At 32.7% G+C, this 246761-nt stretch overlaps 7 protein-coding genes across 11 annotated transcripts; 5 read left to right on the top strand and 2 right to left on the bottom strand.

Moving 5' to 3' along the window:
* The first annotated feature begins 8121 nt into the window (after positions 1 to 8121).
* On the top strand, positions 8122 to 18887 carry LOC123705145 (chitinase-like protein EN03). Its single transcript, XM_045653793.1, has 9 exons — positions 8122 to 8291; positions 13690 to 13940; positions 14994 to 15126; positions 15633 to 15803; positions 16224 to 16392; positions 16813 to 16943; positions 17202 to 17327; positions 18029 to 18128; positions 18409 to 18887. Exons 1-9 carry the CDS (start codon positions 8180 to 8182, stop codon positions 18518 to 18520), a joined length of 1305 nt encoding a protein of 434 aa, XP_045509749.1. The 5' UTR covers positions 8122 to 8179; the 3' UTR covers positions 18521 to 18887.
* Positions 18888 to 20221: 1334 nt separating this feature from the next.
* LOC123705312 (ATP synthase subunit b, mitochondrial-like) lies at positions 20222 to 21147 on the top strand. The gene has a single exon (XM_045654046.1). The coding sequence runs from the start codon at positions 20247 to 20249 to the stop codon at positions 21036 to 21038; it is 792 nt and encodes a 263-aa protein (XP_045510002.1). The 5' UTR covers positions 20222 to 20246; the 3' UTR covers positions 21039 to 21147.
* Positions 21148 to 21489: 342 nt separating this feature from the next.
* On the top strand, positions 21490 to 24483 carry LOC123705437 (early lactation protein-like). The gene is made up of 4 exons (XM_045654200.1): positions 21490 to 21539; positions 22085 to 22194; positions 23055 to 23148; positions 24357 to 24483. Exons 1-4 carry the CDS (start codon positions 21490 to 21492, stop codon positions 24481 to 24483), a joined length of 381 nt encoding a protein of 126 aa, XP_045510156.1.
* Positions 24484 to 49025: 24542 nt separating this feature from the next.
* On the top strand, positions 49026 to 220192 carry LOC123705435 (carboxyl-terminal PDZ ligand of neuronal nitric oxide synthase protein). Of its 4 annotated transcripts, none has more exons than XM_045654198.1 (10): positions 49026 to 49273; positions 86366 to 86619; positions 151506 to 151577; positions 154034 to 154126; positions 157999 to 158199; positions 179968 to 180121; positions 186640 to 186791; positions 210897 to 211127; positions 211490 to 211624; positions 219694 to 220192. In XM_045654198.1, exons 2-10 carry the CDS (start codon positions 86413 to 86415, stop codon positions 219913 to 219915), a joined length of 1467 nt encoding a protein of 488 aa, XP_045510154.1. In that variant the 5' UTR covers positions 49026 to 49273; positions 86366 to 86412; the 3' UTR covers positions 219916 to 220192. The 4 variants fall into 4 exon arrangements, with proteins under 4 accessions (XP_045510154.1, XP_045510152.1, XP_045510150.1 ...); XM_045654196.1 differs by lacking the exon at positions 219694 to 220192 and adding an exon at positions 213369 to 214331; XM_045654194.1 differs by lacking the exon at positions 219694 to 220192 and adding an exon at positions 213369 to 214331 and having other exon boundaries at positions 157999 to 158211.
* On the bottom strand, positions 190579 to 193316 carry LOC123705436. Its single transcript, XM_045654199.1, has 2 exons — positions 192142 to 193316; positions 190579 to 191697 (listed from the first exon to the last, which is right to left on the bottom strand). Exons 1-2 carry the CDS (start codon positions 193193 to 193195, stop codon positions 190841 to 190843), a joined length of 1911 nt encoding a protein of 636 aa, XP_045510155.1. The 5' UTR covers positions 193196 to 193316; the 3' UTR covers positions 190579 to 190840.
* Positions 220193 to 221444: 1252 nt separating the features above from the next.
* LOC123705434 lies at positions 221445 to 227492 on the bottom strand. Its single transcript, XM_045654193.1, has 3 exons — positions 223687 to 227492; positions 223443 to 223554; positions 221445 to 222047 (listed from the first exon to the last, which is right to left on the bottom strand). Exons 1-3 carry the CDS (start codon positions 227490 to 227492, stop codon positions 221445 to 221447), a joined length of 4521 nt encoding a protein of 1506 aa, XP_045510149.1.
* Positions 227493 to 237163: 9671 nt separating this feature from the next.
* LOC123705313 lies at positions 237164 to 244628 on the top strand. Of its 2 annotated transcripts, XM_045654048.1 has the most exons (4): positions 237164 to 237326; positions 242009 to 242345; positions 243484 to 243679; positions 244323 to 244628. In XM_045654048.1, the coding sequence occupies exons 2-4, from the start codon at positions 242053 to 242055 to the stop codon at positions 244569 to 244571; spliced, it is 738 nt and encodes a 245-aa protein (XP_045510004.1). In that variant the 5' UTR covers positions 237164 to 237326; positions 242009 to 242052; the 3' UTR covers positions 244572 to 244628. The 2 variants fall into 2 exon arrangements, with proteins under 2 accessions (XP_045510004.1, XP_045510005.1); XM_045654049.1 differs by lacking the exons at positions 237164 to 237326; positions 242009 to 242345 and adding an exon at positions 242967 to 243270.
* The last annotated feature ends 2133 nt before the right edge of the window (positions 244629 to 246761 follow it).

The following is a 246761-nucleotide window of genomic DNA, read 5'->3' as shown; positions in this document are numbered from 1 at the left end:
ATAGAAAATCCTGAAGTTGAGAAACCAATTTCCGAATAATCGTTAATTGAAGTAGATAAACCGATTTTTCCAAATTATACTCGTTTATGATTTCTTATAAACAAATGAATAATGTTATATTACAATTGCGTGAATGCTAGATAAAAGTTTAAAGGTCATTTGGAGTGAAGATAGCGGCAGATAGCGGGAAAGTACATTATAAGTAATGAGTAGTTACTGATATGAAGAATGCTTAATACTTCAGATTGGTCTTTGTGTAAAAACTAATAACAGTTATTAGTTACATGGTTATTAATAAAATAAATAATAATATAATATCATGAACGTACAACTGAACTGAAAAGATACAAGCGTAGTCTTGTGCCTTGAAATTCTTTAAATATTACATTTGAGGAATTATTCAAACTCAAACTCAAATATTTATTTATTCAATTCGACTTCATCGAGAAGTACTTTTGAAACGTCAATACATATTTTTAACATTTACCACCGATTCGGAAAGCAGAAATGGAGAAGAATCGGCAAGAAACTCCATAATCATTTCAGTATTACAATTTAATTTTACAAAATATGTAAGTAACTGTATATTATCATAATATGCCAAAGAACTGTCCTGTGGTTTAAAGAACTGTATTGTGGGACGTTAATTTTTCTAATCCTTGTATTATATTTTATTATCTTGTCTAGAATTCGAATAGAAGTTAGGTAAGTTTAAATTAGGTAATGAAAATTTTGTCAGTGTTATTGAATACAGTTTTCCTTCTGGGGGAAGTACCCAGACTACTTTATAATATGATATGGATGCACTTCATGTTTACTTCCAGGCAAATAGACGATCATTATCTGATGATTCAGTGTCCTGTAAACCTATAATGAACACGGGAATTGCTTATGCTCGTTAAATAAGCGGTACAAACTTGTTAGGGACCACGTGACACGTCCCACCTTACACCTTTACACGGGTTATTACTTGTTATCGGCAACTTTCGAAATATGTTTAAAAAATAAACATTTCGGCTTCTTAATTGGTCTTTCAATATTTGGAAGATCTTCCGCCGAAACATTTCTTTTGAGGATGCTATTTCGGGGCACAACAGAAGGCAATCATACACCCATACCAGTCCTTTGATAATATTATCCCACTGCTTCATACCCACAACTTATATTTGTTCTCGATCTCAAGCATACACGTTCGCATAAGTAGGCGTTAAATTGATTGAACAATGAGCATACAGTCCACGTATTTGAGGAAATAACTGATAATTATCACCCACCTGACTCACCATTCTTATTATTCTCAGCGTGTTAGCAAGGCTGTTCTAACAATGCTGAATCGGGTAAAATCGATCAGCTTTACACACGTATTGTAATGAAATAGCAAAATACTGAATTTGCACTTTTTGTTCCTGTTTGCAGTTTTAAGCATAAGACTACTAGGTAAATAAATTAGGTACGTTTAAATTCGGTAGATTCTCAGAAACTAATGTTTAAGGTTTCGTTTTGTTTTTCCGGCTTCTTATTTATTTATTTTACTTATTCTATAGGTACTTTTTCTGGAGGACATTTACAAATGTTTTATATATATCTGTATAGACTTCTAAAAGATAAGCAAAACAGGCCAAAATACTTTTGGTGAACTCAATTCGGTCTATTGGTGAAGTCAATTTCGGGGTCTCAATTTATTGTCTGGGGTTGTTCACCTTTCACAGAATAATTTGCATAGTACATAATATTTGTATTCTAAAAAGATTCCAAATGATTGATCAAACATTAAACAACTCTCAAATCACTGTCGAATAATTTAAGTTCTGGGGATTACCATGATGTCTTTTAATTCCAGTGAGGGAAGGTGATGACGATAGACGACTTATTAATAGCACAGTTTAATAGCTTTTTAATTTTTCTACACTGGTATTAATACTGCTTGGTATTGGTTGTATCATGGTAATCACCTACTTTCTGGTCGGATTTGGAAAATACTGGAGAACGATAAAAGATCACTCTCTGGGCCAAGGCGTCTGGCCTTTGCGTGACAAGAAATTGTAGATTTATCTACCTTCTTGTTGATATGGAATACGTCAGCCCATTAGTTCACAATAGGAAACAGTGACGGAACTAAGAAAAATTATGACCCGCGCGTTTATCGTGCACGCAATTGTTTTGCAGATACTTCCTATTCATATATCTATTATGCTGTTTTGCAGAATAGTCTCATAAAGATTCTTCTATATCTTGCATAGGCCATAGCATAGTCATAGAATAAAGTGAACTGTTCTCTTTATACTATGGTATAGTCTCAGTAGAGTGGAGAAATTATAGAGCACTTTTAAGTTTTATTATCTTAATATACCTATATAAATCTCGTGTCACAATGTTTGTCCTCAATGGACTCCTAAACCGCTTAACCGATTATAATAAAATTCGCACACCATGTGCAGTTCGATCCAACTTCAGAGATAAGATAGTTTAACCTCAAATCGTTTTAGAGAAAGCGGGCGAAGCCGCGGGCGGTAAGCTAGTAGGTAATAATACAGTATGAATGAAGCATAAGAAGTTTGAACGTCTTATTGCTTCATATATATTTTATGCATTTGCATTGCTTATAAATATATTTTTATTCGTAGATACGAGTCAATTTAACAAACATAAAGCAAAGTTTGCTCGTAGCGATTTCCATACTTCCACGTACAAAATTTATTCGTAAGTATTGGTAAATATTGCAAGTCGTCAACAAACTTTCTTTCCTTGCGATATGTTTGCGTTTTACATAATGTTATGTTATGCTTCTCGGAAAATATGACTAAGTGTTTATATTTGTTGCTTACTTTGAATACATGTTGTCCTTTTACGTTGATAAGAAATATGTTTTTGAATACATACTGTTTGAGATGCAGTGGGTAGGTATTAAATAACATCTGTTATGTGCAATATTTAATGTTCTTCAGCTTCTCATATAAGGAAATAGGTAAAAAAATATTGCCTGTAGAGGTGAGATTGTAGGATAAGATAATCAATTATTTTAGGTATTTTTATAAATTTCACAAACATTTTTGGAATCCGTAGGCTTTTGCCATGTTATCTAAAGTTATTCGACTGTTGACTGAGAAGATGTTAGGTAGAAATGGTATAAATAATAGGTTGTAAGTTATATTTTTATCATTGTCCTCATTTAAATTACCACCCTCATGAGGGTAAAAGATAAGTCATTAAATTTATTGCCTTTGATTAAAGGTAGGTTACATTTATTCACATATTTACCTACGTAGGTACATTGTTGTCTAAAAAATAAGTGCTCTCTACAAGAAAGCTTTGCGTGCTCTTTAGGCATGCTGCAAATACCTAGTAGGGCCTCCGTCATGTTATACCTACACCATTCAAATAAAAAAAAACAATTAAGAAAAATTACTTCGATGACTTTCTTTGACTCAAACTTATACATAGGTATTATCGATAATTTTAAATGTAAACATTCATCTCTAGTTTTTTAATACTGTGTTGCTATCGTTATTTCTATTTCTGACTACGTAAGAATAGGCTGTTCAGAAATTAATTAGGATCTTAAGTAGGAAATATTTTCACAACTCAAGGGAATGCCCGTTTTGAATGAACGTTTAATCTTGTTTATCTTGTTCCTTTTAATAAATTGTTAGTGTTTTTGTTGGTGTTTAAATCAGCTTAATATTAACGGCCGTCAGAAATTTTGTAAAAGCAGGATTTACGTAATTATTAGTTTAATAAATGTTATTATTTATTGATTATTCTTGACCCTTTTAATGAATAAATAAAACACATTAATTGTACATTCTTGCTCCTTTTAAATAAATAGTCCTTTTATTTTATACGGTGTCGCCTGGCAGAGATAAGGCCGTGCTCGTTATAATAAATAATTTAATAATTACATATTATGATTTCTTTTAAGTTATACAGTTACATTTGGATACAGTATTTTTTATGAGAGACAGATACACAGTGAATTCTGATAATATCAACGAAATATTTTAGAAATAGTTATGTATAACCTAATCAAAACCGTCCCCGAAAAGTCACATTTTTACGAGTATACAAAAGGGCTGTTTATCCCATTGAGAAAATATTACTACGTATGGAGGAGACACCACAAACAAAATCTGTGCGCAATTTTTTTGCTCTAAGTTTTAAAAATTATTATCTAGTTAGGTACTTACCGATGAAAGTTATTTCTTTGCACTTTTCCGTATTATTTGTGCAATATCGTAACACACACGAAGGCATATTTGATGCGTTTCACTTTAAAACAAATAAAAAATGAGCGTGCAGTTACGCCATATGGCGTATGTTGAGCGGAACATGAGCGGAACATAAGTGATGTAGGCGGTGTCGTCTCCATATGTATATCTCAATGGTTTATCCCACATTCTTCGAGTGAATTATGACTTTCCCATCACGAGTGTGACCCAGTTCTTACAGTTCACTTAAAAATGTTAATTTAATATCCCTACTACGTTTCTCGTGACTAAAACACACGTCCAGTAAGATTAAGGAATAGATTGAAAAATTGCCTTGGTCAATTGTTAAATGGCCCGATAAAGTTTATTTAAACTTTGGGGTTAATGCTCACCCAATTTACGGTTCCTTATAAATATTTATTTCCTTATAACAAATATAAAATCTTACACATAATATTATATAATTCATATTACACATTATACCGATACATATACTTATGTATTAAATTAATACCCTTAGATGTGATTTAATACCAGCAAAAAGAATGAGGCGAACAATGTTGCTAAGAAATATGACATGCATCTTAGTAAAAGTTAATATTACCCAGGTAGGTATATTGAACTAAAACCACAGGTAATTTAATAAAACCTTCCTCTAAGAAGTTCTAAGAACTGCTATAAAAAAACGCATCAAAATCCGTTGCGTATACAGTACCTACTGTATGTTAAAACTATATCAGTTTTTGTTAGAGATAGATCATAGATAGGACTCTTTAAAAGGAGTTATTTGAACAGTTTGTAGTAATACCACAGATTATTACATAGTTACTGTAATACTGAAATGAGGATGATGAGGCGTCGATAAGATTATTTATGAAATCACTAGCTGTGCCCTGCGGTTTTACCCGCATTTCTCCGCTCCTGTTGGTCTTACCGTGATTATATATACCTTCCTCGATAAATGGGCTATCTAACACAGAAAGAATTTTTCAAATCGGACCGGTAGTTTCTGAGATTAGCGCGTTCAAACAAACAAACTCTTCAGCTTTATAATATTAGTATAGATTAAACTATGTTATATTTAACCATTTACATGTATTAAAATAAATACATATTTCACCGAATTCTTATAAGCAATGTGCAGATTTTATAAAATTATTCTTCAAACTCTTCCTAAACACTCTTCTCTTAACTACTTAAATATCTATTCTACCTACGAATCTACCTACCTAGATATTATTGTTACTACTAATACATATACCTATATTATGTATCTTAATGGTTTATCTCTATTTGCCTTTGTCTTCAACTAAAATTACATAGTCAGATCTCAATTTGGAGAAATTAACTACTAGAAATTACTTCTACAGTGTAATAAGGTATCTAATAGGCATATGCCTATCTATCTACGCTCCAAGATATCTATTCTCTAATATATATAAATCTCGTGTCACAATGTTTGTCCTCAATGGACTCCTAAACCACTTAACCGATTATAATAAAATTCGCACACCATGTGCAGTTCGATCCAACTTGAGAGATAGGATAGGTTTTATCCCGGAAATCCCACGGGAAAGGGAACTATGCGGGGTTTTCTCTGAAAACGCGGGCGAAGCCGCGGGCGGAAAGCTAGTAGTTTTATATCTATAATTTCTGCATCGATTAATATGCAATTAATTAATTATAGATAATTAATATGTTTGATCTACTATATTTTGTACAAATACTAATTTTTCCTAATACATAGTTATTTTCTTCAAAGTTTTATAGTTAAGACGCAGAAAACAATAACAAGTTTATAAAACTATGTGTTCAGTTAAATGTTAACCAGATTACGGGAAGCCGATAAATATCAGATTTCTATAGAATTGCGAGAAGTGATAAAATGAGCAGCAACTATAGTGTTTACTATGATAATAAGGCCATAAAAGGAAAATAACAAGCGCCTTTTACCAAACTGTGCATCATATAACATAATTTATTATTTAGCTTTTTAGATTCAAAGAAAAAGATAAATAAATATTATTTATATTTTCGATTTAAATTGGGAAAATTATACCTAACTAGCTTTCCACCCGCAGCTTCGCCCGCGCAGTCAAAGAAAAACCCGCATAGTTCCCGTTTCCGTGGGATTTCCGGGATAAAACCTATCCTATTTCCCGGGGTAAAAAGTAGCCTATGTCCTTTCTCGGGTATCAAAATATATGTATACCAAATTTCATGCAAATTGGTTCAGAAGTTAAGGCGTGATTGAGTAACAGACAGACAGACAGAGTTACTTTCGCATTTATAATATTAGTATGGATTATAGAATCAGTAGACTATTATGACGTAAATAACTTTACTTTAACGAATACATAGATAATAATATTATAGAATTAAGTTCAGTTCAGTTCTAACTGAATATATTTTATGAAAAAAATGCTTTCGAGTTTCGATTGACGGTGATTCGATTGTGACTAAACCTAGTTAACTGTCTATTGTTGAAGAATAACAAAAGATTGATTTATTTTATGAATAGTAAATATATTAATTTACCAGGTTCGAATATATATTTTATATTGTTGACCTTTCGCATTTCAAGGTAGACAAAAAACGTTTAAGGTTGTTGTACGAATCCAACTACCTTCCAATGATATCATCTCTGTCAAAGAGTAGTTGATGGTAACTGATAGCCTTTTAAACGGTTTAGTCATAGATAAATTTGTTTACCAATAAATGTAAAATAAACTGTTTTTACAGGATTTTAGTTAATGATATGTATTACTAAAATATTCATGGATATTGATGTAGATGTACTCAGATGATTTTCTTGATGCAGTCGTGTTACCTACGTTAATATTTAATTGTACCTATCTGTACTAGTGAAGTCCTGTGTCCCCTAGTGGGGTAAGGCATTATGCATACCTACATCTGATTCACTGATCGATATTCTTTAGGGACAAGTAGGTGATCAGCCTTCTGTGTCTTGCCAGACCGAGACTTTTTTTTCTCAATAGCATACCAACAACGGTTTCAAGAAACAGTTATAACAGAAAGAAATGGCCCAATTAATTATATCTTCATAATAATATAATGTTATTCAGTGTATTTATCTCGATATCCTCGAATCTTTGTTTCTAGAAATGCGGACTTCACGCATATTAATAAAATATAAAATTTATGTTCTTAAAAGGTAATTCCATATTCGCATTCGAGTAGGTATTATGTAAAAATTTCAAAACATACCTACGCTTCGAAATTGTGAAACTATTGTTTACGATTATTCTCTAGAATGTTCGAGCTTAATCAAGTGCATATAAGTAGCTAATACCAACTAATAATCGTGTCAAATGGGTCATACTATAATGTTGTTATAAATGAAGTAAGTAAATAAATAAAAACTTCCTTTGTTAATAACTATTTTATCACAAGAGAACAATGCTTTAATAAGGTATCTATCTATAATTCTATTTTTGTATATATCTAAATATAAAAATTGTTTGTTTCCTTTCAGCAAAATTTTCTATCTTCAGTATTTCAAGTACTTTCCCTCCAGGGCCCATCGAAAATTTCCACACCGTATTATAGCAGAAATGTAAAAGGTCCTGACAGTTTATCCAGTGGACCTTATTAGGTATTTACCATTGAGATTTAGGTAAAAGAGTTTGCTAATATATCTGAACACTAATAGATGTCAATTTATGTTGGTATATCCTTGTTTGATCCTGCTTAATTACCATTAATTTATCACAATAATCGAGAGCGTACCTAACTATGATTACGTCAATTATTAGTCCTCAAACATCCCCATTATCAAGTTCATTAACATATAAAAACAACAATTCCTCGAATAGAACCCGGCCCAGATTATCGCTCTGGTCACCGCATAATCTTTGACCCGCCCGTGCACACCACTCCATCTTAGTTTGCATCGAAATCAGAACTCATTCGCCACAAACGCAGCGTGGTGATCAGACGTGCAAGCAGTTAATATGAAGATCCTTCTCGCGTTCGTTGGAGCCTTGGCTCTGGCGGTGGCCAACCCACCCCCAAACCAGGGCAAAGTCATCTGCTACTACGACAGCAAGAGCTATGTACGGGAATGTAAGTGTATCTTTTTATCACGCTGCGCGCTTTTACTCTTTTTTAACTTTTACATAACACTAGTAAATCTGAAGATTGCCAAGTAATCCAACTAAAATAGTCGTTAAGACGCGAATTTAAAACTGGTTTAGAAAATAGAATGTTTGAATACGATTATGGTTACTATGCGATGAACGTTGATGGAATATTCTAGATGTTTTGGTCCTACCCTCTTTCTTTATTAAAATGCAAATTGGTTTCATATCGCAAATGGACTTCTTATTTTTTTCAGTCCCTGATTAGTTTAACCTAGGTCTGGTTCAGGGTCACGTTCTCAAACCATTTTAACCTTCAACGTCTATTATTATTTATTTGGACCGCTCTTTTGTGACTTAATTTATTATATCTGAGATAAATGTTCAATCTGCTCATGTCACACTTTATTTAGGACAAGCTAATAACTTGATTGCCAATGGCAAGGACATTGAGTAAGATTATTTGCGCATACGCAGAAAAAGTCATTGTGCAATGAATAATAACTGAATAGTGAATAGGTATTCCTTTCATGCCTAATATTGAGGAAAAAAAGCTGCACAAAACGTAAAAGGGAACAAAATATAAAATATACTTTGAGGTTGTTTGAGGTATAATTATTATAATGCGAATGATTTTTTTAATATAACTTGTTTAATAGATTAAAAAAAAAATAAGTGCATGACAATGATGAAGAAAATTGCTTATTTTGTCATATTTGATAGTTTCTATATTGTTTACTGTATAGGTTCTGATGCATATTTACTCAAGGTTGTTATATAAACAAAACATTGCATGATATGTATGTGCTTAGCTTACGAATATAGACATAACATGAGTCATTATATCCATTTTTCTTATTACCTAGCCTTTATATAAATAAAGGTCTCTGCTTATTTTATCATGAAGCAAATGAGTAATCCTATTGTTCTGATTTGTTATATTATTTCGTTGTTTAACTAAGTTTATGTTTTAACTGTATTCAATATATTTATATATTAGATTAACTATCTAGGATGTAAGAGGCATTATGGTGTAGGTTTTTTATTGTATAAGATGTACGAAGACAGCTTATCTTAACAGCTAAACTTTTTATAATAATATATCAAATTGTAGAATTGTAAGTTTTAAAGAAAAATATTGTATAATATTATTACACAAGTCTCTAATAACTATAGAGCCTTTTACGCTTGTTCGCAATTTGTTAAAGGAAAATCACCACAAAACGTCTGGACTCAAAACATACAGGCAACGCGTATTGAATTTCAAACACTAGCTAGAAACGTTCCCTAATAGGCATATTACGTAATCCTTTGTGATTTAAAATTTTGTTTACAAGTTCAACCGGCTATGATAACGTATACCAATTATTATACCAATGCTGACCTGCTTGCCGGTGTCAACCAATAACAAGATAACAAGAACAAATATCATGTTTCTAGAAATAATCTCGACTTTATTGTCAATTAGGTATATTTTTCTTAGCAACAGATTCGATTCGATAGGTTTGTACGGACTTTGGAATTGTGGTAACAATATTGCGCTGTTCTAGAGACATATCTTTGAAATTATTTCTTTTATCGTAGTTAACAATGCACGAATAATTGAATTTTTATATAACTTTTTAGGAGCTTTTTAAAAGCTTTGGTTGAACATTGAATTAGAAAGGCGTCAATATCATTATATTAAATTAGAAATTTACTTTTACTATTAGGTACCTATCTGCTGGTGAATAACCAAAAACATTTTCCTGTAAGGTAAACGCAGGTATTAACGACCCCTCTAAGGCAATTTCAAAATCAACCCTATTTTTTAAGTATACTGGTTCTTCTAAAGATTTATAATTTCATTTTATATGCTAGTGTTATGTATAAAAAATGTATTTATTGAAGCAAATACATTCTAATAAAGGATTATCTTGTAAAAAATAATTTACAATGTGACTTAGTCGATTGTTGCTATTACCGACCCATAAAAACGGCTGTGAAGCTATTAACGATTTTTATGCAGCTATTCCCGATCGTATGTGAGAGGAAGCCTTTTTCCAGCAATGGAATGTATAGAAGCTAGTGATGATGATGATTACCGATCTTAATAAAATGAAATAAAAATGCAAATATATTCGTATTTTTTAATTGTAGTTATTTTTAATAAAACAAATGAGTACTTTTTAGTAATGAACTAAATAATTATAAACTTTTAAATTAATCAACATAATACTATTAATATATGTACATATATTAAATTAAGGATTTCAAACTCTAGGATATTTCGTTATGCTATTTGATTGATTGCTTCGGCGAGTTGTGTTTTACTGAATACTTTTCGCCGCTTTCGTGGCTCCATATTTCTGGAAAAAATATACCTAATTATATGTTTTATGTTAATTTAACCTAAAAACCTAAAAATATAATTTTTTTAAATTTTTTAAATTTAACCTAAAAATATAATTTTTAATAGGCACCTATTATGTCATAAAAGTAATAAAAATATATTTGCACGCTCAATTACGAGCAGAATGTTTAAGGATCAATATTATCTGTATATACAAACATCTTTATTCTACATTCTGCAAATAAAGCAATTTGAATTTGAATTTGTAGATGAGAAACTAAACAATCTATATTCGATCGGTAATAGCTTCCTATAGTTGCTATTGCCGACCCACATGGGTCGGTATTAAAGTATGTAAGTATAAATCTAAATTGTATTACCGACCCATAAAAAAATGGTTATTTTAATTCATTTGATCATCAGACTATAAAATAGATTATAATTGATTAATGTCATACAAAATATGAACAAATGCATATTGTTTAAACAAAAAAAAAACAATGATTTACTTCTGTAACTATTCGATAGGGATCCTCGAAAATATCATAACTTTGTATAAATTGACAACGCTAAAAGACACAACACTAGACAAAAAAGTTTAGTCGCTAATAGATTTTTATGAAGACTCATAGCTTAGATTTAAACTGGTCCATAAAACCACTTGTGTTAGTGTGATATAATAACATAAAAGAAAATAAAACAAAAAGTTACGTTGCTGCCATTGCCGACTTACGGGTCGTTGATACCTGCCGCGGCTTAAACTGGTGAAGCTAACACCGTCCCATTTTAATTGTAAGTTTTATCGTTTCAAATTACTTTTTATTAATAAAATGTTGTAAGAAATGAAAAGTTGACACTTAAATGCATTGACATTTAGTAATATAAATTAAAGTATAGATGTCATTTGTTTGTAAATGTCTTAAAAAGATACTCACAGTACTTACCCGAAGGAACAACGGAACAGTACGACACGTCCTGCTTCCACGCTACCCCGCAGCAACTTACGCATTTTAACTCTTTTTTGCTCAGTTACTCACTCTAACGTTAAAGTATACGATGCTCAAGTAATACATTCGTGTATAACTTTGCCTACCTATAGCTAGAATAGTTCTGGAAACGTTTAAATTTCGAATTACTTTTATAGGTCGGTAATACCTTCAGATTTTCGATGGGTCGTTGATAGCTGCGTTTACCCTAGGTAGATTCTATTCATAATGTAAATTGCCTGCCTCAATTCTCTTTTGTTATTAATTATTTAGAGCTATTTTCGTAACTAATTTCTAATTCGAATCTAAATTGTTTTAACTATACGTAACTTTGATTTAAATGGATTGAAATGAGAAGTATAAATAAATTAATCAATCTATAAGGATCATTGAGTGAAATTAAAGAACTTTTAATTATTTTACTAGTAAATCTACATATTTTTCTCTTTACTATAATACCAAATATGTATACAATATCAACACATCAAACAACCTTACGCAATTTTTTAGCGACGGTTCAATGTTGTTCAATCAATTACATATAATATAATCTTTGGATTTATAACTGTTGAGACTTGAGACCGTGAAGGATAACATCTTGCATATTAACGTTACAAGTTAAACGGGAAAGCATCATTTAACTCCAAGGCGTATTGTCTCGGCTTACATCATTTCGTATATTGAAACAAACATGTCACACCTACACATGTTACGTGGTAACCTCAGGCTGTGGATATAAAATGGTAATACGGCTGAATAAAGAGGCACGAACTTCTTAAAGCTCACTGATAACATATGTTTTGAAACTTTTAGCATAGCATTTGTGTTTTTTTAATGTCCCTTTTTTGCTATTTTTCGCTTGCATAAAATAATTCATACATTCATTCATACATTCTAAAAATTAAATATAGATAATAAATTAAACAATATAATGTAATAATTGTAAAAACTAAATACAGATAATAAATTGAACAATATAATTTTATTTCTCGATCGTTACGCTATTAACTGAAATCCTGGAAGGAAACCCAACAAATGTTTCCAATCATAACATAATTTCTTCGATGAGATTACCTCTATTCATAATAAACGTGGCAACTATTAACGAACTTTCATTTAATAAAAAATATTCAGCATTGACATCTAATTTGTTCGTTTTGCCTCAACAAGGCCTCAACATTAATTTTCTCTGAACTCAATCAATAGAAAGTATGTACGAATAAAGAAATAAAACGACTTCAAAGACTCCAATTACCGTGTTACAAAAATCTTGTGATAACGTGTAATGAATTTAATTATAACATTTTAATTATATACTGACATAATGCTGGTTATTATGTATGAGTAAATGGATTTACGGAAGCAGTTATATAATTCTTTAATGATCGTTTGTGAATGAATGAATAAATTATTCATGAATGTCAATGTTATGGGAATCCGTCAACGCTTATGAATGACCAATGACCATACTATTCAATATTCCTAAACAATGCAAATAGCATTGAACAATATTCTAAATCTTTAACTGCATAAGTCATATTCTGATGCTTGAATTGAGTAAATGTTGTTTTCATAAATTAAAGCTGTTATATTTTTCTTGTTATTATCCATTTATATGTTTTGTTGTTATTATTCCAACATCGTCTAATCTTTGCATTTATGACGGTGCTTAATTTACTGTATAGGTCTTGTTACTAACTAGAGCATGTATGAGGAAAGGTCGCGCGAAAACTTGCACTATTTGCAACTAGAACGGACAAGTAATCCTTTATATCTCAATTCACAGATAATATAAGTTCTATTATAACGTTAATTGAATTGACATTTTATTGCAAAACGAGGCAAAACGAGTTTAGGTAGGTACGTTGGTCGTCACAAAAGAATTGTTTCAATACTTTTTAATATGCAATAAAAATACAGTTTTTTTTTAAATCTATAGTAGGACCCTCTAATTATATCTATATAAAACTAGCCCGTTTTATTTAGCTCAAAATTGCAAACACTTTTTGAGCTATTTAAATTGCCGATCTTACATCAGAGTATAGTTGAAGGATGCATTTATCCAGCTCAAGCCCGCATGCTGCCGCTCGACCTGGACCCAGCATTATCCTTCTGCACCCACCTGGTCTACGGCTATGCTGGAATCCAGCCTGACACTTACAAGATGGTCTCCCTCAACGAGAATCTGGATGTAGACCGCGCCCACGCCAACTACAGAGCCATCACCAACTTCAAGTCGAAGTACCCTGGCTTGAAGGTCTTGCTGTCTGTTGGAGGTGATGCTGATACTGAGGAGGCTGAGAAGTACAATCTTCTGGTATGTATAATATCTGTTTCTATTTATTAGTGGTTCTTTTATTAGTAATATTGTTCCGTACCAACTTAGGTGTCCATAAGACAAGCAAAAATTACTATGGGATCAGATCGTGCACTGTATGAAAAATGTCCTGAGATATTTATTTACTGACAATATTTCGATGTAGGATAGTGATTTAGGTACATGCAATGTAACTTACTTTTAAATCTTAATTAAAAGATTAAATCGATCGGCATTTGTTAATGCAAAAATGGGATTTTTCCAAAGAGAGTGTGATTTATCATATTTTTGTCCCATTCCCATTTCCCATTTTTGTATGCCATTTGCCATGCCATTTGGAAAAATCCCATTTTTCCCATTTGCTCGATGGTATGATGGTAGGTATATATTTTTAGTTCAATAACCAAATGAACTTACCATGTCATAAACATTGTTCGCAAAAACGAAACAAATGTTTCCCAAGAGGGATTAAATGGTATTAGTATGGAAAGTAAGTTTATACGAGAATTTTCCTATGACCCAAGTTTGGAACTTTAGCAGTATTTTACAGAAGATCGATGTATTAAACTACTTCCAATACAGTCTCATGAGAACCGACGGATACGTGGCATGCTTTAGAATGTGGTGTGTAATATACATTCTAGTAATATGTGCTTTACTGAATATATTATGAAAATGTTTTCTTGAATCTATGTTTCTTTTTAATTTCATTACGGCATCAGGTTTAATTGTACTAAGAGCCTAGCTACAAATATAATACTATAGACTATAGAGAATATTATTCTTCAATATTATTCTTTAGTAGCTGCGTCCATGACTTTGTTTGCGTGGGTGTTGTGTTTTTCCACGCAATTTACAACAATGTTCATGAATGTTCCACTCCTATTATTTGTAGCATGATATAAATTGGCTATCCACTAAAAACTTACTTAATTCAAACTTCCTACTTTGATCTCCTTGTTGTCAAAAGATTAGCGCATTCAACTAAATAAATTCGGCTTTATAATATTTTTATATATTATGAGGTATCAATAAAATGTTTTCTTTCATTAGTTGGAGTCCCCGCAAGCGCGTACAGCTTTTGTCAACTCTGGAGTGCTTCTGGCTGAGCAGCATGGTTTCGACGGTGTCGATCTTGCTTGGCAGTTCCCTAGGATCAAGCCTAAGAAGATCCGCTCCACTTTCGGTTAGTATTCTTCTATTTAAGATGTCTTTCCTTTCTATTACTTCCATATTAGGATAATTATAAGAGTAATTTGATCCTACATAGAATGACATTTAAATTCCCTATTATGATGTAAGGAGTAAAATTTCATTCTAAACAGAATAGTATTTATATATTCATATCTATGATAGTTTTACAAACGATTTACCAATAATTTTAGGTAAAGATGTCGATTCAATCAATCACAATGCACAATCAGTTGAACATGGAAATTAACAACAGAAAACCACAGCGATTACGCCATTGAACTAAATAACAAGCTTTTATTGTAGTGTGGTTTTTTAGTTAAACTGCCACTATCTATTGTCTATACTTTATAATAAAAGTGCGCGTGAATATAAAATATTACATACACAATTCACACGAAAATCGGATCATTTATGTTGATTGCAATAACGTAGCACCCATTTGATCGACAATAAAAGAAGCTAATGTTTCTAATGTTATAAATGTTTCTAATGTACCAGGTTCCATCTGGCACGGTATCAAGAAGACCTTCGGCACCACGCCCGTGGACGAGAAAGAGGCTGAACATCGCGAAGGATTCACCGCTCTGGTCCGCGAAATGAAGGCAGCCCTCAACCTGAAACCCAACATGCAACTGTCCGTCTCCGTTATGCCAAATGTCAACGCTACCAGTAAGTTGCTACTTCTATCGTGTAATTTTGTAACAAAAAAGAAACTTTATCACGCTTGCAATAGGGTTGTTTTTAATTTGTAATAATATCATTAGATCACAAATTACAAAATACCTAACTTTTTACTGCATAGAACATAAAGTAGATGCAGAACAAACAATATTTAACAAAGTTCAAGTCTGTTATCATTAAGTAATAGCTAACAGTTTTAATCCTTTTGCTACACGATAACTTAATGTACTTTTAATGATATGCATTTCATTGCACATAGTTATTTCTTGAAGTGGAGATGATAATTTTTTAACGTTGGGTCATTTCTGGTATTCTCTAAAACTGCTAAATTCCGACCACATTATTACAGATTTTACGGTACGATTTATTTATTCCTGTTCTCTTTATTTATCCCTATTCATATTATAGTCTACTACGACGTGCCAGCGATCATCAACTTGGTAGACATCGTGAACCTCCACGCCTACGACTACTTTACTCCTGCCAGGAACCCCAAGGAGGCCGACTATGCCGCTCCCACGTACAAGCCACAGAACCGCAATGAACTGTCCAACGTTGATGCTGCTATTTCTTACTGGTAAGATAATATCTTTTATATCTGTTTAAAGTGGCCTAAACCTAACTCATTGGCAGGATTTTGAGAAGGATTACAGTTGGGTGGTTTTTTCAGTAATTTATAATGAAATAATTATTGAATATACGTGTATGAGTAAAGTAAAATTTACTCAATTTTTACCGCTTTATAAGTAGTTAAACTGACGTAAAAACAACTGACGACATAAGTTGGCGTAAAAATGCTACCATTCGTCACAATGCTACCACTGCATACTGAAGTGACCAATGCAATTATTTATGGCTATTATTTATGTATTTATTTGTTCTTGTAATACTAGTGTTTGTTTTGTCTTAATTCTTGCAATATGTAATATTGTGTCACCGTATAGTTTAATTCATATTTGCAGTATGCAATTTTTAAAATCATTATTTATCTATATAGGCTCACTGCTGGAGCTCCTAGCAACAAAATCGTTGTTGGTATTGCAACCTTCGCCCGTACATGGAAACTTGACTCTGACAGCGAAATCTCTGGAGTGCCTCCAATCCACACTGATGGACCTGGTGAAGCTGGTAAGGAAATACTTCTAAATCACAACCTGTTTACATGAAGACATTGAGATAATTTGTAAGAGAAGGAATATATTTAAAGTTGATAACATAAAGAAAAAGATTTTGCAATAGCCTTAACAATATTTTTCAATATACTTTACAATACAAATAAAAATCTAGAGGCTTAAATTTATCTTTGTCAACATAACAACATAAATTTTGGTATCACATTAAACTCAATAATCAACCATAACAGCTTTAATTGGATTTCCATTACAGGCCCTTACACCAAGACGGAAGGTCTTCTAAGCTACCCAGAAGTTTGCGCTAAGCTGATCAATCCCAACCACCAAAAGGGCATGCGCCCCCATTTAAGGAAGGTCACTGACCCGAGCAAGCGTTTTGGTAAGGCTTCATAATTTAGAGCAATTAGATTTAATCGTATTCATACAATATTCAATGCTTTCCACGTGTAACCAATTTGTTGACGGAGATATAGGCATTTTGCCCGAAACGTCCAATTCGAATTTTCTCATCAATGCTAGCTTAAATTTTTATGCTTTCAATGGGAATTAGTTGCTTCTTTACGTTTTCAGACAAGGGCTTAACCAAGGACGGCGATTTCTTTGGTTGGTACAACATTATAGCTGATTTGGCTTAATGCGTGTTTTAGTTGGTGAAGGATGCTGGTATTAGTGGTTGGTTTGATGGAAGGAACTAGGAGCATGATCTTTAGGTTTTGATATAAATTAGTGTGATTGAGTATTTAGGATTCTGTATTTTTATTGATTTTTTCTTTTATCTTCTCTTTTTGTATTTATTTTTTATAATTTGTATTTTCCAGTTTTTAGTAGTTCAAGTAACAATAATTTGCACGCGCTTATTACGCACATGTGAATGCTAATGATGAAACTTCTATAATATTATATTGTACACAAAAAATTGTATCTAGTCAAGACTATTGGTTCTATCAATGTTATTTGTTTACTCCTTCGTCTGGTAGTTTGGTACTTAGACAATATATTAATATTGTATCTCACTTCCCTTCACAAAAACATTATCCTATAACAAAATATTATGTTCGATTAACGTCATTATATCCACAGGCACCTACGCGTTCCGCCTTCCCGATGACAACGGTGACCCCGGCTTGTGGGTCAGTTACGAGGACCCTGACACAGCTGGCCAGAAAGCTAGCTACGTGAAGTAAGTAGACATTTTGGATACATTTCTTTTTGTATAGTGGTATCGTTTTAAGTATTGATAAAGAAGTCAACTGCTTAAACTGCAATGCTTATGTCCATGTTCCAAAAATAAACGGGCCTTTGAGATTTCTTTAAATCTGGTACACATTTTAATGACGTATAAATTATTTTCGACGTAAAATAATAGACTTACTTCTTGTTTAAAATATCTTTGAAGCAGCTTTTTTATAATATTTTGAAAGTATGAGAGCTTGTCGAACTCACATATAATTTAATTACAGATCCAAGAACCTCGGAGGAGTGTCCATTGTCGATCTGTCTATGGATGACTTCCGTGGTCTCTGCACAGGAGACAAATACCCCATCCTCCGTGCTGCTAAATACCGCCTATAAATTTGACTCATTGCATTTGTAATTTAGCTAATGCAAGCTGTAAAATATAATTTTGTGTTACATCCTTAGTTTATAAGCGTATTCCTCCGTGACATGTTGTTAAAATGGATTATTTAAAAATAAATATTGCACATATCGCTGTGAAATACGTTTAGGTAGATCTATTAATGTAAGCACCTTATTTTAATAAAAGCTTTATGCCGATGAAAATAAATCCAAATATTGTAATCTTGTATTATCGTCACTATTAAACAATGTAAAAGTTAGATGTCCTAAATGATATCTAAAAAAAAAATAGGCAACGTGTATTGTGACATATTCACGTGAATTTTGTAAGTGAGAAAACGCTTTAAAAATGAATAAAATGTTAGTATAGGAGGTAGCAACGTTGACAAGTGAGCATTTTAGTATAGTTGGTTCTTTGATATGCTGTTCCTCTTGCTATTTCGGTTACAGTCCGGGCTGTCTGGCTGGCCGCAGTGGTTGCGTTTAATAGTGCGCATCTTATCTGCACAGGAAAATATCCTTAATTTAAAGTCATTTTTTAACGCGTAATTTTTAATCTTTTGCCTTTAGATAGATCCATTAGACATACATTTTTTATTGCAAGACGTTTTTTTCGTTGTTAAATAGGTGCCAGACGCAATTTTTATTTCAAAATAATTAAAATATCATCGAAGTAAGTGAAATTCCATCAACATGAGTCCTAGTGAAGGATAAGTAATCACTGTGTTACTTATACTATATATAATATTCATTTTACTATTTACAGTTTTTTTGCAACAATCTACCATATCGCCTCCTTTTCCCAACGAACCTCAAATAGGACGTTAATGTAAACTTGATAAAAACCAAATATCATCAAGAAATTAAAGACTTTTTAACGGATTTTAAACGCGATTTATTCATTGTATTATTTTCCCAAGTCTTTAATTTCAAAATACTCATACTCGCGTAAAATCAAACACTAGAAAATACAAATATCATCAAATTCATATTTATACCCAAAAGTGTAATAAATATGAAACCATCTATTAAAAATATTAGTTTACTAATTATTCAATATAAGTATTAAAAAAGGATAATATAATATAAATAATAAAGTTATTACTTACCTTTTAAGCAGACTCATGTTGATGTAATTTCACTTATTTCGATGACATTTTAGTTATTTTGAAAAAAAAATTGCGTATGGCACCTATTTTACAACGAAAAAAACGTCTTGCAATAAAAGAATTATGTCTGATGGATCTATCTAAAGGCAAAAGATTAAAAATTACGCGTTAAAAAATGACTTGAAATTAAGGATATTTTCCTATGCAGATAAGATGCGCACTAATAAACGCAACCACTGCGGCCAGCCAGACAGCCCGGACTCTAACCGAAATAGCAAGAGAAACAGTATATCAAAAACCCAACTATACTAAAATGACTTTTTTTTAAACGTTGATAGCTCCCGTACTATGTTGTGTACCTAATTCTCTTTGTTTTATTTTTGTCAAAAGAACATACCTACCAAGGAACATACCAACTTTAAATTAATGAAAATATTCTAATCAACTAGAATATAAAACCTTATTTACCATACGCGTCACAAGTTCTATAATATTTTATGCATTATGGTCACACTTGATTATGGTATTATAGCTTGCACGTCCTACATTGACAATTTAAATGTGATTGCAACAATATTACTCGTGGAAATATTTTAAATACATTATAAACAATGCTTATTTACAGGATATCAAACCTGAGAAACCAATCGCAGTATGTACCGTTAATATTATACGCGAACACAAAAACATGTCCAGCCAATATTAAACCAAAAAAGTCTGTATGTCCTGCGCAAGTCGCCAAAACTCCTGGTGCATCAAGTACTTCTTCACAAGGCACCATAATCTTGAAACGTGGAGAGCCAGGTAAAGTCCGCCTTGGATTCCTTCCTGAAGAATGGTTCACTTTCTTTCACGGTAAAACCGGCGTCACTGGACCTTATCTATTTTGGATACTATTAGCCAACTACTTATTTAGCAAAGAAATATTCGTTATGGAACACGAGTATTATGTAGGTCTATCCACATTAGTTATACTTTACGTCGGAACAAAAAAACTAGGCCCAAGCGCTGCAAAATACTTCGATGCTCAGATAGACGAAGTTGCCAATGGACTTGAGCAAAGTAGGAAAGATATGATGGCTGTGTATGAAACAACAATCAAAGATGCAAAGGACATGCAAACGAGAGCGAATGGCCAGAAAATGTTAATGGATGCGAAGAAGGAAAACGTATCGATGCAATTGGAAGCAGCTTACCGTGAGAGATTGATGATAGTCTATAACGCAGTTAAAGATCGTATGGAATACCACGAGATCCGGAGTAGAGTTGAGAATAGAATTCACCAGAAATGGATGATCGATTGGATTTTATCAAATGTCAGAAAATCTATAACCCCCGATTTTGAAAAACAGGCCCTGAACAGAGCTATCGAAGATTTAGCAGCTCTAGCTGGAAAGGCTTAATCGAGCTAAATACTTGAAAATCATTCTATGAATAGTTTCGTAAAATCTCATTATAAGTATGTTCCTACTATCAGGCGTTTATTACATAAAATATTATCAAATTCCCATTAAAAGTTTTAATCACTGTGATAAACTGTTTATTTAGTTGGAAATACTTGCTCCTTGTAAGCACGCCTTTTATTCCTTGAAGTTTTAAATAAATGCAAGATATTATGCTTTTTAATGTTCTTTATGTTCTTTTATTTCTCCGTTTGCCACTTGTGAGGCTTCAGGTGAATGAAACGGAAAAAGTTTACGATAGAGGTAAATTCATGTTATGATTATTTTGTTTTTGGTGTGAAATGAAACTTTGTCAAGTTTTATCATAACAGTTTTTTTTAATAGTAATATATATTAATAGTTAACTTGTCTTATAGATTTTCTAGATGTTGATTCAAATATTGCATGTAAGATGCAAGCAAATGGCTTCGACTGTTCTGGAAAGGGCGTATTAACTCCTAAGTAAGTATATAATAATCTTAGATTAAGGATTGGTCTCCGCGCGCGTCGTAGCGCGCCAATCCTTAATCTAAGATAATAATATTTGAACTAGCTGACTAGATATCAAAAGGTGTCAGGTTTTTCAAGAATCGAAATAAAATAAAAGAGGAAAGACAAACATAAATATTCCGCCACTGCAGGAAGTCTGCTAATTGGACTCAAAGTTTGTTAAATACCCTTTGTAAAATCTAAATAAACAGTCGTATTTTGATAGTTTAAAATCCTCTTATTAATAAGCTAATTAAATGTAATAAGTTAGAGTAATTACTATTGTTATATTTATGTTTAAGATAATTATAAATAGTTATGTATAATTTTGAAGAATGACGAATGATCTATAACCCAATTATTATTGTGTAATGCTAGCGTTAAGCTACTACTATGTATTCTGTGACAATGCAACAAGCTTATTAACGATTACGAATTTAGTTTCCCCTTATCTGTCATTATGGTTGTTTACTGCGTTTGGAATGTTTGCTATTAAAATTTGATTTTTGATTACATAGATATTACTACGACATTAAAATGGAGAACTGCATCGCCAAGTATGTAGGACAGTGTGATTACGAATTTAATACATTTTCCAACCTTAAGGAATGTTATGAAGCTTGTAGAGGTGAGTTCCAAAAAAGGATAATCCTTCAAATGGCTAGAACTGGAAGGAATACTTAGCTATCAAAAAAAAAAAAAAAAAAAAATAGAATCATCGAAATCGATTCACGCAGTCGAAAGTTATGGGGTAACAAACTAAAAAAAAAAATACAGTCGCACCTCCTCATTTGACGGAACCTGGTAACTTTTTGCTAAGCACAAAATACTTATACTTACATTATTGCAGGAAAAATATTCATTTAAATAAAGGAAACCTTGTTTTCTATTTGTACACGTCACGTAAGATTTTTTCGTTAGCCTGCTGATAGAAATACCACCAAGATTTAAATCTTAAGATATTGGCTTCCAACTAGAAGGCACAACTCCTTACAATAATAATACTCAACAATTTATTGCTCCTACCAAATTAGTTGAGTGTCTATTTAAATGTTCCTATTACATATTACAAATCACAATGTAAAGAAAGAAGGAAGATATCAAAGCTCATGCTTTCAGAGGATCACCTAAATTATACCAGATAATTCAAATATACAAATTAGTAGGTACCTACTCCTCAATGTTATTTCATTAAGTATAATTTAAATCACCTTATACGATCAGAGATAGATTTACATATAATTGAGAGTTTGATATAGACTAATTAATAAATTAAGATGAATGCCTTGTACAGTTTATTATTAGAGAAATTATACAGTTACATAATGAACTGTAAATCAGTGCCATGGTTACAGACTGAAAGATTAATATTCCAAATTTTTTCTCAATAGAAATAAGAAACCAATTAAATTAAAAGCAATAAATATTTCAATAAACCATTTTTAATTAAAGAAAAATACTTATAATATCAATTCTGGCAAATTTTAGATTCAACACGGAAAGAAATCAAAGGAAACATTACTGCAAAAATATTTTGTAGACTTCAACCAGACTTCGGCCGATGCAATAGTTATCATCCAATGTAAGTTATTTCAAGAGATTTGAATAATTAATTAAATGACTCCTTAATATACATAATATTGTAAATTTAATTTCGGAGACAATTAAAGTGCTTATTACTAGAGGAATCCGATACTGGGTTAATAATTTCATCATTTTCGTATTATGACGCTTGAAAAACATATAAAAGAAATCTAGATGTATTTTATGTTTGCATTTGATGAATATTCAGTAAGCCGTTAACAGTAAATAAATAATAATACTTACCATAGAAATCTAAATAACAAGACACTGTTATTAAGATTTCTATGATAGTTACCTACTAGTAAAAAATTCTGTCGCGATATCGCGTCTATGTGCCTGAAGTTTCCGTCCGCCCTGTCAATTATTGTATACCCGGCGCGGCCTAAGATGATCCCTATGACACTGACAGTTATTCTCAAGAGACAAACTTGTAATGGCGTCACCATTAAATTAGAAACGTATTGGAGGCGTCTAAAAATGGCATTTATTAATTTTTACGTAGCTTTATCCTATTACAATGATATTCCGTTGGAATTATAACAATTCTTATCATTTACGAGAAATTATATCAATCTGACTTTACGTTTACGTCCTTCAAAACTTACATCGTTGGCATTTATCGACTAGTGCGGAAAGTATCGATAAACAAATTTCGATAATGGAAACGAGTTCACATTTTTTCCATACTTAAGCTATAGTTCATTCACTATTGAATGGAACAGAAGATCGCAGCATACTTAATTAATAATTACCGTTCGCTTTAATTTACTTACCTATGATAATATAAGTTTTTTAGAAAAATTAAATGGGGGATTCCATTTTCATGATAAAATAATATTATACACTGTGTTAAATGGGTTAAAAATTACGAGAAAATGATAAGGTGTATTTTTATGTTTTGGAAAACTTTCGTTTTAAGTACTTACCGTTTCGTTTACATAATAGACGTTAAAAATTCATTTTATAATATTTGTAAAAACATGTTTACCGAGGTGGCTGAATGCAAACCACGCCTTTGCCTATAAAATAGTAAAGTATCGACACGATCCATCATACGAGCAATCACTAAGACGAACTGTCATAGGGATCATCTTAGGCCGCGCCAGGTATAGTTTACAATTAAATTAAAAATCTCACTAGTATTCTCTATCAGTAAAAATTACTTCAATGAATTCGTAAGTGGATGTATTTTACGTTTGATTTCAGGTGGTACTTCGATTTAACATCCCGGACCTGCCGAGGCTTTTCCTATAGCGGCTGCGGCGGAAATATGAACAGATTTACCAGCCAACAAGACTGTGTGACGTCATGTGGTTCTTATGTTACCTTCTAAATGAAAAAGAAAGACGATCATATTATGAAACAGCTATATTATCCTCAAAAATAACGTTTTCAGCTATTTACATTTTTTTTCAAAATTGAAATATATTCAACTGCATGTTTGATATGTATTTTCTTTTTAGTATTATCTGCTAGTGTTCCCATATTATAGTAGGTATGTGCTTAAATTTAACAAGATTAGAATTATTATTGAAATTTAATATTAATAACCGTAAAGGAAACCTGTTAAAAATATCTACATAATATACGAAGTTTTTTTACATAACATAATATTTATACGGTTTAAACTTCAATCCCTGGATTTCGTAGAGGATAGAAGATATAAAGTACACAGAAAAACGATTCCCCTGAATCCAAATAGAATAGAAGAAATATAAAACTCGTTGAAGGGTTAATCCCAAAATGTCGATGAAATTTCAGCATCAAAGGATTCGTAAAAAGTAAACGATTTCGGGTTTGGTGCACCGCTAATTGCTTTTGGCGGAGCTCAGAAAAGTGCAGTTTAATTCTTAGCACTCGCTCCGTGTTGGATTTTAAATTATTTTAAGCTTTTAGTCAAACCCCCTGCTTCGCGTAATTTATATTAGGTCTACTCGCTAATATTTTTTAAATTCATTTTATCATATCAACAAAATTCGAAGTAAATTATAACAGCTTAACTTTTTCGAGACACAATGCCAGGCTCTTTGAAATGAAGAAAATACGCAAAGTTCCAATAGTCGTAAAGAGCTTAGTCTACGCTTTATGAAAAGGACTTACAGACTTACGAAATTAGTTAAATGCTTTGAAGGATTCTGTTTTTTTGAATACATATTTTATTAAGTCGATGACATTCGTGCGAAAAAATATATTAAAATTTTTCGTAAAATTTTCCTTTCTCGCCAATGAAAGGAAAATTTTACTTTCATTGGATTTTAGAAATGGATCCACCTTATTTGTATTTTTCCCGGTAACTAGATTTTATACTTTACTAGCTTACCGCCCGCGGCTTCGCCCGCTTTGTCTAAAACCTAATAAATCTTCTTATCTTATCTTAATATATATATAAATCTCGTGTCACAATGTTTGTCCTCAATGGACTCCTAAACCACTTAACCGATTATAATAAAATTCGCACACCATGTGCAGTTCGATCCAACTTGAGAGATAGGATAGTTTAAAGGTACCACGGGCGAAGCCGGGGCGGACCGCTAGTTATATACTAAAACCTTCCTCTTGAATCACTCTATCTACTAAAAAAACCGCATCAAAATCCGTTGCGTAGTTTTAAAGATTTAAGCATACAACGGGACATAGGGACAGAGAAAGCGACTTTGTTTTATACTATGTAGTGAAGATAGTATAACTGAACATCTTCTTAATATATATAAATCTCGTGTCACAATGTTTGTACTCAATGGACTCCTAAACCACTTAACCGATTATAATAAAATTCGCACACCATGTGCAGTTCGATCCAACTTGAGAGATAGGATAGTTTAAATATCAAATCATTTTAGAGAAAGCGGGCGAAGCCGCGGCCGGTAAGCTAGTAATATTATAATGTCAAGTTTAGTATAGCGGTCGGTTTGCGGTTCCTCAAACTTACGTCACTTAGGTGGGACCTCATGTCTTGTTCAAGGTTATACCACAGATAATTTAATACTAAGTTACCAAGATGCAGCCTATCTAGATTGTACGGGACAAGGTCAACTAGTTAGCCGAAACTAAATGTTGTCTCTCCATCATTATGGACTCGGCTTCTTGGCGGACAATGTATTAAATGAAATTTTTAATAATTCACAAAATACTGGTTCGTTATAACGTAATGATCTAGCTTACGGGATGTTTAATTTATATAACTATATTTTGGTCTACATTCCAAAATCCAACTATATATTATTAGCGATCAATAGAATAAGGCAATACTCCAATCAATATTTAGATAATATTAATATATCATAGTTGTAAAGTAAATGAATAGAATGAATTGGATTATATAATTTTTTCCTTCACATTAATTAATCGATCGATTTCAGCCAAGTTTCAGCATAAAAAAAATCCAGAAATGGCCGTCGGTGAAATCTCATATTCTATTCACAATTCGATCTTATTGAAATTTATAATACAAATTGAAACATTCAGGCAATAGCTCCGGAATACTTTAATATTTGCTCTTTAAATAAAGTCGTCGATATTCATCCCTCGATGCCATTTATGATAATGTGGTATCTGATTGAGTTACATAGCGCGCTATATATTACGCAGGGTTAGAACCTTATCAATTTTCCTTAGAAAGCGCGCAATGAATGAAAACTTGTGTAAGGTATCCGATTTCATGTAATCGTGTCATTTTCTTTTTGTTCCAATCGTTATTGGCCGTATTGCTGGACCACGACTTTAATTAAATCGAATGAAATATTCGCTGAAATCAAAATTAGTATAAAGACGCAATTGTATTGTTTCCCATTTAATTTCCTGTCCTATTATGTTACGAAGAACTCAAATTTACGTTCTAGTTATATCTGTCTTTTTACGTTTCTGATAACTGTAATCGGAAGAAATCTTATATTATGAATAAAATATCCTACAAATGTGAAGTGCTTACAGACTGGAAAATTGAGTTCTAGAAATATAGTTATTTATAAACATGGATGCTTTATTGTTGCACCCTGTAAGGTCCACGTGTGACATCGTTATTTTATAATGGTTTCTTATCAATGCCATCGATAATGGACCTTCTATAGAAATAGAATTGTCCCTTATTCAATATTTAGAGGATTACCTTAGAATGTTTTAGTCCCGTTCACGGTTTGTTAACAACTTCCCTGATCCCTTCCCTTTGGAGGTTCGCTTATTTGTTGATACTCAACGCTCCTTACGAGGTAATAATTTAGCTTTATAACTCTGATTTCGTATGAACACTGAGTGATTGCAGTTGAGTCTGCTGTTTTGATTTAAATTATCTTTACATGTTAATAATTATGTGTAGTAAAAATATTAATTTTTAATCCAATGGTTTGTGACTTTGAGTTTTGTGTAAGGTGGTGGCAGGTGCAGCTTCGATTCGAAAAAAATTAATAACGTTGTTTTCTAATTTAGGAGTTTACTTTACTTATAAAGTGTGATTTAAAAGAAAAACATTAATTTTGTAACTCATATCGTTCTGTGCCTACTAGATGTCACTGTGAGCTATACGCGAGTTCGAAAAGGATTGTGGAAATTCCAACAAAATAATGTTGTTTATTTTAAAACAACATTTATTTAGACAGCAGTAATACTTAATTGGTATAATACCGCTGCATTTTATCTTCTACGAAGGACTAATACTAACAAAGATAAATAAATATAACGCTTTTACCAATTTATTTGCGCACAGGTTTCTCCTTGAACTGGTAATATATTTTGAAAATATAAACGCATATTTTGCAACTCACAAACGTTCTGTAAATTGCAACAATTTCTGGGAAATAAATTCAAAGTATCATGTGGGTTTTCTATCTAGGAAACACACTAGTATCATCTCAGATTGATATTTGAGCAAGCAAATATGCATTTGTTGAGTTAATAGTTATATTTCGTAGAAATATATAATGATAATATGTACCTTCCCACTTTTCTGAAATTCATATTTGCAATAATATAAAGTGTCGGGATCAAAAAGTATCAACGCAAGCTTTTAAAAAAGTTGTGCGAAACCTTGTCGCTATAATATAGGTATGAAATTTTATGTAAAGAAAAAGATAAACTAATTTCTCTGTTTCATCATCATCCCACTGCTGGGAAACGGGCCTCCTTCGAAGTTACGGGCCATACTCCACCACGCTAGCCAAGTGCGGGTGGATGACACAATATGTCGAACTTTTCATTGATCATTCTTCGACATTCGGTTTCTGATTCGGTGATGCTGTAACATGCGCAGATAAATTGAAAAATCAATTTATTTTCTGCACGCTCACCTGGTATCGAACCCCGGACTTATCGATTTGAAGATGAGGGTCTAACCGCTGAGCCACCACTGCTCTTACAAAACCTTTAATAAACAGTAAGGATATTGAGCAAAGTATCATAATAATTATAATTAACTAGCGGTCCGCCCCGGCTTCGCCCGTGGTACATATTAACGTTTTCTCTACATAAGAACCATCCTCGTACTTCAAGGAATATAATAAAAAAAGAATTATCGAAATCGGTTCAGCCGTTCTCGAGTTATGGAATTACAACGAAAAGTGGCATTGATTTTTATATATTAGATTAATAAATTTCATATAATTTATTAATTCTTCAGTGCGTAGTAGTGCTCATAATATATCTAAAATCCCGTTGCGAATTGCGAGGAGAAATTTCTACGTTATAAGTTGTGTTATAAGCAATCTTTGTGAAATTTAACATTTTGCGGTATAGTTATGTTACGTTTGAAGACTAGTGTTTATTTTTAAATTATCTATAGCTGATTTTAAAGTATAATAACTGTTTTCATAAGTCCCTAACAACTAGTTATAATATTTACGAGATTTCTAACGATAAAGTTGCATGAAAATAGATTGTTATTGTAAACTATTTGTAATGTAGGTATTAGGTATAGGTGTGTACTTATACCTATATATAAATATAATGTGACTCCTATCAGATATCACTAAGGAATTTAGGTCACACGTGTCTTTAAAAACTATAAAGAATATTATATTTAATTATTTTAATTATTACTGGAATATCATATTATTTCTCCTTAATTAGTAACTAGAGATAGTAATCCGACGCCTGTAATCGGATAGATATTTAGTTTAAGTACCTATTTACATTTTATTATAAAAAGGGGTAATTTCTCTAATAAAAGTCAGTGTATAACCAACCATCATTCGTTTTATTTCTCTCCACGCACACCACACATCACATGGCGACCCTGCCAGTGCGAGCGCGTCGGATAACAGTGTTCTAGAATTACGTTCCTTATTTGGCGCTGAAATCGGAGTTTCATCTTCATACGGAGAGCCGAAGGCTTCATAATAAATTATTATGGAGAATTACACCGAATTGGAGAATTATTTTTATACAAAATAAGTTGGGAAAGAGATTCTACATACGCAGATTGGTAAAGACAAAATGGGCAAGCAGCAATCTAAAGAAGTCGAAAAAGAAGAAGTATTTATAACACAGAGCGGACAGAACAACTACGCACCAAACAACATCGCACCCTGGGAAAAATCAGAAACTATGTTCAATTTGACCGTGGTAATAGCAGTCATTTGTGGAATAATATTGGCGTATTTTGTTTACAAGAAGATGCACAAGCGACTTACAAAGAAGATACAGCGGCAAGCTACGGAAATAGTTTTGAAGTCACGTCGCGCCTCGGTTTAAAGGGATATAAAAAGTAAAACACAATTTGAAAACCCAGTTCAAAAGTGGCAATTAGTGTGTGCAGTGACTCGCAGTATACTTGTAAGTGGCAATTTTTCCTTTCTCTGTAATCTATTTTTATTTAATCACGTTTATCCTTTATGTAGAAATATAATTAAGATATTAGTTAAAATTATGTTTAAAAAAAATAATATATATAAATATATAATAATAAACATAAATGTCTAATATAATATTACAAAAATATTTAAATGATTTGCTAGAAATTAAGCAATATTTAGTTAAGTTTGGAATTAAACGTCTTAAAAGTGAAACAGCATTCGAAAAATACGAAGTAGCTAAACAAATATACAAGGAGTATAAAAACTATATACAAGTGGTAGAAATTAAAGTAGAAGAATTAAGTGTAACATTAGAAATAGATAGTCTTTTTGATAAAATCAAAAATCTTATGACAATCATGTCGACAAAACCAGAATTTGAATTAAAAACGGCAGTTTCTCTGTTGCCCGTAATGGACGACACAGAAAATGTCACTCTGCAGTTAATAGATGCTATTGAATTATATGTGACAATGATTTCAAAAGAAAGTATTACAAATCTTATTCAATTTGTTTGCAAGACACGGTTGTCACGAAACGCGAAATTAAGATTAAAAGATACCTATAGTAGCGTAGAAGAAATGGTTAGTGACATGAAAAAGCACCTCCTAACTACTAAGTCAGAAATCGCTTTGCAGAAAAAACTATTAAATTGTTATCAAGGAAATCGGTCGATAGATAAATTTGGAACAGAGCTCGAGCAACTGTTTGTTAACCTTACCATCTCACAATCAAAAGGAAATTCAGACACGTTCAGTATTCTGAAATCCATAAATGAAAAACAGGCAATACATAAATTCGCCGATGGTCTACGGAATGACAGATTGAAAACTGTTATAGCTGCACGAAATTACAATTCGTTAAAGGACGCTATTCAAGGCGCAAAGGATGAGGAAGTAACGATGACTTCTCCATCATCTGACCAAGTATTCTTTGCAAAAGGAAGACCCTATCATCGGGGACTCCAAGGATCTAGACACTGTGGAAAATCATATTCCTATACTAATTCAAGGTCACCAAAAACACAATTTAAGAATACATTCACCAACTATTCATGTGGTAGGAATCAAGGGAATTTTCAAAGAGGTCGAGGTAAAACAAACGGAAGGAATAAAACAAATACCCGTAGTACTCAACCATATACTCATAAAAACAGAAACCAGCATCAGCAGGTAAATTTGGCTCAAAGTTCGCAAAACGAAGAGGACGAAGATGAGCAAAGCTCGATACCGAAGTGGTTTTTTCGACAATAATGAATTCGTATTAAGTTATAACAACATGAATTCAGTAAAATTTTATATAAATCATAAAAAACTAAATTTTCTATTAGACACTGGAGCATCCTTATCTATAATTAAAGATATTGCTATACAACATACTAAACACAAAGTTACCCAAAAAACAACACAAATTAAGGGCATTGGTGGAAAAATAACCTCAGACAGATATACAAAATTAACATTGAAATGTAAAAATGAAAAATTTGAACATAAATTTCATATATTTAAAACATTACCATTAAACATTGACGGTATACTCGGGCAAGACTTTTTGTCGAGATACAAATCATTACTAAATTTTGAAAACCAAACATTAACGCTTCAAACAGATTCAAAGTATACAACAATACCAATAGACATGTTTTCAACAGAAGATATAAACACAACAAGCATAAAACTGCCACCCAGATGTGAAAAATAATTAATATAAAAACGAACCATACTAGCAACTGTGTAATAACTTCAAAAGAGGTGTGTGATGGAGTATTCGTAGCTAATACTTTGAATAAAGCCAGAAATGGAAAAATATCGATACATATTATGAATACTAGGGAAACAGAAGTAGTTTTACATTGTTTCACACCCGAAATAATACCTTTAGACGAGTTTGAATGCTTTACATTTGAAGAAGTAACAAACAATGGAGAAAGAGTTAAAAGGTTATTCGATTTACTGAAACTAGAAAACATGAACACAGAAGAACAGAAAAGTATTGCAAGTATATGTGCTAAGTTTGCAGATATATTCCACTTGTCGGGTGATCGACTGAACACTTGCAATTTATACGAGCAGAAAATACACTTAAAAGAAAATACCAATCCAGTTTACTCTAAACCTTACAGACTACCTCATTCACAGAAAGCGGAAATTAGTAAACAAATACAGGAAATGATAGACAACGATATTATCGAGGAATCAACTTCAGAATGGTCCAGCCCATTACTGATAGTGCCTAAGAAAATAGGAGCAAATGGTGAAAAGAAATGGAGAGTTGTACTAGATTACAGAAAACTAAATGATTGTATCAAAGACGATAAGTTCCCATTGCCAAATATTACCGAAATATTGGACTCTTTATCAGGAGCTATGTATTTTAGTCACTTAGATCTCAATCAGGGCTAGGGTAAACGCAGCTATCAACGACCCATCGAAAATCTGAAGGTATTACCGACCTATAAAAGTAATTCGAAATTTAAACGTTTCCAGAACTATTCTAGCTATAGGTAGGCAAAGTTATACACGAATGTATTACTTGAGCATCGTATACTTTAACGTTAGAGTGAGTAACTGAGCAAAAAAGAGTTAAAATGCGTAAGTTGCTGCGGGGTAGCGTGGAAGCAGGACGTGTCGTACTGTTCCGTTGTTCCTTCGGGTAAGTACTGTGAGTATCTTTTTAAGACATTTACAAACAAATGACATTTATACTTTAATTTATATTACTAAATGTCAATGCATTTAAGTGTCAACTTTTCATTTCTTACAACATTTTATTAATAAAAAGTAATTTGAAACGATAAAACTTAAAATTAAAATGGGACGGTGTTAGCTTCACCAGTTTAAGCCGCGGCAGGTATCAACGACCCGTAAGTCGGCAATGGCAGCAACGTAACTTTTTGTTTTATTTTCTTTTATGTTATTATATCACACTAACACAAGTGGTTTTATGGACCAGTTTAAATCTAAGCTATGAGTCTTCATAAAAATCTATTAGCGACTAAACTTTTTTGTCTAGTGTTGTGTCTTTTAGCGTTGTCAATTTATACAAAGTTATGATATTTTCGAGGATCCCTATCGAATAGTTACAGAAGTAAATCATTGTTTTTTTTTTTGTTTAAACAATATGCATTTGTTCATATTTTGTATGACATTAATCAATTATAATCTATTTTATAGTCTGATGATCAAATGAATTAAAATAACCATTTTTTTATGGGTCGGTAATACAATTTAGGTTTATACTTACATACTTTAATACCGACCCATGTGGGTCGGCAATAGCAACTATAGGAAGCTGTTACCGATCGAATATAGATTGTTTAGTTTCTCATCTACAAATTCAAATTCAAATTGCTTTATTTGCAGAATGTAGAATAAAGATGTTTGTATATACAGATAATATTGATCCTTAAACATTCTTCTCGTAATTGAGCGTGCAAATATATTTTTATTACTTTTATGACATAATAGGTGCCTATTAAAAATTATATTTTTAGGTTAAATTTAAAAAATTAAAAAAAATTATATTTTTAGGTTTTTAGGTTAAATTAACATAAAACATATAATTAGGTATATTTTTTCCAGAAATATGGAGCCACGAAAGCGGCGAAAAGTATTCAGTAAAACACAACTCGCCGAAGCAATCAATCAAATAGCATAACGAAATATCCTAGAGTTTGAAATCCTTAATTTAATATATGTACATATATTAATAGTATTATGTTGATTAATTTAAAAGTTTATAATTATTTAGTTCATTACTAAAAAGTACTCATTTGTTTTATTAAAAATAACTACAATTAAAAAATACGAATATATTTGCATTTTTATTTCATTTTATTAAGATCGGTTATCATCATCATCACTAGCTTCTATACATTCCATTGCTGGAAAAAGGCTTCCTCTCACATACGATCGGGAATAGCTGCATAAAAATCGTTAATAGCTTCACAGCCGTTTTTATGGGTCGGTAATAGCAACAATCGACTAAGTCACATTGTAAATTATTTTTTACAAGATAATCCTTTATTAGAATGTATTTGCTTCAATAAATACATTTTTTATACATAACACTAGCATATAAAATGAAATTATAAATCTTTAGAAGAACCAGTATACTTAAAAAATATGGTTGATTTTGAAATTGCCTTAGAGGGGTCGTTAATACCTGCGTTTACCTTATTATCAAATGAAATTAGATGCAGAAAGCCGAAAATATACAGCATTTGTAGCTGATAAACATTATCAAATGAAACGTTTACCAATGGGTCTAAAAACAAGCCCTAGCGCATTCAGTAGAGCGATGACAATTGCATTATCAGGATTAAATTATGAAAAATGCATAGTCTACCTGGATGATATTATTGTGATGGGAAGAAATTTAAATCAGCATAATAAAAATCTTATTGATGTATTCTCACGTTTAAGAAAAGTAAATATGAAATTAAACCCATTAAAATGTAATTTTTTGAAAAAAGATCTTTTGTACCTAGGTCACATCGTTACACCAGAAGGTATAAGACCAGATCCAGAAAAGATTAAAGTCATGCAAAATTATCCAACTCCTAAAAACGCAGATGAAGTCAAAAGGTTTGTTGCGTTTGCCAATTATTATAGAAAGTTCATACCAAATTTTGCAAACATTACAGCAAGTTTAAATAATTTAACCAGAAAAAATGTTAACTTCAATTGGACTACAGATTGTCAAAATTCTTTTGAAACTTTAAAACATACACTATGTAACCCGCCTTTATTGCAATATCCAAATTTTGAAGAAAGTAATGAGTTCATTATTCATACAGACGCTTCAGGGTTAGCGATTGGAGCTGTTTTATCAAATCAAGACAAAAGACCAGTAGCATATGCCAGTCGTACTTTAAACAAAGCTGAAAGAAACTATCCTGTGATAGAAAAGGAACTTTTAGCAATTGTATGGGCTATCAAATATTTTCGACCTTACATTTATGGAAGAAAGTTCAAAATTTGTACAGATCATAGACCATTGATATACTTATTCAACATGAAAGACCCATCGAGTCGACTTACCAAATTCAGGCTATGTTTAGAAGAATACGATTTTGTAATAGAATACACGCGAGGAAAAGATAATGTCGCTGCAGACGCTTTATCTCGTATAGTATTAACAACGGACGACCTAAAGTCTATTAATAATAAAGTCAATTGCCTCATGGTTATGACTAGAAAACAAAGAAAAATGATGGATGAAATGGAAAATAAGAAGAAGGATAACGATGAAAAAGCTGACGATTGGACTGATCACCCAAGAGTCGTAGAAATACTTAAACGGACAAAAAATTCGATAGAATTCAATTTGGAGACTAACGAATATACGAAGAACGAGACATGTTCAGAAAATGTCCATAGTAAAGAAAAAACATTTATGTATACACCTTCAAGGAATATGGTTACAATGAATCCTAATTCTAGATCATGGTTGAAACGAGCTTTCGCAGTGAGAGAATTAGAACAATTCTGTAACAAAGAAAATATTCAAGAATTATGCATAATAAAAAATGAAAGAAATGAAAAATTAATAAAAGAGCTAGCTCAGGAAGTAAAAAATATAAATAAGTGGCAAGGACCACGGATATGCATATTAAAAGGTGTAGTAAAAATAGAAAATATGGATGACAAAAAGGTCATACTAAATGATTTTCATATATTACCAAGCAGTGGACATGCTGGTATAAGAAGAATGACGAATAACATAAAGAAACGTTACTACTGGACAAATATGGACAATGACATATATAACTTTGTGAATAAGTGTGAGCAATGTCAAAAGCAGAAATTTCATAAGCAAGTGAAGCAACCTATGTGCATTACTAGCACTGCATCTTCAGCTTTTGAAAAAATATTTCTTGATACAGTTGGTCCAATAACACGAGATGTTAATGGAAATGCCTATATACTAACACTACAATGTGAGTTGACGAAATACGTGGAAGCATACCCAATACCAAATAAGGAAACAGACACAGTAGCTCGTGCTTTCGTTGATAATTTTATTTTACGTTACGGTATTCCACAGACGATTGCAACTGACAGAGGTACTGAGTTCATTTCAGCAACTATGAAGGATGTTTGTAGATTGTTAGAAGTAAAGCAAATACAATCAACAGCATATCACCACGAAAGTATTGGTTCTTTAGAAAACTCGCACAAAACATTGGGAGCGTTTCTAAGGATTCAAACTAACAACCAAACTCAAAATTGGAGCTCTTGGTTACAATATTGGTGTTTTGGATATAATACAACGGTTCATAGTGAAACACAATATACACCTTATGAACTTGTATTTGGTAAATTGTGTGGTATACCAAGTAATCTTGTAAATAAAATTGATCCAATTTACAATTTTGATAACTACCCTATTGAGTTAAAATACAGGCTACAAAAATCCCAGCAAGAAGCAAGAGAAAATTTAATACAGTCCAAATTACGTAGAAAAATCAATTATGATAAAACAACAAATTCAATTAACTATAAAGAGGGAGATCTATTACTTGTTAAAAAAGAAAATAGAGAAAAGTTGGATCAAGTTTATATGGGACCATACAAAGTAATAAGTGATATGAATTTCAATGTAAAAATATTACAAAATGGTAAAGAAAATATAGTTCATAAAAATAGAACAATACCGTATCATATATAAAAAAAATGTATTAGATATTTTTTTTTAAAAAAAAAGGAGAGAGATGTAATGTAGGTATTAGGTATAGGTGTGTACTTATACCTATATATAAATATAATGTGACTCCTATCAGATATCACTAAGGAATTTAGGTCACACGTGTCTTTAAAAACTATAAAGAATATTATATTTAATTATTTTAATTATTACTGGAATATCATATTATTTCTCCTTAATTAGTAACTAGAGATAGTAATCCGACGCCTGTAATCGGATAGATATTTAGTTTAAGTACCTATTTACATTTTATTATAAAAAGGGGTAATTTCTCTAATAAAAGTCAGTGTATAACCAACCATCATTCGTTTTATTTCTCTCCACGCACACCACACATCACATATTTCTACATCACAACACTTCTCTTCAGAATAACAACTATAGCAATAATATTAGGATAACTACTACTTTATAGAATAACAAACAACACTAATTAAATGTTACATTTTATAAACATAACTAGCTTCCCGCCCGCGGCTTCGCCCGCATTTTCAAAGAAAAACCCGCATAGTTCCTGTTCCCGAGGTATTTACGGGATAGACCTGCACTCAAGTCGGATCGAACTGCACATGGTGTGCGAATTTTATTATAATCGGTTAAGTGGTTTAGAAGTCCATTGAGGACAAACATTGTGACACGAGATTTATATATATTATATATAAGATAAGATAAGATAAGATTCATTGGCTATTTAAGTAGCCTTTTATATTTTTATACTTTTACATAAATATAAATTGTGACTATAATAAATTGAAATTGTAAATTGTAATAATTTGTAATAAATAAAAAAAAAGTTATTTAAATAATATAATCCGTTTTCTATATCAATATACAAGTAATACTTCGCAATCCATTAAGAGGTATTAACAAATATAAACACTAGTTATCCGCGCGTCTTGGGATGAAGTAATTAATATCTCAGATAGTGTACACTCAATTGATCCTCAATAATTAGATTAGACAGTCAATAGTAAACGGTTGGTTATAATAATTGGGCGATCGAGGTATTATGATTAACGATATTTGTTATATTATGAATAAAATTTAATATGGTTTGTATTAAACTTTAGTCTTTACCGATATTGTATAATATAAGTTTGTATTGCTGTGTCGCACGGTTTTACTCAAATTCGAGTATTTCTTTAGTTCACATGTTATTCTGATGTAGGTATATATATTCCTATTAAGTTTCATCCAAATCAGTGGATTACTTTTTACGTGAAAAAGTAAATCCATCATCATACTTACAAGCATTCGCGTTTATAATACATATTATTATCGTATTAGTATGATATTATGTAGATGAGTCTTCTAATTTAACATGCAATTTCTATGAGAGAGGGTTAATCCGAAACATGTGGGTAGGTACTACAAAAAGTAGTAATTGATTGCCTACATTTTATCGATATAGTAATAGATATGATTGCATGATATGTGATATGCTTTTAAACTTGTAAAATGTTTTGTATATTTTTATTTTTTAAAACAATAATGGATTGGACGATTCAATTTATTCCATGCAACGTTTGTATTGTATTTTTTCTATCATTTGTATTGTAATAATTTGTATGTTCCATGATTTAATAATAAAAACATGCAGAATATTTTTGAAGATAAAATTACTTTAACGTCTTACACTTTATCATTTTCGTAAGGAAAACATTCGTTTAATTACTCTCATTAATTAGTTAATTAATCTACAAAATTAATTGAACGAGATTAAAGAACTGCGATTACATTTTGCCTTGGAATTTAATAACATACAACAGATTAATTTAGAAAACTTACCCTTTTGTTTTTACATCAGAAAGTGAAAATGAGTTTTTATCATCCGTAGGCGAATTCATTGTGAGATGTTATTAACTTTTCTTTGAAATACACGAATTACCCAAAAATTCGTACTAAAAGAAAGGAGCCACATGCCGTATTCAAGTTTGTTTCGGAATACTTTTGTATATTGTTGGGAAATATAACGTGAGCGAAACGAATTTCCAATTTTGTTAAAAGCTTCATATTGTGATGTTGTACTGTTTTGGCGAAGTTAGAATAGTGTTTAGTGATCATGAAGTCGAGGGTTGGATTGTATTGATGTTTAACGGTGTGAGAACAGGCCATTACAAGATTTCAGGATTTTTATTTTTATACCGGACTTGTATAATATTCTTAAGGAACATATTTCACTAATAGTGTTGGATGCTTCGGGCATTATGTGCCTTCTCGGAAACGAAGTGAATCACGCTTCGAATAAATTCATTACTTAATAATTATCTACTTTAGTCTTTATCGAGTATTGATTTAATAAATGAAGAATACCTTCATCAAATTATTTGTCCGAATAATTTTTGATATCATAAAAAAACGTAAGCCTTATATACTTCTATATTATTATCGTAATATTATAAGTTATGTTATGTGATACTGTGCGCCGTGGTTTGCTTCTAGTGTTGCCCAAATGCAAGAACAAGACGAGACTTAGCCAGTCTTGGTCTTGGTCTTGCGCCAATACATCTGGTCTTGGTCTTGGTCTTGGTCTTGCGCCAATACACCTAGTCTTGGTCTTGGTCTTGGTCTTGCGCTCCCAGTCTTGGTCTTGGTCTTGGTCTTGCAGCAAGAGTCTTGCAAGTCTTGCAAGTCTTGCAATTACCTATTAGTCTATTACTATTTATTAAAGTTTACTTTAAATCTTAGAAAAACGTATTAGAATTGGAACATTGTGAGCTTGAATTTGAACTTCCATAGCCATAGTAAAGATCAAGCAGATTAATAAATAACTAGTAATGCGCATAGGTCCAGTTTTTCATATTCTTTGATACAGTTTTTTGCGTCTCATAGAATTCCTAAGCGTACCTACCTAGTTATACACCGAACTGTTACACCTAACTACTCAGTGAAATAGTGCTAAGTCCTAGCTGCAAGACGCAAGAGTCTTGCAGGCTATGTCTTGTTCTTGCTCAAGTCTTGCACGGTAAGTCTTGGTCTTGGTCTTGCTAAAAATACGCGGTCTTGTTCTTGGTCTTGGTCTTGCAAAAACGCAAGACGCAAGACCAAGACTGCAAGACCAAGACTGAATTTGGGCAACACTATTTGCTTCGCTCCTATTGGTCTTACCGAGATCTTTTAACCTTCCTCGATGAATTGAGAGGCTTTCTAAGACTGCAATGATATTTCAAACTAGATGTTTCCCGCGGTTTCACCCGCATTGCTGCGCTCCTGTTGGTCTTAGCGTGATGATATATAGCCTATATAGCCTTCCTCGATAAATGGGCTACACCGAAAGAATTTTTCAAATCGGATCAGTAGTCCCGAGATTAGCGCTTACAAACAAACAAAACAAACTCCACAGCTGTATAATATTAAGTATAGCTGATATACCTATATCTATGGGACACATCAATTGGTCGAAGATTATCCGTTTTATTAAATGCAATGTCATGGCCATTAATCTTAACTTCGTCCTTTCGTGGAGTCCTTTTTCGTGAAGGTTTTATACGACGAGACTCTATTACGGAAAGGTCGATATATAATATGTATGTGAATTTTATTTCATTAGGTGTCTATGTTGACCATGCGTATTTGTTTTTATGTTATAAATAAAGTGTGTGTGTGTGATTTCAACTGTATTTTGAAGTTAAACTTCTTTAGGCTTGTTGAGAGTGAAATTTCAAGGCGTCATGGCAATAAGTACAATCACGTAATGGAGTAAGACAATGATTTTGGTATCTTTGCATCTTGCCAAAGAAGTTTCACATACACACACGCTATTTTGTTTTATTTATGAAATTCTATTATTAAACATTTAAAATATTTTTCATCTATAAATAAGCTATAAATCAATCTATAATAATATACGTAAATATTACTTATGTTTTTTGGTACAAGAATACGTTTTGCATATTGAGCTCAATTTTTATCAATTTTTTTCTCATTTCTCATGCATGCAACTATAATCTAACACTGTGAAGCGTAGCACACTTTTATCATTTACTAGCGGTCCGCCCCGACTTCGCCCGCAAAGTTTCAAGGTATATCATAAAATAATAAATGATCGGTTTAGCCATTCTCGAGTTATGCGCTTACCAACACATTTTGCGATTCATTTTTATAATATTATATATATTCAATTCTATTGCATTTTTAACATTTTTATATTAAGCATTTTTATATCGCGTTGTTATGAATAGTTCGAACGCCACATAATAATATTATAATCGGTTTAAAAAATATTTTGAGTCATACCTTTTTTTCTATAAGTCTTTTCCAGAGTAAAAAGATAACACGTAGATAACACGATTCACTATAGATACTTTTTTTTTTTTTTTTTTTACAATATTATTTTTTTTTTACTATAGTTATAACCACAGTTATAACGGTATTCCATCATCTAGATTGTCTGGCGGAAATCATCATTTGCGATAAGACCAGTACATTGTTAATTTTAATTTTGTTTTTATTATTGCTTGTTTAATTTTACAACGCGTAATAAATTTTACAAATGAAATAAATGAAACCTACTTAATTTGTGACTAAAAACGCGTTGATGTCTTTCGGTGTTTAAATAAATAATTACCTTATTTAAATAGTAAAATTATTATCACTACATACATAGTATTAAACAAATTCGCTTTCTCTGTCCCCATGTCCCTTTGTATGCTTAAATCTTTTAAACTACTCAACTAATTTTGATGCGGTTTTTCAATAGATAGAGTGATTTAAAAGAGAGTTTTTAGTATATAATATATTAGTTTAAACCCTTAAAGCTTTTCTGTCACTTTTTTAGTACATGTACTTATTACCGTGTAAATCTTGAACGTTCCAAAAAATCTAGAAAATTGACTACGTTGGAGAAAGTACGATAACAATTCTTTATTTTTCTCCTACATGCCAATTATAGAGAACATTTGATTCGTGTGCTAGGTGACTGTTGAATTTAGGGATTCCCAGAATTAGTGATGGTTTGTGTTTCTGGTCAATAATAGCTTTAATGAAATAGTTTCCGTGTTTGATTTCTATTAATTTAACTTTCAGGTGAGATAAACTGTTGTTTTTGCTCTAAAGATTAAAATATTCAAATAATTCTATGACAAAATATTCGAAATATAGCTGGTCCGTTTTTTGGGACAGTGCCGTAGATACAGGTAACTAAGAATCATTTGGTATGTCCCAAGAAACGGACTTTGCCATCATTCGTACTTTAATAAAATATCACTTTTATGGGATTTTCTTGCTTTAAAGTCTTTAATTATATACGGCAAAGGCCGTTTTAACGGACATCCTGAAAAACCTACTTATAGAAAATTTGTATTATTTTTTTATCTACTATAGTATTTTTAACCGACTTCAAAAAAAAGGAGGAGGTTATCAATTCGGCCGGTATATTTTTTTATTTTTTTTTATGTATGTACACCGATTACTCCGAGGTTTCTGAACCGATTTACGTGATTCTTTTTTTGTTCGATGCAGGATGGTGTCGAATTGGTCCCATAAAAATTTTATTCGGCTAGGCCCAGTAGTTTTTATTTTATGAGCATTTTTGTCTGTACTCGATGACTTAATTGGAATGTAGCAAGTAACTTTGATTCACTTCCCGGTAACCGATTGAGCTGAAATTTTGTATAAGTGTGTAAATTGGATAGCGATGAAACATTATCATGACATAGAGCTGATTTGATGATGGAATCGGAAGGTGGCCATAGGAACTCAGTAATATATTGACTCAACTTTATCGAGTTTGGGCTCGTTTGATTCGTGTTGAAAATTACACTAAAAAGTATTAAATAAAATTAAGTGCGTTAAAAACAACCGACTTCAAGTCGGTGCCAAACACTAAGCCCGTGCACCGACATCAAACCTATTTAATAAATAGCACATCTAAATAATATGTAGTAATTAATAATATCAAATCTTTTTTATTTTTTACTTTTCCGTTTTTGAAGTCGGTTGTTTTTAACGCAGTTAATTTTATCTAATCAATAACTATCACTAAAACCAATTCAGGTTATATCTGGGTACATTATTTCAGGGCTTGCCGGTTTAAGGGTTAAACAAAGCGGGCGGTGGCGGTAAGCTAGTTTAATATATTTTATGATTGAAGAAAGCCAGAATTTATCTTCGATTGAAGGAAAATACATACAACGAATAATCTATGGCTATACAAAGAGAATCAAGGTATCCGACCCCACATGTTATGTTTCTCTTTATTTTTGGGATTTCAACATTCGTACAATATCGGTTTAACATTTTCGAAAGCCAAGAATAGTTTAGATAATTTTGTTCCCGGACTTGTAAGTAGATAATATTATAGTAGATATATATAAGGATTTATAAAGATCCTTAATAACATTTAAATAAGGTATAATAAGAATCAAAGGATTCCGCTCGATTGTCTCGTAATATATTAAAAAGCTCTAGGTATATCATCCAATACGATTATGCAAAAATACATACACGTTTACTCTTATTCGAAATGAACTCACATACTTGACAAGCAAATAACTGTACTATACTATACGCATTTACACATACATACACACAAAGTAATAACTTTCGGCTAGTATTAGAAGTACAAGATCACGCGAATCCACCGAAGCTTCATAAACCCCCGAACTTAAATTTCAACTGAAGTAGAATCGAGTGTACACGCTTTTGCTTTCAACATTGAGTTAAAAAATGTCCATTTTGTTCCTTCCCATTGCGTAGTGTAAATTGCCTAAAATAATGAATAAGGTGTAAGAAAGTTTTATGAGAAATACTTCGGTTGTTTCAATGGAACTTATACAGGCTTCTGTTTGTGTGGCTTTGGGCTTATTGCGTAGTTCTTTTCAGTTTGATTCTTCAAGTTCATTTCAACATTGTGTTTTACGCTTTTTATTGTGAAACGTAAAATGTGTACAGATCTTAGGACTTAATAGAAAATTATCTCCTTATAATATGTTTAACATAATAAATAGTGTTTTATTACATTCTGTTTAGCCATTTAGAAACAGAAGTGCAATAAACTCGCATAATATCCTTAAAAATGTTTATTTGTTTAGTAACCTTCCTTACTGAACATGTAAATCAATATGTATTCTCTATGCTTGAATATATCAAAGCTGTTTTACAATATACAATATCTAGAAACAAACGAACATACAGCCCATTTGGATTTGCGATGTTAGTATGGATTTATCGGTCGTGTTTTCGGCTTATGTTTGAAACCCTGGCTTCTACAAACACTCGGTGTGAAGTTAGATAGTCGGAATAAAGCCACTGTATATAAAATTCATCAAACAAATCTTTATAACGTTTCTAACGTATAATAATTTTAAAATGTACAATTTTTCAATACAATTATCTTTAATAATAATTAATAATAGATTATAAAGCTGAAGAACTTGTTTGTTTGAACGCGCTAATCTAAGGAATTACTGGTCCGATTTGAAAAATTCTTTCTATGTTAGATAGCCCATTTATCGAGGAAGGCTATATAATATCATCACAGAGTCACGCGGGTGAAATCGCGGGGCGCCAGCTAGTCTTTAATAAATAATAGAAGATACTGATGTATTTATATCTTAGAAAACTTTCTTTAATTTACTTACTGTTCTTCCAGAATGAAAAAAACACAAACTAATTCACCCAGGTTCTAAACTATCCGTTTACTGAATTTTATCTATAACGTAACAGCATTTTTTGCGTGATTGAGAACTGATGATATCATCTGCATCCTTGCAAGCAAACACTTTGAAAACTTTTCAATCTATCTCTAGCTTTTGTGTCTTCATCTATACATATAATAAATCTGTAGAAGGGTCAATTCTGTACATTGAAAATATTGAAAAAATAAATACCAGGGGGTGTTACTGGATCGATACCAAACCCAAATATGTGATTAAAAAAATTTTTGTCTGTCTGTCTGTCTGTCTGTCTGTCTGTCTGTCTGTCTGTCTGTCTGTCTGTCTGTCTGTCTGTCTGTATGTGAAGGCATCACGTGAAAACTAGCGGTTCGATTTCGATGAAACTTGGTATAATTATACCTTATTATCCTGGGCGTAAAATAGGATACTTTTTATCCTGGAAAAATACGTATAAAAAAATTAATCTTAATTTTTCAGTTTTATCCATAGACGTTCCGTAGAACCGCGAACACACGTTGCGTATTATTATAGGCCTAGCCGTATTTGGGAATTGGGTCCAATAGATATTTATAAGATTTTATTGTCAGAGGTACCTACTCAAAATGGAGAAATAAACCATCCACGCGAAGACCGACATCCGCGCGGACGGAGTCGCGGGCGGAAGCTAGTTAGTAAATAAATCTAACCAAAAAGTTTATAGCTAAAAAAAGAAAAATGTTAGCGCCTTTATTATTATTTATTCAGCTACTACAAATCCCACTTAGCCGCTTTATTACACAGGATGTCCCAAAATGTATATTATCGTCTTTCACGGAAATTCCGCGGCTCGTAATACATTCCTTACAAGGCCCCTGCGATCGCGCCCGCCTATATTGTTTGGTTTTGATGACGTGGTTATAAAAATGAGAAACTTAAATAAGAACTATTGTTTTAATAAAGTTTAACTAGTATGAAATATGTTTTACAAGCCTTATATATGATATTATATAGATAGAACGGATGGGGTAAAATACGGACGGACAGAAAAATGTAGAGAACGTAAAAATGTTTTCTTTTTAATAAAGTACAGTCTTCATTTTGGAGGATATTTAAACTAGTAATAAATACGTATCACGAAGTAGTAACACTACATATCTCGAAAATTATTAGCGAAAACTTAAAAGTATAAATTTACTGAAGTTTGTATAAAAAGCACAGGCTCATCATCAGGCTCATGAGTCACTTTATAGGTATGCCCGTTAAAGTAAATCACTATTAGGGTCTTGACCATAGATTAATAATACCAGCAGTCATTGAGGTAGTTGACATTTTTGGAATTCTCACATTAAAGCACGCATAGGTAGAATCACTACATAGTATAAAACAAAGTCGCTTTCTCTGTTTTTATGTCCCTTTGTATGTTTAAATCTTTAAAACTACGCAACGGATTTTGATCCGTTTTTTTTTATTAGATAGAGTGATTCAAGAGGAAGGTTTTAGTATATAATTTATTAGGCTTTAGACAAAGCCGCGGGCGGTAACCTAGTATTCAATAATACTCTTAACATTTTTGGACCAGTACATTCAAAGACACTAGCGCAAACTTATAAAGAAAACTATTACTGCTGTATAAAATTTTTATATACGTACATAATGCCGATAGTACAAGAGATATGGCCAGTTATTTGGAACATTTATCACCTGGTGCCGTGAGCACAGGAAGCGACGCCATTTGCATTACTCTATGCGTTTTAATTGACACTAAAATATGAGTGCATTGTTACGGTTATGCAAGTATGACCGAATTGATATTGCAAGTTTATTGTATGGTTGTACTAATATTATTACAATTTGAACACTCTTTTCTATATACGTTCTAAATTGAACGAACTTATGATAAATCTGTATAAGACCGGTTAAAATTAACGAAAAAAAATGACTCTTTAAAAACTAATTTTACAACTATAACGATTCTAAAAAGTTTATGTCACTCTTTCTGTATATCCCTAAAAAAAATAGACAAACAATACCCATATTGTTGAAAGTTACAACAAAAAATAACATTTTCAGAGCTTAACTCTATAAGATTTAAAAGATGATAAGATGCAACATTTACATAAAATTTTCATAAAACAAGCGTTCACACGTGCTAAACTCATACTGTTAGTCTAACCTATTAAGCATTGGAATGAAACACACGCCTTTGCATTTCATTCTAGTTGCAGTTCATTCCATCCCATCGCCTCAACGGAGGTGAGAATCAGCTCCATGGTATATATATTGCTATTTATAAAACATCTTTTGTAACAACTCACGTGGAAAACGAGAATCTAGAACGGAAGTATTTCTTTAATCTATACTTTAATATTATTCTATCTATATATATAAAACTCAAAGGTGACTGATATAGTGATCTATCAACGCACAGCCCAAACCACTGGACGTATCGGGCTGAAATTTGGCATGCAGGTAGCTGTCATAACGTAGGCGTCCCCTAAGAAAGGATTTCCCGAAATTCTTGCGGGAACGGGGAAAAACGGGGATGCACGTACAAAGTCGTGGGCGGAAGCTAGTCAATTATAAAGCTGAAGAGTTGTTTTGTTTGTTTGAACACGCTTACACAGTAACTACTGGTCCGATTTGAAAAGTTCTTTCGGAGTTAGATAGCCCATTTATCGAGGAAGGCTATATGCTACATGCCATCACATCATATTATAAGACCAATAGGAGCGGATGCGGGTGAAACCGCGTGGCACAGTAGTAATAACTTTTAAATTCTTCATGACGTTATTTAAATTCCTTCTCTATTTCCTTGTTTAACTACTGACTACGTTTTTTATTAAACTATTTAAAACAAATTATTGATACTTTTTATTAATGCCCTAAATCAAATTCCTAAAATACTTACATACATAATATACATTAAAGCTCATATCAATTGCTCTAGCTATTTAACGAAAATTCTACCCAAATTCTACCGAATTGCTCTCATCGACTTAGTAGTTGGAGAAACTTAGTAAAAATCAATTTTAATTATATTATGTTGTATAAAGATACAGACAGAAAAATTATAAAATCAATCGTTATATTAAAACGTAGGTAAAGGAATTATACAATGAGTCGATATCTTTCTCTCAAGATCTCTGTATCATGCTTTGTTATGCAAAACGAATGTCTTTAAAACTACAGATAGTTAAATATCTCGTTTGTCTTATCGTAGTTTTGGCCTAGGCCTGAAAGTGCCGGTTTGGAGTTAGATTTAGGTCATGTTGCTGGCTGAACCTAAAATGTAGGTACTAGTCTAAGTCCTAAAATGTAGACACTCACACTCAAATACACACACTCACCCACACACACTCACCCACACACACTCACTCACACACACACACACACAAACTCGCTTTTACTCACGTTATAATGGCACTGTGTCTTATGGAGTGGAAAGCGTCGATCGCCTATAGCACAGGTCTAGTACCTAGTTTAGGCGATTGTCGTGTCTCATTTATGTAATCTTCATATAATGTGGGTTTAAATAAATATTTTTTTCATTTTTCATTTAGTCTGGTTACACTTCCGAGTTTATAGAATATAATTTGTAAGATATTTTAACCGATATTCTGAAAACAATGGAGGTTCACTTTGTAGATTTTTTTGAAAAATAAATAGTATGTGAAAATACACTTTGTCTAAATAATAATAATAAATGGCTTCAAAAAGTTTCAAGACTTTTTGATGGACACAATCTTGGTAGTCTTAATTATTACTTAACGTCACTTACGAACTACATAGTTTAACTTACAATGTAGTTACATTTTACTAAAACTCATATGAGACATTATGCGAAGATCTTTAAAATAAGTACTGATAAAATCTTAGAAAAATCAAGGACCTTTTTTAAAATTGCAATAAAAATATTTCAGAACAATATTTCACACACGGCACGATCTGATCCCATACTAAGCATTTCGCTTTTGTTATGGAAACTAGATGGCTGATAAACATACAAACATATTACCTATATATAATTTTAAATAAATAATTATATAGATATTCAACACCCAGACACAGAGCAAACATCTATGTTCATCACACAAATATTTGCCCCGGATGGGAATCGAACCCACGACCTCAGGCTGGGAAAGCAGGGCCACTACAAACCCAGCCAATCAGTTAGTTAAAAAGCACATAAAATTACAATAATATATTTAATATGAAGGAGCATACCTAATAGACTAATAAAATTCTCCTTAATAAAAGTAGTATAGTAACTGCACTTAATGCTCAATGAAACCATAAAATCATAAAAGTTAACAAAATGCCATTCTCATGACGAGACATTGGCTAAACGCGTGTTTCTGAAGAGAAGAATCTAGGCAACTTTATAAAGCAAAGAAAAAGACTTGTTGAGTTGAATTTACTAGTAATCAAACATAAAAAGTCGACACTAATATTATTTTCGAACACTACATGAAAATATAATGTAATGCCTTTAATTGAAGTTAAATAAAGCACACGTCTCAAATAAAAATGCACACAAAATATAGCTCTACATTTCTTATAAAATAACGAAAAAATGCAATTCGATTGATGATGCGCTTAGTAGATACTTACTTCTTTTTAATTAGACAAAAAAAAATATACGGGGTCGGAAAAGCTCGCTCTGGTACCTCCATGGAAAGTATGGAAGCTCGAAGTTCGAACCCCAAAGGCGTCAGCGGGGTAGCAGTGCGACGTTGCCGCCCCGCTCCCGGCAGCTGCCTCACTTCGAGTCGCTCATACCGCGAGGTACCGTCTCCGCACGACCGCGTGTGCCCGCTCTCGCCCGACGCTCAAAAACTTTAAACTCACTTTCCGACGCCGGGAACCTGTTCCGCCGGTAAAAAAACAACTATTACGACACGGGATTCACTTCTAACTCATCTAATGAACTTAGACTACCTATGTAACTTTATCGTGCTAGTGACAACTTGTTGAGAACTTTGAAAAAGTTTTATTTTGACGAAGCGCGCTATGGTCGGCCGCAGTTTCCGATAAACCGGTAAGTAAACGGACTTTTTGAAAATTTTGTATGTATCCATTGTATTCGAATTTTGTGTGTATAATTTTAAAGTGAGATTTTAAAGTAATGCTTAATGTCGCTTTATGGTCCGGTTGCATTCTTGTCGGCACCCACAAAGCTCCCGATTAACCAATCGACAAAGGCTTTGTCTTTTGGTTTATAAATGTATAATTTCTGAGAAGGCGCATTATGTCTCAAAATACGTAGGTATTGTCTGTTCTTATCAGGCCTGTGTTTGACGCGATTGTTTCACCAATTCGAAGAAGGTGCACCGTAAATAAAGGATTCTTTGAAGATAGAGTTACGGAAGCCGCAGCGCATTAACCTGTAAATATAAGATTAATTAATTTATGATTTGGCAACAACTTTCGCTCTTGTTTCGAAAGGGTTTAGTTTAACAAAGGCGAGCTTTTCAACAGGACTAAATGACTAACCGATGACTGGATTCCGTTATAACTGAACATTCTTATGTTGAAATGTAGTGCTAAAGTTTACTTAATGACTAAGTGCATTAGACACAACTATACAATGTAGCGGAGGCATTCAAGACGATAAGTTACATCATTATTATTAACGACGAGTCAATAGGTACTTGTAGCGACTAAGAATTTAACCTCTGTCGACTGTCCCTCCTTCGTAATATATCCCCCTATACCTGATTTTTACCTACTTCAAATCAATCAAATATTTGCAAAGTATTATCTTCGAAAGAAATAACTTTCTTTATTTTGTAGAAATTTGAGTAAGTTTGTTTCATCATACAGCTAAAGACCAAAAAGCCAACTTTAAATTGCACGAATATACAAAAAGCTCTAAAACTTAATTATCTTCTTTATATTTGCATGAAGTATAAATATTTCTTACAATAATAAGAAAGAAAATCTTCCATACACAAGAATGTAGATATAAATCTGCTTAATAAATTGGGAACTTTTAAAAAATAATAAAGAAGTTAAAAAAAAAAAAAACTATAACTTGACAATCTTTCATTAAGTGGGAGGAAGATACAAAAAACTTGGTCAAAAGTTGAGAATCTTTCATAAATTAGATATAAGATTATAAAAAGCTCCAAAATTCAAAAGATATGAAAAAAATATATAAATTGAGAAAAAAAAAATAATTTAATATAGAAAGAAAAAAAATACACTGTTAATGGAAAATATCCCTAGATAAGAAACATACAAAGAAACATTCAAAAAATATAGTCTTTGATAACTAAGAAAATAGATATAAAAAAGCTCTATTAATTGAGCGAAGAATTCAGTTTATAATTAAATTTGACTGTAATAATTATTTTAATTTCATCCCTTTGTAAAAATGGAAGACGTTCATTAAATATTACAAAAATTAAGTATTACAAAAACTTAAAAAAATAAATGTGTACCCTTTTAAAGTATCAAACAATTTAAAATATTCTAAATAAGCTTTTAATGAAGAAAACAAAACTTAAGAATATTGTTAAATATTTTTTGTAATATTCTCGATTGCGGTTTACTTAAATATTAAATAACAAATCAATGACTGCTATAAATTGGACTTTATTTATAAAGCTGCAATTCATATTTTATTCATGTTTGAACTCTGCCAGAAGTCTTAAGTCAAGCTTGGTTTCGTGAACGATACTTTGAAATATTTTGGCCATTTTAATTTTAAAAATAACTTTTTAAAAGTTAAATAAACACAGGTTGTATTAAAAAGTCATTAAATTAGATATTGGAAAAAAATTGTCAAGTTTATAACCCAAAAACACAGTATTCCGGAAAAAATATTATAAGAACAACAATTAAAATTATAAATTAAAAACGGACTACACTATTACTATTAACGGACTCTAGTAAATGTAAATCATAGGTTAATAATAAAGGAAACCAAATCAATTTAAATGATGATCATATAACGTAGCTACGTGGGTGTAACCCTTTTCTAAACCTCTATTATAATTCCAACTCCATTTTTTCTTATATTATCATCTACTAGATTTCGGCCCGCGGCTTCACCCGCATTTTCTAAGAAAAACCCGAATAGTTCCCATTCCCGAGGAGTTTTCGGGATAAAACCCATCCTATGTGTTAATCTAAGTTACCCTCTATATGTGTGCTAAATTTCATTGTAATCGGTTCAGTAATATTTGTGTGAAAGAGTAACAAACACACACACATCCTCACAAACTTTCGCATTTATAATATTAATATAACTTGTAGGAATAGGAATAGTAGGAAGTAGGATAGGATAGGATATGATAGTACCATATTTAATATGAATGGTTAAGATAAACGCAGCGGCTGACGGACTCTATCTTTTTAAGGTTAAACCAATATTTACACAAACAATATAAAATAATAGTTCATAAAATTAAATTTAGTCATAATTAATAATTTGGCATACGATTTCTTCTTTCGAAGAGGCGCTGATTAGTCTTAACAAAACCAAAACCTTAATATCATAAATATATCCTGCCTATTTATAGTTAAAATTAAAAATTAAAAATTAACTAAAGCAAAGATAAGAGACTCTATAAAGGGAAGATCCCTTTTAATCGAGTTTGTGATACTGATAAATTAACATTATCAGAACATTGACCGTCACACCATTTGTTAAAAGGGCGGAGGCGTAATCAGTCTTATCCTATTTCAGGACTGAAACATTAATTTATAATGACCTATTTTATATAATATTTAACTTATTTTTAAACTTGCAAAAGTTCTAATATCGTGTTCATTTTACGAAAGAAATTATAAAAGATGTGGACAGAATAATGCTCTTGTTTTAACGGAAAAAATTGTATGACGAAAATTGGCGTGTCGAATCGGAAACAAATAGTGTTAAAATTATTATGTAAAATAACTTGTTACGTTTAATTATAGATAGATAACTGTTTAATATTTTAAAATAATTCCTGTCGTGATTATATTTGGTTTGGTTTTAAGATTATATATATGTATATGTAATTACAATTACAAATTACAATACGTTAGCCAGAAATAATGAAAATACAAAAATAACCATCAATTTTTTGCAAACGGTTAACAATCGGAATTTATGAAGACTACTTTGATAGTTTACAATAAAAATCCCAAAAGAAAAGGGAACGAGATTAGTCTTTATTACGTTTTAATAGAGTTCTAATTGATGCACTTAGACAATAAATTAAATGCAACTAGAATAGAATAACGTCGAAAATAGTTGCAATAGTTGGGTAATAAGATTATTGTGAAGGGTTCGTAATAACTTAGCACTCGCCACTCCTTCATAATTGGAAGTTATTAAAATGAAGATTTTTTATGCAACGTTTATTATGCATACATTGTAATAATATGCACCACTGCTCAACTGATTATTATTATTACATTATTTATAAATAAATTAAGTAATTTATTCATAGTCAGCTCTATTTCGTTTTAAGGTCATGAATATTTCCGCTGAAAATCTCGGTGTTTTCATAAATATTCTATTTTTCATGGAATGGATGAGAAACAAAAGGAAATGCTTATTAAGGTTTTTTTTTCGAAGGGTCACTGGAAATGAGATAAAATCTTGATAACGTACTGTATAAGACTTTTAGTTTCGTCGCAACGCCTTGATATACCTAGTGTTGGTGAAACAATTGCTGAAGAAGATTTATTCCCCTCGGTCTTCCTCTTTGTGTCATTGTTTTTAAATGTGAGTTAGGTTACACATGGCTTTTGGTATATTGACTTAATTCAGAATACAAAATATCTTAGTTTAATTGGGATATAAGTATCTTAAAAATTGTATAAAAAATCTTATTTTTTTTTCATAAAAAATATAACTACAAAGACTAATTAAATGTATTCGTGAGTTTTTACCTCTCCAAAGTTTGAGAAATACATTCAACAAAACTTTTCTGCAACAAATTTAATACTCAACAAAGCTGAAAAAGCTATTGTTTCAATAACAACTAGAAAAGGAAAGTTAATTGAAGAAAGTTTTAGATAAAGTGAGGTTTAATACAAAAGAAATGAATGCGTCTAGCCGATGAAAGGCGCAAGCAGTAGTCAGCAGTCTACAAGGTTAATAGCATTAGAGATTAATAATTTAACAAAGTGTTATTTTATAACTCTTTGAATATATATTGTCTTTTACGTGTAATAATTAGCCACGTGCCCCGGCTTCGCTTGGACCTGGAATCAGAAAATATACACTTTATATTTACTATAAATGATTTTGATTGAAATTTAAAAATCGTTCCCGAAGTTTCGGAAACAAATTAATGAACATCTTTATTATTATTTTCTATTTCCCTTTAGAATGAATAATGCTAAACTACACTGTGTTAAAATAAATAATTTTATATTAATATGACTTATACCAAATTGCACTGTTGTTCATAAACCACTATCTTGTAAGTTGTTTGAAGGCAAAAGTATATTAAAGAAAAGTTATCGTAAATTGCGATGATCTTAACATTTGCATTCGGTAATAAAGTTGAAGTGAAGTAATTACGTACATAATAATTTACTCTTTACTAATCATCTGTGATGTTAGTTTAATTTGAAATGTAGCATCGCTTACCAGCTGCTCCTCTTAGGAATCAAATAAATAGTATTTGTCATTACATTTTATAAAAATAGTAGAGACATTGTTCAAATTGACTTCTGTTTCTAAAAAGTTAACTATAAGATATATACATGTATACAAATATATTGTGATTGCTTAACTAATTAATAATAAGTAAAAAAATAATTAATACTTTTTAATATATATCAATGAATTACGAAAATAAATCACCTACCCTTAACCTTATTGTTCATAATATGAATCTATCGGTCTCGCCCGTCGTACATAAATAGCTTTCAGGGATCAGGGAAGGTCTTCAGATATGGGAAACAAATGAACATGCAAACATACATCATATTTATCGAGAGAGTCTCATAAGCAGCTCTTAGCCTATAGCGTGGATAATTAAGATTTTGCAGCCGTGCAGGTCGCTAGGTCGCGGATTAGCTCCATGTATGTCACTGGTTAAAATTGCATTCGAGCAAATTGAGGCTGTAATACTATGTTTTTACATTCATCTATCACTTTCGTATTAACGGTTACTTATATGTACATGCGGAATATTCGTGTTTATAAAGACAAAAACATGTAGTTTAAAATTTGATCCGTGATATAATTTTATTATCTGACCCTATTAGAAAGCTAATAAGCTTCCTAAGACTATTAAGGTGTTTATCAATAGTGAAAAATATTTATAAAAATACGCAATGAAGTAGATAAATACATAAAAACATGCTGATAGTTTAAAATAATTACAGATAATTGAATTTAATATTCTCTTTGTTTCAGTATTTACACCATGTCTAATCACTAATCGAGCCAATTAGGTAAATCAAGGACCCTTCATATTATCAGTTGCTTGTGCTAATAAATTACAATTTACAATGTTTTTGCCTCCAAAATTTGTCGTATCCTAAACTGCGTGGTCTAGTTCCTAAGGGTGAATACAACGCGCGCCAAATGTCGGCTATTAACTGCATTTTTAAGCGAATTTATGCCGTATAAGGCTCTTTTAAAAATGCCAACTTCCGTGCATTTAGGGGTCTCGTTTTATCAAAATAACGGTGCAGCCTACTTCGATAGCGTGAAATTAAAAAATTACATCACGGCCCGAATGACACTTGAAAAGTGACTTGCAGTATGCATGTAGGTATGTAATTTGCATCGAATTACACGTACGATGCAATTAACTATGCATATTATTCAGAGCCTCAGAGGATACTGTGAAGTAATTGTGTTCCTGATAATATTACTGAACATCAGGAATAGAGTTACTTCAAACTTCAGTGTGAAGGAAGTTTGAATTTGTTGGAGGTTTCACGTATGCTTTAAATATGATTATAATAATCTTCTGCGTTTATTTTTTTGCTATTTAAATATTTTGTGAAAATGAAGCATAAGAGCCAGCGCGCACGAGCAACTTTGTCTCCGCAACTATTTTCAACACCTATGGGCTAGTATGAAAGTGCGCGCACGTAGCGACGCAACTCGCGCACTTTCATACTAGCCCATGGGTGGGAGAGACAAAATAGTTGCGGAGACAAAAGTTACTCTTGTGCGCTAGCTCTAAAAATAATACCATAACCATGTGTAAATATAAGGTTATTTATATGAAAGGATTTCTTATTCTAGAAGTAGACTGATATCAGCCAGTGTTTTAGAAGAACTTTAGAAACTTAGTTGCCGTATTTAAATTAAACTGCATTTAAATAATATATAATTGGACCGGATTTCCTTTATATCGAAACATATAATTATTGTTATTTATGATTAAATAGCGAAAAAATTATGCCCCGAAAATAATCGAGGACATAACAAGTTTTGCGAAAATATAATTATTAATATCTTTACCCGTTTGAAACAGGACATTCCTCGTCCCGTTTCAACGTTTTTGAAGCGTATGAAATTTTCTTAACTAAGCTGTACGTTAACGACTTGAAGATTAGTTTAATCACATTTATTACAGCTACAGAACACAGCAAATAAAGGTCTACGCAGACCCAGACAGTGTGGCAAGGGTATATTTTTTTATTAATGGATTTTCGAATGTATCTATTTAGAGATAAGACATAAATTGCTACGCAAAATGATGCAGTGAAATTGAAATTTTATAGCACAAAACATACATTGTATAAAACAAAGTCGCTGTCTATTTGTCCCTTTGTATGTTTAGATCTTTAAAACTATGACGAAATTTAATACGATTTTTAATATAAAAAAATGTGTGCGTGTACACACGTTAGAAGTGAAACTTATTTTTTCCAACCCCGATAAAGAAGTTTCACTTCAATAAATGATTCTTGAAAGTATTATCAAAACTGATATAATAATATAAGCGGCTAGTGTGCACTCGCGACATAGTCCCTTGCCATGTATTCCAGTCTGTGTAGGCCTTTAGTAGACCTTGTAAGGGACGAATCTATTAAAGTCAGTCAGATTTTATACTACCCACATCAATCAGCTATACGATGAAAATTCCGCCCATTCTAAAACTATGTCCGAAATTGGATTAAACTTTAAATGTCTATTTTTAAAATTAAACCATTGAAAATCAATTCTGTTTAATTTAAAATTTACCGGGACGATTACAGAAAAAAATGTTCGCGACTTATTTAGGCAATTGTTACATTCTGTGAATATAACAAAATAAATTATGAGATTTAATAAAAGAGCAATAATATTAAGTCATATTTTTGAACGCATTCAAGAAGGAAATTTTTCAAAAAGCTCAAAAAGGCTCTTCTTTGTAATCTTTAATCTTTTTTGTTCTTGATTAATAGAGAATTTCCGTTTAAATACCATTGACAAAATATACATTCCATACATGTGTATCAAAATATCCGCAATATAACCTCTTTTTTTGAAGTAGGTTGATAAAATTTTTAAGATTTTGTTGAATAAGAAACGATTCCGAGAAATGATGATTGCTTGTGTATATGAGATTTTTCGGGCAATCCAATAACATTTGCCCAAAATAAGGCCATGAGATTCATGGTTCTGCAGTAATATGTTTTTTACATTTTGAAGTCTTATTCGACTGGTATGCTAGTGAATATTTTAAAAGTTTGTTCACTAACTGGTAATTACTACTTAATATTTTAGAAGTTAAGTACCTATTCCAGATAATCAAACATAATTTTGTATTTTTTTGTTATCTGAAAGTAAGTTAAAATTTATTTCTTTAAAAATTTGTAGTCATAAAGCTTCTTTTTACCACTAGCGTTAAATTTGAATGCAATTCATACCACATTATCTTTGTTTCAGTAAAACTAACAACATTTCTATCTCTCTCACTCCAGCACATTACATATTCCCCATCCTTTTCTAATTGATGATAGTCATAGCTCACACAACCTAAAAAGGAAATTAGTGACAGACAGCTTTGCGCTCGATTAGTCACTGATCACTGATGCACTCGACCGGCCCGTGGTCATTGACCCCGAGTAACCAACGGTACCCCCAATTCATAATTCAAATGCTGACATTTTTGAATAATATACAAGAAACACTTAAAAATTTAGTATCGATTTGATAGCCCGATGCTAGAACACCACGGTTATATTATATTCGTTTGATGGAAGATATGTCATATGGTATATATGTATGTATGTCATATATGTCATATGGTATTCCAAAATGCAGTGTATTTGTAAACCGTATATAAACAATACTGATATAGGGGATGAATATTGAAATGACGCATGTGTTGCTCTTTAAATTCGCGATGCGATTACTGCGCTTTACAATACCTGAACATTCCTAAAATAAATAACTTAAACAACACGATATTTTTAACCGACTTCAAAAAAAAGGAGGAGGTTATCAATTCGGCCGGTATATTTTTTTTTTTTTTTTTTTTATGTATGTACACCGATTACTCCGAGGTTTCTGAACCGATTTACGTGATTCTTTTTTTGTTCGATGCAGGATGGTGTCGAATTGGTCCCATAAAAATTTTATTCGGCTAGGCCCAGTAGTTTTTATTTTATGAGCATTTTTGTCTGTACTCGATGACTTAATTGGAATGTAGCAAGTAACTTTGATTCACTTCCCGGTAACCGATTGAGCTGAAACTTTGTATAAGTGTGTAAATTGGATAGCGATGAAACATTATCATGACATAGAGCTGATTTGATGATGGAATCGGAAGGTGGCCATAGGAACTCAGCAATATATTGACTCAACTTTATCGAGTTTGGGCTCGTTTGATTTGTGTTGAAAATTACACTAAAAAGTATTAAATAAAATTAACTGCGTTAAAAACAACCGACTTCAAAAACGGAAAAGTAAAAAATAAAAAAGATTTGATATTATTAATTACTACATATTATTTAGATGTGCTATTTATTAAATAGGTTTGAAGTCGGTGCCAAACACTAAGCACTTAGTATTAAGCCCGTGCACCGACATCAAACCTATTTAATAAATAGCACATCTAAATAATATGTAGTAATTAATAATATCAAATCTTTTTTATTTTTTACTTTTCCGTTTTTGAAGTCGGTTGTTTTTAACGCAGTTAATTTTATAACTAAATATGATTATTTATATAGATTTTATATAATAGGTTAATTACCAACACTATATTATAAAATATTGTTCGAATTTAAAAAGCTCTATGTAAATGCCTAAACAACAAAACAATAAAACAGTGACTATATTTAGTAAATAAAATTGAGAAAAAGGGAGATAAATTTTCATACTTGTAACAGAAATACCAAAAACTGATTAATTAAATTATAATACAAGACCCAGGAAATTCCACACATACTTTAGTACTTTACGGAAAGTAAATTAGGTCCCATGTAAAAGTATGTCAAATTGCTTTTAAATTTGACACTGGCTTGCAACAGATTAAATATTTTTTTATGCAATGTGCATTTACGCTGCCGGCTTCGTGAATGCAAATTTGCAACGTAGATTTTTTATTAAAATGTTTAATGACAGGATTAAAAAATACGGGAATAAGGAACACAATTTACTAGCTAGATTAATAAAATAAAATAAATACAGTATACATAGGTTCTTCATTTCATTCGGAACTTTATTTATTTTAGTGATTCATCTAGTAATGATTATGTATGATACCTTTGGTACATCAAAAGGCTCAGGGTAAATTGGTTTTCTACAAAGAAACTAAGAACAACCGTTGAAAAAGAAACTCACGTAAAGGTTTTATTAGTTCTGTTAAACTCAATCGAATGTTACTTTTGTTTTGAAGCGACATTGCCTTAACAATAATGAATGTTTCTTTTTTTACCGTTGCCCTTTTTATTCTGTTTCATAATAAAAGTATAAATATACAGGGTGTCCCACTGTTGGTATACTAAGCTCAAAGGAGGTTATAGTTTTGAATGCGCTGAGAACGAATAAAATACATAAAAAATTCCAGACGCATTTATTTTTCAAAAAGATGAATTCTTAAAACTCTATGTGTACACTGTACACCCATAACAAGCAACTCGCCCAAGTTTGCCACCAGCACGTGAGTTATCGTTTAAGATTATGTTTTCATAGACAAAATGCACACCTTAGAGAAGCGGTATCACGAAGCTAGAGAAAAAAACATGGATTTTCAGGAAAATTTAGCAAAAATTTTTTGATGTAATTTTGTATTTTAAGTATTTTTTATGTTTCAGTGTATGCAAAACTACAATTCCCTTCGCGCTTAGTAGTGGGATATATTAAAAAATACAAATTATTTATTATTAGTTTATTACTAACAACATTTCTATTTCTCTCACTCCAGCACATTACGTATTCCCCATCCCCAAAACATATTTCCATTACCAAAATATATTTGGTACGGAATTGTAGTTTTTTATTTACAATATAATGTAGGTTAATTATATTGTAAATAAAAAACTACAATTATATAAAAATAAAAAAGGTAACTCTTATTATCCCGAAGAATAGTAATAGAAACATGTCCAATCTTCATGAACCATTTAATATGTTGGTAAATTCATTGAATTGACTTTTTCGATCCATTTGCCTTTCCTTACATAGGGCTACAGGCATATAATGAATATTTCCTTTCATTCTTATTTTAAAAAATAGGCGAATGAACTGAGTAAATTGTTTTAATAGTGGGAAGTTCTTCAAATGATAGAGGTCATGTAGTCATTCGTGGAATTATTATACTTGAAGCTGTATGAATTATTAGCTGATCCATTTTTTTAAATATTTCTGAATTATTTTAAAATATGTTTCATCTCTCTGATAAGAAAGCAACCTGTATATTAAACCTTCATTTGTAAAAAGTTAATCTTTACATTTACTTTTAGATATATAAATAAAAAGAACATAAAAAAAATTACACTTTATGAAAGGCGGCAACCCTAACTTTAGGTCACATTCTGGAGATCGCGAAACCTTTTTGGTACTATGTTATTGGCAATAATTCGATTACTTTAAGCTTGTTTAATTCAATGGAAATAATTATGATTTATGTAACAGACTGTAAATGCCTTGATACTTAACAATTATACCTTCTGGATATATTTATCTATCTTTGACCTACGCGATGTCGTTGACAAAAGCTCTAAGTAAAAAAAGACGTTTGGCACTCGGGGACTGCCGCGGTAAAGCTATTGCATAGCATGCCTTCAAGCCACACTTCCGCCCGTCGGAGTGGGGAGCGTGAGGTTTTTTCGTTACGGAATTTCTCGATTCGGTCCCCGCGCTCAAGGCCCGCGATAGAAGCTATGCAATAGCTTAATAAAAAAAACAATAATACCATGTATGATTGATAATTATATAATTATATATTATCTTTCTGAAAAAAAATAAAACCTCTCCATATTTTTATTTTTTAATTTACACGACTTAAACGCAAAATGAAGTTACATTATTAAAGCCGGCTTACGCAAAATGATGTTATATTATTACAAGTGTTGGTAGCGTGTGGTTGTTTTGATACACAATAATAACTCTGTTGCTCTCTTAAAGTACCTACCTTTCATCACCTTTCATGTACTATTATTGCATGAGCTAACATTTTCAACAAGTTTTCAGGCTATTAACAACTTGATAACCCTTATGTTTTGGAAATAAACTATTGTTATGTATTAAACGTTTACGAACAATTTGTTAATTACATAATTTTTATGATTAATCTTTAAAATTAAACTATGATCAATAAATATAAATAATTTAAATATAAGCTTATACAAAAAGTGGGCTACAACAATATAAAGAAAAAAAATGTATTATCAGGTGGAATTGATTCTTTATATTATAAAACAATGCAGGGATCATTTAAATGTTATTAATTAAAAAAAGAAAAAAAAAGCACTTATCTAAATATTCAGCTTGCATCTAATTTTTGTTATGATTTTAGTTGTCAGGGCAGGTTTGTACGATGGTACGAAAGAATATGTTTGAAAAATTATACAGCTCAGGAATAAAATTGGGTTAAAACGACTCGTTTTTGGTTTTATTTCCTTCATTAGTACATCCGTACAAAGCTGGAGCGAGACACTGTTTCATATTATAAGCCTTATTTTTTTTAAACGAGTTTAGGTAACTAAAATGACGCTGGTACCCAATTTATGCCTGTACTTTTAAATAAGAACATAAAATTACTAGCATTAAAATTTTCGCTATGCGTCTGCTAAATAAAATAATACGAATTGCATTGCAAATTTCTCTACATAAACAAAAACATTTGTTAAAACTTAAAATAAATAATTCGCGACTAATGTTGAATGCACCTGACTTATGATAAATCAATTTAATGTTATTATTACCATAAACGATTTTAAATCATTTTCTCAAAACAGAATTCTGAGTTCCGACTAATTTAATAATTTCGTAGGCAGAATAAAGAAAGTGTTGTATCTGTCTTTAATCTTCGAATGGATGAATGCATTTAATATCAAATACAATGACCTTTTAAACGCATTTAATAACGTCGAATGAATCTTTCTCTATGAATTAAATGTATGACAGTATACACCCTATACATACAAACACACGCCCACATACACACACACACACACACACACACACACACACACACCACCCTACACATATAAACACGTACGCACACACAGAAGCAGTAGTTTCAAAAAGCAATAACATAAAAGAAAACGAATCAAAACGTAGCTGTAGCATCAATCATTATACAATTTCGATGCCCGGTCCGTGCACATGGTGTTCACAAAAAAATTCTATGGGGATCCAAGATTGTAGATAACATTCCGGGAACGAATAATATTACGTGGTTAGTCATCAGGCTCCTGCGCAACCGGTTTTGTACTGCGTTTCAGTTAACATACGTGTGGTGCTTTCGATGATTCGGGAATTTCTCTTTGACTGCATGTAGGTGTAATGAATGTTGAACTTCTTTTCTAGTATGGTGTATATATGGTGTTTTTTGTTAAGTTGGAACAATATTTTGATCATTTTTTGGTAAATGATTGTCGACTTTTTTTAGGATGTGACATCCTCTATTGATAATGGGTATGGCTGTGTTAATAAATGAAATTAATAAAAATATGTGTAGCGAATTCGGGGTTATTTTTTGTTTCGTAATGAATAAAATTAAAAATACGTAACAATTTTTCTTCTATTTGTGAATTAAAATGTTAAAATCATCACACATTGAAAATGTATTAATTAATTACTAATGATTGTAGTCCCTTATCGCACCAAATTCCTACATTTTAATACATGAAAGAAAAGTACCAAAGTTGGATACAAATACGAATTTTGTGGGGTTCGACAATTATAGGATCAAATGGGTGCCAAATTCCCTAGCCAAGTTCAAAGGCCAATCGAATAAAAGGTTAAATGTATTAGCTGCTTTTTTTCTACAAAATTAAAAGATTTCATTTATTTGTTAAGTAATTAAATTATAGATTTAATTAAAACATGCTTTTCACTCTCTATTTTTGTTAATTTGTAACTTTTGAACCTCTAATAATTTACTGTTTACAAATAAAACTTGGAAACAGAATAAGAGTAGCATTAGCTTCTTCAAGATTTCATCGAATGAACCCAATCAATCTGAAAACATGGTTTTTCTCAGAAGGACGGAATGTTACTTATAACTTTGATGAGTCAGACAAAAGTGAACTAGTTGTAGAAAAACAAATCATTTAATAATTTAAAAAAAAAACAATAACCATAATATTATTTTTCTACGTGGGAAAATAGCATATAACTTTAGTTTCTATTATAAAAAAAAAAGATGATTGGTCATAAAATGTGTAGAACCAAATATTATCAACAATATGTTGCATGAAAACGCGTCTATACGATTTACTTGACTATCAAAATGTATTTAAACAAAAAAAGAAATATATATTCAAGAGGAAAATTGCGACAAATTTTCAATTACTACCGCATTACGTTATAATTATAAAACTAGCGTTTCTCAGTATCTTGGTTTCTCTCGTGTGTAATCTTATTATGTGACCCGAATGAGCCTCCCTTCCTTATAAAACGGTCGTTAATCTGGGCTGTCTTACAATAATTATTGTATATAAAATTCCTTTATTTTATTAGCAAATAGTTTTAAGCTTTTGCATATCTTCTATCGCGGGCCTTGAGCGCGGGGACTGAATCGAGAAATTCCGTAACGAAAAAACCTCACGCTCCCCACGGCGGAGGTGTGGCTTGAAGGCATAGCATGCAATTCTGTGCATGCAATAGCTTTACTGCGGCAGTCCCCGAGTGACAAACGTCTTTTTTTTTTCCTTTTTTTTTTAGGGTTTATTAGGGTTTGTTAATAGATTAGTGTTGTGCAATGGTTTGTGTGAATTAACATTATTTTTTAGTGTTTGTTCTACATATAATACTTATTTACATTGTTGGCAAAATGTTGTGCGAAATATCGGAGAGTATATAAAAATTAAAAATCCTAATTATTTTAAAAATTGTTTTTCAGTTGCTTCGATAACTTTCAAATCCCACTTTAAATTCCTTTACGATTCTCTACGTAATTCTGTGTTAAATATTCTAGAATATTAAAAAATAATCCTATTTATCTACCTTCTATCTTTCCAGAGCCTTGTAATTAGGTACATACCCCATGCTATTTATAAGAATTATTGTAACTCACTAAAGCGTTGCGAATGTTTAATAGCTGCGCTTGCTCAATACTGAATTCATTATGCCTGGCAATATAACCTGACAAAACGCAGAATTGTATGAAAAAACTTTATTTATATGCATTTAGCGAAAAATCTATAACAAAGTTACAGCGTATCATCGAAAAGAAATGAATAGAAGAAGCGTTCAATGTAGTGATAAATGAGACACGAATAGTTTTGAAGTGAAGAAATAAGGACAATCGCAATAAAATCGGCGATGGGTCAGAATAAAACTTTTTTCGCTTTACGACGCGAACACCGACCATGGAGTGTACACACGGGACTGTATTTTTAACCGACTTCTGTATTTATGCGAAGGATTTATACGTTTTAAAGGGAAACCAGACCTCGACCGCCTCCCTGGTACAGTGGGTTCGATTCCCGGTGGAGATGAAGAAAAAAAATGTTTCGGTCTGGTAGGACACAGAAGGCTGATCACCTACTTGTCCCTAAAAAAATCTATCAGTGAAACAGAATATGTATAATGCATCTGCCCCTTACCCCACTAGGATTTTGATTTTTAGGATTTTGATTTTTAGGATTTTGATAAGCATAGATTTTGTTTTGTAAACTGACAAAGAAGTAGGTGCATGTGGTTTACGTAAATAACAACTTATTCGTGAAGGTACAATGTTGGTGTTTAAATTATAAAAATGTTTTGAAAAGTTTTATATATTTCTCTCATACAATTGGTCTAACAAAACCTGTTGAAGAATAAAGGTGCATTTTCTACAACTAGGGAACTTACTGTACTGTATAATATGTAAATCCTATTCTGTTCTGTTGAAATACAAAGATATTGTGGCCTTTCATACAATGAATGGTGTAACAACACCCACGCACTTCTATGAAGAACTTCCTAAAGGTGCATTTATACGATAGACATACATAAACACAAGGAATATATTTATGTACCTATAAGCCCGTCGCGGTCGTCCCGGTCCGTTCAGACTTCAGGCTGCCCCGGAATAAAAATATAAAATATAGCCTATAACAATTACAGATTAGGATTACGTGGTTATATAATAACCAAACATTTTTTAATCCGTTCTGTCAATCCAGGGATTAGCCCCATAATCCATAAATCATAAATTCCCAAATACTTTCTTATAACATTAGTACCTATAGACTATAATAGAGTATAGACGGAACTATATTGATTAATAGATAGCTATACTACAAGAAGTACAAAGGTGTATCTTTTAACAACTATAGAACTGTATGTTTTAATGATGAACGATTGTAGGTATTCATTGCCGGGACGATTGATAAAAGAACCGATTCGCGCCATTTCGTTCCGTTTTTCTTCTTTCTTCAGGCTAGATTAAAGAAACGGCGAAGAATGAACTCAGTCGCCGTATACGAGATTAACTTTTCAATTTGGCTAGTTTTCAGATGGTAACTTTTGTAACTGATTTTTATTGAAATTGACAGGACTCTATATTTTATAGGTACTAGATTGCAGTAGCTACAACATAAGAATTATTTTTGGTTGATTATACAAAAAATGAGCAAGAAAATTAAATTCAAGGATTATGATTAAAACCAAACTTTTACCTAAAATTGGCTACCAAAACGTACCTTTAATTAGGTACCTAACTGCGTGAAACTACACCAAAAACGAGCATACAATTAAAAACCCAAGGTGGTAACCCTATCTAATGATTCAGTAGTAATTAGCAGTACCCTGGAAATCATTAGTAACCGAAGCGGTTTGAATGGGAGCCTTTTTACGAGTGTGAACTCAATGCCATTCAAGTTATTTGCATTCCTCAGGTTACATTTGTTTATTGCTTTAATTTCAATGCTTCGTACATGTAATGATGTTTTATAGGACCTGTGGAACGTTGAATATACTCCGCCTCGGTTTTCTATTGGTTTGTGGGTGGGCTTAAATATAAAAGACATAGTAACTAATTTTAATTTTTTAATAATAAGCATCTTCGGAAGCACATCACAGGATTCTTATAAAGCTATACAAGGATACAATGAAGATTTATAACATAATAATAATTATGTACTTTCACGCATTTTAATAAGTTGTTAATACTTGTATTAAATAGGTAGGTAGGTATGTGGTGGCATCAAAATGTTGTAACATCATTCATAAGATAATCCAATCCCACAATTTATAATATAGTTATATCATCGAAGGATAATAAAGTTTAACCATATTTCTTCGAACATGGGTAACACCTTCACAAATCATAAGAATACCCTTCCTCGAATAGGTATGTAATATGTTAATCTTCGAAAAATTTATCACGCTCAGCCTCTTATATTTCAATAACTTTTCTCATAAAGTTAATCTCCGTATAATACCCGCGATAATTAAAAGGGCTTCGAAATTGCGATGCGCAATACCTTTATATTGCTCGTAGAGCTGGGTTATTAAGGAAATACTTCACAAAGGTATGGAACAAACATATTGTACCAAAAAGCGTACGCTAAACGAGCCGTATATAGTCAACAGGAATATATAATTGCCTACTATAGTATGCATGAGACGTATTTTGATAGTCAAACGGTGACGTCACACGAGAGTGGAAGATACATTATTACAATATCAAATTATTCTCGTTACTAGTAAAAAGGTTTCATATGTTATGGGAAATAGAATTGGAAGGTTTCCTCTATCTTTGTATTTTATTTATTGAATTTGTTACAAAAGTGTGTTTACCTTTTCCTGCAGTTTTATTTCTTTGCAGGGATTTCATTATTTTGAAGCAATGTTTGCATAATGCAATAAAGATGTTCTTTAGAGTTTGAAATATAATTCGATGTAAGTAGATATTATTATCAATTTATAAAATACATTATACATATATATGTTAAATCACCGAGGAAGATATTTACTATAAAAATAACTATAACTATTTTTGTTATCATAGCTCCAAGCAAAACAAGCAGGCAATTAGTGCAATCATAATCCTATCATCCCTCAATTGACCGACATTGAAACAGACATTTACAATATTATCCCATAATATGCACTTGCACTTGCAGAATTCCATTAATGTAATAAAAAATTGTATCATAAATTGCACGCCAATTTAGACTTAAATTAGACGGTGGGTAGATCGTGTTTTGAATGCTTCATTACCCGCTATTCAGCTGCATTAAAATGCCTTGCTGTGCTCCACATAAACATGGAACATGCGTGCAATTTACCCCCATGCTAGTTAGTCAATCAATGCAATCATCCGTGGTTGTCTGGATCTATAATAGTGTGTTATTTACATAATTCGCCGATGTAGGTGGCGTCCTACCGTTAGACGTCATCATAGATTATATGAACAACTTTGTGGCACGTGTTATTAAATAAACCAAGATGACTAGGAAATTTCACTGAATGTATATTGGATGAACCAGAGAAATTGTTACCTTAAGGCACTGGTATCAATTACTTCGAGTGTTTTGCTCTTAGCGCGGCTTATAAGAAAATTGTTTCAAGTATGTATAACGAAAAAAATGAATGAGCTTCACTTGCACGCTTTTTCAGAAAAGCATGTCTAAGTATATAAAATGGTGCTCGCTTTTTAACGATCTTCAGGAATAATTTTAAGCATTATACGTGACAATTTTAAAGCAATTCCTGAGTTTTACTGATCGTGTGATGTATTTAACATTAAAATTCTTTAGGAATGAGTTAAAATTAAAAACATTTTCCGGCTATTAGCATCCCAAATAGCAAGTCAGAAAACACTAATTAAAAATTATTTACGCGCAAGCCGTTGACACGTAATTATCTAAAATGCGGAAGCTAAATGAATTACTATAAGCTAATTATGCTGGTACAAAAACGGCTTCTAAGTATGGAGAAAGGCTTTATAATGACATTATTAAACTAACGTACAATATCTGATTAAAGGAAACTTGATAGTTTAGAAAATCAGCTCATGTCCGGGCTTCAGTCGTTGTAACGTACGTGTTAGTAAAGCTTATTATAAATGAATTATTTGAAAAGATAACAATAGAGATTTATGAGTTATTAATTGTTATATTGCAAGAAACAAAATATCCAAAGTAAATAATATCATCAATTTTATTAATTTAAAGTTTTTAATTATGGTGTTGTTATTATTACGTCGCGTTCGTCTTTTCTTAATTACATTGACTTAAAAAAATTTAATGCAATAATCAAGCGCACGAAAAATACAAAAAATATTGTTCGGAAACAGCTTTTTACGTATGATCATTGACAATACTTTGAACTGTATAAAAATAACGTGGTTACACGTATTTTACCACCAGTAAATTTTATTAATCTTTTAAAGTTTTAACAAAAATACATTTACCCAAACAGTATCGCACGGGTATTCTGACCTCACTTACACTTCCTATACTAGGAATGGTTAAAGTTTTCGCATAATTTGTGAGTCGCCGCTCATTAGCAACCTCAACAATTTAGCCACGAATGGCTCTGTGGGTTACAAAGGAATTTAAGATACAAATGCGATAAGGGATTGCTAATTTCAAATGTAGCTTGACAACATTTCAAGAGTGTTATCCTCTTTACTTATATAACAGACTAGCTCTGCCCGGACCCGTAGTTCTTGATATTAGCGGATTCAAACAAACAAACCCTTCAGCATTATAATATTAGTATATATGCTACATGAAATTGCTCTACGTAACTTAATTTTAATTTTAGCCCAACATAAAAAATATATGAGTAGGTATTTTTATCGGTAATGAGAATTGGTATTTGTATGTGTTATTTCCATGTTGTTTCAAAAAAATGTTAAGTAATACGCATAGTATTACTTATTTTACCGGCAATCGCATTAAAAATTGAATAGATTTAAAGCTATTGTGAGACTATAACTACTAATTCAAATCTAATGATATTTCCGTCCCATCATAATATTATTTATAATGAACTAAATTATAACAACTCAAATTGCACGCTCATTTAATTTGGTTCCCTCGCTTCTGGAACATTCTGGAACGCATGGAAGATTCCTTTACATTCTAATAATACAGTCACGATAACGCTGTTATCTATTATATTACACTGCACATTATACATATACGTTATTTCAATACAAAACAGACGTCTTTGTTAAATTATTATATTATGTGAAGTAACGGTTCATATTTGAACAAAGTGACGGTATTTCTCGCAGAATGTTGGACTTTGTTTATGACACATAGCAAGACTTAATTTAGCCTTTAGGAACGTCGTAGTAATATAATCCTAATAGTGAAATACTGATTAGGTATAAATAACATTTTTCTTTTTATATAACTTTAGTAATAAGGTAACATAAGTACTTGAAGTTCATCGTCCAAAGGACATATTATAGGAACGGTCTTTTTATATCATAGATAATATTGGCTGTGAAACTTTTACGATATCATAAGTCATAACAAATGCCATTACTTTCAATACGCGTACTACCTTCGGGACTTGTAATACAAGGGATAATACTTAAACTTATACATATATGTTCATTATTTGTTTATCACGAAAGTTGGTCAATGTTTTCGGTAATAAACATGTTTATTTGAATACATCATCACTACATAGTATAAAACAAAGTCGCTTTCTCTGTCCCTATGTCCCTTTGTATGCTTAAATCTTTAAAACTACGCAACGGATTTTGATGCGGTTTTTTTAATAGATAGAGTGATTCAAGAGGAAGGTTTTAGTATATAATTTATTAGGTTTTAGACAAGCGGGTGAAGCCGCGAGCGGTAAGCTAGTATAATATAAATCTATTCGTACTATCAATACAAAGTTAAAAATACTGTTTTCTATGAAAATGTTCTAAGGTCACTTAACTTTTTCACACGTTAAAGTCGTAAAATAACTGACTTAGAAGAAAAGAACTTCCGAGGCGCGACTCGGAACTTGAATGCTGAATAGTTTTGTTTCCAGTTTCTTGATGTTTTTAAACTAGGACAAGTGTGAGCATCAAACTGTACAAGTATAGTTGTTACAATACCTTTTTGTTTAGCAGATTTGATGTACTAATTGGTTCCCCTTTTTGGGAGCATAATTACAATTAGTCGTTAATGTTTTTTTCTTTCGAAAGATAAACATTGACAAAAAAAATTAGGACTAATTGTAAGTTTTAGATGGATTGGAATGTAATGGATTTATTCAAATAATTCTTGCAAATTAGCCGTTTCTGGGAATTCGAATCAAATACTTATTTATTATTTAGAAGATCGAGATCATTAGTTTAAAAGTACTTATGTATTTTCGAATACGGTTACATTTTGCTTCCAGATTTATTTACATAATTATATTTAATTCAAAGCAATATTAATTAATAATATATTACAATATAGAACATTGACAGTGCTAGTATATATTAAACTAGCGGTCCGCCCCGGCTTCGCCCGTGGTTACATTTTTTCGTTTTCTTTAGATAAGAGCATCCTCGTACTTCAAGGAATATGATAAAAAAAGAATTATCGAAATCGTTACACCCGTTCACGCGTGCTGCCGTGACAACGCGAAACGGGTTTCATTTTTATATCTATACTAATATTATAAAGCTGAAGAGTTTGTTTGTTTGAACGCGCTAATCTCGGGAACTACTGGTCCGATTTGAAAAATTATTTCGGTGTTAGATAGCCCATTTATCGAGGAATGATATAGGCTATATATCATCACGCTACGACCAACAGGAGTGGAGCCACGGGTGTGAAACCGCGCGGAGCAGCTAGTATACATATACGTATAGATAAAATTTCACTGAAACCCGACATCATTCAAGTTTCAATTCAAGAAAACTCCAACCGATCAGTATTCCGGCGATCTCCAACTAAATATATATTTTACTCATTACACAGTTGATGAAATACGTGCTCCAATACTTTTTGTCATCCGCTAGTAGTACATAATCTCAATGTACTTAGACCGTGAAATTAAGAACAGGACATTGACTGAACGCATTTTGACTGACGTACTTACAAATAACTTAGCATTCAAATAAAAAAAGCTCGTAAAAACTCCAATATCTCGGAGGGTTTTAACCCGACTTCCAAATGAAACTCGGAGAAGCAGAATTAAAATTGTCTTTCGAGTAATTCGGCTTTATTTTATGCTAACTATAAAAGTTACTGGATTCATTTGTTATTCTGATTAGAGGTGCATTGTCGAGGGTCGTTGAACTCAAAACTAGTAATGCACTAATAAAAACGTGTAACGGTTTACATACGCATTTTATGTAATATTGAATGGCTCTTGAATTTATGTTCTATACTATAAAGTATAAAACCGATGTGGATTGTAGGCGTATAACAATCTGAACTAATGATGGGCTTAATATAATAGAAAATTATTTCTATGTAAATGTATAAAATCCCTACTAATGGATTATTCCAATGTTTAGAGGTTTACGTTATGCAGAACTTAATTTATTGATGTGTAAAGTGGTTTAGTGTTTGCGGTTAAAATATAAATAAAATATTCCTTGTTTATTTTTCATGCACTTTGACATCGTCAAATTGCGCGTAAAACATAATTTCAAAGAGCTATAAATATTTAGTATACAACGTTTACAGGAACCCGTTTAGTATGTACATTGTCGCCATTTTGTTTTCAAACGTTTTATTGCTTAAATAATCCATTACCAGTAAATAGATGTCAGGTTTAATTTTCTCTTACACTGTTGAGATAAGGGAGTGTTTAAGTGACATTAAAATGCATGCAATTTTAATTTCATTCATTACGAGTCTAATTCATTTTAGAAACTGAAATTGGATTTTATATTAGATTCACTGTGTTATATTACTGCCAAGTGTTAATAAAATAAAGTGGCGGTGAATAGCTCAGTTTAATTTTAAAGTGATATTTAGTACACTTGTATTCGTAATTGTCGACTCTAGAACGCTTTAATATCATGCAATAACTTTAGTTTATATTACATTATAACATAATGATCTAGTAAACTGTTTACTATGTTTACTGTAAACATTTTAGTAGTACTTATAAATGAATAGCTTATGACTAAGAATTACAATCCTTTATAGACCTCTAGCTTTCCGCCCGCGGCTTCGCCCGCGCAGTCAAAGAAAAACCCGCAAAGTTCCCGTTCCCGTGGGATTTCCGGGATTGCGTCATTTTCCCAGGACAAAAAGTAGCCTATGTCCGTTCTCAGGTATCAAAATATCTCCATACCAAATTTCATGAAAATTGGTTCAGTAGTTCATGCGTGATTGAGTAACAGACAGACAGACAGAGTTACTTTCGCATTTATAATATTAGTATGGATTAATTATTATACTGACGCGATCTTTCATAGTATTCCTACAGGCATATAAACCTGCATACACACACAAACTCCTATTTACTAGACACACACACAAATTTATCCCTTTGTGACTACAAACTTTAATTCGTCTCATGGTACTTCCTAAAAGGATATAACTTAAAGAATTAAGTTCTGCAGTAAAAATAACAGAGGCTGAACATTTAATAGTACACAAACTCCTATTTCCTACGTGTACACACATTTCCCTATGCGACTATAAAGTTTCGGTGCGAATAGTTAATTCAACGCATACGCCTTAACAGCCTATTGTTTGGGCGTGCTTTATCGTTAGCTTACGTAACGTAGGAAGTGAACTTGTCGTGGGGTCACGGCTTCCATGTGCAAGTTGGACGATAACGCTCGGCGGCTTACTTTTAACGCCTTTTACTTTTAGGCTGCGGATCGTATAGCGATCGTATGTTGTATAATGTTGATTCTTTTACTTTTTGGCTATGAGCGTATATAGCGTATATAGCGTATATGAGCGTATAATATGTACCATCGCGATTGCTTCTCACGTGTGTTGTATATGTTGGTTGTTGGTTATTTATTGTAGTATAGTAATGATTAATTTATTCTTTATATATTATATAGCCTAGGTCATTAAATGTTTATAATGTATGGTTACATATAATGGTGTAAATAAATGATTTATTTATTTAAATACAATTTAACACTCGCTGGCTTACTATTTAAGGCTGTTCTCGTATTTTGTATATATTGATTATTGTAGTATAGTAATGGTGAAATTATTAATTTAAGCCTTACTTAATTATAGCTAATGTTTAGCTTAGCTATGATTCAATTAGCGTTTTCACAATAAGTGCAAGCAATTACGGAACGAGTCCCTATGCAAGATTACAAAGTAATCCGTATTTAAAATATTATATTGATATTAATTTGTTCTTACACGGAATATTAATATTACAGTACAAAGGTTTTAAATGGATTAATAAAAACTATAAATATTTTATACAAATTTATCTCTCCAGTCTATGTTTCATATTGATAATAATTTATTTCTTTTAAATCCTCTTAAGCTTTTAAAAGCTTTGGATTACTTTGTCGGCTTGTGCGTATTACAGTACCATTACGACTTTGTAAATCTCATTGAATTAAAATGTTATTAATTTGATAAATAATCATACAAATGTGTATAATGAAATTGAGACATACTTATTATGATTGAAATTTTAATAGATTATAATAATGATTAATTCTGGATCAACTTTAGGTTATGACGGCTAGTCTTAGTAGATAATATACTTATAGATGTACTAACCTAATAAGTTACATAATATATGGACAGATTTATTAAATTTAGACTAAAACAACTACTTTTTAACTCCGCAATTATATCTTATTCGAGAAGTGCTTTTGCATTATCACAAATAATTGACTTGAAAGACAGTCAAAGGAACAGTATGTAGACTAATACGTTTATTTTTAAATACAATTACAATTTTGTATTTTTGTATAGGAATGTTTATTCTAAGAATTAATTAAAAAAACTGTATAATACATAAAAGCCCTTCAAGTACCAACCATAGCATAGTATCTCTACCTAAAGAGTATCAAAAAGATAGATGATCTGTTCGTGACTGACGTCTATCTTACCTTACCTTTCGTATCTTTAACAGAATTTGCGATAATTATATATTCTATTATAGGCATTTGTACAAGGGTAAAGGTATTGGGCTATATATATCTGAGTTGTTCTGACGGGTCAGTTCGCTCGGTTGGTTATGCTTTCCTGTTTTATAGATCGAAATAAGTCCCACTTGACTTATATACAATTCAACAAACACCATGTTTAGAAGAATCAGCAGCGATGTTAATAAGAAGAATTTTTCTATGGAATTTTACATCTAAATAAATAAGATAGGCTAAGATGTTAGATATTATTGTACGAGGGACACAAAAAAAGTTCTATGGGTATGGGATAAAGCTTGGAAATTGTCATATTGCAATCATTTATTAAACAGACAAAAATATGTCAATACAATCCCAAATTAACAAACGATATAAGATTGAACACAGCCTACATACTTAATGCATTCTTTATCAATAATATGTGTCATTATAATATTGTTTTATCCGCTATATGACGTCAACCGGAATAAATTTACTAGCGTTAGTGCTGATTTACACAGGGTCAGTAGACGAGTCAGTCGCAGCGCCGAATCTCGGCGCCGTGACTGACTTTGATTGTTTACATAGACTTCAAGCCTCTGTACTGACTTCAAATCTGTTTACACAGGGTTTTTTTTCGGGTCAGCACTGATTTGCCTCGAATTTGTAGTCAGTTACTGACCCTGTGTAAATCAGCACTAGTCAACTCCATTTCAAGGATACTTAAAAACGTGTCTTAAATCTGTCTTACCTTATTCAATTCCCGTTCACGTAGTTTACATAAGTTTTAGTTGGTAAGGAAAAATAAACTATACCACCCACGGCGACTAACTTCGATTGCTGTGTAAAATTGGTCCAATTCGTAAAAGTTAGGGAAGTTTTATTATGGGGATTAATAAATTTGTATGCTAGGCAAAGTTGGGACAAGAATGTCTATCAATCAATGCTTGGGGGGTTAGAATGAAGTTTTAAAACAGTATTATTTACATTGTGGGAAAGTGATGGCGCTAGAAGACCTCTAATAGCGCTGTCACTTATCCACACTGGACATATTACGTGGTAAGATGGTTGATCATGAACTTTTGTGTCCTTGTGAGTGGACGTCTTATGGAGCTATGTCTATTTTGTCAAACAATGAGGCGCACTATGAATATTCAAAAAATATAAACTTGTCGAGTGTATAATTTGCAAATGATTTGTTCCTTGTGGGGCAATCACAGACAATTTGGCAATCCCATTTAAATATATACTGTTCTAAATAATATTTAATATTTTTGATTCATAAGATAATTATTGTAATATTCTACATAGTTACAAACTAAATGTTTATTACAATAATATATCTATTACTTTACCGATTGCATTTGTGGTTTATACTGCAACAAAGTGACTATAAAATGAACAATTCATAATTCTTCAGTACAATTTCTTTCACCGTAATTGCATCCCAACTTCCCTATTTTAAAACGTTTGTTAAAGCATTCTCATCATCAAGTTATTCGTTTAACTTCAACACTATTATAAACGACAACTATTTCCCTATCCTTTTTATTCATTTTTTACACTTGTTAGTGCAGTGTTACAAATAAATAGATAGCAGATAAATTGAGATTATTTATGATGAAGATGGGAACCTTCATAGCGAATTAAATTTTTGTACTAATTGTAAAACGGCTCTATCACAAAAGTCATTACCGATTTTTCAATAATCTATATATATAAAAATGAAACCCGTTTCGCGTTGTCACGGCATCACGTATGAACGGCTGAACCGATTTCTATAATTATTTTTTTATTATATTCCTTGAAGTACGAGGATGGTTCTTATGTAGAGAAAACGTAAATATGTACCACGGGCGAAGCCGGGTCGGACCGCTAGTAACAATAAAATTATTTTTAATATCATTAAGTAACTCTACTCTCTATAAGATTTCAACCAACCAACCCCTATCATTGATGCGGATTGACTTACTTTCTATATCAAGTCTAATTAGTTAATTACTCTATGAACGCAAGGATCTTATATCACTTACGTAATTAAAATAAAGTAATGTTACGGTAAATAATGAGTCTATAGAGCTTTTACACTCGACTCGCTTCCTGCCCGTAACCTTGATAGGTCATTGACCTTTACCACCTGTTCAAGCGCTTTAGAAATCTCAAGGTCCCTTGAGCTTAAATTGTGTTGGTATGATTTTAATTAAATTTTATTTTAAATTTACTTCTGCACGTTGCTTTGAACGTCTAAGGAAGTTTAAACTTGAAATTTACCTATAATGAACAAATTCTTTAATTTTAAAATTGCAATAGATGGTTATTCTCTCGCAAACAGCTTGGTAATTTAATTAATAGTAATAGTATATTTTTATTTATGTAAAGTAAGTACATATTCAAATGATACAAAGCCTTCTTATAAAGAATAAATCTAAACATATATTGAGTTTTTACAAGACTGTTGAACGGACATTTTAATTATTAACATTTTAGTTAAACTTGTTTTTAAACGAAAAGTGTTATTGAGTAGTACCTACATTAAAAACATAACTTTAATCAACACGGGCTGTTAAATACAAAATCATTTTTTTATCCCTTATCAAATATTATATTATTTTAACTCTAACTCTGTCTTTAATGTAGTGTTAATTTTAAGTTGTAACTACCTTTGGGTATAAAACGGTATTTACTCACACTTTGAAATATTACTATTAGGTACGTAATATTTATGTTAGATGTATTCATTTGCTTTACGAATTCATCAGAAAATGTGAAATAACTTTGAAATATATATACATTGTAAAACATTTGCTCGAATTTCCTATATATTTAGTAACAAAAAAAGGAATTGTGTAATTTAGAAAAATGTTGTTCGTCCGTATACTTACTTTTTTTTCTTTTGATTCTTTGCATATTTTTTGTTTATTGGTTTGTATTAAGTTCCTGCAATATTGAAAAAATAATAACTTAATAAAAAGTGTCTGATTTTAGTCAGTTTTAAAGTAACTTTGATTTTTTAGTTATATCCTGCTATCCCCTTAGATCATATTTTTACTTAATGATCTAAGGCTATCCCGCATGTTATATTTTAAAAATTCCTTTAATAAAAAAAGACGCAAATTATCTCGAATGATTGATGCTTTTTCAGCGGAGTTACCTAAAGAAAATTTTCAGTTCATATCAATGTTTTAAAGAACTCAAAAAGAAAAACTTTCAGCTTATTTTAGGTGTTCTAAACTTTTCGTATCAAATAACAAAGCAGACTCGATTGTTTAAAAAGCAAAAGTTTTATATATTCAGGATAATTTTACGGTATTACGATAGGTAGAATTATATTAGATTTAATATTCTGTATTTTTGTGGCTTAGTTATAATTTTATAAATATTGCTATATTGGTAACCCCTTAAATAAAACAAATCATTATAATATGTATCTTATTAACTAATACAAGAACAATATTTATTTAAGGTTATTTAAATAAAAAAGTCAATAGGTATAGCGGACACTAGAGGAGTGTGCAAAAATTAACTTCAATCACTTCAATGAATATTGATTACTTTGATTGATTACATCACAATTGTTTCAATCAGTGAAGGACAATTTATATTGAAATGTAACCAATTAACACTTGACCTGCGTTATGGATATAATATACTCTGTCATAATATACTACCTATACCTTTAAAGAAAACTAGAGACCCTATAGTGAGAAGAAAGGTGGTGATGATGATTCATAGATTTTCAAGTTTTCATTATATACCTTTCCACCTGAAACTTGGCCTACTTTGTCTAAAACCTAATAATTTATATACTAAAACCTTCCTCAAGAATCACTTTATCTATTCAAATTAATTGCATCAAAATCTGTTGCGTAGTTTTAAAGATGGACGAATGGATGAATGGACGAAAGATGGATGGAATGAATTTTGCTCCGGACGGAGAGACAGCGACAGTGACTTAGTTTTATACTATGTAGTGATATATTTTAAATTCTTATTACAGTTATAAGTCGCGATAAAATATAACTTGTGTCGATCCGGACTTTACTCGTTAATCAAGGTTATATGAGTATTGCCATAGGAATCCTGAGGCAAATGCATTGTTATGCAATTTATAAAATGAGCAATGACTTAATTTATCCTGTTATTACATATACCTTATGTTGCCGTTTATTTATATGATATATGCTTAACATAATAATTATTACATTCCTTACATACTTACTTTATATATACCTACTCTACTTTACCTACTCTAAAGGTTCAGTACACGTGGTTCATCAATAATAAATAATATTGGCAGATTTATCATCTGGCTCCCGTTTAAATCTTTTCAAAGTACTTCATTATCGTGTCTATAATTGCGTTTGCTACATATTCGTTGATTTTAGATTTTTCTTAAGATGGAAAGATTTTTTGCATTGTGATTATAATATTAATAAAATTGATAACAGCGTTTTGCCTGTTTTAAATTTTTTTGACAAGTCGTTATAATGTTTGTGAATAATACATTAAAAGTAAAATATAACGTGACGGAATATAAGAGCAAAGTAAGTAACTATGTATATTGTATATATATGTAATATGTATGTTATAATGTATGCACACTACGTGCGTACGCTGCAGCAGTGATTAAGCGTCACAAACACGCGTCAAATGAGACTCAGAAGAGACGTATTTTCATTTTAAACTTTGTGTTACTTATAATATTGTTTACAAACTACTGATATTTCACTAATGGTCATAATTATTAAAGTTCTTTGTTAACTATATAAATATCAGATTATGTATAGTGTTTAAAAAAGGACTAATTTTAATATAACAAAGAGTAATATTAGCATAATGTTTACTCGTAAACTTTATGAGGATTTCCGAAATAAATGTGTGATTTTAATACGATTTCTGGCTTTGATCACCGAAAATGTTGGGAAGAATGTCATAAGATTATCCGTGAACGTTATCGAACAAAGATGATAATATTAAATAGCTGACCTTCTACCGTAATATAAATTTTCTCCAAATTTATTTTATGCGGAATCTTTCGATTGCTATTCAGAAGAATATAAATCGGATAAATAAACATCATACAAAATTATATATGTATAGTAAGTTATAAATGCAATAACTAAACATAAACAACTTCTTAGATATGTTATTGACTAATTATGATAAAATATTATGTAATTGAAGTGAAACTTCTTTATCGGGGTTGAAAAAAATAGTGTAACATTTTTTCGTTAAGCGTGACATTTTTCCGTTACGCGCCATCTTTTTCTTATCCCTGCCACGCGTGTTCGTCGTATTTCTGTAAAGTTGCATATAGTAAATTATTTTTTGAAAAATAAGGTCATAAATAAGTTTCACTTCTTACGTGGGTACACTAGTACACGCTCACATTTTTTTTATTATGAGTTATCAGTTATGTACCTACTCTTAATTTTATAGTGTTATCTGGAGTTCCCAAACTTCATCGTCATCATCATCAGCCATGTTTGTCCATGTTTTTCCACTGCTGTCCTCAGTCATGGCACACCATTGAGCCCGGTCATTCGCTCGTTGTCGCCAATTTTTCCCAAACTTATATTGGTTTAATTTCTATTCATTGTAATTCGAACGAAAAATAACTATAAATTTTACGTTATTAATCCTTAGAGGCATTCTTTTAAAATATACATCAAGCGTTATTTTATGAATAATATAAAATGAAATTCTAAATGAATGTTCATTTAAACCTTAATTTAAAAGTGAAAAGCACGTCACAAAAGCTTTGTTTAACTAAGAACAAACGGCAGTAACAACTAGTTTTAATGCGATATGAAACACGACTATTAATTTAACAAGGAAATGTGCACGAAGAGGTTTTATGTAGTATTATTTAATTATTTATATGAGCTACATTTTGTCGTGTACTGAAGTTTAGTGGTGTTATAATTTACATTCGAATTAGTTTATTAGTGTAGTTTGATTGCTTAATTGGGATAGCATATTCGTGAAAAACGGGAAACTATTTTCAAATCAATCTTGATAAAGCTTAATAATAAAAAAAGCTTTAGAATAATGTTATTTTTATCATCCATAGCTAATAAATAATAATTATTTAATTTTTAATCAAATGTATTTACACACACAATACAATTTTTAATATATTTTTCATGTTTACCCAGTATTTATTACATAAAGCCTACGTTTTATCAAAACGTGAAAGAGCTATTACTTCTTAACCCAATATAAAAAAGTCAAATTAAATGAATGCTCAAGCGTCTAAAAATGTCGCCGCTTCCAAACGAGTAGCTTCATAGACCAGTCTAATGTCACGAGCATATCAACTGAATTTGAATGGTCATGTTGAAGGCCAAGCGAAGCCGGAAACTGAACAGTAAGCGACGAATACGTAATATTATGCAAATGGGATATACGCTCCTATTGACTTCTTAATTAGGCTGCTGTAGGAAGTATTTTGTGGTGAGCTATAGTGATCAATTTAGCGTGACGAATTGTATAATAAAGTAGTGCAGTTAGTTTAATGCTGACTTATGGGTTTTCGTGATTGTTATTGAAAGCTTTGCTATCTTTCAGTGGTTTAGGAATAGTAATAGTGAGATAGTTTAATGTATTTCGTATACAGAAGTAATGTCTCATATAAATTTGGAGAAATAACATTACGACAAAATATAAATTAGTAAAAGTATTTTTTTTCAGATTTTAATTAATGTATTTACAGTACCGAGTTTTGTTGTAAATAAACTTTCCAATAGACTAAACAATACTAAAAATGTTCTAGTATAATTAATTCGAAGAATCCAATTCTGACCATTACTTTTATATTTTTTCGACGCACGTTCATTAGAATGTAAGAGCTTTGACAGAAAATCTTTAATGAATTATTGAAGTATGTAATTATTATTACACTACTAAGATAAGAGCGCGTATACATTTGAAGACCTTATCAAGTGACGAAATGTCCTCTATACAGTACATCGCCCTCGGAGCTTTACGATAAGATTCGTTTTAGGACGAAAATAATATGGAGCTTTTAGTCCCTTGCGGGTTTTATTAGGAACATTTTCAGTACGCATGTAATGTAACACGCAATGTATAGCCCAGTGATATAAGGTTCTAACAACATAAACTTTTGGTGAGAATTAAATTATTCTGTAAATTATACGGTGTGAATTCGTCAAGCATCGACACTTGTATATTTGTTTAGAATGAAAAGAAAATTGTTGAGATTGAAATGTAAGCTTTGCGCTTTTGAACAAATAAATAATTCTCTGGGTATAATTTTTTTATAATTAATAAAATGTTAACTAAGTATAACATTGTAGAAGAAATTAAATTTAAAAACCAAACTTGCGAATTTAAAATTAAAATCACATTTAGTTTAAATAATTAATCCGAGAAGATTAACAAGAATCCCATATTTCCACAAAACAACTGAAATCGGATTTTTCAAAGCCTTATTTATACGCATAATCTCTCTTCGTGTAGTTTAATCTATAGAATCTTAATACAAAATTCCACGCATCAGCCCTAATTAATTTTTACGTTGTCTGACGAAAGAGATCCTCCATTATTCAAGTATCAAAGACACTAATTTTGAAACAAATTAGACGTCGGGAAATTGTTTTAAATTTGTTGGCAAATAAAAGTTCGGAATCGGTTAACCTAAAAGTCATTAATGTTCGGAAACCAAGACTAAGAAGCTACGAGTAACTTCTCAATCAGTGATTGGAGTAGGGCTGCTGTTTACTTAAAAACTTAATTAAAATGAATCTTATCCATTTTCTGCTTGTTAACATTGATTTAATAGGGTTGGTTGTATTTGATACTTGTCTTATTTAACAATATAAATAAAATAACTATAAAGGGAAGAGGTTGAATATTTCTAAGCTAGTATTTTAAAATTTTAGTAACGAGTTATTTGAGAACTAGATATTAAGAACATTTTTTTTAAATGGCAAGTTTTTAGAGTAGAAAATTTAGACAGCTTTGTAGAGGAAATCTTTTCAAAGTCTCTTCAGTCGTGCAAACACCAGTGAATTCTATTACCTACTACATCCAAACTTATTCATGTTATTAATAGGATATTGGCAACCCTGTATCTTAATCAGTGATGTAGTCTCTTCATACAAAGCAGTGAACAGTCTTAAAATTAAACATTACTGTCATTAGTTTGCATACAGTACGAGATCTCAGCAAGCGTGTTTATTACGCGTCATACTGTATGTTACATATATTGCATTGCTGTCATGCATATGTTAAATTGAGTTGAACGTGTAATTAAGGACGTATTCGAAATACGATTTAGAATTTCGCGAAGTTTCAATTACGTTTATGATGCTTGCTTCTAATGTGAAAAACAGTCATGTATAAAATAGCAGAACGTAGTTACGTATTTTTGTTTTTGAACGAAATGTACATATTGTTATCGTCTTGAAATTTTTAAAAAGAGTGCCATTATAATCAACACTACATTATTCATGAAATTGAGACTACATTATTGATTAAATTTCTTTTCGAAGCCGAAGCCTCTACATACAGGAAAACAAATTAGTTAGATCCATTCTTGTTACGACTATAAAACAACCACAGGATGGATCATTTTCTATGTCATTAAGTTTAATTATCTTGGCTTAATGACTTTCCTCTTACAAGTTTCATATAAAGTGGTGTCATTTTTCACTGCCTTATAAAATAGGTTTCAAGAGCTTTTACAAAGACAGTTGTAGAAAAGGAAAACGTTCGAAGAGCAATAGAGCTTCATTAATCGTTTTCATTAGACTATCGACAGTTTCTTTCCTCGTGTTTCGATAAGTTTTCGCTGTGTGTAATGGGAGATAATTGGTTTGTTATTTGTCGGCTCGTTATTTCCACCGCATGGCGTAACCCATTCGTATAGCTATAAATACAACAATTTAGTAATTTAGTTATAAAAAAAAAAACTATAAACACGTTAAAAACTCATGAAATTATCGTGTTGTCACCAATTTTTGATAAGTGTGCAATGTCTGAATTAAATCTGCCGTTTAAAGTGGGTCAAAATCGAGTTTAAAGAGTCGGTTACATACTAACACGTCGCGTCCGTCGGCTTCATACAAAATACAGATGAAGCTAATAAAATCTTGTTAATAGATACATTTCTACACATGCAAAATAAGAAATATTGTGTGGAAAATATTGTTCAGAAAACTGTACAATACGAAATTTGTGGACCGAACATTTTATTTGGCTAGAATAAGTTTGAAATATTCAAAGCTCTTTAAAATTCGCTCTGAGTTCGCTAGCTTCAGTTTTACCAAGGTTTTACTTTAGACAGAAGTCTTGCGGTCTTCGGAAGTACATTATTTGGTAGTATTAGTATTATTTGTTCGTACAATGTTCAAGGGTAAGGATAAATAATTAAATAACTATAATAATGTGCAAATAATACAAGTTCACACGTTGGCCACTCATTTATACAACGTGTTTCAAAATCAAATACGAAATACAAAAAAAAAAAAAAAATGTGTGCGTGTAATAGAGTACACACGTAAGAAGTGAAACTTAGGGATAAGAAAAAGTTGGCGCGTAACGCAAAAATGTCACGCCTACGGCGTAACGCAAAAATGTCACGCCTACGGCGTAACGCAAAAATGTCACGCCTACAGCGTAACGCAAAAATGTTACACTAAATTTTTGTCCAACCCCGATAAAGAAGTTTCACTTAAAAAAAAAAAAATGACGCGAATAGCGTATTTTTGATAAAGAAGTAAACTTAAATCCCGTTTCAGATTTGCATTTGCAAAAAAATTGGTTAATTAATAATTATCATTCTTTTTAAAATTACATTAATTTCTAGCCTGTGCTGCATACAAAGTTTTTTATTCATAATGTATGAGTTTTCATAACTTTGTCGTTGTAGGTAAACTTTCTTTGTGATGCCTTTTTTAAATAAAAGTGTTTATCTTGAAAATTTGGTTTGTGCAAGTCAAATAAAGACGGTAAATCATAAAAATGCATTTATTCATTCCAGGTGTATGTCTGAAACAATTTTTGCTCTTTCGTTTTATGTACTTGCAAACTATTCACAATATGTTATGTTACAATTAATGCAAGTCATGAAAAGTGCTTACCAACGCAATGTAGTGAACCATTATCTAAATTAAATTAAAAAATAATAACAAATTTCGTCTTATTAGACGGTAAATTATCTTAACAAATCGGCTAGTTAGTTTTTTATGTCTACTAACTTCAAAAATCATCATAAAGCAAGAATGCTTTATTGAATAAAGATGCATGTCCACTACACAGTAGGTACTAACACGAAATACGAAAAGTTAATCCCACCAAAAACATAAATGTAAAAATTGGAGCCGAGTTCAATCGTTGACTTAATTTGCCAAAAAAGAAATGAGATCTAATTAATGTGTGCCAAGTTCTGCAGACAGTCCAGAAATTTATTTATAAAGATGTATTAAGTTCTTAGGTTGACTGAAAACTCAATTGTTTTATTTTCCCTTAGAGAACAATGTTTATTCCAAAATATAACTTTTATAATTTGAATAATATAATTATTTTCACAAAGCAAACAACTAATGACCTATTGAACCCAATAATTTGATGAGGCTAGTTTTTAGAACTTCACAAAATATAAACAGTATGTAAAACTAGCCTCATCAAATTATGGGGTTCAATAGGTCATTAGTTGTTTCCTTTGTGAAAATAATTATATTATTCAAATTAAAAAAGTTATATTTTGGAATAAACATTGTTCTCTAAGGGAAAATAAAACAATTGAGTTTTCAGTCAACCTAAGAACTTAATACATCTTTATAAATAAATTTCTGGACTGTCTGCAGAACTTGGCACACATTAATTAGATCTCATTTCTTTTTTGGCAAATTAAGTCAACGATTGAACTCGGCTCCAATTTTTACATTTATGTTTTTGGTGGGATATCATTACTTTTTGTACAGAAAATTACTCTGCAAATTTGATTTAGGTACTTTATGAATATAATACTTTTTATATACGATTTTTTTTATATTTTTTCTTGCGGATTCTTTGTATGGTTTGTTTAGTATTATTTTCTATATTTTCTTGTATGTTATGAATGTCAGCGCACATTGCCCCGTCATTATCTGAAATTTTTTAAACTCGTTTTCTGTTTAAAAGATTACATGATTTTCTAAACATCCAGCGTGAATATGTACACACACTATTACAAAGATGCAAAGATCGTTGTAGAAGAATCGTCGCTTTACTCCATGACGAGATTTTGAAATTTTACTCTAAACGCGCCTAAAGATGTTTCACTTATATTAATATTAATATTACGCAAATTAAATCATTTCGACCTTCGACAAAGCCTTCTTCCATTACACTGAAATTAAAAATAAACTAAACACTCATAAATAAAGAATAAAGAAATGTGAATTTGTAAAATTATATATTATTTTTAACTGTATGAGCAATATTTTTATTACAATTTTCTTTTATTTTACGTTTAATAATAGTTTTGAATAAAGAAATCATGCAATCGAAGTAATCCGCCCTAGCGATACTAGCGCGAGTGAGTGTGATGTCAGAGGCGCATCGAATCTACAGATGTTTCGCGCTAAAATATGTAAACTTCAATAATCTATATCTCAGTCATTTATTGATGGATTTCAAAATTTTTTTCGGCCACTGACTAGTTTTGATCTATTTTTTAAGACTAGTAAGGTGAATATACTATTTTCTATTTTTTTAAACTTTTCCATTTTTCCATACAAACAAAATTAATGTCATTGAAAAAAAAATTAAATACAAATAAATTCAGTATTTTCTGATTTTTTTCTTTGTACACTCACTATTACCTAGCTGATTACAAAATTTGAACTTTCTAGGTCATCTGGAAGTGGGTTAGGTTTTGTATATGTCTATAAGTCAGTCAGTCTTAAAAATTGCGATTTTTGGATATTAATATCTGCGCAACTGTTTAATCTGTATTTATGAAATTTAAGGTTCTTGTTTATCTTGAGGTCCTCTTGATATGTACCAAATTTGGTTTATTTAACTTAAATAGTTTTCGAGTTATAAGGGGGTGAAAAGTGGCTCGAAATGGTTCGTGTAAATATACACACGGCTGCTGCTCGCCAGTTCTCTTCGCTTGAACTCGGCTTGACACGCTGCCGCGTGTCTAGATAAGATTGCGCTATCACTGCCGTCGTCTCGAGCTAAGCGGCTTAGTGACAAATACACTGGGCGGTGTTAACAGATACTTTTAACCAACTTATAAAAGAGAAAATTCTATTTTATGACATGTTTTAATGATGATCTTTTTGATGGTGTTTCTATTTTAGTAAAATTAAAGTTTAAATGGAAGTTTAGTTTCTCTTCTTTCTTCATTGCCCTGTTTTTTTTTTCATCACAAGAACCTTCCTTGAGCCTTAAAACACGTTTAAAAAAGCCGAGTTTTACGCTAACTGCTAAGTAACCTATATGTCGATTCATTTTAATAATAATCCATAGGTACGTAGCTTCGTCTGCACCACTGTAAGTCTTTATACCTATTAAAAACAATTTCTTTGTTACAGGACGCATCGCAGCGGACATTTTCAACCCCGTGTTACAATCATGAGCAATGTTTAAGCGCGGGAAAAACACACGTTACGTTCGTTTTTTTTTAAATGCACGAACGTGGAAGCGCGTGCCCATGAAGTTATTCGCGAAGTGGGCTAAGAAGAAAAATAAAGACGATTATGATCCAGTCAGTGAAGATGAGCTGGACCCGACGGAGCCACTACACCCTGACAGTGCGTTTGAGTATGGGATCACCTTCCATGCAAAGGTAAGATATAAATAAATACATCTTCATTTTATTATATTATGTTATTACATTACATATTATGATGTTAGGAACACAGCCTTTATATTGATAATGACGGTTATGGGGGGCCAATTGGGGATGCAATTAAAACCCTCCTTTTCTTTATTCAATGGACTGTATTTCTTCTTAATAACGACGTACAATTTCTCCTTAATAACGACGTACAATTTCTCCTTAATAACGACGTACAATTTCTTCTTACTATTTACAATAGCGGTAGGTATACTGAGCGACGACTGTTGACCGCGAGACTTCTTGCTTCTTGCTGTTGCTCAAGTGACGAGCTCTTGACTAGTGATGAGTGGTGTGTTTTTACGGTCAAAAGTCGCCTTCTTTATACAAAACTATAGGGATTACTCCCGACGGTGGGTAAGACGCCGTACCCCGTAGGCTAGAGGTGCATTTTTACAGAGTATACACCCGACGGTGGCAAAACTATCGTGCGTCTACCGAATACATTACTACGTTACATACAATGATAAAATATAAAATTCTCTAATTGAATTACACATTAATAACACAAATAAAACTTTAAAACTGTATATAATAAAACACACGAATGACATTAAACAATAAAACTACTTAGACAATTACAGGTGGTGAGACTATTTACATTATAGGATTAGGTTGTCGTCCGTAACATCCTCCCCCCGGCGCAGAACCTCGGAGCCTTCATTTATCGGGAGGACGACTAACCTCCTCACGGGTCGCCTAAAAATCCCCCCCTTGGTCCTTACGTCGGCGCTTCGCACCACCTTGTCCGTCCCTTCGTACACACGTTCTACTTGCCCTAGAGGCCACACGTTGCCCGGTAATATTCCGTCTGTTATCAACACTACGTCCCCTTCCTTGACGTTTGGTGTCGACCGTACCGCGTCTCCCCTAGGTGTAAGCGTAGGCAAATATTCCCTAACCCATCTAGCCCAGAAAGCGTCGGCTAACGCTTGCGAAACTCGCCAAACCCGCTTATCTAACCGGTTACTGGATCCTAACACTGGCATACCGTCTGCCGTTCCTAGTAAGAAGTGGTTCGGAGTTAACGCCTCTGGGTCTTCAGGGTCGACGGAAACGTGCGTAAGCGGTCGCGAGTTTACTGTGAACTCGACCTCGTTCATCAACGTCTGTAGCACTTCGTCCCGGGGTGCTTGTTCATTCAATATAACTGACAATGCGCTCTTTACTGTACGAATTTGTCGTTCCCAGCTACCCCCTTGGTTGGGTGCGCCCGGGTCGATGAACCTCCACTTCGTTCTTCTTCCCAGCGCGCATCCTTCCAACTCTGGAAGCCACTCTGCGTAGGCGCGTCTTAATTCGACGTCGGAGCCGCGAAAGTTAGTACCGTTATCGCTCATTATAACCGCTGGCCATCCGCGTCGCGCGGCCATCCTACGCAATGCCATTATGGCTGAGTCCGTACTCAAACTATGTAAAATTTCTAAATGTATCGCGCGCGTCGTCATACACGTGAATAGCATTCCCCACCGTTTCTCTCTGCGCCTACCTACCGTGACCGTCATCGGGCCGAAACAATCTACCCCTGTACTCGCGAATGGACGGGAATACATGTCTAGTCGTACCCGCGGTAGGTTGCCCTTTATGGGCACACTTGGGTTGCGTCTCTTCACCGTGCATGTGACACATTTACTTATAACTGATTTTACTACGGCGCGTATGCCTATCACCCAATATTTTTGCCGTAAATTATTTACTACGTGTTCGCGACCGATGTGAGCGTTTTCACGGTGTTCCTTGAGAACGATAAGACGTGTGAGCGGGTGCTTGCCATCGAGTAGGACCGGCCGTTTTCTAATTTCCGGAACGTCGGCTGCGTTAATCCGTCCTCTCAAGCGCAATAACCCGTCTTCGTCTACACAAACGTTCAACTTAAACGCGCGGCTAGTGCGCGGGACGCCTCTGCCGCACTCGAGCGCCTTGATTTCATCTGCGAAGCTTTCTCGTTGCGCCTGCTTTAATAACAATCGCTCCGCTTGCTCGATTAACGTTACGTCCAGGCATTTCGGTTGTTTGCGGCATTTCGCGACAAACAACAGGACTCGTGCTAACGTTCTTGTGCACCGCGTATACGACGAGAACCGCGTGACGTCTATTAGCGGCGTTACTTCCGTCGCGTGCGCTACGATTTCGCTTGAAATTGTTATTGATTTTCCTACGCTCTCTTGGGGCCACGTGTCGGGCGATTCTAATAGGAATCGCGGTCCCCTAAACCAGCTGTTCGTGCTTGTGAGTGCGGTATTTCCTGCTCGTGTGGCTGCGTCCGCTACATTCTTGTCCGTTGGTACCCATCGCCACTGCTTTGCGTTTGTTAACTCGGTGATCTCAGTAAGCCTGTGCGCTACGTACGGCGTGTATCGCGCGGATTCGTTCCTTATCCAATGCAACGCGGTTTTAGAATCGCTCCAGAACGTTGCTTCGCACGACTCACGGTGTTCACGTACAATCGCATCCGCTAAGCGTGCGCCTATTAGACACGCTTGCAGCTCGAGCCGCGGTATCGTTTGCGCTTTCATTGGAGCCACTCTGGCTTTCCCCGCGATCAGTGACACGGACACGCTACCGTCGTGGTTTACGAATCGCCAATAAGCTACCGCCGCGTACGCTTGCTCACTCGCATCGCAAAAAACGTGCAACTGTCTACTCGCTATATCCTTTTTCTCGTAACAGCGCGGCAATCTCAACGCTTCTATGTACCGTATATCTGCTAGCCATTCGCAAAAGGCTTCCGCTTCTTCGACGGGCAATGGTTCGTCCCACGCTACTTGCTTGCGCCACAGCCCTTGCAGCATGATCTTAGCCGTGACCGTATACGGACTCAGCAAGCCGAGCGGGTCGAATAATGCCATGACTGTCGCTAGCGCCTCTCGCTTCGTTGGTACGCGTTGCCCGTTCTTGATATCGCTCGGAATCCTATTCATCGCCGTATTAAACGCTAACTCATCGCTACCCGACAACCACAAGATACCTAATGTCTTCTCGTATGCGTGGGCGTTGGCACCTAGCTCACGCGGAGCGCCGGCCCTATCCTCTCTACCTACAGAAGCGAGTATTTCCTCTACGTTCGCGCTCCATCCTGCCAGATGAAAACCTGCGCGCTCGTAAACTTCTCTCACCTCCCGTATGGTGTGGGCGGCCACCTCCGTTGAGCCGAAACTGTCCAGCCAGTCGTCCATATAGTGATTGAACGTTATGGCCTCGTAAGCCAGTGCGTGGGATTCTCGATGGTCTTGGGCGCACTTATTTCGCACGCTGTGCGCTAAGAAAGGCGAACTCCTCGCTCCGAATATCATTGACGTCATAACATATTTCTGTGGCGGACCTACTCTGTCGTCCCCTCGCCACAGAAAATGTTGCACCGCCACGTCTTCCGGACGTATTTTTATTCTTAAAAACATATCTCTTATGTCGGCTGATACTGCCACTGGCCGTTCCCGGAAGCGAAATAATACGCCGTTGAGCGATTGCAGCAAGTCGGGCCCATCTAATAATACGTCATTGAGGCAGCGGCCTCCCACGCGCGCTGCTGCGTCGAATACTAGCCGCGTCTTACCCGGCTTATTCGGGTTCGTTACCGCAAAATGCGGCAAGTACCAAAGACGCGCGTCTTGCTCGTGCGTCGCGTGCGCGCTGCCCTCACACTTCGTGGCGTATCCCTCTTTGATGAGCCGGTCTATTTGCGCCGTATAGTCCGCTTTGAAAGACGGCGATCTATCCATTTTCAACTCAATGCCTTGTAATCGTCGCCGGGCCGCTTCGTAGCTGGGTGGCATTATTATATCTCTATTCCTCCAAGGCAGTCCCACCTCATAATGCCCGTCCCTCAGCGCGACCGATGATTCGAAGGCTCTTACCGCGCGTTCGTCCACCTCGCACGGTTTCACGCGCATCGAAATACCTAACGCGTCTATTCCGAAGTGTGCTTCCACTCTATCGTGTAGGTTTTCGTCCGCTGAATTACTTTTAAATTCGTTATTGCTTACGACGTGCAACACCGTCTCATCGTCCCGCGTTATTGATCGGCGCGGCGCGGTCCCGTGGATGACCCAACCTAACTGGGTAAATGACGCCGCCGGTTCATCCTTTCCGCCGACCAATAAGCGTCGCGAAACGATTAGGTGCCAGTTGTCTGTGCCAATCAGTACTTTCGGCGTCGCGTTCTCGTAGCATAAGTCACGTGCCCTTAATGATGTTAGGTGCGAGTGCACTAGATACTCGGCTCGCACCGTCTGACTCCCGATACGCAAATCTTTCATTGTATGCGCCTTTAGTCGTTTGAAATCGCTCTGGCCGCGACCGCGTATACTAATCTCTACTTTCCTGCTTTCGCTCTCATTCGTAGCAGACGAGATTCCTCTTATACTTAACGGCTGCGTTGGCCCCTGTGCGCGTACGATGTTTGCGAGTTCATCGTCTATCAAGGTGACTGTGGACCCTTCGTCCAGTAATGCGTACGTCTCTACTTCCCCGCCAGCGCCTCTGACGGTGATCGGACAAACCTTAAGTAGAACCTTACTGCGAGCCGTCGTGGCGTGGACTGACGCGGTATGTACGGCTACGTCCTCACTTTGTTCGTTTTCCTGTTCGCTATTTTTCTTCAAATGCAATAACGCGTGATGGCCCTCTCGGCACTCCTCCACGCCACAGCGTTTTGCCTTGCACCGAAAACGTTTGTGCTTGCTATTCATGCACTGGAAGCATATGTGCGTCTCTTTCGCCCATTCCCATCGCTTTTGAACCGGCATTGCTAATAGCTTTTTACATGTAAACGTCTTATGCTCCGCCCCGCAACAAAAGCATACGTCCTTACTCTCCACCGCCGCGGTGGCGTATACTTTCATCGGTTTGCGTTCGTTACGTTGTACCGGCTCGTTATACCTACCGATGTTTCGACCACCTATAGCGAGCCCCGAGGACGCGAAAGTGTGCCTTAGACTCCTATCCGCCTCTCGCATAAGGAAGCGTGATAGTGTCGTGATCTCTGGCTCCGCGTAATTTCCGTTGTCCTCCGCGTAATCGCACCAGCGTGATCGCATGTGCGGGCTCAACTTGTCTACCACAGTTCGTGCTAACATCGGGTTTTGCAAGTATCCTCGCTCATCTAAACACGATATTACCGTGACTATATTTTGCAACTTTATCGCGAACTGATTTATTTCGTTGGGCGTGGTCCCTAAACGCGGCAGATGCTTAATGTCCTCTAACGCGTTATCTATAATAACCTCTGGTCGTCCGAAACATTGTTCTAACGTTTTTAGTATAACGTCCGGGTCGTTCGCTGTAAACAATAACGCGGATACGGCTTGCCTAGCTTCTCCTTTTAAGCAAGACCTTAAGCGTGCTATATTCTCGCTTGCCGTGAACTTATACTGCGCGTTTGTTTCTACATACGCTGCTTTAAACGGTAGCCATTCGCCCGGGGCCCCGTTAAAGCCTGGCAACTCCATAGCTTGCCTTGGTGGCGGTCGATTCCTTGTTAGCTGCTCTAACGTAACCGCGAGTTTTTCTATATCGCTCTGTCGTCGTGGCGACGGTGATTGTTGGTCCCTATGCCTACCCGGTACGCGACGAGACGTCAGCTCGCGAATCCCTGTCATACTCCGCCGTGCCTCTGGCGAGTGGTTCCGCGGCGTCTTCGCCCCTGCTCCTATCGCGGCTCTGGGGATTTCCGACTCCCCCCGTGGCATACTGTGCTCTAACCAATCATTCACGCGATGTTTAATAATCTCTCCCTCAACGCTCTCCCTATCTGTTTCTTCCCGAATATCGACGACGTCCGCCTCGAGTCGTTTCCGTTCTAAATCGGCCTCGATGCGTAGCTCTTCCCGCCTAAACGCAGCTAACTTTTCCGCGGTTTCTAACTCTCGCCGTTTGATCCTAGCCGCTACGCTCGCCGACGAGCGTTGTGATCTAACCGATGGCGCCGCGGTGCGCCTAGCTTGCGTTCCTACAATCGTCGCGGGTGTCGTCATCGCGGGTGTCGTCGTCCCTATACCAACGTGTGTGTCCGGGACTTCAAAGGTGTCGGCCGATGCCGACGCAGGACCTTCGGCGTGTACCCTATTCGCGTCCCCCGTAGTCTGACTGCGCGTTGTTGGCATCTTCTTCGGGCGCTGGTGCCCCCCTACCTGCCTAACTGGCCCTAGCAGACCTTCAGGAGGGCTCGGCTCGCACCGAGATATGCTCCTTCAGGGATGGAATATAAGGATAGGAAAGGGAGGACCTACCCGGCAGAGAGTGCTGGAAAGTACTGGGTGCTCTGTCACCGGCGGGAATGTCCGATGCTTTTGGCAGTACCTACAGTCCGGTCCCAATACCGTCCAACACCTTACCGGCGTAGCAGTGCTTTTCGGTTCGACGCCCGTCGCGTCTTTTGACTGAACCGGCAGTGTCACACCACACACCGCACCACTGTCTTGCAACAGCGTTAAGCTCTGAATTCACAGCGTTTGACACCGTTAGGTGCTGTGAATTAGAGGCGCGGTGAAAACCACGTTTTTTAATTGAAGCTGGATCACCCCGATGCCGCTGACTCGCTGCGCTGACTCGTTGCGCTGACTCGCTGCGTTGCTCGCTGTGCTGGCTCGCTGCGCTGACTCGTTGCGCTGCTCTGCACCGCAAACGCCTGCCCGTCGCACCGTTGGGTGATCTTGATGTTACTTGGGTCTCTTCGGTCTTCAACCAGGTCTTCTCACTGCTCGTACCGGTTTCTTCTTTATCCGGCTTCCGAAGGGCCAACCTCTATGGGGGGCCAATTGGGGATGCAATTAAAACCCTCCTTTTCTTTATTCAATGGACTGTATTTCTTCTTAATAACGACGTACAATTTCTCCTTAATAACGACTTACAATTTCTCCTTAATAACGACGTACAATTTCTTCTTACTATTTACAATAGCGGTAGGTATACTGAGCGACGACTGTTGACCGCGAGACTTCTTGCTTCTTGCTGTTGCTCAAGTGACGAGCTCTTGACTAGTGATGAGTGGTGTGTTTTTACGGTCAAAAGTCGCCTTCTTTATACAAAACTATAGGGATTACTCCCGACGGTGGGTAAGACGCCGTACCCCGTAGGCTAGAGGTGCATTTTTACAGAGTATACACCCGACGGTGGCAAAACTATCGTGCGTCTACCGAATACATTACTACGTTACATACAATGATAAAATATAAAATTCTCTAATTGAATTACACATTAATAACACAAATAAAACTTTAAAACTGTATATAATAAAACACACGAATGACATTAAACAATAAAACTACTTAGACAATTACAGGTGGTGAGACTATTTACATTATAGGATTAGGTTGTCGTCCGTAACAACGGTTTTGGTCTTTCCATGGCATCACTTTTTGTACAGAAGGCTTTTCAGAAGTGGTCAGGTTTTGTCCACTTATAAATCGCAAGTAAATACTTATAATCGAATGTTAGTATAATAAGAATCTCTTGAACTACCGAAGGATTATTCTATATTACTTTTTATCTTTGTTACCTATTTATAAAGTATTGGAAGATAAGACCTTCTTGTGTCTTGGTGAGGGATCTGTGGAAAGAAAAAACAAACAGTCAGTTTTTTATCTTTTAAATAATGTTTTGTTATGATTTAATAGATTCCAAAGTACTTATTAATTAGTAGTTCCAAACGAGAGTTCCTCCAATACAATAAAGTCCAAAATACGAAGCGAAAAAAAAAAAAATAAATACTTTGGACTTCCGAATGTGTGAATATATGTTAAATATTTATCAATCAAAACTTTAGCCGAATTAAAGTATTCTAACGAAGAACTTTTACTGGCTGGTCGCGAATGACGTTCATCGTCATTCGCGACCAGCCACGTTGTTTTAAAGGTGCGTAATGCGTATGGTCGGTCTAGCTACGCTAGAACTACTAGCTAGAACGGTTTTATGAATTTCCATATTTATTATCGTGGCCATATCGTAGATTTGCTCATTTCATGAAATGGCCAACATAGTTTGATCAGATCGTTAAATCGTCAACGTTTCACGATTTGGTCATCGACATTTGGCCAGATCGTATAAAATATCTTAGAGAGTCCATAAAACATTAAAAAATTCAGAATATTTTAAGAACTTGCACTGTTGGACGGTGAAGCTCTGCAACCGGCCCTATGTCAGTAGTATATAGTAGTTATGTCAGTCAGTATGAAAAATGACAGAGCTATGCAGCGCCTAGCGCCATCACTTTCTCACACTGGATATAATACTGCCCTAGACCTTGGTAAGGCTCAATGTTTTGATAAACCAAATATAAGTAGTATTGTATTTTCTGTTTTTGTATGCAATAAGGATTATAAATAAATAAACAAATCGAACAAAAACATCTGTTTTCTCACTAAAATTGTCATTTCGTTCTTGTCAATAAAGGAGGAAGACAATTCCATTATGGTGGCGATAAATTTCGCGACGCTTGATAGCTTTTTGTTTTTGATTGTTAGACAGTTATGATAAATGCGCGGGTGGCCATTTTTGAAGATAATAGAGAATTTCGTACTTCACACTTCATAATATTTGAGATAATTCACACGAAACTTTGCTAAATTAAATGCTAATTAATTTTATTTCAAACTAAAGTATTTTAGATAGATATTTCTACTAAGTGGACATAATCTTAAATGTGATATTGTAAAGATCTTCTTGAAGACCGTTGATACTCCTCAACGACAAGAAAACAACAAAAATTATTTTATGAAACAAAAACAGATGGAACATATAATTTTACTATTAGGTATTCTATGAGATTCTGTTCAAAATCGATTGAATATTGAAACCTGGGGACATATACATATAAGATATTTCACGAAACCACTTTTTGGCGGTTAAAAATAAAATCTAAAAAGGCGGGATTTAAACCCACATTCCCGTTACTTCCAATTAGATGCATAGAGTAGGAAGAAAAGTGACGATTTATCGAATTTATCACACAAACGAGTTAAAGCTGTGTAGGATTTTCTAAAAATATCAATTTTGTATGGGTTGTATGGGATTCAAAGAAAACTTTATTTTTCATATAATAGAAGGCTTATATTTGAATAAAAAAGTGTTTCAGCCAATTAAATATTGAACGTGGAAACGTACTGAAAAGACCTCATAAAATGATCTCGTAAATTCCCATGGCAAATGAAATTTTCCTAAATAATATTTTGATCTTATTATTAATCTTGTTAACTACGTAGGTACTATAGCAAATAAATCTTTGACGAAAATGATGTTTTCTTCAGATTAACGTGTTGCTCACAAAAACCAAGGTTTGCGTCTACGTCGCAGGTTCTTCTAACGAAATATGGTACAATTTTGGAAGATAACGCTTTGTAAGTGTGGATAATCTCGGCTTTACAAAATTATTTGCTACGGTTTATTCGGTGGAAATAAAATTTTTCATAAAAATAAGGAGATTCCGAGGCGTGATTAAAATTTAATCAGCGACGAAAGAGATTGAATCTGCCCCGATTTATCGAGATGAAGACGACAAAACCGTACAGTTTTTAGTTTTTATTGAAATACAAAAAATAATTCATCTGCATAAAATATTTTGATACGAAATATGTGTTTGAATAAATTACGTAATTTGCTCATTAATTTCATGTTAATAATGTATGAAATCAGATATTTTTATTGGGTATTAATTATACGTAATAACAGGAGTTTAATATGATCAAATTAGGATTTAATTATTCTTCGTAATTGTATTTTGATATTTATTAGTAATTACTAAAAAACTTCGTTATTGAGAAGCAAAAGTCAATATTTGTGTGTGGAATTTTTTCATACAAGTAAAAAATATTCAGATAATAGGCGAAACTAATCTATACATATCATAGATACCTACCTACATATAATAAATCTGTAGAAGGTCAATTCTGTACATTAAAAAATATTGAAAAAATAAATACCAGGGGGTGTTACTGGATCGATACCAAACCCAAATATGTGATTAAAAAAATTTTTGTCTGTCTGTTTGTCTGTCTGTCTGTATGTTCAGGCATCACGTGAAAACTAACGGTTCGATTTCGATGAAACTTGGTATAATTATACCTTATTATCCTGGGCGTAAAATAGGATACTTTTTATCCTGACAAAATACGTAGAAATAAATTAATCTTAATTTTTCAGTTTTATCCATAGACGTTGTTCTGTAGAACCGCAAACACACGTTGCGTATTATTTATAGTCCTAGCCGTAATTGGGTCCAATAGATATTTATAAGATGTCATTGTCAGAGTTACTCAAAATGGAGAAATAAACTATCCACGCGAAAGCCGACATCCACGCGGACGGAGTCGCGGGCGGAAGCTAGTTCAGAAATATGAGTAAAAGTATAGAAAGACATATTTAAATTTTTAGTTTACTAGTACTAAAATCCAAATATTTGAAACAAGGACCGACAGTTTTACTTGCTCAATTAATGAAAAAGAAAGCCCAAATTTGTAATACTACACTGGTTAACGCCTGTAATTTTGCCTATCAAAGGTGAACTTTTTGCGCCTTCCTAATTAACCCTAACCTAACAACCTTCCTAATTATTCCTAAATATAACATGCTTAAATTACCTTTTATGACAAAATCTAGCTAGTGAAAAGATTTTTTAAATACATCAAGAGACATGCCCAAGAACAAGACAGTTTCAAGAGTTTTAAGATTTATCACACACGTAGTATAGTGGTGGATTATGACCTAAACCCTCATGGGAGAGGCTTATCTTTCTCCAGTGTAATCTTATGACATATTTTGATATTTAAAACAAACACGTATTAAATTAATCGTATCGAACGTTCACTATAATATCATACATAATTACAACAACTAATGTAAAATATTGATTCGAATTACAGAAAACACAGTGTATGGTACATAATTAGTAATTTAAATGAGGTTCAATGAAAAATTAATTATTCAAAGCATACATATATTTCAAAGTAAAATATTTATTGGTTAACTAAATTAATATAAATTGAAAATGGGCGTTTGTTACTTTAGAATCAGTCGTATAAAATACTCGTATTTATACAAAACTAGCTTACCGCACGCCTGCTTTGTCTAAAACCTAATAAATTATATACTAAAACCTTCCTCTTGAATCACTCTATCTATTAAAAACAAACCGCATCAAAATCCGTTGCGTTATTTTAAAGATTTAAGCATGCAAAGGGACATAGGGACAGAGAATGCGACTTTGTTTTATACTATGTAGTGATATGGCATTATAAGTATTAATTGTTTCATTTTTATCACTTTTATATTATCTTATCTTCTTAATATATATAAATCTCGTGTCACAATGTTTGTCCTCAATGGACTCCTAAACCACTTAACCGATTATAATAAAATTCGCACACCATGTGCAGTTCGATCCAACTTGAGAGATAGGATAGTTTAAACATGTAGGTACCACGGGCGAAGCCGGGGCGGACCGCTAGTTTGTATTAAATTATGAACATATAAAATGCGTTATCTTAAATAATAATTTTACAGTTACGAGATATTTTCTTTGTGTTTTTGAATATTCATGATAATATAATGATATTATATACTATTTTCGTCGTTTTCAATCTGATGTATTGGATGGAATAATAGTCATCAAAATATGTTGCGAATGAATAAAACATGTGACATTCTAAAAATCATTTGTATTCCGTATTTTTCACGAGCGGATATTAAACATTACATAGGTACATTTTGTAAAACGTTAGCGAAAACCTTTTTTTACAATTACCTATTTAAAAATAAACAGAGTGACAGCAAAATTTAAGATCCACTTTTTTACGCGGTTGTTGGACGCCTTTCTAGAAAGATCTATTCACTTGAACGCACAATGAGCCGCCACAAAAGGCCCATTTTGAGAGCCTTAACAATAACTTAGGACGCACATTCATGTCACTGGCATTCTCGCTCATTCTATTATGAATCTTTTATAATGGAGTTAATTTGGAGGTACACCGTTTAATCAAATTATAAGGGTTAAGTATTGGACAGAATAATGGACGTTGTGTAATGAGTTGTATGTAAAGTTTATAGAATTGATAATATGTGGACTTTCTTGTGCTAAGACCGCAAAATTTTAGTCTTTTTGGTGACTGTTTGACTTCAATTACATGAAACATTGGTCCTTATCAAATATGCTTAATTTTGTATATTTTTTCATTCGATGTAATTATTTCTTATAAGTGGTAGATATGAGTGATGATGTCTCCCTATAAAAAACTTAACACATAACGTATTGTTTCAAAACCAGCCAAGTTTTCGCAAATTTTACATTACTAAACCGATGGCTACCATAATTGCCCAATTCACGTATTCGAAAATGAACTTTACCCAATATGCAATAAAGGCGAATAACCAATTCGCATATTTAAGCGTAAGGTCAGGTCCTTTGTCAACAACTCGTTTTGAATTGGTAGATTTTATGCGTATTTACCTATAGCTGTGACTTGAACGTTTTCAATACAATTCCGGAACTGAATGAGATTTTATCGTAATCTTAAGAAAATTCAGACAATTCCATATTGATAAGTTACTTGTACGACTGTACGTGAGGAAAGCTACAGGAAAATTGGATATTGGGAGTTAATATTTTTACAACGTCTCTTCATAATATTTGTTTTGAAATATATGGAAATAGAGTGAATACAAGTTTTCGGATTACGGGGAAAGTAATTAAATATGAATTTTTTTTAACCTTAAAATATAGTAATAACATGTCACTTCAATAATTTAAAAAACGCTTCATTTAAATGTAGGTGTGAACAAAAGAAACGAAATAGCTTGTATTTTTAAGAGAGCCTTTTTGTTATCATGAATCCGTCCTTTTTATTATAAATGAAACCAATTACAATATCGGCAATTAAAAAAGGTCTATAACAATGAACCAATAATTTTGGCAATAAAAATATTGTACTTATATTAGTAAGTTATAAGAAAAATAGAAGCAATAATTGATTATATCGATACATACATTTACAAACACATTGCATTGCAAATATTTGACAGTCAGAAAGCGAAATTAATATAAAACAAAAAGAAAACTTAATTAGAATCGAGTTATGAATATTCAAACAACTCCAAAAATTTCAAAGTGCTTCGTGAGCAGCAAAGGATTCTTAAAGTTTTTTATTACATCATTTCGTCGAGTTGGCGAATTGAGGTTTGGACGATTGGTGAAAATATTGAAAGAAAGAAAAGAAAAAAATACATTTATTCTAATGGCATGCTACATAGAAAAAAAATACATTAACTCTTATGAAATGGGGTCGGTCATTAAAGCTTTAAAAAGGATATTGGGTGATATTTTGTGATGCAGAGGTTTTCAGTGGGCCTTCTACCTATGTCTAAAGGATGATGCACGCGTGCGGCGTGTGTCGCGACCGGGCCTTGGTACGATTAAACATTATTCTATACTTTTTTACGAAGTAATAAATGCTCATAAAGCAAATAAATGATCGTTGCTCAGCCATGCACCGCGTTGAAATCTGGGTAGATATTAATTCATTTGTTTCCCGGCTCCGGCACAATGTAGCGTAAACCAAGCTTAAATGTCTCAATAGGAATTGATGAATTAATGTTTGGGATTTGGTGATTGCGTTGGGTCTGTATCGATCATTTTGCTAAGAGTGACGGATGGGGCAATTTGTTCATATGCGCGACGTTCGTGACAATCCTGTGTTTGAAATGTTGATGTAGCGGATCAAACGTTGTGGTGTGGCTTCCTGGTCTTATGTAAATTTCTGAAATGGTGAAATAGCTGAAAATTAGTTAGATTTTTTTATAATACTTATTAATATTAATTTCATGTTTTTTACTTAAGAAAAGTGCATTAAATAAATTTAATTAAGTAAATATTATTGAAACAAAATCAAATTTAATATTGATCACAAAATTTATAGGTAGTTTACAAAAGGATTTAAATTTTAAAAATGAATAAAAATTGCAATTGAAACCTTAAAAAGGAAATGTATTTTTTATTATCATCATGTTTCTCACAGAATGTAATGCACCAGGTTAGCGCTCTGACGCGCGTTAAGAACGCGTTCTACCTCACAAAGCCATTAAAATACCTATATCCAAGTATTTTCAACACATCGTGTGCTCAACAAAAGTCCACTGGAAAGCGTTAATCACAAGCTAGTCTTTGCTTTCAAAAGCACTTTATAAAGGTCAAGCGATTCAAGTTGTATTGCGATGTGAAATCTCTTCACTACGGAATATGAAGGTTTGTCTTCGGAAATCTAATTCGGCTTTGTTCAATGTCTTTTATTGCATTTAAATTAAATTGCTCCTGTTCCTTTGTTTTCGTTAACGTGCAGTCTTGTAAAAGTCATCTTGAAATTAACTTGCTCAATAAATGTGCTTGTACCTGCATATCTACTCATTTCTATATAATTTAATGATAGATTGTTTTCATTTACATTTTTTTCTAATCAACACACGGTAATAAAGTGGCAGTGGTAATTTGGATTAAGAAGACACAGTATTGTATGTACTGTTATCATTCGTATTTATAACTCGCATTGATATAACCGCGCTCAAATTTGCCATCTAAATTGTACAAATATTGAATTAAACATGTCATTTGAATAATCATTGCTCAACAGTCCATTTAATTTAATTGAACAATTACAGTATTTATACATCACAAAATCAAACATGAATTCAGTCAATTTGATGCAACTAGAAACGCCAAAATAACTGTTTGATTATTACATAGCAAATTCATGCGTTAGATCACAGAATTTGTCAATTAATTAAAACCACAAGGTGATAACATTTGCATACCTTTATGCAATAGTTTGTGTATTGGCGCAACTGATTGATCTAACAATGGAGCCAAATTAGAATCCCGATAGCGTATGCACATTGCAACTATACATACTGTATGATATAGTCTATTAAACGTTATATTTTTGGATTATAGCGTTGAATTTCGTAACTGTAAGATTACTATCAAATTGTTGATATTATTCAAATATTTATAAGTAGTTAAGGTTGTTAGTTTGTATTAAATAGAAGTAAATGTTGTGGTGGAAAGTTAAACACATTATAACAACCATTGTCAGTGGCTGTCATTTCTATCACCAAAGTTTCGAAATGTTGGCGAATTATTATCTAACAATTGAAAACTTACTTCAATAATTCTAATATTATCACAAATATTATTTATTTACTAAGAGCATTAAACGCGTTACCATAGCAACTATATAGACGTTTTCCAAAAATTGCTTATATAAACACTAATGCTTCAATGCATCAGCCCACATCAATGATGTTTCCATATCTCAACGAGGCAGACAATCCATTCAGCCTACATAGTTGATCTAGGCTTACGTTAGAGATACAAACGTGACCTTGAATAATAGCATATCTTGCGATCTTAACGCGAGGTATTTCAACGCGAGGCAAGATTTTAGGAAGTGAAGTGTGGGGGGCCGTTCGCGTGACTCGCGCTCCTCGCGCTGCTCGCGTCGTTTGTTTTTCGTCGTTAGCGCTATGCCACAGTGTAAAATATATCAAAAGTAAATTGTGATCAATTTTTATTATGTAAGCAATGTAAAAGTGTTTGTGTCAGATTGTAAATATAAAAGTAAATAAAGTAAGCATTTACAACTTTATAAACTGAGATAAGTAGGTACTAGGAATTTATTAATTAGCACAACATAATTATGGAAGTACTTGGTGTAACTAATAAATATTACTTGCTGCTACCAGTAGAAGCTTAGAGTATTATATTAGAATAGTATAGAGCGCGTGTATTGCACAAATTGCTTAGTGCGCATCGAAGGCAGATGAGCTATAGATACTATATAGATGTGTGTGTGACAAATAGGGATGGGTAGGTATCAATTGCGTGTTGAGCTATCGATAAGTTATGTAAATAAATATGTAACATAAGAAAATATATTGTTCAATATGTTATTAAAGGAGAAATGTATGAAGAAAGTCTAAATATATGTAATTTTAAATAATAATGTAAAGTCTTCTATTAATTATAAGTAGTTTAAAAAAATGTATAATTGAAATATCTGAAAAAACGTGTGGACTTCTTAAATATTAAAATTAAGAAAATAAAAGATCGGGTTTAGTACTATTTTTTAATAATAAATCAAATAATAATAGTATTTAATGTTAAATAAAAATAAGAATTAATTAATAATTTAAAATGAAATAATAAACAATATAAATAATTAAATATATATCAATTCTATACCTACCAAAACCTTCAAAAATCAATTTAGTAACATTACATACTTTACATTTACACTATAATACATTCGCATTCATAATATTAGAAAGTGTATGATACAAAACACAACACAAAATTATTTTTAATATATTTTTAAAAGAGTTTTAATATTAAAGTCAAATATTAATATGTTAAAATATAGTTTTTCTTGTAAACTATCGAGTACAGCGTTGGTCAAGTCACATCACTACGATCACGTGGCGGCAGTAAGGTGTGCGAAGGGTGCGCGAGCGAGCCTGCGCGTGTCCGCCTCCCACTTCCCCTTGTATTTATTATCTATTATCTATTTATTTAATCAGGCATAGTATGGTGCTGAAACGAGACATACTTTTCAATGAACTATAATAACAATGATTATGAACTAACTATTATCATCTATTATACAGTAAAAGTTCCTTATTCGCGCTTCCTTTATTCGCGTTTTCACTATTCGGGAATTAAAAAAATGCAACAATTTCTATATTCGCGACTAAAAATATTTTTATTCGCGGATTTAATAAGTACATACATAATAATAAAATTATTCCAATATAATTATATATCTAACCCAATATCCTTGTCAAATGGACTAATAAGAAAGTAAAATAGATCTTATTACAAGTTTGCCTAAAGTACATAATATTATGTTGTTAAATGATATCGCCGAGGCCTTTGACCCAAGCCGCCTTTGTCGCAAGCCGCCTTTGCCGCGATTGATGTTTTTGAGAATGTAAATAAACAGAATGGAAGCAACCTTATAACTCAATAAATAAAGTATATTTTTAAATGTAGTTCCGTTTATAGTAAAAGCCGCTTTGCGTGTTTTATTGTTTCGTCTTTCACATTCGTTACAAAATTGTGATCGAGTAACGTCTACTGCACTCTTCCTAGTTTATAATGTCAACTAAAAAAAATGAGACACGAAAAAAATCTCAATCGTCACCTAGGAACGTATACCTAACGTAGAACCTATAATCCCATATAATAATTACCATTCCGTATTCACGGTTTCTGTATTCGAGGCATATATTTTATGGAACATATACCCCGCCAATAAGGAACTTTTACTGTAGTGATTAATAATTATTATTAGTCAATAATCATTATTATTTGACTATTATCAATTATTTTTTAACTAATAATCATTATTGTTTTTTTCCTTAAAATAAACAACTGTAATTAATAATTATACCCCAAAATTATGCAAATAATACACCAATTACGTAACAATAATCCATACTAATATTATAAATGCGAACGTAACTCTGTCTGTCTGTCTGTTACTCAATCACGCCTAAACTACTGAACCAATTTGCATGAAATTTGGTATTGAGATATTTTGATACCCGAGAAAGGGCATAAGCTACCTTTTATTGCGAAATATGTACCACGGGCGAAGCCGGGGCGGACCACTAGTATTATATATATAAAACAAATTATTATAAACTAAACTCTTATTTCACAGTAACGCAGCTTTTATCGTTTTGAAATAAAAGCATACGAGGTGAAACTTTATGACCAACTGATATTTTTATTCTGTGTCATCAAGTAACTACGTTTTTATCATATTACTCAATTTACATTCCGTTTCTTATAGTTCTCTTTTCCTGTTCTTTTTTTTTGATACTGACACTGCTTTCTTCCGAATTTTGTTTGTTTTGTTACCCATTTTCAATAATTTATCGTTACTCAAAACGTAAAATCGAGCGGAGATAATTTGACACAGGTCCTACGTTAGCAAGCGCCTGATCAGGACTGGCGGGGTAGCGGGCAGCGCGGTTTGTAAAGAAAACGCTGGGCAACGTTAAGTTCTGAGATATAATATGTATTTAATAATTACAGGGCTTCAGTAGAAACCCAAAATTTAGCACGTTTTCTGCAGTACATCAAAATACATATCCTTATATAAAAATTATTTCCAAAATCAGAAATTTCATTAATAAATAATTCGTTTTCGATCTTTATTTTAGCCTATTTTTATGATTTTATATGATCGACCAAAATACACGTGGTTGTGTAACAAATTAGCACACTTTTTAGGAAATATCTTGAAGTGTATTGATTATTTTTTCTAGAAGCGTCATATAATTGCAAATACATGAAAAATTTGATCTTGCAAACCAATTTTACTCCGCTTCGCTGAAAGGACTCCCCGTCTTGATAAGCATGTCCAATGTCCATTATCCGTCCAAGGTTCTTACAAATTAAGCACTCTTTGGAAGTTATGTTTTTAAAACCGTTTTTACTTGTGTTGGTACCGTTTTTACTATTAAAGTAGTTTTATGTTGAATTTGTCTGTAATAATACATAATATTATATTATAATATATTATTTTGAGTTATAAATTTTAAGTCGTAAGTAGAAGAGAAAGTAAATTAGCGACACGATTACGTACGATTTTCGATCACCTAAGTTCTAAAATTCGTGATTTTATGCACTACTACGTTTTTATGTTAATGCTGCATATGCGCCACTTAAAAATTATTTTACATTACCTAAGTGCTCGTTAAAAGATATTTTGTACTTGCAATTTTATAACTACGTTCACATGTTTTGTTTTTAATTAAGGCTCAGAGTTTGCTTATTTAATTAAAGCATGCAATATATAGTTATATTTTGCTGTTTGGCAGTTTGGAATTTCCAGTAGTTACAGCGTTAATTAGAAAAAGATAAAATTTGCTTGAAAATTTATTTTGCGTTGAACATATTAACCCGTTCATACTTGAAATTCCTTTAAAAATTATGTTGTTAATCTCGCATTAATATGAACGTTATGAAAGTTATTTTTGCCTATTTTTATGAGCAACGGAAAAATTAACGTTGTGAAACTTTTATTACCACATATTTATGAGAGAAAAACTTTTATTAGTTAATAATGTTATTATAGTACTTTTTTTTCCTTGCCTTCGATGCTTCGTATTTTTCCTATTTCTATTATCATGTAAATTTACTATAATTGTGTATTATTTTTATCGATAAATTCCTTACCTCAAACTTAAAACAAATAAATTCTGTTTATTTTTATTATCAACACAACAAGCTAAGTATTTGCAACATAAGCTGCGGTATCGGAAAACAATTTAGGTGAATATTTTATAAGAAGCCATTGTGAACCAGTTGCGTTGAGATTGTATTGGATTAAATTCTTTTCTCTGAAACTGCTGATTGTGGAATCATTTCCTTTTTCCATGTTCTCTCGTAAACCAATATGTTTACTGTCTGCTATTCACGCATTATTTGCACCTGACTTAATGTATTATGTGTGTGTAATACCTTAATGTGTGTGTAATACCTTAATGTGTAGTTAAGAAATCTGAAGTAACAAGAACATTTGAAGATTTGAATCTCGTTTCTATTCATATCATTTACTTTAAAGCATTTTTCATTGTTAAAAACTGTAATACGTGGTGTACTTATTGATTAATATAAGTTAAGATAAAATGTAAATTCAACTCTATTCCCGTCTAGATAAGGTTCAAAAGTATTATCCCGTTGACATTAATGATTCATAAGGCTTTCGGCTTTACAACCATATATAATATTAGGTATCTATTCAGGTAACGAAGTCAACTATAAGATGCATACCCTTTGTAACGTATCATAAGTGCTCTTAACGCTGATGTCAATATAAATATTAAATATATTCAGCGTCAGCTTTCACAGCCTCGTAATATGTTCATGTAACGCGTGGATCATTCGTCTTGTTAATTGAAGGAATAACTTCCTTATACGAATTAGGCCTCGTAAATGTCATAGATGTGCCAAACTTGGGAACATTTATCTTCGATAGTACCCTTTTTAATTTAATCTCGTGGTATAAATGAAACAGGAACTATGTAATTTCAACTGAGAATCAGAATTTTAATTCATTGATATGGTATACTTTCAATTAAATTTCGATTATTCGACATGCGCATTCGAACATGCGAGTTTAAAGATTTTTATTGCAATAAAAACTAAAAATATGTCATATATTACCAAAATTATACACCAACACAACACGTGGTACAACTATAAGACTACGGGGACGAACATTTCAAATTTTGCAAGTCAGTACCAAGTTCTGGTATCGCAATACAAAATTGTTGTACAATACAAGAACTCAGATAATTTAGCCCGGAGCGCTCGAGCGGTGTAATCAACTGCAGGAGGAATGTTTAAGTCAGTTTGCAACCTAACTGCTCCAGTCCAATTTTATCTACCAATCACTTAGCTATGATTCCATGAATGAAATTTTACCCATCATTGACTGGTCGAATGTAGACCGTCTTTTCAGACCATCAGACTTCGTTGACGGTAATCACGCATTTTCTAACTCGGTGAAGCTAAAACTCCGATCGTAACATGAATAGGTACAACAGATAAGAGAAGCCCTGAAGCAATTGCTGTATACAATTTGTGAAGATTGAATAAAATTTAAAAGTTATATTTTCAGAAGTTATTTGTCCATATTAAAATAGAATACATAATGAAATTACTCGCTACGGTAAACCTTTGAGAAAATCCTTGAAACTTATAAATAAGGCGTGACATTCACACCTAACGATTACGTTGGGTTTATTATAAAAATTCCAAGTGCAGATACTTTTAGCATCAGAAAAATGCGTCGGATAATAAAAAGAAAATGTCCCTGTTACGATTATAGCTAAATGTAAAAATGCTTTTCTCTCGCCTCTCGTGTAAGATGGTTTTTATGACCGAATTAGGTCATTTTCCCGTGAGAAAATATTAACAAGATGTTACTAATGTGAGAATAATCAGATCTTTTCATTAGAAACAGCGATGTAAAAACGTAGTCAAAGATATTTGTCGTACTATATTTAATTAAAATATGTAGACGTTTTGAGGTTATAAACTGATAATCTGAATCTTCGCGGACGACGATCTTGGGGAGACCCCAATACATAATATGTTGATAAACTGTACACTTGTAAAGTGAATGTTTTTCTTAACCCATTGACCCGATCGGACCACGACACAATAGATTTTCTATTGTGTCTGTGATTCCGGGGGCTGAGTTATTAATAATTAATGATATTAAAATTATGTTATTAGTGTATAGATATAACTAATATAGGTGATATTACTTCAGGTATTAATAAAAAAAGTCTCAATATAATGTATATGTATTGTCTATTTCCCACTTCCATGTTCCTTTTTATAAAAATTGAACACATTTCAAAAGTTCAATAAAAATTGTTTGATTTGAATAATTTGATCCCGAAAAATTTTCAATGGTTTACAATTGGATTAAGAATTAAAACAACCGCAATGAACTTTTATAATTTGCCAAAGTGATTAATACAAGTTTTCCACTTTGTGAATTACAATCAAATAATTCTTTGAGTGTGGTCGAATTTTAACTTTGACTTTCTTCAACCGTAATAAAAATAATGTTTGATCCCTGAAAGTTTATTTCAAAAGCCTGGTATTTCTGAATATGTAATTAATTAATGAAAGTGTACCTACCTAAGTTTCAGAAAAATTCCTTTTATAAATTAAAGTCTTTCTAATATATATATATTAATACGCTTACTCTTATTGTAAAATAATTCATTAACTATCTATCTATCTTCAAAGGAAATTTCAATAAGTATTTTTCCATATTTATACGTGGCTTCAAAGAGATGGAATTTTGAACATTGCTCTCCTTCGAAATTATGTTGTTGATTCTTTATGTTTCATGTAAATATTGTTTTTCTTTCATATAACAAATAAATATTATTCTTGACATCAATTCTATATCATATATGATATATGTGTACCTAAACATGATACAGAAAAATTATATACAATTTTGTTAAACTTAACGATCGTATTAATATAAAACGACATTAATTTTAAGAGCTCGTAGAAAAACATTTTTAAAGAGACAACTTCAAAAGTATTCCGCTGGTTTTGCACATTTGCTTTCCTTTGATCGCGAAGGCATTCATCTGTGCATCATCCGTTTTCAAAATAAACTTTATTCGTTAGATTTGTTTGGTAAATACGTTATCTTTTTGATTTAAGTTGTGGCCTATTTGTATGGATTTTCGTGTGCATTTTATCCGAAACTAGCTATCCTCTATTTGAAGAAAACTTACCAAATTGTATACTAAAACTTTCTTCAAGAACCACTGTTTTAAAAAACTTCATCAAAATCCGTTGCGTGATTAATATTTTTAAATTTTAAAGCATACATAGGGATATAGGTACAGAGAAAGCGACTCTGTTTTATACTATGTAGCGACAATTAAATATGAAACAAAAGAATTAAGGTAGAAATATTATTTTTCCAATTATTAATTAATATTGTCCTGGGTGCATGGGTGGTGGTGTAGGTGTTGTTTTCTTCAATATTGTTGATATTTATCGAAGGCGTGTGTCACGTAGGCGCGTGAAGGGACTAGAAGTAAACAACAATACAAAATGTAACATGTTTTTCTACCAATTAAAAATGTAATTATGAACGCCTCTCACATCCCTATTACGTTGGTTGGAGCATCAGTCATAACATGGGGATTTATAGAGAAAAATATGCCCTTTTATAGGATTGATATTGGAAAATTTTCTGTACACGGATCTTTACGGTTATCCACCTACAGAAGCGTATTCACACGGAACATTGATAATAACCCTGGGAACGTACTGATGTATACAAGCGTCTTTGCCGCAGCTTTACAGTGCTTTTCAATACTTTTCTGTTTAAAATTTGGAATATGTTAGTTGAACGGTTGTTTGTAGATGCCTGTGGAATATATTCCTGTAATTAGAACGTGCCTGAGGCTTTTGATATAGGTCAAACTCATAACTGCGTGTCGTATTCAGTATGTAAACTATGTGATATATTCTAAGGCTATGTTGTGAACAGGGACTTGGCCTGGCATCTTTCATAAGGAATATATAATTTAGACATGACAGACATTGATATACAGAGTACAGACAGTAATTCAAGACATATTATATTAATGTGTTGAATAGCTACCTACCTATATATAATATACATTTAAAATTATTACATTACCTACCTATATAATATAATATAGGTAGGTAATGTAATAATTTTAACGATATTGGGGAATTTATTTCTTATTCATTTTTGATAATTTCACACATGAAGAATTCATTATAATCAATTTATTTCTCATCTGTACTAATATTATAAAGCTGAAGAGTTTGTTCGTTGTTTGAACGCGCTAATCTCGGGAACTACTGGTCCGATTTGAAAAATTCTTTCGGTGTTAGATAGCCCATTTATCGAGGAAGGTTGATGTATACAAGCGACCAACAGGGGTGAAACCGCGCGGAGCAGCTAGTTGAAATATAAATACAATACTAGGAAAAAACTATTCAGTACCTGAAAATCCCTGAATTGTTAAAGTTCCCAATACTTTTAAATTTTCATTTATATGATAATTTAATTTAATTGTTTTGTTTCAAATCAAATTCTCTTTGTGATATTGAATAGTTTTAGTTTATATCAATGAAGCGAGTTATTTATTTATCGAGTTAAATTTTAGTACCTATTGTTTAGAGAGAACAATCCTTTTTGATATTTGAATATTAGCTTTTGTATATGAATATTGTTTTCAGTCAACTTATTCAATAATAATTACTAACTTATTTCAGATTTTAAACAATCAATACAGTTCAAATTCTGGATTTTATGAGAAAAGCAATGTAGCAGTGGATCTTAATTAATGGAAAGTATGTAGGAAAATAAACCCAAAGACAATTTATATTATGATTGCTAATTAAATTTGAAATTAACTTTGGAAATAATATAATTACTATTTATTGTACTGTGTCACAAAAATGGGAAACGATAAAACGATTCTCGTATAAAGAAATAATTATTGATGATGAAATTGGCGCGTAAAGAAATTCCACATTAATAAATTTTTGTAAAAAGTAGCACTTCGAAATTACGAATCCAACAATAATAAAAATTAATTACGGCCAGCGTTTAGGTTACATTTTACGAGAGAAGAATTTATTCGTTATTTGAATTAGGCGGAAACCGCTAATAGGCTGGTTCACACAGAGCGAGCAACCTCGCGAAGCAATTGCTGCGCGAAGTGGCTTAGATAGTGTGGACGTGACTCAACCTAGGAAGAATGGTGCGATTAAACCAATTATGTGCGAGGATGTATAGATTAGTGTTTGTAAATAACCAATAGTATAGCTTAAAACGCTAAACAGTACAAACTTCAAACTAAATCAAGCGATATAACTGGTTTACGATTTACAAACATATTCCTCGCTACACATCCTTGCACATTATTTGTGGAAAAGCACCCGAAAGCGCACTTGCTATCATTTTTCAAGCCATGTCTACACTGACCGAGCGGCTACTGGCTAGCTAGCGGGCAATTGCTTCGCGAGGATGCTCGCTCCGTGTAGACCCGCCTAATTACAAAATACAGTAATTCAGAACATTAACGTTGTAGCACTTATAATTCAATTAAGCTGTAATGTTGCTAATCACCGTGGTCAAAGGGATGAGGGGAAAAATAAACAATCGTACAAACTTCCTTCTGTTCCCAGTTAGTTAGATTGGATAAAGTTGGAGTGTTTGTAATACCGCCATTTCTAAGCCAAATATTTGAGGATGTGAGTGAAAACAATTAAAGAGTATTTATTAGTCTTTATGAAGAGGCTGTTAAAATAGCTTAGTGGTTTTATGTATGTTATTATTTTTAAAGCAAATTTATCGACAGTGCTGTGATTTTTCATCTCTATCCGATTTTCATAATGGAATGATAGTAATACTGTAATAAGCTATTGAAATAAAAAAAGGTGTGCTCTTAGCAAAAAGTGAACTTTAAAACATTCCGACACCAAATAATATTTCAAAGTATCGTACATTTTTAAATCTCTTTGGGTAGCATAACTTACATTTAAATGTAATAAATAAAGCTTATGTTGGTGCTCTTTACTTCAGTGTACATTTTCTGAGTAAAACATTAATGTATTAGGTTTTACAGAAGTGATTCTAGGTAGTTTTAAATCAACTTTGTGTCGTAGTAACTGTGTGCTTATTTTAATAGTAGTTCGTAGTATATTATGTATTTTTTTAGAAGTTAAACGTATTTTTTTAACAGTCTACGCGTGCAGATTATTTACTTGTTGCATAAGTATGATAGTTATTATTATGCATATTTTGTTCAATCGGAAGTCTTATTTACTGTTATTTGCGACCATAACTGTGTCAATAATATATCAAAGGACTATACATTAATTTTATATCGTGTAAATGTAATTTACCAGGGCATACATTTTTATATTTTGTTTTTATAGTACATATCGTAGTACATTTTAAGTGTACATGCGTTTAACATTTTAACCGCAAAGGCTTGTAATTTCGATTACTTTGCAGTCTGTGGAACGACCCTTGTTGCACCTGCCCCGTTCAATGCCATAATGAAAATAATTGTTTTTAATTCTGCAACGACTCTTACTATACAAATTAATATATATGTATAATTATGAAATTTATCTTCATTTATCTAAGACAACTCGATTTAATTCGATTTGAGTAGTGTACTCGTTTCAATTTAACTTTTCAAAACATTTGGTCATTAATTATTCTACAAACTTATAAGGTAACTTTAACGAGAAATTTTTCCAACTGAGATGAAAACAGATGTAACTATATATTTATAAGATGATGTAAAATGAAGCTACATCTGCCATCAAACTGTTTTACAGTTTGCCAGAGTACTAGCTTATTATGTATGTTTGTTTTGCACTGAAATTAAAAATAAACAAAATAATAATAATAGTTAAAAAAAACTAAAAAACACGCTTTTTATAGAAAACCGAACTAAAAAATAGAAAATTTTATCAAATTAGTGTATTGTCATCGGTCCTCAATAAATCTACAAAGTTTGAACGAAATCTGGCCATTTAAAGTGGGTCAAAATCGCGCCCAAAGAAGTCGGTTACAAACATACAGGTGAAGCTAATATAAAGCGTGTAAAAAGACTGCTCTTTTATTTATCTTTAAAGATGATACAAAGTTTATGTGACTGTTGATAAAGATTTGATGTAAACTCGTTTGGTATATTTTCGTCTGTAACTGAAGAAAAGTGAGGACACAATATAAATTGAGTTAAGTCCTCTCTTTCTAACACAATCTCTCTTAAATATGGGCAGGGAGCTTCTAAGTTTCTGTAGGTTTATATGTCAAAATGATGAATCGGTTTGGTATCCGGAGAAAGTTCCCTAAGAAACTCGTAAGGTCGATAAAAATAAAGGTACTTTGACTGATTGAGTTGAATCCTTTTGTTATAGTCATGTGGATATGGTGAAGTCAAAATTCTGAATATATAATATGGCATAAAATACTATAAATTGAGTAACTCCGTCGGTTTAGGAATGTCGGTTATAAAGCCAGTGATAAGCTGAGAGCTCAGAGTTGTAAGTGAAGCATTTTTAGAAGGTATCTCTTATGTTTTGTTAGCCTTTTACTTCCACACCATTATCTCATCTAAATCTTAATGGTTTTATTTTTATAATTCTCACATTTATGTATCTGTGTTATTTTATCATGTCACTTTTGCAATAACAAATCACGGATCGTAATATATTCTTTTCATTGTTGTGACAAAGAGATTTCTGTGTTAATCTTAATTGAGTATTTATTTTACATCAAAGACGAAGATTTGTCTAATGAATGAGTTTCCTTCTAAGGTTATAAACAAAGGCGAGCTTTTCTTATTAAATGAAACACAACAGTGTATGTTTATACAGTAATGAAAAGAAATGTATCTGGCTTAAGTAAAAATACACTTAAAATGAACAATGTTAGTATGGCAACTGCCTCTTTTATTTATTTCTATACGATCTACATAAAAGAACTGAACATACTACTCATACATATCTTAAAAGATCATACTACTTATATGTACTGTAAATCCTATTACATTTGTTATTAATCAATTGTTATTAATCAATATAATAAGCCCTGTTAGATTCTGATATGAATTTATAACGTTAAATTAACATTTATGACGCCTTTGTTCAATTTCCAAACATATTTACAACACCAATAGTTTCAAAGTGTACTAATTTTCATAATATCGTTTTTTGTATAATGTATATTTTAATACTTATTGAAGTTAATGCAACCCATTTTAAGCGTATCAACTTTTAAACTGTATCTTATAGGTATTGAAAACCTTAATTTTTATGAATATCAAATCTGAAAAAAGCATAACATTTATGAATTTCAAATCCAGTGCATATCTAACCTAACTAACTGAAACACGATATAACTAAAATTTTAATTACACTTATTCATTCACATAAAGGTACTTGTACAAATACCTTAATTCTATTCACCTCAATGTAGAACCTCTCATCCGCAAGAGCCAGCGAATATGTTTTGATTTGCTGACCGTATACCTACATACAGTTATTATTTCATTACCCTTTATTTGATGTTTAAAGTCATTTTCTACTGATACAGCTCTACTGAGCAATAAAGTAAAGAAAATTTTTCTCATCTATTTTTGTTATTTTAATTGATGTAGAAATAACATAAGTTTTATTAGCTGATAAAAAAATATACCACCCGAATTGATAACCTCCTCCTTTTTTTTAGACGGTTAATAAAAGGACTTCTGCTCGCACACTATTCCTCAGAATCCACTTCAATTATGTCTTCAATAACACTATGTATTTATAATTCTTATTATCTTATGCACATTCATTAGCGCAGTGTTTCATGGAATAGAAAATTGACATTACATGTTTAAATTGAAATCTGAAAGAGTTACGAGATTTTCCTCTTCAAAGGTAAAAGCAACCAACAATTTCCGCTCCAATGAACACATAAAAGTATTCTCCTAGAAATAAGATCTCGATATACGTGTACTGTAATGTGTATGCATTTTTCCTAGAAACCCCGTCTAGATAAATTAGTCCTAAAAGCTTTTCGTATAAGAGCTAGCGCGCAAGAGCAACTTTTGTCTCTATGGGAAGTTGCGTCGCTACGTGCGCGCACTTTCTAGCCCATAGACTTGATGGGAGAGACAAAATAGTTGCGGAGACAAAGTTGCTCGTGCGCGCTACCTCTAAGCCTTTAAAACCATTTCCATAAAACAAAAGAATTATGTTTCTACTTTTTTAAAGCGGTTATTTTATTAAAGCGGTGAGATATGATCTATGGATTATTGTTCAATCCATAAAATAAATTTATTAAAATCGGATTTATTACTCAGCTAGATTGACCCACTTACGCAGATTTGTAATATACTTTACAGGAGCTTTTTATGAAAATGTATAGTGCGGGATTAGAGAAAAAAATTAATTGATTTGTTATTAATTGAATATAAAGAAAAAACTCTAGATAATAATTATGAGATTTTATTTTAATAAAAGATTAGATAATTCATATTAAAATTGAAGATTCACAAGTTATGCCAAAGTGTATTTACCAATTAGTATTTACTTATTACAAAGTGTATTAACTAGCTTCCGCCCGCGACTCCGTCCGCGCGGATGTCGGTCTTCGCGTGGATGGTTTATTTCTCCATTTTGAGTAACTCTGACAATGACATCTTATAAATATCTATTGGACCCAAATACGGCTAGTTACTATTAATACCAATCGCTTAGAAATCCCAATATTACCAAAAGTGGAAAAAATGATATCATTACATTATATTACGTTACAATTAATATCCTATGAAACGCATGAGAAATATGCGCTCAACCGTATTAAAAGTACTATTATGGATATCCTCAACACCTGCACTGGACATAGTTTTCCCATTACTATGTTTACAGTATTTATTAGAACTGATGGGGATTGTTTCAAGGAAGCAAATAGGTTCAGACTATCCACGCCATCCACTTTGAAATCTCGCAATTCCTATACATATCCTACGGCTTTCTCTAATTCCCTTCGTTAGTTCTCACCCATTCGTATACTGTAATAGACTTTGGAGTTAGGATTTTAAAAGCGTAGTGTATTTGTATTGGATTTTATGCGAGTATATTAGTGTGAGACGAGATCTTAATATAGGTTTATTCATTACTAGCTTCCGCCCGCGACTCCGTCCGTCTTCGCGTGGATGGTTATTTCTCCATTTTGAGTACCTCTGTCAATAACATCTTATAAATATCTATTGGACCCAATTCCCAAATACGGCTAGGCCTATAATAATACGCAACGTGTGTTCGCGGTTCTACGGAACAACGTCTATGGATAAAACTGAAAAATTAAGATTAATTTTTTTTCTACGTATTTTTCCAGGATAAAAAGTATCCTATTTTACGCCCAGGATAATAAGGTATAATTATACCAAGTTTCATCGAAATCGAACCGCTAGTTTTCACGTGATGCCTTCACATACAGACAGACAGACAGACAGACAGACAAAAATTTTTTTAATCACATATTTGGGTTTGGTATCGATCCAGTAACACCCCCTGCTATTTATTTTTTCAATATTTTCAATGTACAGAATTGACCCTTCTACAGATTTAATAGATATAACTTTAATATTAAATTAATAAACAGTTTTAAATCCTTGTTGATATTGTAATATGGCTATATATTGAGGGCTAAGCATTTTTCCTCACTAATTGGGGTCACGAGAATGACACTGCAAAGAAGATTGCACGTCGTTTTAGCATATTGATAGCGAATGCATGTAATATTAGTATATTAAATCTACCAGAACTTTCTTATTCTAAATTTCTTTATTTTTTAAAAGAAGTACATAAATAAGATATATTTGGCAAAGAGTGTTTGATACATACGACGAATGAGTACATTTCATCGAGGATATTGCAAAAGGAAATACATAGAAGTCTGAAGAACCACCTGTAGCTATTCGTTACAATTATTGTGACTTGTAGCACATTCCTTGTGATATTACCTACGTTTTACCTTAACCTTTTATGTTTTCGAATAGACGCGGCAAGCTCGGGAGTCGAGAAATAGTTTATAGTAGGACATTATTAAAATGGACTTGAGGAAAGTGTGTCGTAAATTTTTTAAGTAATCAAATTTTTTTTATCATTTTATGTAACAGAAAGTGTGCGTCTTTATTATTGTTTACATTAGTAAAATTCCGTTTCAGAAGTTTATAACATGTTAAAACTGAAAATTCAATTAAATACACACTGGGACAAATAAATTCGATGCCATAAATCAATAAGCAAAATAGATGTAAATTGCATTTAGCTGACAGATGGACATCGACTCGAAATCATGCGTGGAAATTGCATTAAACTTTTTAAATATTCATACACTGAATATTTGAGTATATGCCGCGGCCACATCGTAGATTTGCGAATGTGAGCATTATGTTCTTACCATATTCTAGATTTTTATATATGTTTTATTGACACCTCTTTTATACTACATGGCTTTGTGAAAAGTAGACGATTTGATCATCATCGAATTGAGTTGCTTCCATTATGAAATTCTCTTTATAAAGTGAATAAATCTATGATATACTTACGTCACTTACCTATTCGTTATAGAAGTATTGTAGAACTTGCCTTTTATTTTCAAACTATAATTTTAAATACCATCTAACTCACAGTACACACTTTATACAAAGTTTCTTACATCTTTAATAAACTTAAATCTTCACATAATTCTAAATAACTGTTCAAATATCTCACTATTTATTATCCCAAGTACTTGTGTACATAGCTTTACACACCCATTAATTACGGCCGCAGGTGTGTCTGCACCATTAATTATCTTCTCAGTCAGATATATTTTATTTCCATTTTATTAATTTATGAATAGATACAAGTGTATATCCTTCTTAATAAACGTTCTAGTGAAGATCTACAAAGTAAACATTTTTTATTGAGATTAGTTTTCTACCCCGGCTTTACATTGAGTAAGATAATATAGGGTGGTAGAGAAATCTCTTTTCTGGTCAACACTATATTATTATGTTAAATGTATTAAACAATCTCTTTACATTGAAACATCGTTAAAACAACAAAGCATTTCAATTATAAAAGTATGTTCTTTCAAGATCACGCTTCGTTAATCTTACATCTAAAGAACATCTTACCAAAATCAATTTAAAACTTTATTACGTACTTCAAAGTAATATCTTTAATGTCTGTTTTTTAATTTTTCTGACAAAGTGAATGCGGTATAGAGTCTAAGTACGCCATGAACACAGAACACTCTGATAAAATTACCACGTAAAATAATTATTATCATTTTTTAAAATATCAGGAAACAAAATGTTATTTTAAATTGATATTGCAATTACGAAGCACACTTGTAATCTTTCGGTATCCTTTGAATGCGTGCGGTTAAGCGGTACTAAAAGTTATTTTTAAAAGTTTAATTTTGTACACTATTTTTTTGTCAAAAAGGTCTCTCTTCTGTGGGTGTATTTGTAAACAAGAGTTTTTATTACATTACATTGTCTATACTCTATATTATTACGTAAGTGTTTTAATGAATTAAAATATTAAATACGAAGTTTGTTAATAAAATTATTTAATAGTATAGTTTAGTCTCTTGCATAATATGTATGATTTTAGAAGCGTTGTTAATATTACATGTAGGATATAAATAAAAGTAATGATGTAATTTAGGTGAGTTCATCTGTAAGGCTATAATAAGTACAAGAAATAATTCTCGGAATTTGGTTTATTATTTTTTTCATTTGATGGTATGAATTGAATCTCAATTATTTTAAGTGTACCTAATAATTTAATTTTAATCAACACCACATACAAATATCAAAACAACTTTAATCTCTGACAATTTATTCGTAAAAAGACGCTATTAATTTCTTAGGCTCAGAATTACGTCTACTATCTGTACACGAAAATATTTTCTGTAGGTATAATAAATTGATTATTTTATTTTTATTTTCACCAGAATAAAACATCGTAAAACATACTATCATCCCAAATGTCATGACCAAAAGCGAGGATTCTTTTTATTACAAGAAATAGCTTGGATAAAAGTTTTTACAAAATATTCTCAATGCTTATTTCGAATAATTACCCATCAGAAGCAGCCAAGAGCAAAGTAACTAAACTTTCTCGGTTCCACGAATTGTGAGCTGGTACGAAATTAAAAACGTATTTCAATAAAATTATATTAAAAAGTCGAACTATTTAAATCAGAATAATTACTAATGTAAATGTAAAATTTTTGACGTAATTAAAACATTTGTTCAATGAATTTGTTGAATTGTTGTTTACTATGTATTTATATTGTGTTACTATGTATTTTTATCGCAGCATCTCCATATTTTATACAAGAGAGTTACTAAACATCTAGTTTAAATCAATCGATGCGATCAAGTCCTAATCCTAGTTTAAAGTTTATAGTAAAATCCATCATAAAATCATATAGAAAAATTACAAATAATTATGCTTAATTCTCAGAAATAAGTTATCAATTTTAATTAAAATATAATTTTTCTTTATTTTGCGCTCATCCCTACCACAAAAGTAGGTACCAGGGTCTCATGAGCAACGTGGAGTATAATATAAAGGTTCTGCGAATCGTGAATCTTTAGCACGAAGGGTATTGAATGCCACGCATTTTTAAATGCCAGTGTATCGCTTTGCATTACAATCACTTGATGCCGCAGTACAGATTGTTTCGCACTTGTAAATGCAGCTACAGAACAAAGACTCAAGAAAATGGATCGTTTTATCTAGACACGCGGCAGCGTGTCAAGCCGAGTTCAAGCGAAGAGAACTGGCGAGCAGCAGCCGTGTGTATATTTACACGAACCATTTCGAGCCACTTTTCACCCCCTTATAACTCAAAAACTATTTAAGTTATATAAACCAAATTTGGTACATATTAAGAGGACCTCAAGATAAACAAGAAACTTAAATTTCATAAATACAGATTAAACAGTTGCGTAGATATTAATATCCAAAAATCGCAATTTTTAAGACTGACTGACTTATAGACATATACAAAACCTAACCCACTTCCAGATGACCTAGAAAGTTCAAATTTTGTAATCAACTAGGTAATAGTGAGTGTACAAAGGAAAAAATCAGAAAATACTGAATTTATTTGTATTTAATTTTTTTTTCAATGACATAAATTTTGTTTGTATGGAAAAATGGAAAAGTTTAAAAAAAAAGAAAATAGTATATTCACCTTACTAGTCTTAAAAAATAGATCAAAACTAATCAGTGGCCGAAAAAAATATTGAAATCCATCAATAAATGACTGAGATATAGATTATTGAAGTTTACATATTTTAGTACGAAACATCTGTAGATTCGATGCGCCTCTGACATCACACTCACTCGCGCTAGTATTCGCTTGGGCGGATTACTTCGATTGCATGATTTCTTTATTCAAAACTGTTATTAAACGTAAAATAAAAGAAAATTTCAATAAAAATATTGCCTTTATTGCTCATACAGTTAAAAATAATATATAATTTTACATATTCACATTTATTTATTCTTTATTTATGAGTGTTTAGTTTAGTTTTAATTTCAGTGTAAATAAATAAATAAATAAATAAATAAACTCTTTATTTTGCTTTAAACATGGTATTCAATGGTGATACAATTATATTAATAAAGCACAAACATGTTCAGCCAATACAAGCATGCAAAAATAATTACCATAAATGGTGTAATGGAAGAAGGCTTCGTCGAAGGTTGAAATGATTTAATTTGCGTAATATTAATATGAGTGAAACATCTTTAGGCGCGTTTAGAGTAAAATTTCAAGATCGCGTCATGGCAATACCGTAACGTCATGGAGTAAGGCGACGATTCTTCTACAACGATCTTTGCATCTTGGTAATAGTGTGTGTACAAATTCACGCTGGATGTTTAGAAAATCATGTAATCTTTTAAACAGAAAACGAGTTTAAAAAATTGCAGATAATGACGGGGCAACGTGCGCTGACATTCATAACATACAAGAAAATATAGAAAATAATACTAAACAAACCATACAGAGAAACCGCAAGAAAAAAAAAATCGTATATAAAAAGTATTATATTAATAAAGTAAATCAAATTTGCAGAGTAATTTTCTGTACAAAAAGTAATGATATCCCACCAAAAACATAAATGTAAAAATTGGAGCCGAGTTCAATCGTTGACTTAATTTGCCAAAAAAAGAAATGAGATCTAAATGTGTGCCAAGTTCTGCAGACAGTCCAGAAATTTATTTACAAAGATGTATTAAGTTCTTAGGTTGACTGAAAACTCAATTGTTTTATTTTCCCTTAGAGAACAATGTTTATTCCAAAATATAACTTTTTTAATTTGAATAATATAATTATTTTCACAAAGCAAACAACTAATGACCTAGAACCCCATAATTTGATGAGGCTAGTTTTACATACTGTTTATATTTTGTGAGGTTCTAAAAACTAGCCTCATCAAATTATGGGGTTCTAGGTCATTAGTTGTTTGCTTTGTGAAAATAATTATATTATTCAAATTAAAAAAATTATATTTTGGAATAAACATTGTTCTCTAAGGGAAAATAAAACAATTGAGTTTTCAGTCAACCTAAGAACTTAATACATCTTTGTAAATAAATTTCTGGACTGTCTGCAGAACTTGGCACACATTTAGATCTCATTTCTTTTTTTGGCAAATTAAGTCAACGATTGAACTCGGCTCCAATTTTTACATTTATGTTTTTGGTGGGATACACAAATAACAAATTGTTGTAAAATGTATAGATTTTGCATTTGTGTATTATAGAAAGGTCAGAATTATATAAAACGCGGCGTTTTCAAATAATTTTGTCACTGATTAAATAAAGAACTAATTTTGATGCTTTGAGAATCTTAGCACTCAACATACATACAGTTTAAGCAGACTAGACAATATATTCTCGTACAGAAAAAGTGATAAAATATTTTTATAACGTAAAGTAAATATTCTCGTATAGAAAAAGTGATAAAATATTTTTATAACGTAAAGTAAGTGCAAAGTAGAGACTGCTAGTTCACAAGGAATTTTAAAAGACGATCCTTGAAGTTGCGAGCATGCACGATATGCAATTTGTTGCCTTTCTATTTGCTATATTATTCATATGAACATAGCTTTTTATAAATTATACAAGAGAATATAGCAGGGAATAATTAATAATGAAGGTAAAACTAAACCCTCATAGGAGGCCCGTGTCCTAGCACTGAGAACGTATATGGGCTGATGATTATGATGATGTCGATGAAGGTATAACTAAATTGCGGGTTCAGATGCATGTTAATATTTAGTAGTATGGTATTATATTATCTGTGACTACCTTGAGCCCACGGCTTTGGCCGGTTTGTCTAATTATATATTAAAACCTTGCTTGAATCTATAATAAATCCTTGCTCTCTATTTAAATATTGCATCATAATCCATTGAGAAGTTTTAAATATCTAAGCATATATAAATACTTAATTGAAGTAATGTCTTTACAATGTTCCTATAAAAATACAGACGTAACGGACTTCTAAACGGTTAGTTCAGCTTTCCAACTATGGAAGAGTGACCAGTGTTGACATATTATCTGTCCAAGTTGATGTTGATCCTCGAGTTCATGGAAACAAAAAAAAAAATAGATAATTTAAAGACCCCAATTCAATCATGGTATTACATAAATTATATTATAATATTGTATACAAATACTTTAAACTTATTATATTTTAATGAATTTTAAATTGTAATTATAGTAAAAAAAAATTCTTTCAATTTTCGAATATTAAGCCAATAATGTTGTACCATTCGAAAAGTCAGGAAGTTCACAAGCGAAGACAGGATAACAAGAAAATTATTCATGTACGTGCGAACTTGAGATATCTGAGTTGAGGAATTTTAATATTAAGTCATACCTACAACTGTTTTAGGTGCAAATTTGCATAATAACCTGGTCGCAGATGTAAAACCACGCTTTATGGAGATTTTCTCTTTTTTCTTTTATTATTTTATTTGGACGTTCCGTCTCTTGATGCGAAAATATATTTTACTAAATCAAAGCAAGTTCAGAGGTTATGCTTGTTTGAGATTTTGAACGTTAGGGACTAGGACTTCTAATCAGATTATTACATAAACAGTCGGCAATAACTGGGACTCATAAAATTATTTTAAATCCATTAATTGAAATTAATCACTCTGAAATAACCTTCGTTATTTGCATGTACATTGTACATAGTATAATTAATCTATTTAAGTATGTATATATACATATCATACTTATTTAAGCTAAATTGTGTCTTAAAAATATATTGTCCTTAACAGCACAGCAATCAGCCAGACAAAATATATAAGAGGGTAGTTGTGAACTTTAATCCTAAAAAGCTCGATATTTCTCATCCAATTTATGACCTAAAATTTGCTCTCGTATTGGCCATTTACAGAAATCAATCGAACTTTAGAGCAATAAAGTAAATGGAACAAGAAAATACATTCAATACTTCGCAACGTATCCAGTAATGATTTTACTAGAATGTTCTAGAACGAAATTACCTCTGACCCTCATTTTAATGTTATCTTCTTATATGTAGCTGAAAATATATAGGTTTCCCAGTGTGGGTGTTAATCCTCGTCAAATATTGCTTAGTCACTGCCCTAACTCAAATAAACATTTTATTATTCGGCCTTTAATGTTATTCTGCATCGCCTGTAACACTTGTATGGGATAGTATGTCATATCCATGTCATGTCCTATAATTGAAAAACATTAATTGATTTTTATATCTGGGGGCACGGTAGTGCCCCCGCCAAGACGAGACAAGCGAACAACCGAAGCGCACGGGCACTACCTACCTTTTCTCGAAGCGCTTCGACGTTTTTTTGAACCCTCATAACTTGGGTTTGGATTATGCTAGATCAACAAAATTTTCGGGATATATTGTCAATAGCAAACTTATTGAATATATTAAGTTTTAATTACATTAGCTTTTATACTTCAGATTTTATTTATATCTAAAAAAACCGGCCAAGTGCGAGTCGGGCTCGCGCACAAAGGGTTCCGTAGCAGCAAATATAATAAATTACAGTTAAATCAACCTATCTCAAAAACTATAAGAGATACTTTGATCAAACCAAAAATCGTTGAAAGAGTTAATTAGCATGCATCACCTCTATTTTTTTTAGAATTTTATACCCCGTAGTTATAAAAATAGAGGGGGGGGGACATACTTTTTACGACTTTGAGAGCTGATATCTCAAAAACCGTTCACTTTAAGAAAAATGTTTTTTAGAAAACTTTATATCATTTTAAAAGACCTTTCCATTGATACCCCACACGGGTATGTACATCGAAAAAAAAAATTTCATCCCTCAGTTACATGTATGGGGGGCCCCACCCCCAATTCTTTTTTTTACTATTTAGTGTCATATTTTTGTAGCGGTTCATACAACACATATTCCCATCAAATTTCATCACTGTAGTACTTATAGTTTCCGAGTAAATCGGCTGTGACAGACGGACAGACGGACAGACGGACAGACGGACATGACGAAACTATAAGGGTTCCGTTTTTGCCATTTTGGCTACGGAACCCTAAAAACGCTAATTTCGTCACTGACTCACTGATGATCATCAAAATTCTTAAGGTATTTCCTAATGTCCTAGAAAGCTGAAATTTTGTATGTAAGCTAGTATTAGCACACAAACAACAAAAAAATTATAAAACTTGTAACTTTCATCCCCCAACCCCTTAAACTAGGGGATGGGAATTTGTATGAGACCTGTAATTTCAAATTAAATTTTGATGACGCTAGAGGTCTAATCTAATAATCTCCTTGTTAAAAAAAATTAAAAATTTAATCGACATATAAAATTTTGTTACAAACAACTTACAAAAAGAAATGAAATCCCACCAAAAACATTTTCATGTAAAATGTTGCCAAGACGAGCCCATATGACTCGCACTGTCAAAACTTATCAGATCTCATGTAGAGCCAAGCTTCTAACACTACACGCCCTAACTCTACAAGGCCTAACTTCACAAACTCTACACCTTAGTCAAAATATGTGGCTTGGCCGTTCGTTACTACAAGAACTATTGTATAACACAAAAGTAATGAACAGTGAATTAATTTTTTACCTAACGCCGATGTGAATGTAGCGAAATGGCCAAGCCACATATTTTGACTACGGTGTAGAGTTTGTGAAGTTAGGCCTTGTAGAGTTAGGGCGTGTAGTGTTAGAAGCTTGGCTCTACATGAGATCTGATAAGTTTTTGACAGTGCGAGTCATATGGGCTCGTCTTGGCAACATTTTACATGAAAATGTTTTTGGTGGGATTTTATTTACTATGAATACCTCTTATAGTAATAGGCTCTACGATTTCAGACGCGAAGTATTCATTGATGTACTTGACCGACAGTTTAACAATCCATTTCATTTCACTTATAGTCTCTGAACTATATTTAAGTTTGAAAATCTTTATATCAATATTTTATGAACCTATGTTATGGAATTTCTTAAAACAAACAAGAGATTATACTTTATCCTGACAATTTAGGATACTAAGTAGCAAAAATACATATAAGGTTATGCATATAAAAATGTAATGATTATCGCAAATATGCCACCTACTATTTCTTCTATGGTATGTTCCCTGTATCTATATTCTATAAGATCGTATAACCTCCATACGAGAACGACTTATATTAAAAGTCATTTCATGTTCCTTAATGTGAAAACGTACTTCCGTGTTGGCTTTTTACGTTATATTTTTGCGGGCAATGCGATTGGAGATTACTGGCTTCTATCAACTTGAGACACATTAAAAAAAAAATTATCCCATTAAGTATATGGTAATGTAAAACATAAACGGTCGTCATTAAAACATTGACATGTATAATTAATATGATAAAGAACTACCTAAGAAATTATTTGTTAACATGTATGTTTGTTAGGTTTTTACGCAAATACAGCTGATCGGATATAAATTATATTCTAGATTAGCTAAATTAAAATGGGCAATATTGTCAGCATGCTCTTAGCGAAAACAAACATATTTACGAGTTCTTTAACTCATTAGTAATAATATATTTAAATCAAGTTCATACACAATCATCTCTTCGAATAAAGGCATTTTTCTAAGAATTTTAGATTTTTTAAATAAAAGTTTATATTCATTTGATAATAATTTGCCCATAAATTGTTTCTGAGATGAACACGAACTGGCAATACTGACTTCTAAGCACTTTACTAAAGCTACGTAAAATTTGACTTTGATCAAACAAGTATCTAACAGAGTTATGTACAGTTTTCAGAATTTATAATGTTTCCTTGGCCTTAACTTTCAACTTTCCCAGTATTTTTTAACGTGTTTTTAGATTACAAAAACATTGAATCTTAAATATAATTGAATGATTTGGCTTTGTATATAAAGTCTGAAAGAAATAAACCAAATCTTATTAGCCTTGTTTTTTACGATTTTTATTATTTTCTACAAATCATTACATTATGAAAACACATACTATGATTAGAGATCGTGCGCTTTTTTATATACAAACTGATATTTTAGACTAGCTTACCGCCCGCGGCTTCGCCCGCTTTTTCTCAAACTTAATAAATTATATATTAAAACCTTCCTCTTGAATCACTCTATTTATAAAAAACCGCATCCGTTGCGTAGTTTTAAAGATTTAAGCATACAAAGGGACATAGGGACAGAGAAAGCGACTTTGTTTTATACTATGTAGTGAAATAGACGTGATATTGGTTTATTGCATAGATAATAGTACATTCTAGAACTTGTGTTATTCTCTCAAGTTACGCCATTGTTAACACATGTTTACACATCCCACAATACAATTTCAAATCTGATTCGAAGCAGATGTCGAACTAATTCTATAATAACATCTAATGGGTAAATTTCTTGAACTCCTCCGCTTGAGCAAAATAGTGTAAAGTAACTATGTTTTCTCTTCTAGATAATTATGTAGTTATTTTACTATTTTATGTGCAATAGTAACTGTGATTGGAAGTCTTTAACCCATTGAGCCCCAAGCGGCCCGATCGGTCCCAGACACAATAGATTTTCTATTGTGTATGGTTCCGGGCCTGAGTTATTAAATTAAAAAGTAAAACGCGGGAGCGCCCTACGGGCTGACTTTTCAATTCTTACTGATTTCTCAATCCGTGGTTATTTACTGTCGAACATCGTAGTAAACAACCAATTTAAAAAATTGCTCATTGCCTGTGTTAAGTGCCTGTTTTTAACATTTTATATTATTACGTAATACTTCATTGGGCGGATAAGTTTTAACGAAGCGTTGAAAATTCGCCCTAACCATAGTAAATCCAATTACTTAGGTGAATAACAAAATGGAAATTTTACAGAATAGTTTTGAGATAATAACGAATTCTGAGGACTGAGCCTTTTCTCTAACCTTTCCTTACTCCTAAATATTGGCAATTTATAAACATCAGTTCACAAATGCATTTAAAAACTATATTTACTGAAAATTCCACATACGTTCACTGTAACAGCATTGCCGCATTGAATATTCCGTTTATTTAGAGCTATTTAGATTCAAGCGGATTCCTTTTTGCAATCTCCTGTCATTTCCGTTATTATGCCAAGTGGCAATATTTGATCGAAGAATTTATTTGAGTTTAGTTTAAACGTTATATCACAGACTAATAATAATATACTACGTATAATTACAAGTTATATTATTAACTCGCTTGCTTTAAAACGAAGTTTGAAATTCTTGTATTTTAACTGTATATTGGTTATATTTTCTGTTTGGTATAACCACAGGGTTATGCAAGATTTTAGTGGTAAATTATAAGATTGATTACCTCTCAAGTATTGTTACGAACACACCTTTTAGAATGTTTGTCAAGGATCCGATCAGATGGCTCAGAAGATTGATAACCTCTAGGGATAGTGTCATTAGATAGTTAATAAATCTACCATATAGGTACCCTGGTTCTACCCTTCTGGTTGAAATACAAAAAAAAAACTGGTAATGCCTTGCATAATGCATAATGGCATGCAGTTATGTTACCTAAGAGTATAATATTAGGTTTTAATTAATAATAATTTACCTAACTACGTCTTTTAAAACATTATAAATTGGGGTCATTGCATTATAATATAAATATAGTTAAAAAAGAGCGTGTGTACCGAGCACATGTGTCAGAAGTGAAACTTCTTTGGTTAGATTCAAAGATACCAAAATCGTCGTCTTACTCCATGACGCGACCTTATCGCCATGACTCAACCTTGAAATTTTACTCTCAACGCGCCTGAAGTAGTTTCACTTCAAAACCTACGTAATATTTATAAATAGAAATTTCCTTGAAATTTCATTATTCAAAAGTTATTTGAAACATGTATTTAGTTCACATCGTTATTTACATTATAGATGTCGGCAACCCTTTGTCAACTTGTCACTTCAATACAGCCCCCTATTAGGCCCTGGACCCTTGTGGAAACACCCGTTATTCGTTTAATATTTAATTCAGTTGTACGGTGTACCAGACTTTACTATGTTCGTATAAATTGAGTCATTTTGATTTCAACGGAAATTCTACCCATCTTGTAGCAAATGAGCTTGTTTTGTAGCCTGAATCGTGGAAGCTTTGTAACTTTTCGAATTGCTCGTCAATTTACTGTTACTATTGCCTATTTAGTAGAGCGTAGACGTTTTTGATTTGGGTTAAAATTAATGAACATTAAATCAATATATTTATATCAAATTAAATATCTAATGTTAAACCTTATCGTATCGTATTTTTTTAAATTAAAATGTGCACAATTTTAATAAATTACTATTACTAATATTAACTAATATACCTTAACGTCAGTTGAATTATTGTTATTAAATGCGGGAGATAAAAAATTTATTATTATGTTCATCATGAAAAAAAAAGTGTAAATGTAAAAACTTATTCTGAAGTCGAAGACTTATCGACGAATTAGTAGTTTATACAAAATTTCCAACACAACACAACTAAATAGAAATTTAGTTCCCATTTATAGAAGTTATATTGGTCTAGATTCTAGAAGCTTTCCAATTGTAGCAATTAGTTTGAGGGATAAGCGGTTTATGGGATAACGATCAATTTGTTTTAAAATTGAAGACTGAGTATTTCAAAACCATTTACAAAATGCAATGAAATTAAAAAACTTTCTACCTAGGTAAACAATTTTTCACTTTTTTGTGAACTTTGAAGAAATTTTCATTTAATTTCATTTACTACGAATGTTAGTTATTGTCTATTGAAAGTGTTTCTAATTTTAGGCTCGCCTCTTTCATTGTTACATTGTTACACAAAATTGTTTATGAACTTTTAAAATAGCATAAGAGCTTCCTAAGAGTTTATTGAATAATTATTTTATCCCATTTTCAAGTACGCAGTAGACAGTAGCAAGAATAAGTTTTCTTCATAGAATATTATTTTAATAGAATATTATTTTAAACATCGATCGATCGATCATTATATCATGACTGATGCCTCACAACGCAAATATTTCAAGGACTGCAAAGTTATTCCGGGGGAACCACTTACAACACAACATCGTCTGCTTCTTGCCTGTCTGACTATTCCGAATCTTAGATTAAAAACCAAAATAAAACCCCGACCTCGTATTAAATGGTTTAACCTAGATAAGCCCCAAGGTAAAAGCCTCATCAACGAACTTGTTAAGTACCTCTCAGAAGATCTCGCTAAAACACAGGACGTTAACACGTTGTGGGATAATTTTCACTCTTTTGTCACAACTAATGCCAAAAAACAACTTGGCGAATCAAAAGGAAAACTTAACACAGGCAAAGAGGCCAGCTGGTGGACGCAGGAAGTTAAAGAGAAACTAAAAGAAAAGAAAGGTCACTTTAAGAAATGGCAAGAAACACAGGATAACAATGATAGAGAGCTTTATAATATTTCTAAGAAAGAGGTTAAAAGGACAGTAGCCATAGCAAAGGCGCAAGCCGATAAAAGTTTCATACAACGTTTAGAAAACTGTGCAAACGAGAATCAAATTTTCAAAATAGCTAAATCGCGCCACTCACAAACCCAAGACCACAAACATAAGAAATATATAAATGATGAATCTGGCAAATTACTGACTACGGACAAAGACATAAACAGAAGATGGCACGATTATTTTCTACACCTTCTCAACGAGGAATATCCACAAGAAGAGATACCTAAACTACCTCCAACCTCGGGCCCAATAAACTTAATCGTACCGCTAGAAGTTAAAAAAGCACTATCCCGAATGAAAAATGGAAAAGCCCCCGGACCAGATGAAATCCCTGTAGAAGTATGGAAGAAAACCGGCTCTCAAGGTATCAACTGGCTCACTCATCTCTTTAATACAATCATTGTAGAGGGAATGCCTAATGCTTGGAGAACAAGCAATATGATTCCTTTCTATAAGAATAAAGGAAGCGTGGCGGAATGCGGAAATTACAGAGCTATTAAGCTAATCTCGCACACCCTCAAGATCTGGGAGCGGGTTCTTATAGAGAGACTTAACAGCATCATGAAAATCACCTCTAACCAATGTGGATTCACCCGCGGCGTAGGAACCATAGACGCTATTCACACAATAAGGCTGCTGAGCGAACATTATAAATCACAAAGGAAAGACCTGCACTACATTTTTATCGACCTTGAAAAAGCCTTCGACAGAATACCCCGAAAACTCATCTGGACAGCACTCAGATCTCAGCTCGTTCCAGAAATGTATGTAAATTTAATCCAAGATACGTACCGTGATGTCACAACCCAAGTAATCTCATCGGCCGGAACCAGCGAAGCATTCGAGGTTAAAGTAGGCGTGCATCAAGGCTCAGCTCTTAGTCCATTACTCTTCAATGTGGTCATGGACTACATCACAAAAGACATCCAAAAAGAGGCTCCCTGGACCCTGCTGTATGCAGATGATGTTGTTCTGATAAACGACTCATTACCAGGCATCCAATCAGACCTTAACACATGGGTAGACGCTCTAGAAAAAAGAGGCCTAAGGGTGAGCAGACAAAAGACCGAATATATGCACGGAAACTTTTCCGGTCGGAGCGCGTCCCTGACACCGTCTATTGCTGGCACACCTTTAAAGAAAGTAGATTCCTTTAATGTACCTTGGGTCAATTATAACATCAACAGGAAAAAGTGACGCAGATATAGAAAATAGAACGAAAACGGGATGGTTAAAATGGAGATCTCTAACAGGTGTTCTGTGCGACCCCAAGATCCCAATTAAAACAAAAGGTACAGTCTACAAAGGAGCAGTTAGACCGGCATTACTGAATGGATCCGAATGCTGGGCGGTGCGGAAACAGGACGAACAGATGATGCACGTCACAGAAATGAAAATGTTGAGATGGCCCGGCGGTGTCACAAGATTGGATAAAATTAAAAACAAGTACATACGAGGGTCCTTTAAAGTCGCGGATATCCGAGACAAGATGAGAGAGAGCAGACTACGGTGGTTTGGCCATGTGCAACGCCGTGACCCTGAACACATGACCCAGAAAGTAATGTTTATGACCACGGTAAACCAACAAAAAATAGGAAGAGGCCGTCCACCGACTAACTGGACTTCGACCATCAAAAAAGACCTAATGACGAAGGGCCTGACGCCTGAAGCTGCAAAGGACAGAACAATGTGGAGAAAGAGTGTTGGTTGTGCCGACCCCAAATAAACGGGATGAGGCAAGGGAGATGAATGATGAATTATTTTAAACATCGAACCTCTGCTTTTAAACTATACAAGGAATATTAAAATAATTAAAGATAGCCCTTTATAGTGCTATTAAAACACGCCAGATAATTTTATACCAAAATATTATACCCGTGTCCCAAATAATATGAGGTTAGGAAAATATTTTCGGATGGAAAATATATTTCTATTAACGTAATGACTCTTTTATTAAAGTACCAAAGCGAGTTCCTTTATTTTATATGAAAGAATGTATGAGCAATCGAATTGATTGTATTAAATTGTTCCCGTTCACTCGTTTGTCTTTTCTGTTCGTGCTTAGGAATTAACCACAAGAGTTAAATCAGAATAGAATTCGCGGCATCGCCCGCTTTGTCTAAAACCTAATAAATTATAATATACAAAAACGTTCCTCAATAATGACTCTATCTACCAAAAAAAAATACATCAAAATTCGTAGCGTAGATAGCGTTAGCGTTAGCGCTTAAAATATCCTAAGCATACAGATAAATAGTTTGGAAAATCCAAAAGTGCACGCCTCATAATCTCATCCTTTACAATAAAATTGATTATTTATAAAGAGTACACTATAAATATAAAAAAGAAAAAAAATAAAACAGTTGGAAAAGTAAAGAAAGCGGTACCGTAATAATTGAGCTATTTTTCTTGTGGCCCCACCTAGATGTGAAACTGCGCAGGTTTAAGGGACTGACTACCAACTTATTTTTTTAAACCTTTGCTTATAGTATAAAGAATCGAGTTTATAATGGTGAATTTTGAGTACACTATAAATATAAAAAAAAAAAAAATAAAATAAAGAATATAATATATAGATATACTAAAATTATGGAGAACAGTCGATATTTTTTTTTGTTTATTTAATAACAATTAAACCACATCGAATCAGACATTGAAAAATGAAAGGTTTCTATTCCTGAGCATACTCAAGCGTAAGAGAAAAAAAAAAAGACTCGATTAGTAAAGTATTTCGGTCGCTATCGTGTTAACAAGAAAATCCTCCGCACATACAGACACACGGACGTCCAAGACAGAACTTTTTTAAACTGTTTTTTAACTAGTTTAAATAACAAAAATGACATCAAAAATATCATGAATGTTAAAAATAGTGTTTTTTCTTAATATGTGTGTGTATGTATTATCTTACAAGTGCAATGTATGATACATAAAGACATTTTAAGTTTGAAAAATCAGATGTTTTGCGCGAAGTGACAGTAGTACCCACCTCAACGCTTCGCTTATGAGGCGTGCAAAAGACAGCGGAAAGAGACTTTGTTTTATACTATGTAGTGATTCCAAAATACGACGACGTGTGAAGGAACCTTATTATTCCGTAACTTTTACGTCACAAGGCAAGATAAGCAAGGGGCATTTGTTAAAACTTTCATTCTAATGCTTACAAAGTTTCGGGAGGGAAAAACAAATGTTTTGCGTCAAAGTTAAGTGGGGCATTTGACAAAGCGTCGTCTGGGCTTGTTCCAACATAAACGGATTACGAGGGAGGCCTTTGTTGCCGTTTAAGTGACTACCGACTACGTGCCTAATGGCCATCAGACTCAATCGTGATCTCTGCGTTTTAAACAACGTTAACACCTTTAAATTTAGATATGTTAATGGATGCGTAGAAAATGTTCAAATTTACAGTTATAATCTCTATGCGAATGTTTGATGAGCTTTGCTTAATCTCTTGATGTATAAGAATTATAGCTGCCAATTGTTAAAATTAATGAGAGTTATTTCTGTTTTTGCTTTGGTAAATAAATGACAATAGTGTGCTTTTCCACTTGCATTTATCTATTTATAAGCAATAAAGAATATTCATTCATTCATTCATTCAATAGAAAGCAAGGTATGATAACACGATTCCATCCCGCATATAAGACGATATGAAGCAATACATAACAATATGTATCTCAAGTAAATACATAAAGCTATCAACAGTTCAAATAGTGTTTCTTGCGCATTTGCGAGTCCGTGTGCGCTTTGATAAATATGATACCAAATTGTACGTTTGAAATTTTACATGAAAAGTCCCTTTTCGCAGGATTTAATATTAGATTTTTATATGTGACTTGGATCATGCGCATGCCGAAGCTATATATTATGTTCTTTTCTTGTAAGTAGAAAGTTTCCAATATCCTTTGGCTTGAGCAAATACAATTTATTACTTTATTTGCGGTAGAAAAGCAGGTAACTGAGGCAAGTAGTAACGAAAATAAATTGTTACTCATTTATGGTCTTGCCAAATATTTCCTAGAATTCAATCAATTAAGGTCTTGTTGAGATTTATTTGAGGAAGCCAAATTCGAATGTCTTATCTGTACTTGAGTAAATGTGTGTGTACAAAATTGAACTATAAAAATAATATATTTTCCAATAGATTTTGAAACGTTTAAAACTTTTAGTTTGTTTGTAAATTTTAAAGTTGTAAGTAAGGAGGTTAAAAACTGCATTTAATAATCATATTTTTATTTGTTCACAGGTAATAATACAATGTTTGTAAATTTGTAATATTTACGGATTTACCGCTGTGTAAGTATGCACAAAACCATATTTTTAGCAATGCGATGAACAGATTTTACTTTTTAGTAACATGCACAAGAATATAATAAAACTCTTAATGGATTTTTCGCTGTGGTTTAACTTTTGTTAATTTCAAAGTTCATTATTATAGTTATCTTGATACAAACCCACTGGTTGATTCGCAACTGCAGTTGAAATTAAGTTCAATTGAAACCTTAATTAACTAGTTTAGGATAGTCTCTTAAAATAAATGTACCGACTATTTTATGAACAGAGTTTTTTAAGAAAATTTTTACCATAAATATAAATCTATAAAGAGATCACATATCACTTTCAATATAAATAAACGAACAATATTTAACAAAATTTCCCCTAATATTGATGAATACTCCTACTCACACTCAGTACTCACATTGATAACCTTTTTTACTGAAGAGACAATTTTAAAGAAAACATGTTTCCTGTTAAATGAGGTGTAGTAGAGAGATACAGCTATTGCAAGATGACTCCAACAGAATTTATATAACTACGAAAATTCTCGTATCAAAATGTAGAGGAAACGGAGACAGACGAGTCAACTGAGCACTGCTATTTTAAACTTTTCTTAAAAGAGCCCTATTGAATCTATCTTAAACTTGAAATATTAAATTATATTTATTTGTGTGTTAGTATTATTATTATTTTATACATTACTAGCTGCTCCCCGCGGTTTCACCCCCTTGGCTCCGATTCTGTTGATCGTAGCGTGATGATTTATATCCTATAACCTTCCTCGATAAATGAGCTTTCTATCACCGAAAGAATTTTTTAAATCGGACCAGTAGTTCCCGAGATTAGCGCGTTCAAACAAACAAACAAACTCTTCAGCTTTATAATATTAGTATAGATTTTGCATCATTAATTTTATGTTCTATGCTTTGCGATGATCATTATTTTGTGTTTTTGCAGTAGCAATATTATTTCAACTGGACCATAGCGAAATGCGAATATTTATTTTTGTTTTAGGTCAAATGGGTATGCAATAGTTTATTTTGTAACTTAAAGTTTATTAACAGATTCTACTTTTTAGTTTATGTATATTTTATCTTTTTAATATTGCTAGATATCAGATCTATGTACATTTATTATGTAGTACAATTAGATCTTACATCAATAGACGGAATTTACGATTCAGGGATTATGCTAACAATAGGATGTCTAATAATATCTGCTGTGCATAATTGATAATTATTTAATTTACATTACAACTCCAGGATAATTGTAATATATGGTTCGAAATAATGCGACTAAATATATGTTAGATATCCTAATGGATCATAGATAACAATTACTCAATTTATCTTTATTAATTATAAATGGTAAATCAATACATAATTTTTTTTATTTAATCCATTTTCTACCGACCATCAGCGGCAATATTTCAAAACAAAAGGTACTTTTGATATCTTTGATGTTCCATAAATTAGCATTTGATCTGATTAATTACTATCATGAATTTAATAAAACACATTTGACATTTATTGACATAGCTAATATATGTCAAACCAAACCATCACTAATAACATAGCCAATCAGTTGCAGCTGCATTGCTCTATAATATGGAAATGAGTAGTTCAATTGAATTGCGTGATAGAAAGGTTAATTACAAACAAAGGGCAGCGTTGGCCCAACAAATCATCGTCGATGTTGGCCACCATTACGGCGATTATGAATATGAATATACATCTACAATCTACAACGACGGCCGATCATAGACATAGACCCTCTACGCTATCGTGATTGCCTCTACTTGACCAACGCTGCCTATTGTGTGGAAGGCCCCATGCAGCCATGCACCATGCACCTATTGAAGATAAATCGACCAATCTCAATATGTACCTCAACGTTGTTCGAAGTAATGTAAAAGCATTGTTATTAAAGCTGACATCCTTTATTTATAGGATCATTGGTATTCAGCCGACACAGTCAGTGGTTACCCGGGAAAGGCGTTGTAAATCAAATTGTAAATAAATTCAACGTTAATTTTAACAAATGTTCGCCGTTTATGCCGTCTGCTTAGGATACTTAGTGGGTGGTATATTTGTTGAGATATATATTTACATGTTCGATATGAATCGTACTTTAATTTGATCATCTCAATAGGAATTTTGTAATAGTCCAGTAACAAACTGGTAGAGTTGGTGACAAACACATGTATTAGGATTCAACATCTAAAATTAATATCTAAATATTTATCTAAAGTTAATATTAAAGTAGGTACTATAAATAAACATGTAAGTTTAAGATGTAAACTTATTTATAACTGTTTCTAGAATATTCCTTTAGAAGTAATATTATATAAATATTTATTACGCAATTTGTAGGACAATATGTCTGTTGAATTATATAAACATTAACTAAGTGAAAACAAAAAAATCAGCTTGTTAGTAATCATTTATGATGACCTCGTTATCGATATGTCGTGGTCATATCGTAGATTTGATCATTTCATGATATGAGTGGCCATTTCACGATATGCGACCATTTCGTGAAATGGCCAATTTAGTTTGGCCACATCATGATGTGGTTTGGGCAGATCAATGATAAGAAATCGTTTCACGATATGGCCAATTAACGCACGGTTTTTTCATGAAATGATCAAAATTATTTGATCATATCGTAAAATAGTTACATTAATCGTTGGTAGAGGCGCTGCAAGCTCTGTGTTTATGTGATAAGATGGCGGCCGCTGGCGAAAATTAAATTATTAGCAGTTAAAAACTTCATAATTCGTTTCATAACAATATTATGAAGAAAGTCATAGCAAAGAATTTACGACGAAGAGGTACGAGTACTATGGAAAATGTGGATATCTTATATGTTTTAAGAAAAAATGCGACTTAAATAAAATAATTTAAGAAACTACTACTATATTATTATAATTGTTTGTTTTTTAAAAAGCGATCCGCTTCTGGCACTCGCCGGCCGCTGCCGCGGCACCAACTTACATGACATTAAACAAGTTTTTAGAATATAGTTATTCTGAAATTTTTTAATATTTTATGGACGAAAACGAACGAAAGAGTGGACCAATTAGCCAAGGAGGCCGCTCTGGGGTCGAAGAGGAAACCCGACTACGATCTGTGTCCTGTTTCATTCGTCAAGCGTATCCTGAGACAGGATACGATCGGGGAATGGGACAGGAGATACGATGTGGGGTAGACGGCTGGAGGCACGAAGCTCTTTTTCCCAAGCGCTGCTGCTGCATACAAAATAGTTCGGAAAATAAACATCACTCACCACACCACACAAGCACTGACTGGACACGGTGGATTCGCCTTCTACTTGAACAGATTCAAGCTGAAGGAGAATCCATCGTGTCTGTGTCAGCCCGGAGTCGACGAGACGGTTTCTCACCTGTTGCTCGAGTGTCCGATTTTTGCAAGAGATAGATATGTTATTGAGCAAAAATTGGGCATCGCGATGACGGGTGAGAATCTGCCCGCGGCCCTGGGGGATAAAATGAGAACTGAATTTTTGAATTATTGTGAATATATTGTTGGGGTGGTAAATAAAAGACATAGTGATAAGTAGTGATGTTAGGGTTAAGTTTTATAAGTGTTGTGCCGTATTGTTTTATTTTTTTTATTTTATATTATTGTCGTTGTAATGTTCTAATTTATGTAAGTTTTAAATGCAATGTTGAATTTTAGTATTTTATAATTATTTTGTAAATTTTAGTGTAAATTGTTAATTTGTATTTTTTACTTTAAAGTGTATTTTATTTTTAGGCCTAATTTGTGAATAATAATTTAATGGTATTTTATTGATTAAAAAGAAAAATAAAAACCCCTGGACAATATTCCAGGGAAAAGCACACAACACCCTGAGATGGCGGGTGCTTTTATAAAAAAAAAAAAAAAAAAAATATTTTATGGACTCTTTATATTTTATACGATCTGGCCAAATGTGGATGACCAAATCGTGAAACGTTGACGATTTAACGATCTGATCAAACTATGTTGGCCATTTCACGATATGCGACCATTTCGTGAAATGGCCACTCATATCATGAAATGATCAAATCTACGATATGACCACGACAGATACACTTTGGAAAGGGGGACTCTTTGAACAAACCATAGATTTTGTAGGACAAATATTTTTTCGAATAATTTAGGTCTTAACTAATTTTAATACTAATAGTAATAAATAATAAATATTTGACTATTATACTAGTAATAAATATTTGAGAACCATCAAATCAAAAATTTTTATCCTTGTTATCTCTGTTAGCTTATAGCTACCACAATCGAGACTTTCGTACACGAAATTATTGGGCGTCTCATCAAAATAAAGCTACAAACGGAAAATTAGCTTGATAGTAGTCACTTGCAAAAATGGGCGATGTATCCTGAACTATCATTCATAGTAATTTTATAGTTTTTGAGCAGGAAATTTCCATTGTAATAATAACGACATTATAACTTATAATGTGTACCTATTAATGTTAAATAGCAGTCCTTTGTGATCTATACAGGCACACGGTATTTAACGTCAATAGATATAAGGCATTCACGGAACCCAAGTGTATTCGGACCCCGAATGAATTATTCATACAGCGGAGTATCTTTAAATCGTCTTACATTACCCATTCATCGGGAACCGATCTTATTCGCAAAGAGCGTTAATATGTTCATGTTATAAGGTGATAGGTTCCTAATCGTTGACAAATAGACACAGTTTAAAAGGTATTAACGATCCATATATGTGTACTCTCGTCAAAGGTCGAGACTCTCGATTTCAATTTCCAATTAGTGTTTCACGTTAGGAATATTCACACGGAAAATTTTGTTTTTAGAACGAAACGGTTATGTAAACCGCTATGTTTTCTATAAGAAACTTCGGTAATAATAGTTTATAAAGGATAATTAATATTTAGGGGTTATCTTTTATGATCATTTAACACGAAAATAAACACAATTTTTTAGGATTATTACTTTGATTAATACATACGTTATTATTTTTAGATTTATTTTGAATGTTAGAATAAAATTGATTCCTATAAGAAAATGTAGCTGTCGCTGTCCTTTGACTAGCTTCCCACCCGCAGCTTCGCCCGCGCAGTCAAAGAAAAACCCGCAGAGTTCCTGGTCCCGTGGGATTTCTGGGATAAAACCTATCCTATTTTCCGGGGTAAAAAGTAGCTTATGTACTTTCTCGGGTATCAAAATATCTCTATACCAAATTTCATGCAAATTGGTTCAGTAAATAAGGCGTAATTGAGTAACAGACAGATAGAGTTAGTTTCGCATTTATAATATTAGTATGGATAGAATCTTACGTAGGATTAAACATTATTTGACATCAAGTGACGCCTCTGTGTGTTCTGTAATATAATATTAATATCTCGTTAGCTCAACAAATCTGTTTATACCTGTATAGGAGTTAAGAACCTCCCAAGTTGGCGTAATAATTTGGAACGAGAAAGTCTTACCGTAGTAGATACAATATAAGGAAAATTTTAATAATATTGTGAAGGGTTTAATTTAAGATGCGTAATGACGCCTAATTAGGCGATATATAGGTATGAAAATTAACAAAAATACTACACTAAAACAAAAACCAAAAAACATTAATTAATTCTACATTGAATTTTAAATACTGTCTCTTTCTTTTGTTTAAAACGCATCATAATACTGTACTTACACAATTGAACTGAAATTTGAATAACCAAGCAATTATGTATGTCTGTTACCTGGTAGCTAGGTAAAGCAATTATGCCCGATTCCTGGAACACACATTAAGAATCTAGTTCGCTAGTTATGCACTTGACAAGTTTCAACTGTAACTTCGTTTGTCCTCTGAGCGGACACATAGGTGAACTAATTATTATAACATACTATCTTTCCATCGCGGCTTCACTTGGTCAAAGGTAATTCGCATGGTGTTCAGATTTGTCCATAAAAGGCCGGCGAAGCACTTGCAACACTTCTAGTGTTGCTAGTGTTTATGGGCGGTGGTGACCACTTACCATCAGGTGGCCCACCTGCCCCTTTGCTTGCTCTGACATAAAAAAAGATGTGTCAACGCGATATAACAGACAAGCAAATAATTGATATTTACTTTTATAGCATTCAAATTTCTATTCTTTTAAAATTTCTTAGACAAGCAAGTAACAGATAACATACATTCGCATTCAGTCTTAGAAAGGATTATAAATGGAAAAGCGTGTTTGTTTTTAAAGCGACTTTAAAAAAGGAGGAAGGAGGTACTTAAGTCGACTGTACTTTTTTGGGTTTTTCATGTCAGAACTTTCGAATTGTGTCAATCCTTTTTTAGTTGATAGCTGGTGTCTCTTATGTAGCCCATTTTTTGGTTTAGTTCTGATAACTTGAAGGTGGTTCAATTCCTTATTGAAAAGCATTATTTGTCGTTCATATCGCAACTTAGCGATCTCATGATTATTTTGTGTTTGAAGATAGCAAGAAAACTAGACGGTGAAATAGGCTATTCCCTAAAGAATTTTCTTTGACTAAGTGAGGTTAAAGCCGAGGGCGGGAGCTAGTTAATTACAAACTTATAATATTTGTATAGCACTCACGTCTGTAATGTGTGCTCTGTAGAGGTCAGGACCAACCCTCTTAGTTATGTCCAGATATATAATATTATCTTTACCTTTGTGTTCTTATGTAAGTGTATTATTTCTAGAACGTTCCAAGAACATTGCATAAACATTAATTTATATTTATATAAATAAGTACCAAATTTCATTTCATTTCAGTTTAGTATTTATGTACTTATTTATAGTTAATATAAAAAATTTTCAGAAATTGTCAATCTCTTTATTTCTATTATTAAATAAATATAATAAACTAGCTGTGCTCCGCGGCTTTACATGCAGTGCTCCGCTCCAGTTGGTCTTAGCGAGATGATAATAGCCTATAACCCTTCCTCGATAAATGGGCTAACACCGAAATAATTTTTCAAATCGGACTAGTAGTTCCCAAGATTAGCGCGTTCAAACAAACAAACTTCAGCTTTATAATATAAGTATAGATTAGCTTAAGAAAATATAAAAAATACTCATAAACAGAATATTACTTTAATTAAACAATGTTTATTGAATAGGCTTATTAAATAAGTTCATAGTGAAGAATGATAAAATTTTATTCAGAGAAAGTTTCGGCGAATTCCTACAATATTGTTATTAAACATTTATCATGTTGTTGTGACATCCTCACACAATGTTTACACGAATAATAATAAAAATGAAATGCGTATTGAAAATACAGTATATAAAATTTTCCGTATTTTCACTGTATTAATTGTCTTTATAAATACGTAATAATAATATTGCTGTTCGTAAACTAGGTAAACAGTAAACAACTCATTTATATTCATCAAAATTATTAATGCATTCTCATACATATAAAATCATTAAATTTAACTCAATTTTATATTAATTATTATTCACTAGTTTCCGCCCGTGACTCTGTCCGCGCGGAATAATTAAGATTTTTTTTTTCTACGTATTTTTCCGGGATAAAAAGTATCGTATTTTATGCCCAGGATAATAACGTATAATTATACCAAGTTTCATCGAAATCTAACCATTAGTTTTTACGTGATGCCTTCACATACAGACAGACAGACAGACAGACAAACAGACAAAAAATTTTTTAATCTCATATTTGGGTTTGGTATCGATCCAGTAACACACTGCTATTTATTTTTTCAATATTTTCAATGAACAGAATTGACCCTTCTACAGATTTATTAGATATATAATAATATGTATAGATTTTCGTAAAATACCTTACATCAGCAACGATATAACTGTAGCTTTCAATTATTTATTTATTTAACACTTTATTGTGCACTAAACCAGATACATAAAATAATAATTTACAATAAATAAAAGTACAAAGGGCGGCCTTATCACTATGCAGTGATTTCTGCCAGGCAACCATGGGGGAAAAGGCGAAGAAGCCAGATAGATAATTATAACTTATCATTTATAACTACATATTTTGCATTTGTATTTTGTACATTTTTTACGAATTGATTTTAATCAGATCATGATCTACGCTTTGCCGTAATATTTATTGGATAATATAATTATGTTTCCATTTATATCGATTATTCTTAAATTACAGTAAAATTTGAATATTGTCGCATAAAATTGCCAAATAGCTTAAAATTTCCTTTACACTATAAATTCTAAACAAAGATTTTACCTCGTTACCTGCAGACTAAAGATATTAATCAAGTAAGGCTAAATCCTACAATTTACGGGTAAATTGAAGTGCAATGCTGTCAAACCATCTCATGCAGACAACGCCTGGAGTGACGCTTGTTATAATCTGATGTATGTGAAAAATGCTTTACGAGCTCGTGAAAATTATATTAAACGGACTACGTGTTAAATGCGCTTGTAAAGGATTTAATAGTTTGATGATATAAAATAATAATATATAAATAAATAAATAAAATATTTATTTCACCTTTTGATAAAATAAAATTTATTTACGCTTTGTATTGTTACATCTTGATAGAACTACATTCTATAGTTAATTCTATAGTTTTAGATTAATTTTTTTGCAAGTGTAAAAAATCTAAACAATAAATTAAATATTTCTTAGCTGTGGCTTAAATTTGGTATTGTACTATAATATATTGTAGTCTTCATTCTATATTTATTTATTCTGTTCTTAGATTCTAAGAATAGATTATTTAAATAATTGAAATCTTTATATCGATAATTTTGAATATTTTAATAACATCAATTAATGCCAGTAAAAAAAACAAGCCTCGATAAATTTGAAGTAAACTGCACCATAAAATTGTTACTGAATATTGACTTATATCCTTTTCTATGTAAGTCTTTTGTTCTTCAAATGGTAGCTATAGGTAAACCAGAATCTGATGGCAATTGGGGAAATCAAAATTTTGAGTGTGCAACCCTAGGGAAAATGGACTGACCGATCTTGATACTGCTTATTTTTTATTTTGTCCTCAACATCATTAGTCACATTACATAAGTGAACAATACTGTACCAAATAATGAGATATCCACTTAATATTTTGTAGGTACTACTTACATGTATAATATACATATTACTTTTATCTATGTAATACATATTATTATTTACACATACCTATATTTGTATATTCATTATCATTAAGCCATGTAAAAATATGGATGTAATGATAATGCAGATCAAAACTAGATAATGCTAAGATTGTTTTTTATAAAATAAAATAACAATAAAATAAAATAAAACTATGTTTATTTTCGTAAGTAGGTATTAACAGATACACAAATAATTATAAAATTGACTTGGACAGCTTGGACTTGACGCATAGCCGTATTGGAAACTCCTGTAATAAGTTTTCATAAAATTATATTGTAATCAAAAAACAATATGATAATTAGTTACCTACTTATAATATTTTTAATTTTAAGTATCAAAACGGGTAAGTCCAATTTACCAATAAAATATTCAAAATTGAAAATTGTGATGTGTTTGACCCTTCTTCATCGAATGTTTTTCTATACACATTATAAACAACACCTCTTGCTTGTGATCGCAGCGGCTTTTTCGACATCTTCGAAGATTTTTTAGACAAAATCCTAAAAATTATTCAAGAATTGCAAAGAAGACAAATAATTTGACAACCCTTTTGATAGTTGTCAAATAAAATTGCCATATGAAAATCTTTTATTTCTTAAATATAAATATGCCATCAGATTCTGGTAGACCTATAACAGTTCGTATGTTGTCGTCTTTGTTATAAGCACGTTAAGCGCAACTCTAACGTTGAGTTCACTCGCTACGGATTCATTCTGCGGTCTGTTTGAGCGTGGCTTTTGTTAAACGCTTTCAAACTTTTCATATTACGCCCGTGATATTATGTTAAAACTGTTAGCTTCTATCTATCTGATAAAATATCCTCATTAGACTCTTCAATCTATTTAGTTGAGTGGCGATGATATTGCAATACCTACAGTTTTTTTTAATTTTTAGATTGTCAATTCACTGAGTGGATATTATGTCCTTTTTGTACGTGTACGTGTGTATATTTCTTTGGCATGCCTAACAGCTCATACCGCATGACGGCGTTTAATTTATGAGGTTTTGTTGCAATCAGCAGAACCGTGGTTACATAAATTAGCCTGTAAGATGTTTTTTTTTCTATGAAAACAAAATTTCATAGAAATAAATATGTTGATAACATCACCAATGCAAGAGCATTACGTTAAGAAACGTCGAAGGAAAACATCTCAGCACGATATATTCTGCCAACCCGCATTTGGCCAGCGGGGTGGATTATGGCCTGAACCCGCATAGGAGGCCCGCGTCCCAGCAGAGGGATCACAATATATGGGCTGATCATGATTATAAGTAATTCTTGTTGTTATTTATTGTATTCGCAAATTTATTTTTGGCCCATGCTGATCGCTTTAGCCATTGTGATAGCTGTCAACCTTGACCTTCCACTTGCCGATAGGCTGAGACGTTGGGAATATTTTAAACTTCGTAAAAAAGCTGGCCTATAAAATATTTTTTTTTTTTGCAAGGCATTAGTGTTGTCTGTGTAGCAGTTATTTTTTTAAGTGCTTTTAAAACAGAGAACATTGAAATGGAACTAGTTTAAAACACATTTTGATGTATCTTGTGACTTTAATTTACTAATTATTAACATTATGAAAGATATGTTGTCAGTTTTTCTCTTAATAAACAGAACAGACTTTCTGAAGAGTCGGTGCACAACCACGTAATTAATAAAGAAAAATCAATTTAACACATTAAAACCTTATCAAGGATAAATAATCAGAAATAAACGATTCGTCTTCATTGACACGAAGGACAATCATTAATAAAACTTCAAAATAGTTTCACACATAAATATTCAGAATCATTTTATGATAATGCTAGCTGACCCGGCAAACATTGTTCTTGCCTTACCCTCATCACTTAAGGGCATAAAACAGTTTACGACCTATTCTAAGACTAATCTAATGTACACAGAAAATTTCATAAAAACTTGTTAGTTGTCATTCTCCTCAGGAACGCGAGAATACAGATGAAAATATAAAATATAGATTCTACTCAATAGAATTGCATGGGTACTCTTATATTATATTGTTTGACTACTTCTATATCTATAATTCGAGTTCTAAATTAATATTTATGTCGAAATCAGTCTGGGAGCGTGAGATAGGTTAATTATAGAGGACACAATAACAGCATCAAATACTAAATACCATACACTTGTAAATACCACCCAGAGGTCTACAAACGTTATCATATTTATAATATTCCATCTGCACTCTGACATTTAACCCTCAACACGTCTAGCTCTGCCCTCGTATCATGACGTCTTAAAGCAATATTATTTCCAGACTAGCTTCCGCCCGCGACTCCGTCCACGCAGATGGTTTATTTCTCTATTTTGAGTAACTCTGATAATGACATCTTATAAAAATCTATTGGACCCAAAAACGGCTAGGCCTATAATAATACGCAACGTGTGTTCGCGGTTCTACAGAACAACGTCTATGGATAAAACTGAAAAATTAAGATTAATTTTTTCTACGTATTTTTTTAAGGATAAAAAGCATCCTATTTTACGCCCAGGATAATAAGGTATAATTATACCAAGTTTCATCGAAATCGAACCGTTAGTTTTCACGTGATGCCTTCACATACAGACAGACAGATAGACAGACAGACAAAAATTTTTTTAATCACATACCTATTTGGGTTTGGTATCGATCCAGTAACACCACCTGGTATTTATTTTTTCAATATTTTCAATGAACAGAATTGACCCTTGTATACAGATTTTTATATGTAGGTATAGATTGGAACAGAGACAGAGTTATAAACGTCGTATAGCGTCATCACTTTCCCGCCCTGAAATAATACTGCTTTAAGACATTATGGTAACCCCACTGCAGGCGCAGCCTTAAAAGGGCACGCAATTTATTTTTGATGCCTTGTAATATTTAATATCCTTATACTGAACGACTTTGCTCACGAAAATGCATCGCCTTGCGGTAATACGTCTATCGTGAACTTATTTTGCCTTTTCTGTATATGCTGTTGCTTGAGGTTAGACCAGGTTAGACGATTTTGTTCGTATTCAGTAACTCTCTTTTTGATAAGCAATGGCGAACAGTTTAACAATAATATTATAATTGTATCTACCATAATACTAATACGTTTGTCCTTGTTTGTATTTTATAGAACAAAAAAAAATTGACTTTGGTTAATTATTATCGTATATTTACTTGTATAATTCTTTAAAATGATTCATCAAAAAAATAAGGTAAAATGAATAATTGTGACCTCATACAAATAAATGTCTTTATAATCCCAGAACATCTAAAACACACCCGGTGTAAGAACCTCAGGCAAGATTGATATTTGGCGATCCAGTTTCTTAATCTCAAGAAAAAACATATGAACCTATCCTGCCTTATTATTTTTGAGATAGGATTTGATTTCATGGTGTGAATTTCCATGTTCCTTGTTGCGTTATAAAAAAATAATATTTTTATTTTTGCCCAAATGAAAAGAAATTTAAAAATGAAAGAAGGATGTAAAACACCAATACATGAACGAAAAGGTTGTCTCACTGCCTCAATATATCGTAGATCTAAAAATATGCATTAAATTGTTGTTTTAAATATCTGCACTGAAGTCGAAACTTTTCGCTACCAGTTTGTGAAGCAAACTTATTTATGTATGCACTCTATAACATGACCCTTGTGAGTAAAGCTTCTCGGCCAGTTCTCGGCTTACTAAAAACTCTCGTTCGCGACCACACTCGAGTTTTCTAACACGCTAGGTATAACGAAAGTAAAGGGTTTATTTCTAACAACTTACCTAAGTACATATAGCGTGTGTCAAATAAATTACAATTACATGCTTAGAAGAATTGTTGTTTGTTTGTTGTTGTTGTTGTAAATCAAGAACCTTTTAATCTATATTAATGTCTCTGAAAGATTCATTTATCTAAAGAAGTCAGATGCATCACAAAAAAAGGCCGCTACCGGAGATAAAGTATTAACCTCGTTCCAAGTCAGAAGTAAGAAATCTAAGGAGAAAATCTTTTACTACGCGATGCCACCAAGTAAAGGTACACAGTACGTTTGTGAATTACGTTTGCCAAATTTAATTTCTCTTGCCGAAATTTCCTTGAGACGAAATGTTTTTATATACATTCCGTACATTCCGTTTATAAAGTACTTAGGCGTTACTTTAGACAGCAATTTAAACTATAGTCAACATATAACAGAGGTATCAGTAAAAATAAGAAAACTCATATTCATTATGAAGAAACTCCGCAACTGTACCCCCATTACCATTTTAAGACAAGTTTACATATCTCTCTGTCAATCCGTAATAAATTACAGCATTTCGATCTGGGGAAGCGCCGCCAAATCTCACCTTCTGCAGTTGGAGAGAGCTCAACGTGCACTAATTAAAGTAACTCTGAAAAAGCCTTTCCGCTTTCCAACGAACGAACTGTATCGGGAGTTCAAAGTTCATCGAGTTCGTCAACTATACGTACTATCAGCAGTTAACCTAACGCATAAATCTGTTTCTTCACGCCCCGATTACGAGGAACTACTAAGGAAAAGAAAATTTAGAATCCCACTTCCTGCATATAACTCAAAAATAGCTAGACGAAGTCCATCGTACTCACTTATCCATACCTACAATAATGTCTGTAAAACGAAATCACTGAAATATTGTAACATGCACAAATGCAACAAAATAATGAAATCTTGGCTTCATGAACTATCCTACAGCGATACCGAAGACCTGGTTTAAACATAATAACTTAAACTAATACAATAAGGATAAATTTTATTCTGGCTAGTTTTCAGAATATAAAAGGTACTCATTTACTGTAATATAAGATTAAAGTATTGATCACACTCACAAACATAAACACACTCACTACCACTCTCACACACTACCACACACACACACTTCCACACACACACACACTTCCACACACACACAATACTCACCCTCACACACAACCCTATTACTCCTAACTCCACATTTGTTAGATAAATACGTTTTTTTTTTCCTATTCTAATGACGATGTGTTCCTATGTAATTCAACATAAATGTATACCGTTTCTGAGATCCAAGACACAGGCAACAGCCTAGTTTGGATCTCCAGTAACACTGTATGTTCTACACTTTTGGTTAATAAAGATTTTTATTATTTTATTATTATTATTATTATATCCTCGGTATGTTATCGGCATGAATGGAATTTGGGAGCCATCAAACGGTAAATATTATTTTATGGGATGGCCGTTTGAAGGCAGTTAATTTTGTTTTACGAGAACCTTTGGAATAAGATTTTTGTTACAAAAATAGTGGACGAAGAAGAACTATAAATTATTGTATGGCATTGTACGTATGATCATTTAACGTGAAATTCTCGGTCCATTGGATAAATACGAAATGAAGCGCGGGGTAAAAAATATGGGTTTTTAAAGTGATTAAGATATTATATTTAACTTGAGGATTTTAAATGTAGGTATTCTGATGCATACAAACGAAACATCATCACAATTATCTTGATACACAATAACCTAGTTCTATTCATTTTTCTTCACATAAACACCTGTAAAAGTACGAAAAGTTTTAAATTGGACGTGATATTTTAAAGCTCGAATTGTCCTCGCTTACATTATAAACAGATTTCAACCCACCCATTCCGTAGATAAAGTTACAAGTTTCAACGTACATCTAAGTGATGAATTAGTGTAAGGAAGTTTAAACTAGTTATCGCGAACTTTAACTGAATAATGTAATGCATGTTATTGGTTAAATTTACACACGTGCCGTTAGTCATTGTTTGTGAAACACTGTTGGTGTGCTGCGGTTTTGAACAAGTCGTGTATCATAATATGAAACTCGAATATTCCAGCGTTGTATTAAGCATTAAGTATTAAGATGGCTGAGTATGATGTTGATTTATAGTGTAATAATTATAAGATCCAAATAAGAATACAAATATTAGGTCCTACATTAGAGAACATTCCAAAATAGCATTAGAACGATTTATCCTGTATTAAAATTCGAATTGAGACACAAACCAATTCATTTGTAATCTTCTCTACTGACGTTGTATGACGTAACGTGGGTTAGTGTATCGGCAATACTGGACCTGAGTGGAATGTAATTTAACCCTATCCAGGCCTCAAATGGGCCCTAGGGTTGCCGCATGTGTATTTTAGTATTAACATAAAACTCGAGGTCAGAGTAGGGTGCAACATCTTTTAAATTAAAAAAGAAACTAATATAAAATTCAATATTTTAACAAAGTATTATAACTACAATAAAACGAGAAGAAGAATAAGAACTTCAATATATTATGTAAGTTGTCTGTTGTGTTGTAACCATGTTTGATTGCAAATAAATGATTTGATTTGATCTGATTTGAATATAACTAATAAGAGTTATTACTTTTGAATACTACAATGTACCTAATGTGGTGTGGTGCTGCATTTTGATAGCCAAAATATTTTATACATTAAGAGCAAATACTGAAAAATAGAACTGTTGCTTGCTTGCTTCTGTTCAAATATTAAAACTGTTATAACGGATGAGATAAAAAAAAATAAACTACAATTTATTATATTTCTCCATTGAGGTACATTTAATTGCTACACACAGCACAGCTAAATACCCATTATCTGTTCATATTTACGACACAACGTTGGAAATGAAATAGAAATTTCATCTAGAATTTTCCTCACCATTTATTTCACTGGCAGCCCTAGCGGAAAACAATATCACACATTGTAAAGATTTAGTCTTTGATACACGTGTCCTTTCCCAGAGGCGTTATCACGTCTAATAATATCATTTATGAAATAACTCTCAAAGTTTCATGTTTATACGCCTAACCTGAATTTAGTGCTGGAGAAAATAAGGCTTTATATTTGTATTTGCGATATTTTTATCTGATACTAATGGTCCGCCCCGGCTTCGCCCGTGGTACATATTTCGCAATAAAATGTATCCTATGTCCTTTCTCGGGTATCAAAATATCTCCATATCAAATTTCATGCAAATTGATTTAGTAGTTTAGGCGTGATTGAGTAACAGACAGACAGACAGAGTTACTTTCGCATTTATAATATTAGTATGGATGTTATTGTTCAATTTGGTTAGGAGCTTTTGACTGACAGTTGTAGCAACACTCTTTTGGTTTTATAGAATCTATTGAGTTACTTTTTATGCACAGTATAAATTGTCTCAAATGCATAATTTCATCCTTCACGAAATTAAAGGAGAGTTTTAAGAATCAATTTTATCGTCTATTAAATAGGTACATAATCAACTCATTTTATAACTGAGTTTTATTTATTACATATATGCTTTATTGTGTCTTTAAACTACTTTAAAATTATAGTAACCAGTATCTAAGTATGTTTTAAATTTAAACACAGACATGCATGCGCTGCGAATTTGCTCAGAGACATGGCTAAGGCGTTTCCCTGAATTTAGAATCGTCTTACTTCGGCTTACATTAGTTTCCGCAAGACATTTTCAAGGAACACATACCTTATTCTACTCAACGGCTAATTTAATTGCCAGAGATTTACTAGATTAAAAAAAATAGTATTAATTTTTACAACTTACATAATATTTACAATCGGCATGTACCGATTCCTAGAAAATGAATATTCCATCAGTACATTCCTTCTTTTGTTTTGTACATTATTGTAACTTTTACTAGGAAATTGGAAAATCACTATAATTTATTATAGCTGATTAAAACGCTTTCACAAATAAATTGATATTTCAGAGAAACTTGGATCATGAAGTATTTTATTGTATTAAATTTTAATGTGTAACCTGTTTCATTTCCTCGAATTTATTGAACCCTGTAAGAAAATATAATTTATTTCATGATGGACTCTCTAGAAGTTAATTAAATAGAAGAAAGCCTGTGATTTCCCAAAAATTGGTTTTAATAAAAAATAATTAAACGGGTATTTCTGAAAAACTGCCTCTTTGCCTTCGTTAAGTTGATAGATTTCTTTTCATTCCATTTTATTAAAATGTAATTTTGCTTTGACTTTTATTCATAAAGAATACCTTTTCCTACATTTATGGATTGCAGTTTTAATTTATTACACTTTTACTGGAAATATGATTTAGTAAATAAAGTAATTGAGATTGGAGTCGAATTTTTATACGTGAATTAATTGATGACGAAGGAAATTGTAGTTTGTAGCTTGAAGAAATGGTATTTTTAAGTAAAATTTTATATCTTTTCCTAAAAATATTTAAATAAATTATCCTTTAATTTTCGAACTAAGTATGTACTTGTATGAAATAGGTTATTACTTTTAATCCCATTTATTAATTATAAGGTTATTAACAAAACATTTTTTTGTTCCAGTACATTGGGACCATGGTCGTTCCGCGCCCCACAAGCAGAGTCGAGATCGTATCTGCAATGCGCAGAGTTCGGGTAAGTTTTACTTTTTATTCTTAACTAGCAGTTCTTAGCTAGCAGCTTCGCCCGTGGTACTCCTTTCCATAAGAACCATCCTCGTACCACAAGGAATATACTAAAAAAAAAGAATTATCGAAATCGGTCCACCCGTTCATGCGTGATGCCGTGACGAAGTGAAATAGGGATTAATCTATAATATATGTATATAAAACTCAAAGGTGACTGATATAGTGATCTATCAACGCACAGCCCAAACCACTGGACGTATCGGGCTGAAATTTGGCATGCAGGTAGATGTCATAACGTAGGCGTCCCCTAAGAAAGGATTTTAGAAAATTCATCCCCAGGGATAAAATAGGGGATGAAAACTTATACCATGAAAATTTATCTTTTCCACGCAAGTGAAGCTGCGGGCAACAGCTAGTTATAAATATATAGAGATTATTATTTTAATAATTATAATTTTAAAAATGTGTTAAAATTGTTAAATTGAGATGTATAAGAGTGTTTTGTACACATTTTTATAAATTAATCATAAATATATTTTATCAGTGTCAATATAAAATATAAATTTAATAATTATTTGGTATAGTTTCTTTTTAAAATGTTGTGGGTAACGTTTTAAGAAGTGCATTTGTTTTCTAGTCACGTAAATAATTAATAACAACTCTAGGGAACGGCAGTCGCGTTGATTTTCTTTCCCATATTCCTGAAAATATATGCTATGAAATTTGTGACAAATGGTTACGATGTCTTGTGGGTCAATATGATATATGGACTTTAATATGTAGGGCGAAAATTTATACCAGTGTGATAAAGTTGTAAAGAGATATTTGGACCTATGGAAGTTATTTTTTCGGATGTGATAGACCTTTTTTGTTAAATTAAGAAGTCATATAAATACCTCTTAGTATAAATACAATACTTAGTAGGTACTAACTAACTATATTAGAATCACATAATAATATGAAAAATCTGGGCGTAGGGATGTGACGACCCCATCGCCCACGGTTGAGATATCTATTGTCTACGTGATAATAGATATTCCACCCGTGCAATCAGTCAACCCGCAGGACACCTTGTGGCGGGGTGTCGGGGAGTAGCGACCCCGCGGGAACCGAGTGCTCCCGGGGGAGGCCCCTGTCTTCATCTCCGGCTTGCCTTCACCGGCCGGTCGGAGTGAAGCCTGACGAGGACAGGACCCCCACCTCTGGCTTGCCTTAACCGGCCGGCCAGAGTGGAGTCGCGAGAGCTTTTAGCTCGAAGGGTGGATGCGAATCGTAAGTGGCGAGTGGGCACGTGATGCTGGACCCTCAGGGAGCGCGTGATCGTCGTTTAAAGTCCAGGGACGCCTCTCCACCCTTAGCTGCTCACAATATGTTGCCCCCTTGTCGCACTATTGCAGCGACTTATTTCGGGGGCCCATACAGTGAGAGGGCGAGTCACCACCTGCCAACATATTTTTACTTTCTTTTAGTAGAAAGGCAGGTGCCATAGATTCCAATAGTCCCCAAATACCGGCCCATTTAACATCCCACTCCATAGCCCAGTTTATTTTGTTTTTCCATATCTCGAAATAGTCCTACATCGGCCGCGGACTGCCTAGGACTGTATCTCTATAGTGCAGTCATGGGCAGGCTGCGGCTGGTGTCCCACAACACAGTAAAGTTCTCTAAAGGGCCTCTGCGTGTTGGATCCGTGTCCCCACGTAAGCCTTCCAAAGGACCGGGTACCTTCCTTATGATGGTACCCGAGTATTATGGATTTGTGAAAAATCTTAATAATATATCGAGATTTGAGATGCTGTCGTAAAATATTTAATTTTTTCCAGTTCATGATATACCTAAATTAACATACTTGATTTACTATGGACAGCTTCTTTATATAAAAGTGTTTTAATTTAATTAATATAAGGAATATTCAGTATAATCTGGAGTACAATTATTATAGACATAAGAAGTAATAGATAACGAAGGCAGCGTCTAAATAGCTCCTAAGAAACTTTAAACTATGCCTTGTGCAGTTAGAAACAGTCAGACTATCTCAAATAGCCACATTACGTAGGAATTTCACAACACATTCAGAACAATTTCTAAAGGGTTTAACAAAAATCCCAAGTTTCCTATAAAAAACCCTTCTAACTTTTGTATTCTATTCGACCTACATACAAAACCACTGGTCAAAGAATTACATTATGTTGAGTCGAAAGTTTGAAATTTAATTTTAATTCCCAAGTTTTATTTTAAAATTATTGTGAATTTATGTATTAATTAATATTTATAAATTTATTAATATATGTTTCAATCATAGGCATTAGTGCTGATTTTACAAAACATTCCGATAGCAAATTGAATCAATAACATTCAAACATATTGTATGATTTGTTTAATTATTTTTAAATTGTTTTCTAGTATAGTAAGTATTTACACATTATTTTTCTCTGTAAAGTATTAATTAAATATGTTTTACAGTACGAATTCAAAGCACGTGGTATAAAGAAGAGAAAAGTCACAGTCGACGTCTCCACAAAAGGTGTGAAGGTTACCACACGCGTAAAGAGGAAGGTATGTATGTTAACTATTAACAAGTTTCATAAATACCATAATTGACTTAAATTAAAACTGTCCTAGAAATAAATAATCCTTTAATCAAAGTTAAGCTGAATAGCAAAAAGGTACAAAACTATGAAGCGAAATCAATAAATTTAGAAGTAAATTAAATTTTAATTCATATGAATTTGCTATAAACAAAAAGCATGAAAACTAAACTGCCTGGATCTACACTGGATCATTGCATGTATGGAGTCGAATTACAAATATTTTTTAGACAGATAGTTAAAAATGTAATGATAAATGTGTGAAGTCCCATGTCCCCTAGTGGGGTAAGGGGTAGAAGCGTTATACCTACATCTGTTTCACTGATCGATTTTCTTTAGGGACAAGTAGGTGATCAGCCTTCTGTGTCCTGCCAGGCCGAGACATTTTTCTTTCTCCACCGGGAATCGAACCCAGAACCCGCTCGGCGCTACGCTCATGTTTCAACCACTTTATCAAGGAGGCGATCTATATGATATTATATAGGACAACTTAAATATATTTTCTAACAATAATAACATTTTTTCCATCATACAAAGGCGCTCGTGATTCGGCTACTTGTAAGTGCTCCAACCTTTACATGTTATTATAAATGTTGTTTTTTATTTACATTTATTATGTTTTTAGATTTTACCTAACTTGTGGTTGCCTGGAAGAGATGGCAACTAAAGCCATAAGGCAGCCATTTGTGCATGTCTCCCTTGTGTAGATATGTCTTTTTCCTATTTGTTATGGTGCAAAGCGTTTTTATTCATTCGTTCATACTCATACAAACATGTACATAATACCTATTATTATTCATCTTTAAAATATATGTATCATATAAAATTATATTTTAAATATATGTATATGTATTATATTATTATATTTTAAATATATGTATCATATAAGTATTTTTGGTTGTATGAAACAACAAATTGACAACGTCTTTAGATTGCAGCCAATTACCAACAAGTACAGTTAGTGACAATACATATATTAATGTTACATGATGCATGACCTAATACGTAAACTATGATATTCACAAGGTAGTTATATTTATTATAACAGAATCAAATATAATATTTAATAGTATAGATCTATTGAACGCAGCGTCCCCACCAATAGAAAAATAGTCAAACGAGCGACGGTATGAATTTTACCATTAGTTCTTTTAAATTTAAGTGCTATGCATTACTTATTAATTATTATCATCCAATCATTACTATAATTATTTCACTGTTAAAATATTATCACTACTAGAAATATAAATAAATATTCCAACAAGATTATTAATACATTTCGAACACATCGTTAGAAATTAAAATATACATATAGTGTTGTAGAATAAGGGAATGAAGTAAGAATATTTGTTCTGGAAAAGGATTTTCAGGCACAAGATTATTACTTTATTTACCTTGTAATGTACGTCACGTCCCAAGAGTCATGTCTAATGTCCGAACATACTCAACAAAACAATACCATAAATTCAGTGAATTTGATCCACTTGCCCTTAAAATATTTATTTAGTTTGCTAAAATAAATGCATTAAGTGAATAAAATCCACCGTGTTTAGTTTAAAAATTTAAAAATTACGTTAGATATTAGATTTAATAAATTATAGAACCTTTAATGGTTACATACTTTTAATATCTTCTGCAATACACACAAATTTTACAGATTTCAATAGTAATACAATACTGCATCTATATTGCTTTAAATAACGTTTTCTAATCGTAACTCAATAATAATAAAAGCACTTAAACTAAATAAAAAATCAAATGTCTTACGCTACCTATACATAACCACACCCCGGACACTCCATACAAAATTATCGTTTTGACAGTCACACTGTAGAGACTGCAAATGTGTGTGTTAACGCTTTATGGTTGGCACATTTTTGACTAGCGTAAAAAAAATTCGCGTTTTTCTGATGAAATACATCCGTAAACAGCACAATATCTAACCATTTTCTACGAAAACGATAATCACAAATCCAAAATAATAAAATTACTTTAAGTCAATTTGATTAATGTTGTCAATCTTCGTTGCGTATCGTCCCTGTAGAAAAATATGGACCATTTTATGTCTGATCGTGCGGGGTGAGGTAAGTGTTTAATTTTGGCGGGAGGCGGAGAGTGTCCGTTCTGTAGCGTTTAGCTACTATTATGTATTCTGTGACATAACTACAATTACTTACAATCTATTTATGACTACCATTTATACGATAACATCTCTATATGTTCGGTAATTACTGCCGAAATAACTGTGATTTTTTTTTGAAAACTGAATACCACAAACAGATAATGATCCAGTCATAGATAAAAGAAATAATACAATTATTTACTGAGCCTTTCTTCACGATTGACTTGATTCTTATTTACCCTCTTAGATTATAGATACCGATTTAATCCAGTATTGGTTCTTTCGGTAACATAAAATATATGTTATAGTATATTCTAACTACTATAATATATTATTGTAGATATTTATCTACAACAATACTTTCGCATAATAAATTATCATTGTCGGGTTAGCTATAATTAAATTAAACTGAACGTAATAGAAAAATAAATTGAAATACGAAAATAAACGCACAAAATATTCAAAGATATTTTCAATCATTTATCTTATAAAACAGAAATATCTTTCCATTGCATAATGTAATCCTCTGAGACTTGGTTTCGCGCCCCAACTAGCAGTTTTAACGAATTGCAATAGACTACATTCCGTGGTTTCTAAACTCCACAACTCTCAAGTAGTGCTTTACGAACTTTTGTTTTATAGCTATTTTAATTTTAACATGGCATTTCGTATTAAAATACTTCTCATATAAGTATAGGGTAAAGTTTTGTTTTAAACTTAATCTCAGCTTTTAAGCTCTTTCATGTAAATTAACTCGCGTTTAATATTGAAACATGTTTACATTAAAATTTTAAGAAATTTTCTTTATTATTAATTACTAGCGGTCCGCCCCGGCTTCGCCCGTGGTACATATTAACGTTTTCTCTACATAAGAACCATCCTCGTACTTCAAGGAATATAATAAAAAAAGAATTATCGAAATCGGTTCAGCCGTTCTCGAGTTATGGAATTACAACGAAAAGTGGCATTGATTTTTATATATTAGATGCATGAAAAACATTTCTGTAAACATAACTCGAATTGCGAACATTTCAAATTAAACCAACAGGCATTCACAACATTAATCCTGCCAAGCATTTTAATTATGAAAAAATTAAATTTTATATTTTTAAGTGTAATTTTTTGGCCTTATATTTATTTTTGTTTTGCCAAAAATAATAATTAGAATAAATGGATCGTTCTGTTATTATTTATTTATTAAAATATTCGTAAAGGACATGTTCGTACCAAACATGTACCAGGCGCTCATAAGTAATTCAGAGCGCGTCTCATTCGGGCCCGCAACACGCGCCTGCCATTATTTGACACCCGAATACGCAGAAAAGCAAATCCGATTTTACTTCCGAAAATACCAATTGTAAAAACTCTGTTTCATTATAACGTTGTCGACCCATAAACATAAATAAAGTCTGGACATTTTCACCAATTTAATTCTTACTATTGTTTGTTTTTGAATATGTACATATCTAAATATAAGTCCATCGACCGACATTATTATATTACCAAACAAATTTGCCGTTCACATTGCGCAGGCCATGTTGAATAACGCAATGCTATCAAATACCACTAAATTATACTTCTTTACAAACACGAGTACATAACTCTCAGTGCTCTAAAGTCTAAACCCTTTGAAATGCTTTTACAAGTTCAAACGAACGACATTCGACTCGCCATTAGCCGGTGCTGTAAAAAGTATTTACGACTCACATTTGTTACAGAGCCCGAGATTTTTGTTTTCACGCAAAAACAAAAGCAAAAAGAAAAAGAAGAAGAAGGAGAACGTTGAGATATTGCACCATCCGATATATCGGATCTTCTATGTGTCGCACGACACCAGCGACTTGAAGATATTCTCGTACATAGCGAGAGACTGCCGAACAAACGCCTTCAAGTGCAGTGTCTTCAAGAGCAACAGAGAGGTTAGTGAGGAAGTGAGTTATATCGTTTCGGCGTGAGTATGTAGGCTTAAGCTTTATATAAGCACGACAAGTCAAACATGCCGAATAATTAAATTGTAATTTTGATGCTAACTTCTTATTAATCATACTTCTAAAATGAATTATTGCCTTTAGTTTTATGATATTTGAGTACTAATGGAACAGTAAATTAAAAACACATAATATATTTTATCGAGAAACGTAATAAAAAACACACAATATGAGAAACTAAAGCATAGTTTTTCTTTATAGTTATTATCGAAGGTAAAATTCTGCACTTTTTTAGATTGACCCTAGAGCTATTTAAATGAATTACTGGAACGATTAAATTGTCATTGCATTAAAATATTTCAGCTATTTTTTAATAATTCTTTATTACAGTTTATATTTCAAATTTTCAACATTAAGATATTTTGATTCCATTTTCAGTTTTAATCTTATTTTTTGTTACTCATAAATTACTTTCTCTGCCCGTAAAGCATTTTATTCCGGCAATAAAACTGATTTATATTTACCTTTTGTCTCAATGTTTCGTGATTATGTTAGCGTCTTTGTCAAAGTATTTTTGGAAGAATTATTATCGTTTCAACACAAGACAGTTCAAATAATTATAAATTGAAAATACAATTTCTAAGAAGCGCCAAAATAAGTTTTGTGATCGTAGCATATTTCTTAGATTATAGAGGCATAGCCTTCAGCCTTGTTACCGCAAGATCAAATTCATGTTTAATTTTATGAAAAATATTTTACACAAGTCTAACGTGATGTAACAAATAACCATAATATAATGTACATACATTATTATAAAAATACCCGTATAATCTTATTTAATGAGGTTGTCGTACTTCTACAACGAAAGTGCAAAACTTCTAGACCAAACTGCGTTTTCCGCCATTTTGTTTTAAAAAATACCCTCTAACCTTTCTCTCCTTGTCACTAATGGTATTTTAATGTATCCCAAGGGAAATTTAGAGTTACTGAGCTACGAGTTAGTTGTTTAAGGATTTAGGACTATATTTCTGAATTCTCTTGTTGGCCAACTTTCTGGCCGGGACGGGAAAAGTTCGAAGTCAATAATAATGCCTGTTACATAGATCGTTTTTGTGCCATGGAGAATTGGGATAATGTAGAACTATGAAAGTTGGAATCTGCTTTTGGCTGCGGATAATTCATGAGTATATTTGAAAACATGGTTGCTACCACATGTAAGGTTTTAGTTATTTATAATATTACAAAATGCGCATTAAAAATAACGTAACAATATGTAGAGATGAATAACACCATTTAGAGCTACCCAAAAAAGTTTTTCCTGAGCTACGGAGAGTAGAATAAATACTAAAACATATTAACATTCATGCTTAAAATATTCACGAGAAAAAAGGAAGTTAGTTGTATAATTAAGAATTTTAAAATAATATAAACTTCAGCACTACGGAGGTACAGCTACGGCCTTAGATGCAAAATTGTCTCTAGCAAAAAATAAAGTTCTCAAGATATGAAGTTTATAATTAAATTTGCATGTTGCATAGTTCAATCAATACTATATTTCATATAGAACTAAAATAATAAGTTTACGAGCTCAGCCATCATACAATTCACGATATCCTACCAAACTGAATCCAACATTGTATTTTGTAGTGTTTGATATTACGCGAGTATAATAATTTAAAAATTTTACGGGTTTAACGCGATTTACGTGTGGCCATTATGCTCGCTGCAAAGTGTGCGAAAAGTCGGGAAAATAATATTACCTATGAATAAATCGCATTTAAATTCGTTAAAAATCTTTAATTTCCAAATGAATCCAACATTATTAAATGGGGATAGACGCAAATAATCAAATTCTCAAACCTGGAAATCAAATTATAACAATTATTTAGTGAATCTAGTTGGAACAAGTTTCAGGCAAGTTATTTGGAACTCTCTCTCTGCTCAGCCTTAACTTGCATTGTTTCAACCGTAGTGTAGGTATGGGCTGAATTGGCATAATTGCAAACAATGAATTCCAATATTTGTTATTAGTTCCATGTTTTAGTTTATCTGTAGAATCTTCTGGAACTTCCAAATATATAGTTTTAATTCGAAGCATTAATCAACTTATCATGGCTTTAAAATTCAGTATATCTACTCTATCTACTAAATCTACTAAAATCATCTATATCTTCGTATAAAATAATAAAACTCAATAATATCGTGACTAGAACAATAAATAAATAAAATAAATCTTTATTTGCCAAAAAACATTAACTTTACAGTTTACAGAAATAAGTATGAATAAGTATGTCTTTTATTTCATTAAAAGGGCAGAATCGAAATCGTTCTATTCTTTAACTGTATAAGTAAAACGATAGCCTCGGTTTTGTTCATCATGATCCTTTTGTGATTGATGAGGGATATTTGGAAGTGATTGAGAGGTTCGTCGGTAGGAGTGTACCTACTCTCAGTTAAGCGGTAAATCTTATGATTTTTGGCAATTTTTCTAGTAGTTTAATTGTAATTTATGTTTATAAGTCACAATAGTTTATATGTAGTTTAAATGTTCTATTTTACGGTTTGCCATTGTTCTTATTAATAATAATAATATTCTTTATATTTTAAATTTTTATTGCATATAGTTACATAAATTTTTTCAATGTGCATATTATGGTAATATGTATATTTAGAAATAAGAAACACGTTGCGCATTTCGTTCACAAAATTAGGAAATAAAGAATTTAATATTTAAAATAAACCGCATGTAAATTGTCAGTAACATAGGTTGGACATAAAAGTCATATTATTCTATACACATCCACGCGTCATGAGCCAAATAACAGCTTATAAATGACGACCAACTGTTACCAAAGGAGCTTAAAAATCCGATTTAACACGGGTTTAACCCTTTTTTGTAGCACACGAGGGCTTTAGAATTTTAAATTTTATGAAATATCACTTTTCAAAGTTCAAACGTTGTGGGTTACGATTCTTCTTGGTGGAATATTGTTTTAGTGTATAAAATACACATTTAGTGTGGAACAACATTTAGAATCGTACTATAGGGATAGATTGCTTATAAATTACGAAGAAAATGCTATTTATGTAATCTAAATGAAAAGAAATCGATATTTAATTTCTCGCAAAAGAAGTAATTGAATACGTATAAAGAAATCATAAGAATTTTCTTTTCATACGTTCTTAATATTTCTGTTACGAATTAATCTGTTGTAAGTTTTCCGTTTCATTTCTGAAGAATAATTCATACTAGCTGTGCCGCGCGGTTTCACCCGCGTGGCTCCGCTCCTGTTGGTCTTAGCGTGATGATATAATGGGCTATCTAACACCGAAAGAATTTTTCAAATCAGACCAGTCGTTCCCGAGATTAGCGCGTTTAAACAAATAAACATACAAACAAGAAAATTCTCCAGCTTTATAATATTAGTATAGATTACACGAGCGACTTATTTCATATAATTTATCACAATTTATCATCCAGCAATGACGATTTTAATTAAAAAGGAAGAAATTAAAAATAAAAATATTTATAAATATCATCCAGTTATAGATACATTTAAAGATTTATTAAATTAACTCGTAAAATTAAAACTCTCATAAATTATTTTATAATTACTTCCATACATTGAATAAAAAGGCCATAAAATAATTGAACATCAGTAGAGAATCCCATTGATTCTTAATAAGAAGCAACAATAAAAGGATTATAAAAAGATCGATTTAAATAGGTACATAACTATAAAATATTATGGTACTCTATGGTATTTATTAATTCTGCATTTTGCACTTTACATACAGGTAATAGAGTCTATTTTTCCCAAAATACATCTTAACATCTAGCTTTGTCTATACGGCAGGTCGTTAAAAAGCACTCGGGGGATGCCCGTTAATACTTCCGAGTTACTTTGTGCAAAATTTTCATTTATGGAAGTAAAATAAATAATTTGTGGATTAGGCAGACCATGAAATTATTCCGAAATGGGTGATTCATTTATTTTAATAAAATAATAAACGTATTCTTCTTTATAGTATTTTTACTGTGTAAATGTAACTTTTTAGATCAAAAAATAAATACTAAAACACCTATAGTTTTACGTTTTGAATAAACAATTATACATCATCTATACTTTGCCACACTTTATATGTAATATATGCCCATAGTATTATATTTGATTTACATAATAACAAGGTTTCCGCCCGCGGCTTCGCCCGCGCAGTCAAAGAAAAACCCGCAATTTTCCCGTTCCCGTGGGATTTCCGGGATTGCGTCATTTTCCCGGGATAAAAAGTAGCCTATGTCCTTTCTCGGGTATCAAAATATCTACATACCAAATTTCATGAAAATTGGTTCAGTAGTTTAGGCGTGATTGAGTAACAGACAGACAGACAGAGTTACTTTCGCATTTATGATATTAGTATGGATTAGCATTATTAAAATTACAAAATATAACATAATATTCAAACAGCTCTTACAGTATAAGAACCTTTTAAACCACTTTCAGCGTTAACATAAACATTACCACAGACCACAATACATTTATATTACTTTGAAGTTAGAATAAATTTTGATTATTTCTCCTTCATTTTACATTTAATTGGTGGTTTCGTTCTTCCTTCTTCTCTCCAGCGATTTAAAATAAACACATTGAGTTTTAATGATATATTATTTGAATAATATGTAATATCTGGCTGGCTTTTAGTCTATATTTCGTTAACTGCTGTGAATATTTATGACATAATATCATATAACACTATATTTATGATTCATAAAAAATATAATGCACGCATAAAATCAAAATATACCAACAACTTTGACGGATATTCTGTTGCATATTTTCCACAAGATATTTAAATTTTCAGCTTAATATCACAGGACCAAAACTCCACATACTTTCAAGAATTTAAGTCTCACTGCAGTCGATCGCTATTTCCTCTTTCATATTAAACTGAAAGATAATCTTTGATCCCTTGAAAACAAATCCTAGCAGGCTACAAAGACTCGCTTATAGTCTCATATAAATCTCCCAAATACCCATCCGCTGTTCCAGGTAGCACGTCAGAGACACGGGACATATCATTTATTCTCGGCTGAATAAAAATAGACGCTTTTTGTGATACCGCGTCCACGAAAATCGCGACTGTGACGCTCCGTATATATTTATTTGAACGCAAATCAAGATCAAAGACCCATGTGACGTTGTGGAAAAACACTTTGTGAGTGCTTGCCTGCGTTGCAGCTCGGAGCGAAGCAACAAATATGCTTATATGCAGGTTGGGACTCCTGTAAAAGTTGGATTCCCGATACTCCTATGAATGTTATCATGTATGGATTTAAGCGTGACAACGTAGTACTAAACAATTTTGATTACAAAAAGAACGTTTGCTGGCACATAAATAACGGTATACCTGGCAGCTGGTCCACCTGTAGGTGGACCGTAGGCCGTAACGATGTATGGCTTACATGTTGCGTCATATTGTGGAAAGCATTGACTGCTACCAAAAAGCGATTTGATTTTCGAGATTTCAGGATTCCTTTGATGGTAGCAGTCTCCACGTCGCACAAGAACTAAACAACAATATCGATTTTATACAGCGGCTACGACTATTTAATTCCTTCGAAATATGAAGTCGACACGATCCAAATAATAAAATGACGCATTATTTATTATCTGTTTGTTAGAAACTAGATCCAACCATTGTGATAAATTCATTCTTTGTTCTGAGTATGAATCTTCCGCAAGATTTTAGAAGTTTTCGTTTCTAGCTTGGGTCTATCAAAGCTTGTGGTGGAAATAAATCCTTAATTGTAATGATAAACAAATACGGATGTCTTTTATCTTAACGGCACTGACTATTTCTCTTCTCAGGTAACATAATGTTTCAATTATTTTATCGACCTAAATGTTGGTTGTGATGTTTTGACTCAGATAAATAAACTGTTACTTTTTGGTTCTAAAATAATTATAAAAAGATTCTGAATTCATTTCGTTACAATTTTATAATGAAGAGTGCAGGAAAAAAGTTGTGAAATATTCTCGAAAGTTATTGAGATATATTTATTCAATTTCATCTGTGTAATATCGTTTGTCAGATCAGTTGAAATGAAAGAATATCCACTCACTATTAACGTGATACAAACTTAATTCGTCCAATTTATAATAAGTACAAGCTAAATAGACTTTGTTAATGCCAAGTGAACCGTAATTACTTTGACGCCCTATACTAATAACCTCGTGAAATTCAACTGTCCTTTACGACTTGTAATACAATATTACAATGAAGAAAGTCTTTATTCGATCAAAGGGAACAAACGCTAAGCCTTCTTTACATTGTTTTGTGGTACTTAACGTTACTGTGTTGTAAAGCCGGGAAACTTTCTCAGAAGTTCGCCGAAACAATTAGACTAGTTGCCAAAAATTTGTCTGTTTAGAAGCAATCTTACCACTTTACACACAAGCGTAAAATGCATTCGCTTTGAAATCTATAGTACTGTGTACTAGAACACTGGAGTGATATATATTTCTAGATATAAAAAATATACTTACATTTATTTATTTGCCTCGAAGTGCTGAAGGGTGCACTTGACAATCAAGGCGTTATATTTCTAGACTTTTAAAAACAACTTTCTTACATAACATACATACATTGTCAATAAAATTATACGAATGGAACAACAACTCATAAAAAACATTACAGTCTTTGCCCATATCGTAAAACAAACACCGTCCAGCAAATGCAAATCGTTCGAAGAATGTGACGTCACACCGACTCTATGGAAGCTTTGCTCGCATTTTGACGTTTTATGGGAAGGCAAAAGTACACAGTATACACATTATCTAGGTAAAAATGCATGGGCACGCCCGGTGATACTTTCTGGATCATGGATGTTGGTATTATGGAATCGATAGTGGATACATAGTGAATTAATGAACTTTATGGGTATGCTGTGTTCAGGGTTTATTTGTGAAGTTGTATGCTGTAAATGAATGGAAAAATACCTTCATTCACGTGAATATTGACATACCTTACTGAATCATTGACATTTAGTCAATACAGATGAATGAAGACGAAAGAATATTTTCCTTGACTTCTTTACCAACTTATGAAGCAGCTGGATGGATTTTAAGCTATTGTATAGCTTCTATCGCGGGCCTTGAGCGCGGGGACCAAATCGAGAAATTCCGTAACGAAAAAACCTCACGCTCCCTACTCCGACGGGTGGAGGTGTAGCTTGAAGTCATAGCATGCAATAGCTTTACCGCGGCAGTCCCCGAGTGCCACACGTCGTTTTTTTTATGGGATTTTCCACTGGCAAATAACTAACATTTATAATTTTCTTTGCATTGCATTTGAAGCTTCGCGTGTTTTATAATATATGCTCTAAATCGGATTCAAAATATCATACATTACCTAACATCAGCTATATACATAAATAGATTTTGCCCAATTCTATTTCTATTATTTCGTTGTATTTCAAACTATTTATTTGTCTACTTGACGGCGCCCTTGCGCTCAGAGCTGTGTTTATTTAAATTTGCTTCCAATCATTCAATAGTTTTGGATCTCAACAGTTCCAGATCCTTATATACCCGTTAATCTCACGCAGACACAGACTTTACTATCATGTAAATCAATATGTGTAAAGTGAACTATATTTACGAGGGTATTTTAAAATAATAACCCGTCGAAACATAAATCATGATGACTGCTATGGAATTATTTATGGCTCCCTATTCCCTATTAGGGTTTTGTTACGATATAATAAGCAGTAGTAAGTAATGTTAATAATATTTAGGTATTTATTCAATTTTATTTTATTTTTTCATACAAGCCATAGGCTTTGCGTATACTAAAGTTTTCGGTTCATTTTTGTACAAATTTGTACAAGCATTGTCTGATATTAAAAAAAATAATTATCTAATTTAGTGCAATTCGGAATTTATGGGTTACATTAATTAACGTACCTATATTGGTAGCTATCTCTTACAATCACCGATCGAATCGATACACTAATAAAATTGGTCGAATTCTATTGCTGTATATTTTTGTTTGGATTTTTGTTATAGCGCAGTTGTGAGCGCAGTAAATGTTAACGCAGTAGTTGAGCTATCTGTTAGAATTTAGATTAATAGACAAAGTTCCTCTATTCATGTTATATGATTTTACGCAGAGCTCATTTTGGTAATTTATACAGGACGAACGTTTGTTTCTTTTATCCACACTTGATGTTAGTTTATTTATATTGGCTCACAATATATCATCTCAAATTAAGTACTAAGTAAAAACGTTCACATAACTATAAGTCTCCGACTCAAACGCTAGAACCAAAAAACAGCAACAGAAAATAAGTCGATTATGCTTATGTAACGATATAATAATTTAAACTATGGTCAAAACTAGTAGTTATAAATGAAATATTATTTTGCCCATTGTATACCCATTTAATAAAGGCAATGGATGAAAATTACGCCTCAATTCTGCATTTAAAAGCCTTAATTGTAAGAATTTTGAGAAATTAATGTCTCATAAAATGCAGTATTTATGGATTCAATAATGTTTGGCTTCGTATGTAAAAGATCACGAGCTCTTTGAGCTAGAAAGATTCATAGTATAACAGCGATGATTAATGATTATAATAATATATAATATATACACAGAACTATATATATACTATGAATAATTCATTTGATGCAGCCTTTGTCCAATAATAATCAAATAAGCGTTTATCAAAAGGGCTTTTAATGTTATTGTTAACAATGTACATAATCGGAAGCTGACGTTATAGCATTTACTTTTTTTTGTTTGATATCATGTCACATTTTTCATACGAAAACAATTTTTTGAATCTATATTGCTTAATGTAATAATAATGGGACAGTTTTAAAAGAACTAGTAATGATAACTTTATCTTGTACTAAGGTTGTTTTAAAAGCACCATACGTATTCAAATGTAGATAGGTCAGTGTCAAATAATTAACTAGCTACTGACTGCTCGTCTTTGTATTCACAAATATACGACTGAAAGTTCAATTTTAATTTTGTTAATGGGCGTCGAATACCAAAATAAAGCCCGCTCTTTAATTAGGCTTCAAAGTTCCTTCTGAGGATCGACCGGAGTTTGAGTACTTTTAATCTAAGTAATTGGAATACGAGAGGTGTATATTTTATTATATTACAAAGTTTTTCGAATTTAAACATAACAAACAAAAGTTTATGAGTGACAACAAAAATTTGTATTCATGTTTACCTGCGAATACTCAAGTGCTATTTGCAATGTAAAAATAGTTTTATCAGACGGTTATAATTTTTCGAGTGAATTCTGTTAATCCAATTTAAACCGGGAAGCTAGAAAACACGCATAATAAAATATATTATGTATGTAGGTACTATAAAATATACCGACAGATTCCAAAATATCCGTGACAAGTATTACATAAACAGCATAGGAACCGCTGATTAATGGCTCTTGTATTCGGTACTCATTCGACTGAGATATTCGTGTTGGCAATGTCTATGTCATGTTCAGTGTGAGCGTAATTTCCGAGGTGGGAATACTAGCGTGTGTTTATTTGTGGTGGTAGAGACGCGACGCACGCGCCGACCATGCCGCCAGCGAGTCAGTTGTTTCGTGGGAAGCAGTGCGGAAGAGCGCGTTTCACACAAAGCGAACACACTAAATACACGAAACGTGCCGACAGATAATAAATCACATGTGCTCTATACGAATAACAGCGAAATGTCCAACCACAAGGATCATGAAAAGCATCGACGAAATGAACACCTCTTGAAGAACCTCCCCTCAGAGGTGCTCCTGAAAGCGAAAAGCACTCTCGTCTCGCTTGGAGCTCTTAAATCCAAAGACCGTCAGAAAAAACAAGAAACGAAAAATAAGAAGAATGAAAGGCTCAAAAGCAGCAGGTCAGAACCGGAGTTCAGTGAAATGCGAAAGGTGAAACATAGAAGTCGTATCGATGAAGCACCTAGAGATTATTTAGCGGTAAGGCCGAGACCCATGTCAGTTGGGGCAACAAAGCGATATGAAGATGCCATGGAATATAATAGTAATACGCTTCCAAAGGAATCATCTCCTTTACACCGAAGGTTTGAATCATCTGACGAAGTATACGTGCAGTCGCGACTAGTGCTTCCAGTGATAGATAGGTTTCAGGACAATCATATGCAAGATGTAAATGAAAGACCAAGAAAGAAACTTTCCTTTCGTGAACCTGAAATTGTAACTAGTGGTAGTGCTACTCTAGGACGTTCTAGTAAACTCATGGGCGTTAATAGTCTCACACGAAGAAATAGAGCGTCGATACGAAATGAACCCAACCCTAGTTTAGAAGGCATGGATTCCGATTTAGAGGTAAGGGAAGTTAACAAATTTATGTGCATTTTTTGGCGATTCCTCCAATTTTTTAGTTTAATGTATTATCACAAAGTTATTGTTTTGGCAACACTGCCCGGTATTTTTATAGACGTTTCGTGTATTTTGAAACTGCGTTACAGGTGTATAAAGCAGGTAATTTTGCAATCGTTATTCAGGTGTGAAACATTTGTGGCCGCTGTCAAATATTTTATACCGATGCAAGTAGAGCGCGAGTGCATTAGTGTCTTATTTAGAATATATTGCTCTCAATACTAGAAACTCTGGTTTCTAGTATTCACAAACAGGATATAATTATCCGTGGGAATCTGCCTTACGTATTTCTGATGCAAAAGAGACAAAATCGGAAATACCTCTGTTAATATTACCCAACAACGACATTGATCGAAAATAAACTGATTAATGGGACGGATTTGAAAAAGTCATTGAAACTATATCATAAATTTATACTAGACGCGTCTAAGAATACAGTCAAACGAAGAATGGCCGGCTCCACAATAACAGTTTACCGAGATCAAAGTTTATTAATTTGTTTTGCTTTGATTGGCCGTTTATGTTTACTGGCTTCGCGTTGGAGGACTATTAAATTGAGATTGATTTCAAGAAATGGTACTAATAAATCGAAGTAATTATGTCGACAAAACTCCAAAGTATCCACGGGTTTAATTTTAAAACGTTTATGTGTTTCGTTCATTGATTCTAAAATTTTATATTCGACAGTTATGTACCGACTACCGACAATGTTTTAAGTCAATTTATTTTAGAAGTGATTTTTGTAATCTTCCACAGTAAGTAAATTCCCATCCGTAAAAATGCATAAAAATTAATTTAACTAATTATTTAAACTACAGTTAATATCTTCTTGTGATACTTTTTATACTTTAAAGAAGAAGATAAAAAGATAATCGCATAATATACAAATGCCTGCAGAACCAATGGAACACTTATTGATAGACATCAATAAATCATAGCATAGAGCAGACGCGATGAGAGCTTTTTCAATATTGTCCTATATTTATTTTGATTGTGCGTTAACTGACGTATTCACGGAAGTTTTCGGTACCGACCAAAATTACTTGTATAACAAAAATAGATATTTGATATAGTGCTAAACAATGCATAAGAGTTTAATTACATAAATATTTTCATAACTTTCCTTAGTGATCTGGTCGTGGCGCAACGTTCCGAAATTTATTAGATCCTTCATTAAGGGTAGTACTGGCATACAATTAAAATAAATTAAGCCTCTGCAAAAATTAATGAACGGAAAGATGAAATTACTAACCGGCTTTTGTGTGTTAATTTGAGGCTTGAACATGCTTAATATTTTCGAGTACCTAGGTTTTTTTTATAAAAATAAAGAAAGTAAAATTACTGTATTAAACACTTATAAATTATTATATGTATGTTAATAAAGAACACATAAGTAATAAAAATACTGAACTCCCAATATTTCGACGATCACAAAGCCTAAACCATAGTTTACACAATACTGAAAGAATCACGTACACCCGTTGTCAATTACTTTGTTATAAAAATAAACCACCATTTTAGTTCATCTATATTTAGTTTGTGTATTTTTATAGATATCTTGTTAGTCAACATTGATGTACCCGCATTACGGTACTATAAAAAGGTCCCAAGACACTTGCGTCAAGGCTCATACTTCCGTCGTCGCATTCATTTATTATTTAGAAAACCAAGCTCAATGTGTTTTCGGGATATTTTGGAACAAATGTGCGAAATACGCACTCTTGTTGAATTTGAGGTTAGCTATCGTTAATTCGTTTGAATTTACGTTCTGTATCGTAAGTGCTAATGGACAGACGTGAAGTAGAATCGCATTTATAGTTCCACTTAAATATATTGTCTGCGGTTTGTTAAACGAATTTCTTCGGCTTTTCAACTTTGCAATATATTTTCTTTTGGCAGTTTATATATTATGTATTTCGAGATGGCTTAATTTTTCTTACGATATTACGATTTACGTACGATTTAATATACAATCATCCGCTATTGTATTTAAAGATCAACATGTTACAATCGTATTGATGTTACAACTTACAAGTATCAAAATACTATGAATACCCATTTACAATGAGCAAAACATACAGTTACACTAACTCTCAGAGTCCTTTCCGCAATCAAGGTCAAGATACTCCTAAACAAACGAAACATCATTTAAGTAGACAAACTCTCAAAACTTTGAATTCCAGTTAACATTTACATTAGTAATTCAGTTTCACACGTTGATATGAATATTGAACAAACCCAAGACAATGTTAAATTGAAAGTAAAAAAACAATATCGGCCCTAATTTCGGAACTCGCAGGCTTTCATGTTATAAAGTTTCCAACTTCGGGCCAATTGGAATGTTAATTATTGCGTAGACTTCTTTGACAATTGCCTTGTCTCAAAGTTTCGACATTTCGACTCTGTAATAGCCTATTGACAATGCGACATCTTGGCAAAAACTTTATTATTCTTGGAAAAGAAATTCTGTAGGTATTCATCACTTTTAAATATTGATTGATTGGCAGATAGTTAAACTATTTGACGATACTGAAATAATCTTCTATAACTTTTCATAACAGCTGATAAGTGAATTGTGTGAATAACGAAACATTCATGGCTTAAAAAATATTAATTCTAAATAAAAAAAAGTTTTTTTTTTTAATTTTCGTCGAATTCAGATTAAAATTGATTTGTAATTTAACTGAATTGTATTGTAGAGTACAAACATACATCAATTAATAGGCATTTAATTACAAAATAATAAAGAGTTAGTGTTACTCGGATCGGATATTGCAAATAAATTGGGTTTCAGGCTGTTTCACGTTCGAGGTTATTGAGTATTTCGGAGCATTTAAACTTAATTGGCGGCTTCGAATATCTCAATTTTCATTGTAAAACAAAACTTCAAATTAATATAATAATAATATTATGTTCATACAAAACATTTTAACAGCAATTTTATTATATCCTATAAAGCTGAACGTCAAATCTTAATATATATAAATCTCGTGTCACAATGTTTGTCCTCAATGGACTCCTAAACCACTTAACCGATTATAATAAAATTCGCACACCATGTGCAGTTCGATCCAACTTGAGAGATAGGATAGGTTTTATCCCGGAAATCCCACGGGAAAGGGAACTATGCGGGGTTTTCTCTGAAAACGCGGGCGAAGCCGCGGGCGGAAAGCTAGTTATTATATAATTTAAGGTCCGATTTCTATATCAAATAAGGAAAGTTTAAGGATGTTTATATCATGCTTGCAACGCATACCTAATGGTAATAAACATAGACTAGAATAGAAAAAAATATCGTTAATGCAAAGGTTACACTTATACAAACTTTTGTTTTATTCTCGGATTTATAGTCGGATTGTTAAAATATCTTACGGTGAGCCAAGAAAAAGCAGACTATCTTTAAACTTATCTTTAAAGTTCAGCATAGCCGCAGCCGTCTCTGTCGCATCCAGTCTTTTATACTCGTGGTTAAACATAAGGAAAGCAATTAAAAATCCTTTAATTCTGTGACTGATAATAATCCTTCGTATTCTGAGGTACCTACATTTACTGCTAACGCAAGCGTAGGCGAAGTAACTACAAAGCTTTTTATTTTATCGTTTGCGATGTAAACATGAGTAATGGAAAGACAAATTTACGTTCTGGGAAGTATTTTAGTGGGAGACTTTTCTCAAAGGTGCAGGTGATTGTGGTGGAAAATTTTGCACTTTTGAAGCGCTGTTTGTGTGAAAATTAAGTATTAAAAAAAGAGCATGTATGCCGACCACGGGACTGGAGTTAGAAGTGAAACTTCTTTGGCAAGATTCAAAGATCAAAATCGTCGCCTTACTCCATGGCGTGACGGTATAGCCATGACGCGATCTTGAAGTTTTAATTTAAAAAGTAGCTAGAATTGGGAGTTTCAAAATGTTATTCTACATGAGATAAAAAATACTGCAGTAAAAATTCTTAATTTGTATCACCTGATATTTTAATAGATGATCGCGTCTTATAATCCGTCCGATTAAAAATAGGTCTAGGTTGAATAATGAAAATATGAATAGAAAAAATTAACTCAGAGCTTAGTCTGAAATAACTCAGATGTCTTTCATATCTAGACACGTTTTCATACAGCGCACGTTAAATTTACAGAAGAAATGTTAATAGAAAAGTCTCACACATTTTGTGGAAGTTATAGAACAATTTTCTTAATCTAATAGATTTTTCTTTTTTCATTTATTCATATCTCATTCATTGTAGTCTTGTAAAAAGCACAAAAACCTTTCTGTACCAACTACTCTACCTACCTTATTTTTTATTTTAAACCCTCATTTTTGTACTTTTTAGATTTAAGTTGGTGCACGAATAAATTCTTTCTTACTTTCTTTAAAAAAAAATACTTCGTTCCAAATATTGCGTATCAATCCTGTCAATTATATTATGAATTATAACTTTTTCTCACTATAATTATTGTACGGAGAGAATTCCTAAAAAACAAAGAAACACCTATCTGACAGATACCCTTGTCAATGCGAAGAAAAATCAATTCATTCGTATTCCACCCTGGAACCGTCTCCCTAATCTAGTTTCTTACATGCTTCGAATGGAAATGCTGTAAGTGTAAATACATAAAGTTGACGATTTATGTCCTACAAATGATTTGACATTAGTGGGCCAATAAACAGAAACTATTTTTTAATTAATTACCAATAATTATAAAAACTAATGTTATTAGTACACGGTACGGAAAAAACAATTACACACGAGTATTTGAAGACTAAAATCTACATCTACCAAAGAATTAAAAAGTAATTATGAATATTATTAATAAACTGAGATATTTTATATTTAGGAACATCATTTCCTGGCCCGTAAAGTACTTAGTGCATGCGTCTTACTACAAAAATCATGGATTGTGTAACCTGGTGGATGAAGATGACTATTTTCATTTTTCTGTAAGGTATATTATACTTGGGGCCGATCGGAACATAAAAGGCTACTTATCCCGTAAAAAGTATAATTATAATTTATTATAAAATAAAATTTTCCAAATCCCCACACTCCAATTACGGATTACGTACTAGAAAATACCTTTACATAACCTCCATTTCTATCAGCAAATAGGAGTTTAATTTTCTTCACCTTAAAAGCAAAGCACACATCTGAAGTACGTGTGGAGTACGAGCCAAGAGAGCTTATCTTCAAGATCAAACACAAAAACTAAATACCACCTATTTCACACCATTAGTGGTATTTATAGACAATTGTTACTTTATTGTAAGCTTTCTACAACTTTATTAAAGTTGCTCAAGAAAATATTCCAAAATTATTCCATATTATTGTAAACTTTTAGTATTTTATCAATGAATAATATTTTCTTAATGGAAACATTTTCAACTACAAATATATGCGAATGTATAAAATTATTTAAAATTATTCGTGCAGACATTTTCAACATTTTTTAAAATATTTTACCTCTGTCGGGTATACATTATATTTTTTAATATTACATGTTAAATATTAAAGGCAATAAACAACTATAAATCATTTTGCTGCATTTCCCGAGAGAAAAACGTTGATAATTTATAAATTTGTGAGTAAACAAAGTGTTAATGTTTCGTAATATTATGATGTGTTTACGAATATGTTCGGTAAGCGCGTTAAGTTGAAGATGATGGATGGATCGGTTTAGTTGCTAGGGGAATATTTGTATGAGAGACTGTATAAAGATCAATTGGGTAGACAATTTTGAATGTGTAAGCTTTACATAGGTTCATTTTAAAACTTATATTGACATAATATAATGTATTCCTGTAAAGAAGTATTTATAACAGACATATTAGTCATAGAGCCAATAGAACTATTGCTGTTGATTAAAAACTTCCATAAAAATTATAGAAATTAACAGAAGAATCCAGGCATTTTCAATTTTTTTTTAATGTTAAGTACTGTAGTTTTAATGACTTCTATTCTTGTGGAAAATTATAAATATTCCAATGATTTATAAAACATTTGGCTGTATAATTTAGCAATCAATACTCACATTAAGGGCATAAGTACGTTTACGAACATTACGTACATTACGTTTTAACATAAAATATTCAGCATCGAATATATTGTTTACCTCACGCACAAAATCCCAAGAGATGCGTTTATATTCATACAGCCGAAGATCGATGAAATATCAACAATCCCATTTACTCAACAAATATAGAGTTAAAAACTATTTTTTCCAACGATTATTGGATAACAGCCAGCAATTGCTCTTCAATAATTCTGACAGTGTCTATACTTTGTGCAATGTTTTGTTGTTTAGATCATAGGTACTTTATAAGGCGGTTCCATACCGAACGAGCAGTCTCGCGAATTATGGAATAATTATAATCGAAAGCGGTTAGGAATGCAGCGGCACGAACACCTATTCTTTTCACAATTTTCGAAGGAAATGGTCGAGCCGCGTGCGATTTTAGTCACCTGTCTAAATAGGCTAGCGATGCGGCTTGTTGGGCCGATTTGTGAAGAGACTAGTCACTAAGCCGTGCGACGATAATCTTGGCCGAGAAAAGCGAGCGTGAGTTCATTTTGTTATACCACATCCATATGCTTTTCGCACTGTAGGGACTCGCACGTGTATCACGGGAGACACACATAACTTTGATTACTTCCGTATCAATTTTAATTGCAAGTCAATAAACACGTGTTGAGATTCCGAATTGAACTTCAATTATGCTCGTCCTTGACCTTCTGGATGTGTTCGCTTCAATTCGCTCTAGTGTTAAATTAATTCACGTTTTATTTGATTGGACACGTATTCCATTACTATTGACAATAATGAGTGTTTTTGTTTGAAGAAGTACTTCGTATTATAGAGACTTATAATTCGTAATTATTATTATATGTTATTAAACTAAAAGGGATCAACTAGAGTCACAATAATTCATGCTAAACGTGTTCATTTGAATTGAGTTATGACCACCGTTTAAGCCTATAATGTTCACCTTCATGAAGGTGAGGTGGACTATAAGTTGTAACGTCTTATTTGTCTTGCAGGTGAATAAAAAATTGTCAGTAACTACGTTTGTAATAATTATGAAAAGTATCATCAGTATCTCCATAAAACAATGTTCAAAGTCTGATAACTCCTAATAATTGTTTTTCATAAGTTTGTAAATCTCCGATTCAATATGTCCGATTTGAAATTTTTCTCCATTAACTTTTCCTGACCGATAAACACTTGTAGCTAAAAGGGCCTTATCCTATATATTATTTTAATTCGAATGTTATGTTATCTTGAGGATAATACTCATTACGAAGTATATAAAATAACATAGGGGCTGCATATTGTAGATACCTTCTTGATAATGCATCTAAAGACGCATAGTCGAAGCTATATTGGCATAACTCAATACAATATGATGTCCTTTCTTTTATCGAAGGATCAGCACGAATTCAACTTATACACAAACTATTACGTAATCAAACCTATGCGGGCAATGGGCATGTAATTTAAGTACATAACTTCATAATATGAATGCACTAATGGCTAAACCTATACCTAATGTCTATACCTAATGGTATTGATAAAAAAAAATTAGTTAAGAACTAGCTTTCCGCCCGCGGCTTCGCTCGCGTTTTCACAGAAAAACCCGCATAGTTTCCGTTCCCGAGGGATTTCCGGGATAAAACCTATCCTATCTCTCAAGTTGGATCGAACTGCACATGGTGTGCGAATTTCATTATAATCGGTTAAGTGGTTTAGGAGTCCATTGAGGACAAACATTGTGGACACGAGATTTATATATATTAAGATTATAATTAAAATTTTTGTTTAAATATTAGAGATACCTACCAAAAGGCGTTGGTAATAATTATCTATATTAAAAGAGATTAATATCTACATGCATTAAAATTTAAATAGGTAGGTAGCTACTAGCTAATAAAGAACTGCCAGATAAATTATATTATATACATTAAAAATCATTATTCAATTGTTTACATTCGTATGTCGTTTCAGAACGAATGTTTATATTTATTTTCCTTATTTTGAAAATGGATTTCGCGGTCAACGGCCAATGTCAACAAAGTTATTTTCATTTGATATTGAACTTTAACAACACAATATACTAATTCTATTATTTATTCATTAATTATTTATTGCAAAATAAAATATCTGTATGCGTCACGGGTAAGTTTAATATATTGCATTGTTAAAAACGTGGATTTGCTTATCAAAAAAAAAAAAATAAAAAAAAATACCCCTCATATTAAATTACGACCTCAACTCTGTTTAGTCAACTACATTATGGAATCATTACATTGTTTTTTCTAATAATAAACATAACTTACAGTTTAAATAACACTATTCACTAATTATTCAGTAATCTAAAGTATCTCAATTTCATATTTTCTACTCATCTATCTATTTAAAAATAGGCTTTCATAAAACGATTTATTTTAACCGTACGAATTTATAACCACATTGTTAATAATAACTTTTGCGCTCAATATCTTTTACACTGATGGATACTCCCCCTAATTCTAAGACCCTTTGCGCCTTCAAGATACCTACTTAAACATTGAAGAAAACGGCTGGTAACACCTGAATTTTACTGAACGAAGCAGAATAGTTAGAGTGAATCTATACATATAATAAATCTGTAGAAGGGTCAATTCTGTACATTGAAAATATTGAAAAAATAAATAGCAGGGGGTGTTACTGGATCGATACCAAACCCAAATATGTGATAAAAAAAATTTTTGTCTGTCTGTCTGTCTGTCTGTCTGTCTGTCTGTCTGTCTGTCTGTCTGTCTGTCTGTCTGTCTGTCTGTATGTGAAGACATCACGTGAAAACTAATGGTTCGATTTCGATGAAACTTGGTATAATTATACCTTATTGTCCTGGGCGTAAAATAGGATACTTTTTATCCTGGAAAAATACGTAGAAAAAAATTAATCTTAATTTTTCAGTTTTATCCATAGACGTTGTTCTGTAGAACCGCGATTATAGGCCTAGCCGTATTTGTATTAATAGATATTTATAAGATCTCATTGTCAGAGTTACTCAAAATGGAGAAATAAACCATCCACACGAATACCGACATCCGCGCGGACGGAGTCGCGGGCGGAAGCTAGTCAAAAATAAATTAATAGAACTGACAATTATTTAGTCTCTATAATTTTTTGCGCGGGAAATAATACCGCGTTTTATGTTAGCCGGACAAAAAACTTTTTTTTTACCGCAAGAGAATATTATTACTTACACAGTACACACGTATATTATAGTTTGCTAGTGTAAAAAAAAAACATTTCGTTAATTATTATTAAAATATAATTATATATGTACCTACCTAGGGAAAATCATTTTGTAACAATTAAAAAGTTTCTTTAATAATTATTAACACTGGCATAAACGATAATTTATAAAAAAATAATTTCACATATCGCCATCTCTTTCTAACAGCTGCGATTCGAACGCAACAAAGATTCAAAAGTACGCGGCAAAAATGCGCTTGAAGAAAATGATGTCAAAATTTTGGAAGTGTTTTACGTCACTCTGCCATGCCGCTATTCAGTTTAATTCAATTCAATATTTTAATAATTTGTGTATTCAGTTTAGCAAGCCTTTGTTTCTGACAGCGTGAGACGTGGTGAGACGTGACAGTTTGTTGTGAGCGACAACACGGTGCATCGAAACAATAGAAAAGTGATAGAAACATCAAACGTTCTCTTGTTAGGTACTTTGATATAATATATAGGTAAGTATTATAATTAACGATTTGCCTTTTTTTGGCGCGGGAAGAAATTGTAGCCTTGTGATTAACCAGCGATATACATCTTTTGAAAGCGCGTAGAGCGCAGATGACACTGAAACGTCGGATCAAGATAGCCGAGATAGCCGATATTTAATCGGCTAATATTATTTCATTAATATTTGATACTGAATCGAAAAGTTTAAAAATATTTTTTGTCACATTTGTTACCAAAGTTACACCAACAAATCAAATACTTACAAGCAAAATATTACAAATATTACAAAAAGCTTTAGCAAGATCGTTATCAAACAAGCAATAACACAAAAATTAATCAACGACATCAAATGTAATATATGATATGCCATAAATCATTTCCAAATAAGATCTGTAAAGATAGTTAATGTATATTTTGTCATGTTTTTGCAAAGATTTATATATCCTGCTATCTACTGGGATATCCGCCTACGTTTTGAATTATGCCAAAACTTAATTATAACAAGCTATTGACGGCTGTGTATTATTTCTGGACGGATTATACGATTGCACTAAAATCATTATTTTATTTAGATATGATTATTTGATGTGTCGTAACTTTAACGATGTGATTAGTACTTTACTGTAAATTGTGTATGATCATTTATTTGTCGCTATTCGAGCTATTTTACCGCAGATTTATTAGATATTAATAATAATTAGAAATTTAAATTCGATGTAATTTGCAATTTGTATTGGGATCTATATCAAAGCGGTATTGTGTGGAGTATAATAACTGTGTTTCTGATAATTAATTAATGCATCTAAAATTATAGCCTGCAATCCTAAACAATTGTTTACTGCGTTTGTAACTAATTATATTGGAATATAGACGCATTGTCCTATTTGCTATTTATTATCTATTTCAATGGTACCTATATACACACATTTCTAATATATAATGAAGTTTTATAGGAATAAAATGATTTACTTTTAAACTCTGAACACCAAATGCCGCTGTAGCTGTGTTATAGCAATCCAATTTGTTAAATTTACTACGTGTTTGATATGAGATAAGCGAAGCTGTTAATTAACAGATTAAAGGCAATCGTTCACTTGTATACTCGTTAATAAACATGGCTTTACTTCACCTATTTACTTCTAGTGGTAGCATATTTGCTAATTCACAAATTGGCATGTTTGAATGTCGTTTGTATTTATAAGTTAACAATACTAAAACATATTATGCACTAACTTTTCCAGATCCCGGGGTATGGGCCCCGAGGTTGAATATAATTCGATTATTACTTACTCGCCCCTTTTTTTATCATATTATTCAGTTGAATGAGCGCTCTTCCTAACGAACTTGACTCTTATTAACTATTTAGCTCGTATTATATACTATTTTATTACTAATGCATAATTAGTTCGATACTAACAATATGCTGTTATTCGCATTCTATCAATAATGTTTGTGTACTAAAACATTAATTAATGTACTCCAACAATCTTTTAACAAACTAGCTGATTAACTCTTGGTTGATCTGATACCTCTTAACATTTACCTTACTAACCCGAAAAAGCACCATACAAAGATCATAAACTCAGACATGCCGGCCGGTATTTGTTGCCAGGGCCAAGCAATGCACATCGTGCGCACAGTGGGGCAGGCATTCGAGGTGTGCCATAAGATGCAGATAAACAGCCCAGAGAGTGAGACGCCATCGACGTCGTCAGCAGTAGATGCGCCAGTCTTCTACAACCCAAGCGAGCCCAGCACATCCAAAGGTATTTTAACTGTTATTTTAGACAAATTGTCAAGATATTTGTGCGCATAAAGAGCTTATAAGGAACCGCAGTATAACTATGGAGCATTTGCATTTCGTTTCTGGACACAGTAGCCAGTCTCCTGCGCTCCTGCGACTCCGTATACGCTCCACGGTTTCGCAATTGTTTATTTACTCCATCTTTATGCCAACCGTTTCCCCTAACTGCAGTTGACATCCTGTTCATTTCCCGCCCACGTAGTTTCATTTCTCAGTATTATGTATTGCTGGCGTTTACTATTTCGCACGGCGAAAGATAAAAATTGCTTATAATTTGTCACTATGTTGCTCGCGTTTTGGCACGGCGAACGTTAAAAATTAAGCGAATGTTACATTTGAAACAGAACGATGGTGACAGATGTATTGTCGTACATGGAAACGCATGTAATTTGAAAGTTTTTATTTATCTGTGCATTCTCAAACGGGCAGGTGATGAGAACGTTTTCATCTACAATAAGTAGTCGAATTGCTTTAAATAAAATAGCGTAAAATAATTGTATAATGTGGAACTTAACTCCTGGAAATTGCAAATTATATACCTATCAGCATTGATCGATTTTAGGATACTGGTATATTATAAATAAGGAAGTAGGTAAGATATAAACAACACGAAACCATCTTCGGAAATTTCAATTCTTGCTAGCGAGAAGTACGACTTTGTGCTATACCTAATTTAAAAACCTATATCAAATATTATACCGAGATCTCAAATGTAATGTTGAATTTTTACAAAACTGTACGATTTGAATCGAATAAATAGTCATTCTAAAAAGCATAGCACACCTGATGTCAAAGTTTTTATAACCCCTATATCTAAGGATCCACGTCATATAGCGATCTAGATTCAGGAATAAAGCCATAACGTGGCTTTGTTTCCATTTATTTTACGCCGAAGTCGTCCAGGTCATTGAGCGTACAATCGTAAATCTATAACTGAAATGTGCCAAGTATTTGAATCATAATTACTGAGGGACATCATCCAACGAGACGGCAGTTAAAATTTTACTGCGCATGTACTTTATTGCATTCAAGAGACATTTTTTGACGTTTGATGAAATTATTATAAGCGTGAAAATCATATTTGTCGGCGTTGCAGTTACGACATGACGATGTGTAATATTTCAATGAAACGATCTCAATATTCTCGAGTAATGAATATGTATTAATTCGTAACAACATGTTTAAAAGCTGTATAGTATGAAAATTTTAGTATACTAAATGAAATATTAAATTTATAAGTAACTCTATGTACAGATTTCAGTCACATTACAAACGTAAGCAAACTGAGATTATCTTTTTACATAGTGTGTAGAAAAATCATAAACTCTTATAAAGTTTATTCCTCTTTACATCCAATTAAAATTTTCCTTCACCCTCATTTACGTTAAAAATAAAACAAACAAAACGTCATACATCATCGTCTGCCTGCCAAAGCTCAACAACAGCTCAACTCACCAATCAGTGTTGTTTTATTTTATTCTCCACGAGTATCCATAAATACGGTTTAATTGCAAAGAAAACCGTAACAGTAACATAATTCCTCTGCTTCTAATAAGGCTTGTAGGAACCCTAATACAGCAAGGTTTATTGGCTGTTAAATTACATTCAGTCGTTCAGAGTACTCTTGTTTCTTAATAAATTTCCCTTTATTACGAGGAAAAATACAGATAACAAAGCGTCGGAATAAATGAGAAATAATTTGAAACGATCGGGATACTCTTCAGCATTTATTAAAACGATATTATCTTGTATCGAGTTATTGTGTCCTACTTATTTTTTATTCTCTTCCGCTAAATATATTTGGGGTGTCAGAAGAATAAAGTACAATTCATTGCATTTTTTATGTTAGTAACGATTAATTTTTTCACTATTGTATTGATTTACTTTATCTAAGTTAGGTAGAATTTTTTTTAAATGAAATTTATTGTTTATTTAACATAATAATTATGACTGTTTTCAATACATATTTCTAAAACGGTTGATTGTATTTGGCAAACTATATTTTCTTGAAAAAAATCCTTACCTACTTAATGATAATATTATGAAAATAGATTCTATAGCTAAAACTAATGAATTACTAAATGATGAGAATACTAATTCTATATCAACGACGAACAACATAATTCCAGATCAAGGCATATAAATTACTCTAACCCATCACAATGCGATTAAGTAAAACGTAACTAACTTCAGCATAAATATATCTTTACTATCACCTTTTCAACGTGGATGGATTATAATTTATGAACTGGGCTGCTGATGTGATATGATATCCCATACACTTCTTTGTTGATAAGCTGATACTTTGGAAGAATCTAGATAAAAAATACTTTTAGAAAACTAGTTATTGTTTTTGATCACTTTATTTGTTGGATAACTATAAACAAATGATTATACGATACAATGATTGGATTTATGATATTTGATAGTAATTAATATTTGGTGATGATATCACAGCGCATACTACCAAGCGCTTTATACAAGCCGCGAATGCAGATGTTCTTTTTATAGTAATGAAATAAGATCGTGTAAAGCGCTGATTCAGGATGTACGGCTAGCCCGTACATGAACGGTTTTATGACATCCGATGTTATAAGAACAGCTGGTTGCTACGTCATAATTCACTGTATGACGTAATTTGACGTTGATCTAGTGTTAGTCTTTTGGTTTAATTAACGTTTTTATGCGGACCTTGAAATCTAATATATGGGTTGTAAAATCGTATATTACGTTGGACATACAGGAGAGTTTAGAGTCAATATGGAGGGACGATTTTCAGGATTTTTGCACAGAAACATTCAATGTTGCAATTCTTCACATTTACTCTTTGCAATAACTAAAATATTAATATTTTAAAGTATAAAGCCAATTTTTCTTCTATTTAGAGTTACAGAAAGACCTGTGTACTGTAGCTAGGATAAATTAAAGATTTTCCTTACTTACTTGAAATACAAACACTTTGTGTTTTCAAAAGATTGTTATTTAATCAGTCTATTCTTAATATACTGCATACAAATATAAGACCTCAAATTCAAACATCAGCGAGTCAAAAAGGGTTCATACATACGAGTCGTATAAACTACACGTGTTTACGTGTGTATGTAGTAAAAATAATGTGTATACTGGTACACCCTATACTTAATAATATTTTCTAGCAGTGACCTCTTTTTATAAATATTGAAGATACCTATTCATTATGTATTTACTGAGAATATACAAGAGCAAGTAGTCATGTACAAAGCTTATGTAAATTGACGTCATAATATTTTTATTTCAGCTTCGAACTTGTGTTTTTATATGAAAGTTTGCCATACATTCAGAATTTAATAAACATGTCGTATATGATTTAAATTAACGACCTTTCAACTAACTTGAGTCTATAAATCAGGTGATGTGACGTTATTAGTTGACGCAATCTGTGCATATTATGTAATAAAATTACAAATTGCCTAGGTATTAACTCTACTCAGCGTATTCAGAGATTCTATGTATATTTATTATATGACTTCACGTTTCTAAAGTCCTTATAATTCTTAAATATCTTTCAGCTTACGGTTTAGTATTCTTTTCAAATCCATTGTTTTACTGGCAACTTTAAATTAAAAAGATCTTAACATCCTCCATTTTCAGATTTAAAATTAAATATCGATTTTACATTCATCCATCCTGCTAAGTGCTAAACAAACATTTTAATTATGAAAATTTAAATAAAACACTGCTTTATATAGAATTTCAAATTGAAATCACTCTATCTAATAATCTCTTTAACAGATATTACATACCTACAGTATTGCTTGTGTCCCATGGGTTCTCTCCCAGACACGTTCACATAATATTTCATTTTCACATATTGTGACTGTTTATAAAAATATATTCCGCTATTTCGACTTCAACACACAAACTCAACACAAAACAACGAATCGTTTATTATTCATACTTTTTATAATTTAATATGCATTTCCTATGTCATGAAAAACATATAACAAAAAATCTTATTCTTAATAATTTATCGTACGTATTTCTTGATAGAAAGTCCTGTACATGTTAAACAGAACCATAACATTACAAATTGCGTTACAAAATATGAACTAAAAATCCAGCAGCAAGTTCTTATTTGTAACCGTGTAATAAAGCTCTTGTTTTATTACACGGTTTGAATAACTTTATTCATTAGTACCCCATAGTTGCAGCTTCATTTAAATGCACTCCATTTAGTTGTCGTGTCGTGTCGTGTGTCTGTCGTGCGACTTTAACCGCACGTCATGGTCAATAGTTGAATGTCAAAGTACAAACCACCTTTAAATAGATTACGAACGATTTGATTTATTCAAATAGGTTTGGCTTAATTCGGCGCTTATTTCTTCCCACTTGAAATCCTCTAAACAAGAATTTCAAACGTATATTGTAGTTATTTAGTCGTAAGAAATATGTATATATTTGAACTTTTCATCTTCGTTTCTAAGCTTCGAAAAAAATCCAATTTTGATTATCGTTCAGTCTGCTACCGAAGAAATATTTAAAACTTAAAATTAAATATCGGTTTAATAAAGAACGACTCAGTATTATGCCGTCTATAAGAGATCTAGAAAGCATGTTGTTCACGAATTAACATGTTCTACCGATCTTGAAAGCCAATTTAACCCTCTACATACTATTTCGAATGCAGTCTTCGCCAAGACAGCATTGAATGAATGAAGATATTCAATCGAGACTAATTGTACGAAATTGTTCCAACTTCGTTAAATGAGAGAATATCAGGTTATCTGCCCATCTAGAGTACCATCAATAAGATATTAATTTCTGATATTACCGCTATTGTGATACTAGATACTAATTGATAAGGTGTTCAATCGTCTAAAGGACTGATATACGAATATCCATATATTCTTTAGATAATAATACACATCATGATGTATTCTCATATCTGTAGGTTAATGATCTTTAACATCGTGATACATATGAAAATTAAGAATAAATTTTATTATAACTTGATTGGTTATGACGTTATTTTAGGGTCTTTTAAATTATAATATATACGGATACAAGTTGGAGTATAAATCTTTGTTATACAAAGTTGGATCACGTTATGATATTAAATGCAACAACAAAGTAAGCAAGAAAACTGCAAAGTCAAGTAAAAAAATTTTTTCGCATTGCGCTGGACTAATATTACATTTTTATTTCTAATAAACCAAACATAAAAAAATATTATCAATAGAAGACAGCTAATATGTATAAATCTAGCATACAAAGTTTCCTAGGCCCAAAGACTCTAGTGCACAATAATTTTATCTTTTACAAGGACATTTAATAGCTTTGGTGGCATCAAAACTCGGAGGTTGAAACTAACTTTATGATCGCCTTAACTTTGATGTAACCCCAAGGATAGTTAGCCGCAATGCGTTTACAGACACTTTTTACTATGTATGCTGTAAAGAAAAAATAACTAGAAAGCATATGTGTCAGAAGTGGAACTTCTTTGGCAAGATTCAAAGATACCAAATATTCACCTTACATTATAGTCTTGAATACTTAACGGCGGCCATGAGGCGACCTTAAAATTTTACTCTCAACACGCATAAAGAAGTTTCACTTCAACAAAAACCCTAATATTTCCCTGAAACACTGCGAGCTCTTATGCAATTCATATCCAAGCATATTCACATACTCAATCAACTTCTGTTTTACATCAAATCCCGTATTCCAAATACAAACTTTAAAACCAAGCTAACAATTGGTCTCATTGCTACGTTTATTGGCAAACAATATGCGCTAATACGAGACGTGTATCTCATATTTACATGAAGCTTTTCAGCCACTGAATAGCGGATATTACAATACAAATGAAGTTCACTCGATGTAAAATCCTGAACACGTATGAAATGTATTTGCGAATGTAGAAGCAAAATGCAACGTGTTTCGAAATACAATACACCCACTTCGTGTCTATCCGTGTCATGTTCGTTCAAAGAGCTGAAATCTCTTTGATTGTCTATGATGTGTATGAATTTTACATATCCACGTACGATTTTAATAGCTGCGCTTTTTAATAAATCTGTTTCGATGAATACATTTTTGATATTCACTGTGATTTTAAAATATGATGTGACAAACATAACAGATTTCAAGCTGTTAATTTTTAAAATATAGGTAGTCATTTTTATTTGTCAACACATCGAGTATAAATCAATTTTTGATAAAACTTTTTAAAAGGTTTATATATTTTAAACTACACATGCTTAAAGCTCTCGACTATTTCTTGTTCGATGCAAAACTTTTCTCATAAACTTATATATACATTTATAACACCATGCAGTGTTACTTTTCAAAACTAGTAAACATAGATGTCACCATCGTACTATAAATTATTGTGCCTTATATTATCATCTCATTAAATGATTGTGTATACTCTGCTAGTCATTTTGTCACATCCATTGCCATGCCTTGCGTTATACTCCATACTTACACTAGACTTTTTAGCTGGTACATCAGAGGTTGCGTCAGAGTGCGAAGCGTCCACGTCAGGGCTGAACCGCCAGGAGCGAGCCCAGGTCCACCAGCGACCCCGGACGCTGAACCTGCACAAGCCGCCGCCGCCGCCGCCAAAGAAGGAAAGCAGGAAATTGCCTCCCGTAAGTAAAACTAGTATTATGGAAGCAAATAAGTTAGGTACCTGATTGTTTTTTTAATGAGTGGGCAAACGTGTGGCACGCCTAGTGGCAAGCGAGTCCAGTCATCTAAGGACGTGTCCGAAGATGTGTTGCCGACTTTTAAACTTGATGTTAAGTAGCCATCATCGCCCATAAGCAGTAGTAATACTGGTGAGTTACACCTGTAACTCCACCAGTATTTCTTGACGGCCTTTAAAGACAAAGTATGTTAGGTACATGTATGCTTGTTCCAATAGACTAGTATGTCTCTATAATGGCAATAATTTTAGATAGACACTTTTATAAGAAGTAGGTTCCTCCTCCCGATAAGTGAATAAATCTGCTACATTTATGTAACTTTAAAACCCATACCCTTGTCTCTCTTATTGGTGTTAAGTTTGGTGTCAGTATACACTCTAATAATAAGTTACTAATTATTTTATTCATATTCTTTAGGCATTTCATAATTCACGTCTTAGATCAGTAAAATTGGACGTAAACCCGTCCACCGTACGTAAACCAGTCGTGAGTTATCGTAGATTCTATAGAAACATTGCTCCTAATTTTTGGCAAGCTCTCGCAATAACTTATTTCCTGGCTGGGTTAGGCCAAATTGAAATATCGGATAGGTATTCTTGCATTCAATATTGTCTAGTATTCAATTTATTAAATATCTTTAAAAATGTTCAAACGAAGCGCTCTATCGTTTGTGATATGAAAATATTTACTTCCATGCTCTTTTCCCTTTTATATTTTTCGCTTACATTTGATCCATTACTTCCATTTAAACAAGAGAAAAACTACTTCCATTTAAAGGAACAAAGAGTATTTTTAAAGCTTTCAAACATGTTGTCGAAACTAAAACCAAACATGATTGATCCGCTTCTATTTAAACACGACAGTTTTCAAAGCCTTTGTGATACGCATTGGGTGCAAATAAAATTAAAACAACCTCAGTTTCAGTCAGAAAATAAAAGCCGCTTAAACCAGGCACAGTTTGTAGTTTGTTTAACTATTTGTCTATGTCCACATATTATATGTATTCAGTTGAATCCGACTAAGTGATTAAGAGCTTCAGGTTTTTACAAATAGTGTCTGGAAATTTCTACATATTTGTTTTTTTCTAAGTGTTTGATGTAGGAATGTATCTACAATAGGTATATTATGATCCTGCATATAAATATGACAAAATAGTGTAAATCTTAGTTAGATATAGAGTATTTTTCATAAAGAATGATAATGATATAATTCCATTGTACAATAAATTTAACCCAATAAGAAAGAGAGACTTTTGAATATAGCTTCCACGAAAAAGATTAATACGAGGCGCCAATATTAAACCTAATAATAAGATGCCGCAAAAATAAACGAATATTAAAGTAATTTATGTGTTCTTGGAAGTGAAGAATAATCATTTTCCCCTCTGGAAAAATTGAAAAATGAAATCAATTAATAAACGGTAAAGAAGATTATTGAAGCCACAGAATTTACGTCATTGTGGAATATTAATAGCCGTCGTAAAAATCACTTTGTCGCTCTTCTGAAGGGACATTAATTATTAAAAAGAAGCCCATGATTTTCTTTTCAGCATAAATCAAAGACTTGTTCATAGAATTGACGAGAAATAAATTAAAAAGTTTCGATATATAATTATTCTATGCTTGCTCTTATAATTACAGATTTTACTATATTATTATTTACGTGATTACCTAACTTCTTTTGTCCATTAAATTCTATAAATAAAAACCTGAGTAATCGATATTTTTTACATTTCAAAAGTAGGTAATTAAGCCGTACGTCACGACTACTCTAAAATTATCTTTCTTTTCTTGATTAAGGAAAAATACAGTCTTACCTCACACGTCATAATAAATTGAGATGGTAGCATATAAAATATATTCGATTGTGGCATTTATACAATTTCCACTTAATAAAAATAGAAACAATATCAAAACTGAAAATAGAATATACTCATAATAACGCTCTCCCACATCGAATCTGAGAAGTATAATAATAAATCAAATCTATAATAATATCATTGGAAGTAAGAACTTTTGGCTCAACCAATCTTGACGTAACACTCTCTAGGAAGTGGGATTTGCACTAATCAGTAAACAGACAGGGTAGGACTTAATAAATATAAATATTCTTCAATAAAATATAAATTATAACCAACCTTAAGATCATAAATAAATTATAATTCCTGCTGAAATACCGAAGGATACAGGTAACTGAAATAATAATAATTAAACATGGATTGCTGCAATATCCCAGAACATCTTTAATTTATTTACAATGTTTCTTGGAGATCATACAAAAAAGTTTGAAAGGCAGCTTAAATAAAGAACTATCTTAATTATATGAATTTAGTTTATTGTTTTTCTTTGTAACTTTTAACTACAAGCAATGTTAAATTATTTATTATACACATACGATTTTTTGATCTTATAAATCAGATTATTGCATATTTTAACAGTCCAACTCTGTTAAATCAGAGTGTTTCTTAATAATCTAATTCGATGAATTACGCATTTAAAATTGAATTGACAAGAGCGATAAAAACCAGTGCTTGGTAATTGATAAGTTGTTTATAAACAACTTCTAAATACTCCCTTCGATTAGGATATTCTTTGAAGTTGTATTTAAAATAAATATAATAGAAAAGAGTGCAACCCGTCTCATACTAGTTATTCGCTCGCGGTTCCGCCTACGTAGTCAAAGGAAAACCCGTTCCCGATCCCGTGGGTTTTGTGAAATAAAACACATCAATATGTCTATTTTCAGGTTCCAAATTATCTTTCTATCAAGTTGTAGTTTTTCGGTTAAAGTATTTTAAATCAAGTCAAGTCAATCAAGTCTTCTTTATAATTTTTATGGATGTAGGTAGTAGATTATTATAAAGACTTGGCAGGATTTATTATTATTAGGTATGTTTTTTTTCCGTTGAAGTCAGTATCAATAATACTTTTATATTTTAATAAGCAACAGTCAAAGCCTTGCACTATAGACAGAACGTATTGCTGTAGGTACCAACTTTAAACTTTTAGAAATAAAGAAGAGGTTACACAGATTGAAAAATAAATTCCTTCAATTCCACCAAATTATGCTAAAATTTTACGAACCCTTTCAGAAACTATTTGCATTTGAAAAGACGCTAGATGCAAATCACGAGCATTCGACGGTTTGTCATTATGCAAAGACCAAAGTTTCAGCTCACACAAAGAATGTATAGGGTCCGATCCGCTTTGATATGCAAATATTGTATATCAGGTAAATAAAACCAATATTATTGGCACGAGTACACCTGCCGGAATCTCGATATTTTTAGTATGTAACACTCCCTCATGTAGAAATGGGACGATAATATGATTGAGGGTTTCTGGATAATGTTTTCTTAGAACTGACGTTATTTTGATAGTTTCGCTTCCGATGAACTTAATTAAGTACCATCAAACCTCAGATACATACTAATAGTTCAATATCTTTCACTGTAAGAAGAAAGAACATCAAAGAATTTAAAAATCTATTATATATACCCTAGCAGTTTATTTATAAAGTACACCACTAAGTATTTTAAATTGAAAGCGCTTCGATGTACCTTTCTAATAGTAAAATTGGTTACAAAATCCATTGCCTTGTTCATAAATCTAATATGAACTTTCAGCTTTTATAAAATAACGAAGGTCTGACTTTCTTGGGCTCTTGCTATTATAATGAACTGCTTGTAAAACAAACTTTAAATTTAAAATTAAATTTATTTATTTATTTATTTATTTCATTAAGGATCACCAACATGACATACACTGATACAGAGATAAAAGCATTAAAGTAATTACAATCGTAGACATAGTGCTGTCACAATTATAGGCAACCACCACTAACAAATACAACATTAAATCCAAATCTAAGACACACAGTCTGCAGCTAACTGCAGATTAGGTAAAAAATACACATATACATAATACATAAAACATAAATCCAATTTTGACGGCAAAATAATCAAATTAATGTTAAAAGAAAACTACATTTGATCAACTGGGTTTTGGCAAAGGTTCAATCGAGAGCAATTCCTTTTTAAATTTATGTACAGTATTTGAGAAAATGTCAATAGTCTTATTATTGCCAGAAACTATATTATTATATTCTTTGGTAAGGCGAGAAATGCCTGAATAATGGCCTAGATTACTATTGTGGAATTTTGTATGGAACGGCATATTATTAGAATTTCTAGGCAATCTGACTGGAACTTTAAAGTTAAGCTGAGATACCAATGACGCACAATCGATTGACCCATTCACCAATTTATGTAAAAAGACCTGATCCAAAACCTTCCTCCTCTGATAAAGTGTTCGTATTTTAAAATAATCAAGACGTTCTGAGTAACTACGAATTTTTTTGGCTACGTTGCAACTATACGCTAGATGCCACAAAAATCTTTTTTGAATGCGTTCAATATTGTTAATATGAATCTTGTATTTTGGATTCCATATTACGCTGCAATATTCTAATTTGCTTCTGACTAGGGCATTAAAGAGGGTAATTTTTGTGAGAGGGTTCCTAAAATTTTTACAAGTTCTCAGTAAAAAGCCCAACATTTTGAAACCGTTATTAATTATATTGTTGAAGTGGGCGTGAAAATTAAGTTTTGCATCGAAATAAACACCTAAGTCTTTTATTTTATCTACTGTTGCTAAGATATGATTATTAATCTGGTAACTGGGTGCAATAATGCCTCTACTTCTATGTCTGCTAAATCGTATATGGTAGCATTTTTCTGAGTTAAGTTTCATTTTGTTGATGTTACACCATTCTGCCAAAGAGTTTATGTCCTTTTGGAGAAGAGTACTATCAGTGGTTGATTTAATTGTTCTCAGAATTTTAAGGTCATCTGCAAATAAAAATATTTTTGAGTACTTTAAGTTAAGTGGGAGGTCATTTATGAATATATTAAATAAAATGGGGCCTAAGTGGGACCCTTGTGGAACTCCGGATTTAGTTGAAAAGGGCTCAGAGGCAAAACCGTTTACCACTACTCTAGAATAGCGACCCAAAAGATAACTCGAAAACCATCCCAACAGACCACCGCCAATACCTATGTTGTGTAACTTTTGGATCAATATATTGTGATCAACTTTATCGAATGCCTTGCAGAAATCTGTGTATATGACGTCAACACAAGTATGCGCTTCAACAGCCTCTACAAGACATTCGAGATAAAGTAGAAGATTTGTGCTGGTGGATCTATTTTTTGTGAAACCATGCTGAAACCTGCTGACCGATTGTTTGATATGGGAAGTGATAATTGGGCAGATAAGACTTTCAAATACCTTACCAAAAACAGATAGGATTGATATAGGTCGGTAATTGTTGATCAGATTCGCGTCGCCCGTTTTAGGAATTGGAACTATGATCGACTCCTTCCAAGCTGATGGAAAAATACTTTGTTTAAGTGATAAATTATATATAACAGTTAATGGATAACATAATTCCTTAGCACATTTTTTGGCAAATACATGCGGTATTGCATCTGAACCGGCACCTTTTTTTTGGTCTAGTCTCTTTAATGCTTTGAATACCAAATCTTGATTGATAGTTAATGATTGCAGATAAGAAGTAGCGTTGTGAGTCATTGAGTTCATATCACCATTATGTTGTGAGCTAGTCTCATATACCGAAGAAAAATAGTCGGCGAACATATTGCAAATTTGTGTGCCATCCGTTGCCGAGCTATTACCTAACTTCATAGGAGTAGGATATGTTCCAGAGTTTGATCTTTTATTTTTCACATACGACCACAATAATTTTGGGTTTGATTTTATAGAAGATTCCAAGTTAGATAAATAAGTAGAATAACACGAGGATATGAGTTTAGTACAATCTTTTTTAAGAGTTTCATAAGTGATTAAATCTAGGGGGTTGTTAAATGTTTTTACTCTGATACGATATTTATATTTTTGACGAAGCAATCGAATTAAGGATTTTGTGTACCATACAGGATATTTATTATTATGACTTTTAACTTTAGGAACAAACTTAACAATAGTTTTGCGTAAAATACCATAAAAGGTAGTCACAACCTCGTTGACATCGAAACAAGTTTTAAATTCGTTATCCCATTCAATAGTGCTTAATTCTTCAGCAATAAGATCATACTGTGCCTTAAAAAAGTTAAATCGTTCATCTTTATTTCGCGAAATATATTTCAAATCTAATTGAGAAACCGCAAATATCAAAGGTGGATGCATTGGATCAAGTATCGAGAGTATTACATCACTTACTTCAACATTACTTATATTTAAGTTTGACAATATCAAATCTAGAATCCTTCCTCTATTATTAACAATATTATTATATTGGGAAAATCCATTTAAAGCTATGAAATCCATCAGAATATTAACATGAGAGTTACCGTTTCTGTAAGATGCAGCGGCGGTGTTGTAGCTGTTTTGGTTTGGCCAAACTATATTGCTTAAATTAAAATCTCCAACAATGACGGTTTTTATGGGCGTTTCCATGAGTCTATTAACGTTATTAACAAAATTCACGCTTATCTATCTTTGGTCGAATATCGGTCGCGATGTACCTTATATTTCTATTTTACCACTGTTTCAAATACCTTAACAGTTGCCTTCACAAACTGTTTGTCGGCCATTTACCTGATGAATGCGTTCCAATCTACGTTTTGTGGTAAACGGAATCTTGTCAACGTTAATCAATGTCAATGGCTGATCGAATCGATGTCGGTCTAACCGTTCCATTAGGGGTAATCGCTCGCTTAATATATCTAGACAGGTTTGTCTTTTGTGGACAGAGGGTTAATTAATGTTTAGGTTCAGGTTAAATAGTAATAGTAATATATACATAAAAGCATTACTTATAATTATTTCTAAATTGAGGACATAATTTTAAAATCTGTGAAAGAAGGGAAACAATTGGTCGTGGGATTGCTTAATAAATCAGATTGGAGATGTTCAAAATAATAATCTTATTTCCATTTTTTGAGTTTATCCATTAGAAGTATAGACAATAAACAATATCTTTTCTGATAACAATATTAGTAAGGATTGTATGGGACAATGTGATCCCACCAAAAACATTTTCATGTAAAATGTTGCCAAGACGAGCCCATATGACTCGCACTGTCAAAAAGTTATCAGATCTCATGTAGAGCCAAGCTTCTAACACTACACGCCCTAACTCTACAAGGCCTAACTTCACAAACTCTACACCTTAGTCAAAATATGTGGCTTGGCCATTTCGCTACATTCACATCGGCGTAAGGTGAAAAATTAATTCACTGTGCATTACTTTTGTGTTATACAATAGTTCTTGTAGTAACGAACGGCCAAGCCACATATTTTGACTAAGGTGTAGAGTTTGTGAAGTTAGGCCTTGTAGAGTTAGGGCGTGTAGTGTTAGAAGCTTGGCTCTACATGAGATCTGATAACTTTTTGACAGTGCGAGTCATATGGGCTCGTCTTGGCAACATTTTACATGAAAATGTTTTTGGTGGGATTTCATTTCTTTTTGTAAGTTGTTTACGTAACAAAATTTTTTTTTATTTTTTTCTTCTTTTTTTGGGGTGTATTTCTTGCACATCAGAGACGCCTTTTTTTATAGCCCACTCTCTATCTTTGCCTTTTTTCTTTGTTGATTTACTGTTTATAATAAGTGATAGATCAGGGCGATACTTGGTTCTTAGGCGATTATATTCGACTATAGCTGACTGTTGTGCTTTAATACTACTAAAGTCAATATTTATAAGGTGAACACCTTGCAAATTAGTCACTCTAGAGAGTGCTACATAAGCCTGCCCACAAGAGAACGTTGATGACCCAATATCAATGAGAGCATTATTTAAACTAAGTCCTTGGCTTTTGTGTATGGTGATAGCATACGCGACACAGATTGGAAACTGTTCACGATGAACGAATGCTCTATTGATAATTTCAAATTTTGATTTTACAGGTGCGAGTTCATGTCTAAGACCGTTATTAAAAATTATAACAACTCTTCTTGCTTTATTCTTGTCGTTCGGATCCCATTCTACTTTGTCAACAATGCCTATAGCACCATTGACAAGACCCAAAGAAACGTCTATATTTCGTTTAAGCATTACTTTCACTCCTTTTTTAATAACTATAGTTTTTTCTAAGCCTGCTGTCATGGAAGCATCCTCCTCATACTTTTCAATAGACTCGCGAGCTCTTTTCACAAGATATCTGGGACAATCGACACTATCTGTGGCTTTAAGTGTAATTTCCTGATTAGGAATAGCTTGCAACATGGCATCATTTAGTTGCTGAGCCATATTCCTAGTTGGTAACAAACAAACTGTATCTGCAGGAAGCTGATTGAGACATTCAGCTATTTCGTGTAATCTACCCTCGTTAGAACCTGATTTCAGTGTAATTAAACGTTCGGATAATATATGGCGGTCTTCTTCTGTAGTGATACCTATTCTTATTCTTAGAAGCATTTCTACGAACTTCATATCATTCAACTGCCGCATATTCTGTGTCAACTCCTGGTATTTGAAAAGGTCTTCCCACAGATTTGGAAAATTAAGAGCACCTATTAGTTTTGTAACTTCTCGAGATGATAGTTTTATGAAAGGAGAATTTTCCCTAACAGGTGGGAGCTGTAAAAGATCTCCAAACACCACGATATTCCGTTTACCAAACCACCCGTTTTCTTCATCGATGGTATCAAATATTTCTGCCAGTCGCATATGTATATAAGCCAAAGTGATATTTGATATCATTGATACTTCATCGATTATGAATAGAACAACGTCTTTTAAATCCGACCGCAGAACTTGAAGAACCTCATCAGAAAGTGGCCTGTATTTGGGCGTTTGTTTGTGTTCAACTGGCAATTGCAACAATCTATGAATCGTTAATCCATTAACATTAAAGGCCGCAATACCCGTTGGAGCAGCTACAGCTACTTTTTTATTTAAATGTTTCTGTACCCAAATTTTAAGAATTTTGATGATAAAACTTTTACCTGTCCCACCAGTACCACTTATAAAACAACGAAGAATTTCGCTTTCATTGGACATAGTTTCCGTTACCATATTAAACACACTCTTTTGATCTCTATTAAGTTTACTTATCATTTCATCTAAATTATTTTCATCTCCGTCATTATTTATATTATTAAAGTCATCCATCGCATTAACCGCTTCAAGCGCCTCAAAATCTAAGGGATTATCAGGACCTATATCTTCATCATCATTTTCAATCTCCTCATTTAGTTCGGCTAATTTAGTCTCCACCATTTCGAAAGCCTTTTGTAATTGATTTTGTAATTCAATGCGTAAATTGACATGTCTCAGTTCATTTTTCATATCATCTTTTGCAAAGTTGAAAGCCTCAGTGTATGATTCAAATCCCATTTTTAATTCTTGTAAGTTACGCCATGGTTTAAACAATAAAAGCATTGAAAAGTAATACTTTTCAGGCATTTGTTCAACATCGTACATGTAAAAGTTTATAAGATAAGGTCTGTCTCTTTTCTTTAAAAAAGTTTTCCCTCCCTCTAACGTATAATATTCTGCTTTTTTAGAAACTGGGCGTGTTTTCACGACATCATAGAATTTAGAGAAATTATACAAGTTTACATTTTTTAACTCTACTGGCCTAGCTGGATATTTATCGTCTATCCACGATTCGTAATATATGTTTGTGGAATCAGGATTTAGCATTGTCATTTCTGTTTTAGACTTGACTCTCCGATTGCGGTTCATGTTGACATCTAGCCACCTAATTGTCGTCTGGGGATCAGTGGCATACAATGGGATACTCAACAACGTATCACTAGCCTCTAATGCACCGCACTCGCGATTTGACAACATTCTTAGCCCGATGTTAAACAATCGACTTCTCAAGCTCTTTGTAGAGTTTATGTCATCGAAATCAATCAGCGCGTGTGTCTTTTCTGATTTTGTTGTGTATTTAGTGACGTAGTAGTTTAGTATAGCAGTTTTTTCTCCTACATATTGAATATCAATATTGCCGTTCCATGCGAGTAATACCGATGGATTGTAATCATTTATCATCTCAAATTCCTTTTTGCGTACAATATTATATAAACGTTTGTTTGGACAAAGAGCTTTTCTGGCCGCGACTGATTCAACTGTATCTCTAATAGTAAGAGTATCAGTAACAGGCCGTGGGAAACCAAATCGACACACTGATATAAATCCTTTCTTTATTTTTTTTCTTCTCATACAATATTTATTATGTTTGTGAGTTTGGTATTCTACGACTCGTTGGTGAAGAGTTGGTGCAAGATTTTTTTTAGGTATTTCACATGTAACATACTTTGAAATAAAAGCTGCCACCTCATCGATTGGTGAATCATGAAGCACAGGAGCTCCTTTCACCCACAACATCAAATGAAAATGTTGGGCTCCACGAGACTGATACTCACGCCTCCAAAAGTAATGCTCTATTTCTCCAAGAGGTTTACTGGCAGAAGTGAGAAAATCTAATGTTGCATGAAATATATTATCAATAAAACGAGAAGTGGATACCGGATCTAGGGCTACTAATTCACTTGTTGTCTTATTGGCCATCTCACTCGAGTTTACTTCCAGTAAGTATTCTCTTAAATCGTCCCACAACCATTCCGACGGGCTCATAGTGAGGAACCAAGTGGCTGGTCCATAGTGTTGTGTCATGCAGTTCACGTCGTTTCTGGGTTTTTTCCAATACTGTTCAGTATTTCTCAACCTAGCGAATATAGCAGTCAGATCTCCTTCTAATTCATCATTATTTAACTTTTGTAAATACTGTTCAACAGTTATTTTTTGTTTTTGATTGACTGTATTCATTTTATAAAATATTCCCGAATTCAATTGGCGGACATTCGTGTCGTGCAGTAAAAAAAATAAATATTGTTGATCTAATCTGAATCGTGAATATTTTGACATCAATCTGGCTTTAATATATTCACTTGACGTTAGCTTCTGTGGACGTGTATGAAACTGACCGTATTTTCCATTTGGGTACAAATAAGGAAAACATTTAACATCAAGATCTTTGTCTGTGGAATATATAGGTGTTGTATTAACTGTCTTCATTTGATAGAGATCTGAAATTAATGCATTTCTTCTTTTTTCATACAATGGGTATATGGTATATTGCTCATAATCTATTAAGTTACTGTCCTCCGTTACCTGTGTCAAAAATGTATCTAAAGCATTTATATTATTTTCATCCTGATTATTATCATTCGTTTCGACTACATGTTGTAAATTTTCATTGATTGTTTGAAATAAATGATTAGGGACATTTGGTAATTTTATTTCAGAGTAAAGTGGGTTTACTTGTCTCAGGTAACAGAGTGCGGCATAAACTTTATTAATGTCAACTATATCTTCCCAAATAATCTTAGATTTTGTTGGTCGTCCTCGTATCATTATGTAAAGTTCTTGGTTGATGTTTATAGGATCTTCTGGTTTCGGTAATTTATTCAATGTTTCCTCTAAAGGCAAAGGTAGATGAAAAGTTCTGCCTTTACATTTTTTCACCATTTCTCGGTTCGGCAAGGATTTGTTCGCTACTGGATTCATTGATACAACCACTTGGAAAGCTTTTGCACGCTGGATTAATATCTTTTCGTAATCATTCAATTGGTTTATCTCCGATGGAATCGTATCGACAAATAAATCATTAAGTACACAAGTAGCTGGAATTTGGTTAGCCCGAATTTTTGTGAGACATGTATGGCATATATGTAGGCTATGATCCATATTTTTAGAACTATAGTATTCAATAAGCTGTGACCAAACACTTGTAGAAATAGGCTTTCTTAAACGATTTAGATTAGAAATATCCTTTGAACAGTAAAGTTTATTACAAGACATACATTCTAATTTAGGTGTATCTAAACTTTTCTTAGAAAGTAATTTAAATGCATCTTTAAACTCTTTGATGATATAATCTTCCACAATTTCTTGATGTTCGGAGCTTTCAACGGCTACAGTCCCAGGTACGTGATTTTCGTCTAATTTTTTTATTTTCTCCACGTTTACAGTTTCTAATGCAGTATCAATTTCTTTTAACGTATCGCAATCACTTTGTAGCTGATACATTTCTCTGATTAACGTTCTTAATCGTGGTGAATGAGACTTTACATTGTTAATGTAAGAAATATTAGCCTTGAGACGTCTGTTCAAATAGAGCGGATACATTTCTGCTGGTGATTTACAGTTGAATTCTTCAAATATTTTTTTTAGTTTAAATAGTAAGTGTTCATCCAAAGCACATATGGCATCATTACAACTCCAGACTAGACCTTTACCATGCTTTTTCGTTTTTTCAAAGACAGCTTTGCCGGTATCATCAATTGCGATTGCGTTTTGGTTAGTGTAAACTTTATACGTGTACTCTCCATAAAATGGTTCTTGGTTATTTCGATGCTCAAGTTTTCCCAGAAACATTTCCAGTTTTTCATAAATAGTTATATTTTCAGGACATTCTCTTAACTTTTCTAAAGCCGACACACATATATTCTTTATTTTTTCAGCTGTTTTTAATAGACTCCCCAATGTTTGTTGTCTATTGTAAAGAGACCATTTAATAAGTCTTTCTGCCTCCAGTCTGTCGTTTATTTTAGAACTTAAACTTTTTATTATTCGCTCAACATTTTTTATTTTAAATTGTAATTTTTCATTTGATCTTTTACGACTAGCTACTTCGCGGTTTAGTTCTGGATGTGAGGCTGAGTATCGTGCAACTGCCTCACGGTGAAACTCCGGATGAGTAGCCGAGTATCGTGCAACTGCCTGTCGGTTGACCTCCGGATGTGAAGCTGAATATCGCGCTACGGATTCGCGATGTTGTTCAGCGTGTGATTGAGTATAACTTAGGACTGTATTTTTTCTTTCTTCAGGATGATTTTTACGGTAGTTGGCTGCAGCTTGTCGAATTTGTTCATTTCGTGATAAATCTGAAGTTTTAGGTCTTCCTCGCTTATTTTTTTTAGGTCTCCCTGCTTTCTTCGAAGTGGAAACTACGTTATTTGATGTTTGAGAAACAGTCATCGGAACAAGAACGTCGTAGTGACCACTTAAAAAACTTCCACTGAATCGCAAACGTTTTACAGGCCCGCCGATACGAGAAAAAGTTCCTCTTAAAATATTATCTTGATAGACTTCAAAAGTGAATGGATAAAGAGCTGCAGCAGCCATAAGTTCGGAGGTACCGCCATAAGTATTGCTATTCAACATATCCCGTGAATAACAATCGGAATCATGATAGGTTTCCCCATTGTCGGCACAAGTATACAATTGTAGTTCATCCCAGTGGTTTACAACATATCGCACAATAGCAGTCCTGACTTGCAACGCCACTTCAAAGTCTATTTCTTCACACATTAAATATGTCAAGGAATGAAAGAGGCAGGAACCATCTCCCGGCATATGAACCACATGATGATGGCAAGGTCCAAGATTTACTTCAAGTGAAACTATTTCACAATCCATGTTCACTTTTAAATCAGTAGCAAAATTGACAACGTTCAAACTAACGAAAATTCTCAACGAATACTGGATTAAATGCAATTCTAAACGAATACTGGATTAAAATGCAATGCAACAACTTTTTGTCAACTAAGGTAAACGCAGGTATTAACGACCCCTCTAAGGCAATTTCAAAATCAACCATATTTTTAAATATACTGGTTCTTAGATTTATAGTTTCATTTTATATGCTAGTGTTATGTATAAAAAATGTTTTTATTGAAGCAAATACATTCTAATAAAGGATTATCTTGTTAAAAATAATTTACAATGTGACTTAGTCGATTGTTGCAATTACCGACCCATAAAAACGGCTGTGAAGCTATTAACGATTTTTATGCAGCTATTCCCGATCGTATGTGAGAGGAGGCCTTTTTCCAGCAATGGAATGTATAGAAGCTAGTGATGATGATGATTACCGATCTTAATAAAATAAATAAAAATGCAAATATTATATTCGTATTTTTTTATTATACAGGGTGTCTCAAAAGAAAGTTTATATTTTGTGGATGAATAAAAAAAAAGTAAGCGGTGTATTGAAAAAATGTTTATTAATTATTAAAGTGCATAATATGGGAATTTATTTCTTAAAAATAATATCGTCCAAATGCAGTCCATTGCGTTCACGGCACTCATTTAATCGAACACTAAAATTATTTATGACAGCTTGGCAGGTAGACACAGTGATGGCTGCCATTTCGTGTCGGATATTTTCTTTTAAATGCACTAGAGAAGTTGGTTTTTTGGCATACACTTTAGATTTAAGATACCCCCACAAGAAAAAGTCCATGGGAGTTAAATCAGGGCTGCGTGGAGGCCAATTTATATCACCTCTCCTAGAGATCAATTTTCCCGGAAAAATTTCATCCCACCAAAAACATTTTCATGTAAAATGTTGCCAAGACGAGCCCATATGACTCGCACTGTCAAAAAGTTATCAGATCTCATGTAGAGCCAAGCTTCTAACACTACACGCCCTAACTCTACAAGGCCTAACTTCACAAACTCTACACCTTAGTCAAAATATGTGGCTTGGCCATTTCGCTACATTCACATCGGCGTAAGGTGAAAAATTAATTCACTGTGCATTACTTTTGTGTTATACAATAGTTCTTGTAGTAACGAACGGCCAAGCCACATATTTTGACTAAGGTGTAGAGTTTGTGAAGTTAGGCCTTGTAGAGTTAGGGCGTGTAGTGTTAGAAGCTTGGCTCTACATGAGATCTGATAACTTTTTGACAGTGCGAGTCATATGGGCTCGTCTTGGCAACATTTTACATGAAAATGTTTTTGGTGGGATTTCATTTCTTTTTGTAAGTTGTTTACGTAACAAAATTTTTTTTTATTTTTTTCTTCTTTTTTTGGGGTGTATTTCTTGCACATCAGAGACGCCTTTTTTTATAGCCCACTCTCTATCTTTGCCTTTTTTCTTTGTTGATTTACTGTTTATAATAAGTGATAGATCAGGGCGATACTTGGTTCTTAGGCGATTATATTCGACTATAGCTGACTGTTGTGCTTTAATACTACTAAAGTCAATATTTATAAGGTGAACACCTTGCAAATTAGTCACTCTAGAGAGTGCTACATAAGCCTGCCCACAAGAGAACGTTGATGACCCAATATCAATGAGAGCATTATTTAAACTAAGTCCTTGGCTTTTGTGTATGGTGATAGCATACGCGACACAGATTGGAAACTGTTCACGATGAACGAATGCTCTATTGATAATTTCAAATTTTGATTTTACAGGTGCGAGTTCATGTCTAAGACCGTTATTAAAAATTATAACAACTCTTCTTGCTTTATTCTTGTCGTTCGGATCCCATTCTACTTTGTCAACAATGCCTATAGCACCATTGACAAGACCCAAAGAAACGTCTATATTTCGTTTAAGCATTACTTTCACTCCTTTTTTAATAACTATAGTTTTTTCTAAGCCTGCTGTCATGGAAGCATCCTCCTCATACTTTTCAATAGACTCGCGAGCTCTTTTCACAAGATATCTGGGACAATCGACACTATCTGTGGCTTTAAGTGTAATTTCCTGATTAGGAATAGCTTGCAACATGGCATCATTTAGTTGCTGAGCCATATTCCTAGTTGGTAACAAACAAACTGTATCTGCAGGAAGCTGATTGAGACATTCAGCTATTTCGTGTAATCTACCCTCGTTAGAACCTGATTTCAGTGTAATTAAACGTTCGGATAATATATGGCGGTCTTCTTCTGTAGTGATACCTATTCTTATTCTTAGAAGCATTTCTACGAACTTCATATCATTCAACTGCCGCATATTCTGTGTCAACTCCTGGTATTTGAAAAGGTCTTCCCACAGATTTGGAAAATTAAGAGCACCTATTAGTTTTGTAACTTCTCGAGATGATAGTTTTATGAAAGGAGAATTTTCCCTAACAGGTGGGAGCTGTAAAAGATCTCCAAACACCACGATATTCCGTTTACCAAACCACCCGTTTTCTTCATCGATGGTATCAAATATTTCTGCCAGTCGCATATGTATATAAGCCAAAGTGATATTTGATATCATTGATACTTCATCGATTATGAATAGAACAACGTCTTTTAAATCCGACCGCAGAACTTGAAGAACCTCATCAGAAAGTGGCCTGTATTTGGGCGTTTGTTTGTGTTCAACTGGCAATTGCAACAATCTATGAATCGTTAATCCATTAACATTAAAGGCCGCAATACCCGTTGGAGCAGCTACAGCTACTTTTTTATTTAAATGTTTCTGTACCCAAATTTTAAGAATTTTGATGATAAAACTTTTACCTGTCCCACCAGTACCACTTATAAAACAACGAAGAATTTCGCTTTCATTGGACATAGTTTCCGTTACCATATTAAACACACTCTTTTGATCTCTATTAAGTTTACTTATCATTTCATCTAAATTATTTTCATCTCCGTCATTATTTATATTATTAAAGTCATCCATCGCATTAACCGCTTCAAGCGCCTCAAAATCTAAGGGATTATCAGGACCTATATCTTCATCATCATTTTCAATCTCCTCATTTAGTTCGGCTAATTTAGTCTCCACCATTTCGAAAGCCTTTTGTAATTGATTTTGTAATTCAATGCGTAAATTGACATGTCTCAGTTCATTTTTCATATCATCTTTTGCAAAGTTGAAAGCCTCAGTGTATGATTCAAATCCCATTTTTAATTCTTGTAAGTTACGCCATGGTTTAAACAATAAAAGCATTGAAAAGTAATACTTTTCAGGCATTTGTTCAACATCGTACATGTAAAAGTTTATAAGATAAGGTCTGTCTCTTTTCTTTAAAAAAGTTTTCCCTCCCTCTAACGTATAATATTCTGCTTTTTTAGAAACTGGGCGTGTTTTCACGACATCATAGAATTTAGAGAAATTATACAAGTTTACATTTTTTAACTCTACTGGCCTAGCTGGATATTTATCGTCTATCCACGATTCGTAATATATGTTTGTGGAATCAGGATTTAGCATTGTCATTTCTGTTTTAGACTTGACTCTCCGATTGCGGTTCATGTTGACATCTAGCCACCTAATTGTCGTCTGGGGATCAGTGGCATACAATGGGATACTCAACAACGTATCACTAGCCTCTAATGCACCGCACTCGCGATTTGACAACATTCTTAGCCCGATGTTAAACAATCGACTTCTCAAGCTCTTTGTAGAGTTTATGTCATCGAAATCAATCAGCGCGTGTGTCTTTTCTGATTTGGTGTGTATTTAGTGACGTAGTAGTTTAGTATAGCAGTTTTTTCTCCTACATATTGAATATCAATATTGCCGTTCCATGCGAGTAATACCGATGGATTGTAATCATTTATCATCTCAAATTCCTTTTTGCGTACAATATTATATAAACGTTTGTTTGGACAAAGAGCTTTTCTGGCCGCGACTGATTCAACTGTATCTCTAATAGTAAGAGTATCAGTAACAGGCCGTGGGAAACCAAATCGACACACTGATATAAATCCTTTCTTTATTTTTTTTCTTCTCATACAATATTTATTATGTTTGTGAGTTTGGTATTCTACGACTCGTTGGTGAAGAGTTGGTGCAAGATTTTTTTTAGGTATTTCACATGTAACATACTTTGAAATAAAAGCTGCCACCTCATCGATTGGTGAATCATGAAGCACAGGAGCTCCTTTCACCCACAACATCAAATGAAAATGTTGGGCTCCACGAGACTGATACTCACGCCTCCAAAAGTAATGCTCTATTTCTCCAAGAGGTTTACTGGCAGAAGTGAGAAAATCTAATGTTGCATGAAATATATTATCAATAAAACGAGAAGTGGATACCGGATCTAGGGCTACTAATTCACTTGTTGTCTTATTGGCCATCTCACTCGAGTTTACTTCCAGTAAGTATTCTCTTAAATCGTCCCACAACCATTCCGACGGGCTCATAGTGAGGAACCAAGTGGCTGGTCCATAGTGTTGTGTCATGCAGTTCACGTCGTTTCTGGGTTTTTTCCAATACTGTTCAGTATTTCTCAACCTAGCGAATATAGCAGTCAGATCTCCTTCTAATTCATCATTATTTAACTTTTGTAAATACTGTTCAACAGTTATTTTTTGTTTTTGATTGACTGTATTCATTTTATAAAATATTCCCGAATTCAATTGGCGGACATTCGTGTCGTGCAGTAAAAAAAATAAATATTGTTGATCTAATCTGAATCGTGAATATTTTGACATCAATCTGGCTTTAATATATTCACTTGACGTTAGCTTCTGTGGACGTGTATGAAACTGACCGTATTTTCCATTTGGGTACAAATAAGGAAAACATTTAACATCAAGATCTTTGTCTGTGGAATATATAGGTGTTGTATTAACTGTCTTCATTTGATAGAGATCTGAAATTAATGCATTTCTTCTTTTTTCATACAATGGGTATATGGTATATTGCTCATAATCTATTAAGTTACTGTCCTCCGTTACCTGTGTCAAAAATGTATCTAAAGCATTTATATTATTTTCATCCTGATTATTATCATTCGTTTCGACTACATGTTGTAAATTTTCATTGATTGTTTGAAATAAATGATTAGGGACATTTGGTAATTTTATTTCAGAGTAAAGTGGGTTTACTTGTCTCAGGTAACAGAGTGCGGCATAAACTTTATTAATGTCAACTATATCTTCCCAAATAATCTTAGATTTTGTTGGTCGTCCTCGTATCATTATGTAAAGTTCTTGGTTGATGTTTATAGGATCTTCTGGTTTCGGTAATTTATTCAATGTTTCCTCTAAAGGCAAAGGTAGATGAAAAGTTCTGCCTTTACATTTTTTCACCATTTCTCGGTTCGGCAAGGATTTGTTCGCTACTGGATTCATTGATACAACCACTTGGAAAGCTTTTGCACGCTGGATTAATATCTTTTCGTAATCATTCAATTGGTTTATCTCCGATGGAATCGTATCGACAAATAAATCATTAAGTACACAAGTAGCTGGAATTTGGTTAGCCCGAATTTTTGTGAGACATGTATGGCATATATGTAGGCTATGATCCATATTTTTAGAACTATAGTATTCAATAAGCTGTGACCAAACACTTGTAGAAATAGGCTTTCTTAAACGATTTAGATTAGAAATATCCTTTGAACAGTAAAGTTTATTACAAGACATACATTCTAATTTAGGTGTATCTAAACTTTTCTTAGAAAGTAATTTAAATGCATCTTTAAACTCTTTGATGATATAATCTTCCACAATTTCTTGATGTTCGGAGCTTTCAACGGCTACAGTCCCAGGTACGTGATTTTCGTCTAATTTTTTTATTTTCTCCACGTTTACAGTTTCTAATGCAGTATCAATTTCTTTTAACGTATCGCAATCACTTTGTAGCTGATACATTTCTCTGATTAACGTTCTTAATCGTGGTGAATGAGACTTTACATTGTTAATGTAAGAAATATTAGCCTTGAGACGTCTGTTCAAATAGAGCGGATACATTTCTGCTGGTGATTTACAGTTGAATTCTTCAAATATTTTTTTTAGTTTAAATAGTAAGTGTTCATCCAAAGCACATATGGCATCATTACAACTCCAGACTAGACCTTTACCATGCTTTTTCGTTTTTTCAAAGACAGCTTTGCCGGTATCATCAATTGCGATTGCGTTTTGGTTAGTGTAAACTTTATACGTGTACTCTCCATAAAATGGTTCTTGGTTATTTCGATGCTCAAGTTTTCCCAGAAACATTTCCAGTTTTTCATAAATAGTTATATTTTCAGGACATTCTCTTAACTTTTCTAAAGCCGACACACATATATTCTTTATTTTTTCAGCTGTTTTTAATAGACTCCCCAATGTTTGTTGTCTATTGTAAAGAGACCATTTAATAAGTCTTTCTGCCTCCAGTCTGTCGTTTATTTTAGAACTTAAACTTTTTATTATTCGCTCAACATTTTTTATTTTAAATTGTAATTTTTCATTTGATCTTTTACGACTAGCTACTTCGCGGTTTAGTTCTGGATGTGAGGCTGAGTATCGTGCAACTGCCTCACGGTGAAACTCCGGATGAGTAGCCGAGTATCGTGCAACTGCCTGTCGGTTGACCTCCGGATGTGAAGCTGAATATCGCGCTACGGATTCGCGATGTTGTTCAGCGTGTGATTGAGTATAACTTAGGACTGTATTTTTTCTTTCTTCAGGATGATTTTTACGGTAGTTGGCTGCAGCTTGTCGAATTTGTTCATTTCGTGATAAATCTGAAGTTTTAGGTCTTCCTCGCTTATTTTTTTTAGGTCTCCCTGCTTTCTTCGAAGTGGAAACTACGTTATTTGATGTTTGAGAAACAGTCATCGGAACAAGAACGTCGTAGTGACCACTTAAAAAACTTCCACTGAATCGCAAACGTTTTACAGGCCCGCCGATACGAGAAAAAGTTCCTCTTAAAATATTATCTTGATAGACTTCAAAAGTGAATGGATAAAGAGCTGCAGCAGCCATAAGTTCGGAGGTACCGCCATAAGTATTGCTATTCAACATATCCCGTGAATAACAATCGGAATCATGATAGGTTTCCCCATTGTCGGCACAAGTATACAATTGTAGTTCATCCCAGTGGTTTACAACATATCGCACAATAGCAGTCCTGACTTGCAACGCCACTTCAAAGTCTATTTCTTCACACATTAAATATGTCAAGGAATGAAAGAGGCAGGAACCATCTCCCGGCATATGAACCACATGATGATGGCAAGGTCCAAGATTTACTTCAAGTGAAACTATTTCACAATCCATGTTCACTTTTAAATCAGTAGCAAAATTGACAACGTTCAAACTAACGAAAATTCTCAACGAATACTGGATTAAATGCAATTCTAAACGAATACTGGATTAAAATGCAATGCAACAACTTTTTGTCAACTAAGGTAAACGCAGGTATTAACGACCCCTCTAAGGCAATTTCAAAATCAACCATATTTTTAAATATACTGGTTCTTAGATTTATAGTTTCATTTTATATGCTAGTGTTATGTATAAAAAATGTTTTTATTGAAGCAAATACATTCTAATAAAGGATTATCTTGTTAAAAATAATTTACAATGTGACTTAGTCGATTGTTGCAATTACCGACCCATAAAAACGGCTGTGAAGCTATTAACGATTTTTATGCAGCTATTCCCGATCGTATGTGAGAGGAGGCCTTTTTCCAGCAATGGAATGTATAGAAGCTAGTGATGATGATGATTACCGATCTTAATAAAATAAATAAAAATGCAAATATTATATTCGTATTTTTTTATTATACAGGGTGTCTCAAAAGAAAGTTTATATTTTGTGGATGAATAAAAAAAAAGTAAGCGGTGTATTGAAAAAATGTTTATTAATTATTAAAGTGCATAATATGGGAATTTATTTCTTAAAAATAATATCGTCCAAATGCAGTCCATTGCGTTCACGGCACTCATTTAATCGAACACTAAAATTATTTATGACAGCTTGGCAGGTAGACACAGTGATGGCTGCCATTTCGTGTCGGATATTTTCTTTTAAATGCACTAGAGAAGTTGGTTTTTTGGCATACACTTTAGATTTAAGATACCCCCACAAGAAAAAGTCCATGGGAGTTAAATCAGGGCTGCGTGGAGGCCAATTTATATCACCTCTCCTAGAGATCAATTTTCCCGGAAAAATTTCATGAATTCGAGGTAAAGACACATTGGATGTGTGTGATGTAGCTACGTCTTGCTGCAACCATGTTCTCTGGTTATAGCCAGGAAAGTTTTGCAGTGCAGGCACTAAAAACTCGTCTACCATCGCTCTGAATTTACTGTAACTGCACGCCCCCTTTCGTCTTCGAAAAAGTAAGAGCCAATAATTCCTCGCTAATTTCTATTCTTGATAATTTCTTGTGGGGGTATCTTAAATCTAAAGTGTATGCCAACAAACCAACTTCTCTAGAGCATTAAAAAAAAATAAACAGCACGAAATGGCAGCCATCACTGTGTCTACCTGCCGAGCTGTCATAAATACTGTAATTTTACTGTGCGATTAAATGAGTGCCGTGAACGCAGTGGACTGCATTTGGACGATATTATTTTTAATAAGAAATAAATTCCCATATTATGCACTTTAATAATTAATAAACATTTTTTCAATACACCGCTTACTTTTTTTTTATTCATCCACAAAATATAAACTTTCTTTTGAGACACCCTGTAGTTATTTTTAATAAAACAAATGAGTACTTCACGCTACCCCGCAGCAACTTACGCATTTTAACTCTTTTTTGCATAGTTACTCACACTAACGTAAAAGTATACGATGCTCAAGTAATACATTCGTGTATAACTTTGCCTACCTATAGCTAGAATAGTTCTGGAAACGTTTAAATTTCGAATTACTTTTATAGGTCGGTAATACCTTCAGATTTTCTATGGGTCGTTGATAGCTGCGTTTACCTTATATCTAAGCATATAAGATGTATGTCTAAGATAATCGACAATCAACAAAACAAGACAATCGACAATCGACGCGCTCGCTGTCAATCACAATTTTTTTTTTTATTGAAGTGAAAACTTCTTTAGCGGCGTTGGGTATAAAATCTTAAACTCGCGTCAGGACACTTTTTTTTTAGCCCTTATATTCCATGCGTAAGACGGATACCATTCCAAAATATCAAACATGCTGAACGTTAATAATCAAGTTTTCACTTCTGCCGGCACTCCCGAAGTGCAACCCATCTTTTTTTTTTAGCTACTGTGTGGACGTAAGAGGCAGGAGACGTTCGCAACACATCTATTCATTCATATTTATATGATCTGATCTGAAGTATATGTCTCAATATATTATGTCGATTAAATTTTTATTTTTTTTTTTTTAACAAGAAGTACCTATACATATATATATCTAGGGGAACCAAGTTTTAGATTATTAGATTAGACCTCTAGCGTCATCAAAATTTAATTTAAAATTACAGGTCTCATACAAACTCCCATCCCCTAGTTTAAGGGGTTGGGGGATGAAAGTTACAAGTTTTATAATTTTTTTGTTGTTTGTGTGCTAATACTAGCTTACATACAAAATTTCAGCTTTCTAGGACATTAGGAAATACCTTAAGAATTTTGATGATCATCAGTGAGTCAGTGACGAAATTAGCGTTTTTTAGATATAAATAAAATCTGAAGTATAAAAGCTAATGTAATTAAAACTTAATATTTTCAATAAGTCCACTATTGATAATATATCCCGAAAATTTTGTTGATCTAGCATAATCCAAACCCAAGTTATGAGGGTTCAAAAAAACGTCGAAGCGCTTCGAGAAAAGGTAGGTAGTGCCCGTGCGCTTCGCTTTCGCTTGGCTCGTCTTGGCGGGGGCACTACCGTGCCCCCAGATACTAAATTAACTACTGTTAAATACTAAAATTTTATACATTTTATCAACCGAGTATCAATTAATATGCAGAGGCATGTTCAATCGATAAAATTTGACAAAATCGTAAGCTACAACGTTCCGTATATTTGTATTAGCCTAAAAAGGCCAGCTACTGTTTCTTTTTAAATTCTTGGTCTGTAGCAATATACATTACAAGGTATTATCCCCCCGTAACTAAAGAAAACAACAAGTTTACTGATAAAATTTTGACTGACTCAATTATAACTTAGTTAACGATCTTTTGAGTTTCTTGTTAAGGTTTCTTTTGTTTACTCAGAGTTTATTATTGTAACGGTCTGTTTTTCATTCCGTTCTGTATTGTAACTAAATAGGTACGTAGTTGTGCTGACTGATTAGCTTTATTCTGAGTAAAAACGTGTCAAGATACTTGCAATGGAAAATTACAAACACGACGACTTTTTAGTAACCTAAAGTTTATAGATTTTTTGAACATATCAGTTCCAGGTAGCAGTAAAATATAAAAGCTACAAAGTATATAAATCTAATTAATCATGTCCAGTCTCTTCTTTTCTATCGCAAAAATAAAAATAAACCTTTCATTTAATTAATTAAGATTTAATTGGCTGTCGCAAAAATTGTTCGTTTTCCTCAACTACTAAATCCCCTTTACATTCACAGCTGCCCCCGCAAAGCCCGACTTTGCCCGACCTGCCAGAGTGCATCACAAAGGTCAAAGAGCTGCCGCCGTTGCCAGATGACGCTACCACCCCGCTCAGCGCCCAGCACCAACTGAAGCTGCTGAAGGAGAGGCTGGAGCAGCAGTCGCAGCAGACACAGGCAGCTGTCGCGCAACTCATGCTGTTGCGTGATCAGCTTGCTGCAGAACAGGCGGCTCGGTGTGAGGCTCAGGTACGATTATCATGTAAACTCAAACTCAAAAATAATATTAATATTTTGTCTGCATAAGAACCTTCCTTGAGCCTTACCAACAAAGTAAAAAAAACGACGTGTGTCACTCGGGGACTGCGGCGGTAAAGCTATTGCATGCTATGCCTTCAAGCCACACCTCCGCCCGTCGGAGTGGGGACCGTGAGGTTTTTTCGTTACAGAATTTCTCGATTCGGTCCCCGCGCTCAAGGCCCGCGATAGAAGCTATGCAATAGCTTAAAAATATCATTCTCATTTTTACTTACATAAATAAGGTCCTATGCCATAATCCACATCCAAATCCAATCCAAAATTGACCTGTAATATTTATTTATTTATTCTAGACCCGCACCCATCAACTGATAGTCCACAACAGGGAGCTCTTGGACCACATTGCGGGCTTAGTTGATCATTTACAGGCGAGCGAGAAGGGATCGCCTCGACCAATCAACGCAGAGCGGCTCACACTTCTGCCACAGGTATTTATTGAAACATTTTAAAGTTCGATCATGAGGTGGGATTTATTCGCGTCCGCGTATACCCTCTCCGGTTGAACATTGACGGAGTTACATTAGAGCTCACCTACAATCCCACCTCAGCAATCGATTTAAGTTTGGTTTGATGTGCCTATTTATAATCTCTTTCTTTGATATAAAATAAAGTGAAAGTGGTTGTTATATGTGTTAAAGTTTCTTCACATAGGGTTGTCAAGTTTGCCTTATAAAAGGTTCAATTTTTACAAGGAAAATGTTTGTTGTTTATAGTAATGTAATAATAACATGTTTATCTTCTTTAGATATGGTTGCAAATATAATTTGTCTTTTATTTATTATACGACCACTGTCACGAATGTCATGTATAGGATTGAATTTATAAACAATTCCGTTTAACAATTAACTAATTTACGCTTACGCTTATAGAGAAAGGTCTCAGTCGTGTCTTAAATTTGAAAAAATAATAATAAAACGTGTTTAAACTACAAAATAATAGTAGATACACAGAACATATAAATATATGATCTGTGAGTAGATACATTATAATTTATAATATCACGACTGTGGACTTTACATAGAGTCAAAGCCTGACCAGATATTTAAAAAAGAGCATGTGTGCCAAGCATTCGTGTCAGAAGTGTAACTTCGTTTGCAAAATTCAAAGATATCAAAATCATCGCCACATTTCAAAGTTACTGAAACATAATTCAAATTGAACATTATATTAAAATGTTTCTGGTCAGGCAGACATTAGTAATATAATAATAGAATTTCATGTAATTCATTTGCATGTGCTTCTTTTATATTTCGTAACTATTGTTTATTTTATTTTATTTGTGGAATATTTTTATTTTTTTTAAATCCTTTTATATTGCGTCACTATTATTTTAGTTAAAGAATATTTTTTATTATCCTGCAATCTACACGTCTAAATAGGTATATATTAACAACAACTTAATGCCAACAATGTCCTCGTGGATACGCGAAAAAAATCAAACATTTAGTTTTGGCAAACCATGTTCAAATTCTTTCGAAAAACCGTTTTGAGGTTTCAATAAACGCTGATCTGGAGAAAAAAGCCGGTTTCAAAATTTCGTTTTTTATTTCAGTCAATTAAGCTAATGTTATTCGGTAAATACAAACATTAGGTATAGTTGTAACTAACGATTTGAAAAAACTTCGTATGATGCAATTTATATTTCCGATGATTCGGTTTCTTATAATTCTCTCGATATAATTTACTTTCCATTTCAAGAAAAGTTGCTTTTTGTGAAATTATTTTCATTTTGTGCCTGTTTTTTGTTTTCTGCCTTAACCTCATCATTAATTATTTTGTTAATCCATTTGTTGTTTGCTGTGTGTGTTAGTTTAATTGCATCTAATGTTTATTATTGTTTTATTTTTATTACATGTAAAACTTAAGCAAAGCAAATGTCATTGTTTTGAAATTACTTCCTTTCCTTATTTTCGCTCAAAAGACGTTTGCTTAGCTTTAGTTTAGTTGGGAATGACGTCGTTCTTGTCAATGTTAGTAGTTGTATTAATTAATTTATATAGTAATTCAGTATTGAAATAAACCAAAACATTCGACATTTATAAGATATAACTCTATAGATTATTTTTTAATAGTTTAGTGAGTGTATAAGGTTTAATTCAATCTGAATAAGCATATATTTTTAAAACGAACAATGTACCCATACATATCCTGTAATTAATTCCAAATCTCTAGGCCAAGACCTCTGGAAACCACAAAGGGTCAAAAGCGGAAGGATCGTGCAATGGAAATTCAGCAATGAATGAAGATGACCTCATCGACTTCTTTTCGAAGAGCGCTAAAGTGAGCCAGGATTCAGATGACGATGAGTTTGATCCGAATCAATACTGCTTGAATCTAGATTCGTCTGAGAAGCGTGCCGGCCCCAGCTCGGCTCCCAACTTTGGATCAATGTCCAACGAGCAAATACAGTCTTATTTGATATCGAAATTCAAAGATATCATGGTAGACAACGATAGAGATACTAAAGCTAAGGGTCAGCTCTTCTATCAAAACACCAACGCGTTTCCGAACATCCCACCGTTGAAAAGTCATCTCAGCAACTCTGATATTTCTAGCCTGCTGAAGAACAAGACAGCTGATGAAATAGAAGCCATGGCTCAAGCCATGAGCTTTGGGAACTCGCAAAGTTCGCTGTCCGGTTCCAGCGACACATCTAGTTCTTCTAGTTCATCTTCCGATTCAAGCAGCTCGGAATTTGCGGGGCCATTCATAAGGCCGCTATCCCACAGTGGGACCTTGACTGCAACTGGTCAAGACGGCCGCGTCCGTTTGATAGTGCCCGTGAGCCCCTCTGAGAGCACTGCTGAAGTTGCTGAGCCACAGGCCGGACCCTCCGGGGCCACTCTCAGCGTTCCAGGCCCCAGTCAACTCGCTCCGGGAGCTCCGATCACACGCTCCACCAGCGAAAAGGTCCCGAATCGGAGCGATCTGATGGCGGCTCTGCGCTCGCAGTGGACAAGACACACAACCAAGTAAAAGTTCACCGTCTTGTAAATTTGAAAATCTTGAAAACTTTGAGTCCAGTACCTTTTAGATAATAATAATTTATGATTTGTTGATTATTGTTTGTGAAGATTGTTTTAATCTCTCAATATTGTTTATTTTACGTTATGGTCTAAGATCCGAATATAAGTCGACCTGCAACGGCGTGATAATAGAATGAGACCAATTTTATAATAAATTTAGTATATTAAAAAATGTATTAAAAATGGGTTGACTGGGAAAATCCTGGACAGTATCCTGTCTATTTTTTAATTAATTATTAAAAAAAATTTTTTTTTTCATTTTTTCTTAATTGCAGTTTCGAGATAATAAAACAATTTTGTAATATGACAGCGCTGACATAATTTTTTTTTCATCATCCTATCAAGTGAAAGTAACTGGTACCGACATACCTGTTTATACCGGCCAACCTAGCCCTTTGTCCCGGTAAATATTAGAAAACGACTATGACTGCACATTCTGTAGGTTTCATACTTTAAGTCTATTATATATATTTTTTTATTATCTCGATATTGCAATTAATTAAAAAAATGTTTTTTTTTTAATTCATTAAAAATGTCCTGTCCAGGATTTTCCCAGTCAACCCATTTTTAATACACTAAATTTATTATAAAATTGGTCTCATTCTATTATCACGCCGTTGCAGGTCGACTTATATTCGGATCTTAGACCATAATGTTAGTTGATTTTGTTAACGATGCCAAAAATATACCAAATTGTTTATATTTTATAACCTGTAGTCCATGGAAATGTTACATTGAGGATTGCGTTCCTGAATATTTGTTTAACATGTAGGGGGTGTGAGTGTTTACCTTGTCTTGCGAGCGCAATCTTGAAAATTGAACTTTGCTGCAAATGACATCAGACCAATTTTATAGAGGGCATTTGTGTTTTAACGATAAGTCATTACCTCTATTTTAATTTTATTTATTTTTGTTTGTTTTATAGTGCTCCAAAAATGATAGCCGTGAGGGTTCCTTTCGGAAAGACCTTACATATTTAGAAAAATCTACATGTTTAAGCGTATATTTTAACTTATTCCATTTTATACTGTGCTGGTTTACATAAAAAGAGTTGCTTCTTCTAGGAACGGCCACAAAATTTAACATTTCAGTGGACTAGAAGAATAATTTACATATCAGATATTTCGTACCACGTGTTGACCACGTTTTTAAATTACTTACATATCTTTGCCATATCCCTTTGCAATTTTTGTTTTATTCATAAAAAAGTGTAAAATAAATGTATATTACACTATAATTAAACTAAATGTTTAGAGAAACTGTATTTATTCTAGTCATAGATGTAACGTTTATAATTAATTAATTATAATATGTAAAAAATTATATATCAATGTATTATAACTGTACTATATTATATACTATTTACACATGTAGGTACAGAAATAGATATAAGATCTTGAGTTCTGATAAAAAAATGACTGTAACATACTATTATATTTACTGTAATATTATTATTGTATTATATTATAACAAATAAAATAATCTAATGACCTATATTATTATAGAAGTAAAGAAGTTAATTATATAATTAAATGTTGTAAAAATTATAAATTATTATAGATTAATATATAATTTATCACCAACTATGAGCTCCCATGTATATATCTGTATAAAGCAACGTATATTATATATATTTAATGTTTGTAAAACAAATAATAACATGTTAAAATTTTTAATATAATATATCTATTTATACCTTTTTATTATATAGATACGTAGTTAGGTATTGTATATAAGCATATATATTTATGAATACATGTACTATAACTTATAATATCTGTGCCAATTATTATATATACTTGTATTATATATATAGAAGTTTTAAATACCTACATGATTTTGAAAAAAAAATATAATATTTATCCGTCTGTTTCTATCCAATATTGCTATATTGTTTGGAATACTATTATATTATTGATGTTAAATGTATTTAGTACATTGTTAAATTTAATGAATAGGTAATATTAAATGAAAAAAAAAATATCAACCACATTACTGCATTCGTTGAAGTTTATTTTCTTTAGTTAAAATAATTCAATGTTTTTTTTTAATAAAAAATCAAAGTGTAACTCTTCATTCATAGTACAGTCATACTCGATTATGAGCCTTCTTTTATTCAGTCGTGATTTTGACAGCCTTTATAGGAGCAACAGTTCTTGGTACTATAAGCAACCTTTTTACAACTAGAGCAATAGATACTTACAATACGCAGATCTAAATTCCCACTCAACAGATATAACCTGTCTTAAAGAATACACATAGACGAAGTTGTCACAAATGATTCAGTTGTCACAAATGAGATATGTCAGGAAGCTTATAGCAATGCTACGCCAACTTTAGCAACAGGTTATACATCAAACAAAGTAAAGGGACAACGAAAAATTCAGTTTCTGCAAATACGATAACGCTTCTATAGATGTAGCTATTCCCTAAGCCGCCTATACATGAGCGCGTCACAATACGATTGGCTTTAGATGAGTAAATGGTACGGCGAGCTGCATGAAATCCCGCCAAGATTCTCTCCGGTCAAGATTAAGCTGATATTCGAAAGCTATTCATGATATACGGACGATTTCGCTTCATTTCCTATTTATATTTATTGTAAATTGTCGTGCTTTTTGGATAATTCAAATGCAAAAGCTCACCAGGGCTGCAAGATAGTAACTCTTTAAGGTCTTGTGGATGAAGTGACATAAGCGCGAGGTGCTTACGTTGAGCGGCAGCGGAAGAGTGTCTTTAGGGCACCAACGGTGGCGCTCACAGGCCGAGTTAGTAGGCTTATTGCGCACCCAACACGCACTAGACCAGCGTGGTGGGTTATTATTTATTCGAACCTCTTCCCTCAAATAATGCATACTATAATATAGAGAAAGATAATCAGATCGTAGAGGCGCGTCCGCGTTAAGATGTAGAAGCCCTTCTGGCTAACATCGAGAGACACCCCACAAAAAAAAAGATCGGAGAGTGTAACACTTTTATCAGATACAGAATAAATCTTATATTAATTTTATAGCTGTCACATTCAACATGATACTTAAATGTAAACCTAGTAATTAGTATATGGATCTCTTTCAATTTTATCTGTTACAAATCCTGTTTAACACTATACGCCATGGTTTAATACCTGATAGATCCCGAATTCCGATTTGTGAAAGACATGAATATTTTCTCTGAAAATATAATCTCATGGTGGTAGTATTGAACATGGTTTGAATTTGATGTGTTTTTGTTACATTATATTATGTTGTAAATGTGGTATAAAAAAAGGCAGACATTAAATGGATATTAAAGAAGAAATAAAACATACGTGTAATGTTATTTTTCCCATCTAAAATAAAGGTGTAGTTTTTCCTTAGGTATATAAAAAATAGGATCCAATGAAACAGGTTTTAATGATATGAAATACGAAAATTGTTTTAGGTAAATAATCTACAAAAATCGCCAAACACGCCAAAATATATAAATAAATTAACTTTTTCTACATCCTTAAATAATATTTATTATAATGTATTTGGTATAGACCATATATTATATAGACCAAATCATATTATACATTTATATGAAAAGCTAAGTTTTTCTTAAACCCAAAAATTTATCGAGTATTCCTAAAGAGTATGAGAAAGTTGGTTTTGCATGTTAAATTATTAAGAAACTAGCTTCCGTCCGCGCGGAAAAATGAAGATTTATTTTTTTCTACGTAATTTTCCGGGATAAAAAGTATCCTATTTTATGCCCAGGATAATAAGGTATAATTATACCAAGTTTCATCGAAATCGAACCGTTAGTTTTCACGTGATGCCTGAACATACAGACAGACAGACAGACAGACAAACATTTTTTTAATCTCATATTTGGGTTTGGTATCGATCGAGTAACACCCCCTGCTATTTATTTTTTCAATATTTTCAATGTACAGAATTGACCCTTCTACAGATTTATTATATGTATAGTGTATACCTAGATAGAAATATATTCGAGTTACATATGAACCTTCCTGTATCATTTAATTCAAACATACATAATATTATTATATCCTTATAAAAGTAAGCATATAAAGAAAAACACATGTTACATTATGTGCCTGTTAAAATGTTAGGTATTTTTATTATTCATATTATGATCTTAATATAAAATTTATTTAAATCAAAAAGTTCAATAAATTAATAACTTACGTATATCTCCAGAGAGCTGCTATCGAAGCGAATTAGGAAAAAAATCTAGTAACATATAGCGACTTACTTAGTAGAGTTCAGTTTCAAGTTTTAGTGATATTTTATCAAATTCAAGTTAAAAATCTAAACTCATGGCACATACTTCATTTGCTGCAATAGCTTCTTTATTACATCAAAATCTATAGAGCTTGCTTCTTGAATAGACCCGTAGTCCGTAACCCTATTCCTATTCAAGTTCCAATACAAATCGTCTTTTGGATATCTTTGGTACGTATATAGTATATACGCTATTATTACCTAATACTTGGTTAAGGCAGTGAAGGCGATAATATATCATTTACTTGGATACGATATAGGAATATGTGGGATGAAATAAATTTAGTTGAATTACAAATACTTATGACTCAATACTGCGTAATAATTCATTAAGATATTAGTCATATAAACATAAACATTTACGTAGCAAATAATATCCATTAGATAATGATATTATTTCTTATTCATTAAATCAAATTATTAAACATAAATGATAACCCTAACGTTTGCCAAATTGCATCAAAATATATTATTTTATACAAACGAAATTATTAATCACATAGGTAATATAGCTTTAATTTACACCAGCTATAAAGCTGCATAATCTCAGATTAGTTCAGATAAATAAGAACCCAGCATTACTAAAGACTAGAACGTGACCGCACCAATAGCTGGTGATTCAATTTTACTATCGCACAATCGTTGAAAAGTAAGTATTTTCAATGTAAACTGCAGTCCTCGAAGGTTATCAACAGCACTTAACAGCTCGGACCAGGCCTGCATCGATTGAACTCGAATCTCTGAGCTGGCGTCTAATCCAGTTAGATTAACCACGAATAACATTATTCTAAGAGCACGCTTTTAGCGTTTAGAGATTTATGCAAAGGTGCTACGGATGCTCGACTAAAATTACACGAGAATGTTGCAACAAAAATTACATTTAGGAATATTCTGTAGGATTAAGATTTGGTTAAGCTTTGAGAGACGTAATTTGAATGAAATATGGGATGCCTCTATAATAAGAAAGGACGGTACGAACTTTCTCTAAAACCTTTTATTGATGCCTTGATGGATGCTTACGTTCAATCATTTTGCAAAGGAATAATTTTATTTGCAAATCTGAATCTGAAATTTGAAAAACATAGTTAATACTACTCTGTAAAAGCCTTACCATTTCTCCTCTTAGCAAATATTAATAAAGACTTCTCATTTTTCTTGAACTGTACCGAAACCTATTAACACTATCTAACCAATTTATTTCAGCTGTCACCAACCGCCAAAATAGATCGCTGGTTCTCTCTCCTACCTACCAACGCTACACTCTCCCGCCCAGAGAGTGGCTTCATCTCTGGAGTGGAAGACACAGACACCGCTCTGGCTGAAGCCAGGAACCTTCTGCTACAGTTGGGCTTGAAAAAGAAACGCCGTCTCTTCCCGCGCTTTACCAGACGAAAGGTCTTAGTCAATAAACACACTATGCTTTAAAAATCAATGTAACGCTATGAATGGTAGGAGTTCCATGAGATGGATTGTAGTAATATACTAATATCAACATAAACAGTTGTTATTAAATGTGTTTTACTAAAAAGAACATATTTAATGGTCATGAAAGTTATACATGCACGATATTCGAAATTATCATTATTTACATAGAATGCAGCACTTTAGTAAAGACTAGTTGGTTTAAAAGTTAGGAAAAGCGACATAAAATTCCCGTTAAAGTCATGTAGACCGTTGTCAATTTTAATTAGTAAAATCTTCGGCGAATGCTGGCGAATGTATTTCAAAATAGTGTTGCCGCATTTAGGCTTCGGAATCGAGATCAACATTTTATTTAGCACAAATGCCGATCCAGCATGCCAGTCAAAGTGTCAATAATCATAGTGCTAGCGGCAAAGTTGAACTTTGTTAAGCTTCAGTTACGTTTCCATTTAACCGTGACTTGAAAGATTAAAACGGCACTCGCTTGGGATAGAAATACATTTGCTGAAGCCATTACTAATATTACTTCTAATATCACAGACCAGAGAAATGGATAATGCTGGGCTTTTCAGTCCCGTATCCTCAAGTTTATAACTTCAATAATAGTATAATTCATTGTATGCAATTGAGATTTATGAATTGTTATTTATTTAAGATCATAAAATACCATATCGTAATGAAATAAAAAGCGTAGGAACTTTTGGAAGCGCGTAATGCATCTGTAAATTGTTATTGTAATTATTACATGATATTGTATGATATTTATCACCTACTAAACATCGAAATATATTTATAAAAATAAAAATAAAACCTGGACATTATAGATACGTCTCCAAGCAACAAAACCTATCCTAATGAAATATAGGTACTTACCAATTCGATTTAATCTATATGGAATAAAAGGATCTATATTAAATAAACCGCTCTATTCGTATTATTATATCTGTTAGATTAAAGACCCTTGTCAAAAATTTGTTTTATCCAGCGGTCCTTTGTCAAGATTTACATCTAAATAACGTGATTCTTCATTTATAAAATGCTGATTGAGCTCGTTTAAATTCAAAATCATGTAAAATTTTAACAAATTTTGCTTATAGTTTGATTTTTTACAACGAAATCTTACTTCAATTTAAATAAATTGTACGGTTTACGTATTACATCGAAAGTGGACTGTATTTAGGTCGCTATAAATGCTGCTAATGATGCTTTGATATTATGGGACAACTGGGAACACTTTAATGGCTGCTAATAATTATATAATATGATTTACGCGGATTCGAGCGGATAGAGCACTCGGGCGCTGCTAAGGGTGAACTGCGCTTTCCGGCCGGCTCGGCCGTCGCACGATAATACTGCTGAGGCAGCTTGACCTCATTTACGTTATTGCTCAATTATTGTAATATGTAATGTAACTATGGATAATAAGTAATTTAAAATAAAATATTTGTTCGCTGCTCGAACATGCTCCCGAGGCCCACAGAAGATATATATTAATTTTTTATAAGTCTTGAAATGTTTATAATGCTTAGAGATTATATTTCCACCACCGAGTCACTTATTATAGCAGAGCGTTTGTTAGCTATTAGCGATGTCGACCTATCGCTCCTTTTAAAACGCGCACTTGCCCATCGTCTGAGTCTGTTTTGTTCACATGACGCTACTTCACTGATACACTCTCCCCGCTCGGGTAAGGGAGACGCACGAACACTAGTAACACTTTTTTGATGCACGCACACACTAGAATCGACACACTCTTGGGGTATTGTCCGAGACTGAATAGTTTGTTGCGCTGCTGGGACGCTCTGCTGTTGGGCTCCTGGGACGCTCTGCTGTGGAGTCGCTCGACTCCTTCGCCACCACACGAAGAAAAAGATGCTTGCTAATATTGTTAATGCTAGTGTTCCATATGATACGGCATATTGGTGTAGGTCGTGTTGCGAAATACCTAAGGTATCCGTTTCATCGACAGCGTTTTTCATAATTTTTATTTTCTCCCCAAGAGATTTTAATGATGTATTGATTTCTTCGTTGTCAGAGTAGTTTGTGATAGGCAGAGCAGAGTTAATCAGATTGTGGATGGGATTTAATTTGGTTTCTAATATGTCCGGTTTCAGATATAGCTTGTTTTCAAGTTGCTTAAATGAGTATAGAGTGATATCATGTCCCTTTATTATGCATTGTTTACTCAGTGATATAAGTCCGGCCTTGCTGACTTGGCGCGACCGTATGTCATTATCACATAGAATACGTATGTGTGCAGTATCGCATTGAAAATATAAATATGTAGTTAGATCATGTAATTGTATCCAATTACTTTTACAGCTGTTTATATTGTATTCACATTTGTTATTTTTTATTTCGCAAAAACGTTCATTGTTGCTAAAACTTATTATGGGACCGTGCAATTGGCAAAAATAAATATCATTTTGGTTTTGACATGCTTGTAGTTCGGCTAAGGTTAATGTTATGTAGGCATCTCTCTTTATGTTTATAGAAATATATTCCGCTATTGGTTTTATGCTTATCATATTGCTGTTAACTTGCTTGGGTATGGGTATCAGTCTGTATAGTTGGAAATTGTCCCGGCTAATCAATGGTATGAGGATTTGAAATATAAAAAAGTTTTCGGTAATTCTAGCTTTTACTTTTATTAATTTATAGATTTTATATAGGTCTGTATGGATGTTTTCTATTGGTAACGTAACGTCCTTGGATATTTGGCTGGATATTTGGCTGGATATAATTTGCAGCTCGTCGCGCAATTGTTTCGGTGACAATAAGTGTACATTTATCTGGCCGTGATAAATTTCAGTGGTAGTGTCCAATAAAGTATCTTGAATTCTACGTAAGTTCTGAATTAAATTGTTGCACGCTATTGCTGATAAGGTTACTTCCTGAATGGTTTCAATTTCAGATTGGATTATATTTGTTTTGTTGTTTAAGATATTTAAATGTCTGTTAAACATTTTGTACTGGGTTTCTATGGTTTTTTCTGTTCGCTTTAAGATGTTAAATTCGGCTTCTAGGACCGATGTTTGGTTCTTCCAAAGTTGAGTTATATGATTTGCGTTATTTTGAATTAGCTCGATTTCCTGTTCATATTTCTCAGCAAAGCTTTGATCAAGTACTCCAAATAATGAATTAGCCACTGAGCCGACCGCATTGAAAAGACCGCGCCGGGTTCTTGACCGCGCGTCGAAATGCTGATTCAGTAACAGCAGGTTGTAGTATTGGAGTTCATTGTAATCGTGACGTATTTGTAACAATATAGTCTGGCAGTGATTTGATTCATTCATGTTAGTGCAGGTTTTTTCTAAGTAATCCGATAAAAGTTCCGCTGCTTTGTTCCCTTGCCAATATGGAGACATGTCAAAATATGCAATTATCTTCCATTTGTCCCTAGCTAGTTGCATTTCGCCCATCGAATCAAAGTATATGGATAGATTGCTTTCAAGCTGTTTTAACTTATATTCCGCTGTAGAGTAGGATAAAATGCTCATAAAAAATATTAATGATAGTACGACGCTTACAAGTTTTGAAGGAATATTTTGTCTGATTCGACATTTCTTTCTTTCGCTTTTCAATTCGCTGCTGCTGTTTTGAATGATTGGACTTTCCTTTCTTTCGCTTTTCAATTCGCTGCTGTTGTTTTGAATGGATATATTATTATTTTGCTGAAAATTGCTTTTTTCTTCGAGTGGTAATAATGATAACTTTACTACTGGCCGCTTTAAGATCCCATTTTTTGTTTTTAATGTAACGACTCTTACTAACCCGTCACTTCCTGGATGGGTTTCTACTACTCGGCCCACTGGCCACTTCCCGGCTGGCATAATATCATCGCGAATGGTCACTAAATCCCCTATTTTAAGGTTCCTTTGAGGTTCTAACCATTTGCTTCGAACCGTCAACTGGCTGAGATATTCATTTTTCCACCGTTTCCAAATATCATTAAAAGTTTTATCTACTAAGTACCATCTAGTCCTGGCATCATGTGCTGTTTCTATGAGAGTATTCTCCGCTCGCTGATTTAAGAAATGTGAAGGTGTTAAGAAATCTAAATCTTCTACGTCTTCCGTAATTGAACATAAAGGCCTTGAATTAAGGCATCCTTCTATCTGTGCAAGGATTGTGCTGTATTCTTCAAAGGTTAAAGCTTGCTCTCCCACTACTCTTTTTATATGCTGTTTTAGGCTTCTTATCGATCTTTCCCAAATTCCTCCTGCGCTAGGCCACGATGGACAATTCCAGTGCCATTCTATCTCCATTTCAGTGATTTCTTTGTAAAAACTATCGCTAAAATTGCTTATTAATTCATTATATTCTTGTTGTTTAATTTTATTTGCACCGACAAAGTTCGTGCCATTATCTGAATATATATGCTTTGGGGTTCCGCGTCGTGCTGCCATGCGTCGCAGAGCCGCTATGAAAGTTGTGCTGCTGAGGTCGGAAACTATCTCTATATGTACTGCTTTCGTAACCATGCATATGAATAACGCTATGTAACCTTTTGTGGTTTTTACTCCTCGACCTTTATTAATCTTGACGTTGACGAATCCCGTAAAATCAACTCCTGTATGATAAAACGGAGGAGCTGGATTGACACGATAGCTAGGCATATCTCCCATTAGTTGATGTAATTTTGTAGGTTCTCGCTTCTTACATGTGATACAGGTCCGAAGTTGCTTTTTTGTTGCTCGATATCCTTTGATTATCCAGTACTTTTGCCTTAAAATTGAAATAGTAATTTTTGCTCCACCGTGAAAAGAAAGTTCGTGTGCTTCATTTATAAGTAGTTCCGTTAAACGCCCGCTATATGGAATAATTATTGGATGTTTCATATCTTCGCTGATGTTTGAATTTTTTAAACGTCTTCTAACTCTTAAAATACCATTTTCATCTAAAAATGGATTTAAGCTTAATAATGCACTATTAGATCGTAATTTATTGTCCTTTTTTAATTGCTCTAAATCAGCTGAGAATTCAGTCGATTGAACATATTTAATAATTGCTGTTTTAGCTTTTCTCACGTCTTGTAATGTGAGATACGTCGGCCTTTGTTTTAATGACGGTGTAATCGCTCGTAATATCCATGCTAATACTCGTACTATTTTTAATAATGAACTATATTTGTATAATAAATGATCTATTATGCTTGATGTGTATGCTTTTTGAATAATATTAACTTGTTTTCTTATTTCTAAATTTGTCGTATAATTAGTGTGCTGCTGCTTATTTTTAAAATCTGAACTTAATAACCATCCCGGACCTCGCCACCACAATAAGTTTTCTTTTAATTGTAATGCTGTTTGACCTCGACTCGCTGCGTCAGCTGGATTTTCCTTCGTTTTTACATAGCGCCATGATTGAGGTTGCATTGTTTCGTGAATTTTCTTTACCCGATTTGCTACAAAGGGCTTCCAACGGTCGGGGTTTCCGTTGATCCAACCAAGGGCTACCATTGAATCGCTCCAACCATAAATTTCAACTTTTGTGCTGCTGATGCTATTTTTTATTTTATTCATTAACTTTGTTAATAACTCCATGGCACATAATTCTAATCTAGGTAACGATACTTCTTTTTTATTCGGTACTAATCTTGATTTTGCTGCTATTATTATAGTTGAGATTGAGCTATTTTTTACGACTCTGGCATATACGACGCATGCATAGGCTTTTATTGAGGCATCGCAGAACCCATGTAATTCAATTGTGCTATTCTCATCACATTTATACCATCTGGGAATTTTAATACATTTTAACGTATTTAGCTCCTTTTTTATTTTTATCCATTCGCTTTTTATATCTTGGGAGACTGGATCACGCCATTCAAGATCTGCTTGTAACCATACTTTTTGAAATAAAATCTTAATTTTTGTTGTAAGTGGCGTCAACCATCCTAATGGGTCAAATAGCTTAGACATTTCCGATAATAATTTTCTTTTCGTTAACTTTGCTGAGTATTCATTTATTACGCTATCATAGTCAAATACAAATACGTCACTAATCGGGTCCCATCGTAGGCCTAAGGTTTTCGGCGTGTTTTCCGTTTTAAACATAAATGTTGATTGCTCGTCTCGTTCTTCGCTGATAATGTTTTCAATAAGGCTCTTATCGTTTGCAATCCATTTTCTCAAAAGGAACCCTGCTCCGCTAAGTACATGATTCACCTCCGCTATTTTTTGCTGACCTTCGCTAATTGTGTGTGCTCCCGAGATGTAGTCATCCATATAAAACTCTTCTTTAATGCTTTTTGCTGCTTTTGGGAAATTATTTTGCTCATCTTGTGCTAGCTGATTCAACGTCATAATTGCTAAGAAAGGTGCTGCTTTCGTTCCGTAAGTGATAGTTGTTAATTGATATGCTTTTATAGGCTGGTCTGGGCTTGATCTCCACCATATCTGTTGAAGTTTTTGGTCTTCTTCTTTTACTAATATTTGTCGATACATTTTTTCAATATCAGATGTATAGGCGTAACGGTATAGTCTCCAATTGATAATGATACTTTGTAAATCCTTTTGCATATTGGGTCCCTTGTGCATAAGGTCGTTTAAGCTGTAGCCTGTCGTGGTTTTAGCTGATCCGTTAAATACGACTCGTAGTTTAGTGGTGCTGGATGCTGCTCGCTGTACCCCATGATGTGGTAAAAAACATTGTACGCTTGAATTTAATGCTGCTATTTTCATGTGTCCCAGTTGTATATATTCGCTCATAAATTGCTTGTATTGCTCCGATAATTCATGCTGCTTATTAAGTTTATTTTCTAAATTCATAAATTGTGCTAATGCAAGTTTTTCAGACGATCCCAATTTTTGTAACGCTTGATCCTCCATAGGTATGCTTACTTCATAACGCCCGTTTTTTAATCGCTTTGTAGTTGCTAAGTAATAATCTAAACATTGCTTATCTTTCGCTGACATATCATTTTGCTCCTGTATATCCTCTATTTTCCAAAAATCTTGAATCTCTTGTATGTGATTCAAAATAACGTTGCAATGGAAGGTATTTATGCTGCCTCCACATAATAACCAACCCAATTGCGTCTGCTGTGCTAGTGGTTGTGAGATTTCGCGGCCTCGAATGATCCCATCTAACATAATGTATGAATAAATATCTGCTCCAAATAAAATATCTACTGCTCGGCTTTTGTTAAATTCTGGATCTGCTAAGTTTAAGTGCGCTATACATTTCGACCAGCCGGGTTTTTCAAACGATCTATTAGGTAGATTTTTTATAAGATTAGTCATGATGAATGTATCGACGTTGAAGATAAAATTATTATATATAGATTGGCAATTAATCTTGAGTTTTCCACGACAGTTGTTTTCTTGGCCCCCTACACCAAGGACGATCCCTTTGCTTTGTTGGCGTTTTAAGCCCAGTTGCTGTGCTGCTCGTTCGGTTATGATGCTAATTTGAGACCCTTGGTCGATCAGTGCTCGCATTATGTGCTGTTTGCCATCTTCAGCTGTTACCTTTACCAATGCGGTGGCTAAAAGTACTTCAGAATCATCTTGTTGAGACGTATTCGCTTGATTTTTGGGGCTGTAATACACCTGTCTTTGGGTGTTGCTACTCATCAATTTTTTATTTCAAAAATTCTCGCTAGCTTGCTGCTTAAAACATTCGTGCAATAACGTGTGATGTGGGCCTGCACACACATGACACCGTTTATTCGAAGTACATTGATTCCCATTGTGATCAAAAATGCAATTAATGCAGAAACGTAATTGCTTAACCGTTTGAAGTTTATTCATAAAAGGTAATTTAATAAATTGTGGACAGTTAGTGAGCGCGTGTTCGAAATTGCTTCATCTTCCTCTCCAAGCTCACCGACTATCTCCCAATGTAGATTTTCCACCGCTGTCCATCGATTGTGGAGAATACGAAGAGAGTCTTCATATTCCCACTTCTCCTCCAAATTATTCACGTCAATATTGCTTACTGCTCTGATGAATGCTTTAAAATTGACTTCCTGCTTCCGTGATAAGTCATCTAATTTGCTGTTGGTCCCCCGTGATTGAAATGTTGTAGACTTAGGCGTCGCTTGCGCTTCTAAAGCGGATCCTCCCGCTTTCGGCTCTAGATGGGCTTGCTTTTGTAATAAAAAATTATCGTATGCTTCACTGATTGCTTCCTTTGTTCTAATATAAATGTCGTGAATGTTAATAAATTCTTCCCGCATAAAATATTGATGCTGTGTCGATTCATATTTTAAAAGCTTTTCATGATTTTTATGGCATTCATCCCATAAAGATTCTAATATATCTAAACGCTGTCTGCAATAGTCGATACTCTTACGCTCTGCACTATCTTTTTTAAAATTCGCTAATAACCTCTTTATTTTGTCCTTGATCTCTAGTTGGACCGTATATAAAGCTTCCATTTTAATGTAAAATAATCAAACGGTAGAAATAAAAAAAATAAAATGGAAAATTCTTACTTGGCTGTCTCGGATACGGTCGACGTGGCTACGTCCCCGGATACCTTAGGTTGCTTGCTGCTGCTGGCTGACGTGGCGGTTGACGCGTGGCGGCACGTGCTGGTGACGTAAGCAGCTGGCTTACGTCTCGCTGGTTGTTGATTCCTTGAAAATGCTGGATTTTGTCTCGTAAAAATGCTAATTTTGGCTGCTGTTGAATTATATGCTGCTTGCTTGTTGCTAGTATGCTAGTTATAAGATCATAATATGCTGAATAAATATCACGGGGGATGAAGGGACACGTGGATTTCCGGTTCCACGTCACACTTTACACTCGCGACGCGGCACACTTTTTTACGTTAATCCGGCTCGAAAATGTACGGTTTACGTATTACATCGAAAGTGGACTGTATTTAGGTCGCTATAAGGGCTGATTTTTCAATCCTTGGTTATGCTTATTCGTTGAATAATGTATTAAACTACCATTTCAAAAATGTATTCTAATTACCTTTATTTGACAGTGTAGTGTGTACAAGTGAAATTTTAATATTATCGTGTAATACTTTTTGGGACGGATAAGTTTTAACCAAGGATTGAAAAATCGGCCCTAAATAATAAATTTAAAATAATTTCGAATATCGTGTATCTTTTTATGTAGTGCAATTTAATTCATATTTGTAGCGTAAGTTAGTTTTATATTATCAAAGTATTATTCTCGTTACTAGTAGGTAAGTGTACTTTCTACGGAATGTTCTTGACCATCTCAACACTTGGATTTTGAACGTGGACTTTTTAAGGGTTGAAAGGTTATATTTTTTTTTATTTATCAACCCATTGAGCCCCAAGCGGCCCGATCGGTCCCAATAGAAAATCTATTGTGTCTGTGGTTCCGGGGCCTGAGTGAATTAACAATATTTTCATTTTTAATATTGTTTATTATTATCACATTTATAATATTTTGCTCTAATAATATTTTATTTTGAATTTTCGATGTGTTTACATTCCTAAGATGATTTCAGTTCCGTCCATTTATAATATTTATGTTAACAAAATGTGAACAAATCTTTTGAATATCTATAGATTTGCACTATTTTATGTATAATTACATTAAAATAATATTTTTAATTTTATTGTATTTCTTAATTTAAGTGATCTCTTGTGCGTAAATCGTAAAAATAAGTTATCCTTTATAATGCAATTAAACTAGTGTCTATGTTATTTTATTCACTGGGAATAAAATGCACTATTTTTGAATAAAAACTAATAAGATTAATAATATCTATTCACACATCGGGACGATTTTAGTTCTTGTCAATATTATCTCTGAATTGTGAATTGGCAATATTAAGAGCTAGCGCGCAAGAGCAACTTTTGTCTCCGCAACTATTTAAGGTCTCAGCACACATATGGGATCGGAAAGGGATCGTAACCGTAACGCCTTTCGCCTCGCTGTCAACCAGGCGTCAACCTACCGTATGCACGTGACGAAAGCGTATCAGCAGCGCCTGTACGTCAACTCGGCTACGGCTAGGCGACACCGGCGTTACGCCTAAAACGGTAAGTACGGCAAGTCATAGCAGGCAGACACGTAAGCGCGTGGACGGAGAGACGTAAGCGCGGGGACGGAGAGACGTAAGCGCGGGGACGGAGAGACGTAAGCGCGGGGACGGAGAGACGTAAGCGCGGGGACGGAGAGACGTAAGCGCGGGGACGGAGAGACGTAAGCGCGGGGACGGAGAGACGTAAGCGCGGGGACGATGAGCCGTTAGCGCTGGAATTGCAAGTTCGGAGCCTGTTCCGAGGGGAGGCGATTACGTTACTATTCCGATTAGTGTGCGTTGCAGTAGGGAGTTTAATACAAACCATTCTGAACGGCTCGAGGCGATACGTCTCTCCCATCAACTGTATGGGGAGTTGCGTCGTTACGTGCGCGCACTTTCTTACTAGCCCATAGAGATGATGGGAGAGACAAAATAGTTGCGGAGACAAAAGTTACTCTTGCGCGCTAGCTCTAACTCGCGTATGTACTAGAGAGCATAGATAAAAAAGTAATTTAATGAACAAATAAAAAATGCTCTATTTTCTTAATTTATGCGCAAAATATTCCCAGTGCTTGTATTTAAGTCGTTGGCATACAGCAACCAAATATACAATTTTAGTGCTGGATTCCTCTTTATATAAAATTTTAGTGTTTAATTTTATATTATAATAATTTATAAGTGTTAAAAAATAAAGTAGGTCAAGATCTAAATAAAAAAGTATAGAATAAGTTTTTATGGCATCTTACATTACGTATTGCCTTACTATTTAATCTTTAAATTATGTATCTTTTAATTAGTTTTAATATATACATAATAATATGTCCCTAAAACATAGATTTATAGTAATTAATCTGAACTTTCTACGATTTAGGAGGAACATAGCGTTTTATTGTTTGTGCTCTGTGACCAAAAAACTAGAAATCAATAGCAGTAGTTAATTAAGAACTTCAATACTTACACTCAACTTTAATATAAAAGTGGTGATTTTTATAGCCCCATTAATATCATTGATATATGCTACAGTCAATGTAGAAGCAAATCTTAACTTTCGCGATATATTATCAAAGACGTTATAACATTATATACAGTATATTTAAACAAACCTTTACAGTTCTGCTTTTAATTAATTAAAGTGATAATATTAAAAGATAGAAAATTAAAGAGCAAAGTTCAAGACCACTGAGGGCAAAGTAAATTCAACACTTGTGAACTTTGCGAATATTTGTTTAATTATTACAATATATAATTTTAGTTCTAATTATGTCTATTTTGACACTTATTAAAAGTGATGAACGAACATGTTAAAAATAGCTTTCTAAAAAGGGGAATAGAAAACCAGGTACATTTTTCTCGCATGAGTGATAGCGGTGGGAAAAATAGTAAAAGTAACTGTTAGTAATTTTTATTCGTGAATAGTGTGGTTCGCCTCACCTCGATATATTTCATGTTATAGTTGGGCAGTGACGTGTAAATGTGATTTATCTTGGCTTTATGCAGTAACTCGGCAATATGGAAGGTTCAAAATCACAGTTATTTGAAACGTGGTTTTGGTTGACAAATATAGTGATATTTATTACGACATTCCTTCATACTTTCAGTTTGAATATAGTATCTTTAAGCGAGTGTCTAATTTCGCTGCCTACAAATATGTTTTTTATTAATGGCTATAATTAATATATAATTTTCTTGATTGGTATGCTCAAGAAGCAGCATTCCCGATATTTAGAAGAGCCTACAATACATCTCTACCTACAATATGAGCATCCTTAAACAATGGATTTTTGGCGATTTCTTTAAAAAATTTTACTTCCTCATTACACGCGACATTAATGGAGTGGATAAAATGTACATTAGCTCGTCTAGACCGCTTTTCCGCGTTTAAACTAAAATTGGGATGACCTAAAAACTTAGGCGTCAAGCTAGGTTAATATGAACCCTCTAAGGAAATTCTAAGACTTCAGACTTAGCAGTGAGAATTTTAATTGGCTGATGATTAAGTTCTAGACCTAGATTATTATGAGTAAGACATTAGTTAAGACGATAATAGTGCCATAATTTTCATCTCTTCGTGGTGCTGGGTTAATGATCAAAACTAAAACTTATGAAAACAAAATCATTCCTATTTTGAAACTAATCTATGTTATAGCAAATTTAAAATAAAATTGTGTTTAATTAATCTCATGTCAACTCTAGGAAGCCTATAAGTAATCGTTATTAATATACACGAAGTAATTTTTTCCCCATTTTTATTTTGGGCAAGACAAATAATATACCAAAAGTCATAATATATTGCTTCTTTCTTACAAAACAGTATGAATTACATATTTTGAATACTTCAAGGTGAAGAGAATCTAAATCTGAAGCAATTTGGCTTAACGCGTAGGTACATTGTTTGTCATTGCCTTCCTCATTAAACTTTTCTTTATAATTAATGGGTAGGATATGAAGTATTATATAAGAGCTGTGGTTATTGTCACAAAAATTTCTTACATTGCATTTTGTTAGACATAAGTAACTAATTAAGGTATTGATATTTGTGAGTGCTCGAAATGACTGATATTTTTTATTGATATTGTGTTCGTAATGTTTTTAAGGTAAATAAAGTTAATCCAACATGACCTTGGTTTTTTTATTTCATAATTTAATTGGCCAGCTCGAAGTACTTCTTAGCGCTTCATGTGTTTTATACATAATATATTTTTTGTTATGATTTTTGCCGATCATGAAATTAAATTAAATATATCCGATTTGTTAAAGATGGCTATGAAAATTTATTGAGTACATATTATTGTTTTTCGAGTGATGATTTTTGTTATTAGATAAATTATTATCATAAACAATTAGTATACTTCCCAGTAGGTAAGTATAATAATTTATTTTTTTAATCCAATATACTATAGTATGATTATAACTTGAGGGAACACATTGAACATAATAATTAATGTTCTCATAATTATTTAGCAATTCGTCTTCATTCGTGTATTCAGAATGTGCATGATTAATCTGTTGCTTCTCTGTTCTATTCTGAGTAGTTTATGCTGAAATACCTATTAACTATTTGTAATTATAATATCTAACCTAAAGACAACTATTACACTTATCCAGTAATCCTAACGAGTTAGTCGTTAAAGCTTTTAACCTACAAGTTTGTAGGCCGAATGCGATAAAAGTAAATACTTATACAGAAAATTAACTAAGAATACCCTAGATAATTAAAATAATACATTTCAGCTCTACTAGTAGAAATAGAGATTGCCTTTTCAATCAATCAGTCATACGCAAAAGTAAAATAGACAGTAAAAAAAACTTTTTTGATATGTCAATATTAATTCACAATATGCTCCTGAATTAGTAAAAGCACTGTGTTTCCGGAACCCCGAAAATCTCCCAATTACATCCCAGCTCTACCAGATAAAGACAATTGAAGCTTGAAACTGAAGTAGAGTTACGAAATACTGAAGAACATGTGCTAACTACATTACCATATGACATACCAACTATGCGTGCAAACCAAGAAGCTTATATTAACAGCCCCCGGAATCACAGACACAATAGAAAATCTATTGTGTCGTGGTCTCATTGGGCCGCTCGGTGGTCATATGTGCAAACTAAAACTCAGTTACAATTGCTAAAGCTAGAGGAATATGACATAGAACTGAAATGAATGATGGACGTAACCGCACGTCTAGTACATTGCTTGACAGTTGCACAAGTGTGACGTCACGGGCTTCGTGAACATTTAATTAGAGGCTATTTCCGTGGACCACGTCTTTGACATTGATTTTGTTTCATTGTGTAGTAATGACATAGTTTTAGTACAGATTTCAGCATTACAGTACTTTTTGACTTTTGAGGTGATCCTCAAAAGACAAAAAGTACTGTATTACAGATGTATGACATTCATTATGAGTATGTGATATATCCCGGGTTTCTTAGTGAACATTTAATTAGAGGCTATTTCCGTGGACCACGTCTATTTCAATAAACGCTGTTCAGCTTGACATTGATTTTGTTTCATCGTGTACCTCGTTAAATGACATAGTTTTAGTACAGATTTCAGCATTACAGTAGGTAATTTTTACCCACCTGCGACATAAAGAGAGTTATGTTTTATTAGAGACATTTATTTTAAGTTTTGTGGTTTTATGTACCTATAAGGAAAATGTTAAAAGTGAATTGAAACTTTTGAACGTTATCATGATGAATGAATAATACCAAAGAATACCAATTATATAATGATATTTCAAAATTATACTGAGTAGGCACACCGACTGCAAAGACTTGGGTTTAAAGTGTGTGTCAACTGTCATGAATGAATGAATGAATGTTACCAAATACTCGTTCAATAGATGATGAATTGAGAATGTGCACAACTATTTTGATATCTTGCTTTTTCAAAAAAAATACTACTTTTTAACTAAATTGACAAAAAAAAATTGTACCTATAACTTTTATGTACTTAATGTAGAGCGAACTTGCAATCTGTAACTTTCTCCAGTGGTAAATCATAGGTAGTCTTCAAACAATGTAGTTTAAACTTTAAAGTAATTATAATACTTCGAATAATAATTCATCCATGATCCATCCAGTTTATATGTCTTCAAAGCGAATCGCTCAAATATAACGTTCAATTTAACAGAATATCATACCATTTTTAAATATCTAAGACTTCATTTAATCTTATCGTCAGGAAAAAATAAAATATTTTATAGTAGATTGAACAAGAAAACTCCAAGAAACAAGATAACAAACAAACGTACGAGTACCGATTCCACACAAAGAGCAACATTATCGAAGACTAATAAAACAATATTATTTGCCAATATATTTGTCCAATTTGCGTTTAATATCTTTACTTACAATGTTACAGTCAACATCATTACAATTTGTTACCCTGTTATTTTCCTAAACAATGTACCTATGTCATTATTATATTAGCACTGTACAACATGTAATAATAAATTATGTAAAAAATCTAATATGAAGATATGAATAAACAACGTCTCTTGATTTGAAAAAAATCTGTAAATCAAGACTTTACGTAATGTAATTTATGGAGATACAATGAAATCACTACATAGTATAAAACAAAGTCGCTTTCTCTGTCCCTATGTCCCTTTGTATGCTTAAATCTTTAAAACTACGCAACGGATTTTGATACGGTTTTTTTTAATAGATAGAGTGATTCAAGAGGAAGGTTTTAGTATATAATTTATTAGGTTAAAGCGGGCGAAGCCGCGGGCGGTAAGCTAGTAAAGATATAAGCTGTTATTTATAGAGTACACACAATTACATTGAAAAAGTATTTTACTAAATGGAATTGTTGCCGAGTAAAAAATATTATATCTCTCGATACCAAATTCTATTGAAATCCGATAAGTTGATTTGGCGTGAAATTGTAACAAATATCCATCCATCCTTACAAACTTTTTCGCTTATTATATGAGGATGAATAGAATTTACCTACAAACATTTCTAAATATAGTATAACCACAGATAATATACTATTACTAAGCATTTCGTTGGATTTATTTTATTTATTATATTCGCCAGCTGTCAGTTTCTTAATTTGTTCGCGCATCACGTAGAAACGGCTGCGTGGATTCCTGCTGGAGCTTCACACAGCACAAGACTGAATATAATATTATGTCCTATGTGTTCATAATATTAAGATTCTTTTTGTTCATATTTTATGAAAAATAATAACAAGGCTTGTATTTCTGAGTTGACTCTATATTTACCGAAAGTTTGAGCAAAATACATGCATGCGACTGTTTTAAATATTTTCATTTATTTAGTTTTCCTGTTTTGCCCCATACTTTGCGTGAAATAAGAAGGATTTCATTCACACATGAGAACTTTTTAAACACAATTCTTATGTTTATGTAAATTCATCATCTTAACTATGTAACTGAAATTGAAATAATGAGGGAAATAATGCGCCGAAAATTTATGAGAATGGATGCTTTTTCAAACTTCACAATTAGTAGTAAATTATATAATAATATTTCTCTACTATAAAAATAGTTCTGAGCTACGGAGTTGCTTACCTATTACTTTTATATTAAACCACACTGTCATAGATTGTTGTATTTCATAGAGTCCCTGCATGGTAGAGAGGTGGGTAATAGAGCTGAATGTGGTAATGTTGATGAATTTGAACTTGTTCGCTTTGTTTTAAAACTTCTGCTATTTATTTCCATAATATTATGTAGTTTTCTAGTACTTTCGTCTGGATCACATTTCAATCAAAAAATAACAATCAGAGTAGAGATTTAACTATAACTTAATATTAAAGATAGTAAACAGACTACTTCCACAAAATTTATTTATTTACCTAACTATGTCGCAGTTCTTATGTACCTATCCGATTCTGATTTTAACGCCAAATTAAGGTTAATTCCGTAAAAACAAGAGCGATTGCTTTTTATTAACTTTTTGTTTAATCAACACAAAAACTGATTAGTGACCTAATCAAACACAATTTCTACAAGGTTTACATCAAAACTACTCAGCGAAAAGTACAAAAACTGGTTCTGGCTATTACGTGTAACGTTTATATTACAAACTAGCTTCCGCCCGCGACTCCGTCCGCGCGGATGTCGGTCTTTGCGTGGATGGTTTATTTCTCCATTTTGAGTAACTCGGACAATGACATCTTATAAATATCTATTGGACCCAAATACGGCTAGGTCTATAATAATACGCAACGTGTGTTCGCGGTACCTACTACAGAACAACGTCTATGGATAACTGAAAAATTGAGATTAATTTTTTTTCTACGTTTTTTTCCAGGATAAAAAGTATCCTATTTTACGCCCAGGATAATAAGGTATAATTATACCAAGTTTCATCGAAATCGAACCGGTAGTTTTCACGTGATGTCTTCACATACATACAGACAGACAGACAGACAAAAATTTTTTTAATCACATATTTGGGTTTGGTATCGATCCAGTAACACCCCCTGCTAGTTATTTTTTCAATATTTTCAATGTACAGAATTGACCCTTCTACAGATTTATTATATGTATAGATAATCAAGCATCAATTATATAAATATATATTGCGAAAGAGATTCCAGCAACGTAGAATCACTTATCGAGCGACCCTTCCAATTTCCTTCACACATATGGCCATTTAGGTTCGTTAAAAATGACGCAAGGAAGATTCTTTTATAATGCAAAAGTTAATCGACAGCGATCAGCAAAACCACAAAGAAGCAAGCTATTTTGTTCTTTATGGTTATAAGAAATAAGAGGGTATTACGTGTCATTAACAATGTATTCGTAGGTGTTCACTCCACATGTGTACCAGTTTTCGACGGCAGTGATCACGGACAGTCGCGCAGTGTATATATTTATTTAATATTTACACGAACGGGATTTCTGTGTGCAGTGTACCGTTCTAAATGTCATGGACCTCTAACACATTCCTAAGCATCTAATAATGTAAGTTAATTTTTGAAAAATTATTGTATCATACTTATTTATTTATCATCAAATATTTGTACGGAAAACCTGGTGAAAGTTGAGTGAAATTTTATTTAAATAACTTTAATTTCCAACATGAATAATGTATGTTTGTATAGCAATTGTAACTTGAAAAGTATTGTGTTTAGATGTATCGATATACCGTATTTACTGTGGTAATATGAATCAAGTGATATCAGAGGTGCCCTCTGAGATTATTTTGACCCTCATCCTCAATGTTCGCAAGAATATTTAAACGATGACGCAAAATGTACAATATCGTTAATAACTAGTCATTTCATTTTTATTACTATGTCTTTGAAATTGAGAGGCTAAGCAAGGATACAAAAAATGGCCTAAATCCTACCTACCTGTACCTAACTAATTGTACCTAATTTATTTTTATTTTATACGTGAAAGTGAATTGTCTTCTAAAATACATATTCACGCATTATTACTTATGATTCATAGACCTAATATTGTACGGTGTTCCATGTTATGTATCAATACAATTGCGAAATATTATATTTAAATTTGCAACTTTCGCAACATGAAGCGCAGCGCGTAATGTACCTACCAACATATTGATTGTTGTTTCCCGGGATAAAAAGTAGCCTATGTCCTTTCCCGGGTATCAAAATATCTCCATACCAAATTTCATGAAAATTGGTTCAGTAGTTTAGGCGTGATTGAGTAACAGACAGACAGACAGAGTTATTTTCGCATTTATAAGTTAAATGTCTAAAAAAATCAAATATAAACTTATCGTTAATGTTATAAAGAGGTATCACTTGTGTTTTTGTATGTACCTATGTAATGTTTCATACAAAAACTACCTACTCGCCTAATTTCAAAAATTCTTTCATCACTAGAAAGCATCTTTCATCTAACATAAGCTACTTTTCATCTCAAATAAATCAAGGCAAAGACAGGGAAAGCACTGTAAAATAGTATGTCAATAAGAAGTAAATAAGGCATAGTCGGGGCTAGCTGCTAGTATAAAATAATATGACAAAAAGAGTGTTCAATTTCGAGTTGTAATGTGGAAACAAAGTCATATGCTACGGTCCACCTCACTGCACAAATACCAACGTATGGAAGGCAATACTTTAAAGGGCCACAACGTGACTATAAACCGGCTTGCTATGTAATTATGCCTTATGCAATAGATTAGCTATTTACTACAATAATATGATGATGTATATCTCTACCGAGCTATTGCTATGCCACTTATCGAGTCATCGAAAGTGGGAACAATTCAAAAGGTTCCATACCAAATTTTCCACAAAAAGTTTTAAAATGTACTACTGTGTGCAAAAGGATACTTAGCGTTTTACTATAGTATTCGTAGCTTAGTACTTATGTTTATTCATTATACCTAATATTCATCACAAAGTAGTAACTTAAGATTATGTAGGGTATCTGCGTAAAAATGTACAAGAAAGCAATAAAGAAAAAGGTGAAAATTTTAAGCTATTCCACCGTGGCAATTTGAATATTTTAACCCTGTGATTCAAGGGTTATTCGGTTACCCTGTCATTCAATTAACCTTTGTAAAATCTATATTCAGGAATACAATCTCTACTTAATAGAATACTAGCATTCCACCCGAGGCTTTGCTTTGTTTTCAAAGAGTAACCCGCATAGTTCCCGTTCCCGTAGGATTTCCGGGATAAAACCTATAATATGTGTTAATCCAAGTTCCAACCCTCTAAATTTCATTGTAATCGGTTTAGTAGTATTTGCGTGAAAGAGTAGCAAACAAACATAACTACAAATACAAACAACCTCACAAACTTTCGCATTTATAATAATATTAGTAGGACTTTATATAAGTCTTGATACAATACATGCCTCTGCATGTATCTTATCTTATCTCTATAAGTGTACCTATTTTTGTTTTTAACATTCATTATTCACCAACACAAGTATGTACCCCGCAATATTTCGAGAAGCCTTGTCATGAATCCTTAACACTGAGCTCCATAATGAAAAAATATTGATCAGCAACTTGATACGCAGTGGAAGGTGTCATTACATATCTACATAATATCATATTATTCAAGTTTAATAATGCAGTATAGTATATTATTATCTGTGACAATGCTGAATGTGAATAGCATCTAGCAGCTGGCGTAACTAATAAAGCGACTCGAACTAGTAGTCGAAAACAAATTAAACCGTTCAAATGCAACGTAATAATCTTTACTAATATCACAAAGCTGGAGTTTGTTTGTTTGTTTGTTTGAACGCGCTAATCTCGGGAACGGTTTGAAAAATTATTTCGGTGTTAGATGGCCCATTTATCGAGGAAGGCTATAGGATATTATATTATATCATCCCGCTAAGACCAACAGGAGCGGAGCAATGCGGGTGAAACCGCGGGGAACAGCTAGTAATATGATAATGGTGTTCTTTGAAATCGTAGTAAAATATAAAACTCTATTGCCTATACTATTATTGAAGTTATTAAGTGATTATGTTCCCTTACTACTTAAACATTTCTACATTCATTTTTGATGGTTTAGTTAAAAACATTCTCTGCGTCTTTATTTTAAGCTAAGCTGTCTAATTATTATACATCTCTAGTACAAAATTTACCTAAATATCAAGTGTTAAACAAAGATCGGCTGTGCATGACAAGAATAATAGTTTAGGTCTATTATTTTATACCTACTCAGATGAGGAGAGAGAACAACTTTCTACTATGTACAAGTCACAAGTTATTGAGTTTATGCATTTATTTGGAATTTCACGTATGTACGCATAGAATTTATTATGATGTCATATAATAGATAAATAAAAAATTGTAATACATAATTGCATGTAAGTACATACCTATTATTATTTGAGTATTTATTGACACCCTCGATTGCGTAAGTATCAGCGAATGCTTATAAGGAAAAAAATGTATTCCAGTCTTTGTTATAATTGAATCACGGTTTATGTTGTAAGTATGTCATAAATACATTTTTATAGCCGGGAACGGAACAATCTTTCAAACAAAAATAAAATAAAATGGGTTCAGTAGCTTGATATTATCCCTGTAATTATAACTATAGGTAGATGTTGATGTACCTAGTTGTGTAGCACCGTAACAATTAATAACATGTTAGGTGTAATATGTAGATTTATAGAATTTCTATAATATTTGCGGTTGAAATGACCTCGTATATATATAGGTACTTCTATACTAATATTATAAAGAGGAAAGGTTTGTAATTATGTATGTATGTATGGTTTTCACGCAAAAAACAACTGGACCGATTTCAAAAATTCTTTCACCATTAGAAAGCTGGATCTTCACTGAGCAACATAGGCTAGGTTTTATCCCGGAAATCCCACGGAAACGGGAACTATGCGGGTTTTTCTTTGAAAACGCGGGCGAGGCCGCTGGCGGAAAGCCAGTATTTTAAAATAAACAAAGGATATTATGTTAGGTGCGAGAAATGACGGCAAGTCACTTTTCGCTTCAACGATACACCTTTTGCCTTATAAAGTAGCTTGTTTATGTTCACTTTACACCGTATAGGTAACCTACGTCCTACAATATTACATACCTGCAGGCTGCATTTTATATAAATGAACATTTTACCTAATATAATATCTACCGAAGAACTAATTATAGATAGTTATTAATAGGATTATTTATTATAGAGAATGAAATCATGAAAATGAAAAAAAAACTATTACAGAACACACGAAGCTTTTCCAAATAATTAGTTGTTGAAATATTGATTTCAATTACAAAACGTTTCTTCCACTTTAAGTGAGATTTATTGCAATGACCTTTTTCTTATCATGCACATTTGGTAAACCTATTGTGAGTCCTGTAGGTATGCACTCAACATTTGGTAACACATGTTAATCCTTGTGAATATTTTATATTTATTGTTTATATGAATCTATACAATAGAAGTACGGGTAAGAAATACTCGAACAGGGTCATAAATAAAAGTATAATTATTTTGAGTGTTGTATAGACCATTAAATAGTTGAGTTAAATAACTGTTAGTGTGTAGTTCACTCGAATTCTTCAGACTAACAGTCTGAAGAATTCTGAGACATACCTCCGATACTCTATTTGAAGATAAAATAATAAAGTGACAATCTTCCTACAACAAAGTGCTTAAATTATTTAGTAAAATTAATTACACGAATAATCCCAATATTAGTTAATTAAAATATGTAATTTTCGGATAATTAAAAAAAAATATTAAAAAATCTTTCATTGGGTAAAAATTATAATCCTATTCACATTAATTTCCTATAGCACACACAATTGAAAATCTTATATAATATTAATTGTTAACTGGCTTTCCACCCGCGTTTCCAAAGAAAAACCCGCATAGTTCCCGTCCCCGTGGGATTTCCGGGATAAAAACTATCCTATGTGTTAATCCAAGTTACCCTCTACATAAATGTGTGCTAAATTTCATTGCAACAAACGAGTAACAAACATACACATATTATACAATATACATCCATTCTCAAAAACTTTCGCATTTACCTATAGGTAGATAATATTAGTAGGAAGGATAGGATAGGATAGAAATCATAAACTTTTTAAATTACTTATAACCAATTTCTTTCATTGTAGAATGTAGGAAGAATGTAGGTATGACATAAGTTTTTAATAAGAATATTTTCATTCATTTTAGTTTCCAACCTGGCGCCAAAAAATCATAAACTGTCCGCTGGTTCCATGGGCAAGAGTGGAACTGGCGGATTACCGGGAAAAAGTTCCGGTAAAAGCATTGGAAAGTCAACCCACGTTTCTTCCAGTCCCAAACCCAGTGCGAAGTTACCTACAATCACACCATCGACGTCAACTAAATCTTCACTCACTCCACAATATACTGGAAAAAACAAATCATCTACCAGCATTGGTGTAATATGGTTACCGATACGCAAAAAGAACAAATACAAGGAATATGCATACAATGCATATCAAAACAAGCAGCGAGAAAAAGAAAGAGCGCCAACAATGTATAATTTGTAAGTAATTAAGAATTTATTCGTTTTCAAACAATGTTTTCAAATCGTATTGTAATATTATCGTAATTCGTATTGTTATGCACTTTTTATTTGAATCTTAATATAAGCAAAAATTAAATTCAATCAATGTAAAATCTTCATAATAATAATAATATGTTAAAACAAGACATGATAATAAATCATACAGCATGTAGCATGTACTTAGTTTATAATGTGTTTGAACTTTAAACGATGTCAATGTACCTAGTTCAAAAATATTGTTTGGTTTGAACTTAAATAAGTTCAACTTAACACGTTTGAAACTTTCCGACTTCTTTCCGATGTTTTAAATGTTCCCGCTCTTTCTTGTGTTGCATGATCCACGTTAACATCTTGGTTAACTGTGGTTAACATGATAACACCCACTAAATTATGGCCATAATTTGACATCATTCTTTTTGTAAAATCTTTATAACTATTTTAATAAATTTTATTGGTTTAATAAATCGATAAATAATTTCATCATAAACAAAAATAAAAGAACTTGTTTTTATGGATGGCAGGCATATTACCAAGTCACAACAAATGTCAAATAATGACATAACTATTGACGTCATGTTTCACGCAACGCGTAGGTAAAGGTAACATATAAAAAATAAACAAAAGCAAACCAAAGTAGGTAAAACTAAAACAAATAATACATTCAATGTTCTAAATGATAGCTGCAGTCTCTTGCTTCTGTATTAAAAATTAATTGTTATTAGATAATCTACTAACATCTGCCTTAAATGTATTACAAGTTATTCATTATTCTTCGTTTAGCAACAAAACTTTTTGGTTGAAATTCCTTCAAAACAATGCAAGAAAATAACGATTTCGAAAAAATCATAAGCACATGGCGACGTTTGTCCGGAGAGCAACAGCAAGTGCAGTCAATAGCGCCAAGGTGAATTATCGGTTTATAACTGCACTCCTGCACTCCACTGAATAAGTGATTCGTTTGTCCAACTATTGTTTACACAATATTTATGACAGTGTCATGTTCCAAATGAATACAAGCTTCACAATCATACGTCTCGTAGTTGTTTTGATAAGTAGTGCTGAATCGGTTAAAGCGTTGCGTGGCGAATACTAAATATTTGGATATTTTATTTTTAAGCATGTCAGGTGATTCGTCTCATAATCCAGTGCCGAAGAAGATCGAGGAAGAAACCAGTTTATTAGTACCTGATAAAACTGCTGCTGCTCTGGGTGGAGTTGGAACAGTATCTCTTCTTCAGGACCCTCCTGACATTAGCACTGATAAAGATTCGGATGAGAAACCTGGCGAACTTACACGAAAAGAAAATCCTAAGGTAGATTATTTTTATTATAATTGAAGCTATGGAATATTTGCCAAAAAATTGGTACCAAATCATTAGTAGTGTGATAATAAATTTGTTATTCAATTAACAGTAATGAATCCACCACAATGGCTGCCAAAGACTTTGTTTATGTGTATATGTTATGACTTGGATGGTAGTAATAGCTTAGGTTTTGTTATACATTGTTTTTATGACTGATTTCACAATATTCAAGTAAAACTAAGACAAAAAATTAAGTATAGTGCTCTATTGAAAGCAAATAGTTGAAAGTGGTAGTATACAAGTTATCAAAAAAGAAGGTGGATATAGGATATTATGTATTTTAAATCTGTCACCTTTTAAATCCATACTAAATGTGTTATAGTGTGTTAAACAAATAGTTTTAAATTAACAATTGCAAATGATCATGTCTATTCTCAATCAGCAATTTCTTTCAAGTATTCTATGTCTATTATGTTAAATTTGATTAAAAGTAATGTGGCATAATTTGATGATTTAAAATGATTACACATTGATATCAATACTAATTGTTTATTCAGCTTTTAATTACTGATATAGTAATACATAAACTTTCAAGTGACTAATGTTGCCATTGCTTTGTTTTTTTACTGTAATAGTTAATTTATAATTTCAGGATGCAGCAGGTGACTCAATAAACGAGAAAAACAATGATTACCTCGAAAATGATGAAAAGGTTATTATTAAGCCGCCGAATACAGATCTGGATAAGAAGGATAAATTGAGTGATAACGTTGACAGTGTGTATATAAAGCCTAAGCCGGCCCACAAAACTCGATCAAGCACTCCCACTCCAGAGGAAGAGAGCTGCGGTATCAAATGCTTATATTATACCCTACAGTGTTGCGACTGTGTGCTTATGTAACTGCCATAAATTAGATGATAAGCGACTTTTGTTATTTATGAAACCATTAAATTAAGTGTTATGGATGGATGTGACATGTCTTAGAATGATACAAGCTTTAGAAGAAATTTAGTTTTATATCTTGTAAACATCTGGCATGACCAGTTGTAAAACTCAATATCCATTATTTTTTTAGTAGCAGTAGCAACTTAGTAAACTTGTGTAAATAATATCATTATTTAATGCAATGGTTTCTTAAATAATAAAAGATATTTTAAGAATCTCTTTAGTAGAAAATAGAAATGCAATAAGAACTTACGATAGTTCACTTTTTTTGGTCTCAATTTACAAAAATATGAAAGTTTCATATAGGTACTTAACCTGAAGTATATATTTAATGAGTTATTTTTGTAATCTAATAATATTTTTGATACCTTATTTCTCTATGCTTATCATAGAAATGAAGTTATAAAATTAATAGTTAAATACATTGAATTAAATCTTTAATTAATATTCTACAAACAGGGTATAGCAAGAGATTTGTGCCAAAATTTTTGTTTTAATGTTCCTACTCATTCCAGAATTTATATGTGTGAACTATATTTAAATCGATGTTGATTAACATTCATTTTGATAATGAATTTTGTATCTATAAAGCTCAATACAGAAGCACATTCCAAGTTAAGAGAACCTCATAATATGATGTGATAATATTGATATTATATTTATACAAATGCGTAACATTTCTTTATAAATTAAAAGTATCGACGTATCTGGCGGTGCTGTAACTCCGTGAAGTATTATTTTAGAGGCCCCTAATATAAGTCAAACTTGTCAAGCCTGCATGAAAACATTCCTCAACATTTCGTACTCAAAAATGCTCATGCAATCTTGTCAAGTTTGCAGGACGTGCCACTTTAGTTTATAGATTGGAGTGATACTTTGTTATTGCCTTTATTATGATAAAATATAAGTCTCCGTCCGAATTGGAGTCTGCCTTTTGGTAATGTAGATTTTATTTTTGGAAGCTGTACTTTTGTAGTGTAATTAATTAATAAATGGAATAAGAATTTCATATGCTTTTTATTTGTTGATATTTAATGCACTTTCTTATCCATAATTATTTAAGTACTTGGTATATTCATATGATTTGTTAAAAATAGATTACTATTTATACTAAGCTATTGCATAGCTTCTATCGCGGGCCTTGAGCGAGGGTACAGAAATTCCGTAACGAAAAAAAACCTCACGCTCCCCACTCCGACGGTCCGGGTACGGAGTTGTGGCTTGAAGGCATGCTTTACCGCGGCAGGGGACTGCCACACGTCTTTTTTTTTGCTCTTATAATCGAAAAATCTGTTTATGAATACCATCTTGCACAGCTTGGTATACTTAGTAGAATTATTGTTGATACATACGAACTATAATATGATATTTTAATTAAATTTCAAACTTCTGTTGCCAATACGGTCTTATTTGATATTCCTACAAATTAAATGGCATCTAATAATATATATTAAGTACGGTTTTGTAAAAGAAAAAGATACTAAAATGAAGTAGTATACAGGCAAGGGGCACATAGCTTGACTTGGTTTTTTTTCTTAATAATTATCTAAGGATCAGTGTGGATAATATTAATTTTAGATATATTAATACTTCTAGAGCAGAATAAAATGAAATACATATTTGCACATTCAGATATATTTATTGACAAGATTGTATATTAAAATAAATACAATAAAAAATTGTACACAGAAATGATTAAATAAGTGTAAATATAAATTTATATACCTAGAACAGTAGACATAACATTGCACTAAAACAATCAGTATTTAAATAGCTTGGAACATCATTGTTAAATAGTAATATTGTATAATAAAATATATTGTACTGAAAGTCGAAGTATAACAAAACATAGTTATGTAAATTACAACTAATATCATGGTAACTTAACATACATTATATACATAATTGACTAAAACATATTAAAATTACAAATATACAAGTAATTTGTTAAATAAATTTAAACGCACATCTACGCTCTGAAGACAGTGACTATCTCCCCACACCTCACACTAATTTTGTCATCTTCAGTGCACAATTTCTATATTTTTGGTATACAAAACTTAACCAAATAAAGCCTTTCTGAATTAAAAATATTTGCCAACTATATTTCATACCACTACTTAAATCATTTTATATAAAAATAAT

The sequence above is a fragment of the Colias croceus genome, chromosome Z (assembly GCF_905220415.1).
Source record: "Colias croceus chromosome Z, ilColCroc2.1".
NCBI classification, from domain to species: domain Eukaryota; kingdom Metazoa; phylum Arthropoda; class Insecta; order Lepidoptera; family Pieridae; genus Colias; species Colias croceus.
This window is presented reverse-complemented; position numbering and strand designations above follow the sequence as displayed.

Coding starts and splice junctions, on each gene's coding strand:
- LOC123705312 (XM_045654046.1), top strand. CDS start 20,247: ATGCTTATTTACAGGATATCAAACCTGAGAAACCAATCGCAGTATGTA.
- LOC123705313 (XM_045654048.1), top strand. CDS start 242,053: ATGGGCAAGAGTGGAACTGGCGGATTACCGGGAAAAAGTTCCGGTAAA. Junction 242,346..243,483: donor GCGCCAACAATGTATAATTT/GTAAGTAATTAA, acceptor TTTATTTTTAAG/CATGTCAGGTGATTCGTCTC. Junction 243,680..244,322: donor CACGAAAAGAAAATCCTAAG/GTAGATTATTTT, acceptor TTATAATTTCAG/GATGCAGCAGGTGACTCAAT.
- LOC123705437 (XM_045654200.1), top strand. CDS start 21,490: ATGCAAGCAAATGGCTTCGACTGTTCTGGAAAGGGCGTATTAACTCCT. Junction 21,540..22,084: donor AAGGGCGTATTAACTCCTAA/GTAAGTATATAA, acceptor TTGATTACATAG/ATATTACTACGACATTAAAA. Junction 22,195..23,054: donor ATGTTATGAAGCTTGTAGAG/GTGAGTTCCAAA, acceptor GGCAAATTTTAG/ATTCAACACGGAAAGAAATC.
- LOC123705434 (XM_045654193.1), bottom strand. CDS start 227,492: ATGAGTAGCAACACCCAAAGACAGGTGTATTACAGCCCCAAAAATCAA. Junction 223,555..223,686: donor ACCCATCCAGGAAGTGACGG/GTTAGTAAGAGT, acceptor TCAAAACAACAG/CAGCGAATTGAAAAGCGAAA. Junction 222,048..223,442: donor AAAATATTCCTTCAAAACTT/GTAAGCGTCGTA, acceptor TACTCATTTAAG/CAACTTGAAAACAAGCTATA.
- LOC123705435 (XM_045654194.1), top strand. CDS start 86,413: ATGTTTAAGCGCGGGAAAAACACACGTTACGTTCGTTTTTTTTTAAAT. Junction 186,792..210,896: donor AAAGCAGGAAATTGCCTCCC/GTAAGTAAAACT, acceptor TTACATTCACAG/CTGCCCCCGCAAAGCCCGAC. Junction 211,128..211,489: donor CGGCTCGGTGTGAGGCTCAG/GTACGATTATCA, acceptor TATTTATTCTAG/ACCCGCACCCATCAACTGAT.
- LOC123705145 (XM_045653793.1), top strand. CDS start 8,180: ATGAAGATCCTTCTCGCGTTCGTTGGAGCCTTGGCTCTGGCGGTGGCC. Junction 8,292..13,689: donor CAAGAGCTATGTACGGGAAT/GTAAGTGTATCT, acceptor GCATTTATCCAG/CTCAAGCCCGCATGCTGCCG. Junction 13,941..14,993: donor CTGAGAAGTACAATCTTCTG/GTATGTATAATA, acceptor TTCTTTCATTAG/TTGGAGTCCCCGCAAGCGCG.
- LOC123705436 (XM_045654199.1), bottom strand. CDS start 193,195: ATGGATTTCATAGCTTTAAATGGATTTTCCCAATATAATAATATTGTT. Junction 191,698..192,141: donor ATCAATCCTATCTGTTTTTG/GTAAGGTATTTG, acceptor TTTTATTTGCAG/ATGACCTTAAAATTCTGAGA.